The sequence below is a fragment of the Erpetoichthys calabaricus genome, chromosome 4 (genome assembly GCF_900747795.2).
Source record: "Erpetoichthys calabaricus chromosome 4, fErpCal1.3, whole genome shotgun sequence".
Lineage (NCBI taxonomy): Eukaryota > Metazoa > Chordata > Cladistia > Polypteriformes > Polypteridae > Erpetoichthys > Erpetoichthys calabaricus.
Window position 1 is genome coordinate 230886714 of NC_041397.2, and position 288358 is coordinate 231175071.

The 288358-nt window shown below is 37.3% G+C and overlaps 3 protein-coding genes across 3 annotated transcripts; 2 read left to right on the plus strand and 1 right to left on the minus strand.

Annotated features, from left to right (window-relative positions):
- Positions 1-14141: 14141 nt before the first annotated feature.
- Positions 14142-105894, plus strand: naalad2 (N-acetylated alpha-linked acidic dipeptidase 2). The gene is made up of 21 exons (XM_051927173.1): positions 14142-14270; positions 36442-36578; positions 43286-43391; positions 47400-47586; positions 61842-61943; positions 62110-62235; positions 63498-63684; positions 64172-64265; positions 65497-65595; positions 71932-72017; positions 73304-73423; positions 78791-78873; positions 81393-81456; positions 84353-84420; positions 84580-84671; positions 86791-86881; positions 92147-92411; positions 93825-93906; positions 96711-96803; positions 105104-105626; positions 105753-105894. Exons 1-20 carry the CDS (start codon positions 14143-14145, stop codon positions 105291-105293), a joined length of 2400 nt encoding a protein of 799 aa, XP_051783133.1. The 5' UTR covers position 14142; the 3' UTR covers positions 105294-105626; positions 105753-105894.
- Positions 105895-110155: 4261 nt separating this feature from the next.
- Positions 110156-139349, minus strand: chordc1a (cysteine and histidine-rich domain (CHORD) containing 1a). The gene is made up of 11 exons (XM_028800420.2): positions 139097-139349; positions 136017-136066; positions 124310-124366; positions 122865-123028; positions 120725-120822; positions 120582-120640; positions 120303-120373; positions 117703-117808; positions 117407-117526; positions 112954-113016; positions 110156-111073 (listed from the first exon to the last, which is right to left on the minus strand). The coding sequence occupies exons 1-11, from the start codon at positions 139158-139160 to the stop codon at positions 110918-110920; spliced, it is 1008 nt and encodes a 335-aa protein (XP_028656253.1). The 5' UTR covers positions 139161-139349; the 3' UTR covers positions 110156-110917.
- Positions 139350-146394: 7045 nt separating this feature from the next.
- Positions 146395-235765, plus strand: LOC127527562 (cyclic nucleotide-binding domain-containing protein 2-like). Its single transcript, XM_051926649.1, has 16 exons — positions 146395-146402; positions 146939-147025; positions 155126-155267; positions 168872-168939; positions 179972-180086; positions 184393-184467; positions 190484-190575; positions 199257-199419; positions 201550-201633; positions 208681-208826; positions 210176-210236; positions 210924-210993; positions 211841-211893; positions 216022-216237; positions 219605-219739; positions 235483-235765. Exons 1-16 carry the CDS (start codon positions 146395-146397, stop codon positions 235579-235581), a joined length of 1614 nt encoding a protein of 537 aa, XP_051782609.1. The 3' UTR covers positions 235582-235765.
- The last annotated feature ends 52593 nt before the right edge of the window (positions 235766-288358 follow it).

The window sequence follows — 288358 nt, forward strand, 5'->3', positions numbered from 1 at the left end:
TGACCTATTGGATGCTCTAGAACATACCTCACAGATTTCCGTAACTTAAATGTATCTAATGTATAACAGAGACTGCCCTCCAAAGATCCAGTAGGTACCACCTGAAAGATGACATAACCCAAAAATAGATATTTGGTAAATATGCTGGGAAATGACAGGAAGCCATCAGGACCTGAGACCCAAGCCGCAAACCAATGATGCAGAATGCAAAAATGTTGCAGTGAATTGAACAAAATAAATCTGCCTTCATATACTGTGATCAGTTAAGTAAAAATGTTATTTTGACTATTTATTCTGACAGCAAAATCTTTTTAGCTGGAAAATATGGCATTTGTGCATAAATAATTTAACAATCGGACAAGTAATGTAAATATTTGGCATTACAGAGCAACATTAAATGACATAAGGACAATTGCAAATTGCTTGAAATTCCATTAATTAAAAAATTCCAAATTCCATTGTGAATTTCTATGTTAGCATATACTTCTAACAAGTCCATATAATAACATAATGATAATGAAACTGCTAATACTTCTACATTCTAGTCTCCTATTTTCTTACTGTAAAATTGTCAGGTATATTATCTATGCACTGCTAGCACCATCTAGTGAGTGACTGAGAGCATATAACACCAAGTCCAGGTCTCACAGCTAAAAATGAAAATTAAAGCTTTTGCAATTGTAAACAGAATTGTGCCTACAGAACTTTAAACCATGTTTTGTACCTTCATGACTCACCAAACAGTGGGACTGTCCTCGGAATTTTAATCAAAATAGGCTGAAAACAGGATTGTCAAAATGCTTTTTAAAATAAAAGTAAGTACAAGACTCCCCAGTTAATGGTCCTGGTGTCCCCATGAAATAGTATATTATACAGAATGTGTGTAAATCAGAAGTGCATGTACCTTGCCTACAAAATACATGCAAAGGTAACAAAGACAAAATAGATCTGAACTGAACCAAGCTTGAGCACACATAAGGGGGAATCGGTATATATGTTTAATTGCAAGAACTGGAGAAAAATGAGAAAATTGCTCTAAGAGTCCGGAAAAGAGCTCAGCAAATATTTCCTGCTTATGGATTCAACTTGTACTTGTTATCTGTTGGTAGTGTGGGAAGAATGTGTGGGAGGCATGTTCTCCCTTGGGTTTAGTTAAAAGGACAGGAAAGAATGATGTGGGAGGAGAATGAGGCATTATCAAAGAAGAACAGAAATAAGTACAAACAAAATAGTAACAAACTTATCAAAGAGGAGTTAAGAAATAGGTATCACTGACAAAAATAACATATTTAAGCAATTGTATGTGCCTATTATAGCTATAAAGTAAGTGTTTACCAAGTAACAGGTAAGACTACTAGCACTTATGTGAATGCTTCAGGCTGAAGCAAGTATGAGTGGCAGATTTCATTCCTAGTGCCACAGCAGGGTGGCGAAAGGTCAAAGTCTAAAGTGAAATTTACTGAATGCAAATATAAACAAGTTTAAATGAAATGTCATTCTTAGCAGCAAGGAGACAGAAAAGAGACCCTGCATGCTACCAGCTCCTGAAGGATTCCATTTTAGATTAACTACTTGTATTAATTTGTTAAACATATTCTCAGTTAAAATAATTACAAACTGCACAAACCTATCAAAGAATATCAGGATAACTTTGTGGGAAAATGTAAAATCACTGAAAGAATTTCAGTTGCTTAATTACATTCATTATTATGCTTCTATACTTAATTGTTCTTTATAAGTATAATTTCTTCATTAACAGTAATGTGTCCCCTGTTTCTAAATACCAATGGACAGAGACATTATCATCCTATATCATGTGGGTCAACAGGATATAGCCTTAAATGGCCAAGGCCCCACTCACTTATCTGAACTTATCATTTTTTATAAACCAGAATGCACCTTAACATCTCAAGATGCCATCCATCTTATGATTCCAAAGATTATTAAATAACAGTGGGAGGCTGTGCTTTTATTTACAGGACCCTTAAGCTGTGGAATGGTATGCCTACTACTGCTACTATAAGATGGGCCCCTTCAGTCTCTGTTTTTAAATTCAGTCTGAAGACTTACTACGTCAGTTTAATATACTCTGACTAGAGCTGCTGATTAGTCATTAGTACTAAAATATATTATATTTATAAACTATGACTAAACCTTCCCTTTTCTGTTTCTTCTCTCTGTATCCTCAAGTGGTACAGTACTTGGTGCCCCTGTTCTAGTGCCAAGTTGTTTGCTTGTCATGGAAAAATCATCTCTGATAAAGGAGCAGTGGAATCATTGGGTAGAAGATTTCCTTCATCAGACTGGCCAGCTTAGCATAGACTCAGCTGTAGAATGGCCAGCAGGGGGAGGTGGCTAGTTGACCAAGGTCTCCAGGACTCTGACTGTGTCTGGCTTGTCTGACTGCTTTTCTACAAGCTGGCTGTGGTTCTACAATTAACCGATACACAGTGTTGTTTTTCATTTATGTTAATTAGTTTCTACTTTGTTTTTTGATGTATTTGAACAAATCTGCACTCTCATATGTGATAGTTCTGTATTTAGTGAGTGGTAAATTCTGTTCTTACATTTTGCCTTCAGAGTTGCCTGCTTTTGAGAAGCGCTGTGCAAGAACAAAGTAGTTTGTACAATTGCATTGTCTTTCTGAGGTGGCAATAATGGATTGGCTATTTAGCTGTATGAAAAAGGATTACTTGTGTTCTGTTTTGTGTATTGTATTTACCACATTTTTGACACCCATTGTATGCCCAACCTACCTGGATGGGAATCTCTCTCTGAATTGCTTTTTGCTACAAGGATTTTTTTGGGGGGTATTTTTTTCTTGCCTTCTTAAGGAGTGAATGCTGGGGGATATCAAAAAAATGGGTCTGTTAAAGCCCATTGAGTCATTCCTTGTGTGATTTTGGGCTATGAAAGAAATAAATTGTTGCTGTTGATGTTGTTGTTGTTGTTGATGCCTAACCATGCAATCTAACTAAGTTTGTGATTCCTAAATAACATAGCACACATGTTACTTGTTAAACTAGATTCGTTTTGGAACAAGATAAGCAATAGCTATTTAAAATCAAACTCATAATTATGCATCTTTGAGTAAAGTATTGCTTATTTTCATGTCCTTCATAATTTCTTGTGTGCTAGATAGATTTTGTGATGCTGATCACAGAAATAACTTTAAAATTTTCCTGTCACGCAAAGTTATTGAGAAACGGCTAAATTTGTAATATAAATTACAAAATTTTCAAATTGGGGTGTTTCACAAAGTCATGGGTGCTCAGGTTTAGTTGCCTGGCAGTAGCTCATGATGTTCGTAGGTCAAAATCATTAAATTTTACAGCCATAACTGATGAAATTTACACTAGAGAATTACGTAGCTAAAATACTGCACAAAAATTTGTCTGATCATGTGTGCTTGTACACACTCAGGCATGCTCAAGCTCGCGTTCAAGACTATGGATTGTTTCCAAGGCAATGCAACCCTATATATACCTAGCAGCAGCAGCGAGTAGCAGCTGCAGTCTTTCTAACTGATGTCAGTGTCAATGAACATTACAGTACATTAAAAATAAAACTGTTGAGTTCAAAGGCCATAAATTAAATTTCATATAATTTCTGAAATGTCATGCCAATGTCAAATAGCCGTGGCACGTTTTATTACATCTGAGGGGAGTTCACTTTGAAAGCACAGAAACAGAGAATGGCAGCCCTCATAAAGAAAGCATATAAGTTATATTTGAGGTGCAAAATTGGTGACCAGGACAAAGTACCGGCTCCTCATATATGTTGTGCATGTTGCGCTACCAGTCTACAAACTTGGCTGAAGGGTGTGTGTCCATCCATGCCATTTGCCATCCCAATCATATGGGGAGAGCTGAAGGATCACGTAACTAATTGCTACTTCTGCATGATGAATGTCTCAAGATTTTCTTCCAAGAACAGGAAGTTTATTGTGTACCCGAACCTTACCCCTGCAATGAGACCAGTACCACTTGTTCAAAAGTCTTTCTGTTCCAAAAACCCAGAGGTGTGGATGTTGGAGCATGAGGACAAGGAGGCAGAGATGGATGAACCGATGCAGATGGAAGCTGCTGCAGTTTCTGACAATCTAGATTTCAAGCCATCAACATCCAGTGATCCTCATTTAATTTCTCTGGCACAGCTCAACAACTTTGTCAGAGATTTGGATTTATCGAAGAGTCAGGCAGAACTGCTTGGATCTAAATTGCAAGGATGGAACCTGTTGTTACCAAGTACAAAATTTTCAGTATTTTCACACCATCATGAAAATATGACAAAATTCTTCAGACAAGTTGACAGTCTGATCTTTTGCAGTGACATCGATAGATTGCTTTCTGCTCTCAGATATGAACATGATCCAACAGAATGGTGACTGTTTATTGACTCATCATTATTAAGTTTGAAGGCCGTTTTGCTGCATAATGTTTAATAAAGTATCTATCTATCTATCTATCTATCTATCTATCTATCTATCTATCTATCTATCTATCTATCTATCTATCTATCTATCTATCTATCTATCTATCTATCTATCTATCTATCTATCTATCTATCTATCTATCTATCTATCTATCTATCTATCTATCTACCCTTCCATACATATCAGACATGCAGTTCATATGAAGGAAAAGTATGAGAACATGCAGCTGCTGCTGAAACACAATCAGTACTCAAGGTACAAGAGGAATATATATGCCGATCTGAAGGTGGTTGCAATTTTACTTGGTCTGCAGCTTGGATACACCAAGTACTTTTGTTTTCTTTCTGAGTGGGACAGCTGAACAAGTTATATGATAAAGGACTGGCCACCTTGCTGGATATGTGTTCCAGTGCAGAAGAATGTTGCACATGACCCACTGACAATGACCCATATTTCTTCCATCTTTGCACATCAAACTTGGGCTAAAGAAAAACTTTGTTAAGTCAATGAACAAGCAAAGTGAAGCCTTTGCATACTTGTGACTGATGTTTCCACATATCAGTGATGTCAAGATAAAGGAATGTGTTTTCGTGGACCTACAGATCCAGGAGGTGATGAGGGACAGTCATTTTGACAGCCTTCTGCCAGGTGCTGAACATGTCGCATGGACTGCCTTCAAGAATGTCATTTCTAACTTTCTGTGCGACTACAAGGCACCAAACTATGTTGAACAGGTTGTAAGTCTGCTCCATGTGTACAAGTCGATGAACTGCAATGTTTCACTGAAGATACATTTTCATCATTCCCACTTGGACTTTTTCCCAGCCAACCTCAGTACCATCAGTGATGAACACGGTGAAAGGTTACACCAATATGGAGAAACGCTACCTGGTAAAGTGAAGTCTGTCTATGCTGGCAGACTATTGTTGAACACTGATATGTGAAGCATGGGACATTGACTACAAACGAAAATCTGTGGTTAAACAGTGCTTATGTTGCAACATCGTAACGTAGGCCTATGCAACTGGAGCTGTTACAATGTTACAATGTTAAATGTGGAATTGCAGTTTTCAGCATGTAAAAATCTATTGGTTTCACCAAAATGTGTAGAGGAAACAAAATTATTCATAAAATTGGCTGGCCAGAGTTATATATTAGCTTGCTTCTTTAGAAGGCAAATCTTATAAGAAAGAGAAAATTAATCATATCTAAAATAGTATGACATCATTGTCCTACCACTTCACAGTGAACTTGTGCTTGATTCTTGGTTTAGTCTCAGTGTGGAGTTTGTACATTCTTAACCCACCACACTCCAAAGACGTGTATCCTCGCTTGATTAAAAACATTAAATATAAGTTAGCGTAAGCATAATCCCGATTGTATTCAGCAACTGACTCACACATCATCGAGTTTTGCATCCTGCTGTGTTTGCTGCCATGATAGGTTTTGACTTACTACAACCTCATAATCAAAAAGGCGTATTGTTTACTGTCTGGCCATGCTTATTATTACTGTATATTAACTTTACTAGTTTAGACCTTTTGTGCTTTCTTACCATGATTCAAAATAGATATGATTTCTAACATATTCTCATTTTGCATGTCATATACTTTCATTTTTTAAAAGAGCATACAAAATAAACAGTATTCTGACAGGAGTTAATGTAGTCTGCCAGAAAAATAAGATACTTCTGTATCATATACAGCTACAGAAATGCAGAATGTTTCTTTGTGTTAATTATAATACATGCTGCGTCAAAATGGCTTCTCAGTTGAAAATTCTAATGCTGTTGTTTGCCTCTTGAGACAGTCTGTCACCTGCTTGAGCAGGATTCAAATGTCATTCCAAAAAGCCTTTACATTATGTTATCCTTGAAATATTTAAATTGAAGAACTTTTACATAGATAAGATGAAATGCACCATTCTACTCTTATGTTTCTGCTTCTATAGGTTCTTTATTTTTTGTTGTTTTGTCTTATTTGTTAAAATTCAAGCATTTTTCATGTTTATGTTTAATTACATTAAGTTTTATTTATAATATTTTTTCAGTATGTAGTTTAGTTTCTATGTGTGATCATATGTTCTGTTATATTCCTTGAACTTTGTAGGTAGAGCCACAAGAGGCGTGTCCATCCTGATGTCATACCTGAAGGACAGCCCCCAGCCTTTATAATCAGAGGCTGAAAGCAAATCCTTCAGTGGTCCACTGAAGTTATTCTGAATGCAATACATTAAATATTGGAGTTTCCGGTACTGGGATTTTTTGCTTCTGTTCTTGGTTTTTAATATTTGGATTGTGTATTGGGCATGGTGGCACAGTGGTAGTGCCACTGTCTCGCAGTAAGGAGACCTGGGTTCGCTTCCCAGGTCCTCCCTGCGTGGAGTTTGCATGTTCTCCCTGTGTCTGCGTGGGTTTGCTCCGGTTTCCTCCCACAGTCCAAAGACATGCAGGTTAGGTGCATTGGCAATTCTAGATTGTCCCTAGCGTGTGCTTGGTGTGTGGGTAGGTGTGTGTGCATGTGAGCCGTGCAGTGGGCTGGCGCCCTGCCCGGGGATTTGTTCCTGCCTTGCGCCCTGTGTTGGCAGGGATTGGCTCCAGCAGACCCCCATGACCCTGTAGTTAGGATATAGCGGGTTGGATAATGGATGAATGGATTGTGTATTGGGACTTGTTCATCTAGGGTTGCTTCTTAGGCAACTCCTTTTTGCATTTTTTGCAATTTTTGTTCTAATTAAATAATCTTGTTTATAAAGATCCTGCTCTGTGCCTTGCCCTTTCAAGCCAAAAAGTTTACAGTTCCTTTCCTTAAAAAGGGTATGTTTGTGTATTTTATAGATTTTTGGACTTCATTGAGTTTGTTTTAAACTTTTGGGCTTCGTAGGCCAAGTCCACTCCGTGGTGCGGGGAGGTCAATCTGCTTAGGGTCAGGCCATTTCTAGGCTTGCAAGGAAAGACTGACCTAGCTTGTGAAGTCTCTAAGAGGTATCACACCCTTTTGCTATAGAATGGCATTCAAATTAGAACTTCTATGGTCATGAAAGCTTAACGCAAAACTGAACTGTTTCTTGTGAGGCCTCCATTGCAACTTCATAAACTTGATATTTTATCAGTGATTCTTGGATCTGAGCACTTGTTTCATGATCCAGTTCGACAAGATTATTGTCATAATAAAATGGGCCCTTAACTGACATTTTTATATCCTGACAGTTGTGTAGATACTACTTTGATCTTTCATCATTCATGAAATACTGCAGTAGCATAACTTTTAAATTTATTAATTTCAGATTGGAGAAATAACATGTCACAAATTGAGTACAACTCAGTTAAAATATAACAGTTCATCATTTGATGATCACCAATCATTGTTGTGTTGGCAGTAAAAATCAGCTGTCTCAATGACTTTGGGTTTAAAGAGTGTGGTCCATACTTGCTATCTACAATTCACTGCATGACATGTGTTGGCAGTAAAAATCAGTTGTCTCAATGACTTTGGGTTTAAAGGGTGTGGTCCATACTTGTTATCTACAATTCACTGCATGACACTACTAGGCAAGTTGTCCTTGTAAAGCAACTGTATAAAATATACATCTCTCTATTATAATAAAAAAATCCTGGGATGAGAGGAGACTTTTTAGGCTGGGACAAGACGTGACTTTTTCAGAGAGATACTTTCACATCCCACGAGATGAGACTTTGTGCTAAGAGATTTAACCACACCTGGGGCCGGAAATAAAAGACAAAGAGTAGATGACAAAGTATAACGTCATAAAGAATTAAAAAATTTTGGTGCAATACACATATAGAGCAGGTTAGAGATAATGAAAAGTACTAAAATTCGAAAGTCTCAAAAAAATGATAGTAAAGATTGCATTAGCGCAATCAAACGGAAATTATTACACGGTAAAATAACAGAACAGCGAAAAGAGATTGAATATTTTGGTCGGATGTAAACTTTAAGTCGGAGACTTGTAGATCGTCTAATTCCCATCAGGGAAAAGTAGTGTTTCTTCCCAATGAAGAGGTGTATCCGCGAGAATTAAAAGATTTGTTGTTTGGTGAAAGTGAAATCCACATACACAAGCGGCGGAGACGCAAAGTGGCTGGCAAGCGAAGTGAGCAGGGGGCAAAGCCCCCTAGTATATACAATATATAAAAGCTCTTTATTATGAAATACAACTTTTGATCTCTTAGGAATACTGATATATGCACTAAAGGTTATTTATTAAGTAAGGATATCCATGGTCTGGACCTCAATTATGATGTATCATGTGGCAGCCAGGAAGAGAGACCAACATTAAACTGATCTCGCAGGGATGCCAAATAAGGATATAGGAGCCTTAGTTCCTGAGATAAGATAATAATGGAAGGAGAATAGGAGCTGTAGGACAGGATGTGGTACATTCCATAGTCTGACAGACGACAGCATCAAAGGTTGGTTGTCTAGCAAATTTTTATTGTAAATTGGCTGATTGGCTTTCAGAGCTCTAAATGAATGGCCCCAAAGAGATTTGCTGGGCTAGATTTGGCCTTGAAATGCTTCAGAGGGGAGCAGAAGTAACTGTTGGGATCTGATTTAAAATAGGATGCTGGCAATAAGTTCAGAATGCTTAAATTCAGAAGAGGAGTAATGGCTCACATTGCAATAGTTCACATGGAGGGAGGAGAAGTGTTCAGAGTAACTATTTAGGGAAAGAGAAAGATGTGGGAAGATGGACCAGCCACCCCATAAGTGTAGGACTCAGATAGGCTATGTTGCACTTTAATGTATGCATTTTTTATATTATTGTCTCTTCTGGAACCTATCCATTGTGTGTGTTTTACCAAATTTTATAAATTTTCATGAATGACATTGACACTCATGCTATATAAAACCTGTTTGTTACTTGTGATCTTTGAAGAGCTACTTATTTTGACCTGCTATGAAATTAGTGTGCAACATTTTTTTGGGCTGTGACTCCTACTTTGTTCAACATTTTTTTTTTCAGTACAAGGAAACATGGAGTTAATATCTGACAAAATACATAAGATATCCTTATCATATGGGTGGCATAAACACACATACAGTCACATAGGACAGTTTTAGGCTACCACTAAAGTTATTACACCACATGCTAGAAGTGCAGCAAGTGGGGGCAGGAGGGGGGGGGGGGGGGGGTGACAAATTCAGAAGAGATATCAACTAAGAAACAAATTAGTTCCCAGATGACAACATGTCTCTTTAGGCATGGAATAAAAAACAGTTATCTTTCTTGATTGAATAAAAAACAATCTTTCTTGTTTAAGCTTAATGTCATACCTTAATATTTTCTGTAGTGAAAAAGGTTTTGTAGTTTTACTAGTATGTGAATTCTTCCTGTGGTTGGAGCAACGTCTTTGGTAGCAAAGACTGAGCCAGTGAGCTAACAGCAGGCTAATGGTTTCTCTCTGCAGGAATGTTGCACAGTTGGAAAGATACCCCTAGATATACACAAATAGGTGTTAAATTAAAAAAACAAGATGTAGTACGTATGGACCAGATCAGTTCTTAATGTAAAAAAATGATTTAAGTTTGTCATAGTTATATAACTTGCTATTCTCACAGTGCAGATTTTACCAGCAATATATATTTGAAATGAATTTAAACACCTGTTTTCAAATTTTGTGATGTATGGTCACATTCTAAATTTTTTAGTTGTCACAGTAGGAGCTGATGGAAGATTTCATGGTAGAGCGAGACCCTAAATTAAATAGATCTTAACTCAGCTGGAAATGACCCTAGTGTGCTGAAAAGATCATGCAAAATATAAAACTTAATGACATTGTGCAGTTTGCTGGAGAAAAGGGTACATAAGCAAAATGAAATTTCAAGCAGGTGATTTACTAAAGTTGGGAAATCAATTCAATACAATAATTTAAGCCAAGCAGTTAATGACACTGGTTTGTGAGCTTGTCACATGCATTGTTAATAAAATGTGATGAACAACAGTTTATGATCTGCTCACAAATATATTAAAAAGGTAATGTACAAAAATGACTTTCACAAACTTACAGCAAGTCTCATTAGAACTGAAAAAAAAACTTTTAAAACATTGTCCTCACCATTTCAAATGGTACATTAGTATGCAATTATCCACTGTAATACCAGACTTATTTTAATGGTCTTCTGCTTCAGGAGAAATGAAGTACAACTTTTTCTTTGGAAAAGACATTTTGAGACTGATTCCTAGATCAAATGAACTCGATACTTTCACTGTTGGTGAATACCCGCATCTTTGTTATGTCTGCAATAAGCAGGCATTGGAGAGACTGACAACTTGCTACATATGGCCAGTTTGTTCAAATAGCTGTCTGTTCAAATCTTATAACTTCTTAGCAACCCCAGATTTTTGTGTAAAATCAATACATTTACATACTCTGAAGTACATGATTATTAAATCTACCAGCAAAACTTTCTACTGCAGGAATGTTTTGAGGCCAAGTAATGCAATAGATACAATGCCTCAGATTAACAGAAATTAGAGCCAAGGGGGTTCCCAAATGCTAAAGACCAAAGACTCATGGCCTTAGTTGTCATCTCTCTTTCTGTAATCTCATGTTCAGAGTCTGAGTCCAGATTTGGGAGCTTAAGAAATCAAATGACTTTGCAAAAATCTTTTTGTTCTGTTTTAGCCATATTACACAGTTGAGTGGCAATGGCACGTACTGAAATAACCCCCAGAGATAAATGATTGGAAGTTTTAATTTTGAAGATTTGAGCAACTTTATACAAGGATGCTTTCACTCCATCAATCACAATTTGCTAAAAGTTATCTAATAATATTTTTTTTTTCTTATCCGAGGTTGGTTTAAAATGTATACATGATTGAAGAAATCAGAAGACTGAAATTACTGAGCACTAAATGGGTAAGAAATAAGTTTCTCATCTAATTTTCACAGATTCAAAAGTCTGAGGGTAAGAACAGACTAAAGTTTGAGGGACAATAAGAATTTATCCAAAATAGGGCTCCCTTCACTTTCATGGTAACATTTAGTAAAGAACACTTGGAATAACAATACACATCTCAAGAGACTTTCAGTTTACACTGATAACACTGCATTTCCCCAGGGATGTACTCGGGCCTTATTACACTCAATGCAAAATGTAAACCTCATTTTAAGATCTGTCTTTTATTAGCTTTAGAGAAATTAATAAACTTGGAATTCTTTTTAGACTCTGCAATTAAAAATCCTGCAAAATTAATACTATATTTGATAACACTTCAGTGATACATTGCATACAAGAGCAGTAATAGTTTTGTTTAAAAATGCAAATATTTTAAGGGTTTGTGCATGGAAGTTTTAGTTGTTTCACAACATTGTAACTACTACGCTATCCTCATTGAACATTTAAGTCACTTTTCCATCAGTGCATTACAAGTTGAAAGTTTGCCATCAACTTATTCTATGTAGAGAATATACTTTTTCTTTATTTCTTTTAACAGTAATGTTCAGGGGGTACATACTGTATTACCACAGTGAAACACAATTATCTGTGTAACAGCTCTAAATCTGCAGGTTTCCTAAGGATTTGGGAAGGAACTAATGTTCTCAAAGAAATCTTTCACTGACACAGTGAGTGGATTTAGCAGAAAATCATATTTGATATACAATTGGGAATTGTGAGAAGGGAAAATTAGTATAAACTGTTTACTGTATAAATGTTGTAATGTAATAATATATTGACTTAAAAATTGTAATAACAATGATAACAAATAATGGTCCAGCCCAGAGTTGAATCATCGTCTCTGTATATGTAAGGTGGCATTGTTATTCCCAGTGACAAGATGGTATCCATTTGGGGGTACATATTAGGTTAAAATGGCCCATATTGTTGCAGACTATAATAGTAATACAGGTTCATTTTGACACTTTGAATTTGTTATGATATTCTGTTTTTTCATCCAAGTAAAGCCCACCCATTAACCATTAAATAGCCCTTCATAGGTCAGCATATAACTGACTTTATCTTTTATGATTTTTTTTTGTTCTATTGTAGTGTCGGTGCAAGCACTGCAAAGAATTGATTCTCTGCTCTTTACGTGGCTCTTTGAGGTGGCTCACTACCCTTAAAAAGACTGTTTACCTTGCCATTTATATAGGCATCCTTGCCACTGCTTATGTAATGCCAGCTCAAACTTGGATGACTCATCCCTTGCTGGTGTAACTTGTCAGCACCATTACAGCATGTACAGGGTATATATTGTACTGTAATTTTCTATTCAAACTTACCTTTTGTTAATGTATTTTAATAGCTTTAAAAGTTTATTTTAAATCAAAATATAATTATAATTCATTTGTATGTATTCTAAAATCAGTCCTTGCAAGGTAAAACATACTGATTAATATTTCAAAAATTAATTAATTCCTTATAACCTTTTTCTGTATTTTGTATTGCACAACAAATTCCTGTTTCAAGTAAAATAAAATGAATTTACATTCAATTCTTTAGGAATTCTTTCAGATTTATGTGTGCAGCATTTGCTGCTTTATTGTATATATCCTTGAAGCTTATCTTAAAAAGTCTAATATTGTTGTGTTAAAAAATAACAAATATTATATAATTTGAATATGAATGTAATGGACTGCGGTGGGTTGGCACCCTGCCCAGGATTGGTTCCTGCCTTGTGCCCTGTGTTGGCTGGGATTGGCTCCAGCGGACCCCCGTGACCCTGTGTTCGGATTCAGCGGGTTGGAAAATAGATGGATGGATGTAATGGAAGAAATTAAACATTCTTTGAAAAAATGATTCCAGCCAGACTGCAGCCATATACAGGAAATTGTGCAATACTGTAAATGTGAGATTGACTGGAACAACAGTTTGCAAAGCTTTAAAACAATGACAACATTAATTTATATAACACATATTCATACATGAAAGTAGCTCAAAGTGGCTAAATCAAGAGATAAACTGATAAACTAAAGAACAATTATTTGAGTTTTTTTAAGAAAATAAAAATGTCCTGCTTAATAAACAAATTGTACAGAAGGAGAGGTAAACAAAAACTTCATCCACAAGGTTACTAGAGAAAATAAACCCCTTGGGATTCCAAGATCAAATGACCACCCAGCCCAGTTTACAGCACTTAAATGTGTCAACAATTATTAATAACAACACAATTAAAAAAAATTATTCCTGCATCACAGGTAGATGAAACATGTTTTGGCCAAAGGGTAGCGGCAGTGGTCCCCTAACTACTGGAAAATAAAAACACAAATAAGTAGTGATTAGTGACTAGACTATAAAAACAACAAAATAGGAGGAAGAAAAAATATATGAAAAAGCTACATTAAAGAATTGGGTCTATAGTAGTTCTTAGCCTATCATATCTCAAGAAAAGTATTCATAGTTTTTGGTGCATTTAGTCCATGTAATCTGCTCAGCAGACTATTTATTTTCATGTCACCTTAATCCTATTCAAGACTGCAGGTGCCCTACAATAGACAGCTGCCCCATTCAGTGTCAGGTCCACTCCCATGTCCTCCCACCCCCCAACCATGGCAACCTAGAACTGAATGTAGTAATCAGGATAAAAAAATGGATGGATAAACAGATTTATGCAAAAAGATTCATGAGCTGTTTAACTGCCTTGGGCTAAATTCCACCTAACAAGTAAAACAGGTTTTTGGCTTGCTTGGACGATCAAAAAAGGAAAAAACAGGCAGAGCTCTGCCAGTCCATTCAGTGGCTATGAGCAAAGAATATCTTGCTGAATCTGTCACAACCATCTCTGCAATGGAATCAGATGGTTTATCAGTCTTCTTTCCCAATGAAGGATATCAATGCTTTCCTCTAAGACATCGACAGCTGTCCTCCAGGTATAGTGTTACAGCATTTAACTAATCTGTTTTAAAAACCATCTGTCATAATGTGTACATTCAAGTTTCCACAATGAAAAAAGAAAAAAAAGCAAATAACCTGGTTACAGTAATTGGATAGAAAATGTTTTATCTATATATTGTTAGTTACTTGCGCTAGCTTATATCATGTGAAGATAAGCTCTTCAGTACCTGGAAAAATAGTTTTATAAAATTAAATGAATTAATTGAGGATTTTTATCTGATTTACAAATAAACAATGTAAAAAATGGTTGTATCTGTCTGATATAAAAATCTCAGCCACTTTTTTAAACTATTGCGCACAAACCAAACTCTGACTCCTACTTCTCGAGATGTCTTCAGGGTCAGTGAAGGTCAGTTTAAAACGGACAGGAATGCAGCCTGCAACAGTTCACTCGAGTTTTTTGCCTCTTCAAATGATTGCCAGTCAACACATTTTTTTGTTCTATATTGCTGAATACACAGAAAAGAAAAATCAGTTTAATACAATTTTTCCTAAAGAAACAAGAAAAGCTGTACATGTAGCGGCTCAAATATGTTGTAATAGTTTTCTTAATTATTTTTTGTGATATGTTAGCTGGTTATAGAAAAATTAGATGTTTACATTACAAGACTCAGATTGTTAACCCCTTTGTGCTGTGCTATATAAAAGTAAGATAAATTCATTGATTCAGTTAAGTCATTATATTGTAGTAAAGTAAATTAATGTTTTCTAAACAAGTAAATATTATTTTTAGTATTTCATATATTCTAAAAATCAGTAAGTTAGCATAATTACAAAATACTGAAGAAGTGATTCCTCTGGGTTTGTAAAATAACATTTCCAATGTGAAAGAAATATCTTTGTAGGCACCCTTTTATTCCAAGCATAAGTCTTTTTTTTTCTGTGTAATAAAGTAGTGTTCAAGCTTGTCCAGTGGGGTTTTATCCCTTATTTTAGATGCAATTAAAGCAAACTTCTTCCTTCCAGTTATCCAATTATTTCTGGTCCTATTTCTTTCTTACTATGACCTTCCTGGAGTGTCTCTAACTCTTTGGAATTTTCAGTGGACCTTCCAGGGTGTGTGCTGTTGCTGCGTTTCCCGTTAACTACTAGAAGAACAAGCAGAACAGGTTCTGAAGTACCTAAAGTTCTCAACCTCCTTTCATGTGTTAAACCTGTGCTCCCAGCACTTTTCCGCATGGGAAGATTAAGCTCACTATGCCATACATGTAATTTATATATTGTGATGGATGGCAGGGTTGGATGGGCATTCTGGCTTGTATGGACTGTGTTTCCTTTCTTGGTTGGGAGGCTGTCATGGTGGAAGGACAAAGGGAGACTGCTACCTGAGGCCATGTGTTCTCCCAGTATGCTGGGTTGCAGCATTCCTCTGGTAGGTCTCTCAATTGTGCATCCAAAAAGCAGCGCAGAATCTATAATGTATATGGAGATGCCCTGCTAGAGTACTTGCATACTGCCAGGAATAGGTTCCCTTGTCCTATGGACATTCCTCCTGACCTGGAAATGCTTTCTAGTGGCGATGCTGTTGCACCAGAAGTACCTCTGGGACCAGGTTTAAAAGGACCTGTTCTGACTATTCCAGGTAAGGAGAGGAGGAAACACTCACATGGGAGGATTGGAGGAGGATAAAAGAGAGATTGACATGAAAAAATAGAAAAGAATTGTATTGTGTATTGTAGAAGAAGAAGAAATCTAGTTGAATGTATTTTGTCAATAAAAATGTTTATTTGAACCCAGGACTTGTGTAGGTGAAGCTGTGTCTGGGGATTGCGGCACCATTATGCCCCTACAGGTCAATACATATAATTATATATAATCAAAATATGTGTTTACATGTAATCTATCTATATGTAAATAAATATTTCTACTCACAGTTATATTATACAATATAATACATCTAATGTGATTTTGTGAGTGTGTGCTTGTGTGTGTGTGTGTTTTGCAACTTGGATGTAAGGTTGATTTCTCTTCCTTCATTATATTTTTGTGTATGCAAAGGGTTCACTTGATGCCTTATCAGAAAGTTAAGTGATAACCCAAATGGGAGGACATGCAGATTCACCTTTAATTTACACATAGTTCTGTACTTATTGGCCATCTTTACTTACCCTGATGCAAGTGTGTGTATACTGTATATTAAGTATATAAATCTGAAAATGTTGGTAGTAGAGTTTATAATGTTTGAGATACAAATCAAACACATAACGCATTTTTTTAATTTATACAACATTTATACAAAAGGATATTTAATAGTGGGCGGCACGGTGGCGCAGTGGGTAGCGCTGCTGCCTCGCAGTTGGGAGATCTGGGGACCTGGGTTCAATTCCCGGGTCCTCCCTGCGTGGAGTTTGCATGTTCTCCCCGTGTCTGCGTGGGTTTCCTCCAGGCGCTCTGGTTTCCTCCCACAGTCCAAAGACATGCTGGTTAGGTGGATTGGTGATTCTAAATTGGCCCTAGTGTGTGTTTGTGTGTGTCCTGCGATGGGTTGGCACCCTGCCCAGGATTGTTTCCTGCCTTGTGCCCTGTGTTGGCTGGGATTGGCTCCAGCAGACCCCCGTGACCCTGTGTTCGGATTCAGCGGGTTGGAAAATGGATGGATGGATGGATATTTAATAGTATTTGAATTGCCATGCAATATTTTGAAAAAAACCTATAGAGAAACACATAGATGCAAGTAGAACATGTAAAATCCACACAGATTCATGTTCAGTTTCTGCCTACAACCTGTGAGGCAGCAGTGGCTATCAATATGCCATCCACCTTAATTTGATAGTTATTTGTAAGTGTTTGCATAAGTTAAATAGCAGTGCTCATACAAATTTTTATGCTAGACAATTTTTTTAAATAACATGACTAGTAACCATTTTTTAAATATATTTTAGATGATATGAATACAGTGGAAGGTAGAACAGCGTTTTACAATCTGTGGACTTACTTAGGCCATTTAGATTTTGATGTTAAATCATCACTTTTGAATACTCAAATTCAAACCAAAAACTACACTTTATAAATTCTAGCCATAGTAACCCTGAAATGTTTTAAGGTTTTGGCAATATACATATAGGAAGATATTATCTTATGAAAGTCCTCACCAGTGTTAATTTTGTTGATAAAAACTATGATGAAAAATACTCGTCAACAACATTTTTTCTGTGACGAAAACGGGACAAAAACTAAATGAAAATGTACCTTTAATAACTCTGGACAATGAGCGATGTGAAGCTCTTTGAACATCTCTATCACACATGACACAGTCCACCAAGAAATAAAGGGCATGAATGCAGTGGTGCAATTTTAAAATCTTGTATACTCTCGTTCAACCTGCTAATACTAATGCATCAAGTGCTATTCAGGAAAACATGCTTATTAATGAAAAAAAAAGCCAACACACAAACACAAACAGGATTTTGTTATTGCCAGTTGTATCCTTTAATGAATTACTTAAGAAATAGATTTGTGCAGCTTTGAGAGTGCAATCAGATGCGCTCAGCCTCAGATGTGAGTTGAAACTCTTTAGCTTATAGTGTCACACATTTGTTACAGTGGGTGAAATGAATGGGAGATTAATCACTTTTAATAGTGTCCTACACAGTCCCAATAAAGGAATGGAAGCTTCACATTCATTGTTTGATTGTTATGATCACATCTATACATGTATGTCCATGCATCCATCCATTTTGTAGTTGGTGGATACAGTTCAGGGTAGCAAGATACACATTTACACACTGTAAAAATGGACGCTGTTTAGCGCCTGATCCGACACAGGTTGGCTACGGTAGGTACGTGTAAAATAAACAAACTTTTATTTTTTTTCATCTGTGGGCTACACCTTCCCCACACCCACAGACACAACACAGTCCCATGCACTTAAGCACACAAGTAACAACAAGCACTTATTCTCCTCTCTTCCACCACCACTCCTCCTCAACAAGCTTTGTCCTCCTTCCACCCGACTCTGGCTGCTGCGTGGTGGTCGCTGGCTCCCTTTTATTGGGTACCCGGAAGTGCTCCAGGTGGTTGATTGCTGACATCCGGCTGCACTTCCGGGTAAGGCGAAACCAGTGCCCAAAAGGGGCCAGCAGCTCCTGTTGCAGCACCCCCTGGCGGCGGCTGCGGAACCCCACAGAGCTGCACAGAACTCCAACTCCCATGAAGCCCTGGGTGAGTCTGAGGCACCGCTGCAACCCAGGGAGGCTGCCATCTAGCGTCCAGGGGGAGATACTGGGCTTCCCACCCTTGTCCCCTTGGCAGATGTGGTGAAGGGGTGTCCCAGCCAGGCATGGGCCCCGGCAATCCGTCATAACACTTACACATATGGGAACAGTGGCTGTGATGAAACAGTTGTAGCAATTAAAAATCAAGGAAAGTTTCAAACGAAATGGCTATTTGGATTGTTAACATCATCGATGAAATGAGCTGCTCCATTTGTTAATACTAGTATAAAATGTATTTGGGATTTCAATACTTGAAGCACATCTCCCAGTTAATATATGTACATGTCATTGCTGAATACAAATTTACAATCACTAAATTTGTGTTATTCGTTTGGTTTCTGAGGGCAAACTAATGTTTATGACCATAACCCCTAAAATGTGAAGAATGTAGTAAAAGCACTTATGATGTCATACATTAGAATGGTATGTTCATGAATATAATGCGGTCTCTCAGTTACGATTAACTGATACATGTAATTTTTGTAATTGTGGATTTGTACATAGGCTAAGTAATAACGGAGTCTGATCACTCATGTAACACACTTTGGAAACAGCACAGCAACTGCTGTTTAACAAGAGTTCCAAAATATTGGATTAATGTAAACAAATTGACTCATCCAGTAAATGTTACTCTTTAGTAAATTTTTAACAAGCTAATGATGTAAATTAAAGTTTACAACAGCAATTGTTGCTAACATAACAGACTGATTCTCTGACAAACTAGATTTTAGAAGTATTTTGTTACAAAAACAGCTTTTAAGGGTTTGTTTAAATGTAAGTATCCTAAATTACTTTGGAATTCACAAATTCAACAGTACAGATAATGCTTGCATTTTTATTTTTAGTATTTTAAGCAGTACTTTTTAGTTGCTGGAAAGAAAATATAAGAATAATGTGCACATGGTCAGATAAATCAGATAGTCAATGATGATCTTTATAACCCTGTGCTGAAATTAAATATGTGCTACTTAGTCCAGCCTTTTTTGGTAAAATCTTATAGCAGCACTAGCCATGTGTGCCCAACTATGTTGCGCGTGTTAAAGTTGTCTGTGAAGGGCTCCCTGTTTAAACGCGGCTGCCAGTCGTGAACTGGGCCCTTCGTCGCACAGCATTATGATTTTTTATAAGGGAAACAACATCACAAAACAAAACCCTTGGACATTGATTCGATAGGAACGGCCTACTCGGAATCACTGTCCGAATAGTAATTATGTGGTGGTGGAGGAGCATTTCTGCTTCTCTCCGTTCATAGTCCTTCTCGTTTTCATGACGCTGTCGTTTCCTCTCACGATCTCTTCTCACCTTTCTCCAATCTCGCAGATTGCTTTGTGGCAATCCAAAGAGTAAGGAAGAACCAATGCTTCTTTCTTGAACTCCAAACGCCGACTGATGGAAAATCACAGAAGTGTGTCCGACTTATATACTCTGACTGCCGACTCCAAGAAGTGGGTGAACATTCGATTTGGATAAAGTGCTGCCAATGCCGGTCAATAGAAACACAAAAAACCACAGTCTCGACAACGAAGCAGGTGTCGACGCCAGATCTAAACACAAAGCACGGTGTCGACGCCAGATCTAAATACAAAGAGTGGTATCGACAGTGTTTGTAAACAAAAGTAACAACCAAGGTATTGTGTATTCAGCCAGTACAAACAGCACGTAGTCTCCTTTAGTTCAATCCTCTTTAATCACCACACTCCAACCTCATCCAACGATCCTCCCCCTCACTTCCTCTCCTCCTCCATCACTACTGCCCTCTACTGAACACAGCAGGAACACCACACAAGGCAGTGAATTCACGGACAAACAAAGATCAAGATCCAAATGAAGATTATATATAAAGATAACTAAGGCACGTTAAAGTCCAGAAAACTGTGCTGACAGACCAGAGCTGCCATTATCGGACCAAGATCTTTTGGAGTAAATCCTTTCTACACCGACTCTTCATTTTATGTTCAATAATCACTACATGTGGTTTGGCTCATTTGTGTACATGTTAGTATCATAGTTTAGAGATACAGTGTATTCTGTGCATATTCATGTTAAACAAGATATTGATCTGATTTTGATTTAGACTAATTTACTTTTTACTCTTAGTCAACTAAAAATGATTTACTTTTTCTTGACTAAATTTTTTTTATTTATTGTCAAATAAAAATAGACTAAAACTAACAATAATTAAATGACTAAAATGTGACTAAAACTAAAATGAAATTTAGTCAGTAGTATTGTCAAAATTAACTCTGCTCCTGGTCCTCTTATCTTATCCTTTTTTTCTGTAAGTTTGCCTCTCTAGGCAGTCATGACAATGACCTATTATCCATCCATTTTCCAACCCGCTGAATCCGAACACAGGGTCATGGGGGTCTGCTGGAGCCAATCCCAGCCAACACAGGGCACAAGGCAGGAACCAATCCTGGGCAGGGTGCCAACCCACCGCAGGACACACACAAACACACACTAGGGCCAATTTAGAATCGCCAATCCACCTAACCTGCATGTCTTTGGACTGTGGGAGGAAACCGGAGCGCCCGGAGGAAACCCACGCAGACACGGGGAGAACATGCAAACTCCACGCAGGGAGGACCCGGGAAGCGAACCCAGGTCCCCAGATCTCCCAACTGCGAGGCAGCAGCGCTACCCACTGCGCCACCGTGCCGCCCATGACCTATTATCCAGTTGAATTTTACAAGCCATTATTGAAATGTTTTATTCCTCAAATGGAAATGGCTTATTGTTTGTGGGGCTGGGGGTAAGGTGAGGGCCAAGAGATAAGGTTATTTACTGGTGGGAGGATCCACAGACTACTACAATGTTAAAGTTTCCATCTTCACAGTTGCTATTAATAGTTGTTTCTTAAAATTACTTTCATGTTAAAAAACTATGTTCTAAAACCTAAAGTAAAGACATTAAGGTGAGACACAATCTAATCTTCTTTCTTCTTCTTCTTCTTTGGCTGCTCCCATTAGGGGTTGCCACAGCAGATCATCTTCTTCCATATCTTTCTGTCTTCTGCATCTTGTTCTGTTACACCCATCACCTGCATGTCCTCTCTCACCACATCCATAAACCTTCTCTTAGGCCTTCCTCTTTTGCTCTTGCCTGGTAGCTCTATCCTTAGCATCCTTCTCCCAATATACTCAGCATCTCTCCTCTGCACATGTCCAAACCAACGCAATCTCGCCTCTCTGACTTTGTCTCCCAACTGTCCAACTTGAGCTGACCCTCTAATGTACTCATTTCTAATCCTGTCCATCCTCGTCACACCCAATGCAAATGTTAGCATCTTTAACTCTGCCTCCTCCAGCTCTGTCTCCTGCTTTCTGGTCAGTGCCACCATCTCTAACCCATATAACATAGCTGGTCTCTCTACCATCCTGTAGACCTTCCCTTTCATTCTTGATGATATCCGTCTGCCACAAATCACTCCTGACACTCTTCTCCACCCACTCCACCCTCCCTGCACTCTCTTTTTCACCTCTCTTCCACAATCCCCATTACTCTGTACTGTTGATCCCAAGTATTTAAACTCATCCACCCTCGCCAACTCTTCTCCTTGCATCCTCAGCATTCCACTGACCTCCCTTTCATTTACACACATGTATTCTGTCTTGTTCCTACTGACCTTCATTCCTCTCCTCTCTAGAGCATATCTCCACCTCTCCAGGGTCTCCTCAACCTGCTCCCTACTATCACTACAGATCACAATGTCATCAGCAAACATCATAGACTACGGGGACTCCTGTCTAATCTCGTCTGTCAACCTGTCCATCACCATTGCAAATAAGAAAGGGCTCAGAGCCGATCCTTGATGTAATCCCACCTCCACCTTGAATGCATCCGTCACTCCTACCGCAGACCTCACCACAGTCACACTTCCCTCGTACATATCCTGTACAACTCTTACATACTTCTCTGCCACTCCGAACTTCCTCATACAATACCACATCTCCTCTCGCAGGCACCCTGTCATATGCTTTCTCCAGGTCCACAAAGACGCAATGCAACTCCTTCTGGCCTTCTCTATACTTCTCCATCAACACCTTCAGAGCAAACATCGCATCTGTGGTGCTCTTTCTTGGCATGAAACTATACTGCTGCTCACTAATCATCACCTCACTTCTTAACCTAGCTTCCACTACTCTTTCCCATAACTTCATGCTGTGGCTCATCTATTGTATCCCCCTGTAGTTACTACAGTCCTGCACATCCCCCTTATTCTTAAATATCGGCACCAGTACACTTCTTCTCCACTCCTCAGGCATCCTCTCTCTTTCCAAGATTCCATTAAACAATCTGGTTTAAAACTCCACTGCCATCTCTCCTAAACACCTCCATGCTTCCACATGTATGTCATCTGGACCAACGGCTTTTCCATTCTTCATCCTCTTCATAGCTGTCCTTACTTCCTCCTTGCTAATCCGTTGCACTTCCTGATTTGCTATCTCCACATCATCCAACCTCTTCTCTCTCTCGTTCTCTTCATTCATAAGCCTCTCAAAGTACTCTTTCCATCTGCTCAACACACTCTCCTCGCTGTGAGTACATTTCCATCTTTATCCTTTATTACCCTAACTTACTGCACATCTTTCCCAGCTCGGTCCCTCTGTCTAGCCAATTGGTACAGGTCCTTTTCTCCCTCTTTAGTGTCCAACCTCTCATACAACTCATCATTGCTTTTTCTTTAGCCTTCGCCACCTCTCTCTTCACCTTCCGCCTTAACCAAAATCCACTATCCTCTGACCTTCTTCATTCCTCTCCTTGGCACCATATCTACCCATCACCTCCTCGTCTCCTCTGTTCCCTTCAGCAACATGTCCATTGAAATCCGCTCCAATCACCACTTTCTGTCCCTTGGGTACACTGCTCATCACTTCATCCAACTCACTCCAAAAATTCTCTCTTTCATCCATTGCACACCCAGCTTGCGGGGCATATGCACTAACAACATTCATCATCACACCTCCAATTTCCAGCTTCATAATCATTACTCTGTCTGACACTCTTTTCACCTCCAGAACATTACTGACATACTGTTCCTTCAGAATAACCCCTACTCCATTTCTCCTCCTATCCACACCATGATAGAACAATTTGAATCCACCTCCTATTCACCTGGCCTTACTCTCCTTCCATTTAGTCTCATGCATGCACAATATATCAGCCTTCCTTCTCTCCATCATATCGGCTAACTCTCTCCCCTTACCAGTCATACTGCCAACATTCAAAGTTCCTACCCTCAGTTCCACTCTCTTTACCTTCCTCCTCTCCTGCTGCCTCTGGACATGTCTCCCCCCTCTTCTTCTCCTTCTTCTTCTTCTTCAGCCAACAGTAGCCCAATTTCCACCAGCACCCTGTTGACTAACAGTACTGGTGGCAGTTGTTGTTAACCCGGGGCTCGACCGATCCAGTATGGAAAGTTGTATTGTTGTCCGCATATTGATTTGGCAAAATTTTACATCGGATGCCCTTCCTGACATAACTCCCCCATTTATCCAGGCTTGGGACCGACATGAAGAAACACACTGGTTTGTGCATCCCCTGTAGCTGGGTTGTGAAACACAATCTAATGTTTCTTGTATTTTTAATTATTTTAGTTTTATACAAAACACTGTTACACTACAGGAAATTATATTTAGCTTTGCTATTTTCTAGTTTTTTAAAAATGCTTCTGTTTAGCTGTGTTGTTTAATCAAAGTAAATGCGATACTATGAACAAATTATTTGGAGTGCCAGATGTATCCTGTAAAATAGATCACCTTTGAAATTTAAATCTTATCTTGTTTTTGTAAGTGAATTTTTAAAGTGGTAAAGTGAACACCACACTAAAGTGTATAATTCAAATAAATTATTTTGTGAGTATGACTGCCCTATAGCACGGTGGTGCAGTGGGTAGCGCTGCTGCCTCGCAGTTGGGAGACCTGGGGACCTGGGTTCGCTTCCCGGGTCCTCCCTGCGTGGAGTTTGCATGTTCTCCCCGTGTCTGCGTGGGTTTCCTCCGGGCACTCCGGTTTCCTCCCACAGTCCAAAGACATGCTGGTTAGGTGGATTGGTCATTCTAAATTGGCCCTAGTGTGTGCTTGGTGTGTGGGTGTGTTTGTGTGTGTCCTGCGGTGGGTTGGCACCCTGCCTGGGATTGGTTCCTGCCTTGTGCCCTGTGTTGGCTGGGATTGGCTCCAGCAGACCCCTGTGACCCTGTGTTCGGATTCAGCGGGTTGGAAAATGGATGGATGGATGGACTGCCCTATAATAGACTGGTGCCCCACTCATGGTTGTTTCCTGCCCTATTCTGACAGGGCAAACTCTGTCTCCTGTGTGCCCAAAATTACATTAAGTAACTTCAGCAAAACAATTGATGAATTTAAAAAATTACTTCAACAAAAGGATTTATCACACTAACATAATTGAGTAAGCAAAATAAAATGTCATAATGTAGCATCATTACCTGAACAATTTAAACATAATTACCCATAGAATTAGAGCTCAGTCACATTAAATTGCTTCTTCAGGATTTTACAGTGAGTCCAGCTGAACTTGTCATTCAAACATTTTCAGAGTAACTGTTTACCAAGTACCACTAAACCACTTACAGATCACAATGCTAATGGTTAACAGTACCACTAGAAATGCCATATGCCATCAAAAATAATGAAATGTGTAGTCGGTGGTAAAGAAACACATATGAGGAACTTTAAAACTCACTTATTGTGGAGCTATAGAGAGCTGAATAAGAATTACAAGGTATTTTAAAAAGTAGTGCATAAGATTCTCATGGATTCACAACATAGCAATACAATAATAAACTGTCATTTATACTATGTAGTGTTTTTCGATAACAAAGTTATAGTATATTTACTGTTGTGACGTGTGGTCATGGCTATTACCCGGCCAGGACGCCAACTGGATTAAAGGACTGGGGGAGAGGGCATCTACAAGGCAAGCTGGAGCACTCCTAGTTTCCACACTGTTAATAACTGTACAATAAAAATGTTGCTAAAGCTTTTCTGCTGTTTAAATTTGAATAATAATGAATAAAAATGTGATGTATCTGCAAAATATGACAGACAGACAGACAGACAGACAGACAGACAGACAGATAGATAGATAGATAGATAGATAGATAGATAGATAGATAGATAGATAGATAGATAGATAGATAGATAGATAGATAGATAGATAGATAGATAGATAGATAGATAGATAGATAGATAGATAGATAGATATTTTAATGTGGCTGGTTAGTAGGAAATTCCTGCTGTTCAGGCTGCTCCTAAGTGTCTTAGGAGCACTTTATCAACAGTATTTATTGCATTTGTCACAGGCAGGCTTGGATCAAAGGTTTAGTAAGTATACATGGAAAATGCTTTGCAATATATGGGACTAGATTATCAGGCTTGATAACTTAGGGTGTTAACAGGTTTATAGATGACAGGTTCACCATTATTGTTACCACTGTCATTACTGGCATTGTCGAAAGAAGACCTAGATAAGTAAAACTGATATGATTATCCTTAATAATAATAAATTTTTATTTATATAATAAATAAAAATTTTATTTATATAGCACCTTTCCCATGCTCAAGGCACTTACAGAATATAATAAAGAACGGCACGGTATACAGTACAGCATATAGCATTGTACAAACCAGATAAATAAATAAAGAAGATTAAGACAGTGAATTCAGAAAAAAATACAGACAACATAATTGATGGTCTCGCACACACACACATACAGGTTACAAGAGCATCTTGACAGAGAAGTAAACTGAGAGAAGGGTAATAAAGTCAAGTAGAGCTAAAAGCCTTCCTGAACAGATGAGTTTTGAGTTGTTTTTTAAAAGAATTCATGGAGTCAGCTGACCTGATTAATTTTGGTAGGTCATTCCAGAGTCTCGGCGCTATACAGCTGAAGGCCCTGTCACCCATGGAGTGTAGATTAGTGTGGGGTACAACAAGATTGCCAGAATCAGAGGACCTTAGTGGACGGGCAGGCACATAGTGATAGAGAAGGTCACTGATGTAGTTTGGCGTGAGGTTATTTAAGGCTTTGTAGGTTATTAGTAGGATTTTATATTCGATTCTGTAAGACACAGGGAGCCAGTGAAGATGGAGCAGGATGGGTGTGATGTGCTCACTGCTGCTGGTTCAAGTAAGGACTCTTGCAGCTGAGTTGAGGCCAACTACTTGTGTACTGGACCCCATCCCCAGCACACTACTTAAATCCTGCCTCCATGCCATAAATCCTGACTATTACAACAATAATAAACTCATCCCTTGACACTGGCTCTGTGCCGCTCCCTTTTAAAATTGCTTCTGTAACCCCAATGTTAAAAAAGTCTGGTCTTGATGCTGACAATCTTAACAATTTCCGGCCTATTTCCAACTTACCTTTCCTGTCAAAAGTTCTCGAGTGTGTTGTAGCTTCTGAGATGTGCAGACTGAGAAATTTGAAACTGTTCACTCTCTTCACCACTGCTCCATCCATGCCAACTGGTGAATGGGACTGAAATCCGGTATAATTTCTTTACTTTGTTTATGTTTAAAGTCAGGTTGTTAATGTGACATCAGTCAATGAGACTGTTTATCTCCTGATGCTGTGCAGTCTCATCATTGTTTTTAATGATACCAATGACTGCAGTTTTGTCAGCAAATTTAATTATAGGAGGACTGTTGTCTGGTGGGGTGACACTGACACTTTCTCACCTCCCAGTACAACACCTTAGCACCCCTTCTCGAATTCTTTCAATTTGTCTCTCTCTGACCTCCTAGATATGGGCTCATTAGTCCAGTGTTAATTAAATTGGTGGCCTTTAAATCCAAGCCAGAGTGCCCTCTGATGACTCTTTGGGTTGAATTATGACATCCATTTGTTGCTCTTATGAAGTTTACATCATTTCCCTTGTCTGAATGGATTTCCTTATGTGTCTTATAGTTTTACTCCTATAACAAATAAACATGTTCAGGTTAACCTAACATCTGATACTAAATTAGCCCTGTGTGAATGTCAAGGCCCTGTCATGCACTAACTCCTTTTCCAGGGTTGTTTCCTGTGTTGTAATTAATGCTGCCGGTACTCTAGCCAGTTACGATAGGATGTAACATGCAAATAAAAAACGGAAACTGTGATACGTAAAGCTCATTTAGTCATATATAATTGAAATTAATCAACTTCAACTAGTTTGGTAAATGAACAAAATGCTTATTAGTTAAATTGATACCTGTCCCAACTTTTGTGGAATATATTGAAGGCATCAACATTTGAATTAAATTAGATTTACAAACTTATTTTAATTTTATGAGGTTAAACATTATATATCTTCTCTTTGTTCCATTTATAATTAAATATGGGTAAAAAAGCATTTTCAGATCACTGCTTTCTGTTTTTATTTGCATTTTAAATTCTGTTACAACTTTTTTTGAAAATGAAAAGAATAACACAAAATCTAGTAAACATACAACATAAATATCTCTAACAGCTGATCACCAGATGAAGAGAGGAAAACAGACTTTCTACTTAGCATAATTTGTGCAGGGAATAATCATTTTGTGAGTGTAGTTGAAAACTGGGGTCAGATCCAGTACTTATTTATGCCTTGTAGACTAGTGGCTAGGGCTTTAGAACCCATTGGTTGCAAGTTCACCGCTGTCCTTTGACTCACTGTTTCAGCCTAAAAAAGTCATCCTAAATGGTTTGTTCTTCGCTTTATGGAAAAAACTAGCGGAAGTACTCGGCATTGCTCAGTTTTATTTGTATTATGGGTTAAGGTATGAAATCAAATATTTATGTGTTTTTAAATGTTGACCCTTTTGTCATTGAAAGCTGATGTGCTGTTGCCCCATCCATCATCTACACTTTCTCTCTATCAATTTGTCTGCACTCAAGAGATGAGAATTTGTTCTTTTTGTGCATATCTGGACTCTGTAATTTCTATAATTCCTTGCTCATCATAAATGGAAAATTGACAGTAAACGTGTCATAGGCAATTTCATAATCATGAAACTCACTGAAAAACATGCTTTGGAGTTTTAAAAGTTTTTTACGATGCGGCTGCTTAAAGGTTTGGCAAGTCTATATACCCCTTTAAGAACCATAGATTTCTCATAGCTGGGTCTAGATGAAAATAAACAGGAAAGAACCATGTTTTAAAAATTAAACATGGCTTAACATGGCCCATGATGACTCAAAAGGTGTACTCTTAGGCAAAAGCTGCAGTTCAGAGAGGCAATGAAACTGTTACCCTGATTAGTTGGGAAGAAAACGCTGTAACTGTGGTCTTAGGGGAGAGCCCAAAAGTACAAAGTTTGTGTGTGCTGATAAATGTGTCATCTCATCTGATGGGAACTGTAGTCCCCAACTTAATACTGGTTTTCGGGTTTCTCCAGAATAGTAATGGAAAACCTAGGTTCAGAAAAAGAATGAAGAAAATCTCAACATAACCTGTTTTGTGGAAAAGATATTTCAGAGCATACTGGATTATGAAATGCTATTTAAGTTTCATACTACTGCAAATCTCTTTTGTGAATAAACATTCCTATGCATTTAACAAAGGCAAATATTATATAAATTAAAGAAAATACATGTGGTCAGGTACTGTATATACTTGTAATTACACAATTATTCATGAAATATTAACATTGTTGACTGTTATAAATTTTACAGAACCAAAAAAAGAAGCATAAAGCAGACTTTTATAATATGACTATATATATATATATATATATATATATATATATATATATATAACCCAGCCACAGGGGATGCACAAACCAGTGTGTTTCTTCATGCCGGTCCCAAGCCTGGATAAATGGGGAGGGTTACGTCAGGAAGGGCATCCGGTGTAAAATTTTGCCAAATCAATATGCGGACAACAATACAAATTTCCATACTGGATTGGTCGAGCCCCATGTTAACAACAACCGCCACCAGTACTGTTAGTCAACAGCGTGCTGGTAGAAATTGGGCTACTGTTGGCCAAAGAAGAAGAAGAAGGAGAAGAAGAGGGGGGAGATGTGTCCGGAGGCAGGAGGAGAGGAGGAAGGTAAGGAGAGTGGAACTGAGGGTAGGAACTTTGAATGTTGGCAGTATGACTGGTAAGGGGAGAGAGTTAGCCGATATGATGGAGAGAAGGAAGGTTGATATATTGTGCGTGCAAGAGACTAAATGGAAGGGGAGTAAGGCCAGGGGGATAGGAGGTGGATTCAAATTGTTCTATCATGGTTTGGATAGGAGGAGAAATGGAGTAGGAGTTATTCTGAAGGAACAGTATGTCAAGAGTGTTCTGGAGGTGAAAAGAATGACAGACAGTAATGATTATGAAGCTGGAAATTGGAGGTGTGATGATGAATGTTGTTAGTGCATATGCCCCGCAAGTTGGGTGTGCAATGGATGAGAAAGAAGATTTTTGGAGTGAGTTGGATGAAGTGATGAACAGTGTATGCAAGGGACAGAAAGTGGTGATTGGAGCGGATTTCAATGGACATGTTGGTGAAGGGAACAGAGGAGGTGATGGGTAGATATGGTGTCAAGGAGGGGAATGAAGAAGGTCAGAGGATAGTGGATTTTGCCAAAAGAATGGACATGGCTGTGGTGAAAACGTATTTTAAGAAGAGGGAGGAACATAGGGTGACATACAAGAGTGGAGGAAGATGCACACAGGTAGATTACATCCTATGCAGAAGAGTGAATCTGAAGGAGATTGAAGACTGCAAAGTAGTGGCAAGGGAAAGTGTAGTTAAGCAGCATAGGATGGTGGTCTGTAGGATGACGTTGGAGATCAAGAAGAGAAAGAGAGTGAGTGCAGAGCCAAGGATCAAATGGTGGAAGTTGAAAAAGGAAGACTACACAGTTGAGTTTAGGGAGAAGGTGAGACAGGCACTGGGTGCTAGTGAAGAATTACCAGACAGTTGGGAAACTACAGCAGATGTAGTAAGGGTGATAGCAAGAAGGGTACTTGGTGTGACATCTGGACAGAGGAAGGAGGAAAAGGAAACCTGGTGGTGGAATGGGGAAGTACAGGAGAGTATACAGAGGAAGAGGATGGCAAAGAAGAAGTGGGACAGTCAGAGAGATGCAGAAAGTACACAAGAGTACAAGGAGATAAGGCACAAGGTGAAGGGAGAGGTGGCAAAGGCTAAAGAAAAAGCATATGATGAGTTGTATGAGAGGTTGGACACTAAAGAGGGAGAAAAGGACCTGTACCGATTGGCTAGACAGAGGGACCGAGCTGGGAAAGATGTGCAGCAGGTTAGGGTAATAAAGGACAAAGATGCAAACGTACTCACAAGCGAGGAGAGTGTGTTGAGCAGATGGAAAGAGTTCTTTGAGAGGTGATGATTAGTGAGCAGCAGTTTGGTTTCATGCCAAGAAAGAGCACCACAGATGCGATGTTTGCACTGAGGGTGTTGATGAAGAAGTATAGAGAAGGCCAGTAGGAGCTGCATTGCGTTTTTGAGGACCTGGAGAAAGCATATGACAGGGTGCCTCGAGAGGAGTTGTGGTATTGTATGAGGAAGACGGGAGTGGCAGAGAAGTATGTAAGAGTTGTACAGGATATGTACAAGGGAAGTGTGACTGTGGTAAAGTCTGCGGTAGGAGTGACGGATGCATTCAAGGTGGAGGTGGGATTACATCAGGGATCAATTCTGAGCCCTTTCTTATTTGCAATGGTGATGGACAGGTTGACAGACGAGATTAGACAGGAGTCCCCATGGACTATGATGTCTGCTGATGTCATTGTGATCTGTAGCGAGAGTAGGGAGCAGGTTGAGGAGACCCTGGAGATATACAGGGTACACACAAACTCCGTATACCCCTATCTTTAGGAGCATTTACAGGAATAACCATGACAATTTGGTTCCTGTGGACATCAGCCCAAGTATTCCCGGTATTTCGAGGTGTGTTTCCAACATCCCGTCTGGTGCTGCCACCTGCTGCTGCTCAAGAAATCACAACAACGTGGCGGTTGTTCCAAGACGAAGCGATGGGTGACACAAGTCAGGAAGCTTGTGATCTGATGCTGCACCAATTTCCAACAAATGCTGAGAAGGAAAAGGTTATGTTCTCTGACGAGTGCATGATTCATCGCAGCTCCCGCAATTGAAACGTGTTTTTCTGGGGAAAAGAAAATCCACATTTCTTTGAAGAAATTGAGCATAGCCCACCACATGTGATGATCTGGGCCAGAATGACAGCACAGCATTTGTTTGGCCCTTATTTTTTTGATGGTTCTGTTAACCAAATCAGTTATCTGGAAATGCTGAATGGCTGGTTCATCCCGCAACTGAGAAACCAGGGTGTCCTTGACAGTGTTTGGTTTCAACAAGACGGGACACATGCCCATTTTGCAATCACTGTGCGTGATCGCCTCAACGATGTTTTTGGGAATCATTGGACTGGACGAGGATCAAACAACAATCCCGCTCCTCTTCTGTGGCCTCCGAGAAGCCCTGATCTCACAACTCCAGATAATGCACTCTGGGGGTTTATCAAAGAAGATGTGTGCAAGCGCCATTATTCATCGAATGATAAACTAAAACATGTGGTTCGCGCAGCGTTCCAGAAAGTCACCCCGCAAATGTTGCAGAACATGAGCAGGAGAACCTGGCAGCACATTCAGCTATGCAGAGATCATGGAGGGACCCATACAGATGTTTTGGATTCCTAAGAGGTAACCTTTAGCTTTCAAAATCCTCCCAAAGATAGGGGTATACAGAGTTTGTGCGCACCCTGTAGAGTTATGCTCTGGAGAGGAGAGGAATGAAGGTCAGTAGGAACAAGGCAGAATACATATGTGTAAATGAGAGGGAGGTCAGTGGAATGGTGAGGATGCAAGGAGTAGAGTTGGCGAAGGTGAATGAGTTTAAATACTTGGGATCAGCAGTACAGAGTAATAGGGATTGTGGAAAAGAGGTGAAAAAGCGAGTGCAGGCAGGGTGGAATGGGTGGAGAAGAGTGTCAGGAGTGATTTGTGACAGACGGATATCAGCAAGAGTGAAAGGGAAGGTCTAGGATGGTAGTGAGACCAGCTATGTTATATGAGTTGGAGACGGTGGCACTGATCAGAAAGCAGGAGACAGAGCTGGAGGTGGCAGAGTTAAAGATGCTAACATTTGCACTGGGTGTGACGAGGATGGACAGGATTAGAAATGAGTACATTAGAGGGTCAGCTCAAGTTGGACAGTTGGGAGACAAAGTCAGAGAGGCGAGATTGCGTTGGTTTGGACATGTGCAGAGGAGAGATGCTGAGTTTAATGGGAGAAGGATGCTAAGGACAGAGCTGCCAGGCAAGAGCAAAAGAGGAAGGCCTAAGAGAAGGTTTATGGATGTGGTGAGAGAGGACATGCAGGTGATGGGTGTAACAGAACAAGATGCAGAGGACAGAAAGATATGGAAGAAGATGATCTGCTGTGGCAACCCCTAACGGGAGCAGCCGAAAGAAGAAGAAGAAGAAGAAAGAAGATTAGATTGTGTCTCACCTTAATGTCTTTACTTTAGGTTTTAGAACATACTTTTTTAACATGAAAGTAATTTTAAGAAACAACTATTAATAGCAATTGTGAAGATGGAAACTTTAACATTGTAGTAGTCTGCGGATCCTCCCACCAGTAAACAACCTTATCTCTTGGCCCTCACCTCACCCCCAGCCCCACAGACAATAAACCATTTCCATTTGAGGAATAAAACATTTCAATAATGGTTTGTAAAATTCAACTGGATAATAGGTCATTGTCATGACAGCCTAGAGAGGCCAACTTACAGAAAAAAGGATAAGATAAGAGGGCCAGGAGCAGAGTAAATTTTGACAATACTACTGACTAAATTTCATTTTAGTTTTAGTCACATTTTAGTCATTTAATTATTGTTAGTTTTAGTCTATTTTTATTTGACTATAAATAAAGAAATTTTAGTCAAGAAAAAGTAAATTATATTTAGTTGACTAAGAGTAAAAAGTAAGATATGGAAGAAGATGATCCTGCTGAGCTGTCCCCCATGGTTCCGCCTGCATAGCAGTGAAACAGAACAGTGAAGGGGGCCTTGCCCGGCTCCCTACTCCTAACGTCACGCTTCCCCCTTTCCTCGACCCCCAGCCTCTGTCTTGGATTACCGTGGATATATGTCGCTCCTGCTGGTTAACTATGATTCTTAGCGTAATGAGAGAAGTCACAAACTCAACCAAAATGTTCAAGCAAATTATAGAAAAAAACACGATCAAAATCTGTTAAGTAGTTCTCTTGTTCATTAGCTAGGTGGGCGTAAGGAATGCTTCACAAGGCTGGCGTGTGAATGAGGAGTGCCCCCTTCCCTCAGCCTGCTGTATATCTCTCGGATTTGCACAAATAAATCGGTACCGCAAGCGAACTATGATACGTAGCGTGATGAGAGAAGTCGCATCAACTGGAATGTTCAAGCAAATTATAGAAAAAAAACACGATCTAAATCCATTAAGTAGTTCTCTCGTGAAAAGCAGACTGACATACAGACAGACAGAGAGACAGACATACATTGGACTTTATATATATAGATATATATATATATATATATAAATGTAACAAATGAACATAACAGTACTTTTGTTTACTGTATGGTATGTGAGCAGTGGTTACCTTTCTTTATGGGTAAAACCTATAGGTACTACAAGATGCAGCACAAAGTCTCTATTTATGCCGTGAGAATTTGTAAAATGTATAATTATAAGCAGATTCGTTAGTGACCTGTACACAACCAGGGGGAGATGTGGTATGGTAGGTAATAACTTAATAAACAACCATTAATGTTTAACTTTGTAACTCTACAGTGTGTGTCACTCGTGTGCGCTGGATGCAGACAGCAATGTGAATACCCTCTTCAGCAAGTATAATAAATAACTGAACAAGCTGACTAGCAGCTTTTTAGATTAAAGTCCACCTTTCTTAAACCGCATGCTTTTGGCTGCAACATTAATTTAGCCTCCTTTTATGTCCATTTTCCTACAGTAAATTATAAAATATAGCTCTGTATAAGTGAGCCTGGGTATGCACAAGAGTATGCCCTGCAGGGTTGTTTCCTGCCTTACATGTGAATTAGATTAAACATGTTTGAAAATGGTTTTATCATGGTGTTTAATAAACTGAACAGGTCTAGTCAACGGGACATATTATCCTGTAAATGTACTCTGATTGTATGTAATCAGTCCATTCATCTGCTTCATTACATAATAGGTGCTGAGACAGCTTGAATAAATAACATGTTTTTTATAGTAAGTAACACCTTCAGCATAGTGCACCATGACTTCTAAATCAGCCAAATGTATTTAAACACTGGATTTAAGAAAGATTAAACACAGCTTACCCACCAAACAAAAACAGCCTTATGTACTTCTTTTTTGTAGCAAACACAATATCATTTCACATTACAAGCACAAATATTTATGTTTATATACTTAAATCAATATACTTTCATATATTTTACTGTTGGAGCGCAGGCAGGTTAAATAACTTCCTCAGTGGCACACAGTGCAACAGACTAGAAAAGTGAATTAGCAGCCTTGTGGGAAAGAGTTCATTGTCATTTTATATACAACACAGCACCTGAAATAAAATGAGTAATTTTTCTTTCAGGATGACCTAGCTATCGCTAACTAGAAAAGGATTCTGTATTTAATGTTTTTTTTTTCTGCTTCTTCTTAATATATGATGTAAGTCAAATAATAGGGCCTAGAAGACAGATGAGAAGTTAGGTACTTGGATATAAACTGAAAATATAGCCACAGTCACTAGTATGTTTCGTTTAAATGTGTTTAAATGGTAAATCAAGTTTCTTTTAATTGTGCATATATTGAAAATCACAGCCTTGAAGCCGGTGAAGACAATTCTTTACACTCAGATTTTTGCTTTGAAAAAATGATCACTAGGATATTTGTTTTGGTTTTATTTTTTTATTTTTTGTTATTTTACAATGAAATGTGTCTTGTGTAATTTATCTCCTATACACCTGAAAAGATAAGTGTCTTGTGTGTCTGTCAGTGGATCCATCCATTTTTCTATGTCTCTGTTATTCCAACTAATTGTGCATCACAAGCATTTTTAGTAATAAAATGCATTGCATTTGTAATTCCAGTAAACTAAGCATCACAAACTTTAACTCTGCCTTTGCAAATCCCATACCAAATGGCATGGAACACAGACACATGCATTGAATTGTGCAATGCAAACATTAATGCTGAGGTCTACGTTGATTACTTAGATTTCATCCAGTCTTATATAGGTAGCATAGCTAATACTAATATAATGTAATAAAAATAATAAAGTCAAAATGTTTGCATTTGAAATGTCATGTTAATATTTATTCAGTTGTACATATCCAGGCCGTCTTAATTAAGTTCTGGGTCGGCGCAGCAGTCTATCTCTGGACCACAGGGTGCAAGTCAGAAAACTGGGCCCTGGTAGACTAAAGGTTGGCACACACAATTTTGAACCATTTAAGATATAGTGGATATAGTGGGCATTATTAATTTTCTTCCTTCGTCAATTAGTTAAGTGAAAGTCCAATGAAGAATCGCCGAGAGTCACACACAGACAAGAGGGATGTCAAAATTTTGTGGAAAATTCATCAGGTCATTTAAATTCACTTTTAGAAATGTTGTATCACGTTTCTTGAAATAACAGTAATGCTTTGATAAAGATTTATTTGAGTGCAAATATAAACAGTAGTAAAATATTTTGGAAACAAGATGAAGGTAGTTGTAAGAAGACGACGTACCCCAGGACTGGCCGCGCTTTCACTCGAGTCCCGCTGCGAGCTTTGTGTTTCGAGTTACAAGCGGCTCTGGCGGAGTGGGCAACTTGAAACAGTTAAGATAAAGGCGAGGGAGGGGAGAAGAAGGAGGGAACAAGTTCTTCGCTTGAACCTTCTAATCGCATTGCATTTCGGCGGACTGTCTTACCTTCTCCGTAGGGCACAGGATAACGAGGAGACGCCGGAGCTGTGGGCGAAGGGGACCAGACAGATGCGGACGAACAGAAATGAAGTGTGTCGGTGGCTCGGAGCCTTCTTGAGCGTGGCCACCTTTTTTCTGGTGGGCTTTGTAATAGGTGAGTATCGCTACTAATTTTCCGTTTTCAATAGTTATTTTTACTGTTTGTAAACACAAGTAACAAAAGTACTATATATAAACGTTTTACTCTTAACCTTTATTCCAGAGCATGGCTAATTAAGTGAATTTCAACCAGTCCGTTCACTTTCTGAGGCATGCAGTGGGTGGTCTTTTTATCTGATACCTTTTACTACTGGGACGACCCCACGGCATGATGCGGAAAAAAGACTGGCGCGTTAACAATAGACTGGGCACGATGCCTCACAGTTACTGAAAGGTGTTTATCCTAGAAGTGTTAGAACAGCCCCGAGCACAAAAACAAATGTGTGTTTCCATTTAACAAAAGCATATGAGCTTGGACTTCTGGAATGGGCTCTTGCTTGAGCAGGATTGAGAACGTTATGTTAATGTTGTGTTAGTATCAGTTGTTAAAGGCACCCGTCCCGAGCACAGAACGGAACATTGACAAACAGATTGAATATCTGACTATCTGTCACATAGAAAGTATTAAGAATGCCTGCACTATAAATTAAACTAACAAGGATGTACAGTTAAGAGGCACTTACAGTACAATGTCAATAAAAGCTATTCATCCCTTTAAATATTTTTTCATTTTATTACTATACAAAAGTGAACTTAGTCTTTTCTGACACTGATCAACAGAAAAAAGACTATTTAATGTCAAAGTGAAAACTGATCTCTGCAAAATGGTCTAAATTAAGAATAAACATAAATCATAAAATAATTAATTGCATAATTTTTCACCCCAAGTCAGAATGTAATTGGTGCACCTTTGCCAGCCATTACAGCTTTAAGTCTGTGTGGTCAGGTCCCTGTAAGCATTACACATATGGACACAGCAATTTTTCCCCATCTTTTTTGCCAAAGCTTTATCAGACTGAATAGGAATCATGAGTGAACAGTCTTTTTTAAAGACCAACCACAAATTCTCAGTTGGTATGAGACTTGAACTCTGAGTCAGCCGTTCCAGCACATTAACACTGTTGTTAAATCATTCCAGTGTAGCTTTGGCTTTATGTTTGGGGTTTTTGTTTTGTTGAAAAACAAATCACATATTTTCTCCCAAGGCACAGGTTTCTTGCTGACTGCATCAGGTTTTCCTCCAGCATTTCCAAATATTACTCTGTCAGAAGCCCTTGAGAGCCTGCTGCAGAGAAGCATTCCCACAACATGATGCTGCAACCACCATGCTTCATGGTGGAGATGATGTATTTTTGATAATGTGCAGCTTTTGACTTCCGCCAAACATGGCATTTTAGTCTGATGGCCAAAAAGCTCAGTTTTGTTCTCATCGGACCGTACAATCTTCTTCCACTTGACTTCAGAGTCTCCCATGTGTATTCTGTTTTTTTTTTTAACAGTGACATTCTCTTTGCCACTCCCCCATAAAGATGGAAGTGGTGAAACATCTAGGCAGATTTACAGCTGTGCCATACTCCTTCCATTTCTTAATGACAGATTTAACTGTGCCCCAAGGGACGTTCAGTGACTTGGAAATATTCTTGCATCCATCCCCTGATTTGTGCTATTCAATCACCTTTTCATGGAGTTGCTTTCAGTTTTCTTTTTGTCTTTCTAGTGTAAGGTAGGCTAAGATACTGACTCACCAAAATCTGGTGCTTCCAGGTAAAGTGCATTGAGAGTACAATCAATTGAATCTTCTGTACTGCAAACAGGTGGTTTCATTTTAGCTAATTATGTGACTTGTAAAACCAGTTTCTTATACTGGTAATGCTATAGGTGTGTCTTATTAAGAAGGAGTAGGGGTGGCAGAGTAGTGCAATGGCTGTGCTGCTGCCTTGCAGCAAGGAGCCCAAAGTTCATGTTCCAGGTGTAGCACATGGAGTTTGCATGTTCTCCCCATGTCCGTGTGAGTTTCCTCCAGGTGCTCCGGGTTCCTACCATGGTCTAATCAGGCAGGCTCATGCAGGCTGCATGAATTGCCAATGCTTAATTTAATTTGACCTGGTGTGCCTGTGGTCATCCTACGATGGGCTGGCAGCCTTTCCAGGTGCTGTTCTTACCTTTGATTCCTGGGATAAAATCCTGCTGCTCTCAATAAGCAGGTTAGGAAAATGGGTGGATGTGTACTTGGGGGATATTGGTGAGGGGTTAGATATGCATTTCATTTTTTTGTGTATATTTTAATTGAATCACAGTGGATTTAATTTAAGTCTTTTGACTCTAGTTAACATAAAACATCCTTACTGTCAAAGTCAAAATAGATCTCTGCAAAGTGATCTAAGTTAATGTTATTTTATCAATAAAATATTAAAACCACCAAAGCGTTAAATCATATATTTTTTGTGTTATGTACTCACATATCCTTTCTAAATTTGTACTAAAAGAGTTCACTTTTCATAGACATAAAACTTACATTGATGTATTATTTATCGCTGTCCATTATTGGGCCATATTTGTACTTAATGAATAACATGTTAGTTGAGCTGACAACACTAAACAATTTCAGTGAGTGTGTGTGGACATAAGACATGGTTCAGGTGCATCTCCTGTAGTGGATGATGCAGGTTCAGAAAAGGTATGCTAGTCTGTAATGCTAGACTGTTGATCTGGGCTTAGGGTTATCAGTATGCAGGAAAAGTTGTATGAGTCATTCATATACTTATTGAGTCTTCCTGCAAAATGCTGGAGAGGGACACAATTGTTTATGCTCAGAAGGCATGAAGGCTTCTAATATTGTGCCCTTAAGGGTCATGTTGCCCTGTATTGTAATGGAATATTAAGAACTTTTTGTTTTCCAGCAAGATGCTTGTAACATTTGAATCATGCAAAATTGCATATCTGCCAGATTCTGGTGAAATTGTTGAGAATTTTAAATTATTGGCATATATCAAACATTTCAAATGTACTCTAATCAAATTGCATTTCTAGGCTGAAGGGTCCTCTCTTCACACATAGTTGTCTTACAGCCCTGAGCCCTTAATAACCAGGTGTTCAAGTCAGTTCCCCACTTATAATTTTAAAGTGACAATATGGTCCCACTCATTAAACTTGGAGATGGTGTGCAGCCCCTTAACTGTTGAGGGAGAAATTGAGCACCGTCTGACAGCATTCCCTTTTTTTCTTTCGTAATGAGGCAACGTGGTTCCAACTTCCCTATATACAGCTACTATGTTGTTAATAGTTGTGGCCAGAGTGGTGGCTTTGAGTCTAGGGATCAGAAGGTTGCTGGTTCAAATCCTGTAAATGCCAGAAATGACTGTACAGTAATCCCTCCTCCATTGCGGGGGTTGCGTTCCAGAGCCACCCGCGAAATAAGAAAATCCGCGAAGTAGAAACCATATGTTTATATGGTTATTTTTATATTGTCATGCTTGGGTCACAGATTTGCGCAGAAACACAGGAGGTTGTAGAGAGACAGGAATGTTATTCAAACACTGCAAACAAACATTTGTCTCTTTTTCAAAAGTTTAAACTGTGCTCCATGACAAGACAGAGATGACAGTTCCGTCTCACAATTAAAAGAATGCAAACATATCTTCCTCTTCAAAGGAAACAGAGAGGAAAGCAAACAAATCAATAGGGCTGTTAAGCTTTTAAGTATGCGAAGCACCGTGGCACAAAGCTGTTGAAGGCGGAAGCTCACACCCCCTCCGTCAGGAGCAGGGAGAGAGAGAGAGAGAGAGAGAGAAAAACAAAGTCAAAAATCAATACGTGCCCTTTGAGCTTTTAAGTATGCGAAGCACCGTGCAGCATGTCGCTTCACGAAGCAGCTGCACACAGAAGGTAGCAACGTGAAGATAATCTTCCAGCATTTTTAGACGAGCGTCCGTATCGTCTAGGTGTGTGAACAGCCCCCCTGCTCACACCCCCTACGTCAGGATCAGAGAAAGTCAGCGCAAGAGAGAGAGAGAGAGAAAGTAAGTTGGGTAGCTTCTCAGCCATCTGCCAATAGCGTCCCTTGTATGAAATCAACTGGGCAAACCAACTAAGGAAGCATGTACCAGAAATTAGAAGACCCATTGTCCGCAGAAATCCGCGAACCAGCAAAAAATCCGCGATATATATTTAAATATGCTTACATATAAAATCCGCGATAGAGTGAAGCTGCGAAAGGCGAAGCGCGATATAGCGAGGGATCACTGTACTCCATTGTACCCTTTAACAAGACCCTTAACCTGTAATTGCTCTGTCCTGGGTATGATGTTAATCTGCATCTAGCCCTGCAAGTAGGACCTCTAACTTACAGGGAAACTTGGGGGTTGGTGGCAGGATTGGCACTCCAGCCACCATAAAAAAACTCGCATTGTTCCAATGTGGTGCTGAGGTGTCACCCATTGAACTCGGGTTCTAGTCCAGGTGGTTCGTTGTGTGGTGGTGCGGCAACGCATCATTCAGCACATGCTCCCAACCTCTCTCTATGTTGTTAACCTAATTTTGTTTCCAATAGCCCGCTGTCCATGAGATAACTCTCTCATTTTCTCTAGAGGATCACACATCCATGGCATCTATTGGGTTGTATAAATAATAATAATAATAAATGTAATGTATACCCTGTATTGATCTTGAGGAACATTGCATTTTTCCTCCTAGGTTTTCTCTCTCTCTCTCTCTCCCACTCTTGAGGCTAAATGTACCAGCACGGAATGTATAACAGAGCATATCACTTTCTAAAAGCCCCAGTCTTCCGCACTGTTAACAGAGTTATTTTTTACTTTAGGTGTAGAGACTCGTCTGTCTCTCTTTTATGGATATTTCTTGTACAACAAAGTCTTTTCCAATGTAAGGTTGATTTATGAACTTTAAAATGGCCTGATGTGAGTCAATGAGCCTGGAATACACTTATGCCCAGCCATGGATTGTTTCTAGCCCTGTTACTACGCCCCGCATTTATAAAGTGACTTTGTAAAATTAAGAAATTTAAAGTTCTTTAGTCATTCTGCTTTAATTTACCCACAGGTGTAGAATAAAGAAACACAATGTAAAAGTAGTTATGGGTTTTGGTAATTACTTGAACAAGACACTAACATTAATATATCCTGGCAGCCATACAAGTTCAGTAATTAATGAAAGAATCCCTAGATATAAGCATTCCAGGGATTATGAGTAACTGTAGGGAGGTTTGATTAATCGCACATCTCTTTAGCTTCATGCTGTTAAGCCTGTGCTTTGGGGGACTGGGGTTGTAGAGCCAGTAGGGACTCCCCTAACCACTAGGGGGGTCTCTGAAGAGTGACCTCAGGAGCAATTCAGGCCAATCCTAACCTTAGACGTGATTCTGTATTTTGACCCATAAGTAATACCAGGTATAGGTTTAAAGGCCCTTAAGACCCTAAATTCTTAAAGCATGGCAAGGGCTCGCCTTGCAAGAAGAAGATTGGATTGAAGAAAAAGAATGGAGGGGAAGGGGGCTTTGCAGGTTCTATTTATAGTGAGAAGTGGACTGTCATCTCCCCTGGAGCTAGCTAGAGATGTCAAAAATGTTTTAGTAGGATCTCAGGAGCCCAAGCCTTTGTTATTTTGTCTTATTTGTTGTTTTCATATATTACTATTTGTGTTATATCTATGCCTGTACAGTTTATTTCCTGTTAATTAACATCTTTTTCCCTGTTTACCTGGGCTTTTGTTGATGTTTCTGAGTTCAGGGATTACTCAAATGTGCCAACAGGATTCTCAACAATTTAAACTAATAGAGAGTTGGCAAATGAGGAGATGGAAACAAACATTCCAGATGTCAGAGATCAAAAAGAAAATAATCCTCCTGGGGTCCACAGCCCTTTGGCACAGCTATATTTTTTGTGATTTGTGTCAAATAGCATTCCAGTTCCTTTCTGAAATATATTATGGTACACAATAATGTAATACTGTAATTGTGGTCAGTTTGTATGATGCACTAAAACTGCACCTGCCCTGTTAACATAATTTTTCCAATCCATGGCACCATCTTTTTTCATAGGACAGGATGAGAAACCTGGTAAAAGGCTACTTATCAGAAAATGAGAATGGGAAAGTTAGTATCACTCAACTGAGAACTTACACAATTATACTTTAGACAAATACCCGATGGATATTAAATATGTATGTTTGAAGAGCCATTACAATTGTTACCTTAATAGCACACTACTCCACAGAATGACTCTATAGGATTTTTTGTGAACAATGTGACCAATGGGGCAGCTCTTATTTTTGCATGCAAGTCATTCTGCAGTCTGGCCTTTTGACCATTGTCATGCTCACCAAAGTAACTTATGCTTTTCTAGTTTTTGTTGTAATCCATATGCTCTTTTTCTGAAATGGTTTGATTTTTAAGGTCACAGAGTGCCATATTCTATCTCGGCTTCATCAATATGATCCTTGTGGCATTTTTTTTTGTGCCTAAGTCGACGTACTTTCATAATTATCAAGATCACAGAGCACTGTGTAATATGTGTGTATTACACTGTATCCAGTATACTGTCATTGTCACATATTTTTTACAGTGGCTGAGGTTTTATTGAAATACTTATTCTGTATGTTTAACAGTGTATTGTAATTTTGTTAATGCTTTATGTAAAAAAAAAGACAGACTGATTGAAATTGATTGTATGATCAGATTGAAGGATTGCCAGTGATATTGTGTAATCTGTAGAATAGACTTCCATAAAGTGCATATGCATGTCTTTTTACAGAATGATTTTTTTGATAGAATTAAAATAACTAATTTTATTTATATTTTATTTAAAGGGTGGTTTTCTGGGCATTCTGGACATGACACAAAAGGGAGTACTGTTGGCAATAGGGGAAAATTTCTTAATGAAATGAAAGCTGAAAACATTAGAGCATATTTAAGGTAAGATATTTACTGTTTGAAATTTGAATAAGAGTTTCCTCATTTAGTGAGGGCCATAAAGAAAGTTATGCAAAATATTTTTTGTTTGCAGTTTCTCCTTATTATTTAGTGTGTTTTTAAATCATGCAAGTATATGCAAGGGTTGATTTCATTATGCTGTAGTCACAGGGTGGCATGGTGGTACAGTAGTGCTGCTGCCTCTCAGCTTCTGTGTTCAAATCCCATGCCGACTGTTGTCTGATGAAATATGCACATTTTCTTTGTCTGGGTGGGTTTTCCAACAAGTCTTCTGGTTTTCCTCCTACTGTCACTAAAACCTGTGTATTATGTTAACTGGTAATTCAAAATTGGCCACTGAGTGAATGTGCCCTGTGGTGGACTGCCACACTGTCCATGACTGTTCCATGCCTTGCACCCAGTGTTGCTGGGATAGATTCTGGTCCCTGATAACTCTGAGTTGAATTAAGTGGGTCTGAGAATGTTATTCACATGCAGTCTCAACAATTGTGCCCATTTTGCATCCATCATTCTAATGTTAATAAGTTACACTTAATTTACATATAGGATATTTTGTGTCATTGACAAAAATTCATAGTATCTTAAATTTTCTCAGTCACCTTAATAAGCCAGTTGCAGTATATTGTTATTGTCAGAGTTCTAAAGTTATATTAGTTCAAGTAAACATCTGCCTTTTTTTCAACACCATTGTCATTTTCACTTCCTGTTTATTTTAAATAATTTGAAACTTGTTGCAGGTATCTTTTCCTTATTTTGCATCATTTCTTCTCCATGTTTGTTTTGCTCACTTGATTTCCCATTACTTTATTCTAGTCAGATTCTTTTTACACACTTCTCATGCCATGAACCTTGCTGTTTTTCTGTTTATCTCTTTTTGTTCCAATTTAAAGTTTCTCGTGTGTCATTTCAGGAAAGCAAAAAACAGGTAAACCCATAAAATAAGGGATGCATTATTTTAAATTGCCTTTAGTACTAGATTGTTGTAACGTATTAGCCATTATGAATGTAGTGAGAAGTCAAGATGACACCTTTTATTGGCTAACTAAAATGATCACAATATGATTACATCTTGTCTGAAGAAGGGGCCTGAGTTGTCTCGAAAGCTTGCATATTGTATCTTTTAGGTGTCATTTTGCTTGACTTCTCACTACATTTAAATTGCCTTAAAAGGTTATTGGACTACCACATCTTGAGAAATAATCAACAGGAAATTCTGCTGGAGAAATTCAACATCATTCTTCCATGATAAATGTGCTTATTTGTGGTTTAGATGATGGTTGTGGAAGACACTGTTGTAGGTCCACTCCAGAACATCTTGTTAACACTAGAATTACCAACACTTACGAAAAAACTTGTAAAACTGTCCCACCTTAAATCCGCTCGAATCTCTCCATTCAGCATCCTTTGTGTTGTAAATGTGTCAATAAGCCCAATCAGCAAGCAGCCTGCTATTCCATCCCCCCCCCCCCCCCCCCCTTACCCACAGGTGAAAGATGGCACCATTTTGATGCAGGACGAGGTCTGGAGTCATCCTGCCAATCACTCTGCTCTACACCTGTCCTTCAAGGAAACAGCACGGCTTACAAAGCTCGCCAACTTATCGTGCAAACTCCTGTTTGTGATTATGTTTTGTGATGGTCTTTACATAAGAAACATTTATATATTACATATATAAAAGCCAAATTGAATGTTATTTACCTTGATTTATTTACTTATTTTCCTACAGCGTAAAATCACAAGTAGACTGCAGGGCTTCCTCTGTTTGATCGACAAGGGCATGCTCACAAATTACACGTGTAATTTCACGAAAAAATGCCGGCTGACACTTTAGTACGCAAGCAATGGTACGAGAATGCAGTTAGACTTCTTTTTGGGCACATGCACTGTCCAGATCTTAACACTACCGTGGAGAGTCGCTCACGTACTGAAGAGTCTCGGAAAGTCTTTCTCCCGTGGGGTGACTGGGATCTTTTCCTGAATAAGATCAACACAGTTGTGTAGGGTGTGTCAGGAGCTTCCATCTGCACCTAAAGTCACTTCAGTACACATGTACTGTACACATGTATTGTGTCAGCGTGCCCGTGTCGATCAAATACAGGAAGCTCTGCAGTCTACTTGTGACTTTACGCTGTAGGAAAATAAGTAAATAAATCAAGGTAAATAACATTCGATCTGACTTTTATATACAAAGTACAGTGACTTGAAAAGTGCGACGGCAGCTTCCACCTCCAGCTATAGACTCTTCAGTACGTGAGCGACTTTCCACGCTAGTGTTTAGATCTGGACTGTTTATGTGCCCAAAAAGAACTCTTAACTGCTTTCTCGTACCATTGCTCACGTACTAAAGTCTTTTTCCGTGGCATTACACTTGTAATTTGTGAGCATGCCCTTGTCGATCAAACAGATCAAACTACTCTGCAGTCTACTTGTGACTTTACGCTGTAGGAAAATAAATAAAACAAGGTAAATAACATTCGATTTGGCTTTTATATAAGTAACATATAAATGTTTCTTATGTAAAGACCATCACAAACCATAATCACAAACAGGAGTTTGCACGATACGTTGGCGAGCTCTGTAAGACATGCTGTTTCCATGTACTTATGCAAACATCACCTTAACTGCTATATTCTAGAAACATCAACAAGTTAATCAATTTTCATCACTGATGTTGCTGTCAAATGTACCCCAACAATCAGACATCTCTGATGGTCTATAAAGTCTCATTTTTACACATGCCTTTAATGCTGATGGAATGTTAATTGCTTAACTGTCTCAATGACCCCACCTGTGTAGTAGCATCTGTTTTCAATATTATTTGTATCCTTCACTTCCTGAAGTGTTCCATTCATTTTGTGAGTTGTGCAATTTGTCTTCTTGGGTTGACTGTCTAAGAAGTCAATAATTTGCTACTAGCCAGCTACTTAAAGTTAAATGCCCAGAAAATGGAGGTTTTTATTTTTGCCTGCCCCACCAATCTACCATGTGCACTTTTTCTCATGCAGTCATAAGTAATGTAGGTGTCATATTTGATCAAACTTGGAGTTTTGATGCTCATTGCAAGTGTCTCAATTGCTCTTGCTTGTTTCATTTAAGAAGTCTATCCAAGTTGAGATCTGTTGTTACCAAGGCTGAGATGGAAATTCCTATCCATGCTTTCATCTAATCATACCTGCATTATTGTAATTCCCTTTTTATCTGTCTGTGTAAAACTGGTTTGTCTCATCTTCAGACTGTTCAAAATGCAGCTGCTAGACTTTTAACACGTTCACTCAAAGGTACCCATATCACACCAATTTTATACTGTCTACATTGAATCCAAGAGGAATTTAGGATCAAGTTCAAAATTCTGGTACTCATTTACAGAACTTTGCATGTTCAAGCTCCCCAATATATCAGAAACGTCCTTCAGCATTACACCACATCTTTAAGATATGCTCAGTTAGATCTCCTTTTGGTTCCTTGTACTAGACTAAAGACACGTGGGGATTATGCATTCCAGCTTATTGCTCCAAGGTTATGGAACATTCCTCCACTGACATTAAGACAGTAGAATCTATTGAGTTAAGTGTTCATACTGGCATTTAGGTAGCTTTTCCGTCTGTGGTTGACTGTTATATTGTCCTTGTATTTTATGTTGTTTTGATATTTCATTTTATTCTGTTTTATTGTTTTGCGCTTCTTGATTTCTGTCTGTAATGGCCACTTAATAAATACATTTTTACTTTACTTTTACTTATCTTTTACTTACTTTTTTGTGCTTCTCACTCAGATCACTTAACTTGAAATTATTGTTATAGTTATTTTTCATAACTTAATAAAGAAAAATTTTAGTATGTTTCAAATGTGTAGTGGTGCTTTAAGGAGAGTTAAAGTGTACAAGGCTGCCAATTCACATCCTGTTGATGTAGAAACTGTCAATGCTATACAGCAAAATCTGCTTGTACAGTGACTAAAGAAAGCCTTATGCACTTTTCATATTTTGTATAGGAATTTTACCCAACTGCCTCATCTGGCTGGAACAGAACAAAATCTTCGCCTGGCAAAGCAGATTGAGAAGGAATGGAAGGATTTTGGATTGGATTCTGTTGAACTTGTCCACTATGATGTCCTGCTCTCTTATCCAAATGAAAGTAACCCAAACTACATAGCAATCTTGGATGAAAATCAAACTGAGGTACCTTTTGTACATCTAGGTTATCAGTCACATATTTGCTGTTTTCAGTAAGAAATAACTTGAAATGCAATTCTAAATAACTGAACATAGTAAAATATAATGAAAAAATGAAGGTGTTTCCCAAGAATCAAACTTACTGTTCTTATAAATACCTTAAATAATTGCAGTACACACCATGTAATAACTCTTGAAAGTGTTGTAAATTTTCTTCAGTTTACAAAAGGGCATTTTCTGTTAGTGTTTTTTACACGCAAACATCATTTTTACATGCATCCATTCCTTTCCTTTTCATTTAATTTTTTCTCCACCATCTTCAAATGTTAACAGTTTTAATTCAGCTTTTGCTATTGTTTTCCATCTTGCTGCTTAATGAAATCTGCAGGTATTCAATTAAACTTGGAAAAGTCACCTTGTTCAGTTTATGATTTGTTTCCCATACCTGTTGAAACTTTACTCTTTTCTTCGTATCATTGATCAAACCTCAAATCTTGCCATCTCTGTACTTTTATTGAACTCCAGAAAATGGTGCATCGTTGATATTTGTACTAATACCTGTGTGTATGTCCAGAGACAAGTTTCTTTTTAATGATTGTTGTCTGCAGCAGCAAGACAGTATGCCAAAATACAGTCTGTAAAAGAATGCTATGGTGGCTGTGAGCAGCAAAACAAAATGCAGCCTGATGTACTGTTTATGTCAAACTTAATATCAGAAATATTAAGCTACTTTGAATAGGCAGCAAATGGTGAAAGGACAGCAAGTTTTAAAATGGTGTGGTGATTCATTCATAACACACTTTGATCACCCACTGTGACCAAATAGCGTTAAAGAATATAATTCATTAATCCCTGAAAATAATATGAGACTTTCTTAGATATCTCTCCCACTTTTGCTGTATCTCTAATTTTTTCATTTCTTATTCTGTCCTTTTTTGTAATTCCACACATCTGTCTCAACATTGTCATTTCTGCCATATCTAACTTCTTCCCCTGTGCTCTCTTTACTGCCCATGTTTTAGTTCCATACACCATTGCTGGTCTTTCCACTGTCTTAAAAACCTCACCTTTAACCTTTATGTGAATTCCTTGATCACACAATACTTCTGATACCTTCTTCTAAATGTTCTATCCACCTTGCACTCTATGGGTTATTTGTACATTTAATTTTACATCTTGGGCTACCACTGATCCTAGATATTTAAGTTTTTCCACTCTTTTCAATAGCTCTGCCTGCAGGCTAACCTAATATATTCTTTACTCTTTTTATTTATCTTCAATTCTCTGTCTCCCAATGCCTTTTTCCATTCTTCCAAATTCTTCTTCACTTCCTGTGTTCTGTGCTACACAGCACAATGTCATCAGCAAAAAGCATGCACAAGGACTCTTGACTCAACATATCCATAAGCAGATCAAAACGGAAAGGTATGGACTTTTATTACCTTTTTAAGTAGTATATGTCTGTGTTCTTCTACGGCGCCATCTTCATGTGCAATTGTACTCTCCAGTTTTCCTGATTTTTAAAGTGTGTTGTTCAGTGAAAACAGTATTTTGTATTTTATTCTGTAATTTGCACACTTTTAACACTAGAACCACCACACATTGTTTCAGTACAATAATCACAATGGCTACGATAAGTGGCGTCTGATGCTTCTTTTTTTTCCCCACTGATGGTCCATCAGCTTGGAATCCTGATAACACATCATTACTACCCTATGCTAGTCTAGCAGGGCCAGGCATGTTTCTCAAACAAGAATACACATCTGGGAACAACTCACTAAAAAGTCTTTAGTGAATAGCGGCGAAATTCACCACTGCAAAAGCTATGCCCACAGGGCTTCTTCCTAAAACACCCTTCCCCAGTTCATCCAGTGTACTTTAAACCATCAGGGTTTCAGGGAGAGTGCAAAAGAAGCTGACTTGACACTGAGAAAAAATAAAAAGCTAAAATTGCTGTTATCAATTCAGAGGCCTAGTAACACAAGGTAACTGAAGCTTAATGATTTGTATATGGTAGTGAAAGCTGCAAAAGAGTGGACACACAAACGTAGACCACTCCAGCCACTTTTCTCCATGCTTTGGAGTAGTGCTTTTGTCTGCTATAATATCTTTCTGTTATTTTGACTATTGCTTCACTATATGGCATAATAGTAGGAAAAAGAGTTTTGATAGGCATTGTGAGTTTGTGTGTGTAGTCCATGTAATGTTAACTTCCTCTAGTTATTCATTTAGATGTGCTGTCAGACGGTGGATGCTGTGCAGCCTTTTTTTACTTTTATTGGCGTTGGTAAGCACATTTACTGATTTGGGTGTTTTGAGCACCAAAATCTACATCTACTCTGGCTCTTCTTTAAGAATATAAGCTCACTCTATAAGGTCTCTTAGAGGCGGTCCTTTTCACCTCATTTTGACACATTGTTTCCTTCACATGCATAACTTGCAGTTCACATTTTCACTATCATCGTAAATGAACAACAGAGAGCAGACACAGCACCTGTGACAACGTATCATTCACTTTACCACTAGTCCACTGATGTCTTTGAATACCAATGTAAAATCTGACTTTGCATTAAGGTTTTCCTCCTGTAATAGCCTAGGATATGTTTATTTTTAACACATGCTGTGTGCTCTCTGCACACACAACAAATGTTTATGTTTAATAGAGGTCTTTTAAGGTCTTGTTTATTAGGACCTTTAATTCTGTTGGGCCAGGTTAACAAGAGCACATTAGACTGTCAGCTCAAAATCACTTTGAGCACCACCTTTATAAGGCATTGGATTGGATTAGAAATGTGATACTCAGTGGGCCATCTAATTGTCCCCCTCCAGTTTTAAGTAAAATTCACTCATTGTTGTCTCCAGATGTATATAATATACTTTAGGCTCAGCAGGACTAGCCCTTCCCCTGAAAGCCACAAAAAGCCTAATACAGCTTGAGAGAATGTAAAAATAAATAATACATATTTTTAACATATTTTTTCATTTTAAATGTCACCATGCATTTTCAATCAAAAAAAAAAAAAACTTCCAAAGTTGCATGGCTATAGTGCTGAAAACTGCCTCAGCATAGTGGAAAACAAAACAACAGTAGAAACTGATTTTTTATGGTGACACTTTACATAGTTCTCTTTTTATTTTAATGTTTGTATTTTCTCCAAATTTGCAGTCCTTTGGTTTACTAGGTGTGAGAATGACCAGAAGGAATGCTGTGACAGGAGTGGCTTTCCAAAGTTGCTTTCCGACTCAGTATAAACGATTTTATCATTTAATCATAAAAAGCAAAATTACACTTTTAAATCAACTAGAAATACAAAATATGTTAGTATGTCAACATGATGTTTTTCTGTGTTCAGTAAATAGTTTATAAAATTACAGCATTACTTACATATTTCACAGATTTTGTAGGTAAATGGCATGATGTACTGCATATAATAATGTCCACATCACAAGTTTTCTATCATTTTTGAAAATGTTGTCAGCTGAGACTTTTCTTAAGTTAACTGTGACGGGTTCAGAAGCCACTTTACCAGACACACTGTCTTTACCTGGTAATCAAACGTGATCTTTCTCCAAATAGGTATTGGTACCTAGTATATATATATTTTTACTTATATCAGCAGTTATCTAAAATTAGATTCCACTTGTTGGGCTTGTGTGACTTTCACTGTAGAAAGGACATTAATAATGCATCAGGAACAACTGCTCATAAACAAGAATGTCTGCCCTTACTTGCAAAGCATGATGCAGTTCAGATCAAAGTGTGCAAAGTGTCTGAAATAGAAGCAAAAGTGTCCGTATACAAAGTGCACAGCCAGTATCAGATTTACTTGTGGAAAGGAAAATATGTGAGATGGAACATTTGAATAAAATGATTGTGAGTGAATGCAGCTCACTTGCATTATTTTCACAAACACACAGCAGACCTGACAATGTACGCAGATACAAGAATAAACATTCAGCTTTCTTAGTAAATGTATATATCTGTCATCAAACCATGTTTCTGATTCAGTTCAATACATGTGATTGTGTTTATATGCAATTCAGTACATGCACCAGTATTTCAGTATACTGTAGCTGTGCTCAAATCAAAATTATTTCTCCTAAAATGCACCTCATTTACAGTCAAGCACCATGTTGAATCAGTCCTTTAATCTGAATAAAGAAAGGACACAATTTGTTCTTGCATTTGCATATTTTGATGGGACTGCTGTATCTATAAAAACTTGGTCACTCATAGCTCGGTCACTTCATTCACTGTGTGCCACTTCACATGTTCTTCCTTTCCCATGTCAACTTCATGATGGCTGTATACATGTATTCCAAGGTGTGTGAAAAACTTTGCAATGCCATTTCAAGTAAGTTTATAGTCATTTTTTACCTAACAGAAGTAATTGCTCCAAACGTTTTCAGATTTGTTTTTTTCCTGTACATACATAGCAGTGAAATAATGTGAGTGATTATAAGTGTGACTTTTTCTTATTGATTAATTTATAGTTGTCTGCTGAAGACAGAAATCAGTACACATCTGGAAAACAATAATCAGTAATGGAGATAGTAACAGCAGGAGTAGATTTTTTGAGTTACAAAGGATATGAAAATGCAGTCAAGTTCAAGGATACAGACACTGTGCAGCAACATGGCCATTTGAACTACAACAATTTAGGAAGAGTCTAGGAAGGACAGGGGCATGACATGTACACTGATAAAATAATTAAAGATTTATTTAAAGACACCAATACCAAATGGTGTCAACCTGTGGTGTTTCTAGTGTTTATGTAGTAACATGAAAATTCCTTAATGGCTAGTTTTTTTTTTTTATCCGCCTTATACAATTTCTTAGGAATTTCGTTATTTTTCGCATACTCTTTGCAGTCAGAGCAAGGTGAGCTATTATACAGCACCCCTGGAGCAACTGTAAGTTAAGGGCCTTGTTCAAGGGCCCAACGGAGTAGGATCCCTTTTGGTATTAATGGGGTTCGAACAAGCAACCTTCAGGATACCAGTGCAGATCCTTAGCCTCAGAACCACCATTCCATCCCATCATAAAGTAATAAAAATTAGTGTTCCTACTTCTTTTGATTTAAAGTGACATAGTAATGTAATGCAGTAGTAGTAATATATAGTAATTCATAATAGTAATATATTGCATCAAATGAAAGACTTGAATATTTTTTATTCTCTTAAGGACATTTGTTTCACTATCCAAGTAGAAACCTGCTGACAACAATTTTTATAAAGATAATAATAATAATAATAATAATAATAATAATAATAATAATAATAATACATTTTATTTATATAGCGCCTTTCCCATGCTCAAGGCACTTACAGAATAAATAAAGAACGGCAGAATATACAGTATATAGCATTGTACAAACCAGATAAATAAACAAAGAAGATTAAGACAGTAAATTCTGAAAAAAAAAAACAGACAACATAATTGATGGTCTAGCACACACATACAGGTTACATGAGCATCTTGACAGAGAAGTAAACTGAGAGAAAGGTAATAAAGTCAAGTAGAGCTAAAAGCCTTCCTGAACAGATGAGTTTTGAGTTGTTTTTTAAAAGAATTCATGGAGTCAGCTGACCTGATTAATTTTGGTAGGTCATTCCAGAGTCTGGGCGCTATACAGCTGAAGGCCCTGTCACCCATGGAGTGTAGATTAGTGACGGGCACAACAAGATTACCAGAATCAGAGGACCTTAGTGGGCGGGCAGGCACATAGTGATGGAGAAGGTCACTGATGTAGTTTGGCGTGAGGTTACTTAAGGCTTTGTAGGTTATTAGTAGGATTTTATATTCGATTCTGTAGGACACAGGGAGCCAGTGAAGGCGGAGCAGGATGGGTGTGATGTGCTCGCTGCTGCTGGCTCGAGTAAGGACTCTTGCAGCTGAGTTTTGAATAAGCTGGAGCTGTGATATAAGATTAGAAGGGGCACCTGCCAGTAGGGAATTACAATAATCGATGCGGGATGTGATAAAAGCATGGACAAGTTTCTCAGCATTAGAGAAGGAGAGGAAGGAGCGAACACGGGATATGTTACGGAGGTGAAAGTAAGAAAGTTTCTTAATGTGATTTATGTGGGCGGAATAAGTGAGGGAGGAGTCAAAAATGACACCAAGATTTTTTACAGTAGAGGCAGGTCTGATGAGATCACTGCCAAGATGGACTGGGAAGGAGCTCATTTTATTAAGTTGCATTTTAGTCCCAATTTGCAGGAGTTCAGTTTTATTGCAATTTAATTTTAAAGAGTTCTGCTCCATCCAGGTTTTAATTTCACTAAGGCAGGTTGTGAGCTGAGAAAGCTCTGATGAAGTTCCACTTTTAACATTGAAGTAGAGCTGAGTATCATCTGCATAAAAATGATAACCCAATCCATAACTACGGATAATATGGCCAAGGGGAAGCATATAAATACAGAAAAGCAGAGGACCGAGGACAGAGCCCTGAGGGACTCCTTGTGTGACTGGCGCTGAGCTGGATCTACTGTTGCCAAGACTAACAAACTCTTGCCTATCAGTCAGATAGGACTTGAACCACTGGAGGGCAGTGCCAGAGATACCCAGCATGTTCTCCATTCTGAACAGTAGGATGTCATGTCTGACAGTGTCAAATGCTGCACTGAGGTCTAACAGAATTAATATGCTGGTTTGTCCAGAGTCTGCTGCCATAAGCAAATCATTGGTTACCCGTAGCAGAGCAGTTTCACAGCTGTGCCGCGCCCTGAAACCAGACTGAAAGGGTTCCATCAAATTATTAGAGGTTAGGTAATTGGTGAGTTGGGAAGCTACAACACGCTCAAGAACTTTTGACAGGAAAGGTAAGTGGGAAATAGGCCGGAAATTGTTAAGATTGTCAGCATCAAGGCCAGACTTTTTTAACGTTGGGGTTACAGAAGCAATTTTAAAAGTGAGAGGCACAGAGCCAGTGTCAAGGGATGAGTTTATTATTGTTGTAACAGTCGGGATTATGGCATGAAGGCAGGATTTAAGTAGTGTGGTGGGGATGGGGTCCAGTACACAAGTAGTCGGCCTCATCTTATAAAGCAGGTCATTAACAAACGCAGATGTGACTGGTGAGAACTTAGAGAAGGAGCTGGATGGAGTGGGAAAACAGGGAGAGATATAAACAGATGATGTATTTATGTTGGTTGAATTATTTAGATCTTTAATTTTGTTACGGAAAAAGTGGAGGAATTCCTCACAGACTTCAGTAGAAGAGGTAGTTGGACCAGATGCGGGTTCGAGTAGTTTATTAACTACAGAGAACAAAACCCTTGGGTTATCATGGCTACTTTCTATTATTCTGCCATAATGGGTGTTCTTGGCAGAAGTTAGTGCTTCTCTGTAAGCTCTTTGGTGGTCAGAGAAAGCCTGGATGTGCACGGTGAGGCCAGTCTTACGTGACATTCTCTCAAGGCGTCGGCCAGCTGCTTTCATAGATCGCAATTCTGAGTTATACCAAGGAGCTGAACGTTTAAAGGAAACCTCCTTATGTTTTAAAGGAGCTGTTTTATCTAATGCTGAGTGAAGGGCTGTGTTATAGTGGTGAACAAAACTATCTAGTGTTGATGGAATAGGTGCAGACAGTAAAAGATCAGAAATGGATCCAGAAAGGATAGAGGGACAGATATTTTTAAGGTTTCTGTAAGAAATTTGTCGTTTACAGGTAAGAGGTGGGAGAGGTAATGAGACAGTGAAAAATACTGCTTTATGGTCAGAGAGTCCCAAATCAGTGCTGTAAATGTTGGCAACAGATAGTCCAGAAGTGCAGATCAGGTCCAATATATGACCGCCACAATGGGTTGGAAAATCAACATGTTGTGTCAAGTCAAAACAGTCCAGTAAGGACAGGAATTCATTTCTCAGTTTAGATGTGGGGGTGTCAATATGGATGTTGAAATCACCAAGAAGGATAATTCTCTGAGAGTAAGAGCTTAGGTGGGTCAAAAGTTCAATCAGATCTGATAAGAAGGATGCATTGTATTTTGGGGGACGATAAAGAACAATGAGTGAGACAGGACCTGATTCTGTTGTTAGTTTAAGAGCCAGGCACTCAAAAGACAATGGGCAGTCAATTGGGATTCTTTTAACGTTTAAGTCTTCTCTGATAATTACTGCCAGCCCGCCGCCATGTCTTGAGCTGCGAGGCTTTGAGTGGAAAGTGAAACCAATTGGAGTCGCCTCTGTGAGAGACGCAAATTCGTTTGGTTTTTGCCAAGTCTCCGTTAGACACAGAATATCAAGTTTGGTGTCAGTGATGAGTTCTGACAACACCAATGCTTTGCCATTAAGAGACCTCGAGTTAAACAGTGCAATATTACATAATGAGGCTTCTTTCTGCACAGAGCCGCAATCAGGGTTTATTCCCACATAATGCAAATTTGGCACACTGACAATTCTATTTCCAGGGTCATGAGAAGGACGGCATATTCCTGAGAAAATGCTGCCGGTGGTCTTTTCATTCGCAGCCCGGCGGTGGCGGCGACCTGACCCGCGATGTATATATTTCGGGCGCTGCAAAATACCGGCGTCCTTTAGGATGTTGCAGTCAGACCATTTGCTCTGGACAAACTGTTTAATAAGAAGGAGTTTGTCATGAGAGTATTTTAGCATGATGCTGAGTAATACTTATCTGAATAGCAGTGGAGAAGCAGCACAGCAGAGTGGAACCGGTAGGACAGGCGGGTGTGGTAGCGTAGGTGAGCAGCCATAGCAATCAGCAGAAAGCATAGCAAGAGGAGGTAGCAGGAGTTGGAGGTTCCAATACACAGTCACAAAATGTAACGCTTGGTAATTTCAGGCGTGATCGCCCCGGAGCCAAAAGCCAGGTTAATAAGAACATCAGATCAGTTCCCAGTCGTATAGTACTATAAGATGAAACGGGAGCAGATCAGCAAAGCGAATTAAATATAATCACGGAGACAGATCATCCCGAGGTCCTAGATTGCCAGGCACAAAGAAATGCTTGAAGGTTCTCGTCCCGTGATCCACAGACTCAGCTATTCCCAGTCAAAGTAGAGTCCATAAAATCTGTAAATATAAGCCAAATCCATACAATTCGAGTCAGCTGTATCCACGAACTATACGTACAATAAAAGAAATAAAACAAACGTAAGAAAGTGTAGAATTAGGCGAATTTTGTGAGAAGTGTTGTTTACAGGGAGGAGCGGCAACAACATGCGTGCTCCAGCGTCCCCTCACCTGTATTGCAGGACAATTCATCTCTGGACAATTAGAGGACAATACAAACCACCATTAGAATGAAACCTTGACAGCTAGGTTGCTTCTTAAGAGGACAGGCAAAAGGAGGAATGCTTTATAGACATGTCCTTTTTAAAGATATGTGAAGTTTGGTGGTTTAAGGGCCATTTGGGCAACTAGAAGGAGCTGTAATATGTTATCCTTGTAGCAAATATAAGGCTAAATTTTAAAAAGGATCACTCCATAAGCAAAAGAAGTCCTTCAATTTGCAATGACCAATCAACTCCAAAGAAAAAAAATGCCCCAATGGATACAGAAAAGAGAAAAATGTGCAAGATCTAATGGCAAAACAAAAACTGCTACAGGTAATTAGAAAGCAATCAATTAAACAAAGCAAAAAGGATTTATATTATCATTGACACCACATTAAAAAAAGCAGATAAGCTTGCCAAAAATGCTGAACTTTGTTGGCAAAGTGAAATGTTTTCAGAATGAAATGACCAACATTGTAAATGAGGCTTTCTATTCATAATGCAAAAGCAAAGCATGAAAGCTTGGATTAGAATTAGCATTTCATTTTTGACACGTTGAAATTCTAATAGAAGATTTGAGTAAGGGGCCCTTGTAAATGAACACATCCATGGGAATATTTTTAGTTTAATTTTGTTGCTCTCAGTTGTCTGTAGGAATTAGAGGGCTCATTGTTAGTAAAGCATGCAATTTAATACCATCATAAATGTTATTACCTGCCACTCTTGCATCACACAATATATAATTAGACTGGTAAGTGTTTTATCAGGTTGCCTAAGGATTATGGCCTCACTGTCTTATCCCACCACCTAGAGAGAAACCTCATGGTCTTTAACACTAGAATCCCTGAAGCCTACAAAAAAAACTCGGAATCCGGGGCCACCTTAAATTCCTTCGCACCTCTGCCATCAGCGTCTTTTGTTTTGTAAATGTGTCGATCAGCACAAGCAGCCTGCTATCCCATCCCCCCACCCCAACGGAGTTGAGGTCAGCCGCCAGCTTCTCAGAGCTCAGGTCTCTTTATCTGGCAGTGAGGTGTCTGGAGTTGTATTTGGTAAATAATATATCTTTATTTGGAATACATACATTTCCATGTGTGTTTCACGTCTACAACGATCTGTGTAAGTGTAGAATGACAGGAACTGCTGAATACATACCTAAAGCAGAAACTTTTTCCATGTTATACTAGTAATGACGTGAAGTGTATAATGTGTGAAGACCTTAGTAAAAATATCAAATAAACGTGCTGTTTTATTCAAGAATATAACCAAAGAAAAAAAAAACATTCGATCTACATGTTGCCGTCAATTAGTTAAAAACCCAAGCTCAAATGTCAATTGACAAGAAGTTGATATGTAGTCTTGAATGGTGCAGGGGTAAGAATTGCTGCCTTATAACTCAAAGGTACCGGGTTCGAAAATGGGCGCTCTGCATTTTGAGTAGTGAGCTGCTATTATTATTATTACTATAATATAATAAAAACATACATTTGATTTGAGTCGTGGGCGGCACGGTGGCGCAGTGGGTAGCGCTGCTGCCTCGCAGTTGGGAGATCTGGGGACCTGGGTTCGATTCCTGGGTCCTCCCTGCGTGGAGTTTGCATGTTCTCCCCGTGTCTGCGTGGGTTTCCTCTGGGCGCTCCGGTTTCCTCCCACATTCCAAAGACATGCAGGTTAGGTAGATTGGCGATTCTAAATTGGCCCTAGTGTGTGGGTGTGTTTGTGTGTGTCCTGCGGTAGGTTGGCACCCTGCCCAGGATTGTTTCCTGCCTTGTGTCCTGTGTTGGCTGGGATTGGCTCCAGCAGACCCCCGTGACCCTGTGTTCGGATTCAGCGGGTTGGAAAATGGATGGATGGATGGATGATTTGAGTCTGTAACACCCAGTGTAAATTTTGGCTACCTGTAAAAGTTAGTACTTGTTTTTTTTTATTATTCAGTTTTATTCTGTCAGTGACATTCACATGGTACAACGAACTTGACTCTCCCTCTCTGAGTTGATGGCATTTAACTCCATTGTTTTCACAAGAGCAGCGATGACCACAGTTGGTGCTGTGGCTGATACCTGCTCAGAACTATTTGTTGTACCGGGCAACCAAAGATATGATGTCCCGTGACCACTATCAGATTACCATGTGGCATTTGTGCTTTGACAACAAAGACACCCGTGCAGAACGTGTGAAAAAGGACAGACTTTTGCTGATATTGCTGGGTTAAAACACACACATACCAAGGTAGAGTTCTCAATAAGAAGAGCTGAATCAGGCAAATCCAGGAAATAAATATTTGCAGCAGTTATGCAGTGAAAATCACAATGCACTTCAGTCAAGTAAAACTCACATTATACATTTTTCTCAAATATTTTTATTTAGTCAATTTTGATTATTTAAAAGCCAAGTATTAAAATCATAAATACCTATATGAAAATAGGTTTTGTTATGAATTCTTGTTTGGGAGCAGATTACCTGGATAGGAGGCGTGACCCCTGCATATACTTCCATGGCACCAGCTATGTTTATGTCACATATGGGGTTGAAGCTTCATCAAAAACAACAACAACATTTATTTATATAGCGCATTTTCATACAAATAATGTAGCTCAAAGTGCTTTACATGATGAAGAAAAGAGAAAAAAAGACAAAGTAAGAATTAAAATAAGACAACACTAATTAACATAGAATAAGAGTAAGGTCTGATGGCCAGGGAGGACAGAAAAAACAAAAAAACTCGAGATGGTTGGAGAAAAAAATTAAATCTGCAGGGGTTCCAGACCATGAGACCGCCCAGCCGCCTCTGGACATTCTACCTAACATGAATGAACAGTTCTCTTTGTATTTAGGGTTCTCATGGAAGGACTTGATGATGATGGTCATGTGGACTTCTGGCTTTTAATCCATCAATGTAGGAACATCATGGTGCTTTGAATAGGTGGTGGTGGAAACTGGGAAAAGAAACAGAAGAGAGAGTAGGGGTTAGTACGGATTTTAGAGCCACCATGAATAGTTATGATAATTAATTGAATATACAGAGCATCAGGATTAAACTAAATTGAAGTTATGAGACAGCCACATTAAAGAAGTAATCAAGAAGTTAGTCAACATCAAGGTACTTTTGTAGTTTTGCGCCATAAACAGTATGGTTATTATCCAGCTAGGAAGAATGAAAGTTTCAGCAGTGACTAAGTTTTTGGTTTAAAATTTTTAAAAAGCTTCGTCAGAGGTGTAAGACCTTTTATTTACCACCAGTTCTATTTTTTGGATGAAAATCATAACATAGAAGCTTTTTTAGTAATATTTTTTATGTTATTTGCCAAAATGTTTAACTAAAACCATGTATAAATGACATGAAAGTTCATTATGCACATAAAAGAAAGTATATTTTAGGCAGAAAAATCCAGAGAATGTATATTATGTCACAGAAAGCTGGTAGTGCCATATTCATAAGGACTCACAGAAACAACTTCTAGCAGCAATTCTGATTTCTGACTAAGGAGTGTAAAAGTCTAGAAGGATGTTACTTAAATTGCAGTATATTATCTTTTAAGTTGTATTCATTATTATAGTGACAGTTATAGCTAAGAATGAAAGTGGATCATAATCACAAAGGTGGTTATTTAAAAATTTAAAATAATCACTTTTCTGTCCATTAACTCACAATATGTGAAAAACGTAATGGCCTCATAGTGCCATGATACAATGAAAATGTTGATTCAGCAGTAAAATTTTTATTACTGGTTTACTTTTCCAGTCTATTTATTTCAGTTCTGGAGCATATGTAATTTTTGTGTTAACTACCTGTCTATTTGGATTACTTCTGTAGACTTGTTTGTGTGGATGGTAGTGATGAATATGTATACTGTGCAGAACTAACATCATTTCTTGTCCATGTAATTTCCTAGACTAGGTTATTGAATTCTAAATCCCATGGGTAAGGTAGCGTGTTCTGTAGGTTTTTACATGTTTGTCCTGTAGAACCATTTTAATGGTATAATAAGGTGAACAGTCTACCAGTTGGTAAAGTGTAGTTAATGAAAATACTACAAAGTTACATTTAAGGTTTCTCCTCATACTATTACTATATCCTTTATCTATCCCTGTATAGATAGATATTCTACCTGCTACTTGGTCATTTGTCTTAGTTAGGTATGCACAATAATAACATGGTACATCAATTGAATTTGATCTCAGAATGACTGAGAGGTCCCTTGCCAATCAGTAAAAATGAGAAATATCTAAATCATGATTTATATAATGTCCTTCCATAAGTGAGTTAAGGAAATGGATGGATGGATGTATTGATGATTTACAGACTTTAGAATATAGAAAATTCAACCTAGATAAAAAATGGTGTAAATTGTTGAAGAAATTATGTCTTCTTTAAAAAAAAATTTTTTTCTGACATAATTACATTTTGAGATTCTTAAGTGTAAGACGAATATGCATCTACAGGTATATAAACAGTAACGTATGACAGGTAAAAATAGCAATGGCTTGATTTAACCCAGTCACTTAATAATCTGTTTTAATAAACAATAATTGAACATTTAGAAAGTCAGTGCTTCCACACCTATCTATCCAACTTCTAACAGTTTTTATCCATTTAAAAGTTTCTAGGGACTGAATGCCATGTATTCGTCCATTCATTTTCCTTCACTTGTCTAGTTTAGGGGCATGGAGTTCTGGGAAGTATCCAAGTAACACTGAACAAAAAGGGAGCAATCTACCCATGAACTGAGCCACAGGCAAACACAGAGCACACTTAAGTACACACCTACACTCAGTCACTGAGATAGCTCTTCTGGTTAACATAACCATCACATTTTTGAGATGTGGAAGGAAAACAAAAGTTACAATAAGAGAAAGCCATTCAAATACAGGGAGAACATGCAGACTCTACACAGGTAATACTTTGGCTGGAATTAACTACAAAATGTAGAGCTATGAGAAACCAACTGTAACTGTTGTACCACCATGATACCACATGATTTTTATATTTTATTTTATACTTTATTTGATGTTTCTTTCAGGTTTTTAATACCTCTCTGTATGAGGTTACCCCACCTGGATATGAAAACATACCAAACATTGTACCTCCATATAATGCATTTTCTGCCAAGGGTGAACCTGAAGTAAGTAACACTTTCTAAATTAATTAAATTATTTTGAACTAACTAAAATTACCAGTCTAAACTTATATAAAAACTGGGGCTATATCGGTAAAACTAAAAAGTGGTATTCTGAAGTGTTGCAGAATTGTTTGAAAACTTGATATTTCTCAACTTCTTTCCTTGTCAGGGAGACCTTGTTTATGTTAACTATGGTCGGACTGAAGACTTCCATAAACTTCAGCGAGAACTAGAAGTTAATTGCACTGGAAAAATTGTTATTGCCAGATATGGAAAAATCTTTAGGGGGAATAAGGTAAGAGATTGTTAAATACACAAGAAAAAATGTAACTTTTTACTTGATCTGTAATTTGGTCATATAATCTCTTCTTCAAGAGATGCATGGTAGTACAGTAAATAGGTAGCACATTTGCCTGGCAGCTCTGGGAGACTGAATTCAAATCTAAGCTCTGACATTGTCTGTGAGGATTTGGCACATTCTTCCTATATCTGTATGGATTTTTCTCTGGATGCTCTTGACTTTTCTCCCTCATTAATTGCAAGGTGGTCTGACTAGTGACTCTGAATTGGCTTGGTGTAATAAGTGTTCAATATCGAGTGTTGTTTCCTGCTATTTTCTTTAGGTGAGGTACCTAACTCCACACTGGACTGGAGTGAGTCAGTTTGGAAAATGATTGAATACATTGTTTATGAAGTCGGGCCAATGTTATGCTGAATGCTGATCAACGAAATTCTGTACAATAATTTGATGAATTGCACATACTCATTCTAACCATCTGCTTTATCTTTCCCAAAGGGCAACATTTTCTTTTATACGGAATATTTCTTTTGTTTCATATGAATAACCTACAAATGTCTCCAAAAACTTTATATAACGTTAGTTTCACAGGAAACACAGATGTACATTAGCTTGCCTAATGTCCTGCACATCTTGTGATTATAGTGCTAAGAATGTAACAAAATAAACATTTAGATGTATTCACAAATTAAAACATGTTGCTCCATTGTTCAGTTTTCTTAACTGGCTTATCTTAATGATGGTCAAAGAAGTGATATATAATGACATTTATGAAACAATATTTAAAATAGTTCCATTAATCTCTTATACAGTACAGGTATTCCAGTTAAACAAATATCAGGCACAAGGGTTTTAAAGGTTTTAAACAAAGAATTTCCCCAAATCCTCGCCCAGCTACTTCTGTATGCGCGAACTTGTCATCTTCATGCTTATTGTTGTTTCTAAGTTGTATTGTATATCCAGTTATGGAGAAAGGTTTAAATCTCTCTTTAGCCATGGGAGTACAGACTGACAATGAGCATATCACTTTATTCCCTAAGATTTTTAAGTGGAGTCTGTAGTGGTGTGGATCACCACATATTGTAATTCATTTCATGCATCTGCAAATATGTCAATGCATGATGATGATAATGCAGCTTATCCAATTATATGATCTACGAATTGTCTTTCATAAGTATTATATAGAGGTAACAGGACTGTTATGATGTAGTTATTATTTCTCTTTTTTAATACATCTGAATTTGCTCTTCTTCTATCAGGTGAAAAATGCAATATTGGCTGGTGCTAAGGGTATTATCTTGTTCTCAGACCCAGCTGATTATTGTGCTCCAGGGGTGAATGTTTATCCTGATGGCTGGAATCTGCCAGGTGGAGGAGCCCAGCGAGGCAATGTTTTGAATCTTAATGGTGCAGGAGACCCCCTCACCCCAGGTTACCCTGCCAAAGGTGCTGATATGTTCCTATAGTTGCCTGTATTAAGAATTTAAAAATGTTCTATTTTTCATCTCTGGAATCTCAGATTCAAGACAAAAATAATAATATGAAATTTCAGTGTTTTTGATTACATTTTTCTTCATTTAAAAAACAAATTGTGGGGATATAAACAAGTTATAAATAACTAAAAAGTTGTTTTAGGAGCCAGTTTATTTGTGTTTTTATGTTGATTTATAAATGTGTAATAACACGTAAGACAACTTTGACTATGCTCCCTTTTCAGTCATTGTTACTATAGCTAAAATCTATTTTCAGCATCTAACTTTTTGCCGATTTCCTTATTTGTTCTATTCTTCATATCAATCATTATGCTATTTAATATTGATATAAGATGAATGGACCCTTATATTGATGAATGTGTGAGCATTTGTTGAACTTGGTAATATGTATATCTCTTTTTACAGTTTCTTTAAATATAACACTTTTTTTTAATTCACAGAGTATGCATATAGATACAGTACTGCTGAGGGAGCTGGCCTTCCAAAAATTCCTGTGCATCCAATTGGCTATCATGATGCAGAGAAGTTACTCAAGTAAGCCAAACAACTGGATTTGATTTTAAAATTGTTTTCTACAACATATGGGATATTGGGTCTCCTGGGTGAGCAGTGGTTCTTCTCTTCTTGTCAGGCAGATAATTTGTCTTGATCCTCAGTAAAATTATACCGGAAAGGAATAGGGTGAGGGTAGGAGGTGGGAGGACATCAGAGCGGTTTTTATTTTATTTTTTGTTTTTATATAGTCTCATAAATATTTTGTTTATTAGGACAATTTTTATTATTTAGCTGTATTCCATTGGTTCTAAATAAACACTTGATAGCAAAAAATGTCTTGCACTTTTAGATAACACTGTTATACTAAGGAACAATTGCATTATTGGTTTATAATAACTATTACAAATGTCTTACATTTCCTATTGTAATGCCTTTAGCTTTGTGACATGGTGGAGTACTTATTACAAAATAATGAATCAGTCAGTCAATCAATCCAAGGTACCTATTTATTATACTAAATTATTTCTATATATCCTATGGTTCCTACATATTTTTCTCCAATATTGTAGAGACTCATTTTGTAACCTAACACATTTGGACCTCATACAGGAAGCAACTGTATATCGCCTATCATGGTTACAGACACCCACATTTACTCATATGAATATCTTTGGAATGCAGATGAAAGCCAATGTACATAAAAAACCTCATACAGATGCAGGGAGAATGTGTAAACTCCATTCAGCTGGCTAGGAGTTGAGTGCAAGTCCCAGAACATCACATATTTCATCAATATATTTCAGAAGTGCAATGCCCAAACCTAATTGTTCTCACAAAGCCACAAAGCTTGAGCACTCCCTGAAGGGTATGCTTCTCTTATTCTTCTGCTTAGCAAAACATAACTTAAGGAACAGAGTAATGGGCAAGAAGAATGTGAAAGGACATGTCAGCAGTGAAGTTAGCATCTGTTTTCAACAGAAAAAAACGTTTCAATAGTTGAATAGAAAAGTGAATAGTATAGTTGTCTTTATTTATAGGAAAGTAGATCAGTTAAATCCATCTTCCATTGATTGTGTGTGATTCTCTTTCCACAGCATTTTTTAGTTTTACACACCTTTATCATTTTTTTGACAAAGTTGTATTAACCATTGCAGTTACTGTCTTACAGAAAAAAACATTATATATTTTAATGGCCCCCTCCTGGAATGGAATTCCTTTAAGTTATTATCAAAAGCACACTGATATATAAAACTGTAATTTCTTTACTTAGGAATATGGGAGGACAGGCACCTCCCGATAAAACATGGAAGGGTTCCCTGAATGTATCCTACAATATTGGGCCAGGCTTCAGTGGACCATTTGTTAAGAGGTGAGACTATCTAATATTGTTTCAGTGTATTTCATCCCTTTTGGAAACTTTATTAGAAAGTTTTTTTCCATTTTGACTGCTTTGTAAAACAGTAAACTTTGTTGGATGTGTTGATGTTCATTTTATGAAAGCAGATAAATTTTCATGTTTCATTTAAACAAGCTCAGTGCCTTTCTTAAATGTTAAAATAGTAGAAATTCAATGTAGTTAGTAACCTGTAGTTAGAATGGGAATAGACTACTCATAATGGCATACCAGAAAGTGACATACCTCACCACCTTAAAGAACTGTAATGTTTTGCCATGGCAGAAACATCTTATAGTCTTATGAAAGATTGACTTCAAACATTCCGCTTCTGGCATTTTTAAAGCTCCACAGATGTCAAGGCTCACCACCCTTCTGCAGCTTAACTGACTGCTGCCTCATCCCTGCATGATGGCTTAATCTTTTTATGTTTAATTTAAAAAGTAATACTTAAGCCAAATAAGTAGTCAGCAGCTTTTGTTTGTATCAAATATCAATGTAGTAACATAGTCTGTATTTCAGTAGTTATTGGTTATTGTTTATCATTAAAAATGCCTACTCACTTTATCTTACAATTGAGAAATTCAGACACTAGCATAAAACAAATTAATTTTAATAAAATATAGCCTATGAATTGTGTATTGTCCCTTAAAAACACCGGCAGGACTCACAGCAAATAAGCTTTTGTTAGTAAATTTAAGTGTAATACAAACACCTCTGTCAAGACAACAGGAAAAGTACAAGATGGTGAATATCATGATTTGTGCAGGGGAATCCTCACATATTGTTGTAGTACACTGGTGGGCCTTAGAAGAATAAAGATTGAGAACTACTGTCCTATACAACAACTCAAAGGGAGAAAACCCAGTAGAGGTGTGTGGTATGTCTATATGCAAAGAGGAGTAGGTGAGATCTCATTCCAATCTCTCTCATCCGGCTTTTTGTAATTTCTATTTTAAGTATTTGTCTGTTTGGATTACCTCTGTAGTTATGATTGTCCCTAGACCAAGGGAATTTTGCTTTAGTAATTAAGGATAGTAGTGACAAATTTGTATCCTGTGCAGAACTGACATCATTTCTTGTTTGCATTGAGGTCTTTTTAAAATTTTCGTCAAAACCATAGTTTTTTAATAAATGCTGATAGAAGGTATGCCTGCTATTTGATTGGGAATACCAACATGAGAAAAACACCCATCACCTCTTTAGGGTTTAGTTTTTTTCAGGATCTGTTTGCTAAGGGAACAAATACGTATTATAGCATTTAGGTATATACTGGAACCTTCTACCCAATATTTTGGAATTTACAATATTTTCTGATCTTTATTGAAGTGAAAAATTGATTAAATAAACTGAGTTGGCCTATGGAAAGATTAACAATTGAATATCCTTACCATTAAAAATTCAGGAGCTAATTTTCTTAAGATTATGTGATGGCTTTCTAGATAACAGTGATACATTTTGCAGTACACACATTAGAAAATTCTCTCTTATGTTTATACAGCTATGTGAATTGTTTTTGTTAACAATGGAAAGGTCATACAGCTCCCACAGAAGACCTAAGCATTATAGTATATTAACCCTTTTAAAGTTACAGGACCTCCCAAGCTAGCATGCACGTTAACAGTTAATAGTACAAATGTTTAACTGCTAGCTGTAAAAGAAACTGGTGGTTCAATAACATATCTCTAACTATTTTCCAAAGTAGGCTTTTATTTTTATTAAAAAAATATTTACACAAAGATCAAACACAATATAATATAAGTGGCTCCCATATTTAAGATAACATTCTAGATCAGGGGTGGGCAGATTCAGTCCTGGAGGGCCGCAGTGGCTACAGGTTTTTGTTCCAACCCAATTGCTTAATAAGAAACACTTATTGCTCAAGTAACACTTCTGCTTCACTTTAGTCGTCTTGCTTGTTAAGATTTTGAACCCTTATTGCTTATTTTAGTCTTAAACAGCTGTAGTCTTGGTTTTTAATTGCTCCTTATTAGCAATAAGATGCAAATTACAAAAGAAACCAGCATTTCTCCATTTCGCTTGTTTCCATTTACACCTGTGTGTATTTATCATGCACTGTTGGGTTTAATTAAATACTTGGAAGGAAAGTGAAGAGAAAAAAGTGAACCACTGAGAATAACTCGTCTGTTTTAGACTTCAAATCATTTGGATGATATCCTTAGAAAGGAAAAAAAATCTATGATATGAGAATGTCCTGACATGGCAGAGTTAAAGCACTAGCAAGCCATGAAATTACATAATTGACAAGGATTGTATTTTAATTAAGCAACTGGGTTGGAACAAAAACCTGCAACCCCTGCGGCCCTCCAGGACTGAATCTGCCCACCCCTGTTCTAGATTAATTTGGTAACCTAAAAAATGTGAGAAAAGGAAGATGAAGCAATTTTAATCAAACTATTTCTATGGGGCACTTTTCCTAGCTTGATGAAAACTAACTGAATGATATTATTTTGAATGGGTGAATGTATTGTATGCTATAACAAAGTATAAGCAATGCAATATTTATTAATCTACTTTACAAGAGAACAGATGGCATAGCTTTGTGTGTGTGGTGATATGTGCCCATCTTCATGAAGTCTTGAGTAGTGGTAGTGCACTTAGCCAGTGAACAGCTCAGTCATTGCAGTTTTTACTGTGGCAAGGTGTGGTGTGGTTATGAATTACTTATTCACTGATGCCACTTCTAGTAGGTGGTATGATGTACCCAATCTCATTTTTACAGGACCAATTTAGAGACACCAGTCATCTTAACCTACAAGTATTCCCAAAATAATATGGGGAAAACATGGTCCACACAGAATAATAAAGACTAGGATTTGGACCTTGTGAACTGTACTGTATTCAATGTTACACTTCTACAAAACAGAAATATCAAACTACAGCTAATTAACAAATACACAATAGAACACTTTAGTTTTGAGAAGTGAAAAAATGATTTAAATCTATGTGTATTCTATTCAAATAATATATATACAGTTAAAAAGTAGAATATCATCACTCATCTATAGGACATGCTAGAAGAATCCTCTTTTCACATCAAAATATTGCAATCACACATTATGTAGTTCTCAACATCACAATCTCTTTGACATGTTCATTTAATGTGCCACAAATGCCATACAGATACATAATGACCAGTTATTAAGTCTTCTTAAACTGGGACAGTGACATGCTGTTTGTTGCGGTGGGCTGGTGCCCTGCCCGGGGTTTGTTTCCTGCCTTGCGCCCTGTGTTGGCTGGGATTGGGTCCAGCAGACCCCCATGACCCTGTGTTAGGATATAGCGGGTTGGATAATGGATAGATGGATGGACATGCTGTTTGACCATCCAATTCATAAATTCACACTGGTCTAATTTAGATTCTCCAGTCAACCTAACCAATATGTGTTTGAGATCTGAGAAGTCATATGAGTGCATTTACAAAATCCATGCAGGCACAAGAAAAATATTTAAATGGTGGATGAACAGTGGCAATGCTGTGATCTGAATCAGGAACTCTGGAGTTGTGAGACAGCATCACTAACCAGTGTCTGCAACATATACCATATCCATTTAAAAATATTCTTATAAACTAATTTATTGTGTCTGAAAATACAAATAGCAATAAATGGAGTCCATCTAGTACCGAAAACACCAACTCACACATGTCTTTATGTAGCTGGGACTTATTTTTATCTGACTAGATATGGACACAAAAAGAAATGCATAACTGGTGATGCATCTCCAGGTGTCACTGGTAGAACATTGTATATGCTTTAACTGCACCATTGGTGACTTGAGTGCTTCAGGTGTTACTAGTTCTGCAATAAATTAGATGCACTCTATTTTTATGTAGGTCGCTAAATGAGTATTTGAAGAATTCTTAAAAATGGTTAAGAATATGAACATTACAACATTAATTTTTAGTTACATTGTATCTATAATATATTAATTAATTTAACTGTTAGAGATATAACTTGTTACTCAGCTATCATTTTTGTATAGTGTTGGCGGCCTAAAACCTTAAATGCAAATTTCCTCCTGAAGAAATGTGGTAGGCCAGGTAAGGGCATATCTCATATCTGACCTGATCACATGACCTTCAGGGAATTGTGGTCCTTGTAGCTTTAGTGCCCAGTAGTTGAAAGCAAAGACCATCCTCACATCTACCATGAAGAAGTAAGGTAACAACATTAAACCCAGAAAGGAAATACTAAACAATTCAGAATCACGCTGATGGCTTTAAATTTGCTCGGCTGTAGTATATGGAACCACAAAATCTGAGAAGGATCTCTTGCTGACCACTGGCAAATAATCTAGAGAGCCTGGCCCTTAATATTTTATTCAAAATCAAGGGTTAAGAAAGACACACAAATAAGTGTCATGCAAGTACTTTATAGGTACATCCATAATTATATTAGTAACACCAGGATGGACTGTGCAGGTTTTAAGTGCCTTAGGGCCCGTTTATACTTCACACTCAGATCGCATACGAGCCCGCACCATGGCCGCCACGTGTTCTGAGCGTTCATTTGATGCGTCCTCTGAGCAGGTCATCAGAAATTAACGCAACGCGTGCGCGAATTGCAGTACCAGCAAAAGTCGGGGGGTGCAGTATGCTAAAAGTTGGAATGTGACGTCAGAGTCTCTGTTTACTATCTACATGTAACAGAAAGCCGCTTTGCGGATCCTACGAGATCGGTGTGCGCGCTTTGATATTTGATAAATGGTTCGATGTGGTGAAGCAAGATGCCGACATACAGATATATTCGTGGTGCTTTTATATTCAAGCGTCGCATATTCCGATGGTAATGACACGATACGTTTTAAAATTCTCACATACCGTCTTCTGTGCCATCTTTTTTCTAGGGCTTCCTCTGCTCCTGACAGCAGCGGATCGCCAGAAATAGATCGCCACACTGAGCACATTAAATGTATGATATTACAACTCTCTGCACATTTAGAATCCTTAGATTTATACTTGATATCACTTTTATGAAAAGCATTAAAGTATGTATATTAGATTTTACAGATAACTCGGTAATTTCGTTTAAATAATGAATACTGTTAATAATTACACACATGGGGTGACACAGTGGCAGAGCGTTACCGCTGCTGTCTTGCAGGGAGTCACGTCGCTGATATTCCCTGCCTGGAGTTTACATGTTTTCCTGCTGGGTTTCCTCAGTGTGCTCCAGTTTCCTTCCAAAGATATGCAGATTTGGGGATTTGGTACCGCTAAAATGATGCTAGTGTATGTGTGTGCTTGTATTCACCTTGTGATGAGCCGAGGCCTCATCCAGGGATTGTTTCTCACTCATGCCCAATGCTTGCTGGAATAGACACATTCCTGGATTTAGTCAATAAACATCCTTTTCAGAGATATTGTGGTAAGGTGTCATCGGAATTTAATGGGTGTTCTAGGCAATTCACCACAGAGAAGCCGAACATGTTCTCACCGTGATAATATCTCGCACTGCCACCTGGTGGATTCCTCCAGATGTACGCAAAGTACGTGCGCAAGTATTAACACTACAACGATTGCGTAGCAGGAGCATCCACTGCAGCATGCGTCGCGTCGCGTGAAGTATAACCCCGGCCTTAGGCAATTTATATAGAATATGGAACAGTGGTTATGGGCAAGGGTGTAAGAAAATGCCAAAGAAAATGAGTGAGAAGCAGACAAGCTATCTCCAAGTACCCCATTACCTTCGCTGGAAAGCCATTTGGAGTGTTGTGTAAATCTTTTATGTGTCATCCCGTTGTGGTCACTCAGTTACATGGATACAACTGTTTTACCTGTCTTAAGTTGGGTTGAAATCTAAGTAATCAATGTAGACCTCAGCATTCATGTTTGCAGTGCACCATCTATTGGAACGTAATGCATGTAGTAATAAAATGCATTGTATGTATCATTCCAATACAGTTTTAAGCATCAGAAACAGTTGTAGTTATAAAATGCATTACTGCAAATATTTGTGATGTGCCATCTATTGAAATGACAGAGACATAGCAACTGGACAGACATACAGATACACAGCCACACAGACAATTATCCTTTAATTAAGAAATATACTTAAATTATAGTTGATGTAGCCGTACACTCTTTGATTCTGTCAGAAATTCATTGTTATTGTTATTAGGATATTTTTGTTATTCTGTAATTGCATGTGCAAGGAACCTAATGAAAATAAATAGACTAAGGGGATTAGTCTGCTAATTGAAAATGCATGCTAGTGAATATGTTGAACTATTAACAGACTTTTCATTTTAAAGATCACTTACAAGTTTATTGTTTTATTATTTTTTTAGCAAAGTTAAAATGCACATCCACACTAACAATGAAGTGACTAGAATTTATAACGTCATTGGTAAAATTCGTGGAGCATCTGAACCAGGTAAGAATGCCAGTTTCACTCATGACAATGCTGTTTCAATATGCTGCTTTGCACAAAATGTCATTGTATTTCTGTGATTCAAGAGCAGAATGTAGAGTGTGCAAAGAGGCTATTAAACTGGCCTATAGTTTCACTTCATACTGTACATTGTCACACTCACCAATTTTAAAGATTTATCCAGATGTTGACAACATTGTTCTGCTTTTATCATTATTAATTACACAGCTAGTGTGTTTAATGCCAGTTGCATACCATTTTGGAAAAAGGATAGGCATTTTGAAGTTTACTTATATTTGTTGTTGTCTATCATGTATCACCTACTTTCATTAGTTCAGTCATAGAGAAACTTTCAGTGTGATCTTAGACTATAGCAGCAGCTAGACTGACAAGTTCAGCTGTGAATATAAAAAATATACCTTTGTGTCTAGACTGCTGTCAGACACACCCCTACAGCAACACAACAGGGGAAATAAAAATCTGCACCATTATGCTTCATTTGGACCAGTTAGCTCTCATTAGATCTCACATAATGGGCACTCTGTTTACATATTTTTTGACTTAAGTAAAGGAGCAGTGCTGAGTTTGGCTTAGTTAAATTTAACTAAATTTTAAGCATAAGTGTTTGTAAATGTAGTATTGATTGCATTTTTGAGAGGTTAGTGTATTACTAATTGTAAGGAGATTTATATGCTTGATAAATTTGAAAAAAAAAATCACATATACATTTTGGAAAAGCCAATAAAGTTTTACAAATAGGGAGAAATTGCAGGAATATCAACAAATAAGTAATTTTAAAAAACAAGAAGACACCATTTAGTTCAGATTGTTATGGTAATCAATCAATACTGTACAGTGTCGCAATAATAATTTAAACCATTTCTTAAAAGCAGTTAGAGGACCCTTTTCAGCTATGTGACTCATAAGTCTGAGATTCCAAAAATTTTTAGTATAAAAAAGTCTTCATAAGTACAAGATTCACTACTTAGTTGCAAGGTTATCTGACAAATGTGAGAACACTAATTAATAAATCCCATGCAATGAATAACCTTGGCTCAGTGCAACTGATACGACTGTGATAATTGTGAGATTTAGTGCAGTTATGTTTAATTTTATGGTAGAGCATGTGCAATAAATAATGGTCTGTTCCAAAGGTTTAAAGATCAACAATTTCTTGATTTTTTTTTTTATTAGCAGTGTTATGTGCACTATAAAGTCCATTTATTTTAGTGCGCCATTAATAATTCTTTTATGATTCTGTTTGGAATATAATTGAGCCTTTTCTTCAGACAGGTACATTATCCTTGGTGGGCACAGAGACTCCTGGGTTTTTGGTGGTATTGACCCAACAACTGGAGCTGCTGTTGTCCATGAAATTGTAAGAAGTGCAGGAAAACTTATGAAACAAGGTAACTTTTTCAGTTTTTAAATCTGAAAATTAAAAGGGAATAAAAACATTTGGTTAGAATTAGAAATTCTTTACATAATTTTGTCTGTGATATTTATGTTAATTTTTGTGGCATGTTTGGATATTACATGTTCTCCTGTTTACTCCCACATACAAAAGACATGTTAGGTTAATAAGTGACTGTTAATTGGCCTGTTGTGTCTGCATACACAGTATCTGGCACTGTACCCAGGGGTTTCTTCTTGGCTTATGCTGGATGCACCAAGATAGACTTGATAATGATTTGTACTATATGAAGTGATTTTGAGAATGAATGCTTGAATTGATAACCCCAACTCAGAAAACATTGGGGCAGTATTGAAAAAGCATATAAAAGCATAAAGCAGTGATTTTGAAATTCACTTTGACTTTTAATCCATCACAAATAGTTTAAATACAAGATAATTTTTAATCTGTTAATATTAATTTATTTGTAAATCTATACATATTAATAAAAGGCAAAGCCCTCACTGACTCACTGACTGACTGACTGACTGACTGACTCATCACTAATTCTCGAACTTCCCATGTAGGTGGAAGGCTGAAATTTGGCAGGCTCATTCCTTACAGCTTACTTACAAAAGTTAGGCAGGTTTCATTTCGAAATTCTACGCGTAATGGTCATAACTGGAACATATTTTTTGTCCATATACTCTAATGGAGGAGGCGGAGTCATGTATCGCGTCATCACGCCTCCTATGTGATCACGTGAACTAAAAACAAGGAAGAGATTTACAGCACGAGTCAAACGCGGGAACGAAGGTAAATTACGTTAATTTTTGACTGTCTTTTAATACTGTGTAAGCATACATATTAACACATGTGCAATTAAACGTGTGCATTTACGGGGTGATTTCTCAGGCTTAAAAGCTCGCCTTTTACTAAAAAGGTAAATGCAAAACTATTTTCAATCATTCTATGATCTGCTTCTCACAACTGAAGGCACCGTGGCTGATGGTAAATGACGTTAATTTTTGAGTGTCTTTTAATGCTGTGTAAGCATACATATTAACACGTGCAATTAAACGTGTGCATTTACGGGGTGATTTCTCAGGCTTAAAAGCTCGCCTTTTATCAAACGCGGGAACAAAGGTAAGTCACGTTCTTCATTGTCTTTTAATACTGTGTAACCATACATATTAACACATGTGCAATTAAACGTGTGCATTTACGGGGTGATTTCTCAGGCTTAAAAGCTCGCCTTTTACTAAAAAGGTAAATGCAAAACTATTTTCAATCATTCTATGATCTGCTTCTCACAACTGAAGGCACCGTGACTGATGTTACGTCACTTGCTGTCCAACCATAAGCTTTACCTGGTGGTTAACCGGACACTCACTTCACTCCCTTTCGGGAATCGAAGCTCTGAGATTTTCTTTTGTTCTTAATTAAAATTTAAAAGCAATACTTCACCGCTGCTAAGCCCCTCTAGCGCTGACGTCCGAGGTTCGATTACCGTAAGCAAGTGCAGTGAGTGTATTACATTCACGGCATTCGTAGTCTGATTCACAATCTGATTGTATGGGTGGTTACCTATGAGGTAACGCTTATACTTGGCCACCAAGTCAGGTCGAAGTGATCACTCGAGTAAAGGCAGCTTCACAAAAAAACAGATCCTTAACAAACTGTTATTAGTATATTTTCCCTCAGTTTAAAAACGTTTTATTTTCTTCTTAATAAAAATTTAAAAGCGGTACTTCGCCGGTGCGAAGCGCGTGGATTTGACCGACTGACACATACAGACATATTCATGAGTGCAGGTACTTCGGAAAGAAAGCACCGTGTAAACCTAAAGTTTAAATTAAGTTCATAGACCTACAAAAGGTTGCCATTCATTTGAGGCAAGATTGCTTTTCTTCTGTACAACTATACGTTGCATTCTCAAGAGTGTGCTTGCACGGCTTCAGATATATATGTATATATATATGTATGTCTATATATAAATATGTAAGCTTATAAGTACTGCCTTACTTCTCTTTAAGAAAGGAAGATGTAATGATACTTGATTTAAACGATTCCATGTCTTCCTGGGTTTGCGTAGCTTATTGTCAATATCTTTACACCTGTTTTTAACACTTATTTACTGAAACGGGCTTTCACGAAAAAAGTTAGGGCTTTGCTACAGGATACACCCTCCACAAGTTAAGCAAGTAAAAATAAAATATTTATTTCTGTTTTATTTAAACCTTTTAAGTTCGTATGCATAGCCCCATTTGGCTGTTTAATTTTTTTTTTCTTTCTTCAGTAATATTTAATCTCCTTAAAGAAAAAGAACATATCCATTTTACTTTTTTTGTATCTCTTTAGTAATATTTTAGTGTAAAAGGATAACCAGTATTTAAACCTTTTATGTTACTTTATACATTTATTTTACACAATGTTGAAAAATTAATAAGAAAGCTACATATTTTGGCAGCTGCTGCTTTCATTTTCAATGAAATGTAAAAAGCTCTCCAAGAGAAAACGTCAATGAAGAAGAAACAGTTTGCACTATCTAAAAATCAGAAACCCTCATTTATAAAAGTTTGCTGCAGATGACTTAACTGAAAATAAATGAATAGTTCCTATGTGTATAATACATATTTATCTATTTTACTTATGCCTTTATTCCACCAACTTACAACATCTGAGGTACAATTTGTTACATTACTTTTGTTTTTTGCAGCACAGGCAGGTGAAGTGACTTCCTCAGGGTCACACAGTGGTGTCAGTACCAGGATTTGAACTGACAAGCTCCGGGTTTACTGAAATATTACTGAACAAAGAAAAAAAACGAAAACAGGCAAATACGGCTATGCATACAGATGTCCATCCGTTCATTATCCAACCTGCTATATCCTAAATACAGGAGCCAATAAGTACATATGTTTATATACAGTATATATATATATATATATATATATATATATAAATATATATATATATATATATATATATGTGAATGTATGTATGTATATATGTATGTCTATATATATATATATATATGTAGATATGTAAATTTGTATATGTATATATATGTTTATGTGGATGTGTATATGTGTATATACGTATGTATATGTAGATATGTGTATATGTAGATATGTATATATATATGTATATGTATATATATGTTTATGTGTGTCTGTGTGTGTATATTATATATATAAAAGACAGCAACACTCATAACAATGACAACACAATTACATTGACAATCATGTTACGTTATTTTTAAAATGTTTCCTTTTTTTTTTTTCATAACCTCTTTAACACACTACTTCTCCGCTGCGAAGCGCGGGTATTTTGCTAGTATACATATATTCTTGCCATTGAGGGCCTGCAACAATTTCCAAAAACATTGGGACATGGCAATTTAGGGCCAGTAATGGAAAAAGGCAGCATGTTATGACTATTACAATAGATTTATTAACTCAAAAGAGTGGCACAATGCACTTAGGTATACTCTTGTACCAGTGCTCAAATTGCTGGCTTCATGTACTCACAACTGTAAACCTACTTTTGTCCACCCCTGTATATATACTGTATTTAAATAGTTAGCAGTAGGATAAACTGTTAATCTTTATCCAGAAAGTCACAGATGCCTTTAATTGACACAATGAAGGAAATTAATATATACAACAACAACAACAACATTTATTTATATAGCACATTTTCATACAAAAAAGCAGCTCAAAGTGCTTTACATAATGAAGAAAAGAAAAATAAAAGACAAAATAAGAAATTAAAATAAGACAACATTAGTTAACATAGAAAAAGAGTAAGGTCCGATGGCCAGGGGGAACAGAAAAAACAAAAAAAAACTCCAGAAGGCTGGAGAAAAAAATAAAATCTGTAGGGGTTCCAGGCCACGAGACCGCCCAGTCCCCTCTGTGCATTCTACCTAACATAAATAAAATAGTCCTCTTTTTGTTTAGGGTTCTCACGGAAGGACTTGATGATGATGGTCATGCAGACTTCTGGCTTTTAATCCATCACTGTTGGAATATCACGGTGCTTTGAGTAGATGGTGGTGCGCAAGCCACCACCAAAAGGACACCGGAAAAGGAAACAGAAGAGAGAGTAGGGGTTGGTACAGATTTTAGAGCCACCATGAATAGTTATTATAATGAATTGGATATACAGAGTATCAGGATTAAATTACAGTGAAGTTATGAGAAGACCATGTTAAAATAATGTGTTTTCAGCAGTTTATTAAAGTGCTCCACTGTATTAGCCTGGCGAATTCCTATTGGCAGGCTATTCCAGATTTTAGGTGCATAACAGCAGAAGGCCGCCTCACCACTTCTTTTAAGTTTTGCTCTTGGAATTCTAAGGAGACACTAATTTGAGGATCTGAGGTTACGATTTGGAATATAAGATTTTAGACATTCCGATATATAAGATGGGGCGAGATTATTTAAGGCTTTATAAACCATAAGCAGAATTTTAAAGTCAATCCTGAATGACACAGGTAACCAGTGTAGTGACATCAGAACATATAAACACCAATTAGCAGCATTCCTCAGGAAAATATCTCTTTGAGAGGTCTACTGCACTGTGTGCTAATTTTTATTCTGTTTTTAATCATGCTCACCCTCGAATCCCCATCACCCAATCCCCCCCCCCCCCCCCCGAAAGTCAAAAATGAGAGTTATTAGAAAAGGCAAATAAAATTAGCTTGTGGCCTTTTGTGGGGTGTTTGGGTGGGATTATGAAGTGAGTGCTTGATGAAGCAAGAACAATTAGAAATTGCATAAAAATATTTTGCACAGCTCTATTGAACCTTTCAGAGGCAGTGATGGGTTGTACAAGTCTCATGTGCTTGTGGCCCAGTCACTGCCACCTGTGACTCAAAAGTTTTTAATAAAAGCACTTGCCACCTTTATACACCTATCCCTTGCTTATGTTGTGTTCTCACCTGCTAGGCTCATCCCTCGGGTACATTATTGGTGGTAGCAGGTTCAAGAGGCTCCCGAATGCTGCAGGGAGCAGCAAAGGTTTGGATGTGGATGTAATTATAATACATAGCTATAAATTGTTTACTTGTTGCTTCATAGTGATACAGTATATATTTTGTGTGTTTGTGTGTATATACAGGTATGTATTTTTTTCCAAGTTGTAATATTCATCCAATGTTGAACACTTCTTCTCTTAGCGTATTTTCTTTAAGTCATTTCCTTTATTTTGCTGAATTCACTAGATTGACATTTCTACATTTTTATTTTTCCAGCAGTGGAGGCAAAGCACAAATATGCACTTTTTATTCCTGATTTAACTTGATTTGAAAAGTTAATGTATTTACATATTTATTAGATTTTTATCTTCTTCCTTAATTCTGTTTTTTCTATTTTAGGTTGGAGACCCCAGAGAACAATCATATTTGCTAGCTGGGATGCAGAAGAATTTGGCTTGTTAGGCTCAACGGAGTGGGCAGAGGTGTGTCTTTGAGTTTATGTTATTTTTTTGGAATAAAACAGGTAGATCAGGCATATCTCACATTGGTTAGTTTGCAGCCTTTAAGAAAGTTGGTGAGAGTGGGTAATATGTTAACAAATTTCAACAAAGCTGACTTTTGTTATGGTAACAGGATTCCAGACCTGGAGCCTTATGTACAGTATATTGTTTTTGATGAAAAAGTTGGGATTTATAAAACATGAACTTGGTTTGAAAACTGGATAATGATACAACAACTTTCACCCATGCATAAGTCCTTTGTAGTCTTTTTTAGTGTTGGCAGTTTAGCAAATCCAGGTGGAAGGACAATAAAGTGAACATAAAATCTTGTTCCATTGTGCATTTCAATTACGTGTCAGTCCCATTCCGATGATTCTAAAGTAGCCATATCACAGTTCCATCTTTACAGCTGTCTTCAACATTGGTAATGTAAAGAGACTTTCATTTAATGCAACATTGATATTTACTTGAATTTTTTTTCCCTCCACTGAGCAGCTGTCACCTGCTCTCACTCTTTTATTTTTTACTCCCACAGAAAAAGCAGCAAAAAGAATGTTTTTGGAGCCTCCATTTAAGTCAGTTATGCCTCAAATTCATTTTCACTGAAGTTTTGTTCATTTCCTCTCTTCTCTCTTGGTTTGTTGTAATGGCAACACTCTGGGACATAAAATAAATATATATGATGATTATATCATGAATATTTGAATAAGGCCTTTTCTTAAGCCATACATGGTTACTAGTGATGTGTGAACTCCATGGTGTTCGCTTCACCTCAAGTCTGGAGAAATCATGGAACTGTTCACGAACATCGTCGAACTCAATGAAATACATTGAAGTCAAAATGGGAAAGGACTAACTGAACTAGATTTGACTGAATTATAATGGTTCATTCATCTTTAAAATGTCACACAAAATCGTATGTTTCATCAAAACACAAAGCAGAAATGTCGAAATCGTAGTTAAAAGTCAGAAAAAAGCCATTGAGGGCTGGATTCACACCGAAAATCAAAGTCAATAATTGAAATCACAGGCTGATCCAACTTGAAGGAATTTAATCATAGCAACTCATAATGTGACTAAGTAGTGTGTATGGCTCCCACGTGCCTGTATGCACTTCTGACAAAATCTGCGAATGCTCCTGATGAAACAGTGGGCTTTGTCCTCCCAGATCTGGATCAGGGCATCAGTGAGCAAGCTCCTGGGCAGTCTGTGATGCTACTTGGCAGTGTCGAATGCACCAATACATAATGTCCCAGAGGTTCTCAATTGGATTCAGGTCTGGGAATGTACAGGCCAGTCAATGGCATCAGTGCCTTTGTCATCCAGTTAATGTCTAAACACTCTGGCTGCATGAGGCAGGGCATTGTCCTGCACCAGGAGGAACCCAGGGCCCATAGCACCAGCATAAGTTCTGTCGGTTGCTCTGAGGATTTCATCCCGGTTCCTAACAGCAGTCAGGGTACTGTAGCCTAGCACATTTAGGTCTGTGGAACCCTCCAAGGATATGCCTCCCCAGACCATCACTGACGCACTGCCAAACCGGTCATGCAGGATGATGTTGGAGCCTGCATAATGTTCACCACGGCCTTGCCAGACTCTTTCCTGTCTGTCACTTATGCTTAGTGTGAGTCTGCTCTCATTTGTGAAGAGAACTGGGCACCAGTTCTGGGCATGGTAATGGGCTATGAGCACAGGTACCACTAGAGGATGGCAGGCCCTCATGCCACCATCATGGAGTCTGCTTCTGACAGTTTGGTCAGAAACATACACACGTGTAACCAGCTGGAGTTCATTTAGTAGGGCTTTGGCAGTGCTCCTCCTGTTCCTCCTCACACAAAGGAGCAGATACCGGTCCTGCTGCTGGGTTGATACCCTACTACACCCCTGTCCAGCTTTCCTAGTGTAACAACCCGTCACCTGGTATCTCCTCCATTCTCCCAAGACTTTCCTGGGAGACAGAGCAAACCTTCTTGGGGTGGCACTTATGGATGTGCCATCCTGGAGGAGCTAGACTACCTGTGCAACCTGAATTGGCTGCAGGTAGCACCTTATGCTACCAGTAGTGACAAGGACACTAGTAAAATGCAAAACTAGACAAGAATCAGTCAGGAAGGATAAGGAGAGAGCAATTGTCTGTGACCACCACTTGCAAAACCATTCCTTTTTGGTGGTTGTCTTGCTGTTGCTTCTCCAGTGCACCTCTTGTCAATTTCATTTGCACCATAGCAGTTGAACTTGATTCACAATAACTTATGCTTCCTTACTGGACTGATTGATTCCCCTGAAGCTTAACTTACTTAGTTTTAAACTATGATGATTAAGTGTGCTCTTAATTTTTTGAGTAGTATATATATATAATGAGAAAGACAGAGATTTCAGTTAGATACACTGACAAAAGAAATACTGTGTTTTGTACACAAAAAATACACCAAACTATACAGAAAACACACACAAGTTACTTCTCATACTCACAAATATTGTTGTATTTTCTAAACTTATAGGAGAACGCCAAGGTACTTCAGGACCGAGCAGTAGCCTACATCAATGCAGATTCATCTATAGAGGGTAAGATATTCTTCTGGTCTTATTATTTGATGACATTATGTACACATTTTGTTCCTCTTGGAGACCGCCAGATCTAAATATGCTAATGCTGAATGATTTGTATATAAATTACATGACTGCTTTGTCAGTTGTAGGGAAAAAACACCAGAAAGTATAGTAGAAGAGTACTAGTTTAAATCCGGAAAGTGACAGCAAAGGTCTACATCTCCAAGTAAAAATTGTTGTCAGTAAAACCACATGCTGGTTTACCGTTATGTTTTTAACCAAGTATGTATTTAATCAGACCCCTATGCTGTTTGTAGTTTTACTTCTTAAATAAATAAAGATGGTCTTTTTAGGATAACAACATACCAATAGCTGTCAAAAGAGAAATTACTACACATAGGTGATTGACTCTATTATTGACATTTTGATCGAAAAACTTACATGTAATTGTTTCTAATGAATTCTGCAATAATTCTTCAAACTGCATTTACATTTTAACTGAGCAAATATTGTTATGAAGATAAAAATAGAAATTTTGCTTTGCCTTTAAATATTATATATACAGTACATTATATATAATTCTTTTTTGCAACCATCCTTGCATGCTATGTAAAACCTCAGGTAGTAACTGCAGTATAATCAAATAAACCTACTTCCATACATGAGGAAAAGTAAGTAAAGTTCTTATAGAATAAATGACCACAGATTTTCTGTTTTATACATTTAATTATTTAATTATTATATTCTGTGATAATACCATATCAGTATTTTACTTTAGCAAAATCATAAATTCAATAATAATATAATGAAACAACTTCTTCCTTTTATGTATGTTTGTTTCTGGCTTTCTGGTTTTTATATTGTAGTTTCAGTGACATGTAGATTTGTAGTTACAATTGTAGTCAACTGTGAAGATAGATAAGCACACAATTAATGTTTAATAAACTATTATTATTATTATTATTATTATTATTATTATTATTATTATTGAGAGCATTACTATGGGCTGAAAGGGGCTCCTTGGTGTATTCTACAGGTTCACAGCTATGGGGCCCTGGATTCAAATTCTTTTTTTAGTCTTTATTGTCAGGGTCCTTACTTTCAACATGTGTTTAGATTTTCTGTATATACAACACCTTGTTTTCTTTCCACATCTTCAACGTGTCCTGGTGTCAGATAAAGGATACTGTAGGTCAATTATTTGTAACAGAATTTTCAGGTATAAGTTTTTGGAACCTACAATCTTAAATCAGAATCAGTAGGATTATAATATGGAAGGTTGGATGGATCATACAAGTGTGATTAAAAGTTCCGCTACAGAGAAAACCAGATACAAAAAGTTTGTTTTTGCTTTTAAATGTATTTACTGCTCTTGTGTAGAGCTGCATTTGATTTTATCACTGGTGTCCTAGTGAGACTTGAGAAATAGTTTATCTTATCATTCTTTCAGTCATTCATTTACTTAAATCAGCTATTCATGCATCTTTTATTAAACTCATCAAATGAAATGTTAGGGTTGCTGGGAGCCAGAGTCTATCCCGGGAAAATCAACTGCAGCACGTGGTCCAGTCCATCAGAGGTTATACTCACTCATAGTGGTTTACACACAGCTTTAGGAACAAAGCCCATACATAAAGGGGAAGATAATACAAACTTTACACATACTGTGAACTTGCTAGAGCTGAATTTCAGTCGCCTGGAGCTTTGAGGAGTTAAAGCTACTGTGCGACCATGCCACTAGCTTGGTTTAATAAGTATTTAATAAGTTTAATATAATATAATATAAATATATATATTTATATATATATATAAACTTAAACTGAAACATATATACTTATATGTTTAATAAGTATAATATAAACTTCTGAATATAATAGGATATTCATTTCAGCCCAAGTTCATCTTGACCATTTTTTTCATGTTTCCCAAACATTCATTAAATATAACAATATTCATATTGTATAATTCCATCATTTTCTAATGTGAAAATGTTACAGCATTTTATTATGTATATTGCCGTTGCTTATTACTTAAAAAAAATTATATACAGTAATCCCTCCTCCATCGCGGGGGTTGCGTTCCAGAGCCACCCGCGAAATAGGAAAATCCGCGAAGTAGAAACCATATGTTTATATGGTTATTTTTATATTGTCATGCTTGGGTCACAGATTTGCGCAGAAACACAGGAGGTTGTAGAGAGACAGGAACGTTATTCAAACACTGCAAACAAACATTTGTCTCTTTTTCAAAAGTTTAAACTGTGCTCCATGACAAGACAGAGATGACAGTTCTGTCTCACAATTAAAAGAATGCAAACATATCTTCCTTTTCAAAGGAGTGCAAAGCAAGCAGTCAAAAAAAAAAATCAATAGGGCTTTTTGGCTTTTAAGTATGCGAAGCACCGCCAGTACAAAGCTGTTGAAGGCGGCAGCTCACACCTCCTCTGTCAGGAGCAGGAAGAGAGAGAGAGAGAGAGCCACAGAAAAACAAAGTCAAAAATCAATACGTGACCTTTGAGCTTTTAAGTATGCGAAGCACCGTGCAGCCTGTCCTTCAGGAAGCAGCTGCACACAGCCCCCCTGCTCACACCCCCCTACGTCAGCGCAAGAGAGAGAGAGAGAGAGAGAAAGTAAGTTGGGTAGCTTCTCAGCCATCTGCCAATAGCGTCCCTTGTATGAAATCAACTGGGCAAACCAACTGAGGAAGCATGTACCAGAAATTAAAAGACCCATTGTCCGCAGAAACCCGCGAAGCAGCGAAAAATCCGCGATATATATTTAAATATGCTTACATATAAAATCCGCGATGGAGTGAAGCCGCGAAAGGCGAAGCGCGATATAGCGAGGGATCATTGTATAGTAAAATGCCTTTATATATATTTATTTTTAAAATGCGTTACTGTCTTTATTAGGTAACTACACACTGAGAGTGGATTGTACGCCTTCACTGAACACTCTGGTTTATAACCTGGCAAAACAGGTATCTTTTGTTTCTTTTATTTAAAGAAAAAGTACATCTTTCTAAAAAAAAGAATGATCAGCATAAAATACATTTGTTGATGTTTTATAAATATGTATGAGATTTTTCTTTAACAATTAGGATTGCTTTGAATGAAGCTTTGGATGTTGTATTTACTAGATTACCAGCCCAGATGAAGGTTTTGAAAGCATGTCACTGTATGAAAGTTGGCACAAAAAAGACAACTGGACGGAGAACCGGGATGCACCAAGGTATGAATAGTAGAACTTTTATGTTGAGTGACAAAAATACAGTATTTATTATATTATTAAATATTTTATTTATTTTCATTTATTTTGTATGCAATAATCCTTATTTTAGCACCTTTAAATTGTTATCTGAATGATTAAGTATGTTAGTATAAATAGCATTCCTCTGCTGACAGTAGTAAAATCTTTCTTTTAATTTGTCACCAAATTGTATGTAATCTTTATACAATATTCTTTTTTCAGTGGCATTTGAATTAAGCATTATATAAAAATAAATAGAAATGCATTAAATTTAGACGAGCTGTTTATTTGAAAATTGTGGTTGTAAAACTTACAATATTTTATGAACATGAACATTTTACAATGAATTTTGCATAATAGATTGGTAATGCAAAAATATTAGGGAATCTTTTTGACTTGTATTTTATCTATTCATAAATCTAAAAGTCTTTTTGTAATTTGTCCCAAAACTTATTTTTGTAATTTTCCAATGTTTATATGAATAAGTATCTATTTATGTCATGTATCACAAGTACCAGTATCACTCTTTGTATATCAAGCAAATGTACATTTACTTTGCAAATGTTGATATGACATGATTTACTGTACAGCTATGATTACTCTCCTGATAAAACATCTGATAGCTTTGTCTTTGGGCTTTGTTCCTGAAAACAGCATTTTTCCTTTTACTAGCCAAAACTTTGTATTTCCCACTGGTGATATTAGATTTTATGGTTCAGGTGGCCAGAATTACTGAAAAACTTGGATGTCAGCATAAAAGCATTTTTCTTTAGTTCTTTGTCCTTAAAGAAAACAATTAGAGTTTTGATCCAGGATTGAAAAGAAAAAAGGATGATTCCTTGCGAAATGCACTATTGGGGTTAATATGGCATAATGAAAGAAGAGTAATACCCCAGTGACGAAACTGTACAGATTACCACTGTAGTTCTGACTTGGAATGCCATTTGTGAGAAATGCCCTGTCTTTAAGCTTATATTTGTGAAAATTCCAAAATGACATAATCACAGGATTAAAATTAGTTCAGAACTATTTTGTGTGTGCCAGACTTTGCTAGAGTTTTAACAGCTGTGACATTGGCTGCTCTCTGACCAGTTGTTGTTTAGATCTTTGCTCATGTGACATTGCTTCCATCTTCTGTATTTTCCAACCTGCTAATAAAAAAAATCCAAACTAAGTTTGTAAGCTATAAAGATGAATATCCATAATTGCATACCATTTAAGTCCTGGGAATAAACACTAAAAAAGCTAAATGCTCAACTAAAGGACATATGGTGGATGCTTTAGCCAAAACATAAGTCTGTGGTTGCTTGTGGTATTTTCAACATATTTAAATTTCAAGGCATGTCAACATATCCTCAGGCTGTGGAATGTTAAGTGTAAAACACACACCACCCCATACAGTGGCTTTGGCATCAGTTAGGTAAAGGGCTCTGGCCCACGAGCTTGCTTCAATTTTAAGACCAAAATTAAAATGCAGTAGCTATATTACTAAATATATTTTATCAGTAAGTATAGTGTTGTATATAGAATTTATTGAACATATTTATAGGCACTCTGTACAAAAATATATATATGTACAATAATAATTCTTTGCATTTATATAGCGCTTTTCTCACTACTCAAAGCACTCAGCAATTGCAGGTTAAAGACCTTGCTTAAGGGCCCAGCAGAGCGGAGTCCCTATTGGCATTTACAGGAATCAAACTGGCAACCTTCCAATTGCCAATGCAGATCCCTAGCCTCAGAGCCACCACTCCACCTGTAATATATATATATATATATATATATATATATATATATATATATATATATATATATATATATATTTATATGTATATTAATTGAGAGAAAATTGATCATGAAACTTTTTAAAACATGCTGTAGATCTGATACATTTTTTTTGTAAACACCTGACTATAGTTTCATGCTAAACATTTTGGTTTAAAAACAAATTCTTGCCTCCTTTACAAATTTCAATTTAAGTAGAGTAAAGACCTCTTGCTATGGTAGTTTTAACATTAAAAGTTTTATTATTAACAATTAAGATACATATTTCTCATTCCTCTGTAATTGATATTAATTTTGTGTACTCTTGATTCAGGATAAGTAAACTAGGCTCTGGCTCGGACTTTGAAGCTTACTTTCAGAGGCTTGGAATAGCATCTGCGAGAGCAAGATACACAAAAAACAGGGTAAGATATAAAGTATCTGCATTATAAGTGTAACTTCAAAGATGGTCAAAACAACACAAGAAAGACGAATAGCTTCTTTGATTAGTACCTAAATACTTCTGATATGTCATCCAGTTGATATAAAGAAGTGCCTATTATTTTTTCTCTTTAATTCACATCTCCTAACTCCACAAAAATATTTCTCTGGCCTTGAACAAATCTGCTGGGTTTGCTTCACCAAAATCTTAAGGGATTCTTAACACTTAGCATAAATTTATCTTGATTTTTCCAAACCTGCTGATGTATAACATATTGTTTTCTCAAAGTATATACTTAGGTGCTTATATCATATCATTAGTTTTTATGCAGTGTGATGACCAAAACTGAAGGTAACACAATGCATGTTGCTTTATTTGAGCATTTTACAATCTACGAAGATCCTCCCTTAATTTTCATTTTGGAAAAATTTGTATCCTTTTATGTTTACTTACTTAATCACACAGTGTGCCAACTCTGAAAAAAAATGTATTAATCCAGTTCCTAAACAGAATTAGGGTTCTAGACGTCTAACATTCTTTGGGATGGTACTTATTATAGAAAGCGCTGCATAAAATAAAGACTGTTTTATTTCCTTTAGTATATTGCTTTCATTGGCTCCTCTATCCAGTGTTGATTCCTGCCATGTGCCCAGTGCTGGAGGTATAGATTCTGGCCTCTGAGACTGTACGGTGGATATATGAGTGTTACTCTAAAGATGTCAATGTTGTATTAGCACCTCTCTGTATTAAATGTACCCATCATCTTCAGTCCTTATTGTGCATGATTGTCCTCAGTGAGGCAGCTGCATAAATTTTGGTTTTCAGTGATTTCTAAACAGTTACAGTCACCTAAATTCTTTCTGATCTTTTGAAATATGCATATTAGATTTTAATTTTGATTAACACTAAAATTACCAGAGCCTACGAAAAAACTCGTAGATCCGTCCCAACTTAAATCGCTTCGCACCTCTCCATCAGCGTCTTTTGTCCTGTAAATGTGTCAATAAGCAGCAAGCAGATTGCTATCACATCCCCCACCGTCGCACAGTTTTCTCAGCTCAAGTCTGTTTACCTGCGTGTTAGTTGCTTGGAGTTGTATAGAGTGAGAAGTCAAGCAAAATGACACATTTTATAAATACTATATCGCTATTTGGAACACATGCATTACATGTGTGTTCCGTGTCTACAGCAATCTATGTACAGTAAACACATCGTTAAAACAGAAACATTTTTCATGTTTTAGTAATAATTGACAAAATGTAGACATGAAGTGTATAATGTGTTAAGCCTGAATTCCAAATATCAAATAAACACTTTCACAAAAGGTACAAATATAACAGAACAAGTGCACTTCTATTCAAGAGTATAACTGCAGAAAAAGAACCCACATTAGGGTGCGACATTGACACACATTTGCTATGACCACTTCGGTGGCGCAGCGGTATCAACTGTTGACTGGTAATCAAAACTTCACAGGTTTGATCCCGGACAAGTCCGTTTTGAGAAGCGAGCTGCTCTTATTCTTACTGTTTTAGAATAAAAACATTTGACTTCAGTCTGTAACAGCCGGTCTAAATGTATGATACTTGTAAAGGTTAGGTTTGTTTTTTTTTTATTCAGTTTTATTCTCACAGTCGCATTCACGATCCTACTCCCTCCCCCCCTATCTGACACTGCTGTTTTCACATAAAGATGCGCTATAACAGAGGTGAACTCCGATCATGATGACAGTCCTACATCGGAGCAAGAATGCACGTCGCACTTTTGCCTTCGCTGTATTTTGTATATGTACACGGGAAGCTCTGCAGTCTACTTGTGACTTTATGCTGTAGGAAGTAAGTAAATAAATAAAGGTAAATAAGTAAATAACATTCGATCTGGCTGTTATATACAAAGTACAGCAACGGCAGCTTCTACGTTCAGCTATATTCTCTTCACTCTAGTGTTTAGATCTGGATGGTGTATGTGCCCAAAAAAAAAGTTTAACTGCATTCTCGTACCATTGCTTGTGTACTAAAGTGTCAGCAGGCACTTTTCGTGGCATTACACATATTTTTTGAGCATGCCCATGTCAAACAAACACAGGAAGCTCTGCAGTCTACTTGTGACTTTACGCTGTAGGAAGTAAGTAAATAAATTAAGGTAAATAACATTCGATCTGGCTTTTATGTAAGTAACACAGTGAAAAGTCAAGCAAAATGACACCTTTTATTGGCTAACTAAAAAGATTACAATATGCAAGTTTTCGAGGCAACTCAGGCCCCTTCTTCAGGCAAGATGTAAGTAACATATAAATGTTAATGTTTTGGGCACATGCACCGTCCAGATCTAAACACTAGAGTGAAGAATCTATAGCTGAAGATGGAAGCTGTCATACTTTGTATATAAGAGCCAGATGAGCAGCTCACTTCTCAGAACGGATTCGTCCGGTATCAAACCTGTGAAGTTTTGATTACCAGTCAACAGTTGATACCATTGCACCACCGAAGCGGTCGTAGCAAATGTGTGTCAATGTCGCACCCTAACGCGGGTTCTTTTTCTGCAGTTATATTCTTAAATAGAAGTGCACTTGTTTTGTTATATTTGTACCTTTTGTGAAAGTGTTTATTTGATATTTGGAATTCAGGCGTAACACATTATACACTTCATGTCTACATGTTGTCAATTACTAAGACATGAAAAACGTTTCTGTTTTAACGATGTGTTTACTGTACATAGATTGCTGTAGACACGGAACACACATGAAATGCATGTGTTCCAAATAACGATATAGTATTTATAAAAGGTGTCATTTTGCTTGACTTCTCACTCTATACAACTCCAAGCAACTGACACGCAGGTAAACAGACTTGAGCTGAGAAAACTGTGCGGCGGTGGGGGATGTGATAGCAAGCTGCTTATCGACACATTTACAGGACAAAAGACGCTGATGGAGAGGTGCGAAGCAATTTAAGGTGGGACGGATCTACAAGTTTTTTCATAGGCTCTGGTAATTCTAGAGTTAAACTAATAATTTAGTTACTTGCCAGCACAGACCATATAGGTTCCTTTCACATTGTGTTTTTCACAGATTTGGAAATAAAGTTATTCATATTGAAGTGGAGTTTCATTTTTGATCCCACTTAATTCAATGTAAATGTGAAGGTAGTCAGAGCTTATCCTGGCAACATCAGACATGTGTCAAAGTCCATCTGCCAGTGACACTCACACAAATTTTTATAATCTTAAGAATTTCCGTGTCAGTAGGACCACTAAGACTGCATGATCATGGAGACAAATGGTCATACACTTTAAGAAAAAACACAGGAGAAAGATAAAGTGTTAGGGCACCTTGAAGGTGAACCCCGTATAGTTTGAAAAAGGAAAACAACAAAATCGCAAAAACAAGTGAGATGACTTTTCAAGTGTGAGTCATTAGTTTAGACTGGCTCAAGATTGTGGTGGATCCCCTGAAAATGAAGCCAGACTGGAAGATGTGGGTCCATGGAACTGTGACCCAGAAGTGACATCAATGGAGCTGCCATTCATCAGATCTGCAAGGGAGAGAGGTGGAGAAGCATTATGCAACAGCGCCAACCATCGATTAGTGGAATTTACCATTCGATGAGCCTTGAAGTTGACTCCCAAGCGCACATGTGTGACAACTTTGAGGCCAAACAGCATACTTCCTCAGATTAAACCCAGATGAACACAAAAACACGATCATAGAGCTTTGCAGCAGCAAGTGTAACTGTTAAACCCTGTGCTTTGCTAATCTAAATACATTTTTATCTTGTACTTTGAAAATAACTCTGTAAAACATACATTTATATAGTTATGAGTTTACCAAAAATACTTTATTGTAATAGATAAATTGTATAATAAAATTATGCTTTGCTATTGGGATTGATTACGGAATTCACCATAATTCCAAAGTGAAGATCAACCTTTTAATGTGTTTTAACAATGTGAACTATTTAACAGCACAACTGTTCTGTTTCAAATTTCATCAACACAGTCAAGTTTCGACTGACTTATGATGCTTCTATCATGTTCTGGCACAGAATGGTATCATGCAAATAAAAAATATATTCCTTTCTAGACATGATTGTTTCTTGTCAGGGTTCTGGGAGCTGTCTAAACACTAGACACTAGACAGGCTCACCCTATGCCTACTTACACTGTGCAATTTAAACTTGTCAGTAAATGAGAGGGAGGTCAGTGGAATGAGGATGCAAGGAGTAGAGTTGGCGAAGGTGGATGAGTTTAAATACTTGGGATCAACAGTACAGAGTAATGGGGATTGTGGAAGAGAGGTGAAAAAGAGAGTGCAGGCAGGGTGGAATGGGTGGAGAAGAGTGTCAGGAGTGATTTTTTGACAGACAGGTATCAGCAAGAGTGAAAGGGAAGGTCTACAGCACGGTAATGAGACCAGCTATGGTATATGGGCTGGAGACGGTGGCATTGACCAGAAAGCAGGAGACAGAGCTGGAGGTAGCACAGTTAAAGATGCTAAGATTTGCTTTGTGTGTGACGAGGATGGATAGGATTAGAAATGAGTACATTAGAGGGCCGGCTCAAGTTGGACGGTTGGGAGACAAAGTCAGAGAGGCGAGATTGTATTGGTCTGGACATGTGCAGAGGAGAGATGCTGAGTATATTGGGAGAAGGATGCTAAGGATAGAGCTGCCAGGGAATAGAAAAAGAGGAAGGTCTAAGAGAAAGTTTATGGATGTGGTGAGAGAGGACATGCAGGTGATGGGTGTAACAGAACAAGATGCAGAGGACAGAAAGATATGGAAGAAGATGATCCGCTGTGGTGACCCCTAACAGGAGCAGCCGAAAGAAGAAGAAGAATGATCAACAAATACTAGGAGAAGAATTATCTAAACAAAGGGGAAACTCTACACAGAGAAGTTAGTTGCCAGTTCAGTTGGGGTTTAAGCAGTGTGAGATCAAACATATCCTTGATGTTGGAAGTTTAAGAATACCAACTCTTGAGGATACTAGAAAACATTGTTACTGCATTTTTAGTTATGTCCAACTAGGATACCAAGTTATAGGTTCTTACCTCTGAGACTGTAAAGTGAATAGATGTTACATTTTTGTTATAATATTTATGTATTCTGTTGTGGCTTGCATTTGAAGCATAGTTAACATTTGTGTTCTGTATTACAAGAGAAGCAGTAGCGGGCTTGATCTTTATTTTCATCTTTTACTTAACTAACACATTATCTAAGTAATATCATGTGTGTCATTTTATTTACAGAAAACCGACAAGTACAGCAACTATCCAGTCTACCACAGCGTCTATGAGACCTTTGAGCTGGTGGAGAAATTCTATGACCCCCGCTTTACTCAAATGCTAGCAGTTGCACAAGTCCGAGGAGGTCTCATCTTTGAGCTGGCAGACTCTCCACTTCTGCCTTTTGACTGTAAAGAGTATGCAGTGGCTTTGAAGGACTATGCAGATAGCATATACCGTCTGGCCAAGGTTCACCAAGCCCAACTTGACCTTTACAGGGTTTCTTTTGGTCAGTTTTAACACTTAAACAATAACACTTCTGTGGCCCAAGTTTTTATTTAAAATGCTTATCTATATTAGCCACCAAAGCAAGAAAATATATAAATCTATATGATCTATATAAAGTGACAGTCTTAATAGGTAGCAAAATAATTTCTAGATATGGAAAAAATGGTCGTTTTGCTTATTTTACTCTGATAATTCTGCTTAGTCTTATTTCAATTATCATAAATATGCTTATTGGAATTACTGAGGGACACCTTTTCGGTACAATGATTAGCATTGCACTATGTTCCTGTGAGCTTTTCTCCATGTACATCTGTTTTCATCCCACATCCCAAAAATGTAGAGGTTAGGTGATTTGGCAAATCTAAATTGGCCTGGCATGGGTGTGTGTATGTGTGCCTCCTACACTGTGCTGACACCCTTTCCAGAGCTTTAGCTGCCTCGTGCCTGATGCTTCTGGTATAGGCATCTGCACCCACAACCATGAATTGAGCTAAGTGGGTGGATAAAAAGATAGACTGATAGGACTTTAGCATGCTCAATAATTCTGAGGTTACATAAAGCCTTCTTATTGCCTCTGTTGACTATGAGATAATTTTAACTTAGTCATCTCAAATTACAGAAATTTTAAATAAGTAGTTAAAATTAAAATTCATCTAAATTGCAGGGAAGCAGTGCTTGTGGTAGACGAGGTGGCATGTTAACTTTTTCTTGCTTTAGAGAGCACCCTGGCTGAAGCATTTTGCCTAAGTTAATATTGTGTCTGTGTAATTAAAAAAACATTAAAGCTGCATTGATTTGGACACTGATTTGGAGATTAAGTTGGTGAAAAAAATGGTAGAAATAAACCAGAATTCGATATGTATACTATGTTTGGAAAATCATAATACAGAGTGCTGTATTATTTTCAGAAAACCACAAAAATCCAGTCCAGCCCAATAGTAGATTCTAGGAAGGGAGAATTGAAATAATATTTTAATCAAGCAAATAAAATATCAGAAGTCTGATGCAGTGGTTAGCATTGCTGTCCTTCATCTCTGAAATACTTTCTAGAAATCCTGGCTTGGACACTGGCCAGATGCACTTCTTTAAGGAGCTACATTTGCCTCTCTTGTGACATTGACTGGCAGCACATTAAACTGGCAGATTAAGAGTTAGTGCAATGGGCTGGTGACCTAACCAACATTGCTTTCTGCCTTGCTCATAATAAACCTATAAAACTATAAGTACATTCATAAAATCAGGATATGTGTCAAAATGTCATAATGTTGTTCTTTAGATGATTATTATTTTTATTTATACAAACTGATTTGAGCTCATGCTAGTAAGTGCATGCACTTAAAGGTAAATCAAGACTGCCTGAACAATTACTTAATATATAATGTATTTCTTGTGTTGCTTCTTCTAACTACTGCAGATGCTCTTTTTTCTGGAGTGGAAAACTTCACAAAAGCAGCAACAGACTTTCATGAGCGACTGAAAAGTATAGACATGAAGAAGTAAGTTAATTATCAATTAGTAGGGTAAAGTTCAGTGGGAAACAAAGGCTGTGCTCTACATTATTCCATGTATTTTATATTATATACTGTATAGTACCAGACTAAGATTTCAGTTCTCAGACAACAGAGGTGCACTTATTGAATCCCCGAGTATAGCACTGTAGAACTATTATGAATTAGCACGGCTATGCACAGGTGATTGCCGTGTCAATGCAGAAAGTGCCCCAGTTGTTAATTCATTAAGGACACCAGTTTAATAGTGTTTTCCTATAGGGTGCGTTAGCTCCCTGTTTGGAATAAGTTATTTTTTAATTGCGATGTTTTAAGTAATCTGGACCTAAATAGAAATATTATAAAGAGGCGATATCCCTCCCATAGTGATATGACAGTAAGAAATCACATAAGGGAAAATAACTTAGCTTTCTTTAATGATGATTTGTGCGGCATTACAGACGAGGAAGCCATAGCAAGACTTTTCACCGAAGTGGGATCTCAATGTATACAGTCTGCCATTTTCGTCACTGCGCTGGAAGGATTTTCAGGATCAGATGACAGTATCTCCCATCCGTCCGTCGGCTTCTTTCTCCATGTGCAGGCCCTCACTTAGGTAAATCATACCATTCCAGACAAGGAAAAGAAGATCCAATGTTATGCTGACTCTGTCTCACAGAAATAGTACAATGCCCATTTTCGGAGTTGTCCCTTTCTTGTTTTCTAATGCTTGCCTAGCAGTTCTAAATGATGAGCCCCTGTGTGCTAAATATGGCCTTGTGTTAGCTATACATGGGAGAAGAAGCAGATTTATAAAATATTTTTTGTACAGAGCCCAGTGACATATTAAACATATAAACTTATTACTAATAGACACACCAATTGTAACTGAGAAGAGGGCAAAATTATTCTGTAAAAATCAGGACAAGAGTAGAGCCCTACATGAACCCCATGAAATTATGTGATCTGGACCAAAAAATTAAAGTTTAATGTAAGATGCTTAAATAGATGTTTTTATATGTAGATACATAATAAATCAAAGCCAAGGCAGATGAACTCGCAGATGAACTGCAAGTGTGAACAATGCCAGTTGAAGAATCCTAGAAAAATCTCCCTTGCAGTTTCCAAAGTCAGCAACTAGTAGGATTCTGATTAATTTCTTAGGTTGACATACAGTATGTCTGAATAAAGCAACAAAACTGTTTGAGTAAAGCATGCAAAGAGGTCATGGTGACATATTTATGCAGACTACAATATATGTGAGTGAACCAGCCATAGAACAGATTTTCAAATAAGCAAGTGATTCACTATCTAAGGTATGAAGGCAATTTTTGAGCCAACAGGGAGCAATGTTTTCCAACAGCAGTGAAGCTATGGGGAACAGGGTGCTTGTCTGGTGGAAACTGAAATTTTCCTGCAGGTTTTTAAAATAGTAAATTACAGTGGCCTGTGTATTCAGAAGTTTGCTAGTTCAAACCTGGCTATGTTGCTTTTTAGTTTCCCATCCACGTTATTATTTAAGACTTAGGTGTTGCTTTGTGATTTGAGAGTACCACGCAAAGTAATTTCTAAATAAACAAGTAAAATAAATAGACTGCAAGAAATGCTTGGTGATTGTTCAGCACCATCATTTCTTATAGACCAGGAGTTCTCAGATGGAGGTAAATTTCACTTACTCGGGGTAAATTTGCTATAAAAATCTGAGAAGAAAATTTGAAGTACGTCTGTTTTGTGAAAGAGCATTAGTATGTGCTATTATTAGTGTTATTGTTACTTGAACTTAAAAATGTTAAACACAGTATCTTAAAATTTCCCTCTTTGTTGATTGCTGTATTATGATAGAAGTATAAACTCAAATTACTGAACAAAACAAGGTAAATTTACTTTTTAAAAGTTGCCATGGGAAAACAGGGTGATAAATATTGGGAACTCCTGTATTAGACAGAAGAAGGATGGTTGCAGACCTTCTGTGCACCATTGAGAAGCTTCACCCACTTAATTGGAACAAGCGTTTCACAATTGCCAGGTTGCCCTGGTATGTGCTAGCTCAAATGAAGTGTTGGGATGGGTAAACTTGGGTACCATCTATAAATGGAGTTTCAGTCCCTTTATTATTTTCTCTCCATTTAAAACCACTTTCTTGATGACAGTTTTGCTCCTTGCCTTTGAGTTTGTCATCCCAGCAGCAGCTTTAAGATAATATTTAACCTTTAGCTCAAGAGAAGGAAGAGAGGAAAATCTTAAGGGAGTGAAGCAAAACTAAACCATTTGTATAAATCACACAGCTCTTTACTTGACTGCCCAGAACAATGAATTTACAGTGGAGTAGACATAGGCAAGCTACAGTATGTGTTTAATCAATAGTAGAAACTGGACTCAAATTAGGCAAGTAACATGGCCTAGTGGCTAATAAGGCAATAGGTTTACAAATTCAGTACATATCATTTAATTATCATGTTGCCCAGAACAAGTCAATTAATATGCTAATATTCCAGTTATCGAAACATTTTCTGAATTTGCTATTTACTTTGAATAAAACTGTGTGATAAATAAATAAATACTGTATATTTATATAAATACACACAGGGATGTTCCAGAAGACCTTTACTTTAAATATGAAGCAAAAATAAGTTTGTCCAAAGTTCTGATGGCATATACAAACAAATATTTTTAATTTCCATTTTCAAGGATTATAGATACTATGTATGTTATGATGGAAGTGCAATGAAATAATTTTATTTAAGTTTGTCGTTTTTCCACCAAGATGATTTTACTCTATAAAATGGATTAATCAAATTTGCAATATTTTCTAGCCCTCTACAACTAAGAATTGTGAATGATCAGCTGAAGAATTTGGAAAGAGCTTTTATAGATCCTTTGGGATTACCAGGGCGGCCTTTCTATAGGTAAGGATTTTTTTTATAAACACCTTTTTTGTTTAATATTCAAATGTGTATTAGACAAAACAAGTTCATGCTATTACCATGATGAATGAATAATGAATTAAACCATTCTTTCAAGCAAGTTGAAGCCTATATGTTCAATACTAAGTACTATACAAAACTAAAATTAAGTATTTATCAGGAATGTTTAGCTTTGATTAGTAGTATAAATGTTGTTTGGTCCCCCATCCACTAAGTCAAGCTGCAGTTTTACCAAGCCAGTTAAAAAATCTACAATTACATAAATCGAAAACCTGCAGACATGAGCTGTAATTTGTAATATAAATGTGGCACCCAAATGATTATTTAGCGATGCAGTGATCCATACCCAAGCTGATAAGGAAAAGTTGTAGAAAACCACAGCAATTATTGATTTGTTTTTTTTTTATTATTTATGTACAGAATGAAAAATGTGTTATGGTAGTGAGTTTGTGAGACATTAATAATGGAGATATATTACCAATAAATGTTTTTACCCCATACTGTAAATGCCATACATTATGCGCCTTTGGCTATCGCTGTTGATTTGTACAAAAGGTCAGATAATTAACCAAAATGGGAGTGCTGTTTTAATATTATTAAAATTATCAATCTTCCATATTTGTAGCTTATAAGAGTTTTTTTTAAGAGTTATAGTAGCTTTAATTCACAATATTATTAATTTTGTTTAATGATGTTAAACAACTACAGTGGAAACATTCTTAAACCTAAAGCTTGGAAACAAATTACCAAATAAAATATATACCAGCATGCCGTATTTACATTGTCCACATCACCCACCAACTGTTTGTGTGCAGATGAGATGAATATAATCTGTGATCTCACGCTTGTGGCTGTTTCACATGTATGTGTGTGTAATTTTGTAATGTCTACAAAAGTGAATTTTTGTAGGATTTTGGATAAAGTCAATGCTTTCTTCACACACACACACACATATACATTTACATATGAGAGTTGTCAGGTAAACAGGTTGGGCACCATAGGTGGTGGCATAACAAGATGCTGAGAAAGTTGGCCGAGGTAGAAAGGTGCAGGGTGGTGGCAAATAACACTTCAGAACTCCATCGGCCAGACATTACTTTTGTTAAACAAGGTGAGACTCGACCAAAGCCAGCAGCAGGAAAGTCACAGTCAGTGCTGACCCCCAGGAGAGCATGGGACTTGAGGGAGGACTTTGATAAGCAGCTGCTTTTTCCATCAGAACTCACTCAAACATCATTAAGACCTGATGCCGTAATCTGGTCTACAGCTGCCAGGAAGATCTTCATCATCGAACTTATCATCCCCAGGGAGGAGGGACCACCAGTAGCACATGAGTACAAGTGCCTCAAGTACTCTGAGTTAGCAGCAGAGTGCAAAGAGGCAGGCTGGATAACTTCTATCTACCCAGTAGAGGTTGGATGCGGGGGTTTTGTGGGTAATCTGGCTCCTGCGGGCTTATGGGTATGACTGGTACCAATTTACAGAAGGCTATTAAAGGGCTGGAGAAGGCTAGCTACTGGTTGTGGCTGCAGCGGTGGGTTGGCGCCCTGCCCAGGATTGGTTCCTGCCTTGCGCCCTGTGTTGGCTGGGATTGGCTCCAGCAGACCCCCGCAACCCTGTGTTGGAAAATGGATGGATGGTTGTGGCTGTGGAAGAAAGATAGTTTTTGGGGGAATACATTTCCAAGTAAATTGACGACACATTCATATATACAGTCACTAGCCGTCCCATGCGGTTTCACCCGCGTATTACTGAAACAGGACAGTGAGGAGGGCCCCACCCACCTCTCTACTCCTGACGTCACTCTTCCTCCTCCCTTCGGCCTGCAGCCTCTATCTCGGATTAGCACGAATATTTCGCTCCTGCAAGCGAATTATGATTCTTAGCACAATGAGAGAAGTCGCAAAATAAACTGGAATGTTCAAGAAATTATAGGAAAAAAAAAGATCTAAATCCGTTAAGCAGTTCTCTCGTTCACTAACTAAGCGGAGTTAAGGTTACACGCCGAGGCAGATGCATGAGTGAGGAGTGCCCCGATCGACTCCCTGCAGCCTGATGAATCTCTCTCGGAGACTGCCTGGAGACTGGAAGGACCAGGAGAGGAGAAGTATCTCCCCCTGATTGGGAGAGAGCAGCTGCCCTGGTGGGTGTTGGGGCCATGGGCTAAGCCCTGGGCTGCAGCACTTCCGCCACACCAGGAAGTGTTGCCAGAACAGGAACCAGGCACACCCAGAGTTCTTCCAGATGCCCAGGCAGCACTTACACCACACCAGGAAGTGCTGCAAGAAGGTCATCAGTGAGCACCTGGAGCAATATAAAAGGGGCCGCCTCACTCCATCTCCGTTTGACTGAAGCATACTTGCTTTAAGAAACATAATAATACAATTTATTGATAAACGCAAGGATAATAGAAACGTGATTGTATGTATTACATTGAAAGAAAGAATGCAAGACAGGTGTGTCAGGCAAACCTATAACACAAGATAATACAAGTTTTATTAAAGGCAGCTTGTTCTTGCTGTAATTCACTAGAAGTGTACCTAATACAGTTACTCATGAGTTTGTTAAACAACAGTTCAGCATGATGAGAAAGCAGGACTTTGAACTGGCTGTTTGTGAACTACTTAAGAGTTCACATTTACTGTATGCCGGTAGAGATAAAGCAGTTTTATGAGGCCAAGCTTTTAAGGTGATCTTCAAGGATATGTACACTTGTGTTTTTGCTGATCCGGGTTCATGTGTAATTGTGTTTGTGCACTCATCTGTGCCCGTGGTGGGCCATTTTCTTCTCCAACTTGCTTTGGGTGTTAGGCTCTTTACTGCTTCTTACTCGGTTCTAGTGCAGAAGGTTTTGGATTCTGAGATTCCCTTTTTGAAGTGAGACCAGATTCAGTCACTGGCAATGAGCTTGGCTTAGAAGACTAGAAGAACTTCAGCGGCAGAAAATTCAATTGAATATTAATTCTACGAAGAGAACAACATTTCCAACCCAAAAGGGTGCCTTCAATTCTCAGCAAAGGATCGTTTTTTTTCTGGCCACAACACAAGATTTTTAGAGAAGGTGTTCTTATAGGGGCCCAAGTGTCTCCATCAGAGTAAGCAAGACTTACGGTATGGTTGTGGTAACTGTCATGAATTACATTGTTTAAAATATTTTATTGGTGTTTGGGTATTTGTAGGTATTTTCCCACGGGCATTTTGGAGGTTTTTCAGGGTGATGAATCTGATTCTTGTTAGTTTATTGAATCAGTCCTTCTTTTTGTTGTTTTAATATTTTGCATCATCGTCACCATCATTCTGGTTATTTGTTTCACCTGTTGTTACATCAGTACACACATTGTTTGAGGCATTTCCCCAAAAGTCGTGACTTCCTGATTACAATACAGTGCGTTAAATGGTCGTCTTTTTGAGCACTTCCTCATCAGTGTTTGTGGGTACAAAAACCCTTTTGTTAAACATTGTTTTTATTTATCAGTGAATTCAGTGTAGGCTTTTTGGTGCTGACCCTTTACTTGATGACTTTCAACTTTGATTTTGGCCTGTTGTTTTTGTTCTGACGCTCAATGTCTTGATCATTGGGTTTCAACCCTTTGCCTTCTGACTATGTTCTATCTGTTAGTTTTAATTAAAAAGAAAAAAATATTCTTGCTAGTTGCTTAAGACGAATGTCCTTACAACAGTTTCTTTGTCTGGCAAAAAGTATCAAAGAGAACGTCTGTTATCAAATAAAATTCAGAAAGCAAGCTGACCAAATGTGAGCAAACTTTACATCTGCAGAACAGGTCAGAGGCTCGAATTAGCATCTTTCTGGAGTACAGATGGCGAGGGGCAGCAGGTTTTTGGTGTCTCTGTCTGTCCTTAACTCTTTTAGGGCGGATGTCGATTTTTGTCAACAGGAGGGGTTGAAGGCGAATGTTGACAAAAGTCAACATCCAGGGATAGGGGGCGACAATCAGCTGTTAATGGCGACAAATCTCACTGTCACGTCACAGGCATTCCCTCTGTGCTTGGAGGAATGCTAGACTCGTTGACTCGGCAACTAAACCTTGCGTGTGCATGAGTTGCGAAATGTAAACAATGGCAAGATGGCACCGACATGTGAAAAGGCAGCGAAGCAAGTGCAGAAAAGAAAACACTCGGCAGACGATGTTTTGCGCATTATCGCGGAGTTGGACTCTTGATTTTTCAGAATAGGATTTTATTGGCAGTGATCAGGAGATCGAGCAAGAGAGTGAGAAGCAGGCATCAGCTGATCAGACACCAGCCGATGCCACGCCAGTGGATCTGCTGCCAGTTGAGTGCCTTCGCGCAGCCGATGCATCTACGGCAAGGTTCGCATGGGATAAATACACAGACATTGATCCGTTTAGAGCCGATCTGGCTACTGGAGTTTACAAGACGGCATGGCTTGCTGTTGTACACGACAGATCACCAGCTGCTGTACTTCAGGCTGCTCTCTCCTGATGCTGCTTTTCAGCTACTGTCAGACAAGACAAACAGGTAGGCAGAGATTTTTTTTGAATCGCGGGCTGCGTTTGCATTGCAGTCTCGTTTTTCAAAGTGGAAACCCACAACGAAAGACGAGATGAAGCACGCTGTGGCATTACAAATAGAGATGGGACAGAACTGGTGATATAACTTCAGGGAGCATTGGTCCCCTGGTGGCTTAGGTACGTGCTGCTGCAAAGTTTTATTCACTTCTGTAATAAATAGAAGCAAATCCCATGGGGTGAGCCAGGCTATAATGCCATACATAAAGTTCATAAAGTTTCAGAAGATGAAAAGAGGTGACAATACGGTTTTCATGCAAGCAGAAAACTTGGTGGCAGTGGCATGGCACGATGGCAAATGGGTGACTTGTCTCTCTACAGTACACACTAACAATATATGTGAGAAAGTGCAGCAACAGACAATTGAAAAATAGGCACCAAAGCAACACGTATTGTAAGGAGTGCAATGTGGCAATGACTGAAATTGGCTGCTTTGAGCGAGATCAGACTTTGCAGGACTTTGCTGTGTAAAATGTATGTGATATGTATGTGAAATCATAGAGTATGCAGGCTCATACAACATGCAAGACAGTAACATTTGTCAAAAGTAAATATTTTTTGTTGATTTGATATGTTAAACAACTGCTTTGTGTTCTTTTTTAAAAAATGTTAGTTTTTGGAAAAATATTCAGCCCTGGGAGAAAAGAAACAAAAAAAAAATTAGCCCTAAAAGAGTTAAAGCAGAGAAGGCCTTGTGTGCTGCTGACTGTGTCCTATAGTGGAAGCATTCCTAGCACTCCTAACGGCACTCCTATAATGCCTAAAGAGATTTTTAGAAATTTATACAAAAATGTAATGTAAGTATTTGGTAATGGGTATCCTTTGATTTCAAAAGCTACTATTACACTGCCTGGCCAAAAAATAAGTCGCCACCTGGATTTAACTAAGCAAATAGGTATGAGCCTCCTATTGGATAATTACTGCATGGGCGATTATCTTTCAGCTGGCAACAATTTATTTAACCCCAACTGGTACAATGAGTTGCTTCTCATTTCTTAAACAACCATGTCAAAAGACACATCTCGTGGTCGTGGAAAAGATGTTAGTCTGTTTGAGAAGGGTCAAATCATTGGCATGCATCAAGCAGAGAAAACATCTAAGGAGATTGCAGAAACTACTAAAATTGGGTTAAGAACTGTCCAACACATTATTAAAAACTGGAAGGATAGTGGGGACCCATCGTCTTTGAGGAAGAAATGTGGCCGGAAAAAAATCCTGAATGATCGTGATCGGCGATCACTTAAACAAATCAAATCGAAGAAAAACAACAGTAGAACTCAGGTCTATGTTTAATAGTGAAAGTAAGAGCATTTCCACACGCACAATGCAAAGGGAACTCAAGTAATTGGGACCGAACAGCTGTGTAGCCGTAAGAGAACCACTAGTCAGTGAGGCAAACCGGAAAAAAAGGCTTCAATTTGCTAGGAGAGCATAAAGATTGGACTCTGGAGCAATGGAAGAAGGTCATGTGGTCTGATGAGTCCAGATTTACCCTGTTCCAGAGTGATGGGCACATCAGGGTAAGAAGAGAGGCAGATGAAGTGATGCACCCATCATGCAAGATCTTGGTGAAAAATTAATGCAACACTGGATGGAACTAAATCTTGTGACATTGCAGAAGCTTATCGAAACAATGCCACAGCGAATGCGTGCCGTAATCAAAGCTAAAGGCGGTCCAACGAAATATTAGAGTGTGTGACCTTTTTTTTTTGGTGGCGACTTTTTTTTTTGGCCAGGAAGTGTCTTTTCACCTAATAACATAATATTATATTCTCAAACCTCTTTAATGCAATTCAGGGCCACAGAGGAGTGGAGTCTATGAAGCAGCTATACCACCTGTGCTTCAGAATAGGTCATCCACCTGAAGTTAAGCATGTTCAGGCCCGGCCAGTACTTGGATGGGAGACCATTTAGGAAAGGTTTGGGTTGCTGCTGGAAGAGGCATTGGTGAGGCCAGCACTTACCCTGTGATCTGTGTGTGGATCCCAAGCCCCAGTGCAGTGACGTGGACACTGTGCTGTAAATATGTTGCTGTCCTTTAGATGCAGCGTGAAACTGTAGTCCTGACACTCTGTGGTCATTAAAGATCCCTGGGCATCCTTCGTAAAGAGTAGGGTGTATCCCGATTTCCTGGCTAAATTATCCATCACAGCCTTGTTCATTCTGGTCCCCTAATCATCCCCTGTCTCTGACTGGTTATCACTTTCATCCCTTCACCACCTAACAGCTAATGCGTGGTGAGCGCACTGGTGCAAAATGGCTGTCATTGCATCTTCCATGTGGATGCTGCACATTAATGGTGGTTAAAGTGGTTCCCCACTATGTAAAATGTTTTGAGTAGTGAGAAAAGCGCTATGTAAATGTAAAGAATTATTAATATTATTATTATCCTTACAATATAGGGAGTAAAGCAGGTACAAATAATGGACAAGATATTAGTTCATGATGGGGCCAGCTGTCTCAAACACACACTCTGGGGTCACTTTGGAATCCGCAGTTATCCTAGCATGCACATATTATGTGGGAGGAATACCTGGAGAAAAACATGCGATATGTTCCTATATATAAAATGACACATGTATAAATAAATATATTAAGCATAGGCCGAGCAGACATACAGGAAAACAAAGACAAAGCTCCAATCTACATATTGTAAATTCCAGGGAAATGAGCCTGTGGGTCTCCCTGGTCTCGCCCCCAGCCCTTACCTGGCCTATGCTCAGTTTATTACGTGTGTCTGACACTGGGTCTCTAATTAGTGATGCTGATGATGATCCGTCTCTTGTCCACTCGGAGATGTTGTTCCAAGGTCAAAAGGACCAACTTGATTTAATAGACAGCAACACTTTGAGGTACTGCAGGTCACACCATGCTAATGAAGTGAGGGCATGAGCCATGATTTGAATACCAATAAGTACATCACTGCACAGGATGGGGACCCCCACCTAAGATCCTAGTGTTTATGTTGGAGGCACAATAAGGTGGGGACTGAGCAGACACCAGAAAAAGTGTGACTTTCGACTAGAAAAGCAGCATCTGTGTAGCTGAGGCCAGGAGTTCTCATTTAGCTAAGGCTAAAGAGTAACTGCTTGTGAGAGCCATCGTATTCCAGACGTCACAAGTTTGCAGAGTATCTCCAGCAGTTACCATGGTGCAAATCTGTAAACCTAAATTTGGAGCAAGCCCCGTTTAGAAAATGTGGTGTTAATTTGCCTTTGGAAGCTTTCAAAATTTTTCATCCATGAAGCTATCAGTAACATGCCAACAGGTACTGTGAATATTTACGCTATAGCAAAAGGTGTCGTGATTACAGATTTACTCTTAACAAATTGGCAGTATTCTACAAAATCGTAAAAATGTAGTGATTATATATCTTTCCATCCATCCATTTTCTAAACCTGCTTATCCAGAGGAGGGTTGTGGGGAAGCTGGAGCCTATCTTAGCAACCATTGTTCACCAGCCCAGTGCAGGTTGAACACACATACACCTACTTGAACATCACGGGCCAGTTTGGCAACAACCTTCATGTCTTTGGCCTGTGGGAGGAAACCAGAGCACCCAGAAGAAACCCAGACGAGCGAAGGAACAACATGTAAATTTCACCCAGGGAGCACCCAAAACTTTTCCATTATATGTAGAAATCTCTTAAAGGAGGTTACATTTGCACATTGATTACAGTAAATGTAAATTTAAGTATTTCTTTTCCTTACGTTCTTTACTTTTGTTTGCAGGCATATTATTTTTGCCCCAAGCAGCCACAACAAGTATGCTGGAGAGTCTTTTCCTGGAATCTATGATGCTATGTTTGACATTGAAAATGCTGAGAGCCCAGTCAAAGCTTGGGATGAAGTCAAGAGGCAGATCTCCATTGCGGCCTACACCGTTCAAGCAGCTGCTATGACGCTCACTGAAGTTGCATAAAGGAACAGTCGTGGATTGTTTTCTTTTTTCGTTAACAGTTCAACACAAAGTTTTTTATAAGTAAGCAAAAAGAACCCTCTAAAGATGTGATAAAAATCAGCAATTCACAGGAGTCTGTACTAGTACATGAAAAGATTTTTATAAATGTTTTGATAATTATAATTTATGAATACTTTTTAAAAAAATAATAAAACTGCTGCTGTATTCTTCAACTTAAAGTTGCACACTAACATAAAACCAGCATTTCAATTTTCTCACAGTATTAAAGCTTATTAATTTATTTATACTTTGAACTGTCAACCAAAGCAGTATCTTTAATGAAGGATGTCAGTTGTATTATCAGTAGTCACTTGGATGAGTGATGTAACGTAACGTATCTCCCTGGAATATAACTATGTCTAGATGAACTGAATCAATTTTCTACAATTCCCTTACCTGGATTGTTGAGCATGCATTGAGACATTATATTTTGTAAGTTGAATTTGACAATTACTCACAAAAATGTATTTTTATTCAAATCATAATACATAAAAATGATCAAAATCTGTACAAAACCAATAATATCAAGTATTACAGCATTGAATAGAAATTCTGCCTTAAACAGATGTGTTATTTGATTTCTTTCTTGCAAGGATGACTCCTCATTTCCAGACCATTTTGTAGCCTGAGTATTTAATGGCATTCTTCTAGTTAGAGTACTATATCCTGCAGGGGCTGCATGATCCCAGAAAATATGTTCTTTAAGAACAGCAGCCATTGCTCTAACCAATATACTCCTCTCTAGTAACTGTGGTAGAGATATAGTGAGACATACAGACCAAGGGTATGACAAGGTATTCTAAAAATAAAACATAATTATTAAAAAAAAAAAATGACAAAAATGTGTAAGGATGCTAGGAAAGGTTAACATTTTACTTAACTTTTATGTTTAGGCATCCAAAACAGTAACTGTCATTCCAAAATAAAATAAAGATCTTACCGAGTGTGCACCTTACAGACCAATCTCATCCCGGGCAAAACTTCAGTCACAAGAATAAAGAAAGTAATCCCTTCAGTAATAACGCAACACTAAACTGGTTTTGGTAAAGGTATGTATTTATTGTCAAACCTTCACCTATTTCTGATACATTACGTGTCTCTTCAAGATCTGTACTCTCGGCTTGCTGCTCAATCTACATCCCTGTCCACAGCTGTGGTCTAAAGAATTGAACTGCAAATTTCAAGTGGCTGACACTCCATGATAGACAGAAGTTCAGTGATTGGGGAGAGGCTCAAGAATAGAATCACTGGTGTTCTGAATTAAGAGGAGTCAGCCGAGGTGGGCTGGACATGTTACAAGGATACAGCAATTCCCCCCAACATTCCCAGGGGAGCTCACACTGACCCTGCAGGAGATTCAGGACATACGGAAGAGATTGGATATCTGGGATGGCTTGAGAGTACCTGGGGATTCCTCAAGAATTGGTAGAATCTGTAGCTGGGCACAGGGAAGTCTGGGCTGACCTGCTTGGCTGCCACCACAACTCTCACTAGGAAAAGAAGTTTCAGAAGGTGAGAGGAAATAAAATGTTGCCTATTAGATTGCCACACAAGGAACACTCCATTAGTGACAATGCTTTTTACAGTTTCTATTACACCCCCAATTATCTGTCTTCAAAGCAGTCTGAAATAAAGTGGATTATATGAGAAGAATGGAACAAAGTTATCACAGGATACTGATTACATGGTACTCTTCATCATGGAGCCACATTCATCTGACACTCCTACTAAATCCGAAAGACCAATTTCAAAGGATCTTTGGGTTCTAAATCTATTAGTTGAGGACCATTTTTTAACCCTATAAACTATAATGCACCAGCAAACTAAACTGAACCAGTTTTGTTAACTGTCTCAAAGTAGTTCTGACATCTAGGAGTAAAGGTAGTAAGAAAAGGAAGATATAATTAAATGTAAGTTCTGCCAACATGATGAAGACCATCAATTGTAGGTGTTGGTCTTTAGCTATGTGAATTATATATTTTTAAAGTGAATACAATTCTAAAACTTCTTTCTCAAAGTGTCCACTTAATTCTAAAAATGTTACAATCAACTGTGATTTTGTTCATGTAGAATGCAAAATGATTATGTAATAAAAAGATCACTCTGCAAAGAATCACTATAGCATAGACAATATATTGTTAAAAGTAAACTTCCTTCTAAATTGCTTATTTCTCTTTCAAAGATCTAAAATATGGTATGGTATGACCTGCCCTCCATATTAAACTGTCATATGAAAAACAAAGTACTCCTTTTTCATTTTTTTTTTGACATAAAAAGGTTTGTTAAATGTGTTGTAATTGAAAGATAACAAAATGAAAATTTTACTTTGCAATAATTTATTCAACAAAAAAGAACAGACGTGTCATTTCAATCTATGAAAAACTAAGCACACCCCTTGGGTATTACAGCTGATATTGCCCCATCAAGTTCCTGTATCTGTCTGCCAGACCCTGACATCAATTGGGAGTCCACACCTGCATGCACTACCCATTTCAAATCATTGCACAGCATCTCAATTGGATTCAAATCCAGTCTTTCTTTTCAGCCATTCCTTGGTGGACTTAGTGGTATGTTTAGGGTCACTGACATGTTGCAAGATTCACATTTGGCTGAACTGTACTCTTCTGACAGTCTCACATTATCCTCAAGCACCCTCTGGTACAATCAAGACTCGCAGGTATCTAAAACCTGCTTTCTGAAAGACTTGGAGAGCCCTTTCAATCTAGGCATATGGTCATAACACAAGCTTTAACATCAAAAAGCAAACCAACCTTATAAAGTACCAGTACTAACGTGCAGTGAATACACTTGACTTGAGCATTCATAGTTTTCATACTCTCTCTGTACGTTTAGCATACGTTTTCTCAGAAGTTGATGCGCTTGCTGCTTCCTAAACAGCTCTTCTTTACTCCACCCTAGCGGCCCACTTCTTCTCTTCTTCCATCAGCATCTTTTCACGTTAAAAGTGATTAAGTCAGTGTTTGTTGTTGCAGTTACTTAGTACACTTAACTGTTCAATCTGCCTCAAGAATGATTTAAAATATGAAGAGGTAGAGGAAGTGACGGCGAAGAAGGTAGGGATGAGAACGCCGGCCATACGCAAGCGCCACACGGCCGCTCTGCTGCGCGGGGCCGAGAGCTGATTCTACAATAAAATAAAATATAAATAAAAAGACTAATAAAAATCTTCACCCCAAAAGCGGACAGTAGATGTCACGTAGTATATGTGTACCAAATATCAGGTCAATAGGTGAAATGGTTTGCAAGCTACAAGTGATTTAAAATCCTGGACAGACAAATGGACAGCCATGGTAACGTATTATATAAGAAGATGAGGTTTAAATAAGACGGGTTTCTACAAGGGCTTCTCTAATAACGTTCTAATCATTATAGGTACTATCGGAATTTTCATATGCAAAACTTGGCATTTATGTTTATTTAAATTATACAATGGACTACAAAATGTAAATGTGGCATGATGTCTGTTATATTACTTTAATGGCATTATGTATGATCACATATTGTAAGAAAAAAATTCATACGCTGTACTTTTTTTTTACATCACTGTTTATGTGCTTTGAGGCTACGTGAAGAATCCAAGTAGTACATGCTTGGTTAGCCAAGGAAAAGAAATGTTGTTCAAACTCCTCTTTATATGCTTTTCTGCACTCTCCAGCTAATAACTACTGCTTTTATCTACTGCTCCAGTGCACCATAATCATATACAGTACCGCAACATTCTTTTACCCTATAATTTGATATTTTAATCTTTGAAGGACTCCTTTGAGCATATATGCTTTAAATAAACATCCAAGAACACCTACGATTTTCTATGTACACATGTAAAAGCTTTATTAAAAGGAACTTTCCCAACTGTTCTAAGCTGCCTTTCCTTTCTTTGCTTTCACACATATTAGCTAGTTATAAGAGTACTGGAAGTAATTCCAGACTACCAATTAATTTCAAGGTTGCCAATGCCTATACAATTCTTAAGCAATGATTGGAAAGATACTTCTTAGTTAATCTCTCAGATAAGGAATGGTGCAAGAGACATTCTAAATTATTATATAGTTAAATAGATAAAGGAAGGATTGATCTTATTCCATACAAACTAACATGATATTTCTTGCTATTTTGGAGTAACTCAGGTTAAAACTGTACACCATACACATCCATCACAATTACACCAATCTAATATCTACCATGGACTGGTAACTATGAACAAAGTCATCAAGCACCAGTCTCATTCTTTATATGTTTTAAGACTATGCCACACTTAAGACTATTTTGGAGAAAATGACAATGAATTTCAATTTAAAAAAACAGCATTGAAAATGGTACTGAATTCTTTTTTGACTTAAGTATGCTGCATGTACGTGATCTAAATAAAACTCATTAAAAATTTCCAAAGTGGTCTCCTTTGTAGGATACATTATTTATATGAATATAAATTCAAACCATTCTAATTCTGAATACAAAAAAACAAACAAAAAAAAAATTAACGGCATGTCTTGGGAGATATGTGGCTGCTTTATGATATGCATTAAGAAAATGTATGTAGCAATACTGCCCACAGAGCATTTTTAACTATAGCCAATATGGCCTTTGATAGCTAAACTAAAGGCACGCATACATTACAGTATAGTGTATGAAGCATTTTCTTGGCCTAATATTTAAATATGTAGCTCTACATAAGAAAGGAATACAGTTTAAAAGAGTACTTCCAAAGTGCAAATATAGTCACGTAGGGAAAAAAAAAATTAATCTTCGGTCTGTTGACAATACTATACACAGGTGTATAATAATTAAGGCAAAACATAGTATAAGCAGAGGCAAACTTTATTCCATTTAAGTTTAATTGTTTTTTCAAACAATATCAGTTATAAAACAGGAAAAGAATCCTTAACTTAAGAGTGGCATTTTAGAACTATGCCACTTAAGCAGCAAGCAAAGTAGCTCGAGCAAAGCCAACACACTAAACAAACAACATTGGAAAAGAACTTGTGAAAGTCAAATTCGTGTTCCCAAAGCATTTATGTTGTAATGTGCAAAGGATAACGTCTGCTCATCTTTCAAAGAGATTTCATGTACCAGTAAAGGTGCATGTTGCACTGTTTAGCTATAGAATTATTAATAATTTTATTCTTTTAAAAAGAGATACTTGGAACCAAGTATATTAGCAGAATTTAGTTTTGAGAAAAAAAAGAAGAAAAAAAAAAAGATGAGCTCCTGGAATAAGTCAGTCATATATGCATGCAAAAAAGCAGTAAAATGTTTTGAATACAGAAACAAGTAATATAAAGTATTAACTATATTTATAAAATAACTGGACAATTTTTTCTGTGGAATATTCAAAATACAGTACATCTTTTTTGCAACGTCCTTAAAATATTTGGGTAATATTAAGTAAATATTAATTCAAGTTCTTCCTGAACCCAATTAAATATTAGAAACGTATCACAGTGGTGTTAAATGCGACTTAACCCACCACAGTAATTTGAGTGAGGAGATTATCGTCACCCCACTGTAGAAAATAAATGGTCCTACAATTCAGCAAAACGAATGATAGTCTATGATTAACCATTTCAGCAGCTCTCATCTGAACCTGTTGACTCTTTCACAACTGGCATCTTAGGTGGAGGTAGATCCAATCGGGCCCAGGACATTGGTTCAGATTTCTTCATGGTAATTTCAATTTTCGTGGCTGTCATCATCATACAGCTCTTGGCAACATCAATGACCTTGAAAAAAGCAACACACCAAGGTTATTATAGTTAACGAAAACTAAAATCAAAACTGAAACTATTATTAAAAAAACATTTTCGTAAACTGAAATAAAATAATTAACAAAACCGAAATGAAAAACTAAAATGAAACGAAACTATTAAAGTAGCTGGAAAGACTAACTGAAATAAAAAAAATAATTTACTAAAATATTTTTAGTTTTCGTTTTTGAATGAATACTCTTGCCATTAGTCTTTAACCCTTGTAAGTTTAATTCTAAAACAGAAATTCATCCACCACGAGCCGCCCGTACGTATTCATCCACTGAACGACAGCTGATGACAGAGGGTGGGTGTTCACGCAGCATTTGTGGTAACAGACCAAGCTGAATGCGGGTGCGTAAAGCGTGTGAAATAGAAAGCGATTTACGTGCCGCCTTTCTTTGCGCTTGATGTATATCAAAATGTAATTCAAACAGCTGAAATCAGAATGTGCTGGTCAACAAAATGTTTACCATATGGACAGAAAAATAATGAGTGAGTAACGTTTCAGTTTATTTCTCAGGTGACTGCTTTTTGTTGACAGCAATTCACCTGCCACTTCGCACAGAAGAAATAATTTTTACTTTCTTATATACGAAGTATAGAGAAAATATAGTAATCTTGAAAACATTCGACCTCGATATTTTGATGAATCTTGATGTTATAGACCTCCTGGAGTCCAAAAATACCGTTTTTTGTAATTGTGTGTGGGTATAAACACGATAACTCAAAAACGCAACTAGATGGATGAAATTTGGCATGTGGTTTTTACACCACAATTGTAGATCTGTATTAACTTTTGGGCAAAATCCATCACCCTGAAGTGGTACTTTACCTGAACACATTCTCAGGGTCGCAACACTGATTCAAGTCTAAGAGCCCTTTTCTTCCTAGACCCCTGTGATTTGCGTAAGAAAATATTTTAAAAATGATAAAATTGTGTAAAATTGTTCATATTCTGTATCTAGTTTTGATGCTTATTTTTATCAGGCAAAAACAAAACCAGATAGTAAACCATGTAGTGTAGTAAGCTTCCACTAACATTAAACTCTGTATTCAAATCTGTTAAGTATACAGATCTGTCTGATTGTGACACAAAACTAAACTCCGTAGGAGCTCCATTCCATAATTACTAAAACTAATAGATATAAAAATAAAATAGAAATGTCTTTGTGAAATAAAAACTAAACTAGAACTAAAAATACACGATGAAGGAAAACTAAAACTAAACTGAATTTCCAAGTAAGGGCAGAAAAAAAATATAGAAATAAAAACTAATATAAAAAGGCAAAACTATAATAACCTTGCAACACACAGAGAAATGGGTCACTGAAACCAATACTCATATGGCAATAGAGGAAGTCTATATTTTTTTTCCTACTACTGATCTGACAGTGCAATTAAACTAAAAATACATAATTTTATGGAGAGTAATGTAATAGTAAAATAAACAATAAAATCCAGAGACTGATTAGGAACAAACAAAAATATCAAAACAGTACTTGACAGTACATAAACTTTATTAATCCCATGGGGAAATTCAGAATAAATTTAGAAAATGGATAAAACCTTGATTGTTAGACTTTTACAAAATAAGATAGAAGTCAATGTTGTGTATTAATAACAGGATTTTCCAAGTACAACAGATAGAATTGAACAGTGTAAATAAACTGTTTTTCTAAAAGATTTTTTTCAGTAAAATAAACACAGAAAATGAACACTTTTACCAATAGTACATTATAATACTAAAAATTTTGCTGCCCTCTAGTGTTCATGAATAAAAAGCAATAAAACCTATAAAATACTTCTGTAAAAAAGGCGATATAAAATACAGAACAGTCTTAAAATATACTTACACCCCACAAGTTAATTTTCTGTTCAAATTCTTTGTCGCCTTCGAATATTATATGAATATTTAGCTAAAATTTGAAAAAAGGCAAAGTGAAAAGTCACAAATCAATACATATTAGGACAGAAATCATTACTAATTATTACTTGTCTTTTCTAACAGATGTATATCTACACAGAATCTAAAACTTAAATGTACATTTGAGGGCAAGTAACAAAAAGTGTTTACTATTTATGCTCCCTTTCTTAGAAGGTTTATGGATGTGGTGAGAGGGGGACATGCATGTGGTGGGTATGACATAGCAAGATGCAGAGGACAGTAAAATATGGGAACAGATGATACGCTGTGGCGATTCCTAATGAGAAGGGCAGAAAGAAGATTAATTTATATTCCCTTTATTAGATTACTAGAATTCTAATTATGTGCCTAACAATTATGGTCCTCTCTCATAAAATATTACCAAATGTGTGCATGCTCCTAAAAGAAAAATAACAATATCCAAATCCACAGATTGCTATGGATGCACAAAAAGTAATACCAGTGTTAGATAGTGAGCTGTGCCTTCTGTGGGCAGGACTACAGAATATTCCATCCATCCATCCATTTTCCAACCCGCTGAATCCAAACAGGGTCACGGGGGTCTGCTGGAGCCAATCCCAGCCAACACAGGGCACAAGGCAGGGAACCAATCCCGGGCAGGGTGCCAACCCACCGCAGGACACACACAAACACACCCACACACCAAGCACACACTAGGGCCAATTTAGAATCGCCAATCCACCTAACCTGCATGTCTTTGGATTGTGGGAGGAAACCGGAGCGCCCGGAGGAAACCCACGCAGACACGGGGAGAACATGCAAACTCCACGCAGGAGGACCCGGGAATCGAACCCAGGTCCCCAGGTCTCCCAACTGCGAGGCAGCAGCGCTACCCACTGCGCCACCGTGCCGCCCACAGAATATTCCTTTATACTGAATGGTATAACATTTCAAACTGAATAATGCCATCAGATGAAATTGCACACTGCAACAAAAAAAATTCAAGTCATTATGCTACATACATCTATGTAATCGTTATCAAACTAATTTAAAATCATTGCAAACGAAACCAGTATTATCTAGCAGCATCGAGTGAAAAGCAGGAATAATTTGTTAAAAAGAATATGCCAAGCCTATTCTTATGACGGCCTGCGGGCCACATAAGACCAAGGAAAAAAAAAAAAAAAGATAAGCTTTCCAATTTTCTGCCTCTTTCTGTTTTTTAAGCATTTTCTACCCTCTCACCCTGATTCTGTCACTCAACTCTCTGTAGGGAGGTGCCCTGAGCCCTCACAAATTGCTTTCCTCCCAAGACACCCCACCCCAAACGGAAGTAGACATTGTATTCATGTGTGTTACTTACTGATATCACTTGTAATGGGTTTGTGTACCGATAGCTTTGATTGCGTTTATAGTTCTTTCACTCTGCTAAATGCACTCTGTGATGTGACTGTGTCACATATCCGCCGTGACACAATGGTAGCGCTGCTGCTTTGCAGTAAGGAGATCATGGGATCACATCCCAGATACTCCTCATGTGAATAGTGAGAAAAGCGCTCTATAAATGTAAAGAATTATTATATAACCAAAAAATTTATTTCAAAGGGTAAACAAAATGTTTTTGCTATTTTTGTGCCCTTTTTTATTTTATTCACTTTGTGAGATATGCTAGGCTTAGATGTAAGAAAAAATGTTTTTTTTTTTATTTCAAAAGTGAGGAAAAAAAGTATTGCTACAACCTCAGATTCTATTCAATTATAGCGTGTTTATTGTTTTTTTATGCAGTTTGTGATGTGCCTGTGTTAGATGTGACCAAATTTAAAAGAAAAACAAGGAATAAACATTAATTGTTTTTAAATACACTAAATTTGTGAAGGTTTAAAATTTGTCATTATCTGCTGTTTAACAGCCACTGAAAATGCCTGGCCCAGCTAAATTTCTTGGTTTGGAAATCTGGCCCAACTCAATTTGTAATTGAGTAGCCCTGCACTACACAATTAAAATAAGAAAACATTTGACATTAATATATGCATTATGACATGTTTTGGAATAGTGGGTTCGTGGCTAAGCAGTACTGTGTCCATTTTTAAATAAATGGATAGCAAGCTCAATCTCCGTGGGTGTGTGTACTCTAAAGGTTGGTGGAGTGAATGAGACAGAGCATGCCTGCACGTGAGGGTATGATCTGTTTTGATTGCTCTACTGGATTTCCACGGCTCGCAACTGAGGCTCTGCACCTGCACCCACTGTGGCATAGAAGGGTGAGCTGGCATGGCAAAAGGGAGGAAATTAATACAAGTAAAAAAAAAAAAAACGGGAGGAATGCAAAGGAGCCTGTGTGAGAGTAATTGTGCACAAATAAGAGAAGGCAGGCAGCCGGGAGCACAGCCCTTGGGAGTGTATGCGGCCAACACTCGGGTCTGAAAAGTGTCACTCTCACTGAGCATTTTGATGGAGTGGGGAGTGACACGTGGCTGGGTTCAGTCCCGTAAGGCACCAGGAGTCAGAGAGACTTGGATTGGGAACACTGTCAGCCGCTGAGACCGGTGTCTCAGTGAGAAGAGGTTTAGATCGTGCCACAATGTTTTCCGAAATGTACTATACAGGTCATAAAATGAATAATTCCAAATATCATATATACCTATGTCTGTTTTTCATAGACCATAAGGTGCATACTAATTCAGCGTGAGCAGGAACACTCAATAAAACTGAATAAAAAAATCAAATCAAGTGACGGTGAGATACAAAGACGACAGATTCACCAGTGTTTGTGTGTCAGCTTTTATCCATCCAGATCAGAGAATGTCCAGTACCATTGCCTCAAAACACCACTCACATCTACAGTTATTCCCAGTTTCAAATAAAAACTAACACCGTCAGATCCATAGGGCAGTAGTATGTATTGTGATCGTGACAGAAAGAATAAAAGTGAAAGAAAAAAAAAAACGGTAGCTTTTACAAGTACTATAAATGCACACCGTCTGTTACAGACGCAAACCAAATGTATGTGTGTACTGTATAATATTAACCATAAGAGCAGCTCACTACTGAAAACGGCAAATATAGGAGGCAGTCGGGATCGAACCGGGGACTTTTGATTACAAGTCAGCAAATCTTTCCGCTACGCCACGGAACCCATTGTATCGCCCTTGAACCTTTTGTGAAAGTGTTTATTTGATCTTTGGATTTCAGGCTTCACACATTATGTAGTTTATATACATTCTGTTATTTACTACTAAAATATGAAAAATGTTTCTGTTTTAACAATGTGTTTACACAGATTATTGTAGAAACGGAGCACACATGAAATGCATTTGTTCCAAATAATTCAAATAAATCTATTATTTCCACTCTAAAACTCCAGCACTTCACTCCCAGATAATCAAGGCATGAGCTGGGAGAACTTTGTGCATGTTCTGTGGCAGTGAGGGGATGGTGTAGCAGGCTGCTCGTCTTTATTGGCACATTTACAGGACAAAAGACGCTGTCAGAGAGGTGCGATGGGATTTAAAGTGGGCCGGATCTACAAGTTTTTTCGTAGGCTCTGGTAATTCTAGTGTTAATGAAGATGATGCACTGCACTGTTTGCACTTTGTTTTGGGAGTTTTAATAAAAACTTTTTACACCTACTCCTTGTTTGGAATGTATGTGTCATTCATCTGCCTGGCTCATCTCGGTTTCATGACTATTGACGGTGGCAGGTTCAAGGGGGTCCCGGGAGCAACAGGAGTGTAGAGTCAACCCGCACCATCACACAAGCACAAGATGCAATGAGGAGAATGAATATGTACATTTTACTAAAAACTCATGACTCCTAAATACTTGGGAGTCATAAATGTAGTGCTACTTTCATAAAGTTAACAAATGTAAAGCTTAATCACGTCATAACTAGTTAGATAGCAACATCATGTTATAAAATTTCTCCTACAATTTCATGACAAGACTGATTAACCTTAAAAACAAATGTAACACTCTGAAAATTTTATGATGAATATACTGTATATCTGAAATTTGTTTTATTCAACCCATCTTTTTTGGGATGTGGAGATTATTCTGACAACATAAACTAACTAAAAGTGCACAATGACATTGCAGATCAACCTACTGACTAAAACAACACAGAACTATAACTCAAAACTATAAGATTAAAAAAATGGCTTTAGAAGGCCCCAGTTTGCTAAAATTAACTGACAAGTTATCATACATAACTTGTCAATATAGCGCAATAGCATGATTAAAACAATTAATAAACATGCAACGAATAATATGATTTACTTTGGTAGACTCAAGACTGACAAATAAATTAGGTAAAGAACATTTACTAGCAGAAATTTAAATGACAAACCAAGATTAGTTTCAAGAAGTGGGTGCATTATAAGCTTTGAAAGATAAACAAATAATCTGGAGGAAGTGAAACTTACAACTGTGCTGTTTGCATCCACATAGCTTAGATCTGGAACAGAATTTTTGGCATAGATTGAAATAATAACCTGCCCTCCTGTCTGATGCCAATCAAATCTACAGGGCACTACTTTCTTTCCCTATTTAATACAAAAAAAAAGTAAATAAATTTTAAAAAATACAATAAAAAAAAGTTACTCTCATACAGAAGTACATAATAAGAACACAACCAAAATTAAACACAAACACTTCCTGAAATATATCACAATCACAGAAACATTCATCAGTACATTTTTGCATGGCCAAAAATACCCACTGTATCATTCTTTCTCCACAAGTGACTTCCTTTCGTACAGCCCTCCTGAGAAAGGAAGCTATTAAAATCAGAGGTCTTTCGCTTACAGCAGCTCCAGTACTTCATTCTGTTGATTGAAAAAAAAAAAAAAAACTTTATGCACCAAAGCCTGGACTATTTTACAAAACCAATTTTTAAACCTGAAAGCATGAAAAGTACTTTTAACCAAGCAACTGAAAATAACAGTGCTACTACAAGTAAAAAAAATACATAGTATAGACTAAGATTAATCTCTCAGTGAAAAAATGCAAACTACTGCATGACAGATACTCAAGATAAATTTATTCCTATCTTTCTAAATAAAGATTCAGCAAACAATTATTGGTCTGCTACAAAAGAAGTACATTATCCACTGAAAATACTTCCTATGAAGATGTCTAATTAAATATGATAATCACCTAAAGCACACAGCTAAGCCACAGTTGAATGTACAGTATAAGAAAAAATGCCTTTACTCAAATACAATTGAGTATTTAATTGATGGCCTGAATGACCATTGTTCATCAACACCCTGCAAGAAGCCTAAGCAGTCTAGTAAAGAACGGTCAGATTCTACGAAATCCGAGTATGCATTTAATCTAAATCGATTTAAAGCTGTAACTAACTAGTTTTAAAAGGTACATTCATCAATTATTAAATCATAATTTATCATTTATACTGTGTATAGGTGGCACATGGAATGGACAGGCATCCCAGCAAAAAGTCAGGAAGATACCTTACTCAGACGGGAGGTCCCGAGTGGACGGAAAGGCATCCCAGCCGAAAGAGGGCAGGATAGTGCACCCGGACAAGGCTTCTCTAATGGATGGATGGACATCCCAGTCAGAAAAGAAGACAGCCCCCTACCCAGGCAGGAAGACCCAGAGAAATGGACAGGTGTCCCAACTGGACATGTGCATAGCACCTTCACTGGCCGAAATAAAATTGGAGAACAGGGAAGGACTATCTTAGGGGGTTATTTATTCCCGCTAGATGGCAGCAGCCCTCAATATCAGTGCCCATTCTGGGACCCACAGGAAATGCTGAGAGTTGTAGTCCAGCAACACAGCCCTGCTGGAATCCGTGGGTGCCACAAGAGGGCAGTGCAGAGAGTACTTCCTATTATATAGGACTTCTGTGTGACCCAGAAGTGTTTCCAACAGGCAACAGCCCTGGCACAGGAAGTACTCCTGGGTCTTCAATAAAAAGGACTGCACTCCTTTGTCCAGGCAAGTCAGAGCTGGGAGGAGGATGAGCAACACTCAGCTGGTTGAAGGCGGTACACTGGAGAGAGGAGAGGTGTTGGGAGGAGGAATAACTTGTACTTGGTGATTTTTTGTGAGGTATTTATATAATAAACACCCATTTATTTGAACCAGGGATTGTCTTGGTGTGTTCATGTTGGGATTTGGGGCAAGCTTTCACATCTCTTAATATATATATATATATATATATATATATATATATATATATATATATATATATATATATATATATATATATATATATACACACAGTGATCCCTCACTATATCGCGCTTCGCCTTTCGCGGCTTCACTCCATCGCAGATTTTATATGCAAGCATATTTAAATATATATCGCGGATTTTTTGCTGGTTCGTGGATTTCTGCGGACAATGGGTCTTTTAATTTCTGGTACATGCTTTCTCAGTTGGTTTGCCCAGTTGATTTCATACAAGGGACGCTATCGGCAGATGGCTGAGAAGCTACCCAGCTTACTTTTCTCTCTTGCGCTGACTTTTTCTGATCCTGACGTAGGGGGATTGAGTAGGGGGGCTGTTCGCACACCTAGACGATACGGACGCTCGTCTAAAAATGCTGAAAGATTATCTTCACATTGGCTACCTTCTGTGCAGCTGCTTAGTGAAGCGACATGCTGCCCGTGCTTCGCATACTTAAAAGCACGAAGGGCACGTATTGATTGTTTTATCTGTCTCTCTCTCTCTCTCTCTGTCTGCTCCTGACGGAGGGGGTGTGAGCTGCCACCTTCAACAGCTTTGTGCCGCGGTGCTTCACATACTTAAAAAGCCAAACAGCCCTATTGATTTGTTTGCTCCTTTGAAGAGGAAGATATGTTTGCATTCTTTTAATTGTGAGACAGAACTGTCATCTCTGTCTTGTCATGGAGCACAGTTTAAACTTTTGAAAAAGAGACAAATGTTTGTTTGCAGTGTTTGAATAACGTTCCTGTCTCTCTACAACCTCCTGTGTTTCTGCGCAAATCTGTGACCCAAGCATGACAATATAAAAATAACCATATAAACATATGGTTTCTACTTCGCGGATTTTCTTATTTCGCGGGTGGCTCTGGAACGCAACCCCCGCGATGGAGGAGGGATTACTGTATATATTTGTTCCATACCTAAGTCTACTAAAGTATTTAGTTAAGTAGATTAAGTAAATTCTAGTTTAATTTTATAAAATTCTGAAGCACTGGCAACAAAAAAAACATTAACTATGGATTAGTCTTTGAAAGGAGCGGTTCATAATCATGCTGAAAGAGTATTTCAAACTGTCTTTTTCCATAGAACAGCCTTTAGGTATAAACACAGCAAACCTTACCCCTCATGAAATATAGGAACACCAACATGAAACTGACATATTTCCTCATTGCTCTGTGGTCCATCAAATGTCTAAAAAACAATGAAAAACTATGAATTAATGATAAAGGAAAAGTAAATCCAAATGCTAAAAATTTTCACCAGATTTTCAAACCTATTTTGCAAATAACTCCTTGCTGGGTTTACTCTCTGGTTGGCAACAGAAACCATGCATTTAACTAATATGACAGAAAAGTGTGAAGAAACCAAGTTATTCACTCTATGGAAAAGGATGAATTACCTTTGTACAACCTCCATTTTTACAGGATGTTCCAATTTTTATTTCATCACTCTCTTCATCTGTAAAGTTACAACATTCAGTCAAATACCACTCTAGTAGTAACAAATACATGTTTATTTCAGAAGAAATGCTTAGACACTTACTATTTATCTCTGCTCCACTCTGAGTAGTTAACTTCTCCAAGGCCTGCCGTAGAGAAGCAGAAACTTTTTGTGTGAGCCGTGTTAGTGGTTCATCAGGGCTGAAAGAAAAGAGGACAACCAGTTTAAGATTTTTTGAAGTGTTAGAAATTGTTATGTGCTGTTATTCATATTTCCCCAATGGTACCTTCAAGCATACAATATGTTCTAAGTACTTGTTAAGCTCCCCTTGGACAGCACCTGCAAGATTGGAGGGGGACAGACAATATGGCTTTAGAGACAAGAATATAAAAAGATCACAACAGTTTTAGCAAAGCATGGATACTGCTAAGCTAAAATACCCATTACAAATAGAGGAGAGCTATCTGAAGACACCTGGATTTCACCAGGTCATTGCATCAATGACTAGTGCTGTTGGCCTCTTATTGTGAAAGTAGTGCTCAACTTGAAGCATGAAAACCTTGTGTTATATGTTACATGTAAGAGCCATAGGACGTTGTTGTGTTTGCCTGTCTAAGTCTTGATGGAATTACATGAGTAAACAAACTACACTTCATTGCCACAGTCCATAAATAATAATAATAAAAATTAATTAATAATAATAACCATAAATAAAACATTTTAGCATTAACCCCTGTAATATTTTCATCCTTGAGATTTGTTTCAACAGTGGTTTGTTTTTGTCAGCTTCTCTTAGAAGTTTTTGAAACTTTTTAATCGTACATAAAATATCTGAGTTATGTCACAAAAAATCTACTAGGCATGGGTGGCAGCAGCTCCTCCATTAAGGAGGAATACTTGCTCTCATGTTGAATGTGAAAGTAATACACAGAGACAAAATGCATCAATCTGGAACTACTTCTTTGGAGTTTATAAAGACTTTTCAATCAGACCTTGTTAATCTGTGTTCTGTTTTACTAAAAAGGCATTACAAACAGAAGATATTTTTCATTTAATAGTAATCGGTAGTTTTTAAAGATCAAATTCATTTATCATTAATTCAACACTCATTGCAGGATAAATAATTACGGTTACTATTGTGACCAATTATGTCATCAAAAAATCGTGTGTTCTTAAATCTACAAAATCTGAAATACTGCAATTTACTACTGTGATGATACAAGATAAAATCAGTTCGAAGGATTCCTCCAAGTCTCAGATGGCAATTAATATTTTTTGACAATTACTTTCATTCCCTTGACAATTTTTTTTTTTTTAATATAAATTATAGCAGTGGGCATGCAGGAAAAAGGGCACAGAGTAGGAGTGGGATATGGAATCAGTCAAACAAGAGTGACACAAAAAAAATGTCAGCTTTGACTAAAGATCACCTCTAAAAAGCAGTGTGGGAAAGATGGGAAGTAAAACATTTAGTTGGATGACAATCTTGTCAGGGGATTCCTGAAAAAGATGTGAACATATAGCAACATCTAGTAAGAACACAAAGGGACTTGGTAAGTTCAAGAGCAGTTCTTCCACAAATAATCAGAGTGCAAAACCTTTTAAAAATTGTATTAGTATTAATATAGCCATCTGACAGCTGTTCCAATCTTTGAAACGATTCTAATGTCCTATAGACTCAGAGGTGAAAAAAGGTACCTGTGAAAGATGTGTAGGACAGGATGTAGGAGATAATTCACAGAGGTTGCACAGAGATAAATGGAAGAAGGGTACAGAAGGTAATATCAGACAGTATAGGACAGTGGCTGAGGTGTAGGACATAAATCAGCAGTTTACTTTTTCAACACCCACCTATGACTCACTATGTGACCATGAGCAAGTAACTGACATAACCTCAATCCAACTGTCAAAAATAAACAAACAAATACATAAAATAATCTATATATGGTTACCACATATTGTAAACTTGAAGGCTGCCTTGGTAAGATCATAGTTCAGGGATACATCAAGAATTTATTTGCTAATTTTAATTATTTTTGTGTTCATTACCCACATACATGTTGCAATTTAGTAAAACTGCATTTTAATAATTTAAGGACTCTTCAGCAGTTTTATCTTTTGGTTAAGTACTCAGTAAATGGCACTAAACGACAAAAGAAACACTATACACATTCTAATAAAACGGAGAAACATTAGTCTCAACCACAAAAATGCACCACATATAAAAAAGAAATTAAATTACCTTGGTCGCTGAATTAATTCAATAGGTTTTGGTGCCTGGATAACATACTCATTAAATTTTGGTTTTAAATCTTCAGCTAAATCTTTTTTATCGTTGGACATTTTAACTTCTGGTTTGACAGGTTCAGGTGGTTTTTCATTGCTGTGTTGACCTTTGGTACAGCCCTTAAAGAAAATGTTGGCAACGTTACAAAAAGAGAGACAGAAAACTTACTTTACATAAGCCCACCAACAATATGAAATGTGCTAACATGTAGCCTTGCAGTTCATTTTAATGTATTTCACGGTGGGTGGGATAGTCGTCACTGCCTATGCAGCACACATGCAAGCAATGTTACATATAAAAAAAACCTGAATAATCACATCAGACATAAATATTTTGTCACATTCAAATTCTTATTATAATCATATTACAAAAATGTGAATACAGTGAATATTTAAACCCTGAACAGTTTAGTTAATCCAACAGCCCATTTTCTCATGCAGTCCCTGTGGTTCTTTCTACAACACATGGCTGAGGCACACCATGAAATATGGGCATTCAAAGGATTACTTTACCCTTTTTGGTGTTATTAACTCCATATAGTTTATAGAGATGGCCAAGACAAAACTTTAGTCTCATTTTTTCATGCAGAATGAGAGAAAAAGTTTGTTATAATGGAACATATGCTGTCCAACAGAAAACAATGTGAAATAACGTCCATGGATAAAAGTAAAAATTCTCAAGTTACTCCTGTCGCATAATCCACATGTCTGTTATAAAGACTTGTGCTCAAAACGTGCAAAACACATGCATTTTCTTAAATAAATAGTTATGCCTGGAAAAATCAGAGTACAACATTAACAGGAAATCATTCCCATAATTCTGTGTTCATGAACTGAAGACAGAACTCTTGACCAATGAATGACGGGAGAGGCAGTTCTTCAATTCAAAAGCACAAATTTATAGGATTACATTTTTCTGTTTATGATGTACACTGCTTTTCCCGGAGTATAATATTTTAGCAAAGAATGCAAGTGTTTCAGAAGTTTTGCACATAACACTTGACAATGGATATATGGATTTTGCGATGCAAGAACCACAAAAACTGTTTTAATTTCTCCACATTTTTCACACCATTTGCCACTGAACAGCATAGGTCGCCATTACATTTCATCACGTGAAGCCTTTTTCACTCGTTCTGACATTAAAAATTTTTCTTGGTCATCACTACAAACTACATTAAAAATATTTTTGGATCAAGTATTTCATAAAAAAAAAAAAAAACTGCGACATTTCCCCCACCATAAATGTTTATATTAATATCGAAACCCACATTTACTTTAATATGGCAAAATATAAATATTTAGATTATGTGTTTCATTAATATATTTTAATGGAGAAATAGCTGACATTAACAGTAAGATCATTGCACACTCTCAAGAAATTTTAACTAAGTTACTTACCACTATACCCAAGAAGTCTGAGAAGTCAGTTGTCCGCCTTTTGCAACATGACCAACCCTGTTGTAAAGATGAACAGCACATTTATATGACAATCTATAAGATAATACTACTCCTAACAAGCATCATCATTTTGAATATAATGAATTCCCCAGTAATACTGCAAAGAAAATCAAGTTATTATAAAGAGATGGGTTATCCTGCTTTAGCATATGAGCTCATCGTAGCAATTGCCAGGGTCACTGTCATCCATTTCTTTTTATGCCAGTTGCTTGTATACTTTAATATGCTTAAGCTATTTTCCTGCTTTACTCTGAAACCTGTCTAATGTCAAATTAATATTTTAACCATAAAACAAACACTACTCCATCCTGAGGCTGCAACATTGCTTATAAAGTAAGGAGCTGACTCAGTTTTTCAACAGAAATGATTTCAATTCTGTCTGCAATAGTTTATAATTAGTCATACATGTTACACTTTTAAAATGCCACTTCAGCTACGGATAGGAATTGATAAGTTTTTTCTCATTTTAATAATAATTCATTTGATTTATATAGCACCTTTCCTGTGCTCAAGGTGCTATTTAAACAACAGGGTATATGTATACAGTGGAACCTCGGTTCACGACCATAATTCGTTCCAAACCTCTGGTCGTAAACCGAATTGGTCGTGAACCGAAGCTATTTCCCCCATAGGATTGTATGTAAATACAATTAATCTGTTCCAGACCGCACGAACTGTATGTAAATATATTTTTTTAAATATTTTTAAGCACAAATATAGTTAATTACACCATAGAATGCACAGTGTAATAGTAAACTAATGTAAAAACATTGAATAACACTGACAAACACCCAGGCTCCCTGCTCTGCCTGCCTGCCTGCTCTGCCTGCCTCTCTCATCAGCACACGAGCCTTGCCTTCTCTCTCTCTCTCTCATCAGCACACGAGCCTCTCTCTCTCTCTCTCTCTCACACACTGCAGCAGTACAGCAGTTCACGTCTGACTGAGAACAATGCAACACGTGCGGAAATCATCAGCGTGCACAAACCAAAAGGGAAACTGGCTTGTTCGTATACCGAGTGTGTGGTCGTGAACCGAGGCAAAAGTTTGGCGAACTTTTTGGTCGTAAACCGAGTTGTACGTGTACCGAGGCGTTCGTGAACCGAGGTTCCACTGTAATTGGATACACATATTTTCTGCATAGAACACTAAACAAATAAATACAGGATATATAAAGCATTATATAGAATAAAGAAAAAAAATAAACTGGAGTAAAATACGAAGTTCAATACTTAAAGTAATACCTGAAACAAATAACATCATTTGTGATATAACAAACACACACACACACACACACACACACACAAATTATTCGGTGTATCTGGAATGTCAGGGTAGTTAAAAGTCTTCCTGAACAGTTGAGTTTTTAATTTGTTTTTTAAAAGAATGAATGGAGTCAGCTGATCTAATTCATTTTGGGAGGACATTCCAAAGTCTGGGCGCTATACAGCTGAGGGCCCTGTCACCCATAGAGTGCAGGTTTGTGTGGGGCACAACAAGTTTGCCAGTATCAGAGGACCTTAGTGGGCAAACATGAGCATAGTGATGGATACTGTCACTGATGCAGTCCAGTGCAAGGCCATTTAAGGCTTTGTAGGTTATTAATAGAATTTTAAGTTCTATTTAATATTCTAATAATCTTTTTAGTTAGCCAATAAAAAGGTGTCATTTTGCTTGACTTCTCACTAAATTCAATCCTGTAAGACACTGGAAGCCAGTGAAGGCAAAGTAGGATGGGTGTTATGTGCTTGCTGTTGCTGTTTCGTATAAGGATTCTTGCATCCAAGTTTTGAATCAACTGTAACTGTGATATGTAATTAGATGGGTCACCTACCAATAAGGAGTTACAGTAATCAGTGTGGGATGTGATAATAGCATAGACACATTTCTGGGCATTAGAAAAGGAGAGTAATACACAAACATGGGATATGTTACAGAGGTAAAAGTAAGAAAGGTTCTTAATGTGGTTTATGTGTTTGGAGTAAGAAAGGGAGGAATCAAAAATGACACCAAACTTCTAAAATTATAGAAAAAAACCCAATCTAAATCCGTTAAGTAGTTCTCTCGTGAAAAGCAGATAGACATACAGACAGAGAGACATTGGATTTTATATATTATATATTAGTAAACCTTCAAAATAATGTGCAGTTAAAGTCTCAACAGCATTCTCAGCATTTCTGGAGCTTAGTAGAGCCAGATAACTATAAGAATCTTCACCAAGCAGCTCTGAAAATGTCTGCTTTGTTTGGGTCTACATACCTCTGTGAGTCTGCCTTTTCTGACATGAATGTCATGAAATCAAAGTTCAGAACAAGACTGACAGATGAACATTTAAATTACTCCATAAGAGTGAACCTAAGTGGCTACACTCCACCATGCACCTGCTGCTCTTGTTGACTCCATGCAGTGCCAGTCATCTAACTAACTAAAAAACACATCACACATGCATACATATGAATACTCTTGTGAAGTGAAACAGTGACATGTAACAAAATGACAAATGAATAAGTCATCTGTGTATTTGTAATTGCATTGTTTTGTTTTGACAGCATGCATGTTTTAATTCAATAGTGTGAGGATACACTTGAAAATGCATACAGATATACAAAATGCGCTTGCAGGTGAACTAAATATTTTTTGTGATGTTTTAATGCAAAATGTGAGTTCTGGACACCATCATTTTCTAAACGTTCAGGCAAAACAAGCTTATTCAGTTTGTTTGGGTTGAAATAAGCTATGAGAAAAAACGTTAGAAAACACGAGTAGCTCTCTGCCATTTTCATTTTGTAAAAGTATCTCTCTGGGGAAAAAAGGTTGGAGACTCCTGTGTTAAAGGTTTCTAAAAGAAATTTGATGTTTACTGTAAGTGGTGGTAAAGGTAACGACACAGTGAAAAATACTGCTTTATGATCAGACAGTCCCAAATCAGTGCTGCCAACAGAGAAGCCAGATGTGCAGATCAGATCCAATATATGACCACCAACGTGGGTAGGAAAATCAACATGTTGCACCATGTCAAAACAGTCCAGTAAGGACAGAAATTCATTCCTCAGTTTACATGTAGGAGTGTCAATATGGATGTTGAAATTGCCAAGAAGAATGACACTCTGGGAAAGGGAACTTAAGTGAGTTAAAAAGTAAGTCAGATCAGATAACAAAGACCCATTGTATTTTGGGGGACAATAGACAAAAATAAGCAAGACTGACCAGATTTCATTATTAGTTTAAGAACCAGACATTCGAAGGATAATGGACAGTCTATTGAGATTATTTTGATGCTAAACTCCAATCTAGCAATTACTGTGACCCCTACACCCTTGTCTTGAGCTGCGAGCATCCGAGAAGTAAACATATCTGAATTGTATCACCTCTGTAAAAGACAAAGTTGTGTGGTTTTTGCCAAGTTTCTGTTAAACATATCACATTAAGTTGGACTCTGAAATGAATTCTGACAGCACCAATGCTTTGCCATTAAGAGATATTGAGTTAAACAATGCAATATTAGCTGATGAGGATTCACTGTGCACAGATCCCTAGCCAGAGGTTATTTTAGCATATTGAAAATTTGACACACTGACACTCTTCTCCTAACACAACAGCAACACTCTTATTTCCAAAGCCATGAGTAGAATGGCATATTCCTGAACAAATGCTGTCGGTGAACTTTTTATTCTCAGCCTGGAGGTGAAGATGTATCAATGAGCTTATGCGTTTTATTTCAAAGGCAAAGATTTGACAGTCTAACGAGGGGAATGGTAGTTCAACTTCACACGCATCTGCTGTTCACATTTTACAACTGCACAGGTGTCAGGACTGGCCACCCTTCTGCCACAGAGATACACAAAGTTTTTGTTGTTTCTACTGACTTGGTTGTTAGACCCTTTCCGGTCGCTGCACTGTAGCAGACCTCTCATTGCATCTCTCCGTGTTTTGTACCTGCTTTTTTGTCCTTAAATTGTGTAAAATATTTTTCTTTTTGTTTTCTTTTACTAGTTTGCAAGTAGTGATTTCCATAAAATGCTTTATAACATTTGCGTAAGTTTCTTACTTTTGATCGTTATCGCCTTTGGAATCCAATGGGACATTAATGCACTACCTGTGCAGGAAATCCCAGGTGTGTGGCCGGGCTGTTCATTTACAGCCGAGATGCGCTGCTATCAATGAGACCAGCTACCAGTTATACCCAGAGTATTACTAATATACCAGACAAGTTAAAATCTTTGAAACCCAGAAAGCAAAAAAAAGGTGGACGACGAGTATTTCTGAGATGGAGAAGTTTCAAAACACCTTTGCCAATCATCATCATGAGCAACGCACAGTCCTTGCGAAACAAACTGGACGAGCTGAGAGCATCTGTGCGATACCTCCACGAGTACCGTGAAAGCTGTTTGATGTGCTTTACGGAGACCTGGTTTAAGAATACAGACTCGGATACAGCAGTCGAAGTAGATGGATTTGTTGGTGTACAGCAAGACAGAAATCCAGCTTCTGGTAAGCAGATGGGTGAGGGGGGTCTGCTTTTACATTAACAAAAGGTGGTGCAGGAATATCACTGAAAAAGAGTGCATCTGCACGCCGAATATTGAACTACTCACCGTCGGACTTCGCTCATACTATCTACCACAGGAGTTTAATCAATTATTTGCGATAGTCGTTTACATTCTGCCGCATGCTGATGTGGTAGCAGCAGTTGAATCGATTCTTGAAACTGCTCATAAACTAGAAACCAAATCACCTGGGGCCTCATGTATAAACGGTGTGTACACACAAAAATGTTACGCACGAACGTTTCCATGCTCAAATCGCAATGTATAAAACCTAAACTTGGCGTAAAGCCACGCACATTTCCACGGTACCTCATACCCTGGCGTATGCAATTTCTCCGCTCGGTTTTGCAGACTGGCGGCAACCAGCGTCAAAGCAGTACTACTGTTCCTGTGTGATCACCCTTCCTTTCTTAGATCCACATTCCTGACGCGGCTTTATAAATACACTGAAACTAACTGCATATTGTTTATTAGTGTAATGCATCTGATTGTAATTAACCTGCAGCAATATAATGGTCCAGGGAATAGCCATAGTATTCCAAATACCATAACTGCTTTAGCGTTGTTACTCTCAATGCATCTTCTTCTTCTTCTTTCAGCTGCTCCCGTTAAGGGCTGCCACAGCAATTACTCTCACTGCACCACTCTGAGTATTTATATCACTGTATCTGAGTGGGGAATCACAGCAGCAGCTAATTGGAAAGAGAATTATTAGTATACAGCATGAAGCAGACGCTGCCTGAGCCACAGCAAAAAGTTTCAGAGACTTTCCTGTACGGACTTCGCGGTTTAGAAAAAGTTTCATCCCAAGAACTATAAACGCACTCAATCAGTCCATCAAGTGCTCCTTGTAGAACTGTTTGTACTTATAAGTACAATTACCTCACTGTAAACTTGCACTACAGTTATAATATTGCACAACCTGCGCCACTTTATAAAGTGCGTATTTACATATGATGACGATTTCATTTTTAAGATGAAAAGCAGCAAAATATGTTTTTATATTATACAGATAAAACTTTAACTTCATTTAAATAATCTGTATTGTTAATAATTAAACATGTGAGGACACGGTGCCGCAGCGCTAGTTAGTTCAGGGATTGTTCCTGCATTGCATTGTATTCTTGCTGGTGCTGACGCGACACTGGAAGGATAGACGGATAGAATAATTAAACATGTACTACGAAGATATTTCAATGTTCCTTAAAAGTTTTGAAAAATCGGCATTCTAAGCTTACAAATGGCTTCACGTCTATTACAGAGCTGATTGTGTGGCGATTGGGTATTTGGAGAAAGAAAAGTAAGGACAGGAATTGGAGGTTAGTACGTTTGAAAGAGACAGTACTTCTGTAATAAATTATTTCATCGAAGGTCGCGCATGGCGCAGCAAGCCTCTTGCGTAGATACATGAACAAGCACTGCGCCACCGTGTTCCCATGTTTAATAACTTGCTTTCATTCCTATCATCATGAAAAAGATATCACGTATACATCTCAGTATTTTAATTATTCAGACAGCTGTAATATCATAAATGTAATGGATTATGTGTCCTGTCGGAGAAAAAGAAAGCCCGTTTAAGAAGCAGGTAGTGATTCACACACAGAGCACATAGAACCTTAAATACAGAACAAAGCATTTAACGTGCTACTTTAGTTACAATGGGATTTGAGAAACTAGTAAATTAAACGATTTTAAGATGAAGTTTATGATGTTCTACTTTAATGGCAAAATAAACTATGTGATTAAAGTGGAAATTTCGAGATTAAAGTTGACATTTCGTGCTTTTTTTCCCCCACTGTGTGCCTATTTTTTTTGTCTGGGCTACGACTCGCCTTTTCACAGCGACTTTGATATGTGACTTCTATTTAATTTCGGGCACTGTGCGACTTTGTGAACTTGAGCTTTCGAGTTTCTCCGACACTCTGTCACTTGATCAACTTCCTTTTGTTGATTATACCACTGTTTAAACCAACAAATAGTACGTTTTTCCTTTGCCTCCACTTGGTATTCTCTGAAATTCCTATATTTTCTCCTGTGCTTTTCCCATTGTCTTTTCACAGAAGGCTATTTATATTGATTTGCATATTCAAAGAGGCGTAATTCTAGGAGGAGTTGGGGCAGGACTGAAGGCGCGTGCGTTACTTTTCACGCTGATCGGGATTTATGTAGCGGAAGAATGTGGAAGTTTGCGTACGTACAGATTCCTGCATCTGGATTTTTCTGTGCATACGCACATTCCCGCTTTTGTGCTTACGCCATGTTATAGTAGGAGTTCTATGCACGGCGTTATACATGAGGCCCCTGGTGTTTTCAAACTTGTGATGGCTGATTTTTATTTATGCAATCTGGAGTCAGTATTACCAAATTACCATCAGTATGTGAATATTAACACTAGAGGGGACAAAACTCTGGACAAGTGTTATGGAAACGTCCCTGGTGCCTACATATCGCATCACAGAGCAGCCCTGGGTGCATCTGACCACATCGTTATTCACCTACTCCCGAAATACAAACAGAAACATGAAACAAGAAAAACCAGCCATACGAATAACACAAAACTGGTGCAAGAACAATGTAGAGGAACTGCAGGAATGCTTCTCCAGTACAAATTGGGATGTGCTGATATCCTCACAGTCACTGAATGAGGCCACTTACACTGTCAGTGAATATATGAAATTCTGTGAGTCTATGATCATTAAGGAAAAAACTGTCAAGCTGTACCCAAACAGTAAGCCATGGATCACTAAAGAGGTTAAAGCATTACTATTGGAAAAGCAACATGCACATCAAGAAAATAAGATAGAAGATAAGCAAATTTTACAGCAAAGGATTAACAGGTTAATTAAACAAAATAAAAAGATGTATGGGGAAAAAAATCAAGAGGTGGTTTAATGATAACAATCCAAAGCAGGTCTGGAAGGGACTAAAAACAATTACAGGACTGGGCTCTAAAAAGAATGTGAATTTTCCAGCTGACAAAGACCACAAGCTTTTAGCAGATAAACTGAATAACTTTTTTTTTTACCAGATTTGAAACAAGTGATTACAGCACCCAAAATACAGAAATAAAGGAGATGCTTTATAAAAACACCAGGAATTTTTCTGTGATGGGGTTCAGTTTAACTTAAGTGAAGAAAGGCTTGCGGCAGGCCAAAACAAACTGTGCAGTGGGACCAGACGGCATATCAGGTCGGCTCTTAAAGTCTTGCTTTAATCAGCTTCCTCCAGTTTTTCATTTGCTTTTTAACTGGTCTCTGACCTGTGGTATTGTACCTAATCTGTGGAAACAATCAATCATTACCCCTGTATCTAAGGTTTCTAGGCCAAGCTGTTTAAATGACTACAGACCAGTGGCACTTACATCTATTCCAATGAAAACTCTTTGAACATTTAGTGAAAAACATTTTAATGACAGAGACAAAGTCTTTTCAAGACAACAATCAATTTGCTTATTGTGCAAACAGAAGTGTGGAAGATGCTCTGCTTGTTATCTTACATCAAATCTACACCTTTCTTGATCAGCCTGGTTCATATGTCAGAGCACTATTTTTGGATTTTTCTTTAAAGTTCAATACCATACAGCCTCATATACTGATTGGGAAATTGAACAGTATGAATGTAAACCCATTTATTACTCTATGGATTCAAAACTTTCTTTTAAATTGTTCACAGACAGTTAAAGTACAGGACACTTTTTCAATAGTTATTCATTCAAACACTGGAAGTCTGCAGGGGTGTGTCTTATCACCATTACTGTTTACTCTGTACACATGTGACCTGAAACAGAACAATGACCACTGCTCCATTATCAAGTATGCGGATGACACCATGCTCATACGACACATATCTGGGGAGGATGAAAGTCACTATCTAAATCAAGTGGATTGTATGGTAAACTGGTGCAATAAAAATTCTCACTCTGAATGTAAAGACCAAAGAAATTATATTTGATTTTAAAGAAAAGCCAAGCAAAATGACACCTTTTATTGGCTGACTGAAAAGATTACAATATGCAAGCTTTCGAGGCAACTCAGGCCCCTTCTTCAGGATTATATCTTGCCTGAAGGGGCCTGAGTTGCCTCGAAAGCTTGCATATTGTAATCTTTTTAGTTAGCCAATAAAAGGTGTCATTTTGCTTGGCTTTTCTCTACATTCATAATGGCTAACACGGTACAACCCCCTAGTACTATTTGATTTTAGGAGACAGAAATCTGTATGTTCATCTACAGTATTGTAGTTCTGGGAGAGGAGGTAGAAATAGTGACTGAATATAAATACTTAGAAACTTACCTAGATAACAATCTTAACTGGAATACAAACAAAAAAAATATTCTCTAAATGCAACCAGCGCTTATTTCTCCTCCATAAACTCAAACTATTTAAAGTAGACAAGGACCTCATGTTGTCCTTCATCGCAGTATGATCCAGTCTGTGATCACTTTGTTTCATTGCCTGGTTTAATAGTCTGACCAACTAAAACTCAAAAAAACTCCAGCAGATTACGGAGTATGCAGCTAAAGTTATTGGGGCTGATGTAGATGATCTGACTAGTGTGTGTCAGAGGGCAATGTTAAAGAAACTGGAAATCATCTTAACTGATGACATAACTAAAGTTCAGTAAATCAGGAAGGATAGTCGCTTTGAAAACCCACACAAATCGCTCCAGAAACTCCTTTCTTCCTAGTGCCATATGACTTTTCCATAAGAAATATCGGAGATAATGATTAAGGTTTTGATATATATCCTGTAACCTTTTTTTTGGTGTAAATATGTATTATCTAACTGCCTTACCTTAACCTTTCTTGTTTCTATTTGTCTGTTTTATTTCATTCTGTCTGTTATTAGATGCAACTGAGAAGGCAAATTTCATGTTTTCTTGTGTAAAACATGACTAAATAAAGAAACCTTAAACCTCAGATGTGAAAAGAAAATGCATTTGCATTTCCACTTGTATTAAATGTGCCTATTGCTTATGGAAATGTTCCAATGCTGAATCCAGAGGACAATGAATTATCTTCTGTAATTAAGTTACGAAAAAATGTCTGCACCAACTAATTCTGCATTTTAAGATTTTGTTTAGATTTTTTACTTCCATAAATACTTAATCATTTTGTACTTAATTTAAAAAGTAATACACAATGAATTACAGGTAGCTATTGTAGTTATTTAAAAATGTCCAAAAATGCCAAATTCTGTATTTGGCAATTATCTGTCATTATTTATTCCTTTAAGTATGTTATGATTAAGAAATGCTGGCACTGATAACAATTACATATTTAATAAACCATATAGAATATATTACAAATATCCCATTAAGTATTTATTATGCTCTATAAAAAAATGCAGGCAGCATAACAGCATTATGCATTTGTTAATAAATGTAGGTTAAAAAATAAGCGCACAATACTGCAGCAAAATATAAGATAGTAAATATCATGGCCTGTGTACAGGGGTCCTCACATATGCTCATGGTACACTGGGGTGTCTTGGAGGAATGAAGTTCCACTGCAACATGTGACAGGAAAAAGTCAGCTATGATGGAAATAAAGCAAAAAATTTTGACACTACATATTTGATATGGACATTTAAGATTATATCACAAAACAAAACATGCTGACTTTCAACAACCTTTATCTCACACAAGTAAAAACTGCTGTTTTCACATGTGCTCCTACTTGGATTGCCTCTTTAAAGTATGACAATGTTAATAAAATATATTAAATGCCTATATTTTTTCTAGTGATAATTGTATTTCTTTTTATTTGAACAAAAGATAAATGATAGATATTTCTGAAATTTAATAAAGGAACAAATAAGAGAAATGTTCCTGGATATTTTAGACATAAAACAGAAGGTGAGTGGGCAGAGATGACAAGCACAAGCGTCTTAGGAGTAAGTTCCTCCAAGTCCTCTGCTAGCAATTCATTCCAACACACTGCAAGAGAACTGAGAGGAATTTTGTATTTGGAGCAGCTCTGTAGCATCGCAGTTGCATACCTACCTATCAGAGTCACCATTGCCTAGAGGGAGAAAGCCCACTGTACCGATACACTAGTAATGACATTCTAATAATGGCATTTCCTCATTCTTTCAGCAGCACTAAGAGAACACAAGAGTTTACAAAGCAAAAAGATTGTCTAGTGCAGCATTTAATTCACTCAATTAGAAAAGAAAGAATATTATGCATCCTAAGATGTTTTTGTCAAACAGAATTTCTCAGTAAAATAACTTCACTTGACATCATTCAAGTTTCATTCTGTCACTAGACTTATTTTAACATTAAAATATGCAAAGGATTGATTGATACATGTTTTCATTTACATGACATGTTCTATGCAGAATATGTATAATTAAAATATATAACACTGTATTGTGTTAAAAATACTTAAATTAGTGTTAATTTGATGAAACTGTTAAGAATCCATATACTGTTGCTTATGTTTTTGTGACCTGGGGCTTTAGGCTTTTAAGATGGCAGAATGCTACCATAAGTAAGAAGACTTAATTTTGTTGGGCTCAGGGATGGCTTACTGAAAAAAACTCTGATAGTTTAGGCAATTTATTTTCATTTGCTGAAAGTAAGAAAATAAAAATGATTCCTTGGTGAAGTCACACTCCAAGCACATTAAACAAATGAAGGAAGTATTTCATAGCAACTTGCTGCCAAGTAAGATAAACAGATGAAGAAACATTCTGGATTCATTTTTGAAGGATCTGTAAACAACATGAAAATAAGTGTTCTACTAGCAGTACTTTGTATACAAATAAGCAATGCCTGAAATTGTATTTCTTTCCCCCAGACATGTTAAGTGATATTACTTCTGAATAAAATGCTGTAAAGCAAGTAGCAAGTAAAACAAACTAAAAAGAAATTAGCTTGGTTAACTAAGGTTTTACACATATTTTTACATCATTGTTTCATTAATAAAATGACACATAATTACATAGCACTGTTAATTACTCCAAATATACGTTGTTAAAAATGGCAACCATATTTTAAGCTTAGTCAAAGTCTGGGAACCAGTTTCAAAAGTGAGTGATGAGCCCTTAGTGGTATTCTTAATTTTACACAATAAAAAACTCAACAAAATCCAGTTATACCTTCAAAGCATCATGAAAAACAGGAACACCAGGATGATATGTGCAAGCATCTGGAAAAAAAATGAAGAATTCAAAGATTTAAATTCTCTTCTACATAAAGTGCAATTATTTAATTACTAAATGAACCACATTAGAATGTTGAAAATATCCTTATGATAACAATTATTTCACAAGAGAACATACAATATTTTGAGTCACTTGGTTTCTGTTAATTTAGTTTTAAACCATGTTCAGCCAAGAAATAAAGTACCCTAGAAAGATCTGTATTTCAAATAAACACAAAAAAGAAGCAAAAAAAATAAATAAATAAAAAGGTTTTAATTTTATGTCAAGCACATTAATGAAAATAAACATATGAATAAATTCTATTGAGAACAAAATACTGCAGTATTCATATACTAACATTTATACTTGTATTATTTAACCCAATATATCCCATAAATAATCTGCATTCACGGTGATGAACCTTAAATATGAAGTGCCATTAATAAATAGATTTATAATATACAATTACTTTATCTGTCCCGATTTTCATCATTAACTGGCTAGTTTATAGTTAGCTTGACCTGCTAGCTAATAAACACATTACAGTATACCAAATAAACTTCATTTGTATTAGCCCTTCACTTATTTCACTATGAGATGGCTATGACAAGCTTTGCAATATACACTGAATTGACAGTAATTCTGCAAACTAGTTCTGGCAGTGTGTGCATAAACAATACCACTCAACTGCTGCATACAATTCCTGATAAACTGACGAGTAACCTGGCAAAAGGATGGCGTAGTTTACTGTAGCAGAGTGTTATACCTATATGCATGTAGAAGGGTGGTGTTGATGTTATATTTTTTTACTATCTTAAAGGGTATTAAGCTTTTACTTGTAATTTATATTGCCTTGCCTTTATGTCGATTTAATTTGAGAACGATAATTTTTTTATATCTGTCAACAAAATTTAAAATGAAACAAACGTATAATCTAATCCCCAATACCATTGTTTGCAAACAGTTTAATCAAATAAACTTCTCCAACTTATGTATTTGGGTTTGTTCATATTTAATTGTCATTTACTCTTCAGCATCAAATACTATAATCACTGTGGGAATCAAAGCAGTGTATTTGACAGTAAGAACTGCACAAACTATAAAGAAGTTCTAATACACTGATTAAGGTCAATTTTATTTATTTTTTTTTTTTTTTTTAAACCAAATAATAAGGTCCATTTTTTTTTTTTTTTTTAAACCCAATCTGTCACTTGAAACCCACTTGAACAAAACACAAAAAACAAACTTGCCGACAACCCAGTCCCCAAAGAAAATAACTGCAGACTATGTTAATGAAAACTGAGGGTCTATTAGACTGGTTAAACACATGAACACGAGAAGCCTCCATTCATATTTGAACATGCTTGTAACTGCCTATAAAATACAAACCTCAGGACACTTTAATTCCCACTGACAGACTGCCATCAGAAAGTATTCAGACACCCTTTCACTTTCCCACATTTTGTTATGTTGCTTCCTTATACTAAAATAATTTAGAAGTCATTTTTTATATCATGAACTAACACTGTAGACCCTAGACTGACAAAGTGAAAACAGGATATTAGATTTTTTTGGCAAATTTATGAAAAATAAAAAACTGAAAAATCAAATTTACACAAGTATTTAGACCTTCTCTTATGACAAGTTAAATCTGGCTCATGTGCATCTCATTCTATTAATCACTGATTCTACACCTTGTCGGATGTCCTCAAATGGCAGAGTTCAGCTGAATGTTCATGAATAGAAAAGGCACACACTAGCGTCAGCTCGGTACTAAAAATTTAAATTTGGTACTACCTTTCGTATCTCAGTACCACTACCAAAGCGATACCGAAGCAAATCGATGCTATTATATTCATCATAAAGATCAACACAAATTATTTAAAAGGAAGAGTTGAGTGACACCCGACAATTATGCTGACAATCAAAATAAATGTAGTCAGACACAATTAGGAAAGAAAACCGAAAGAAATCAAGAACTTATTTCGATAAACAAGCAACTTAGAAATACTTAATTTTCAAGCCTTCTTATTACGATCTAGCAGCATACTCTCATCTCTTGAGGGCGTCTCTAGTGTTCGGCAATGACCACCTTAACATTGTTTTCATTCAAAGTTAGGTGCTGAAAAAGTTTGGTCAATTAGAAAATAAATACAACAAAACTGGAATTCCTCTAAAAGACAAAAGCTTGAAATATTGAAGAGTACCTAAATTTTAAGCACAAGCGCTATACAAGTAAAAACATACTGTATTACTAGTAAATAGTACTTTGCCTCCAATTCTTACAGTACATTTCCACACAGCTGCAAGACAACACAATTTATAAGCTTCTGTTTAAGGTGACGCCTATATCATTCGATACGATAAATAAATCCTTATTTTTTTCCTCCATCTGACTCCAGTCCTTAAGATAAAAGAAATTGATAAAAGCAACAACGTTGACAATAACTAAACGAAGTGTTGCTATTTACTGCCGAACCATGCAAGACTGCATTCAGAAGTTGCTGATCATAATATTTTTACTTAATGGTCAGAACAGTAAGAAATATTGTTGTCAACTTAAAGGAGGCATTTTGCTTGATAACTAAGCCCTCTAACTTATTACAATGGGATATATCTTAGTACTGTAACACTTTATTTTTTGTCTCTTCAGACCGGCCACATTTACTGTATCAGCCATACTGGAAGCCCGGAAAGAGAAACTAGCGACATTTCCAGAAACACTTCCGGCTACCAAAACATCATCAAGCTAATTCAACATTTTACAGTAATAATAACGTAATTAGTTATTTAATTGCGGAAATAATATTGTCAGTCCTATAGATAACCCACTGCTCACCACCAATCTGCGAAGTTTTACAATAAACATGCAGTCACGTTTTTCACTTTAATAGATAACATCTCAACACCAGCATCCATCAATGAACATGTCTAATTTAAATTATCCAAATAACAATAAAACAGATTACGTGTCAATTTAGTTAATATGATAACAGATCTCCTGTTCATTTTTTAATAATATCTTTTCTGCCTACCTTCCATGTTCTTTTCTGGATCAAAGCGCTGCCCGCAGCCTTTGTTGTAACAAAGCAAAGACATGGTTTTGATTAACCGGATACGTATACAACACAAAAAAGTATATACAAGTTAAATTATTTTTAAAGTGCAGACACACGTTAGCAGAGATTTGTAAACCACGTTCCCTGCAAACGACCTGCCGGTAACCAACGAGGTCAAACAAAACTGCCTCTCCGTCTCTCTTCCCCCATGCAATTGGTCCGTTTACAGCCGGCTGGTTTCCGGAAACAGTCGTCATAATTCGTGAACATTCCCGAACATTCTGTTGCCGCCTTCGCCAGCGGTCGTCACTTATCGGAAAGTCTCCGAAAATATCCGATGCGCTGTCGGCATTTTCACGTCAATTGAGAGTTCAATCCTGATCGCCAGCTAATAGAATAACCCCCACGAAGTCCACGTGCTTTGCGATCCTCAGAATTTTTCGCTGCGGTCCCCAACGTTTGTTGATAGTCTGTTTCATAGCTTGGAAAAAATCGGTCTGGAATATTATATACACAATTTCCATATAAATTTCACTTTAGTCATACCAGGGGTAATCGCTCAACGTAAGATTTCACAATACAACAAAGTCAAGTCAACTTTATTTATAAAGCACTTTACATTCAACAGCCGCTGACCAAAGTGCTGACAAACGGTTCTACTGTGCTGTCATATACAATTAAGTGCATTAACTTATATAACATTAATTATGTACGCAGATAAATATACAGTAGATTCAGATGAACAGGTAATGGAATGAAGTGCACAACTTCAATTTGAAACTAAACAAAGTGTGTCAAAAGAAGTAAACCTACATACGTACACAGATTGGCACAAGGGTGGTTTAATGTCTGTCCACCTCTAACTATCCGTATGTGCATGTACAGTATGTGTCTGTATGTTCATTTCTTTCTCTTCATCATCCATCATGTCCTCTGATAGGGCAAATAAGCTCCCAGGTAAATTTGCTTATACATTTCTCTGAGTGTGAATGCCTGTGTGCGTGTCCTGGTGCATGCATTTGCGTGCCTCCATGTGTAACTACATGTATATTTAAATAAATTATAAATCTCAAAAAGTACTTGTGTAAAAATGTTGCAAATCAATAGGCCTGATCCCATTACTAAACAGAGCAGACTGCAAAAATCTCGGATAGATTTAAGAATTCTTAAGGCAGTAATCATGATGGTCAAATAGTTTTTGATGGGTATGGGAAGAAGTACTGGAGCAACAACAAGACAAGTATGAAGTTTATTTGAAAAAGGTCAATTTTTTTTGTAATTTCTTTTTTTTCAATACCAAGTTGATGTATTTTTAAAATCTACTTTAATGCGCAAAACTGTACATTAAATATATTGAAAAATCTATTAATAAACCCTAAACTAGGATAGGTAAACTTAATGAAGGGAAATGACCAAGGGTCTCGTTTATAAAACCTTGCACTGACACGAGCATGAAAATATGTGTATTGCAAAAAAAAAATCAGATTTATGAAACCTGGTAGGCCTATATGCCCATTTCCACATACCGTAACTTACCTTCATAAATCACAATTATCTTGTAGTTGTGAGTATGTGTTGGTGCCTGGAACATTACCTGTCCTTTGCTAATGAATGTCATATATGTGTAATCACAATGCTGCAGAACTTTATCGGCTGAAAGAGTAGCCTCCCTCTTGATACATCAAGTCAAAAGCTGCACAACAGCATGTACGGAATTGTACTGCCTCTCCTGAGCAATCTGAGAGTTCAGGAAAGGTGTAAAGTGTCAGCAACTTAGCAGGTAGGGTAACCAATATTACCCGGCAGATGTAATGATATGATTGCTGTTACAATGCTTTGTATAGGCCATATTAAAAACAGACAGCTCACACACTTACCTTACCAACAGGCTAGCCACCAAGAACAGTATCATCACATCTGCCAAAGCTGCTTTGCCTCAAAATAAATGAATCATGGGTTGACCCAGGCCACCAAGCAATAAAGTTTGTCGGTCTCATCTTGGCATTCCCAGTGACTTATGCATTAGTGGAATGTAACTGCTTATGGTTAACATTAAGCAGCTTCATTATCCTTAGGTGCGCTCTTATTGCAATATGAGTGCAGTAAATTGCCCTGATTACATTAGGCAAACTGAACACTGCGGCAAAATGCCTTTTTATGTTGGCAAAACAAGTTATGTTTTATCTATGTACTGTATAACCAAACCATACAAAAACTTCAGCACCTCATTGGATGATTAGTGGCTTCCAGCACAGCCGGTATGGTGAAGTGAAATATTCCTGTCCTGTCAGCCAGTTCCCTGAAAAGTGACAATAGGTTGCCAATGTAAACTGGAAACCAAAAAGGTTCTTCAGTGCAAGTATGCAGAGGTGGCCCCCTTAGAAGGGAACTAAAACAGAGTCTATACTTCATATTCACCACTTTCAAAAGCTAAAAATAGAAAAAAAAAACTTTATAAAAAGTAACAGAATAGTACACTTACAGTGCATCCGGAAAGTATTCACAGCGCATCACTTTTTCCACATTTTGCTATGTTACAGCCTTATTCCAAAATGGATTAAATTCATTTTTTTTCTCTGAATTCTACACACAACACCCCATAATGACAACGTGAAAAAAGTTTACATGAGATTTTTGCAAATTTATTAAAAATAAAAAAATTGAGAAAGCACATGTACATAAATATTCACAACCTTTGCCATGAAACTCAAAATTGAGCTCAGGTGCATCCTGTTTCTCCTGATCATCCTTGAGATGTTTCTGCAGCTTAATTGGAGTCCACCTGTGGTAAATTCAGTTGATTGGACATGATTTGGAAAGGCACACACCTGTCCATATAAGGTACCACAGTTGACAGTTCATGTCAGAGCACAAACCAAGCATGAAGTCAAAGGAATTGTCTGTAGACCTCCGAGACAGGATTGTGTCAAGGCACAAATCTGGGGAAGGTTACAGAAAAATTTCTTCTGCTTTGAAGGTCCCAATGAGCACAGTGGCCTACATCATCCGTAAGTGAAAGAAGTTCGAAACCACCAGGACTCTTCCTAGAGCTGGTCGGCCATCTAAACTGAGCAATCGGGGGAGAAGGGCCTTAGTCAGGGAGGTGACCAAGAAACCGATGGTCACTCTGTCAGAGCTCCAGAGGTCCTCTGTGGAGAGAAGAGAACCTTCCAGAAGGACAACCATCTCTGCAGCAATGCACCAATCAGGCCTGTATGGTAGAGTGGCCAGACAGAAGCCACTCCTTAGTAAAAGGCACATGGCAGCCCGCCTGGAGTTTGCCAAAAGGCATCTGAAGGAGTCTCAGACCATGAGAAAGAAAATTCTCTGGTCTGATGAGACAAAGATTGAACTCTTTGGTGTGAATGCCAGGCGTCACGTTTGGAGGAGACCAGGCACCGCTCATCACCATGCCAATACCATCCCTACAGTGAAGCATGGTGGCAGCATCATGCTGTGGGGATGTTTTTCAGCAGCAGGGCCTGGGAGACTAGTCAGGATAAAGGGAAAGATGACTGCAGCAATGTACAGAGACATCCTGGATGAAAACCTACTCCAGAGCGCCCTTGACCTCAGACTGGGGCGATGGTTCATCTTTCAGCAGGACAATGACCCTAAACACACAGCCAAGATATCAAAGGAGTGGCTTCAGGACAACTCTGTGAATTTCCTTGAGTGGCCCAGCCAGAGCCCACACTTGAATCTGATTGAACATCTCTGGAGAGATCTTAAAATGGCTGTGCACCGACACTTCCCATCCAACCTGATGGAGTTTGAGAGGTGCTGCAAAGAGGAATGGGCGAAACTGGCCAAGGATGGGGTGCCAAGCTTGTAGCATCATATTCAAAAAGACTTGAGGCTGTAATTGCTGCTAAAGGTGCATCGACAAAGTATTGAGCAAAGGCTGTTTTTTTATTTTTAATAAATTTGCAAAAACCTCAAGTACACTTTTTTCCCATTAACATTATGGGGTGTTGTGTGTAGAATTCTAAGGAAAAAAATTAATTTAATCCATTTTGGAATAAGGCTGTAACATAACAAAATGTGGAAAAAGTGATGTGCTGTGAATACTTTCCGGATGCACTGTATAAATGAGATGTGCAAGTGTACATACACACCTTCATACAGTGAATGACAGAACACATGAATATACAAAGAAGACAGGCAAAATTGTTGGTTTGAGATTAGTCCTTGGTGATCTTTTTGACATAGTTAGTAACACGAGATGTATACGGGTCTGCAACAGGCAGAAGAGCACAGCCAATTATTTTCTCAGCAGACCTCACAACACCCTATAATTTATTTTTGGAGTGTGCCTATGCTGAACCAAACCAAACAACAATGGAGAATAAGATTACAGTTTTAATAATGGATTTGTAAAATTGTATTAGGATTGTCTGAGAAATATTTAATTTCTTTAGTTGGCATAAAAAGTGCAACCACTGTTGAGCCTTCTTAGTGATGAAAGTGGTGTTAATGTCCCAGCTGAGAGTGTTTGTGAAAGTTGTACTCAAAAATTTGAAGGATTTCACCATATGACTGCAGAATCATTAATTTCTAGTGGGAGTGGTTGTGACTGCTGTTTGCGAAATTCAATGACCATTTCCACTATCTTGGTGGTATTGGGGACCAGGTTATTGGTAGCACACCAAGACACAAGATGAGACATCTTCTTTCTGTAAGCTGCTTAGTTACATCAATGCATATTACAATAATGGCTCAATAATATGAATTAATATTCATGTTAGTCATCATTTAGCTTATTTGGCTGCATTGCACTACTTGATCAAGGATGCTGTAATTTCCCAGTTTCTCCAAAATGTTGCATGCATATTGGTCAGAGTTGCCATAAAGATATGCAATTTCTTCTGTCAAATTTTCTTTTATAAATCCTGACTTTTACATGAAAAGTTGCATACATACATTTCAGGCCCTTTTTGTATGTAAGTATGTAAGTTTTAAAAATCATAAGCCAAGAATTGAAATAAGAAGCAGAAACCAACAATAAGAAATTAGGAAATTACTATTCCACTACTACACACATGCACAAAGTTTTTTGTTTATGTTATCTTTATAGCAGCTCTTTATTTCATTATGTTCATTTGGTGTATATCTGTTCAAAGTTAAGTGTATTTTATGTTTTGTTGTTGTTTTTTTTATTTCTATATGTTATTTTTTTGGATCCCATATGTGATTTTATAATTGTGTACTGTCCATTTAAATGTAATTTCTGGATGGAGCTCCAGGAGGCAGATGCATCCTGATGTCACCACTCCTAAACCCTCCCTCAGATTATTTAAATTGGCTGAGAAGGCTCAGGAGTTGGGTATCATTCATTTCTAGGTGTTTCTGTAAGTATTTTGTTTTCTGTGTTGAATATTCTGGTTTTATACTTTTTTTTTAAAGAATTCCAATTTTTGAATAGTGTTTTGGGACATATTTGCTTAGGATTAAACATTTTTATGTGTTCTATGTATGCTTCTATTTTTTGCAAAATAAACACTTGGGAGGGCGGCACGGTGGCGCAGTGGTAGCACTGCTGCCTCGCAGTTAAGAGACCTGGGTTCGTTTCCCGGGTCCTCCCTGCGTGTAGTTTGCATGTTCTCCCTGTGTCTGCGTGGGTTTCCTCCGGGAGCTCCGGTTTCCTCCCACAGTCCAAAGGCATGCTGGTTAGGTGGATTGGCGATTCTAAATTGGCCCTAGTGTGTGTTTGGTGTGTGGGTGTGTTTGTGTGTGTCCTGCGGTGGGTTGGCACCCTGCCCGGGATTGGTTCCTGCCTTGTGCCCTGTGTTGGCTGGGATTGGCTCCGGCAGACCCCCATGACCCTGTGTTCGGATTCAGCGGGTTGGAAAATGGATGGATGGATAAACATTTGGGCTATAAAAAAAATCTTGATTTGCTTTTTAATACAAGCTGAGGGTTTATGGATATCCCTCCTGTTGTATGGGGTTTTGTGATATTTTGAGATATTTGTAGATGTTTGGCAATTCCCTATTTTTGAGCCCTCTCTGATTGAAGCCAGCAGGTAGCCTCAGAGACCTGGCTTGATGTAAGATGAGCCTCTGCTGGGCGGGCCAGGTAGGATTCTGGCCTGCTCCCTGGCTTCTTTTAGGTGTCCTAAATGATCCCCCACAAACAAGAAACATTTCTTTCAAAATTGCCCTGCCTGCAGGCAGAGCTGAAATTTCTGAATACATTTTTAAAAGGAGGTAGATAAATTATTTTTGACAAAGCAGTCAGTGCTTAAAAATCATCTACCTCCCACTGACTTTTTTAAACTTACTGTTACAAGTGGCACAAAGGACGCTGTAAGATGCAGCTATCTTTCTTTCTGACTGCCTGCCTCTCATTTAGTTTTTAAATAAATATCTCTAGTGGAAAACAAAATCTGGACATTTTCTATTACATGTAGACATTTTGGTGAGCAATCAGAATATAGCACAAATGGTTTGTCTTATATCTGCAATATTTATATGTTTCAAATGTAATCCATGAAAGATTCTATTTTTGCAATTGTGCATTTAGCACTGAATGTTAATCAAATTGTTGCATGTAGTGTTCTGTGCCTCAACTAAAAATACAGTATGCAGGTTTGACAAATTATATTATAACTAATTTGTTCTGTTTCCACTACAAATCTCTCCCCACTAGACCTGAAGCCTACACTGATGGATTAGAAAAATAAGAGACTGGGATTTCTGCATAAAAGGAATATTCTGATTACCCAGGAAGACTGAGTTGTTTTTCTCTGGTGTCAGGTGGACATACCACTGAACTGCTCAATACAACATGTCCATTTATTAACTCTGTTTCAGTATGTATTAGAATATTGTTAAAATGTAGAAAATAATAATGTATGTTTCATTATTCTTTATTCTGTGCATTACCTTCTTGCGGTTTGTAATATAATAAATGCTGTCTTTGCTGCTTTGTCTACTTTTAACATGTTTCTAACATTGTAGTTATTTTTAGCTGAACATGCTTTATCTGATGTTGTTAAAAATGATGAAAAAAATGTGCCACTATGCCTTCTTTGATTATATTTGTGGCCACACTGATTATAACAGTATCTCATCACCCCAGGTGGAGGTCTTAAATGTTTTAAGGCAATTCAGTTGTGCCTTTTACTTTCAGTATCACAATTGGAATGCTTATTAAGAGTAGGTTTTGCACAACCTATAAAACTAGTTTAACACAGAGAATAGATAATATGTGAAGCCAATTACCAACTACTGCTGTTCAAAGTAGCACATTGTGGGTCTTTAAATCTCAGCATGACTCAGTAAGGGAAAGGAAACTGATAGGTTTCAGTTACAGTACATGAATGCCCCTTATCATTAAATTTTCTTATGTTCTGATATTCTTACAATATCCAGCTTGTCCTTGAACATTTTATTTGCACCTACAGTAGTCCAAGTCTTTTCCTTCTCACATCAAAAAATGTATTTGCTATTTTGAGCCTGAATAATTAGGTCCTGTGGTGGGTTGGCACCCTGCCCGGGATTGGTTCCTGCCTTGTGCCCTGTGTTGGCTGGGATTGGCTCCAGCAGACCCCCGTGACCCTGTGTTTGGATTCAGCGGGTTGGAAAATGGATGGATGGATGGATAATTAGGTCTCTCAGGGTGAAATTGGTTGGTACTCACAAAAAATGTTTTCATCATATGTATTTGATGTTAGCTGTAATATTTCCTATTAAAGAAAAAATTGTTTTAATTACTTGCATTGATTTTTGTATTTCCTTGTTTTCAAATGGTGAGACATAAGAATGGATGATCTGTCTTAAAATTACAATATTCTCTTTTGTGTTTTTTGTCTAGTTACTTTCTGCTCTCTCTTGAGAATGTCACAGGTTTGGCAGAATACAATCTGAGGAATCTGGTACCTGGTGGGGGAGCACTGCTACGGTATGGCCATAGTGAAGACCTCTGTAAGGTTGTCTGGGAGTTGTATCCCAGTAAGACGACTCAGTGTCAGCAAGATTTTGGGTCGATGAAGAGAGCTCCAGAAAAATGTCCTCAGTGCATTTGTATAAGGTCCTGAATGACCTGAAAGTTATTCCCAGAGATACAATCATTGCACTAGATGTACTCCCAGTTCAGGCCTTATAATAACCTCTACAACCCTCACAAAGTCAGTTTGGTGTTACAAGGAAGTCTAAGGCAAAGGGCTCATGGGGTAAGGAATAAAGGAAGGTTGCAAGGAGAACTGTAGACCTCTGAATTCTCTAACTCTGAATTCAGGCTACTTTGGGATTCATTTAGTGCTCAAGACAGCAAAAAAAAAACAACTTTTTTTCCCCAAATGCAGACTTCATTTAAAAGTGAGGATATCATAACAATTAACATTTCATTATTGTATTTTATTAATTCATATTATTTTGCGCCTCAAATTTTTGAATGAGCTGGCATCCCATCCGGTGCTTTTTTCTGTCTAGGTTCCAGCTTCTTACAGCACTGTAATGAAGAAAATAAATATGATTCATAAAATAGGGAGATGAATGGATGAATTTCTGAATGATAAGTGTTAAAACCCTTTTTATAATAAGTTTGAACCTTGATTACACTTTCTGCTAAGCATTGAAGAAACACATACAGAAACAAGTGTTATGATTAAGTAAATAATTGAAATAAGAAATTGAATCCTGTATATAAAGTTCAGTTATCAGCTACGAAACGGACATGAGTTTTTAAAATAACACAAAGTTTAGGGTTCTGAATGCAAAATGATATTACAAAAATTGGACTATAGGACTAAAATATGTAAAATATAATATGTTGTAAAGGCAGCAGTAATTTCTTTAATAATAAGAAATGTGCTAACAGTACAGCCCTAAAATGTATGAACACATTTAAAATAAAACAGTTGGAAATATAAAAATAGGACCCTAACCCTAATACTGCAGTAATCTACAAGTGGAAAGAAAAGTCAATATTAGGCAGCATACTAAAAGGAAAGCAAATAAAAGTCTTTAATTGAAGACGGGATGGTGCCCTGAGCCTTCCTATAAACAAAGCACTCAATGATGAAAACAGTCCATTTTTATTTAATGTGGTGCCTTTTCCTTTAGAAAATTACCAACATGCCCTTGGCAATATTATATAATCAAAATGAAATAACAGTCCATAATGAAAATAAGATTAAAACAAGTAAATAATAATGAAGCAAAATATTTAGCAATTGATTTAATTTGGCACTTTGAAATAAAGGCAAAGCAAGAGTAGTGCATTTAAGGAAACTTCATAAATGTAAGATTTTTTTATAATGTAAATAAAACTATATTTCAAAGAAGGCATGGCTACCCAAAACAAATAAAATGTTTCCACTTTATAAGAAACAAGTATTAAAGGCCAACTATTTACTTTGGAATTAAGTTTAGCAGTAACATACAGCACGGAATGGCATATTAACCTTTAAAAGAATATGGGTAAACATGAACATAGCAACAGTCCTGTTTTATAGGTAGTGAATAGAGTGACATGACTCTGTGCCAGGTAACTGATACAAGTCAGATGTATTAATACAGGGGAAAGTGAAAGAGGTATTCCTTTATAAAAGCATACATTCAACTTATACTGTATGTCATGCTTGAAAATAAATGGATGAACACCAAATGCAAAACAGGTAAGATTTCCAAAATTGAGATATTATAAACTAATGTTTGGATAAGTTAGAGAATAAACCTAATGTTAAGGAAAATGATTAAGTGTGATGCAAATTGTATAATTAATTTGATAATGTAAATTCTCCTATTGGTTTATATGTGTGTTTAATTGAGGATATTGTTTCCATTTTAGGAAGCATGTTTAGTATGATTTTGTAGAATGAGCAGTGCTACAAACAATCTTTTTGTGTGTTCATCTATTGAAGTGCACAGTAGCCAATTTACAATAGATAGATAGATAGATAAAGGGATTAATATTTGAATCCAGCAGGTCCACTTTGTTGTGTCCACATAAGAAACACGGCGTTAGACATTTGTACCATCCAAAGTTGCCTAGTTGAATTCACCAGCATTCAAAATGACTTATCTTTACAGTATTTATAACAGAGTGAATAATTTCTGTTGCTGAGTTTATAAACAAATGGAATAGGATGATGCAACCCCTCCTAGAAAGTAAAACAGAAGAATTTAAACAGCATTTCAAAGTTTGGATTGCAAATATCAGCTTTAATTGTAACATGCTCGCTTCTTAAAATTTTCCTTTGCATACAGTAACTCTCCAGACCCTCTCCTGCTTTTCCACTTCATCCGATCTTATTAGATAAAATCCGTCCATAATTAAATAGCATCTGAAATAGGGGGTTTAAGCCAGTTCACCGCAGTAACAAAAATGCCACAGCACCTGAACTTGCTGTAACTCACGATTAGATGTGAATAAGTTGTCTTTAATACTGTAGTACCGGCAGAATGTCAGAATGGTTCCTTTCACATTTTACATGGCTCTTTTAGGTGCTCACTATCCTTAAAAGGACCCCTCGTTATTACCACACTAGACGGAATTCTGTTTTGCGGCATGGCACGCATGCCATGTTTATAGGTGCCCATGCTGCTGCTGATGGAATGCCAGCTCATAGTATGGGTGATGCAACCTATAAACATAACATAGCCCTTCCTTTGAAGTTGCTGTCCCCATTGACTACATTCAACTTTTTGAAACAGTACACAACTCTTTGAAATGGAACAGTGGTCTTTGTTTCTGCTGCAGTCATGCAACAGGTGAGAAAGGGGTCTTGAGTGTTTTTCTCTTATGTGGGACAACAGGAATGTTAAGTGCTGAGTTGTCAGATAGCACAGCATGGATGTTGGTAATGTGCTGTCATCTGCACGTCTGTGTGGTGATCTACGGATTACAAGTGAGCAGGCAAACCACCTCGTGTGGAGTTGCAGTTTTACAAGTTGTTCTTGCTTGTCACATCTTCATTGAACTGACAGTGGTCCAGGGTCTGGATCTCAGCTTTGAGATTCCCTTTATTGCTTCTCTATTATGCCTCTGGGGGTGCCCCATTCTTTGCCTGCACAGTTTTATTAACCAGGCCCACTTCACTTAGCTCACCTAGGTGTCAGTGATAACTTGATCTGCCACACTTTTTCACATCTCCATAAGCCAGAAGCACAGTCTGTGTCTGTGGACCCAGACCAGTAGACCCTAGCAGATGGAGAAGCTTTAATGGAGCTGCAGAGATAGCAGTCCCTATGGCTGACTTATTCTTCGCTGATGCAAAATGTCAAAGTCATTACAATATTCAATGTAACTGGACACAATATGAGAAGTTTGCTACAAAAATAAGAATGTACAACCTTTCATAATTCATAATTTAACTATTTTTCTAAAATTTTCCAGCTCATGAAACATTTTTGCATACTCTCTTTGTGGAATATTCTGCCTGAATTCTGAAACATAACTTCAAAGTAATGTCTTCAAAACACTAGCTTTATGTCTGCTAAAAGGTTAAAAACATTGGCTGCTTATACAGTGGACAGAACACAAGAAAAAAACACTGATTTTTCACCTTATTGTAGTTGTGATAACAATACAGCAATAGGGGATTACACAGAATAACAGTTAAAACTTTACAAATAAATTTTGAAAAGATTTTGTAGATTAAGTTTATGAAAATTCTCATATATGTTAGTGGGTTTTTAGCTGGAAAAGACAGAATGGCCACAAGACAAAAGAAGAGTCTCAGAAGGAGCTGGTAATAGATAAAAACTATCAAGATATTAGTTTTGAAAACAAGATACTGAATGGGAGCAGTATATACTTAAGGCCTTCGAAAGTATTTTAGATGGCCCCAAATCTTTGTTGAGTTTTAGAGATGGAAGGAGCAAAGTACAGATACAGACAGTAGGCGATGAATATTTTGATTAACAGAGTTTGTTTGCAAACAAGCAAATAGTTAATCCACTGTCCCTCACAGGCATTTAAGTGCAACATCTGTTTACCTTCTGGGAAGGATGGTGTAGCTACTATTTTGTTTACCATGTACATTTTGATCCATTCTATTGTTCTTTATTCCTCTACTGTATCTTTCAATAGAAGCTATAATTTTTGAATTTGAGATTTTTTAAGTCCCTTCATTCTTGTTTAGTGTTGTTGTGAATGTGTTTTTTGATGTTAATATATTACTTACCAGTTTTGCCTTGTGGTGTTTTATTTTTTTGTGTGTTTAAATTATATTGAGACTACGGTGACTTAAATGCATTGTCATTTTGGCAGTTTGTTTTGGTTGACTCAGATTACCAGCTCAGCCATGTTGTTTATTATTATCAGCACCCGTTGTCAGTCTTATAACACATTATCAGGTGAGGAATACAAAATATGGTGCTACAGTAGAAGCAGTGTCCTAGTTTTCACTTGAAAAAGACATAAATCAGATAGATATTTGCTTAGTGTTAGTTACTGGAATCAAATCCAATATAATGTGCAAATTTTTGCTTTTTATTTTTTGACCTCAATTACTGTTTTTGTTCTTTTGGCTTGAACAATTGGCTTTTCTAGTTATTTTCTCAGGTACTGACATTCTGACAATCTCCTGACTATAACTCTGACTTTTCTTTTTCTCCTGGCTATTTTATCAAAAATCAGATTTTATTCAAAGAATTTATTCTCAATCCAGCATCAGATCATAACCTGTTGCCAGAACATCTTCAATGCACCTCAAACAAGTGCCTGAACTGTATGGGAGGGATGTGATATCATTCTTCCATGAGGAATTTCATAACTTGCAGTTATAAAGATGGTCTTGGAAAAAGTTGCCTCAGGCATGCTACTCTTCCATGTGTACTCAATCAGACTGATACTGTTTGATTGGAACTGCCATGGCACTCTCATTGTTATCAAGCTCTTTAAACCATCCACTAATCACTCATGCCTGAAATGATTCCATTACAGCAGTGGTTCTCACACTCAGTTCTGAGGACCCCTTATGGCTACAAGGTTTATTCCAACCAACTTCTGTTTTTCATTGGATCCTTTGCCTAATTAAGATAAACTTTTATTTTTTAGTTTCTGTGTTTTGTGATGAAGGTAGAAATTACAAAACTAAGTCTGGTACATTTTTATAAGAATGTACAAAGAATTTAAGTATGTTTAACAGGTGATAAGTTAGTGTTGTTTTTGGGTATTCTATCCATTATTTACAAATAAGCAAGTTAGTGGATTCGACACTGAAGTTGTTGCAGCCTTTCAGTGTCATTTGCCCAGGTGTGTGTTCTGCTTATTGTTAATTGTCATTATTAGGATAGAGTTAAATGAGCAAACTGCACAGAAAGAAAGGGCAAATTAAAAGGAAGACAACATTTAAAGCTATAGACTTAATACTATAGCAAAAACACAAATATTGCTTAATGTTTTATAAATGTAAAAATCACACAGCCATGCTTTTCTGACTGCAAAATACGAGAAAAAAGACAAGATACTGTAAATAAATGAGATCAATCAAAGATAAAATGACACACTGATTGTGAAACTGTTTAGAACAAAAAAGTACAGCCACCTGGGGCTAACAAAACTGATTTTGAGACCCACAGCATTACATTCAACGTAGAAATGCTGTAGGAAGAATGTGATCACTCAGAATTGCATTGTATTTATTGCCATTTGACAATTAAATAATGCACTGGTAAGCACTGTTCCTCATTACAAAATCAGTAAGCTTAGCAGTTTTCACCACATTGTTGACATTTCTGTCAAGCATGCTCCAACAAACAACCTCCTATTGTACACACTAAGATCTTTTCTTCAAACTATGTTTTCTACCATAATGAGTAAAGTTGTTCTGCCTAGCGTTATTTTATTCAGGACCTTAATCATTATGGGACTCTAAATGCTTAATTATTTTAATTATTTTAACACTGATGCCTTGAACTTCTGCTTTCAGTATAATTTTCTCCCATTTACTTAAATGTTTCCTGATTTTTTTCAGTTGTGTGTATTTCCTTAAAATTTTTTTGTCTTCTTTTAGCTTAAGGTGTTTACCATCATTTGACTTACACAACATAATTGTCAGTGTTAATTTAACACTTACTTATGGAAACACTCTTCCCATATACTGTATATCCTTTACAGGATTGCTTTAACACTATAAATGTAAACACTGGCAGTTTTCCTGTGCATTATATCATGTTATTTTTTGCCAGCTAGATGGCAGTCTTTCTTTAAAACTATTCATAATAGGACATTTGATGATTTCCAAGAGTTGTTATCAATGTTAATTTATTTGAATTGCTGTATATTACTGGACACATTGTCAATTCGTGAACACTGTATGCTACCAGATGCCTTTCTTTCAATATAAAGTAGCAGAATGTTCAATGTTATGCATCTGATTTGAAACAGAAACAACACTCCTGATTAAAAGAATACTAAACAGGCAAAATGAAACACATTAACTTAAAGAATGTCCATGAATAATTGAGAATTACTTAATGATGAAGTTGCATAGATCCTCAAAACATGCAGAGAGGAAAAGAATATCAAGACCTGTAAATAAATGGTCAGAGATAGCAGTCCCTATGGCTATAATAAATTGAATTTACAGGGCTTTTAAGCAATATATTTCATTGTATACATGCACTGCATTATATAATATAATATAATATAATATAATATAATATAATATAATATTATATTATATTATATTATATTATATTATATTATATTATATTATATTATATTATATTATATTATATTATATTATAAAGTCAATAATTTCTTTGTTCTGGAAAATTGATGCAGCTTGTATCAATAATTTTTCAGATCATTTATAACTACTTTTGAAAAGATGCCCTCCAGTTGCTCTGAAGTATACAAGCATGGTTTAATAAGAAACATTCCAACTTAAACCGCTATAAAAGCTGAAAAAGTATCCCCTTTTTTTTAGAGAAGCTGTATTTAAATACAGAGAACAGCTCATTTAAGAGTTTGCATTTACACACAGAATTTTGTATTATTTGAAATACAGGTAATAGACTATTAAACCAACACCTGCATTTACAGAACAGCTACTTTCATATCTCGAAACACTGCCACTTTTTATTCTTTTCTAACAGTACACTTTTCTTTTAAAGTATAATTATTCCTTTGCTTTAGCAGAATACTTTTTTTGAAAGTGTTTTGCACTTTAGATATACATTTACTTACTAATAATGGTAGCATTTTGTCATCTTACCTATTAATTGTTAGAAGGGCAGGGTAACATTCTTTTTGTTTTCCTCTATTATAAAGATGTGCCTTACCTTATAGTTGCATGTATATTGCTCTCTTGAAAGCAATATAAGACAATACCTAATCAAAAAGAAGATGTATTCTTCATTTACATGTAGTTACAAGAACAATTCCCATCTATCCTGCACATATGAAAATGGCACGAATGAGAGAAGGCTATAAGGCCAATACGTGCTCGCCATGCATTAGCCAGCAAAGCCCCAAATACACCTTAATTTTCTACTTGACATATGGCAAACTTCACAACACAACTATTTACAACAGCAACAAGGGAAATTAGAATGTTGAATAAGAAAGAAAAACAAGTTAAGGTCAAGACTGGAGAGTAACTAACCATAGTTTGCAATCATAAAGATACTACCAAAAGGTTGTAACTAACAATAAACTTCAACACCATCTCTCTGGGGATGTGAGAGTGAAAACAAACTACAGGAGGAAATGCCATGGAGACATGTGAGAAAAATGCAAACTTCACACAGGCAAGACAAAAAAAGGACATTGTAAGGATATTGGATTCAGTGGAATAGGAGTGCTAATCACTGTTCTACATTGCCACCCTAGGTTTAGTGTTTTGTAAACTGATCCAGCACACCACTTACATTAGATAAAATTCATATCTCATTCAGTCAGTTTAGGTGACCTGTGTATTTAAACTGTAAGCATGTGGATACACACTTGGCATTTTTTCTGTTAGCTCCTACCAAGCGAAGAGTGAGATGCTTATTTTCTGCTTGATTTAAGCAAACCTGACTTGTTCCTGTACATATTTCTTTCCAGGGATAAACTCTCAGGTTTTCATGAATGGTCAGAAAGTCATAAGAGGACAACTGGACCTAAATCTGGAAAAGATGAAGAATGTGTCAGTCATCTTAAAGAAGAAAACAAACAAGAGGAATGTAAAGTGAATAACAAACAAAGGGTAACATTAATTTACATGTAGTTCATTCATATATATTCCACTTCAATTTATGAGCTCAACACACTATATTCTAATTGAAAATAAAATATCATTAAATTACAATAAAATAAAAACACAAAGCATAAATCTGGATACAATACTCATATGAAGACAGTATACATTTGTCTATATATATATTTGGTTTTATTTGATTTTGATTTGATATATTGTATATATATGCATATACCATATAATAAAACACTAAGGTCTGTGTCCCACTGAGCAAATGAATTGTTCTGCTTGGCTTTAGTGTGATCGGTCAGTTTAGTTTTGGTGATGCAATCGGAAGAGAAAGTGCAAGACTGAGACATACAGGGCGGAATTAAGATGTAACAGGCACACTGACAGAGTTGCCTTTAAAGAGTGAAAGTGCAAAAACTGCATAGGAGACAAGAAATTAGGTTAAAAAATAATCACAGAGTCTGAGAAGCAGAGTTTACGGGAACAAGCTTGACACACACACAAATACAGAATAAAGGCTCTGAAGGTACACATAGAACAAGCAACAGGAAATAGATATGTATATTGTGATAAATAATGCCAAAAGGCATGATAAACGTTTGGGGCAGCCTCCCATACAATGTATCCTGGCTGCTAAAATTGAAATGATTGAACAGAGATGTTCACAAGACTAAGTCCAAAACAGAACTGATCAAAGTCAAGAATGATGGCAGCTTTAAAGGCCCGTTCAGGAAGTGACGTCATCTTTAGGGCCGGAACCGGAAGTGATGTTGGCGAGAACCGGAAGTGACTTCATCTCTGCGGCTGGACTCGGACGTGATGTCATCGAGAATGCCAGAACCTGGTGGACATTTATTTACCTGAGAAGGACAGACAGCACACTCTTCCACCCCCTGATCGGTGGTCATATTACAATTATTCAGGCACTTTAGCTGCCTCCTACTCGCATGTGTGTGACAAGGCCCCCCCCCCCCAGCCCTGACCCAGCGTCCTGCACAGAGAGGTCATGGGCACGAGAGAGGGCATCAGCGTTGGCATGGAGAGAGCCCTTACAATGAATCAGTGAAAACTTGTAAGGTTGGAGGTCAAAAAAAACACCTAGTGACCCATGAATTTGACTCCTTGTGAAGGGCTATCCACTGTAAAGGAGCATGATCCGTCACCAGAGTGAACTCCCAGCCCAAGAGGTAGTACCTCAACGGCATTATCGCCCATTTAATCGTGAGGGCTTTCCTTTCCACTGCCATATACGTGATCTCCCGATCCAACAATTTCCAGCTCAGGTACATGATGGGGTGTTCAACACCTTCGACGCTTTGACTCAGCACGGCCCCCAAGCCTGTGTCCGAAGTGTCCATCTGGAGAATAAAAGAAAGTTAAAAATTAGGAGGTTTTAATATTGGTGCTAAAGTAAGAGCCTGTCTCAAGTCACAGAATTCAGCGTCCGTCTTATCAGTCCATACCACATTGTTAGGAGCCCTCTTCTTTGTTAAATCTGTCAAGGGCGCCACTCTCTCTGAAAACTGGGATACGAACCGGCGGTAGTACCCGGCTAATCCGAGAAATACTTCACGGACAGGACCATTTTAAAATAGCATTTATCTTTCAACACTGTGGCTTCACAGTACCCCGATCCACCAGGTAGCCCAAATATTTAGCATCTTTCAGTCCAAAGAAACATTTCTTTGGAACGATATGAAGCCCGGCTTCTTCTAGCGTCCGCAATACCACTTTGACCTGATGTATGTGTTCCTTCCAAGTGCTGGAATAGATGACAACGTCATCCAGGTAGGCAGTACTATACACATTATGGTGATGGAGCACTTTGTTCACCAGACACTGGAAAGTCTCAGGAACCCCGTGTAACCCAAATGGAAGGACATGATACTGCCAGTGTCTGCTAGGGGTGCTAAATGCGGTCTTGACCTTTGCAGAATCCATTAAAGAAATCTGCCAGTACCCCTTTGTCATGTCAAGCATGGTCAAAAATTTTGCTTGGCCAAGTGTTTCGAGGAGGTTGACCACACGAGGCATGGGATAAGCGTCAAATTGGGAGACCTGGTTAAGTCAATGTAAGTCATTGCAAAACCTCCAAGTGCCATCAGGCTTACTAACCAAGATGGTCAGCCTGGACCAGGGACTATAACTTTCCTCTCTCACTCCTAGTTCCAGCATTCACTTGATTTCCAGCTCCTCTTCTCCTTGTTTGCCTCGGGAAGTCTATAGGGGCACTCTCAGACTATAACACCTGGCTCAGTCACTATGTCGTGTGCAATCAGAAAGGTCCTTCCAGGTTTTTCACTCACCCCCTCCGAGACAGACATGATAGCTGATTCCAGCTTCCATCTCTCTCTGGAAGTTAAGTCCTCGCTGTGTAATTTAGAATGGGAGGTGGGAACCAACGCCATGACGCGCTCCCCCGGATGGAATTCTCGGAGCGTCATGCCATGGTCATAATAGCAGACCTGTGCTGGTTGCGCTTCTTCCATATTACTTTTTAGAATAGGTCAGATTTTTCCAAATCTATCTCGTAACTGCGTGATATATTCCAATATATTTACAGAGGGAAGACCCTCTCCTTCCCAGCCTTCTTTCAAAATATCTAATATACCCCGGGGCTGTCGTCTGTATAATAATTTAAAAGGTGAGAACCCTGTACAGGCTTGTGGCATTTCCCGATAGGCAAAGATAACGAGTGGGAAGAGTTAAGAGTTCATAAGAGTTAATCCCAATTCCACCCATCCTCACTGACCACTGTGCGAAGCATCGCTTGTGAGTCTGATTAAACCTCTCCACTAGACCATTGGTTTGAGTATGATACACCATGGTCTTTAAGTGCTTCATTTTCAGTAACTTCGCCGTTTCCCTGAACGTCTCTGAGGTAAAAGGCATCCCTTGGTCCGCTAGGACTTCTTTAGGGATTCCAGCTCACGCAAGGACCCCTACCAATTCCCATGCGATTGCCTTAGATGTAGCTGACTGTAAAGGAACAGCTTTGGGGTGTTGTAGGATTATGTTGTAAGATATAATCTCTACAGAATCCACTAGAGGACCGTTCTGCTCTCCCAGATTTCGAGGCTGGCTTAGGTGGTCTTATGAGTCTTATGAGTTCATAGAATGAAAAGTTCCCCAGACCAGCTGGGCAATGGGGAGACACTGTAAAAATAACTAGCAGGCTACCTAATAGGTGGTTAGTTCTGACAATCCTCAGATTCTTAACCATTCTGAAGTGACCTTTGGAATATGCTAAGCAGAGATTTATAAATACTTTTAAGATATTTCATTGTTTCTACTCTCTTGGAAAAACCCTATCAGACCCAGTCATTTTTCAGTGTTTTGAGGACCTGAATCATATCTGACTATTGTGGTTTTAAAATCTGTAAATGTAGAATTTTTTTATTTCTACCTGAGTAACTATTTACTTTTTTCTTTTACAAACATCTGAGTAAAGTATTTATTTAGTTTATTCACTATTGCAGGCATTACATTAAGCCCTTTTCATTTCATCCCCAGAAACCAGTTTACATCTGTGTGTCTCTTCCACACTCTCCCTTTGATTAAGTACCAACCCGGATTTATTAAATTGGAGCGAAGCCTGTCCCAAGTCATTCCTGACCACCAGACGAACTTCAAGTCATAATATAAATTCTGTGACAAAATGGATTTTGCAGACTTTGTACCTGATCATTCTAGAACTTGGGGTCATACAGTTAAATACTATGTTTTTGTTTATTTTGGAATTTAAGGCAGGTGTGCACCTTGATGTCATAGTATACATTCTCTAGCATAGGATTTAATACCCTTGCTAAAGTAAATGGAGTCTAACCCATTTTGAACTTTTCTGTGTCAATAGGAGAATTTTAAAATTGACTCTACACATTACTTGAAGTTAGTGCAATAATTTAAGACATGGCCCTTCAGTAGACCTATTTACTTGCTGCCATGTTGCAGCAAACTCATTTTTCAAAAAGTAATTGTAATTTAACCTTTGCAAAGGACAAACGATTGCTTTTCATTAAAGAGAACAGACAGACAGCACAGAAGACAGAAAAGATTAGGAATACTTACTTTACTGACAAATAAGAAACAATCTGTAGCTGAAACCAGGACACAGCCAAGAGAGATTTGCTCAGTTAAACCAACACACAACCGGACCAAAATAGAAATTAAGGAATAAAAATAACAAATGGGTTGGAATGCAGTAAAGTCACTATTGAGCTGGCAAGCAACTGAACTATAACAAACTGAACAGTCAGAAGGGGCCTTAGCAGATGCAGAAAATGTAATGGCTGCAATAGTGAATAAACTAAATAAATACTTTACTCAGATGTTTGTAAAAGAAAAAAGCAAATAGTTACTCAGGTAGAAGTAAAAAAAATTATACATTTACAGATTTTAAAACCACAATAGTCAGATATGACTCAGGTCCTCAAAACACTGAAAAATGACTGGGTCTGATAGGGTTTTTCCAAGAGAGTAGAAACAATGAAATATCTTAAAAGTATTTATAAATCTCTGCTTAGCATATTCCAAAGGTCACTTCAGAATGGTTAAGAATCTGAGGACTGGAAAGCTGCCAAAGTGATTCTAAAACACAAAGAGTGAAGAATTAATGGTCATTTCTCTGATAATCTTAACTCATCCATGGGTTGACCTCAAGTCTGCAGTCTGACTCCTTTCTTGTTTTTCTTATACGCAAATGACTACAGGAGTTCACACAAACATAGACATATCCTGAATTATGCAGATGACTCTATCATTGTGAGACTCCTGCAAAATACGAAGGAAAGCCATGAACCTATTGTTGATGAGTTTGTTCAATGGTGTGACCATGCCTTTTTACAGATAAATATTTCTAGGACTAAGGATATGGTTGTAGACATTAGGTGCTCCCCTCCTCCCTCACCATCAACAATAATAAAAGGAAGAACTATGGACTATAAACTATGGACTATGGACATGGTGGAGCAACACAAATATTTAGGGACAATCATTGATAACAAGCTAATGTTTAATCTCAACAGAGAACAAATTTGTAAGCAGGAACAGAGAGGGATATTCTGTCTTAGTAAACAATATTTTTATTAAATCTTTTGTGACATTTGCTTTAATATGTTGGTTTGGTCATTTCAGCATTAAGAATATAAACACACTTACACATTATTGTAAAAATTATCAGTAAAACTATTGGTTTACAGCAGACCTCTGCCACTGAGCCACATTACAAAAAGGTTAGAAAGAAGGCCAATTCAATTCTGTGACACAGAAGACATCATATTTTTCTTAAAATTCAGTCGTTGCCAACAGGCTGCAAATTTAGGTTGCCAAGGGTAAAGAGCATCTGATTTAAGAACTATAGCTATAAGCATTTTGAATTATGTTAAGGTAATTACTATTCCTTGTACTAATTTTGATTGTGTGTATTTATGGTAACATCAGTTGTCAGTTATTGTGCCGTTGCTTATTTTCTTGTATCTGTGTAACAGTGCCTAATGTTTTGTACTTTCCCGCAGCAAACTAATTTCTTTCTGGAATAATAAAGTCTTCCTAGCCACCTAGAAGATTAATAAAACAGATTCATATAACATGCAGAATTGCAGGAAACTATAAATAAATAAAACAACTATTAATATGAAAATAATATACTAAGTAACAGTTAGCAGGGATTTATGAGAGGAAGATTCTGCCAAACAAACCTGCCCTGACAATTTTTAATGGGAAGTACAGTAGCAAACCGTACAGTATAATTTACAGTGCATCCGGAAAGTATTCACAGCGCATCACTTTTTCCACATTTTGTTATGTTACAGCCTTATTCCAAAATGGATTAAATTCATTTTTTTCCTCAGAATTCCACACACAACACCCCATAATGACAATGTGAAAAAAGTTTACTTGAGATTTTTGCAAATTTATTAAAAATAAAAAAATTGAGAAAGCACGTGTACATAAGTATTCACAGCCTTTGCCATGAAACTCAAAACTGAGCTCAGGTGCATCCTGTTTCCCCTGATCATCCTTGAGATGTTTCTGCAGCTTAATTGGAGTCCACCTGTGGTAAATTCAGTTGATTGGACATGATTTGGAAAGGCACACACCTGTCTATATAAGGTCCCACAGTTGACAGTTCATGTCAGAGCACAAACCAAGCATGAAGTCAAAGAAATTGTCTGCAGACCTCTGAGACAGGATTGTCTCGAGACACAAATCTGGGGAAGGTTACAGAAAAATTTCTTCTGCTTTGAAGGTCCCAATGAGTACAGTGGCCTCCATCATCCGTAAGTGGAAGAAGTTCGAAACCACCAGGACTCTTCCTAGAGCTGGCCGGCCATCCATATTACTAACCGAGAATGCTAAACCGGATGATGGATGCAGGCACATCCGGCCATGGGCCGTAGCTGCAAAAAGACGTACTACGCAGGCGCAAAAAGAGTCCACGAGAGTCGGCTGAGGAGCCGAGAAAGGCGGACAAAAGAGGGCGAGAAGAGGCGGATGAGGGGCCGCGAGAGGCGCAGGCGCAAAAAGAGTCCGCGAGAGTCGGAGAAAGGCGGAGAAAAGAGGGCGACAAAGGCGGATGAGGGGCCGCGAGTGGCGGACAAGACCACAGAAAAAAGGAGTGAGCACATACAAAAAGGAGAAAAGAGGCGCAAAGTCAAACGCAGGAAAAGCACGAAACACATTGCACACGAAACTAGACCCGAAAAAAAAAAAAAAAAAAAAGAGGCTCGCGCACAACAGCAAGGCACCCCCCCCCCCCTACAGGCACCGGACGGGACACACACCAAGAGGGGGGATTCAACAAGCCCATGGAACACAAAAAAAAAGAACACAAAACCACCCCACAGACCCTACAAGCGAGGGACGGGACACACACAAAGAGTGGGATTCAACAAGACACAGGAACACAAAAAGAAAGAAGATGCTCCCGCGACAACAATCCTCAACAATCCCCCCCCCCCCCCCCCACATCCATAAGAAGTCACACCCAAAGCCACATATTCTAAAGTGAACGTCAGCACCTTCACACTAGACAGCATAGGTGTCAGCATTGGTGGATCTCCTTACAATAAAGCACTATTAACCGTTCAACTGCAGAAAAGGAAACATATTAACAGTGACTGCGACCCTCCATATTACTTATCCATATTTCGGATGCTGAGAAAGAAACAAGTCATGAATACACGGTCACGGGTACAAAACGAAAAGGAAATGATAACAGGAACAAACACACGAACACGAAAGAAACAACAAAATAGACGGCTATGCGGCATAGGTGGATCTCATTACAATAAGGCACTATTAACCGTTCAACCGCAGAAAAGGCTCCATATTAACAGTGAGTGCAATACTTCTTATTACTTATCCATATTTCTAAAAGAAAAAATGTCTCGACTCCAAAAACGCAAAGCTCAACTAAAGCTTCTAACTAACGATGTACCTAAAAGTAAAAACTTTATGAACTGCGTTAGATCCTACAATAGTTCATTTGCTTTTAGTAAATATCAGGCCACCAAAAGGCAATGGCCCATACTGCTTTCGCATATGTGCACAGATACTGCATCGCATTGGAACAGTGCACCCTGAAACAAATCTACAACGCAAATATGCACAAATCTACATCCTGGATCCACATGACGCAAACTATCAATCAAAGTGCTGCATCGCAACAGGCACGGATTCAAAACGAAACACCTCCCGTCTCAGACATACGTTAACGGCAAGGAAGGCTACAACGGGCGTCTCACACAGCACAGGCAAATCGATTACAGCTCCAAAACAACACGTCCCAAATACTACACATGCAACAACGCGCCTCTCAAACGGCACAAGGAAAACATACACCGGGAAAATTCATTCGGATTAATGAATGTCATTTGCAATCATTGTCATTCAGTTCACTTCCCTGAAGAAACAACTGGCAATACAAGTAATACATTTAGACGTTGTTGTCAAAAGGGTCAAATTAGACTGCCTTCTTTACATTCATATACTGAATATCTACAGAAGATTCTAACTGACGATGTACCTGAAAGTGAAATCTTTATCAACTACATTAGATCCTACAAATCGGTATCCACTATGAACATTAACGGTGGCACTGCACGTGACATCCGTCTTGAAAAAATGTTGTTTATTGATGAATGTTCAATGGCATCCAGTCACTTACCTTTTACACTTAAACGGCGTGTACAAAGAAATTTTCCAATAAACCTTTACACTGTGCCACACACTTTATTGTTTGCTTTCTATTTGCATCATCTACACCATCACACTATTCTATATCTCATTCATACATCACGCTCTTTGTCATTCCCAACACCAGGGGTTGGCGAGCAAAGCGAGCAGGGGGCGGAGCCCCCTAGTCTAAACTAAGTGATCAGGGGAGAAGGGCCTTAGTCAGGGAGGTGACCAAGAACCCGATGGTCACTCTGTCAGAGCTCCAGAGGTCCTCTGTGGAGAGAGGAGAACCTTCCAGAAGGACAACCATCTCTGCAGCAATGCACCAATCAGGCCTGTATGGTAGAGTGGCCAGACGGAAGCCACTCCTTAGCAAAAGGCACATGGCAGCCCGCCTGGAGTTTGCCAAAAGGCACCTGAAGGACTCTCAGACCATGAGAAAGAAAATTCTCTGGTCTGATGAGACAAAGATTGAACTCATTGGTGTGAATGCCAGGCGTCACGTTTGGAGGAAACCAGGCACTGCTCATCACCAGGCCAATACCATCTCTACAGTGAAGCATGGTGGTGGCAGCATCATGCTGTGGGGATGTTTTTCAGCGGCAGGGACTGGGAGACTAGTAAGGATAAAGGGAAAGATGACTGCAGCAATGTACAGAGACATCCTGGATGAAAACCTACTCCAGAGCGCTCTTGACCTCAGACTGGGGTGACGTTTCATCTTTCAGCAGGACAGCGACCCTAAGCACACAGCCAAGATATCAAAGAAGTGGCTTCAGGACAACTCTATGAAGGTCCTTGAGTGGCCCAGCCAGAGCCCAGACTTGAATCTGATTGAACATCTCTGGAGAGATCTTAAAATGGCTGTGCACCGACGCTTCCCTTCCAACCTGATGGAGCTTGAGAGGTGCTGCAAAGAGGAATGGGCGAAACTGGCCAAGGATAGGTGTGCCAAGCTTGTGGCATCATCTTCAAAAAGACTTGAGGCTGTAATTGCTGCCAAAGGTGCATCGACAAAGTATTGAGCAAAGGCTGTGAATACTTTTGTACATGTGATTTCTCAGTTTTTTTATTTTTAATAAATTTGCAAAAACCTCAAGTAAATTTTTTTCACATTGTTATTATGGGGTGTTGTGTGTAGAATTCTGAGGAAAAAAATGAATTTAATCCATTTTGGAATAAGGCTGTAACATGACAAAATGTGGAAAAAGTGATGCGCTGTGAATACTTTCTGGATGCACTGTATGTTGACTTTAAAAGTAATTTGATTCAGCTAAATTAATTTTAAAACTAGAAGCCATTGGAATCAGAGGTGACTTATAAAACTGTTTTTGAAGATGGTTAATTGGCCAGAGGAAAAGAAGAGAATACTCCACATTGGTAAGGTCATCACTGGAGTTACCCAGGAGTAGCTCCAGTGCTCATATGCCCTTCGTGCATTATACTTCTAATTTTTATTAATGACATTGAATCTGATAAGTTTTTGTAAAATTATGAAATTCACATTTAATTAAAATAGCTGATACTGAGGAGGCTGCAAATACAATTCAAAAAGACCCGTACAGTCTTCAAAACTGGACAGACACTTGGAAAAGGAAACTTAAAGTAGAAAGGTACAAAAACATGCAAAAAGAGCATTACTGTAATTATAAATACAAGATGGGCAGGGTCATCTTACAGGAAGCAACTTTTGAAAATAGTAGAGGTTTACAATGATACAGCATTGTCTACACAATGTGCAGGAGCTATTAAAAAGGTAATGTTGGGATATAATGTAAAATCTTCTGAATATATATTAAGGGATGTTATGTTCAGAATTTATATTGCACTAATGCAGTCACACCTGAAGTCACCACATAACAAAAAGATATAATAACACCAAATGCCGCAAGTAGATGGGCAACCCAACATATGCCGACGCTAAAGGGCATGTTCTGTAAGACTAAAGGAGTTAACACTTTTTACTTTTGAGCTGGGAAGTCTGTATGAGACCCTAATCCAGTTCTTTAAAATTATAAATGACATCTTTACAAAAAGAGTCATGTAAATCTGTAAAGAATTATTGAGTCATATAGTTAAAATGGTAAACCAGACATCTTTTAAAAAGTATTTGGATAACATATTAAAACAAATAAGCCGAGAGCTAACCAAGTGAGTTTGTATGGTATAAATAGTCTCCACTACTGCGTCAAAATTCTTATGTTCTAATTTTCACACTGGCAGTATAAACAGTATTGGACAGATGCCACTAAAAAATACAATGCCTTCCAGAATACAAAACTCAGAACAGACTACTACCATCAATAATCCAGCCACAAACTTTCCCCGTTACCTTAATTTATTTGAAAATGTCAGCTGTTACTTCACATATCATAATGAAAATGAAAAATGTAATATGTTCAGCACTAAAAAAACCTGATACTTAAAAAATGTAATTATTCCATATACATTTTTTTCTATTCACTTTAGTAAATAAATTTAAAAATTTTCAGTGGCTGCATTGTTTTTCAAAATAATTTACATATTTTGAAATAGTACAGCCAACATCTTGGTTATCTTGTCAATCACATTTTCTTTATTTGTTATTTAGAAGTATTGCTTTATTAATATCAAAGACAGGTAGTATTCAATTCATTGTGATAAAGTGAAATGTGAACTATTTTGAAATATGACTTTAAGAGTGCCTAATGTAAGCAGCCTGATATAAAATTATGATTTATTAACACTTGTCTGTGCTAATTAGAATTCATGGAGCTAAAAGATCATAATCATAACAAGGAGGCACAATAAAAATAATAGATCCATTTTTTAAAATATATCCATACCATTACATATTAAATCTGATAAGGCTTTACAGCTATAAAAACTCTGTGATCCTGTTTTTATGGCGTGGTTCCTTATTTATAGTTTTGACAACAGTCCTCCTTTCCCTCCAACATCCCTTCCTCTTTTCAACCTTATGTTCCTTTCGTTGTTCTCCTGGACATCCATCCTCTTCCTCTAAGTAACTCAGAGAGCTATGAAATCCTTTTCTGACAACTCCAAATGTTCTTTTGTGAGACAGTAGTCATGAAAAAAGCATCCCAGAGTCTGCCTGAAAATGTGGATCACCATAAGTAACATCTCAGCTTTGGTTTCTGCATACTTAGACAGGTTTAGCTGAAAATATTGCTTCCTGTACATCTCAACAGCCTCACGTAAAGGTGCAAGTTTAGGTTTGGCTCTTAAATGTCTTTAAAAAACCCATTTTTGTTTACACATTTTAAGCAATATTGCTACAAATACCACCACCAAATAGATGTAACCTTATTAAGCAATAACCCTTCCTGACTGTATACTCATATACATTGTGTACCACCAAGTAGAGAATAAGAATGAAGATACATCCTTAAAATTTAGAAAGGATCCCTGCTTTCACTGCCCTGTCCTGAGGCCATAACAATATCTCAGTCCACAGACCATACTTGGGAAACACTCTTTACTGTCTTTAGAGAGCATATAAAGAACACGTAGGCTTACTGATGTCACCTCCACACCAGATGTTTGGGATCTTGCTGCTCTGACTTGAGATATAAAATTTTCTGTATCTTCTTAGAAAGGAAAATTTAGTTTTTGGGTTACTACTCAATTAGCATTGTCGGCCTGTGTCCATAACCATATTTTTCAGATTTTATATGTAAGTAAAATGATCATATTGAACAAAAAGAAAATTAAGGAATAGATTGGTAGAATCTATTATCCATCCATCCATCCATCCATCCATCCATCCATCCATCCATTATCCAACCTGCTATATCCTAACTACAGGGTCACAGGGCGCAAGGCAGGAAACAAACCCCGGGTAGGGCGCCAGACCACCACAGAGAATCTATTAGAGAATATAAATATTGATTTTTGACAGCAGAGTGCACATTCCTTTTAAGCTATTACATTATCCTAGGAAAGGCTAAAAATGACATTGGCTCAGGATGTATTTTAATTATAAGCAGACTCAAACAAAAAAATAAAGCAACTTGTTATAGCTGAGAGAAAACCCTGCTGTGTAATTTGAGGAAACAAGATGATCTTTAGTACACATGGCTCTTTAGTGCGGCACTCATATGTTCAAAGACTGCCCTGGAGCAAATGACCTTGCTGGTACAAATGCATTCAGTTTGTGCAAAGACACCAACATTAGCAAATGCACACCCAGGATCCTGCCTGCTCTAACCGACATGTATGCAGGAGATAATGTGGGGAAGTTAACAGAGCTTGAAAAATGTGATTTAAAAATAAGAGGTAACTAACTTTCAAAACCCATGGGTTGACTTCAAACATTGATGACGAAAAGTGGCAAACAAACCGCAACTACAATGGTGAGATGGAAAGTACTACTACCAAGAACTACCACCAAGATTGACCTAAGTAATAAAGTGTTGCGCTTAATACATGAACATGGGAAAACAGATTTGTTTAGTGCTTGAATTGTTAGAATGCTATGAATTACATTATCCTCTAAATTACATTCTATAAGCAATGCTTTTTCACATTTCTATCCGCATATTGTTCAGGATATTTTTTTCTTTTTTTGTTTATTGGACCATTCTCTTTGTTCTTGATTTTTATTATATGCGGCTCTTTTTTGTTCATTTTTTTTTTCGACGTTCATTATCAGCTCTTTTTGCCCTTTTTTAATCACAATCTAAAATTCGTCATTCTTGAATAGATAACTTGCTTTTCTACCTTACCATTATAACCAACTGCATTGAAGGGTGAGTTAGCACTGAGAGTGTCACGGGGTGGTATGGAGAAAGGATGTGCGCAGTAGGAATAACGATTGGGCGAGCAGTGTAGGGGGAGTGGTCAATGTGGACACTACAAAAAACAAAACAAAGTTGACTGAATAACTCACTCACTCCTCAACAAAAAAGCTATTTCTGGTTTAGCTAAAAAGCTGAAATTTGGCAGAATAATACAACTGGAGTAGTAGTTATTGTCTATGTAAGAACATTTGATATTTCAATATTTAGGGGCAAGCCTACCCCCACAACAGAAAAATGAAATACCACAATTGTGAAAAATGCCTTGACAGATTTGATTGAAATTTGGTTACGTTATAAAAAGAAAAACATAGGCCGACACATGATTTTTATTTGCCAATACAAGTTTTATTTTTCAATATTTTTAATATGCTATGTATATGCTGTGTACTTTGCTGAGAACAAGTCTTATGCAAATGAAGACAAAGAAAAAGTGATTGAGCAAATAACAACACTAGCCAATAGGGTCAACAATTGACTAAGAAAGGGGTGTTGTCTTAAACAGGAAAAAGAGATATGATCATGTTATGAAATACAAAGTTATATATTATACACTATTTATAATATGGTCACTGTGCAAAAATTAAACAAATTAAATTCTAATTGACTTCTGTTTTCTTTCTACAGAGACTTCAAGAGTTTCGCAGGGCTGTCCTAGTTGTTCAGTTTGTTCGTAATATGATCAAGCTTTACAAGTAAGCACTTTTAAAAGATATTTAAGCATTAGTGCTGCTTTTAAAATATGTCTTCCTACTTCATTACACATGGAAACATGTTTGAATATTGACTGGGGTGCCCTTTGTGTATGCTTTTTATGTTCTCCTTGTGTTCATGGGGTTTTCTTTCCAACAACAACAACAACAACATTTATTTATATAGCACATTTTCATACAAAAAAGTTGCTCAAAGTGCTTTACATAATGAAGAAAAGAAAAATAAAAGATAAAATAAGAAATTAAAATAGGACAACATTAGTTAACACAGAAAAAGAGTAAGGTCCGATGGCCATGGAGGACAGAAAAAACAAAAAAAAACTCCAGATGGCTGGAGAAAAAAATAAAATCTGTAGCGGTTCCAGGCCACGAGACCGCCCAGTCCCCTCTGGACATTCTACCTAACATAAATGAAATAGTCCTCTTTGTAATTAGGGTTCTCACGGAAGGACTTGATGATGATGGTCATACTAACTTCTGGCTTTTAATCCATCACTGTTGGATGGTGCGCCACCACCAACAGGACACCAGAAATGGAAACAGAAGAGAGAGTAGGGGTTAGTACAGATTTTAGAGCTACCATTAATAGTTATTATAATGAATTGGATATACAGAGTATCAGGATTAAATTACAGTGAAGTTATGAGAAGGCCATGTTAAAGTAATGTGTTTTTAGAAGTTTTTTAAAATGCTCCACTGTATTAGCCTGGCGAATTCCTATTGGCAGGCTATTCCAGATTTTAGGTGCATAACAGCAGAAGGCCGCCTCACCACTTCTTTTAAGTTTTGCTCTTGGAATTCTAAGGAGACACTCATTTGAGGATCTGAGGTTACGATTTGGAATACAAGATGTCAGACATTCCAATATATAAGATGGGGCGAGATTATTTAAGGCTTTATAAACCATAAGCAGAATTTTAAAGTCAATCCTGAATGACACAGGTAACCAGTGTAGTGACATCAAAACTGGAGAAATATGCTCGGATTTTCTTTTCCTGGTTAGGATTCTAGCAGCTGCATTCTGCACTAGCTGCAAACGATTTAGGTCTTTTTTGGGTATTCCTGAGAGGATTGCGTTACAGTAATCTAGTCGACTGAAAACAAATGCGTGAACTAATTTCTCAGCATCTTTCAATGATATAAGAGGTCTAATTTTTGCTATGTTTCTTAAGTGAAAAAATGCTGTCCTAGTGATCTGATTAATATGCGATTTAAAATTCAGATTACAGTCAACAGTTACCCCTAAGCTTTTTAACTCCATCTTGACTTTTAATCCTAATGTATCCAGTTTATTTCTAATAGCCTCATTGTATCCATTATTGCCAATCACTAAGATTTCAGTTTTCTCTTTATTTAGCTTGAGAAAGTTACTGAGAAAAGCGCTATATAAATGTAATGAATTATTATTATTATTATTACTATTCATCCATTCAGAAATACAAGTCAGACATTGTGTTAGTGAATCAAGAGAATCGGGGTCATCATGTGCTATTGATAAATACAGCTGTGTGTCATCAGCATAGCTGTGATAGCTCATGTTGTGCCCTGAGATAATCTGACCTAACAGAAACATGTAGATTGAGAAGAGCAGCGGACCCAGGATAGAGCCTTGTGGAACACCATATTGAATATCATGTGTCTTTGAGTTGTAATTACCACAACTAACAAAGAATTTTCTCCCTGCCAGGTAGGATTCAAACCAATTTAAGACACTGCCAGAGAGGCCCACCCATTGAATAAGGCGAATTCTAAGAATATTATGATCAATGGTGTCAAATGCGGCACTCAGATCTAGGAGGATGAGAACAGATAAATGGCCTCTGTCAGCATTTACCCGCAGGTCATTTACTACTTTAACAAGTGCAGTTTCTGTGCTGTGATTTGTTCTAAAACCTGACTGAAACTTATCAAGAATAGCATGTTTATTGAGGTGCTTATTTAACTGCATAATGACTGAGGTTAGAGATGGGTCTAAAATTTTCAAGAGCAGAGGGGTCGAGATTATTTTTCTTAAGTAGAGGTTTAACTACAGCAGTCTTAAGACAGTCTGGGAAGACTCCCGTATCTAATGATGAATTTACTATGTCAAGAATATTATCAATTAGCACGCCCGATACTTCTTTGAAAAAATTTGTTGGTATTGGGTCAAGGACGCAGGTGGAGGGTTTCAGCTGAGAAATTATTTTATGTAAATCAGGTAAATCTATCCTGGTGAAAGAGTTTAATTTGTTTATAACGGAGTACTGGGGTTTAGGAGGATCCTTAGTGTTGGGGAGATATACTATGTTATTTCTAATATCATTAATTTTTTGATTGAAAAATACAGCAATAGCCTCACGGGTTTTATTGGAAGTACTTAGGAGGCATTCCTTTGAGTTACCTGGGTTTAGTAAACGAGGCCTTCAGTTTTTTGTTTACAGTTTTTTGACACTGTAGCGTAGTGAGTAGAATGCTGCATATGCTTGTGTTGGTCTCACACCTTGAGGTGAGAGAGGTTGGGAGCATGCACTGATATAGTGTGTTGCCATACCCATTACACCACAAATCACCTCAGGATCCCAAATTAGGGCCCAAGCGTGCAAGTATCACCAATCCTGCCACCAACACCTAAGTTTTCCCTGCAAGTTGGAGGACCTCCTTACAAGGCTGGATGCAGATTAATGTCATACCCAGGATGGAGCAATTGCAGGTTAAGGGCCTTGCTCAAGGGCCCAATGGAGTGGAATCACTTCTGGCATTTATGGGATTTGAACCAGCAACCTTCCAATTGCCAGCACAGATCCGTAATCTCAGAAGCCACTATTCCTCCCTATACACCTTGGGGTTTACATAAATTCTGCTCAAATGCTCAGACTGTATAGGACATTAAAGTTCATATTGATGAATCTGGAATTTGACATAATATAATCTGCATGCATCTTTCATGGTAACATTTAGGTACACTAGTGTTTGGTAATCTATTTGACAATTCCTTTACATTTTTTGCTTGTATAAAAATATTCCCAGTTTGCAGATTAAATTACCTAAATATTTATTCCAAAAATGAGAGTGCTAATTTTTCTAATTTTAAAGCAATCTAAACAGTTTTATAAATAATTTGTCATTGAACAAGCAGGTTCAATGTCTGAGTCTGGGCCTGATTTTAATAAAATAAGGTCTTAAATTTTTGGAGTGTTGCAATATGATGAGAAACCCTAATAAACAAAGTTAAATCTTCTAGTAGCTGCCGTAAAATAAATATCAAGGTATTATTTTAATTGATTGTCTTGATGTATTTAACAGTCATGATCTTAGATAAATCAGGTTCAATCTCATCAGTGCCCAAAGTAAATAACATCCATGTCTCTTCAATCATAGGACAATTTTTCCAGGACATCAAGATTGTTACATAGACTAAACTGTTGTGCATAGTAACTACATCTTTAAGGAATGTTATGTATCCAGTCAGTTATCCAATGGAACTCACTGTTAGCAAATGTTAGATGGAGTGTGACAATAAGCAATAATGAGCACCAATGTGGGCCTTTACCAGCGCTGATAGATAGATAGATAGATAGATAGATAGATAGATAGATAGATAGATAGATAGATAGATAGATAGATAGATAGATAGATAGATAGATAGATAGATAGATAGATAGATAGATAGATAGATAGATAGATAGATACTACACACATCCTGACTATGCATAACGCTTGTAAAAGAAGCCTGGACAGACGCTGAGACACACGATGTCCAAATGCACACTATACTTATTATTTTCTCACTACACTGTCCTTTGCACCTCACACACGGTGCACAACTCACCAGCACTAATACTCACAGTCTTTTCTTTCCTTCTTCTCTGCCGCCCTCACTCCTCCACTCACAAGCTCCATCCTCTTCCACCCGACTCCGGCTCCCTGAATGGAGTGAGGCAGCCCCTTTTATAGTGCACCCGGAAGTGTTCCAGGTGCTTCCCGATTAACCTCCGGCAGCACTTCCAGGTGTGACGAAAGCGCTGCTCTTGAATCCAGCTCCTCTTCAGGCAGCAATTCCAGGTGTGGCAGAAAGTGCTGCAGATCTTGTTTCCGAAGCTGTCCAGGCGCTTCTTGATGGTGGACACAGACCACATCAGGTTGGAGCTTCTAAGCCCCAAGCCCGTGGCCCCGATGCAACTCAGGGGGGCTGCCCTCTCATGTCCCAGGGTATAAATTGCCCTTCTCCTTTTCCCCTGTTCCTCCAGGTCTCCCAGTAGGGCACGATTCCCGGCCATCCATCACACACTAAAATCCTACTTCGTGTTCCAGCTCTCCCAATTAACTAATTGAATATATCTTTGTTAAAAATAATTTTCTAACAATAACAAAGCTGGTATAACATGGAAGGAGGAAAAGTCTCTATCCCTTTTTAAGTCTTTATGTTGTGGTCTAAAAAGTCTATTTATTAGCAGACCCCAAAGCCAAAGAAGTTAAAATATTCAAAAATAAGAAAACAACATTGAAAAAGGATAGCACAAGAAAGTATCAAGTATCAAATAAACAGAGAAGATAAAACCCAGCTGCCTTGCTGGGCTTAACTATCACAATGTTTATGCCCCCGTATATCTGCAGGGTGTTTTATGCACTTTCAGACTAAAATACAAAACAACCCTCTTTCGTCATTCAATACCTCAGGCCTCACTTCCTTTCACAGGCTAGACCCTTATCTACCAAACAACTTGCACAAGCTCAGTGGTCTGGTATCAGGAAGAAGCTGTTAGGCCCTTGCCATGAAACACCTTCTGAAAAATTCTGGGAATAACTTATGGTGTTAAGACTTGGGTCTTGGCCCCTGTGAAGATAAACTTCTAGCATACATCACACTGACCCCTGGTGTCCTGGCAATTCTGGACCCAAATTCTTAGCATAATCTCCAGGTCACCTAACCATTCAACTACAGTAAATATTAGGATGCTAGGTATAAATTATGGGTCCACCAGTTGCCACCTAATGCACTGGGAAAACTTTAATATTGTCCCCCATGATCTTTCAATACTGTAGCAGCCTGATGAGGTGATGGTTGGACTACACTGGCATGACTATATAATTAATCTTAGTCAGTGCATCCAGCCATTAGGAGGATTCATTGCCAGACTCCTGAACATTGAACACTATAAAAGTTATCTCCACACAGATGAAAATTATATGCATAGTTTATAGCTGCTTCTCACATACTGTATAACAATTTGAGGAAACTCTCATTATACATAGCAATGCTGTTCTACACAAACATTTGTGCTGTGCATGGTCATGTCTTTTTTAAAATAATTTTTAGTCTAAAACTATATTTGTTTGCACCACTTCTGTAAAAAGAACAGATAATTGAATACACTTTACTCATATATAAATAATAGAAGGTAATGTTGCTCATATAAACTGCTATTTCATACTGCCTGCACATTCACAATATGACTTATGATTATAATCTTCTGGCAGCCCTGTGTACTCTAACCACTTAGCACCCTATTGCAAGTGCACATCTTCCACACATGTGGCATGAGATGTGCATATGAATATTATGCTAAGAAGTCATCTTACTGTGGTGTAGCAAATTTACATTCCATTTTTAAAATCAAATGACAATGAGCATCAAATCCTGTTTGCATCAAATTTCACAGATTTATTTTGTTTTGAAAAGGAAGTGGGTCAAGACTTATGTGAATCTAGATATAAACATATTAGGAAAAGGTTAACAGGAAAAGAATCAATTGAGTCACATGCAACACTAACTAAATTAAAAAATATAAATTTCTTCATCACATTTGTGATGGACAGAAGGTATTTCTTCCTTGGCCAGTTTTTATCAAAGTTGTCATAATGCTGCATGAGCAAAGTCATAAAATGTGTTCTCTATTTGCTTAATCAAATTTGAGCTATTTTAAAAAGGCTGAATAAACTTAAATCCACCATTATAACGATGACAGAGCTGTTCTTGTTGAAGCCTCGACAGGAACTCCCTAGTAATTGACAATGAAGAAGTGCACCTGCCTTAGGTCATTGTATGATTTGCTACTAATAAATGCAAGTTGAACTTTTCTTTCCATGTTCATTAAGGATGACGTGAATGATACCTAAAGGTTGGCCTAAATTTCATGTCTATTCACTTCCAATAAGTTTGCTAGTTGTAACATAATTTTGTCAAACTGTAAGGGAGATTTAAACTGAACATTTCAAAATTTTCAACAGATTTGCTAAAAATTCTGATCAATTTTATTTGAGAAAACTAGGTAATTATACAGTTCATTGTTGAATTTTCTTTCAGGCAATAGTCTTTATTCATAATTTATTTTGTTTTTTAAACATGTTGCTTAGTGAATAAAACAGTACATTGCTTAGTGAATAAAACAAAAAAGAAGAAAAAGTAATATATTTTACCATATTAATCACTGTGGCACAGTGGTGCTCCTCATTAATCGAGTTAATGAGGTTTGAACATTTTCCTGGTCACTGGGTAGAGTTTGCATGTTTTTTTCTCTCTCTGTACGGGTTTTATTTAGGGTCCTCCGGTTTTCTCTCAACATCCCAAAGATTAAGTGGTGAATCTAAGTTGGCTTTGTGTGAGTGTCGGTAAGTGTATGGGAATAGCAATGGACTTTCTCCCAGTCCAGAATATTTTCCTAACCAATACCTATTGATACAGAGATTTCGATTCCAGGTCCCCCATGGCCCTAAACAAGATTAAGCATGATGGATAATTTATTTATGTACAGTTTGTATTTATTTGTATTGTTTACTTTCTAGTGTTCATTGGTAGTTTATTAAAATGATATGTGTACAGTAATCCCTCCTCCATCGCGGGGGTTGCGTTCCAGAGCCACCCGCGAAATAAGAAAATCCACGAAGTAGAAACCATATGTTTATATGGTTATTTTTATATTGTCATGCTTGGGTCACAGATTTGCGCAGAAACACAGGAGGTTGTAGAGAGACAGGAACGTTATTCAAACACGGCAAACAAACATTTGTCTCTTTTTCAAAAGTTTAAACTGTGCTCCATGACAAGACAGAGATGACAGTTCAGTTTCACAATTAAAAGAATGCAAACATATCTTCCTCTTCAAAGGAGCAAACAAATCAATAGTGCTGTTTGGCTTTTAAGTATGCGAAGCACCACGGCACAAAGCTGTTGAAGGCGGCAGCTCACACCCCCTCCGTCAGGAGCAGAGAGAGAGAGAGACAGATAAAAAAATCAATACGTGCCCTTCGTGCTTTTAAGTATGCGAAGCACCTTTCAGCATTTTGTTTCATGAAGCACATGCACAAAAGATAGCAACGTGAAGATAATCTTTCAGCATTTTTAGACCAGCGTCCGTATCATCTAGGTGTGCGAACAGCCCCCCTGCTCACACCCCCCTACGTCAGCGCAAGAGAGAGAGAGAGAAAGTAAGTTGGGTAGCTTCTCAGCCATCTGCCAATAGCGTCCCTTGTATGAAATCAACTGGGCAAACCAACTGAGGAAGCATGTACCAGAAATTAAAAGACCCATTGTCCGCAGAAACCCGCGAAGCAGCGAAAAATCCGCGATATATATTTAAATATGCTTACATATAAAATCCGCGATGGAGTGAAGCCGCGAAAGGCGAAGCGCGATATAGCGAGGGATTACTGTATTAACACTAGCATAGTTCCATAAGTTAACATTCATGATGATGTCTAAAATGTTTGTGACTAGAAAAACAGTAATAAAGAGAAAATTTTATTTTCTATAGATCTAAATTGATAGTTGAATTGTGATTCATTGGTCTGTATAACACCTTGAAACAAGGGGGACCAGACACATATAAATTAGAACTTCCAGTTCACTTTAAAGTTCACCTTGTATTCCAAGTCTCTTATTTCTGTGTTTATTTTTGGTATGTTATACTGCTTCCACTGATTTGAATTGAAACAATGAATCTGAATCTGTATTTCATAGTCTCTCTGGAAGGTATTTACTGTTGAATATTTGGTCCATTGAAAGGGTAATGACCCGGAGAAAGGCTTACGGGTTGCTATCCATGTTATCCATGTCCCTGATTTACTGTATTATTTCTATTTGCTCTTCCTTAGGATACCGGACTGATATATCCTGTTATGATTTGCTAAACTTTACAATTGTTTTCTGTGTTGAATACATTTTCTGGACTTCTCTTTAACCTTTTCTGAATTTCTTTTTCATTTGGAATTATTGTTTCTGGTGATTTAATTTTGTTTCCTATGGTTGCTGCCATTTTATTGTTTGTCATCAAAAGACAGTTTTACAAGTTTCTTGATAATATGTTGCTGGGGCTATGGTCCTGGAAGTCTTTAACATGATGAATAAAAACCTTCACCACGTAGTTACTGCTGTCTAGGATTGTCGATTCTTGTCTAAAGTATTTTGTGGCATGTTTCACAGTGCTTCTGCAAAAGTTTTAATGACTTAGAACAAGTTTTCTGATTATGATTTTTTTTTTTTGTATTTTATCAGTGTCATTTGGTTAGTATAAATGTCTTGGCTTTAGACACGGGTTTGTTTCTTGTTTAAGATTCAGTCTCACCTGCTGGTACTTATCCAATTCTAAAATGTTGCTGTTTCCTTTACATCACTGTATGAAAGCAGATCAGTTTCAGGGGTTCATTAGGAAACTATCTCACCATTCCCTGGCAGATGGCAATGTTTTGCAAAGATTAAATAAGTAGTAAACTCACCTCAGCAATTTAACATGTTGTTAAAATGTTTACAGGAAACTCAACGTAGTGGTCATAATTACATTTTTCCAATTTTCCATGATATGCTCAATGCAGTTTCTTATCTAGAAAAATATTTTTGGAGTATGTGAATTTTGTTTGTACCTGTACTTAGGAAAGTTTTACTGCTCAAAGATTGATCTTTGATAACTCATGAGACTTAAAACAGATTCTCACTTATGTTTCATTTAAGAATCAACTTAGTCACAGATGTTTCTCCTAAAATTCCTTAGGAGAAATAACTTAGACAAAAATGAGATCATGAGATACAGCTGAGGTAAAAGGAGATAAAGTTGAGAATTTTTTGTTTGAAAAGCACCATTATATTTTGTGAATTCTCTTTCTAGAATTGTTTTAATCACTTTTAAGACTTTATATTTTTTACTTATTATTGGATTGATGCCTTTAAAAAAAGTATGCTTAAGTGTACGAAATGCCAAAATGCTAAAGTACGAAAAATAAACTTGGTAGGACTAATGGTAAGTATATTTCAAATGTATTAAATTGGAACAATTGCCGTTAGCCCATTTCCAAGTTGATTAGGCAAGCCTTTCAATCTTGCAGTGTTCTAGTTATACCTTTGTTCATTTGTGCACATATGCAGCTTAAACTTTTCAGTTCTGCCTTGGAGCTTGAAGGCTAAAGCCATTTTAAGCAGCCATTGGATTGTTTTTTTGTGATGAATTAATAGGATGTGTGAACTTGCATGTTTCTATGTTTTGGAGTATCATAAATCACATTGATTACTTACAGAATGATTACTTACAGTATGATTTTGCGCTTTGCCCACTGAGTAAAAACTAGAAATGTATGCATGTTCATTTGCATTTCTGCTTTTGCTTTTGAGTATTTGATGTTAATATTGAGATATCATTTATTTGGTGGTAGTACTATATGACAAAATAATATATCATCATGTTGAGTGTTTATATGGCATTATGTAGCTGACATTTTATAATTAATGGTGCCCTTAGCCTAATACATTGTGAAATGTAGTCTGTGCCTCATTCCCCTGTTCCCTCATAGAAGGATTACTGGAGGCCATCTCCTTCCTTACCTGCCCTCCAGTGGTACCTGCTGCTCCGATCTTTTACAACTCTTTCATTGTAATTGCAATGATCTTTTTCATGCTATGTCCTCTGTCTGCATATTCATACCTTCGGCTCTTCACACCATTCACTTGGGGTCAGAGGCAACATCATCTGCCACACTTTACCCAACTCAGTCAAGCGATCCAAACCAGGATCCTTCAGGAGATTCACAGATGGCCATGTACACATATAAATGGATTTAAGCAGAGGAGCAGCTGTTCTGTAAGTGCTTAGTCAATTCCTTCCTTTTCTCTCTCTCTTTCACACACATACACATCCTCCTCCACATCCTCTTCCAGGTACGTGTGGCCCCACCAGAATTTTCATTTCATGAATGCCAGTTCCAAGGAAAAGAAAATATGGAAAAATGAGAAAGAACAAGGAAAGGATAACACAAACCTAACAAAGAAAAATTAAATCAACAAAACTAAGCCTCTCTTTTCCTTTTTACCAAGTGGTTCCACAAGCACTCCACAACTCACCTTCCATCTCTCCCTGTGTCCCTCTCTCTCACTTTCTCTTATCCATTGAGTTCTTGTCCCTTCTCTTCATATGGGTTGAAGATGGCTTTAGGCTATGACCAGGATCACTTTTGGCCAAGACCATCACTTCTGGGGAAGGCATAGCCCTACTTTTCCAACATTTAATTCAGGTTAAAACTCCCTCTAATGATCTCTAGAGCACTGTCAGAAACCTCAGCTACTTTAAAAGAAACAGGCCTCTTGGGCGGCCCTTTCCATGACATTTTAAAGAAGCAACTGTATTCTTGCTATCCCATCTTGTAAGTATATCCTGCACTCTATTATCCACTTCACTCATTCTCCATGAGAAATGTCTAATTTTACAAATACCTGCAGAATCACAAAGTCTAGCACCATGAGGAGTAGTTGTCTGTTTCCTCTGTCCAGACAAATCACTCACTTTCTCCCGGGTGCTTGTGCCTGCGGCCCATCTCCTTCCTCTTCTGTTGGGAAATCTGCATCTCTATCACTGCGCTATGGTGTACTGTTCTGCCTGCAGTTCCATAGTCCAAAGGTCCAGCCTCCCACTCATTCATCAATTTTAAAATCTACAAGATTAAAAATGATGTTTTCAACAAATGAAGAGGACTTATAGTGGATTGCATTGTGCATTTGAATGCTAATATTTATGATTAACAAATTTGAACAAACGTGTTTCTTTCTTAATTGTAGAGATTATGCAGTCACCAAAGAAAAAAGCATTCCCTTTGCTGGACTCACAGGTACAGCTTGTACAAGAAATTATCACCTTCTGTTTGATGCTTCTGAATTTCAAGCAAAAAAAGAAGTAAGTAGCTTTCAAACAGAGGCTTAAAATTTCTTTAACAATGTATTAACCCTTTAACCGCCAACTCCCTAAATATTCCCCACGCCAGGCGAAATCTGAACAATTTTCGTTTTTTTACTTTTTTACATTTTTTTTACATTTTTTACATTTATTCAAGCAGTATTGACCACTAAATGTTGTGCAAGTTGCCAGTGTATACACGAAATCTATAAATGTAACCTGAATTCTCAGCTAAGCAAAACATCTTGATACCAAACCGTGCCCTTTTCAATGGTAGATACTTTCGAAACTGTAAGCGGCCCTTCCACGACAATAAACTTTCATCAACTGCAACTGACGGTCCTGGCATGTAGGGCAACTGAAATGCTTCAAATAAATGATCAATCAAAGGACGTAGCTTGAACAAGTGGTCGCGGTTTGGATCTTTCTTATCTGGCTCGTTTCTGTTGTCATTCAAATGAAAGAATTTCAGCAGCAAAGAGAATCGGTTACGTGTCATGACAGCTGCAAAAATAGGTGTTGCATACATAGGATCTGTAGACCAGTACATCTCAATATCTGGTTTTCTGATTATTCCTATCAACATCAAAATCCCAATGAATTTTTTCATTTCGTTTTCATCAGTGTCAAACCAAGCACGAACACGGGAATGTGGAGGTAAATTGGGATTTTTCTCAATAAACTGTGCTGCATACAGATTTGTCTGATGAACAAAATGTCTGATCAAATCAGGTGACACAAACAGCTCATAAAACTGCTCAGCAGTGTAATTGTTTACATCAACAATAAAGCCACACGTTCCCTCAAACGAATGCAGAAAAGGTAGTTCACCACGGCAGCAGCCCAGCTGAGATGCTGGGGATACACCCACTCAGCGCCGTCATCCGATGCGTCTTCATTCACAGTATCATGCAGCGCACCTTGCTGCTAATCACTGTCGCTAAAATCTTCTTCAGAACTGCTACAATCATGATCAGAACTGTCCAAAATCGCCTGCAAAGCCTCACTTGAAGTCAGTTTACGTTTCGCCATATTCACAGCTGTTACATGCGAATCACGTCACATGACCGGCCAAAACAACCACAGACTTGTCGAAATACAACGTAGTAATAATACCCACGCCAAACCGTCAGTTATACTACTTGCAAGGCATTCATATAACCACAGGCAAATGTGCCGGATAATTCCGGCAGTATGGCGTTAGCAATAAAACAACGGTGCCGGATATATCCGGCAGAGGGCGGTTAAGGGGTTAAAAAAATAAGAACACCTTAAAGAATAATAATGAAGAATAATGACCAGACATCCAGATCCAGGTGGACCAATTAAATCCTTGCCACGGAACAACACTGGAACTCTTTGTTCTTTCTTAGAAATCTTAGATGTGCTTTGTGAACTTTGAAAATGTTCCTGAGGAATTTGTGACTGTGAGGTTGTTTCTGGGGTTTGGGGTGTTGCAACAACCCTGGTGGTTACTATATATATATACTGTATGTGTATATATATATATATATATATATATATATATATATATATAGTAACAGAAGAGGGCGCTATCGTCCTCTTGAACCTCAGGTACCACACCAAACACCAGGTAAAAGTCCAATATCTTGACTTTTTATTATAATACTGTGCACAAAGCACCCTCCACTCCACAATACTCATACAATTCCAATTAAATAATACCAATCCTCCACTCCCAGACACAGCCACCCTTCCTCTCAGCTCAGCCCAGCGTCTGGGCTTTCCCAAGGTCCTTTTATATCTCCTAACCCGGAAGTGGTTCCAACCCTGCAGTCCATGATTCCTTATCACTTCCGGGTCAGATAAAAAGTCCTTTTGTTCATCCCAGAAGCATGTCGTTCCTTCTGTCCATGTGACCAGGACGTACTTCCGGGTTATAGGGCACGTAGTACTCCCCAAGCCTCCCTACAGCGGCTCCTGGTGGTCCCCATGGTATCCAGCAGGGCTGTTTGTAAAAACTACATGGTCCATGAGGCCCTGCTGGAATTCGGGGAACTTCCATGCTGCTGGGAGGGCTCCATCTGCCGGTTTGGAGGTGTGGGCCGGAATATATGGCCGGCCATCCCTCACAATATATAATGGAAATATATATAGTGTTTTTTTTCTTCTATTCATAGATTTCAGGTAAAGATTGCCGATTTTATTATAAAAACTTTGAGACTCATGTAAAAAATAATTATAAATATGTAAATGTATTGTTTCTCCTGATCACAGACACTTCTCAAATTAAGAAAAACTGTGAAATTTAAGCAAACTGTTCTATTAAGTTCTCTTCAATAAAAGTCCTGCATCAGCATCCTCATGAAGAACAACTTCTGACTCGTACCTGCAACAATAAAATTACACCAAAGCAGCTGCCGACAAATAGATTTTGATTGATTTTTTTAAGAATTATGACCTGGCCCACATGTCATATTTATTGAACCAGTACAAGCAACGAAATATCAGAATATCCAGCTGGTTAATTTGTACTTAATAATAGTATAAAATTACTGTAAGCAGCATATTTAAAAGTACTCAGCAACAGACACTATGAAATTAGTCATACCGCCTTACCAGCCTCTGTGTAAAAGGGTACATGCTATGAATACACAGCTCCCCTCTACCTCTGCATCAGTATGGGGAAAGAGGCAGCATACCAATCTCCTTGAATCTTAAATGAAAACAATACTTTATTATTGTTTTTATTATAATACTGTTACTAGTTTTTGGGAGAAATGCAAGTAATAATTTCATTCTGCAATGTACACATGACAAAAAATGTGAACTTTACCTTAGATATGCCCAAAATCATTGCATGAACTATTCACATATGCATATGCATCCCCATAAGTAGCCACTTTGAACTTAAAACCTAAACTGTAACATATTGTAATATTTTTAGTTCCTTAATACAAATCCTTCTGTACTATTTAAGCAGGTAGTTAAATAATTTTCATTACTCAACTGGGTAATTGCTGCCGATGTTGTTTGGTTACAAGAAGGTTTGAACTTTTAAGCTTTTTGCTTATGATGTAGCTAGTAAAGGGGGAGTGTTTTTCAAGCAAATACAGTGTGTGCTCTGTGTTAATTGAACAGTCAGGACTTTAATGTTAAAGTTCTGGATCAGCATTAATGTTAATAAAGACCTCCATTTGTTAATTACAATTTCTGGGCTAATTTTTCTTCCACAAAAAAAAACAAACAATAAAAAAAAAACGAAAATACAAATCTGTAGTCTTAATATTTGGCTAGCAGGAAACTAAAGAAAAACTAGGTAAAAAGAGAACAAGAAACCCAGAAGTAAACCTTAATGAATTAAAAAAAATATGATGAAACAGCAATAAGTAGTAAAAAATAAACAAAAGAAAATAAAGAAACTAAACCTTGTAAATGGAAGGGAACAGCATACAGTTCTAATTAAATTCAAAAGACCAAAATTTTTTTTCATTATTAATATGAGTGAGGGTTCCCTGTAATAGATTAGTGCCTCATCCTTACTCATTGGCGTAATAATTTTGTGTTTTTGTTCTGCACCTAAGTTTTGCATCAACTTTATTAATTATAATTTTCTTGTAATTATCATTTAATTTAGTTATTTTTTTTTTTTTTACTATGTTTATGGTAGCTACCACCATTTTTTTGTTTGTTTTGAACTTCCATCAAAACAAATTTTCATAGTGTTACAAGGGAGCAAAGAATTTTAGGGCCACAGATTTCTTGTGTGTTTAACTCCAGTTAATGTTTTCGACATAGTAGATTTGGTGGTTTTCTCAACATTTTGACCTCAGCACATTATTTTTGACTTTGATTTGTGTCTATTTCATCTTCTTTACTATAAATTCCCTGACTTTTCCTTTAATGGCAGAAACAATGGTTCCAAGTTTTTGTTTACAGAGGCCAAGGTTGCTTTATCCCCATGACTGTAGCATTAGAACAAACAGGTTTGTTAAGTAAATAAATTAATAGATGAATGAATAAATGAAGTACATGACATTCACAAAAGATCTCAGCTTTGTTGATCAACAGAGATAGTATGGAAAGCAATCAGTATATCCGTGCATTTGTGCTACATTTTGTGAAAGACCAGCTTTATTTAGTAGCAAATAAAATAAACAATGGTCACCTAGACATGTGTAATTAAGTTTCATTTAAAGTTCTTTTCATTACTAGTGACAGTGATGCATTTATCTCCCATTTAGTTTTGAATTGTTTCGATTTCTTCTAAGCCCAATCACCATAATTTAATTTAACTGAATTAAAAGGCAATCTCTGGCTAATTTCACTTGATTTCTTGTTGCAGAGAGGCATTAGCAATGAGGTAATGACCATCCTTTCCCGTCCTCCACAGACTCGTACGGCAGAAGACATCAGAATGGTGAGGAGCAGTCCAATGATAAATACAGAACTAAACTGAATCTTGTTTTGTCAGAAATATGAATAGGAATGTAAATCATTTGGGATTAAAGTATGCAATACCATTTAAAAACACATTGCTATAAGTGTAAAGTGCTTGTGTTACAGGAGCATAAAAAAATGAAAAACAGTACTGTTTGGGTAACGTAGTGAATGGGGCTTAGGTTTATTACTGGCTAGATCACAGTCTGTGCCTTTTGTGTTTTCTGTGGTTATTCTGGCTTCTTTAAACAGCTCAAATACATGTATGCTAAACTAGCATTTACGTTTATAAAGTATCCAATATGATGGTCTGGCATCCTATCCAGGGTTTGTTACCTCCTTACAGCAGATAATCTTATTTGCTCTTGCTCTCCACGACTCAGGAATGATAAAAGAGTCTGATAAGGGCACTTTTGTACTTTTTTGTGCTTTAGCTATAAATGTGAGATAATAACCCCATTTAAAAATAAGACCAAAGTACTGCAGCTTTGCTGTAAATTTAAATGAAATAAAATATGCAACAATATCTTTGACATAATTATGGTTTACTTTGGTTTAAATATATGTGCTTGCTACCAAGGGAGGACAGAAAATCATGTAGAAAATGAAATTCTACATGTTCGTATCTAATTACTTTCTACAAAATATTTTCACACTGTTATTACTGTTGAAATTATTAATAAAACTAGGAAAAAGTGAGATTTGTATCATTGCTTTGTGGCCACAAAGCAATCTATTTTGTCTAATTGTAAAGAAAGAAAAGTTCATGTGGGAATTCTACTAGAGGGAAGGAACTGTTAGAAATAAAACTTTTTGATATAAAATTATATATATACTGTATATGCTACAAGTTACATAAATTCAAGCTCAAAGGATTCTAATGCAAATATTACTCTCAAAGGAATTACAGAAACCAACAGAGCAGGGAAGTTTTTATGGCACAGTATAGCTATGGTTTCAATTCCCAGTCTTCTGTGCAGTGGTTGCACATTGTTCTTATGACCACATGGGTTTTCTCTGGGTACTTTTTATATTACATCTAATGTTTTCCACAAACCTATAATAAATTTAGTGAATAAAGAAAACAGTTTGGCAGGTTTGTGTCAATAGACTTATACAGTTAATTCCATAAATATTTGGCCAGAGACAACTTTTTTCTAATTTTGGTTCTGTACATTACCACAATGAGTTTTAAATAAAACCACTCAGATGCAGTTGAAGTGCAGATTTTCAGCTTTAATTCAGTGGGGTGAACAAAATGATTGCATAAAAATGTGAGGCAACTAAAGCATTTTTTTTAACACAATCCCTTAATTTCAGGGGCTCAAAAGTAATTGGACAATTGACTCAAAGGCTATTTCATGGGCAGGTGTGGGCAAGTCCGTCGTTATGCCATTATCAATTAAGCAGATAAAAGGCCTGGAGTTGATTTGAGGTGTGGTGCTTGCATGTGGAAGATTTTGCTGTGAACAGACAACATGCGGTCAAAGGAGCTCCCCATGCAGGTGAAAGAAGCCATCCTTAAGCTGCGAAAACAGAAAAAACCCATCCGAGAAATTGCTACAATATTACAAGTGGCAAAATCTACAGTTTGGTACATCCTGAGAAGAAAGCGAGCACTGGTGAACTCAGCAACGCAAAAAGACCTGGACATCCACGGAAGACAACAGTGGTGGATGATCGCAGAATCATTTCCATGGTGAAGAGAAACCCCTTCACAACAGCTAACCAAGTAAACAACACTCTCCAGGGGGTAGGCATATCGATATCCAAGTCTACCATAAAGAGAAGACTGCATGAAAGTAAATACAGAGGGTGCACTGCAAGGTGCAAGCCACCCATAAGCCTCAAGAATAGAAAGACTAGATTGGACTTTGCTAAAGAACATCTAAAAAAGCCAGCACAGTTCTGGAAAAACATTCTTTGGACAGATGAAACCAAGATCAACCTCTACCAGAATGATGGCAAGAATAAAGTATGGAAAAGGCGTGGAACAGTTCATTATCCAAAGCATACCACATCATCTGTAAAACACGGTGGAGGCAGTGTGATGGCTTGGGCATGCGTGGCTGCCAGTGGGACTGGGACACTAGTGTTTATTGATGATGTGACACAGGACAGAAGCAGCCGAATGAATTCTGAGGTGTTCAGAGACATACTGTCTGCTCCAATCCAACTAAATGCAGTCAAATTGATTGGGCAGCATTTCATGATACAGATGGACAATGACCCAAAACATACAGCCAAAGCAACCCAGGAGTTTATTAAAGCAAAGAAGTGGAAAATTCTTGAATGGCCAAGTCAGTCACCTGATGTTAATGCAAATGAGCATGCATTTCACTTGTTGAAGACTAACCTTCAGACAGAAAGGCCAACAAACAAACAGCAATTGAAAGCCGCTGCAGTAAAGGCCTGGCAGAGCATTAAAAAGGAGGAAACCCAGCATCTGGTGATGTCCATGAGTTCAAGACTTCAGGCTGTCATTGCCAGCAAAGGGTTTTCAACCAAGTATTAGAAATGAACATTTTATTTCCAGTTATTTAATTTGTCCAATTACTTTTGAGCCCCTGAAATGAAGGGATTGTGTTAAAAAAATGCTTTAGTTGCATCACATTTTTATGCAATCGTTTTGTTCACCCCACTGAATTAAAGCTGAAAGTCTGCACTTCAAATGCATCTGAGTTGTTTCATTTAAAATTCATTGTGTTAATGTACAGAACCAAAATTAGAAAAAAGTTGTCTCTGTCCAAATATTTATGGACCTAACTGTATGACAGGGGAATCTAAAAACTTATCTAACCATGATTACATCTTGCCTGAAGAAGGGGCCTAAGTTGCCTCAAAAGCTTGCATATTGTAATCTTTCCAGTTACCCAATAAAAGGTGTCATTTTGCTTAACTTCTCGCTACATCCATAATGACTAACATGGTATAACACCATAGCACTACTAAACATTCACATAAGATTATACATCTCTAAAGCAAGGCTACTCAGATACATCCTGGAGGGCACAGTAACTGCAAGTATTTACTTTAACCAATTTCTTAATTAGAACCCATTTATTTACTACTAAAGCAATATGTTTTTTGGGGTTAATTTTGGGTAACTCGCTTGTTACGATTCATAATGTTTAACTGCCTATATTAGTTTTGAACAGCTGCATTTTGGCTTTAAATGCTGCCTGTTTTCTTAAACTAACTCTCTGTTAATGATGAGGAGCAAATGACAAAAGAACCTCCAGCTCTCCAGCTAACATGCATCTATTTAAACCTGTGTTATATGTATTATGAATATTCTGTGTTAAAAAATGTTTTTAAGTAAATGATAGAGGAGGGAAGGACAAAGAGGTATAAATTACCGATCACATACATAAGCATAATGTTCTGAGAAAACAAAAAAATCTACAATGTGATGAAGATTTGTCTTAGAAGAATGAAAGCACTAACAAGCCATATAATTAAATACCAAGTTTCATAATCTACTAGGCCTGGCTTCTAATTACAAAACTGTCTGGAATGAAAACCATCAGCCACCACAGCCCTTCAGGAGGTCTCATGCATAAAACCTTGCCTGGATGCCATACTAAAAGTTTACTTAAGTTAAAAAGGCAATTACAGTGCATGGAAAAAAAAAGAATTTATAAAACCGTACATATGCCAGGTAATATTAAAGGTTCCTTAGAAATCTGAAATCAACTTAAAACTATGCATGTATGCACATGCTTTTAGCCACTTCCCATCATCTCTCACCAGTAACCGTGTATGGCTTATCAAATGCCCCTTTCGAATGTTAATGACCTATTCACCATATACATCTGGCCATGTTCCTGAGTGATCTGTTTACTTTCCATCAATGTGAGAACATAGAAGATGAAAGTGCAGTGAATGTGAACTTGAGGTATTACTGACATTTGGTGCATTTTAAAAAGCAGGCAGGCCGCAAAGGATGCACTATGTTACTAAAATAAGTCTCAAATAAACATTATTCTTACTTCAATTTTTAAGGACACAGTTAATATAAACATGTTAATCAATGAATTAGGCACACTGTGACACAGTGGTAGTACTGCTGCCTCATAGAAAGGAGACTGGGAGTTGCATCCTGGGTGCTCCCTGTGTGGTTAGCACCTGGTGCATGTGGTTTAGCTTGCTCCAGTTTCCTCCCATAGTCCAAAGACTTGAGGGTTAGGTGAATTACTCTGTACAGTTTCAGTTTCAAATTGGCTCACTGTTTCAGATTTTGTTTGAGAGAGGTGTTTTTAACTAGTATATTTTGTTTACGATAGTTTCCTTTTTTACCTGCCCAAAAAATGATCCTGTCAACAAATAGATCCTTGGTGGTCAGCAACGAGCGATTAAAAGTGTGCTGGGCTGCGGCATATGCCTGCCAGAACAAAGAGATCTTTAACGCATGCTACACTGTGACAAAATATTTAAAAATCAAAAATGTTATATTTGTCTCTTTGATTTAAGAAATAACAGAACACGCTCCAACTTTCAATTCAGTTAACTAAGTCGAACTGAATATCTTGCTATGAATAGGTTTTCTAAATTGTTAAAATTAGAAAGTGCTTATTTTGCCACAATTAAAGATCATAGACAAACTTAAAAACACAACTTTTTCTGTCATTTAAATACCGGTATCTTTTATGGTGTTTGTGTCCTTTTTCGTGATGATGACTGACTTATAAGCCAATTTAAACTCCACAGAGCCATCCTCTTGAAGCTGTAGGCTAAACTGGAACATACTGTACATTACAAAAAGCATTTTGCAGAACTCGCACAATACAGGTTCCATTACAGGTTTAAAACAAGCAGGTTAAGAAAATGGATGGATGGATGGACGGATGGATGGATGGATGGACTGACACGACATTGAAATATGCAATGAAATAAGATTTTTTGTTTACTTTATTGTGCTGCCGTCTGGAGTTGCTAAACTGCCAACACCAAAACAGTCTGCTTAGGACTTATAGAAGGTCAAAACTTTCCGTAACTTTAAGCCAATTTCTACACCAAGTTCTTGTTTCATAAACCCTGGATTGTGCATAAAAATGTCTTACACACATATCTGAGTGTACTCAAGGTTTATGCATGAGGCCCCAAGGCAGTAACTGAAGACCCCTGGTCTAAAGGTTATTAAAATGGGTTGTCTATTTAATTCTAATGATCTAGGGCAGTGGTCATAGATATAGCAAGTTGCAAATCACTAAACATAAAATGCACCATCGACAACAACAGGATACTCTCACAATGACTTTGTGTGGTGGCTCACCTACTTACCATCCACTTAAACATCATAATACAACTCTTACTTTCATCTCTCACACTGTCTCACTACACCACCACCATACCAGCTGAAAGTTTGCTACAACTTATCTCTCAGCTGCTAATCCAATGAGGTACTGTAAAACAGTGGCCTTTGAACTATTATTCTATTTAGCTGTAAGTTGGTACACAATGTAAGAAATTTTAAATCAAAAGTATATATATTTTAAGTAGATAGGATAACCTTGTAATCTTTTTCTGCCTTTATTTTCTGAACAGCTTTATATTAGTGGTCATAAAATTGCTTCCATCCAAAGAAAGAAATCGCTATGCAAACAGTCTTACAAAATCTAGTATAGAATTCTGTTAAAATTTGTGAATGAGTAGGAAGTTTTTTATTAAGGTTTTATAGTACCTACCCATGTTTTTAGAAATTAATTTAAAATATTCTTCCTCATTAAGTAAAATTTCTCTTGCTGCTACAATGGTATTAAGCTAATCAATCATATATACTGTATACATGTACTCTCTTCCTAACAGTTCCCTTTCTATTGTACTCTTACTACTTTTAATTGTTTTACTTTTTTTCCTAGTATATAAGTTAATTTACAAAGGAATTCATCAACTAAGCTACAAAATATGTGTTTAAATTCTCGAAGACGTATATATGTCATACACCTTACGTTTTAATTTAAATTGGAAATGTCTTGTATTTTTTTACCTACTAGGCAGCAATATCTTTGGGAGCAGCTGTGGACACTTTTGCAGAGTATCCCATTCACATGCAGAAAAGGTTAGCCCAGGTGGGCTGGTATGAAAGGTAAATGCTTACAATGTAGTAACAGTATTCTCGATTTAAAAGAAAAAAAAATGTTACTAAAATGCTGTTTTTTTCAGTTGCAGATTAAAACGTTGTTTATATTCTGACTTGCTGTTACAAAGCCTGGATTTTAATTATCCAGCAGATTTCTTAATTGTGTCCACTTTAGGTCTGTTAATTATTTAATTGTGAATTCATGGCTATTAACATTGTAAAGCAGTATTAACAGAAGGAAAACAGAAATCATACACATAAGTATAAAATATAAACTGCTCAAAAAAATTAAAGGAACACTTTGAAAACACATCAGATCTCAACTGGAAAAAAGTCATACTGGATATCTATACTGATATGGAGTAGGTAATGTGTTAGGAACAAAGGATGCTACATCGTTTGATGGAAATAAAAATTATCAGCCTACAGAGGGCTGAATTCAAAGACGCCCCGAAGATCAAAGTGAAAAAATGATGCGGCAGGCTCGTCCATTTTACAGACATTTCATTGCAGCAACTGAAAATTGTACTCAGCAGTTTGTATGACCCCCACATGCTTGTATACATGTCTGACAATGTCGGGGCATGCTCCTAATGAGACGACAGATGGTGTCCTGGGGGATCTCCTGCCAGATCTGGACCAGGGCATCACTGAGCTCCTGGACAGTCTGAGGTACAATCTGATGGCGTCAGATGGACCAAAATATAATGTCCCAGAGGTGTTCTATTGGATTTAGGACAGGCGAGCATGTGGGCCAATCAATGGTATCAATTCCTTCATCCCCCAGGAACTGCCAGCAATACTCTCACCGACTGCACCAGCATAGAGTCTGACAATGGGTCCAAGGATTTCATCCCAATACCTAATGGCAGTCAAGGTGCCATTGTTTAGCCCGTAGAGGTCTGTGCGTCCCTCCATGGATATGGCTCCCCAGACCATCACTGACCCCACACCAAACCGGTCATGCTGAACGATTTTACAGGCAGCATAACATTCTCCATGGCTTCTCCAGATCCTTTCACGTCTGTCACATGTGCTCAGGGTGAACCTGCTCTCATCTGTGAAAAGCACAGGGTGCCAGTGGTGGACCTGCCAATTCTGGTATTCTATGGCAAATGCCAAACAAGCTCCATGGTGCCGGGCAGTGAGCACAGGACCCACTAGAGGATATCGGGCCCTCAGGCCACCCTCAAGAAGTCTGTGTCTTATTGTTTGGTCAGAGACATTCACACCAGTTGCCTGCTGGGGGTCATTCTGTAGGGCTCTGTCAGTGCTCATCCTGTTCCTCCTTGCCCAAAGGAGCAGATACCGGTCTTGCTGATGGGTTAAGGCCCTTCTACGGCCCTGTCCAGCTCTCCTAGAGTAACTGCCTTTCTCCTGGAATTTCCTCCATGCCCTTAAGACTGTACTGGGAGACACAGCAAACCTTCTGGCAATGGCATGTATTGCTGTGCCATCCTGGAGAAGTTGGACTACCTGTGCAACCTCTGTAGGGTGCAGGTATCACCTCATGTTACCAGTAGTGACACTGACCATAGCCAAATGCAAAACTAATGAAAAAACAGTCAGAAAAGATAAGGAGGGAAATGTCAGTGGCCTCCACCTGTTAAACCATTCCTGTTTTGGGGGTCATTTCATTGTTGCCCCTCTAGTGCACCAGTTGTTAATTTCATTAACACCAAAGCAGCTGAAACTGATTAACAACCCCCTCTGCTACTTAACTGACCAGATCAATAGCCCAGAAGTTTCATTGACTGGATACTATACTTTGATTAAAAACTGTTCCTTTAATATTTTTGGGCAATATATAACTTGGCCAGTTTAGTTGAGTTGACAATCAAACATTCCTCGGCTCTTATCTTTTTGATGACTTGCAAGAGCCCTCAATATTGATAATGAAAGAATCAAGGCCATCTTTGCCTTTTCTCATCATTGAAAAAATATGAAATATAAAAAAATATATAAAATCGTGGGGCACACAAAAAAATAATTGATTCAATCATTTTTTGAAAGTTGTTTAGAATGGTTGGGAATTACAATGTTGTTGTTTTTTAAATATTTTTTATGATGAAAGTAGCTATTTTATTAATTGATTGAATGAATTAATTTATGTGCGCCCCACGATTTTATTTAGTCACATATAACCACGAAAATTGTGGTTAAAGAAAAATGTATTTTTTGCTTTTTAGTGCATTTATAACTAAAGTCAAAATAAAATCGTTTTGCTTAAAAAAAGATATCTGTTTTTTACTTTTTAGTTTGTGGGTATTTTGGAAATGATTTTTCTTTAATCATTTTTCATGAACGGGAAGCTTCTTTAAAAGTATTACATAATTAGATCTTCTCTGCAGAATTATTTGAATTCTAAAAAGAATTATATTTTGGTCTCAGTTTTTCTGTTCAGGCTCTAATGGGATTAGTGCTCGGTTGCTGAGAAAAAAAATATCAACGACAGAACGGCAAGCTTATGCCAATACTTTCTCACCGTGATCATCAAGTGTCTCCTACGCAAGAGTAAACAAGTAAAGTCGGCACACATATTTACCCACTCCACTCACTGGAAGAGGCAAGTGGGGGCAATCTGATGCGTCTCTCACTTGTATGCTGCTATATCTCACTATATTCTCTCTCCGTCATTGTTGTCTGTGGGTTAATTGGAATCGCATAACCATTAATTATGGGGAAATTTGTTACATAATTGAATGGTTTTGATGGATTTTTATATTGTCATCGATACTGAACACAAATGCAAAATTTGAAGAAATTCACTTAGTCAAAAGTGGGTTTAAAATCAGTTGCAAGATTTGACCCAGGCAAACAAATCAACAGAGGAGTCAAGTTAAATAAAATCGTTTAAACAGATCTACTGAGTGAACGAGCAGTTTAGTGCCAGAGAGACAACAGCACCTTAATGTCTCACACTGCCCTTAGGCAAGCTCTTTGTTCTAGGTAACACTGACCATAGCACTGAGCACATGAATCAGATACTGTGTCTACTTAGTGAATACGAACAAAGTACCCATAGAGCTTCACTATGCAATACGCAACAGACACTAGCAACCTTTGCAAAATATGAAGATAGAATGTTAACCTAAATATGATCTAATAGCTAAAATGTATTAATAAAAATAAATGCAGATTTCATTTGCATGTAGCATGGAGGCGCATTAGCTAGCACTGCTGCCTTACAGATTCAGTGTCCTTGGTTCAACTCTAGTGTCTAGTTGTTGTTTGTGTGGAATTTTGTTTTTTCACATCTCCAAAAGTGTGTTTAATATGTTAATTAGCAAATCCAAATAGGCTCTGTATATGCGTTAGTGTGGGTTAGTACTGGGGTCCTGTCCAAGTGCAGTCCTTCCCTTGTACCTGATACTGCTAGAAGAAGCCCTGGCCAATGGTGATTCTGAATTAAATGTAGAGGGACTGAAAATGTATTCATGCACTTTAGTTATAAACACCTTTTAAAATACTCAGTGATAATGTACATAGGTAAGTTAACAACAGAGATATAAAGTAAACAGATACAAACTAAATTATTATAAATGATTAAATCAAGACAAAAAGGCCTGATTTTTTTATTCAAAAAAATGAACAAAATCCTAAATTAGTTTTTAAAACAATGGTAAAAGTTTGTTGGATATAAAAATTTAGGGAGTTCTATAACAAGACAACAGTTTTATCAATATTTTCATTTACCCAAAGACTGGTGTTTAGTGTTTGAGACAGCAAGTAATTCTTCATTAAAAGGCAGCTGGTTACAACATAGATTGTAACAGTATAACATATTAAAGACAAATGGTATATGAGACCCTTTTCTTAAAGACCTGCATACGAGTATATAAGCAAAATAATTCTGAAAGAGATATGCTGTTCTGCAGATAACCAGAGAAACAGCATGAATGAAATAGTAATGTGATACCATGGTATTCTTTGGGTTAAACTTCTGAAATCTGAACTGCGCATCAGCATAAAGCTCTGATAAATGAGTGCTGACATATGAGAGTGGTGACAAATGCATGCAGGTAAAATATTACAAATGACCACAGCTAATGGGCTTCTCTTTTTATATCAGAAAGGCCCAGAGGTAAATGCAGGAATATAATTTAGTAAACACTTACAAAAATGTACATTAAAATGTTATTAGCTTTATGTTTTGTGCTTTGTGGTATTGCCACATAAAACATGTTATGTCACAAAAGAAACCTGTAAATGTGATCTTATGTCACTGAGTTAATGTATTTAGGTCTTTGCATAGTTCCATGTTTGTGATCTCTTTAAGAATATTGCGCAGAATGTTATGCGATTTCTATCAGAAAGATGGAAAAAATATCATCAAATGACAAATTGACGAATAAAAGAGGTGCAAATGTATGTACAGTTAATCATTAATACATATGTTATTTGTTAAAAAAATTATACTTCAGTCTGAACACTATATACAAATACTTAATGCTGGTATTTATTGTAACCATCCAAAATTTTAAGTATAACCTGACACAGATTTCTGGCTATACTGCTGGCTTCTACATACAAATCAAGATGTGTCTAGCTTAATCACTCCCTGCAAATGTTAATACCAACATATGGATGTGTGCCCCTTTTAGACTTATGTATATAGTGTTTATTCATGCGCTATATGATTTGTTTTGGTACATATACATTTAATGTATTTTATTAAAACTAAATCTTTTCAGTAAATAAAACTAACCCCAAATGGGGGATACTAGCTGCCCTCAATTGTTACCATGCTGTTTAGTTAGAGTTTTATTCATCAGTCCAATTTTGTCCTGCATGCTTTTCTTGTGCCACAAATTTGAACATGTTATAATCTGTTTAATATTTTACTGAATGTATTGTAAAAAATAGTGCTTAGATAATTGTAGGCATTGAATGGTTTGAGAAATGTTATCATGGATGTAATATTTTATTAAACTATTATTTAGACTTTGGTTGTGAAATGATGTTTATACTAAAGTACCATTGTAAAATTAGTTTTGGTGAGTATACAGTACAATGAAGCCTTTGATGTTTTGGGTCCATCTTTACTAGCCATTATCAATGGTTCTATTAGTGAGGGAGTTGTGCCCTCATTTTTTAAACATGCTGCGGTACGTCCCTGTCTAAAAAAGGCAGAATTTGATCCTGGAGTTTTAGCCAATTTTCGCCCGATTTCCCAATTGCCATTTCTGGCTAAAATTTTAGAAAGAACTATTTATAATCAATTGATTGATCACCTTAACTCCAATAATTTATTTGAGATCTACCAATCTGGCTTTAGGCGTTATCATGGTGTTGAGACGGCCCTCCTTAAAGTATTCAATGACATCTCTATTATTACTGACTCAGGTGGCGCTGTAGTCCTTGTCCTCCTTGACCTGTTCGCTGCCTTTGACACTATTGACCATGAGATATTGCTGTTGTGGCTTGAACATCTTGTTGGGCTTAAAGGGGCTGCTCTTAACTGGTTCAGGTCATATCTAACTGGTAGACACTTTTCAGTGACTTTAAATTACTCTTTTTCGTCTACTGCTCCTCTTATTTTGTTCTCTATATACCTTCACCCTATTGGAGCTATTTTTAGGAAATTTAACATTTCTTTTCACTGCTATGCTGATGATACATAGGTTTACATTCCTATCTGCAAGTCTGCAATAAATCAACTGCACAACTGTCTTTCTGAACTAAGATCCTGGATGGCCAATAATTTTCTTGATCTGAATCAAAATAAAATGGAAGTGCTTATAGTGGGTCCATCAGCTAAAGCCCAAATTGGTCTTGGACTTCTCGGCTCTTTCTCTGTCTTTTGCAAATCTCAAGTCCGCAATCTTGGTGTTATCTTTGACAGTAACCTCTCTTTTGAGAAACAGGTTAATTCTGTAGTCAAGAGTTGCTTCTTCCAGCATCGTCTATTAGGTAAGATCAAGATTTTTTATCTTCTAGGGACCTTGAAAAAGCTACTCATGCTTTTATCTTTTCTCGCCTTGATTACTGAAACTCACTGTATTCTGGGATTAGCAAATCTCTGATACGCAGGTTACAGTTGGTCCAGAATGCTGCCACTCGCTGGTTGGGGCAAGAAAGTCTGATTCTGTTTCTCCAATATTAGCTTCTTTACTCTGGCTGCCTGTCAGTTTTCAAATTGATTTTAAAATCTTGTTGCTAGTTTTTAAATCTTTACATGGGCTTGCTCCTGCCTATTTATCCGAATGATGTGTTTTACACCAGCCATCTAGAGTGCTTAGATCTTCTGGTCAGTTGTATCTTGTTGTCCCTTGTACCAAGTGTAAAACTAAGGGGCACAGGGCTTTTGCAGCTGCTGCTTCTCGCCTGTGGAACTCTTTACCTCATTACATAAAGGAGTCGTCTACAATTGAACTGTTCAAAACAAGATTAAAGACTCATTTCTATTCACTTGCATTCAGTGACCTTCAGTAATACTGATGGTTTCCTCATTGTGATTATGTAACATTACTTCTATTTATTATTTATTTTATTTATGTTCATTTATTTTATTTCTATGTATGTTATTCATGTTAATTGTATGTTTTTCTTTTATTCTATTATTGTAAAGCACTTTGGCCACAGCATTCCTATGTTGTTTTAAATGTGCTATATAAATAAATTTGACATTGACAATGACAATGAAATGTTGGCCAAAGGCAGACATATTTATGACTTGCAATTTCCTAATAACAGTGGACACCTGAGGTTTATTGCTTCTACAAACTATGTAATGTGGAATTTTGTTTTCTCTCCTCTGTTTACAAATCATAATATATTGTTATTTTATCACTTATGTATGTTATTCATAGAGTCCTCCCTGCATGGAGAGCGCTTTGAGTAGTGAGAAAAGTGCTATATAAATGTAAAGAATTATTATTATTATTATTATTAATTACCTTTTAATGTAATTCACATAACCAAGACAGGTGGTTTTGTAAAAGATAACATGGTTCAATGTTAATAGTAGGGGAGAGTAACAGCTTCTGATTATCCAAGGGCATCAGGAAATATCTCTGGATTCTCCTGAAGTTCAATCCTTAAATAATTTCCAAGAACTTGTACACTTATCTGTATTTTCTATTATGTCCCATAACATTTACATGCAGAATGATGCTATTACAGTATAAAAAGAGAACAATGCTATTATTTAATGACCTCTTGGGCACAGCCATCAGTAGAGTGTCTATCCGCGGAGAGAATGTTGAGACATTTTCTTATCTTGGCTGTGACATTTATGTTTTGGTGACTCTTCCAATGAAGCCAGTAGACGGATTGGCAGAGTATGGAGGGTCATAAAGTACACTGGAAATGGGAGTGTGGTGCTCCCGATATCTCTGCAAAAGGACGAAGGTCTAAATCTTTAGAGTCCTGCTGCTTCCTGTCTTGCTATATGGTTGCAAGATATGGATGCTATCCAGTGACCTGAGATGAAGACTGGACTCCTTCAGTACTGTTTCTCTTTGGAGAATCCTTGGGTACCACTGGTTTGACTTTGTGTCGAATGAGCGGTTGCTCACAGAGTCTCAAATAAGGCACATTACCTGCATTGTGAGGAAGCATCAGTTATGGCACTACAGCCATGTAGCACAATTCCCCAAGGATGATCCGGGTTGCAGGATTCTCATTGTTGATGTAACACATGGTTGCAATAGATAGATGGTAATTTCCAGAGGGTGGGACTGGACCGTGTGTGTGCCTAGGGGGTTGCCAACCGGGATCCCGAGCTGTTTCGTAGTGTGGATGGTGAGGCAATGAGCTGTACCAGTGCATGCTCCCCAACCTGACCTGATCTGACCTGCTGTTACAGTATCTAACTTCAATAACAGACAAACAGAGGAGGTTAAGTAGGTGTTTCTTTATTATGTTACTTGCTCAACAAAACTATTCAGTTCACTAAGAGGCACACATCATAGAAGCTTCACACACAGAACATTTCAAGATTAAAAAATATCTCAAGTAATTGTTTTTAATTCAAGGATGCCCTAATGAAAATCCTTGAGTACTGTTGACTACTGGGTTATGGTTAGCAAGCTATACTGCTATTACAATTGATTCAATATATAGCCACGTAACTGGTTATTTTGATTCTTCCTGGCAGAATTAAAAGTGGTAAAGCAATCTCTTTTGATCATACTTTTTGTCCAGACTTGCTGCCACTTCCATTGTATCAATAAACTAAGGAGAAAATAGGTATCCATTTTGCAGCATTACAGGTTTTTGCTCAGTTTTGTGGTGTTGTACTGTGCACCCCCATGTGGTTCCCTGATAGAATAAAGGCAAAACTGCTGCATTATATAGAATCTTTAAATGTATATTTTATAAAAGAAAAATCTCCAGATATCTGTAGATTTCTGTGCTCTTATTACATGGTGTTTTGTGTTATCCTTTGTGTTCTTTCTCATTTATAGCATGCAATATTGTGTTTTAACTGTATTTACAAATGTGTACATCATGTTGAGCTTGTAAATGGATGTGCACAATAAAGAAATAAATTGAAATGTATAAAAATACATTTTGTATACATTGCAAATTCACAGACAAAGCATTTATTAAAGAAGTCATCTAAAGCTGTATTAAATAAGGAAGTAATTGTTTTCCTACTGTACAAATAAGGCTCAGTTTTACATGCTGTAATTCATTTAGATAACTATAATATAAATGTTGTTGTTTTTATCTACACACAGTTTTGGCCCAGGAAGAGTCATCATCCGACAGGGACATATTCCTCAAAATTTTTATTTGATTCTTTCTGGGACAGTGCTTGTTTCAAAATTGTCCGTTAATAAGCATACAGGAGAACCTTTTGCAAGAACCTCTGCATTTTTAAAGAAAGGGAAAACATTTGGGGTAAGTATGATTTCAGGAAGCAAGTCATTTGCTTCTTTTTTATGTGTTTGAAATGGCATCTGAGAAATTGCTTATCATGTGACATTCTTTTCAGTTGAACCTAGGTCCAGTTTAATAAATGTGAAGGATAAGGCCCATAGATCAAAAATATGTCTATATAAAATATAAATATAAATTAAAAATATGTCAGTTCATTAATAATTGTGGATTATGAAATATTTACTTGGCAGTGTGAGATGCGCACTTGGAATTCAAACTGCTCACTGTGTAAAACTATACCAATTTTAACAGATGATCTTTTACATTCAAAAGAAGTAGATATGTAAATCTAGCATTATGGTGACACATTGGTTAGTGGTGCAGTATTACAGCTCTAATAGTCTGGATTTGTTTTTGTTCTGGCCATTTTCAGCATGGAGTTCTGTTCCATGAGTACACGGAGTGATTCTTCAAGAAGCTGGTTATTTTCCCAAATAGTAAAATGTGTATCATATGTTGCATGGATTTTGTAAATTGTCCTGATGTATGTGTGAGCCTGTATCTGCTTATAGATGGACTGCTTCCCCATCAACAACTGGCTCATGATTGCACTTTATATTGCAAGAAGGCTTCAGCTCAAAGTGGCTTAATAAAAGAAGCATGTTCAAATGGATGGAAATCCATCCCCTGCAATATGTAAAGGATAATAGAAGTGATTATTGTAATTCCTAATAGTTGGTTAACTATTAAACAAACTAACATATAAAAAAACTAACTTCCAGAACATGCCCGCGTCCTTCTGCCAGAATAATTATTGCTGTGAATGAACCTCAGCACATTTTCTTAAAAAAAAAAAAAAGGTTGAAATTTTCATATTGTGCTGTATTTATAACCTAATAAATAAATACATTTATTAGATAATGTATATTCAGGTTCTAAAGAAAATTTCAGATCATGAGTGCAAGAGAAGACCTGTCAGCACAGCAGTCACAGTACTCCAATAACATCGGTTTGAGTCACTGCTTGTTTGGAGCTGCCAATTGCTCCTCATATATGTATGTGAGACTTTTCAGTGAGTGTAGATGCTGTATGTGCATAAGTGTGGCCTGCAGTACAGTTCTGATTAATTTCTTACGGTCCATAACCCTATGATGGAAAAGCAAGCCCTGAAAACAGATGGATAGCACATAAATTACATGTTGTTTAACCTGAGATATTTTAAATCTTGCACTTTTAGCCATTTAGCTTATGTTGGAATAATGCCACAATTAAGCTGTGAATATAATATTAGCAACCTCTACAAGACTGAGGTTATATTGTGTATGGACATTATGAAAGAACACTCCATTTTAAATCTGCATTTGTTTTCAAATATGTTTTTGCTTGATCGTGCTAACAAACAATAACATACTAAAAGAAAAGTGGGTGTCTTTTGAAAACTGGGAGTTGCTGCCCCTACAATGATGAACAATACAATTTTGCTCAGCAGGCAGTATGTCAAGTTTGGATGCTTAAGAAGGGCTAATCTTTGTCAGATACAGAGCATATCTACAGCAGTATTTACTGTATTTATTTGAATTTACATTATTATGCAACATGTGTTGCAGCTTTTTCACTTTGTGCTGTGGTTATTTGCTTTACACTGTTGACAGGGTACACAAATCCACCCAGCTATCAATTCAACTTTGATTATTTTTCTCAACAACTTAAGCACTTTTTTGTACAGGTGGAGCAAGAATAGAACAGTATTGCATCTTCATTGTTTGCCAGTAACTGCCCTGTGTGTTAATGATTTACTGTATATTCTAACTTGGCCTCTCCTGTGAAATTAGCATGAATTTTATATATTGTTCCAAATTATAATGTACAATTGAATGTTTGTTGAGACCTTCTGATTATATTTTTTAATCTGCTCTCTTGGATTACAAAATAATACTAACACTTTAAACTTAAGTTTTAACATATCTATGGCAGCATTGAGTTTACATTTATCATTTATTTATTTACATTTATCAGATTATACTATTCATTTTTGTACTGAGGGTAGCACCTTGCCCATACCATTCTCTTACAGTGCCATTTTTCTACAGCCTAACTATCTGCATGTTTATTACTTTCTTACTAATGAGGAACTCCACATTTAATGTTTAGGATGTGGCCATCTTGACAGGAGCCAAAAGGAATGCCACTGTAACCTGTCACGACACTGTGGCATTGTTAGCTGTTTCCCGACAGGTAAGTCAAGTTTAGCTTTATGGGATATTTTTGCCAATCATTAAGGTGAAGGCTTTTAGGAGATGGCCAGAATAAAGCTTTTTATAAAAAAATAATGTACTTATGATTCATAGCTATCTTCTTTTATTTATCTTAATCTGTTTTTTCAATATTACATTTCTTATTACTGTATGTAAATTCTAATGTACTCTTTAAATAGTCTAATATTCTTTTTGCATACACTCAAGTTCTATGGTTAAAAATATCATTACGTAAATGATTATTAAGTGGTGGCTTTTGTCCCATTCAAGTACAATAATTTAAAATTAAACAAGGTTGAAAACAGTTTAATTTAGACTATCCATATACAGTAATCCCTCGCTATATCGCGCTTCGCCTTTCGCGGCTTCACTCCATCGCGGATTTTATATGTAAGCATATTTAAATATATATCGCGGATTTTTCGCTGCTTCGCGGGTTTCTGAGGACAATGGGTCTTTTAATTTCTGGTACATGCTTCCTCAGTTGGTTTGCCCAGTTGATTTCATACAAGGGACGCTATTGGCAGATGGCTGAGAAGCTACCCAGCTTACTTTCTCTCTCTCTCTCTCTCTTGTGCTGACTTTCTGTGATCCTGACTTAGGGGGTGTGAGCAGGGGGGCTGTTCGCACACCTAGACGATACGGACGCTCGTCTAAAAATGCTGAAAGATTATCTTCAAGTTGCTATCTTTTGTGCAGCTGCTTTCTGAAACGACATGCTGCACAGTGCTTCGCATACTTAAAAGCTCGAAGGGCACGTATTGATTTTTGCTTGCTTGTTTTTCTCTGTCTCTCTCTCTCTCTCTCTCTCGCTGCTCCTGACGGAGGGGGTGTGAGCTGCCGCCTTCAACAGCTTTGTGCCACGGTGCTTCGCATACTTAAAAGCCAAACAGAGAGAAATGCAAACAAATCAATAGGGTTATCTCTGTGACTGTCACTGCTCCTGACACGCACTCCTTTGAAGAGGTAGATATGTTTGCATTCTTTTAATTGTGAGACGGAACTGTCATCTCTGTCTTGTCATGGAGCACAGTTTAAACTTTTGAAAAAGAGACAAATGTTTGTTTGCAGTGTTTGAATAACGTTCCTATCTCTCTACAACCTCCTGTGTTTCTGCGCAAATCTGTGATCCAAGCATGACAATATAAAAATAACCATATAAACATATGGTTTCTACTTCGCAGATTTTCTTATTTCGCGGGTGGCTCTGGAACGCAACCCCCGCGATGGAGGAGGGATTACTGTAATGAATTTAGAAATGACTCAGACAGAAATGGAAATGATATTAATTCATTTATTGTCAGAAATCGTGACTGATGGAAGGCTTTCCAGAAATGTAGTTTGTTTGGTGAGCACAGTAACTGTGTGGGTATTTTCTGTGGTGTTGTCTTGCATTTTATTGTATATGTCATGGAAAAAAAGTGGAATTATATGAATGGAAGCTCTGACATATTTTATTTGTTCAGCTGTTTTCCATCCAATGTGTTGTGATGTGAGATTTTACATATAACTTGATAAATGTTTTGTATGTCTTTTATTTCTAATTTGGGCAAAGCAATGTAATTTAGTGTTTACATACCCCTGACCAACCCCCCCCCAAGGAATGAGTCTGTTTGAATTTTACGACAGGATTTGGGGGATGTGTGTTTTAAACCAGTTTGGCAAGTGTTTCTTTGCTAAAGTCATTTCTACCCCCGCAAATGGGCTAAGGTGTACTTTAACATATGGTTTGGGGGCAGGTGTTAAGATGTTCTATTTCCCCCATTGGTCTGAAGTATGGCTGTTTGGAATTGGCTTGGTTCAGAGGCCTTTAAGTACTACGACGCCCTATTGGCTGTAGGGGTTGGACAGAACATCTCGTCTGAAAGAAGCATCTCTCTTGTTATCCTGTGATGAAGAGAACACAACACAGCTCAGCAGCCATTTTGAACAGACATGTGGCTGAAAGCTGAGCACCAATGATGCCTTAACTAGAGACATTTAAGTAACTAGAAGACTGTGTGCCGCCTGAACTACATATCACCATTTAATCAGATTGTATGGTTGCCAATATTCAAATGTACTTTGCATTCTGTTATTATTTATGAATATTATCAGTAATACATTATTTTATGTGTAACTTAACTTCTGCTTGTCTTTTTACTACATCTAATTGCCTGAGGTTATAGATATAGAAGGGAAGGTGGGGATAAGTTATATACAATAATACCTTATAAACAGTGGTAAGTCTGTGAGATTAGGCATTCTGACAAAGGCTACATGTTAATAATACAATAGGGGAAAGTAGAGCAATATATATTACTCTACCAAGACAAAACAATTGGCGTAGTCCGGCAGGATTTTGTGGTAACCATTGTTTTGCACCTTGTTAGACAAAACACAATCTACCTCCTATTCCATGTTTATGTTTTGTTTATTTTCTTTCATAACTTGACATAGTCCATGCCATATTCCTTCAAAGAATTATTTTAACAGCAATCTTTTGCTAGTTAGACAATTCATGTATTACTTGTCATTACTTGTTACATAATACATTGACAGTTATTTACACTAAAAACCTGTAGTATACTATAAATAAACTCCTTAAAAAATGATTAGCTGATGTGTAAGTAGACCTGTAGTGCTATGGTTGAGTTCACAACTCATTTGGCTGCTTCAAGAAATTTACCTGACATTCAGTGACGTGGTGCACAGTGTTGTGAGCTCAGATATAGAATGTTAAATGCTCTTTATTCAAGCATAATGGTGGCAAGAAAGAATAAATCACCTATATTTATAACAAAAGTGAAGAAACAATGCAATGATGGCCATTTAGCAATCAACTTTAAAAAGGTGGAACAAAATAAAAGTACTGTAGTCCTGTGCACAGTAAGGATCCCCACCCTGATTTGTGTTGTCACAAACATAGTTAGGTGAAACAAGAAGGATGTCCCCGTGCACATTTTGTTTAGTTTTGTTAGTTCTGTTATCTGTGTGTGTGTTTGAGAGAAGTCATGTGTTATTATATTCATTAGAAAAGTCTGTTTTTCGATTCTGGAGCCACATATTCATAGCAGCTCCTTCAAGTTAACAAGTGGGAGATTTATGCAACAATATACTGTTGCGTTCCTGAAAAAATGTACAGTTGAGCAATTGTTGAAAAAGTGGCACAGTTCGGGTTCTACGAGTTATGCACCAAAACCAAGAAACTCTTCTATCCATACCCCAGACACTGTCATGAACATTGCAGATCATATATTAAGAATTTTTCATAAGTTGATTGTGATTATCACAACAGATGGATGCATAATGAAAGTCATGTCAGTGTGCACTGCATGATTTGCAGACTACATTTTTAGTGTGCCACCAGGTTATTCTTGTATAAATCTGAAAATAGTTCCTTTTAGAATCACTTCTTTCTCTACAAAATGTTTTACTACATCAACTCAAAAAGAAAGAAAACTTTGAAGTCAAGGCAGTTAATCATATTATTTGTTGAACTTTGCAAATATTCATAAATATAGATAATATTTAAAACTAAGAATACAGACCATATTTTATTGAACAAGTTTTATTATAATTTTAAAATAAAGTATGCCATATATCTCTGTTTTGATTGGAAGTACAGAAAATATTCAATAAATGGACCAAAGTCAAAAAGAGTCAAGAATCCTGTTTGTCATAGTACAACATGCCAAACAAAACTCAGAAGAATCAAAAGCCATAACTGTCTTAGGTGCCTTTCCTTAAATAACTAAAGATAACAAAGAGTAAGTACATTGTTTTTATTCAAAAACTTGAATGCTCATGTTACCATGGTGCTATCCTAATTAGTACTTCCTATTACAATGTCACTTTCAACGCCTGTATTAGTCACTTGCCTGGCAATGAGCATCATTGATAACAACAAAGAGCACATAGAATGAACACAAGCACAAAATGGTGCTTTCATGATGTCACCAACAGAAAAAAAATGAATAACTTGTTCCAAAACCAAATATAACGAACCAAAATCATTTCTCTCAACACAGCCGGCTTTCACATTATGCCAGTGTGTCTGGGTCTTTTCTCAGGTACTACAGTTTTCTTCTATCATTCCAAACTCCTGTAGTGTTGTTAATAGTTTGCAAACATAATGTTGCATTGTTTGTATAAAGACAAATAAACAAATAAACATAATAATTCCTTTCATTTGGCACAGAGAGGTAAGTAAGAAGAGAGACAGAGCTAACACACAGAAGTCAAGACCTCTGATCAGCACACACAGAAACCTGACAAACTCAGTTTGCATTGATTGTTGTTCTTCCACCTCTATTACTGAACTCACGCAAACTGACAAAGGAAAGATTTGAACATCAACTATTAACAAATGATTGACCAAACCACAGACCACCATTTAGGAGACAGAAGAACCTTGATAATTTCCTTAAAACCAATTTGTAGCTAAGAAAAGATGTAATAGAAGAATATTTTAAATATGAAACAACCTGTTTTTATCTGCATGTGTCATGGAGTCAACCTTGAAGTTTGCTTCTTAAACAAGTTAGAAAATGTACTCATGGTGTAACATTTAGGTAAGTCTGGCAACTAAGCTAACTGATATGAAAGTTGGAGCATTTCATCTTTTTAGTTACTTCATCCAAGAGTCAGTTATAACGTTTTAAGTTTATTAAATGTTTTTGTAAGAATGAGTCATATTAAAAAATAACAGGGATAATAACATGCAAACAGACGTGTTCGTAGACTATGTTAAATATGTGCTTTTTACACATATAAATGTGTAAATAAGCTTGTAGTGGCAGAACAGCTTTCATACAAGACAGATTCTATTTCAGGTAATGTAAACATGGCATTGATTGATGTGTGTAAGTGGTGGAGGGGCTGTGACTAACTATTGCTCAGTTTTGTTACACAACATTTTTGAAAGTATGCCCAATAGATTAGTACTCTTAATTACCAAAACAAAGTTTCCTACTTAAACCCAGTAATTCATTAAAATTATATAAATAACTAAGAACATGAAAAGGAAGTGATTAATTATATATTGGGAAAACCAAAGGTGACAATTATCTTAAAGATTTTAATTCCATTCTAGAGATACAAAAGCACAAAACTGACTCTTTGGGTCTGGATAAATCAAACTACATCATTTACTACATTACTAAAATGAAGCACAAAGGCAAATGAAAAGCAAGGGATTTCAATCAGATTTCTATATACTAGAACTATGGTATAATAAGACAAACTGAGTACACTTTGGCAGAACCATTTTTCACTGCATGTATAACGATATGGTTATAATTAACAGGGCACAGCATGGACATCAATGTAATAAGAATAATAATAAATCAATGTATTTATATAGCACTTTTCATAGTGAGTAGGGAGCCAGTTCAACCATCACTAATGTGTAGTATCCACCTGGATGAGGCAACAGCAGCTATTTTTGTGCCAGTACGCTCACAAGACAATAGCTATTTATGGGAGGCATTTTCTGCCAAAACAAAATGAAAATTATAAAATGAAAATGAAATCTTTCTTTTGAATGCTGCAGAAATTAAAATTAAAATGATATAACCCCATTTGTAATGTAATTTTCAAAGTCCATACGCAAGAATGCTTCAAAAATTTAAATTAAAATGAAATACCTCCATTTGCAATTTCATTTTCAATGTCTATAATAATAATAATTCTTTGCATTTATATAGTGCTTTTCTCACTACTCAAAGCACTCAGCAATTGCAGGTTAAGGGCCCAACAGAGCTGAGTCTTTTTTTGGCATTTACAGGATTCAAACCGGCAACCTTCCGATTGCCAGTGCAGATCTCTAGCCTCAGAGCCACCACTACATGCAAAGAATGCTGCAAAAATTCAAGTTCTCAACATGCAAATAGCATGGGTCAATTGGCGTGGTTTGCACCTTGATTTCCTACAATTCTTTGTGCTTCGTAGATGTAGAGCTATTTTGATCAATAGAATACTTCTCACTTCGACTGTGCCTTTCCATCTTGGTACTTTTTTTTTAACAATATTCAAGATTATTTCATTTTAATAGAAAAGAAAACGCTTACAAAAACATATGTTAAAACTTGCATTTGTGCATGCTGATTTGAATTTATTTTGCAATATTTGCATTAATGAATGTCTACAGTAAGCAACACTAAACATACAGTACTTTTGTGAAGTTTTTATATCATGGGCATATTGTATTGTGAAATCTGAATTGCAATATGAATTGTATTGTAGAATAAGTGTGTTGTTTCATGCCTACATTCTAAACGCATGCTATGTTTGTATCACTTGGAGAGGGGAGCCGCACCTTTCCAGTGTAATTAAGTAGTTCAAAAATCATTTAACTGCAGCTTCTAATGTCACTCCTTCACAGTAATAAACTGCAAAGAATATTAGTTCAGCCATATTAGTCTAACATATGTGGACAGAATTGCTTTCCTCTTCCATTAATTTCCAGAGAAGTGATTGGTTTTGTGTATTTTTTTGTTAACTTACCTAAAGCAGCATGAGAAGCTCAATGTGCCTTCCCAGGCATCTGACTCACATGCTTTGGGCATCCAAACGGCTGTCAGATAAGTAAAAGAGGAAAATGAATAAAATATATAAGTTGGTGTTACCACTGTCATGGTAAAATTAAAATAGTACACTAATTCGTAGCTAAAGTCACACAGAATACTCTGTTTTACAATATATGGGTTTGTAGATTCACCAATGCTTTTCAATGGGAAATTTTAAACCGTTGTACAGCAAGTCTTGACAAATGTCTTTGAACAATAGGTACACCAACAAAATTGATTCATGGGGACCAAGCTGTTTCATGCAGACAGACAGACAGACAAATATGACTATCACAGTAGGGGCTTCTCACATTATATGCAAACACACCTAAAATATCAGAATGCTGCTTAGTGGTGTTACAGCATATCTTTGTGTGCAAAATGTTTTAACTTAAAAAAGACTAAATTATGAGGATGAAAATGTTGCTTTCATGTTTTCCACTGAAGCAAATAACTTGTAGTGTAACAATCATTTTTAGGATTTTGTAACTACGTTTCTCAGTGGTGATGCACAAGATGAACCAGAGTTCATAGAGTATCTCAGAAAGATTGATGTTCTATCAGGGTGGCCCATAGAAAAACTTCCTTTCAACAAGCCTAACATCTGTGTCCACACCTTTTTCCGGTAAGTTTCACAAATTCACTAAAGTTAGAATATTTAAAGTCTATATATGAGACTTGTTCAGTAAACAAATGTATATTTTACAGGTATTCAGATAGACTTCTTTATATACTCTGTCTTGTTTTCTGCTGTGTTTCTATTGACTTGACAAAATTTCATAATACCAAACACTGCTGTTATGTCCTAGATACCACAGTATTTAAAAATAGAAAGTTACACATAAAGTATTAACATTTAATATCACAGCCAAAAGCAAGAGATGCAAATGAGGTCCTTCTTTATTGAGTTATCTCACAGTGCAGAAGGTAACTAGCACACACATATCATTTTACATTAATCTAATAGAATGTATTGCTGTAAATATCCACACCTTGTTAATTTTTTTTTGTACCAAACCATTTTTTTCCATTCCAATGTTAAAGATCATTTGAGAGGTCTAACCCAAGGAATGTTTCGACATACAGTATGTGTTTTGCATTAAAAATTTAGTTAAGGATAAGTTATGTAACCAGTTTGTAGCTTTAGCATTTTGGTACTGGGTTGCTAGGATGTATGGCACTGTTGCTAGGAGCTGCCTTACAAGATTCACTATGAGACGTTCATGATGCTCCACTTTATAACTCCATGCACAGTGTCCAAGATTACAAATTAAAGCCTTGAACAAGCTTTTTGCGTAACAGATTTCTGGTTCTGTTTGACACAATTAACATTTTAAAATCATAACTGCTTATTATAATACATTAAAACTTTCATCCAGTGATGACAAAAAAAATCATTATGATACCATAAAACTTGTGTGTTAAGTTGGCGACTGGTAAAAATTAAATACTGCTTTTTCTTTTTGCTAGCCTGTCTCTCCACTCTATAATCATGTAACTCTTAGTTGGCAGCAATTTAGTGTTCTCCTTTTTGGTCAAGTGATTAGTGATGTGAAACTAACATGTTATATTACCTGTTGATTGTCATCACAATCCTGGTTTTGAAGGCCAGGTTCTACGGTCCAGTTGCCCTGATCTCACTCCCTAACACCTTACCCATGAGCTAATTTTAGAAGGATGGCTTAGCTTCTTTTATGACAAAACAATTTCTGTCATCTCCTTTCTTTAGCACTGCCACACCAGGAGACACTATTTTCATCAAACATTTCAAATCAATGGCATGCTTTCTTATAACACATAATGAACTTGTAGTTTGTAAACAATTAAATGCTTCATATCCTTATGTAAGATCTATGTTGACAAGAGATCTTTCTATATTGTCCCACTTCAAAGTTTTAATAGCCATTTATAACTTTCTTTAAAAGGTTCTATGGTAGTTACAGATCTTTATTAACTGTTTTATTTATATTTTAGCAGGAATGCTGTAATCTCAAGGGACACAAAGGTGTCATCGAAGATCTATATAATTAAAACAGTAGGTGAAATCTTTGCTTATCACATTATAATAATGCTCTGTTAGTACACGTCACACGTATATGATTTAGTGTTGCAATGATGGTACTCATGGGTGTACTTTTTCCTTAGTGTACTTAATAATCATGAGAAGATTAAATGCTTGCAGTGGAAATCAAGCGACACAATGCAATGTCTTCTTTTCAGATAAGCATGATGACTGTCTACCAAGAAGTAATGTATACTCTGAAGACTATAGTGTTATAGCTTCCCTGTAGGGGCAGTTGTCAGACAAGATTAGGTTTTTGATAACTACTTGCTTTGACTGTTTAGAAGTGACTCGCATTAAAGTTAAATTACAAAACTTGGATTTCAAGGTGGTTATCAAATTCAATGACTATTTCATCCTCGCCTTCTTCTTCAGGTGATGGGCAAACTCATGTTTAGGATCTTTTGGTGCATTATAATGTATATCAATGGTCCAGCAGGGTGTAACAATAAATTCAGTGGATATTCTCAGCACTGGCAGCACTAAATGAACTTGCTCAAAAACACAACAAACACACGAGTAGACATTTACGAATGGTTTGCTACACTCGTAGTATGTAACAAATGCATTAGAGTACACTGTAAGTCTGAAACTAGTTCAATACTTATATTAGATAACTAACAGAGGTATGTCATGGACTAATCCATTTATCAATTATAGGGTACAGTTAAAGTCCTGAAAAATTTGACTGTGACTAATCCCCGGCAACCTTTGCTCACTACCAGATCTGGTAAGGCTATAAATTAAACTTTCATTATTTAGTATACATAAATACTCAATTCATTTGATTATAAAGAACATGTGCAGTTTGTTCTATTTTCTGAATATTTTATTTATTTACAAAAGCTGTAGTATCTCTGTTCTATAATCTCTAATTGTTTAGTTTTGCTTAATTTAAACTGTATATTATCATCTTCTGCCTTTTCTATATTAATTTCAGGATTTTTTTCTAAATGCTATTTTTGTGTTTATGTTATGTTATGTTATGTTATGTTATGTTATGTTATGTTATGTTATGTTATGTTATGTTATGTTAAAAATAATCCCTTATCTGGAAAATGGTGCTATTCCTCTTCAAATGTACACCTTTATTAGAGTCCTCTATTGTGTTCTGAAATTATGAATCAATTAGTTTGGAATTGGCCACCCTTGCATGTTTAAGTTTTTATTAACAGAAGTTTTCAGATCTTTACTAGAGTTACATTATCTGGAACAACATTCACCCAGAACTAATAATTCCAGCATGTACTGTTTTTGAGAAACAAATACTGTATATAGTTGATATATACCTGTCTCCCAGTTACTTCCATAACCATTAATGGCATGCCAATTTTCCATTCAGTACACATAGTCACAAGCCTATATTTACTAATAGTTAATTTTAATATTAGTAACCTGAATATTTTTAGATATCAAAGAAAAAGTACTTTGTCCAAACTTTCTGGTTCTTTAAAACTGTTTACATATTTTTTCCATTATTATAAAAATTCAAGATAAAAATTATGAGAATTCATGCCATAGATAAAGACATATGTTTCCAAAATTAACAAGAACAATAACAGCAATAATATGCACAGGTGAAGAAAAATACAGCTTTCAAGAAATGACATCTACTGGCCACCACCATAAGGTAATTCATGCATTTTTATCAAATTAAGCTGTGTTTAAATATTTATATTAACAACTTTAATAATTGTTTCCTTAATAATGTGTGTACTATTACAACAGAGTTAAGATGAAAACATGACACAATAATAACAATCATACCATTACTAGGACCTCTCACACCACCAAAGTAGTGATAGCTCAGTAAATAAAGTCAAATGGAGTTCAGATTCACAAGGCCCTGGGTTCAGGTTCCTAGTAGAATGACCTGCAACTAGTGCCGCATAATGCACTCACATTCTAAAATAGTAAACTTCAAATAAATAGTAAACTGTTACTTTTTAGTAAAGATTCTTTATCAGTGAAGTCTACCTAGGCTTCAAAAGAAACCCGATTACTGTTTCCATTTGGATCCCTGGATTTATATTGTAATATGTGACCATTAAATAAACATCATAGTCTGATTTCACTGTACTAGTTGTCTTTCTTCTGTGTTTTTCTTTTTTATACAAAGAGCATCACAAATTATGTTTGGATGTTGAAAGTGGTGATTTACCCTAATTCTTCTTCTTCATGACAAGTTATATTTTTCATTACGTTCTGAAAAGTTCCAACAGCATATACTGATTACAAATGTTCTGCCTTTTCTGCTAGGCATTGCTTTAAAACCATTTTCAATGCTTCTATTATTGTGCAATAAATAAGAAGATAAATTATGATGTAGCTCTGTGTGATAGAACCCCAGTAATTTGTTAAGGAAACAAAAGATACACAAATACAGTATGTCATAGTTATTAAGAAAAATAACCATGTGGGGATGAACACAGGGAAAACACAAATAAGAAAAAAGTTAAGAAAAAAAACAGAGTAGAAAAAAGAAGAAAAAAACTTGCTGCTCCTCTTGGCTTCCTGGACAAATATAACACTAACTGCCTTAGAGGCAAACAGTATTATTAAAGACCTCACATATCCTACACAATTGCGTGTCTCATTCCTTCTTTCTAGCAAACAGTACTTGCACCAGTAGATTCAGGGACAATTTCCACCTATTACAGCAACATTTATTTATATAGCACGTTTTCATACAAATGATGTAGCTCAAAGTACTTTACAAGATGAAGAAAGAAAAAAGAAAAATTTAAAAGTAAGATTAGGTAATCCTAAATAACAAAGAATAAATTAAGGTCCGATGGCCAGGAGGACAGAAAAAACAAAACAAAAAAAAAAAAACTCCAATGGGCTGGAAAAAAAAAGAAAATCTTTAGTAGTTCCAAGGTCATGAGACTGCCTGGCCCCCACTGGGCATTCAACCTAACATAAATTGATGTAAACCAGTTTTCATGGTTTACAGGCTTCACGTGGAAGAATTAGATGATGATGGTCATGTGGACATCTGGCCTTCAATCCATCAATGTAGGGACTGTATGTTGCCTGCACTGTTAGTCATAAGGTTATAGAGCAGACAATCAAAATAACAAATATTGAAAGAAATATAAGTAACTTACTACATATGCATATACAGTGTATGTTTATTTTATATATATATATCCATCCATTAAGCCATCCATTATCCAACCTGCTATATCCTAACACAGGGTCATGGGGGTCTGCTGGAGCCAATTCCAGCCAACACAGGGCGCAAGGCAGGAAACAAACCCTGGGCAGGGTGCCAGCCCACCGCAGGGCACACACACACACCAAGCACACACTAGGGACAATTTAGAATCGCCAATGCACCTAACCTGCATGTCTTTGGACTGCGGGAGGAAACCGGAATACCTGGAGGAAACCCACACAGACACAGGGAGAACATGCAAACTCCACGCAGGGAGGACCCAGGAAGCGAACCCGGGTCTCCTAACTGCGACGCAGCAGTGCTACCACTGCGCCACTGTGACACCATATCTTAATACATAATTCGCCTGCCTCCTCACTCACTCACTCACTCACTCACTCACTCACTCACTCACTCACATCCGAAGCCGAATGCACAGTCGCCTTGTGTGCACTCACTGACGTCAGTCCGAAGCCAAATGCGCAGTCGCCTTCTGCGCCGCTGCGTGAAAAACCTTACGAGAACCGAAATCCAACCCCAACATCGCGGCAGGTGGCGGATTTAGCCTACACATTATACAACTGTCTTCAACAGGTACATTCATGACTTAAACATTTCAAAGTTCGTCTCGCTTCCAACTTATACAAATGCCTCTAAAGAGAAAATTTCCTTCATCGCGGCAGGCGGCGGATTTAGCCTACGCATTTCGGGATTATTATTCTGAAATCCCAAAATCTTCCGCCCAGGCGTAGGATATTAGCCCCAATCACAGCCAACCCTCACACTCAAAATAATACGTAAGAACATATTATTATTAAGTACTTTCAGCGGGCGAGTGATGTGAAGTTAAAGATGGGCCACATCAAGGGAAATTACTACCAAACAGTGAGAGTGTCTTCACAAAAAATGTAGTCTACAGAGAGATTTTACAACTTTAGTTGCATATTGACAGGCCTCCAGTATACAAACAAAAAACTTTGTCATAGATAGCATGTCTTTTTTAAGTGTACAGTATTTTTTGCCGTGATAAAGTCATACATATCCCAAACCTCTTAGTTAATTATCATTACTTACATCACTTTCTTATTTATTTCTTACTTATCATTTGTTCTTCATACACTACTGACACAAACTCGTGCCCGTTTCATCTTAAATTGTCAAAACGGGCTTTTTGTCTAGTTATATATATATATATATATATATATATATATATATATATATATATATAAATATATAAATGAGAGTGAGACAGATTAAGGGTTGGGGACCCATCCCCATATACTGTCGTAGTGCAGTAAACAAATCAGTATGCACTGATATCACGGCCAGGTTCATGTAAACATTAGACAACCAAGCAAGGAAAAACAGAGCAATTTATGTAATCTGGACTGGAAGTAGGCGGAAGGAAGGTGGTGACGTGAACAGAAGGTGATGGAGGTGATATCATTGGAGGGCAACTGGAAGTGAAGTCATCAGGGATGGACGGATGAAAACACGTAAGTTCTTCATGTATCAGGACGGTGTTTTCGTGCATAGAATTCCAGGTGTGTGATGTTTTTGTTCTTCCTTTTTCCTAGTGAGGAAAAGAGAAAAGCATTAATACGCTGTCTTAAACTCCGCTCCGGTATGTTTTCACGATCCGTCAGGCCCTTTGGCTGCCCCCCACGTGTGTGTGATGATATATATATATATAGGGGTGGGAAAAGTAGAGTCACAGTTGTTTATGAAAAAAGACATGCAGGTTATGATTGCAACACTCAAGCACACTTTAAGAATAATAAGAAGAAAACAAATAAGAAAAAGAATACATATAAATAATACAATAATTAATAAATGAATAATTTTACAAGAACAAACTGTGATTTGCATACTCACAACTGTAAACCAAATTTTGCTCATCCCTGTATACATACTGTTGGCAAATATATCCATCCATCCATCCATCTATCCGTTTTGAAGCCTGCTTTATCTAAGGCATGTATACTGTATATGTCTCGTGCTATGTGTACATTTTTGGTGTGTGTATGTGTGTCATTTTGATTGTATGAAAACAGATTGTATGAAAAAGTTATAAGAACAGAATAACAACTTAAATTGGACAAGAATAATAATGAATAAGAAAAAAAATAAATAAATCAATATGTGCTTACATAGATATATAATTAGTAGAAAAGTAGAGTCTCATGTATAATATCGTATTCTAGGAGTTTAAAGATGAATCCGATGATAACGTCAGATGGCCAGTAGGACAGACAAAACAACTCCAGTTAAGCTGGGGGAAAAAAATCTGCAAGAGTTCTGAGGCTAAAAGACCACCCAGCTCCCACTGAAAAATTCTACCTATCATAAATGTGCTTGTGTCATTCCTCATTATTTCCAGGCTTTGCCCCAGAGGATTCATCGCACAAGGTTGTCTTGCAAAGACGTTTATTATTCTATGTGCACTATGTACTTCATACAAATGATAATAAACTTCAACTATGTATTAGCAGCTGCACTACAAATACTAAAGTAATCAGATCATTTTACTATATGAAAATTTTCTTTGTACAAACACTGTATTTGTGTTTTAATTCCTTTTATTTTGACTTTTAACAGAATTCTGATATGAAGACTAAAATGGCATCCAAAAGCATTTCAGCGAAAATGGAGTTGGTGTTACCAGTACTACAACAAAATGCAGAAACATTAGTCGAGCAGCCAGTACTACCTCATCTGTGCTTTGCTACGTCAGAAAAAAACAGACACAGCAAAAAGGAAAAAAGTGAACTGATATACATTAATGTGCAAACACTTAAAGCTGGTGATGCTTTTGTGAGTAAACATTCATTAAAAATGCATATTTGGATGCACTAAAAGTCTATATATAGGTTCTTTTTTATTTTTGCACATTTGCTGTCAAGTACCTCTTGTGGTCTTATATATTTATAGTTGAAACTCCAGAGCCTCTGAGAAGGTCGAGGATTATGATTTTATTAAATTTGCTGTTTTTTTTAATGATGTAATGTCCATGTTGGAATGGGGGTTGGGGGTGGGCTTATTACAAATATGTATGGGTTTGGGATTTTTTTTTCTTTTTTACTACATTGCTATTACAGAAACCATTGACTGGCCATGTGAATAATACCACTAACCAATAGGGAGGATAGACGACTGAAGATAGGGTAGAGTTCTGGACAGGAAAAAAGATACATGATAATGTTGTGAAATGGAAAGAGAAAGTTCGTCAAAACTCAAGGAAGAAGCAAACCTCAATTACTATAAAGCGCTGTTTTTTGTTGTTGCCTACCAGCACTCTTAGATGTGTACTTAGATGTGTATCCATTCTGCTGTTTCAAAATCCATTTCACTGTTGGTGCTGAAAACTACAAGGGGAACTAAGATTCCCTCATCCCCGCTAATTTTTAATGGGGTAGCCACAGAAATTGTGTTGTGACACTTGAAGCCAATGCTTCATGCTCCTCTCTTTTCACATTAATACATCAGTTGTGAAAAGATCAGGCTCGACACACTTAAAAAGGTTTGGGGCAACCACCCGTATATTATCTCTGGCTGCAATGGGCTTGGCTTTAGACAGATGTGTCTCTGTTGGAGTCCAGACATGAACTGTTTAAGGTTTGGAAAGATGACGGTTTTAGCTGATAAAACCGGAAGTGACATAGGGGAACCAGAAGTGATGCCAGCCTGGATACCAGAACCGGAAGTGACGTCAGCCTGGGCGCCAGAACCAAAAGCGACATCTTCAGCGATGAGTCAGTTTTCCCATGGCTGGTTTGCAGAGATAACAGGAGATGGTTTAGTGCACCCCGCCATCCCCTGGCCTGGTGTGGAATTACCTTTGTTTGGTCCATACAACGTCCTCCTACTCGCACATGCATGACACAGTGTAACACACTGGGTACTGGCACTTATGTATGTCTACTTTAGGCACTATTTTGCATAGGCTTATTGTCTTTGTTGTCTTATGAGTAACATAACCAGTCATTATTATTTTACATTTACTTTGCAAATACCATTATCTAAGGCAACTTACAAGATTTGCATTTTCTTATATATTTGGAGTACAGGCAGTTTAAAAATCTTGTTCAGGCTCAGATAGTGAGGCAGAGGTAGAAATTGAACTAGCAGCTCACTTACATGAACATACCTTATAGTTAACAGCACAAATGTGCACTGAGGAGAAAGTGCAAACCCCTTAAAGACACTCTGGTCTAGTAACTGAACCCACTTTCTTGGAGAACTGACTTAATGTTCCTATTTGCTGTGATATAGAGCCACCCTTATTCAGACTAAATAAACCAAACCAGACAAGTGATCTGAAAACTGGACAAGTAGTATTTAGCTGGCAAAAATATTTTCATTTAAAAGAGAATCTAAATAAGAAAAAGGTTAGTTTGCATTTGTTGTATGAATTCTGACTGTTGCATTGGCTACAACTTAAAACTACATTTACTGTGGAAATTCTGGGTTACATTTCCCTCCTCACTAAACATACTGGTTCTATGCTAGCGTAAAGTACATGTTTTATAAGTTAAACAAAAATTAGAATCTCTTAAAATAGACAAACCTTAAAAGGTATAGCATTAATAACAGATTTTAAAACATCAGTTTTGTTGTGCTCTTTTTTGTTTTATTTGATTATTTATTTTTTGATGGTATATTGTTCAGTGTTATATCTTAAATGTTTTTAAGTAACTAATAATAAAACGTTAATTATTAATTGTGTAGGAACAAATACTCCCTGTATTTATTTTTAGGAAAATTAATGAATAAATAAATAAATGCACATTAGTAATGAAAACATTTAATATGATTATGTTTTTTAATAGAATGTTATGAGTACATGTTAGTAAGGAATGTCCTATTATGATAATCAGTTCATTTTGCAGATCCACACATTCATAATATGCTGCATAGTTTGTTATATGGTAATTATTTTACATTCAGTCCTCACAGGTGGCGCAGTGGTAGTGCTGCTGCTTTGCAGTAAGGAGACTGTGGAAGATTGTGGGTTCGCTTCCCGGTTCCTCCCTGTGTGGATAGCGCTTTGAGTACTGAGAAAAGCGCTATATAAATGTAATGAATTATTCATGTTAAAAGTTATTTATATATACTGTATTAATGGCATATATTCATAAATAAACCATGCTGCACAGAGCTACTGTATTGTTATCCCCCTTGCAATTAGAAGTGTTTAGTTCAAAAGTAATATTACAGTCCATAGAAAATATTGTGTTATCTAATATAATTTAAATATGTTGTAACTCACAGGCAGTAGAATTTATTGATTGGAGTAAAAAATAATTGGGAAGCAGCTCTTGTTATGTCACTGTATGTCCACTGCTTCATTCAAATGTATTTTGGCCAGATTCCTAGTAACAGCTGTGCAAAATGTACAGTGAGTCTTTTTGTTCTTAAATTCCTCTACATGACCTTATTGGAATGAAATGTTTTCATACTTATTAGATAGCTTTGAATTCGCAGTAATTCACAGTCTCCTGATAGTTTATTTGGAGGAATGCTTAATTGGATATTACTGCTTACTGAAAAATCTGCAATGATGCCTTACGCCACTGCTTTTTATCTTGCTCAGCCGGAGGAAACCTAACCAATCCACCATTACACAATAGTACTGAAGAAGATGAAAACTCATGTATTAGCTGTGTTATCTAAAATAGTAGCTATTTTGTAAAATATAAGAAGACATTTATATCCAAGACCTTTTCTAACAGGCTTTATTTTTTTTGGGCATGAAACAAAGTCATAACAAATAGGGCTTAGTCATTAAATATCTGTAAAGATGATCCACAATCTAAGATTTAATAAGCTATAGTGCATGCAGTAGTAAAGAGGGTCACACCTGATCCTTGCAATAAAACTTAAGTTTTATTTGCTGCAAGTCACAGAAGTAATGTTAATTAAAGAAAAATATATAGAGAGAAAAAGAATAGAATACATGAAACTATACAATGGATGTTACTGCTTGGTACCTCTTTTGTCTGAAGACAAATTTGGCTCTTTAGTTCATATGAGCTCCTAGTGCCTCATCTTCAAGTTATGTTAATACAGTTTTATTATTAATTTTATAACACTTGTGGTTTAGCAGTACAGCTCTTAAAGATAACTTTGACATATTTAAAGCGTAGAGGTAAAAACTAAGAGCAATTTCTCTTCCTAGCAGGGTCTTGCTTATTTATTGTTTGAAGAGACTTTCCCTATGATGCTTGTATCTGAGGGTGCAGAATGTATTGTGATTAGCAAAGATTTCTTCAAACAACATGCACAAGATTCCTATCTCAGAAGACTCTATGATCTGGTATGTCTAATGATGTATTTTTACTGTATGTGAAAACAGTAATTACATTATAATAGTTACTGTATTTTAAGTTTTATTCAATGATCATTTCATAGTTTTACCTGAGTCTTTGGTCAACAAAGGAGTTTAAAGCCTATGGCAAGTGGAAGTGGACAGAGTGTATAATAATAACAATTTATAGTCACCACTAGTGGTGTCTATAAAGCCCAGTACATGTAAATGCCACAAATGACAAGAACATCCTTCCATAATCTAGCATTGTTACACTAGTTTGGTAGAAACACATTGTGAACTACTAAAGGTGCTTATTTGCTTAGCTTTAATAAATTTGGCTCAAAGTTTACATAGAGCTTGAATAAAGGTGTATTTATTGTATGTGTATGTGTGGTAATTGCAAGATAATTAAAAGCATTAAGCACAAACAAAGATCTAACTCATTATTTACACACGATATGAGCTCTTAAAAACATTGGGTCAATTTAAGAAAGTTCAACTATTCAATTGTTCAAAAATTCAATTACTGGCATTTTTTTCTCTCTACAGGTATTTCTCAAAGGCTCATATGAATTAGTCTTAAATAAAGCAGTTACTCATTAAAGTGATAGGAAGCATGTCTATTAAAACATTATGCATTATTTAGTTAACCATAGTAATACCAGTTTACATGAGATAATGACTTTTAAAAGGTTTAAGTGACATTGATGTGAAACAAGATGAGAACATCAACATTCAACTAAAAAAGCACACCATCCCAGAGTGGAACCATTTTAGACAAGGCAGTGGTAATTCTTTTTCTTCTGTACTACCTATTAATAACTAAGTACACTAGCACTATGATAGCAAAAGTTTTTGAATTGAGATTTTAAAATAACTTTTATGATTTAATGAAACAAAATTCTGTCTAAGTTTAATAGGAACTTTTATAATGTCCAAGATTGGTTCCTTGATTGCAAGCATTTCTGCCCTTATAGACGCAGCATGACACTTGTTGGATTATGCAAGCTTTGAAAATGAATAGTTAAAATATAACTGAGCATTAGGCTAATAGGCTATATTTAAAATAAAAAATAATGCCAATCCTAATACACAATGCCTAAAAAGGAATGGTGAAATGATCAACTCTCTACAAAGAATGAAAACATCCCACTGTGCTACATAATAATACTTGTCTAGAGCTGCATTTGCAGTGGTTTCTAGAACCACTATAGTTATTAAATTAATTCAATAACACGAAATACATAAAAAGAGAAAAAGAAAATGTCTCAAATAAATTATTCTTCTCCACAAATTCCATGCACATAGATAACTTTAAATAGGTCATCAATTAGAAAATATAAAGAAATAGTTTCTTTAGCATCAACTGAACTTTGACATTTTGGAAAGAGGACAGGATTAGACCCATGGATATTAAATTCATATTCATAGGTACAATATTTATGAGTTCCCTTAAAAGACTGGTAGAAATAATTTTATAATGTACAATCTCAAATGGATTCACAGCTGCAATAATTTTGAGGTGCTTAACTTGGCTTCTGAAGAAGAATAAACATATAAACATATGTATTATAATTCCTCCTATAATGGAAAGCAGATCCTAGACCTAGTCTTAATGATTTCTCCATAAAACAAGACTTTGTAGAAAGCACAAATGATACCTTCAAATTGCAATTTTATGACAGATGAACAGTTAGTGTAAATCCAAAATCCACTCTTCTTTATTATGACTTAGATTTTATGAAAATATAATTAAATCGAAAAAATTCTATAAACACTGGTTTTGCAGTAAAATTAACTGTAAGGTAAAACATACTTACCTGAACTACATTGACAGTCCCAGAACTGAGAATTCAGGTATGATGTCATTAGCACATAATGTGATGAAATGCTTATGTCCATGTCTACGCAGGATAATGATATGCTAGAAGCTCTATTAACTTGTGGATTTGCGTGTGAATATTTAGCGGCAGCGTCTCTATGAACTTGTGGATTTGCCTGCGAGTATTTAGTGACAGCGTGTCTATTAACTTGTGGATTTTTCTGTGAGTATTTGGCGGCAGCGTCACAAAGTTGTTTCCGTCTAGCTGCATCAGAAAATGTACCACGACGTCTGACACGCCTCCTTTTTACTGTTTTCTCACAGCTTGGATTGCTGCTGTCATAATCGGTTTGAGTTTCATGGTTTGTTTCAATTACGTTAGTATTTGCAGGACTTGTTGTGTTGAAGTGACATTCGGCATCTGTCAAGCGTTGTAAGCATACAGCCGGTTTCAAAAGCTGGATGCGAAGTTATTGATGAGAGTTGAAACATTCATAAACATCAAAGTGTCCACTACTCAAATCGTCACCTGTGAATCTAAGATGTTTAAGAGGCATTGGCGGGTCTCCAAACGTGTAAAATAGGCAGGTAGCCAACTACGTGGGAGGCGTGGGGATGGGGGATGCAATATAGGCAGGCAGCCAACTACGTGGGAGGCCGGGGGACGCAGGACGCAACCCTGCCTCACACAGCGACCGAGCTGCAGGCTATGGACGTATATATGTACGTAAGTAGGATTCAGTTATGACCGTTTTGCGTAGAATTTTGAAATGAAACCTGCTTAAGTTTTGTAAGGAATGAGCCTGCCAAATTTCAGCCTTCTACCTACACGGGAAGTTGGAGAATTAGTGATGAGTGAGTCAGTGAGTGAGGGCTTTGCCTTTTATTAGTATATATTTATATATATATATATATATATTATATAGTATAAAAAAAATCTTGGAAGTCTTGGAAGGAGACGATATGTGATATTCTCGGAGACACTTTAACATCCAGCGAGACAAGGTAGTGTGACAAAAGGACAGCTGCTGTGCAGGCTTTTAAATGATCGACGTGCAGCGCGACAAGCAGAACATGCAGCTCGGCAGCAGCAGCAGTAAGCTATCAGCTGATCCGACCGCATCTCCTTAGCATGTGTTCAGCCCCCCCTTCACAACGCAAGCGGCAGAGACACGAAGTGTCTGGCATGCAGCATGCCCCAGTGGGGGGGGGGGGGGGGGGGGGAACGAGTGAAGCGATTACTAGTGAAACACACAGATAAAGATAAGCTGTTGACACTTCTTATATTTTCTAAATAGTTACTTCTTTCAGTTCCTCTACAAGATATTTTATTACTTTTGATGTCTCATTATTTTGTTTTCAACATTAAAAATACAGCTTGACATTGACTACATAACTGATGTAACCTTGCTAAGTAGTGGTCTTTAATGAAACATTGATGTAAGGTCTTTCATATGGAAATTTGGACTAATTGATGATTTTCTTTCTTTTGTCTTCATGTTTTTTTTTGTCCTTTATCACTTAATAGCTTTCTATGATTTGGTTGACACTCAGCTGATGTTGCTGCTCTTCTTTTTCTTTCTGCCATTATGGGAGTTATCACTAGGTTTGTCAATCACTTAGCCTTAAACGCATGACCACAGTTCAATCTGACATCCATTGTTTACATTTATTAAAGTTTGATGTTCGATGACCAATAAATACAATACTTTATTAAACATAATTATAATTCTGAACATGTCTGTACTATATCTTGAGGGATTATCACTAGATGGTCTTGCAGGGACCATGCTTTTATTATTATAAACTTTTCTGGCCAATAGCACGGTGGACACCAGGTTGCCGTGACATCAAATATTTTGAATTTCTAGAACATATCAGGCTATATAAGGATTACTTCTTGCTTATCTGTGTGCTTTAGCATCATGGCTTCTTATTCTTTGTTTTTATCACTAATAAAATATTATTATTATTATTGTTAATTGGCTCCTGCAATTTTCTTGATAATCAGAAGATGTTGGTTCTCTTCTTTTTCTTTCTGCCATTATTGTGGTTATGGTGTTTTTTTGGTCACTTTGCTGTAAACACAAGACCACAGGTCACTTTGCTATCCTTTATGGACACCAGGTTGCCGCTACCTAAAATCTTTTGAATTTCCAGAACATTTCAGGTGTAAAAGACGACCGGATAGAGACAGACACTGAAACAGCCAGATGTCCAAAAAGCATACTCAATTTATTTTGCTTCCTCACTACACAATGCTTTGCACCTCACACACAATACACATCCCACCAGCACTATTGCTCACAGTCTTTTCTTTCCTTCTTCTCTGCCGCCCTAAATCCTCCACTTGCAAGCCCCATCCTCTTCCACCCGACTCCAGCTCCCTGAATGGAGTGAGGTGGCCCCTTTTATGTTGCACCCGGATGTACTCCAGGTGCGCCCTGATGAACTTCCTGCTGCACTTCCTGGTGTGGCAGAAGTGCTGCATGGTGACCCAGAAGCACTCCAGGTGCCTTTGGTTCCTCTTCCGGCAGCACTTCCTGGTGTGGTGGAAGTGTTGCCATCCAGGGCTCTGGGATCGTCCAGGTACCCCCTGGCGGTGGCCACAGACCCCAACAGGGTTGAGCTTCAAAGCTCCCAATAAGTGGCAATGATGTAATCCAGAGGGGCTGCCCTCTTGTGCCCCAAGAAAGATATTGGCCATCTCCCGGTCCTTCCCTTCTCCAGGTGTCCCAGAAGGGCAAGGTCCCTGGTCATCTGCCACACAGGTCAAAAGCTTTTGATTAAGACAAAGATCAAAGTTCTAGCTCCATTAGTTCAAAACTAATCATATATACAAGAACATTAACAGAATGGGTATAATGGTTTGCGGAAAAAAACTGTCCATGAGCCTCTACTGGTATAAATGTAAGTTGTCCTGTATCATTTGTGACTATGCTGGATGGCTGAGGTCTTTAGTAATACTGTCTGCCTTTCTAAGTCACCATGTCTTACATAGTCTTATGGTATATCCTGAACAAAATGTAGCATTTTATATTGCGTGTCACCTTCACTACTCTCTGAAATAGCTACAGTCTTGAGCTGAATAGATGCCATACTAGGATATGTAGTCAGTAAGGATGGACTCCACTGTGCACCAGTAGAGGTTAACCAGAACAAATCTGGAAATCTGAGGTTTCTTTAGACATCTGAAGAAGTAAAGATGTTGGTAAGCTTTCTTGACAAGAACGAAAATGCCCACTACAGCTACATCAGTGATGGTCACTTCACAAACTTTAAAGCTACTGATACTCTCAACAGCATCCTCTCCTACATAGATACAAATATGAGAACTATTTTGGTTTAGATATATTTATAAATCAGTTTATGAAACAAACTTCATAATCTATAACATAGAGGTATAAATTGATAGCACAAAACAATGCAAAAAACTGAGATTTACTCACAAAACTGACAAAATTTAAAGTGCGCAAAATGTGATCACATGAATAGCCATAGGCATTGCTGGAGGCAAAAACATACATGTCTTTCTAAGGTTTCTATTTTCTATTTATTATTTCTCTACAGTTGGTAGAAGAATATATAGATGACTTGTATCTGTTCTCTAAAAATAGTTTTTGCTCTTAAGTTATGTAAGCACTGATTACATAACTCTCCAGAAAAAATGTCTGCTGGTATCATCTATATTACAGTATGTCCAAGATATATTTAAAAATTATAGGATACTATCACAATCTAATTAATACAGGTGCATGATTAATAAACAATACCTTTTTTACTTGAAGTGTTAAAAGGGGCAAAACAAACTGAGAAGGTGAAAAACCTGTAAAATGATCAAACTAAGTAAAAATCTGAATTATTTACTATTTCCATTATTAAAGTGAGGGAAAAGGCAGGCAAACTATCCTGAAGAAAGAATAAAGAAGAAAATAAAAAGAAAAAAGTGAATTTTTTGCTGTAACTGGACCAGGTTTTGATCAACCAACAAAAATCTCTCATCTACCCAAGGCTGAATTAAGGAGGGTGGGAGCCCAGGGCTACAGGCATTCATGGGGCACTAGCTTTACAAACTCATAGTTGTAAAAAATACCATAAGTACACATCAACTTCAAGGTCTCAGAGTCACACAGAGCAAAGTACATAACTACTACAGAGTCTAGTATCTGGAGAACGGAAAAAATATGGACTTATGCCCTGAAATTCTGAGAGACAAAGTATACTGCATTAAACCTTTTATCTTTAATTATCCATTGCTGCATAGATGACAAGTAACCAACACAAACCAAGGTTTGAAAAGTCAACTACAGAACCCTACTGCAAATGCTTACAAAAGCAGGAAAAATACTGCATAGGACATTATGTATAGGGTGGCACGGTGGCACAGTGGTAGCGCTGCTGCCTCACAGTAAGGAGACCTGGGTTCGCTTATGGGTCCTCCCTGCGTAGAGTTTGCATGTTCTCCCCCTGTCTGCGTGAGTTTCCTCCGGGTGCTCCAGTTTCCTCTGTGAGCTGCGGAGCTGATCGCACCCCCAGAGAATACAGATGCCCCTGGGAAAACCCCTAAAAAAACATGACAGACTACCTTCACATTCCTCCGTTCCCTTCTGGCCGGCTCTGTCGCGTAATATGCCTCTCGCACGGTGCTCTGCCTTCTTAAAAAGCATGTATGGGCCTCTTTCAGTTTGTTAAATTGATTGCTTGCTTCTCCTTCTCTCTCTCTCAGACATACTCTGCTCCTGGTGGAACTGTCATCTTTGACTTGTCATGGAGCACGTTTAAACTTTTGAAAAGAGACAAATGTTTGTTTGCAGTGCTTTGAATAAAGTTCCTTTTTTTCTACAACCTCCTGTGTCTCTGTGCAAATCTGTGACCCAAGCGTGACAAGTGGTACCAGGAGTGGTTGCACAGATGGATGCACAGTCAGAAGCCAAATACATTTTTCAAATCGCCTAGAATGTTCCATTACCTTACGATCCTGAGGATGATTTGATTCCCCAACAGACTATTCTGCCTCCGCCTCCACCTCAAAGTGTGCGACGAAGGGATACTACGGTCCCTCAACAGTATATTCCGCCTCCTCCTCCAAATGTAGGGAAATTGCTCCTTTGTCTTCGCTCCCGGACAATGCTAATAATGTGCTGACGAAGATGGGTCCTTCTGATGACCCAGAGATGTTTCTTTTGGCTTTTGAACAAGTGGCGAATTTGTTGGGATGGGACAAACGTCACTAGGCTGTTATCGTCACCCCTTTTTTGTCTGGTGACGCCCTACTTTCCTTACATAATGTACCTGCTGATATGCTTGGCGATTATTATTTTTTGAAGGAGCAAGTTCTTTTGCGTAAAACCACGACCTTTTTGTCTAAAGGTTTTGCTATTTACGACTGGAAACTGAATATGTACGGTTCCATCAAATACAAGATTTGATTCATAAAGTGCATTGCTGGTTTGAGGGGGACAAGATGGAGCGTATCGTTGAAAATGTTGTTATGAACATAGTCCTGTTCGGGATACCTAGACCTCTCTGGGATGAGTTTTTTCGTCATAATCTTGAATCACTTAAGATTATTTCTCAGCGGTTGGAAGGCTCGCAGACCGCTTGGTGAAACAGCGTTGGGTTTGGTGCCCCGTATGCTGTGTTACAACCTCCAAGAGACCGCCCACATTTTCGTCTCCTTGACCGTAAACCTGAACATCTTCAGCCTTCAGCACCTGATCATTATATTTCGTCGGGAAGACCTCCAGGGAACGCAGGTATGAATGAGATGCCTGTGCCTGGAGAAAGTGGCCGTGGACGTCGCCGAGGATATTTCGGCAGAGGTGCTGAACGAAAATGTTTCCGGTGTGACCACCCCGGTCACTTGGCAAGAGAATGTCGTCTGTCTCCAGCTCAGTCTATAGAAGAATATGCATTTAAACAGGCTCGCACTGCTAGTGACTCCTATTACCAAGAGCGCGATACCGGGGACTTGAAAATGTCACACTTTCTAGAAAAAGACAGTTGTCTTTTCAGAGTGATTACAGACCATCTAATGGGGGAATTTACTGAGCAGCTAGTTGTACCTGAGGTGCATAGGGAAATTCTTTTGCAGCTGGCCCACTCTCACATCTTGTGAGGGCACCTGGGGGCTGACAAGACCAGAGAGCGGTTATCAAAACAATTTTATTGGCTGAATATGGGAAAAGATGTTGAACGGTTCTGTACTTCATGTCCTGACTGTCAAATCGTCTCCGCTTATAAGCCTCCTCGGGCTCGCCTTTGTCCTATGCCTATTTTGGATGTTCCCTTTCAGAGGGTGGGATTAGATATTGTCGGCCCTTTGCCTAAGACTAAGAATGGGTACCAATATATGCTAGTGTTGGTTGACTATGCAACGCGATATCCAGAGGTAGCTGCTTTGAAAAAGGCCAACTCCTCTGCTGTAGCCAAAGCTCTGTGCATGATTTTTACTTGTATTGGCATTCCTAGGGAAATTTTGACTGACCAAGGCACACCTTTTACTTCTCGTGTGGTGAATCAATTGTGTAATAGTTTCGCTATTAAGAAATTGGACACCACCATTTACCTTCCACAGACTAATGGTTTGACTGAACGGTTTAACAAGACTTTAAAACAAATGATCAGACAAGCTGCTCATAACGATCCTACAACTTGGGACACCATCCTGCCTTTTGTTAAGTTCGTGGTGCGGGAATCGCCGCAAGCATCCACTGGTTTGAGTCCGTTCGAGCTGTTATTTGGCAGGCGCCCTAGAGGCATCCTGGATGTTGTACGGGAGGAATTGATAGGGCATGAGACAACATCTCTCGGGCAGAGTTTTGCAGAGTTTCATTAAAAGATAGAATTTCTAGACTTTTTTCTATTGCTGTGAAGCATCAACAACGCGAGCAAGAAACACAGAAGCATCTTTACGATAGGCACAGTCAGCTTCGCGAATTCAAACCCGGCGATCGTGTTCTAGCACTGGTACCGTCTGACCCGCACAAATTCCTAGCTAAATGGCAGGGCCCGGCAATTATCGAGGAGCGTATGGGACCAGTAAATTACAAGGTTAGAATACCAGGCCGGCGAAAACCATTCCAAATTTTACACATTAATCTCTTGAAGAAGTGGCACGACCAAAAAGAAGTTTACACTTCCTTGGCTGCTGTTTCTCAGACTGATGTTGTCATTGGTAACGATTTAACTGGCTCACAAAAGACAGAATTATTAACCTTGATTGAACAGAACACTGATGTTTTTTCAGACTTGTCAGGCGTCACTAATTTAGCAGAACATAAAATCACTACTGAGCCCGGTGTCCAGGTACAGATGTGGCCGTTTCAAATCCCGGAAGCACGAAGGAATATTGTGCGTGAAGAAGTCAAGAAGATGCTGGAGCTAGGTGTAATTCGAGAAAGTAAAAGTGACTGGTGTAGTCCGGTTGTGTTAGTTCCCAAGCAAGACGGTTCGGTTCGCTTCTGTATCGATTTTAGACGCTTGAATAAGGTTTCTAAATTTGATGCTTACCCAATGCCCCGAGTAGATGAGCTGTTGGAAAAACTGGGTCAGGCGACCTATATCTCCACGCTAGACCTCACAAAGGGTTATTGGCAGGTGCCTCTAGAGGCTGACAGTTGTGAGAAAACAGCATTTGCGACTCTTGATGGACTTTATGAATTTACAAGACTCCCGTTCGGTCTTTATGGGGTCCCTCTAACGTTTCAGCGTATGATGGATCAGATATTGCGGCCACATTCTGAATATTCTGGGGCGTATCTTGATGATGTGGTGATTTTCAGCAACGATTGGCATTCGCATTTAGAACGTCTCCAGGCTTTCCTTGATAGCCTGAAACAAGCTAGATTGACTGCTAACCCTAAGAAATGTAAACTAGGTATGTCTGAGACACATTATCTAGGTTACTCCATGGGCAGGGGTTTACTTCGTCCTCAATTAAGAAAAATAGAAGAGGTGCTCGCTTACCCACATCCTAAAAAGCAGAAACAGGTACGCACTTTTCTGGGGATAGCGGGTTAATACAGAAGAATCATCCCTGACTTTGCAAATAGGGCTGCTTCTCTCTCAGAGCTTACTAAAGGAAGAAAAAACCACCCTATTGTATGGACAGAACCTTGCGAATGTTCCTTTTCAGATTTAAAAACCGCTTTGTCTTCTTATCCAGTGTTGTGAAATCCCGATTTCTCTAAATATTTTATACTACAGACGGACGCTAGTGCATTCGGAGTAGGTGCAGTCCTGTCCCAGGTTTTTGATGGGGAAGAACACCCTATCACATACTTAAGTAGGAAATTACTCCCCAGAGAACGCAAATATTCAACTATTGAGAAAGAATGTTTGGCGATTAAATGGGCTGTAGAATCGCTACGGTATTACTTATGGGGACGAAATTTCACATTAGTAACTGATCATGCTCCACTTCAATGGTTATACCGTCAAAAAGATACAAACTCCCGTCTCATGAGATGGTTCTTGGGATTACAACCTTACAGTTTTATAGTCAGGCATCGACCTGGCTCTGAGCATATTAATGCTGATGTCCTTTCACGTCTGTTTGAACCTGGTCTGGAGGATCGCTTGATTCATGGAAACGTCAATAAAGCTGAGGGAGGGGGTGTGAGCTGTGGAGCTGATCGCACCCCCAGAGAATACAGATGCCCCTGGGAAAACCCCTAAAAAAACATGACAGACTACCTTCACATTCCTCCGTTCCCTTCTGGCCGGCTCTGTCGCGTAATATGCCTCTCGCGCGGTGCTCCGCCTTCTTAAAAAGCCTGTATGGACTTCTTTCAGTTTGTTAAATTGATTGCTTGCTTCTCCTTCTCTCTCTCTCAGACATTCTCTGCTCCTGGCGTAACTGTCATCTCTGACTTGTCATGGAGCACGTTTAAACTTTTGAAAAGAGACAAATGTTTGTTTGCAGTGCTTTGAATAAAGTTCCTTTTTTTCTACAACCTCCTGTGTCTCTGTGCAAATCTGTGACCCAATCGTGACACCTCCCACAGTCCAAAGATATGCAGGTTAGGTGCATTGGCGATCCTAAGTTGTCCCTAGTGCGTGCTTGGTGTGTGGGTGGGTGTGTGTGTGTGCCTTGTACCCTGTGTTGGCTGGGATTGGCTCCAGCAAACCCCCGTGATCCTGTGTTAGATTATAGCGGGTTGGATAATGACTGACTGACATTATGTATATCCACACAGACAATAGCTTGCTTCTCAAAATTGTACTATTTCTTTGCAGCAAAGTCCTTGACCAGATCACTAAAATCCAATTTCTGAACCAGATCATGCTCATTTAACCTCAGAGTCAAACGATTCACTCTTTTCTGTCCCAGTGTGAATCTAAACCTATTCTTCACTAGCTTGAGCTTGAAGATTGATTACTCACCACTCGCATTTGTGACAGGCAAAGTCAGGTAAAGCCTGAAGGGCTACGTCTACATTTGGGAAGATGTCTAGCAAGTACTATGTTCTCTAAGACACTGTAAATGTTCTGGAGCAGATGAAATGACTTTAGTGTTTATGAATTTTGTGCACTGGACTGCATCTGCTAACCTCTACGCTACTGTGCCTCAAACAATAAAAGATGCAGACGGGACAATTGCCACAAACAAAATTTAATAAATCTCCACAAACTAGCAATACGTGAAACAAATATCAATTGTATCTATCATTTACTGTATCTATATAATAGATAGAGTATACATATATATATAGATATTAGATAGATAAATGATACATATAATTGATAGATATATCATGATATCAATAATATATATATATATATATATATATATATATATATATATATATATATATACACAGTATATACATATACACAAGGGAAGTTCAAAAAGTTTCCACACTTTTTTTTAACTCTATTTATTAAGAATTTCAAAAACAAATTACATCACTATCTACTTAGTCACCTTAGTTTGTGATGCAATTTTCCCTGCATCGTACCAATTACCCAATTACTACTCCTCCCACCTTCACCGCTTCCAATGAAAATATAAAAGTGCAGAAACCTTTTGAACGTCCCTCGTATATACACACACACACTACTATTAAAAAGCAAAATCACTATAGCAGAGCACAATTCCCATATCGTGGTCTTTTTATGCTTTCTGCGCTCTGGGCACCTTCTACTAACAGCCTGTGAAGAAAGAGATCAAGTCAAATCAGGGTCAGGACTATTGTTATGATTTACAGTCTTTGTTTAATTTTAGTAGCCTGAATGATTTTCAATAAATATTAGGGCTGTCAGAAGAATATCACTATTTGAATACAGTGATCCCTCCTCCATCGCGGGGGTTGTGTTTCAGAGCCCTCCACGAAAGGTGAAAATATGCAAAGTAAAAACCATATGTGTTATATGGTTATTTTTATATTGTCACGCTTGGGTCACAGATTTGCACAGAAACACAGGAGGTTGTAGAGAGACAGGAACGTCATTCAAACACTGCAAACAAACATTTGTCTCTTTTTCAAGTTTAAACTGTGCTCCATGACAAGACAGGGATGACAGTTCCGTCTCACAATTAAAAGAATGCAAACATATCTTCCTCTTCAAAGGACTGCGCGTCAGGAGCAGAGAATGTCAGAGAGAGAGAGAAAGAAAATCAAACAATCAAAAATCAATAGGTTCTGTTTGGGCTTTTAAGTATGAATGTCAGAGAGAGAGAGAGAGAAAGAAAAGCAAACAATCAAAAACCGATAGGAGCTGTTCGAGCTTTTAAGTATGCGAAGCACCGTGCGGGAAGCATATCGCTTGAGAAAGCAGCCGCAAGTTAGCCCAGCAAGAAAGGGAGCAATGTGAAGGTAGTCTTTCAGCGTTTTTTAAATGAGCGTCTGTATCCTCTAGGGGTGCGAACAGCCCCCCTGCTCACACCCCTCCGTCAGGAACAGAGAATGTCAGAGCAAGAGAGAGAGAGAGAGAAAAGCAAACAATCAAAAATCAATAGGTGATGTTTGGGCTTTTAAGTATGCGAAGCACCGTGCGGGAAGCATATCACACAAAAAAGCAGCCACAAGTAAGCCCAGCAAGGATGGGAGCAATGTGAAGGTAGTCTTTTAGTGTTTTTTGAGGAGCGTCCGTATCCTCTAGGGGTGCGAACAGCCCCCCTACTCACAATATATTTGAGGAGTTTTATTTAATACGTAATACGTCCTCTGATTGGGTAGCTTCTCAGCCATCTGCCAATAGCGTCCCTTGTATGAAATCAACTGGGCAAACCAACTGAGGAAGCATGTACCAGAAATTAAAAGACCCATTGTCCACTGAAACCCAAGAACCAGCAAAAAATCTGCGATATATATTTAAATTAGCTTACATATAAAATCCGTGATAGAGCGAAGCCGCGAAAGTCGAAGCGCGATGTAGCGAGGGATTACTGTATAATTAAAATCTACATGAAAAATTCTGGGCGGCACAGTGGTGCAGTGGGTAGCACTGCTTCGCATCCCGGGTCCTCCCTGAGTGCAGTTTACATGTTCTCCCCGTGTCTGTGTGGGTTTTCTCTGGGGCTCCGGTTTCCTCCCACAGTCCAAAGACATGCAGATTAGGTGCATTGGCGATTCTAAATTGTCCCTAGTGTGTGCTTGGTGTGTGTGTGGGTGTGTGCCCTGCAGTGGGCTGGCGTCCTGCCTGGGGTTTGTTTCCTGCCTTGTGCCCTGTGTTGGCTCCAGCAGACCCTCGTGACCCTGTAGTTAGGATATAGCGGGTTGGATAATGGATGGATGGATGAAAAATTCTTATTTGATGGCAAATATTGACATTTGATTGTAAACCTGTTTCACCTTGCACTAATTTCAGCATTATATTACTCAACAGATTCTATGCTGCTTTACTTGTGTATTTTGCAGGTGTTTTGCACAGTATCCACAATCAGTGGTTTTAAAATCAACACTTTAAAGAGCATTTCAATGTCAGGAAAACTATCTCAACCAACATCTGTCTTTTTAAGGCTGCTAGGTTAACACATAATTCCTAAAACAAAGGTTAAATGAAAAATAAATATAAAGGTTACATCTGTTATGTTTCTGCTGCAAATGTAAAGACGGAAAAGAATCCTTTTGAGTTTAAACCTGTATGTTATTCTTTGACCCGATTCTACAGACTTGTCAAATTAGGTGGATCTGTACGCTTAATCTATCTTCCACAAGCTAATTGTTTTATAAACTATAACCTATACTTCTTGTGATTTGTTTTAAAATTTTGCTGTGAAATTTTAAGCTGCTGCTAATGAAAGTGTTGTCAGTTAAAATACATAATGAGGAGCTAATACTTAAAGATCATTACAGTATAACATTTATTACATTCAATAACTCCATTTATAAATGGATTCACTGTGCTGCCACTTAAATATAATGTAGATGGCCAATGACTTTACATTTTTTTGCACCCAAGGAACTTAAAGCAACAAGTGCATTTTATGAGTTTAAGCAATCATGAGTGATTTTGTAGCCTAACAAAACATCACACGGGCCATGGGGAAACAATGAAAAGTTTTCAGGAAATAATTCAGTGATAAAGGTCATTGGGTAGTCCATCAAATTCACTGTGAAAAATGCTTTTTTGGGGGGGCCCCAGTCTACTGCCCCAGAAGCCCTTGCTATAATTCAGCCAAGCAGCAACAAATACTGAGTTAACTATGAATAGGATACAAAATAATATTAAAGATTTTTAAGTTGTACTGTTTAAAGCGCTGTGTCCTTTTAAGTCATAAAATAAATACCAATTTATGTGCATGTGTAAGACATAAACCTATGTCACTAACCATCCAACTATGACAATTTGAAGTATGTAAGTATAACATAACCATAATGGGATGTCACAGCCCATGGAAATTTTGCAATATTTGTTGTACTCTGGGAAGCCACCCTTCAGCCTAAAGAACTGTGAAAAGACTCAAACTTATCTAGAGGAAGACGGACGGCCTACAGCAGACCTAGAAGTATCAAATCTAGAGGTATAAAGTGAAAACATAAAAGTAATTATGAAGTTAAAAAGTTGCTTGGATCTTGTTTGATATTCAGATGATAAAACTGAATCCTGTTTAAGATGAAAAAGAATGGCATTTTCCTCTCATTTTGCACAGAAAATAGGAGATTTAATGGGAAAATAAGTATTAGTGCGTTTGGCCTTTATTTACAGACTGTACTGATATTGGTCAACGGACATTTCTTTTGGCCTCTACTGAACAATGACAAAAATTTTAACTAAGTTTTACTTCTGTAGATGCTTGGTATCAGGAATTAAATAAAGTAAAAGAAACATTGTAAAAAACACCATCCCCACAATACATTTATAAATAAATTTCTGGTAACATGCAAAGGACCATTTGAAATAATGGAAAATAACATTTAAAGATGGGACTGTGAATTATAAACTAAAATATTGGAAATGAGTCCTCTAGAGTAACTTTGACATGTTAAATTTTCTCATAAAAATGGGTTAAGCAACAGTTATGTTGGAGATACAGTATACCAAAAAAAGGAATATGTCTTCAATGTAGTAAAGCTTTAAAAAGAAATCTTTCAGTCCCTGGGTCAAAAAAGGAGCAAAATTTCTGCATTTTCCAGATGAAAGCAGTAACAACTGCAAAGCAAAAGAAGTCAGCACAGAAAAAGCTTACTTGATTCTAGGAACCAGGTGAGAAGCGAGTTGCAAGCTGAAATGTCTAACAGTGCTTGGAGTTTTCCATAGAGTTTCAAGTCAAGTTCCCTATATAGATAAGCTGATAGAAATATTGCACAATCCATGTTATATTAGAGTAGAATATTTGAAAGTGGCAATAATGGCAGAGGCAAGGGATGATATTTTTGCAGTGTACAGTTGTCCTGTTTCATCTTCCAGAGATCTTGAAATGTTTCATGTAATAAATAAATAATTTAATAATTTAACATGTCTACATTCTTTTTTTTAGGTTCCACCATACCCCACAGAAGAAGTTCTGCAGAAAAAACTGCAACAGTATATTAACTGGGAAACAAACAAGTCATTGTTATTTCATAAACGCTTGTAAGTCTTTGAGCTTCAAGACATCCACCACCTTTTTAGACTTTCAAACAAGAAATTCTTCTCTGAACATGTTTGCTGTAACATTATAAGATAATTGATATTTTTCGTACTTTAAGCCTAACATGTTTCCTGTACAATTGTTATAGTCAGGAGGACCTTTTTTCATTCATTGCTTTGTTTGATGGTATAATGAAATAAAGCCATAAACTCCTTCCACTATGCCATGTTTTCAGCTCTGTTGTGACTTTGTTCATTCCAAAGGACCATTAACCCACTCCACTGATTTTTATGTACTCTCCTGTACTGCCAACTAGACATTTTCCTATGTTAGCTGGAAGTTAAATTAATATTTTTGGGTAAAAATGCATAAGTGTTTGTTTACCTTTCTGTTAGTGCATATGTATGCAAATGTTGTATGGCTGTGTACTATACTGTTGTTACACAATATTTATAAATCTTTGTAAGCACTCAGTGAGAAGTCTTACAAGGAACAATATTAAAATTAATTTAATAAAGCTAGCATTTTGACCCAATGGTGTGGGGTATCATGGAGTAGCACTGCTACCTCATGGATACATTGGTCTAGGTTTTAATCTTGCACTAATTATTTTTGTACAGTGTGCATGTGCTTCCCATATCTATATTGGTTTTCCTCTAGGTACTCTAATTTTTATAATTAATTCCCATAGATATTCTGGTTAAGTTAGCTAGTAGTTCCAAACTGGTGAATGTGAGTGTTGCTGTGTTTATGAAGGCTTTTTCCCTGCCTTGCTGCCAGGACATACTCACAGGTAGGGTGCAAGAATACATCCCTCAGGCTTGCTGTTGGTCATTTGACAACTGCCTTCTGTTGCAGTCCTCTTTTCTGTCATCCAGAGTGAAAGGGGAGGAGTGAGGAGGGACTGAATGTGACATCAGCCAGATTCAAGCGGGATTTCCTCTGTCCTGAAAATGGGAATCAAAATTTTTATAGCATATCATGTAACTCCTACTCCAGTCTTCCGTTGTCTCAATAAATCAGTCTCCATAAAACACTTCCAGTCTTCACATGTGTGATGCTATACAAAATGTTTACAACCGTGAATTTCGGTGACCAGTTATATACTAGAGAAAGATGAATTAGGCTTCTTTAGACCAGAGTTAGAAAAAGTCTATTCAAGAGGGCCACAGTGGCTACAGGCTTTTGTTTCAACTCAATTTCTCAAATGAGAAGTCAAATATTGGTGCTGAAGCACTTACTGCTCAACAAACATGTTTATGTCTCATTTTGGATGTCTTGCTTGTTAAGATTCCCAACTCTTAATTGCTCAGTTGTTCAGTTTAGTCACTCACTGTTTTTAATTGTTCCTTATTAGCAACAAGATGAAATGATAAAGGAAGCAATAATCACAGTCTGACTTGTTTCCATTTACACTTTTGTGTATTCATTATTAACCAACCAATTTAAAGGATAAGTTCAGTATTTTTCAAGTCAATGTTATTTCCTCACAATCATGGTATATATTAATTTGCCACATAAATTTTGTTTTAAAATTTATTATAAGTTTTAAAAATACCTTGTCCGTTCTTGCTGTTTACAGTGGAGCTAAAGGGACCACAAATCACACCATGAACAATGGCAAAGAGGTTAATAAAAATATTTGGAAATAAAACTGAAGAGAAAAAGGTGAAGGACTGAGAATTACTCATTCACTTCAGGTTACAAATCATCTGGATGATATTCTCGGAAAGAAAAAACTCCACAATAAAAAATGACCAGACATGATATAGAATTGAATAAGATTTTTTACTGTCGAGAATTGGTTTCTAATTAAGCAATTGTGTTGGAACAAAAACCTGCAGCCACTATGACCCTCCAGGACCAACTTATCTAGCCTACCCCATCAGGTGCTGTCTTGTTATCTGAGATATTTCAGAAATTGAAAATGACCAGAAATCTTTCACTACAGAGCTTTAAAAAGAGTACTTGTCAATAGAAGTCTAATGGTAATGTTAAGAATGAGCATTGCAGAATTTTATAAGAAATTCTCCACTCAGCTAGCTCCCCTCCTATTAGCAACATTTACAGAAGCTAGAGACAATCAAATTCTACCTCAAACTTTTCGCCAAGCATTAATCACTGTCTTTCCTAAACAAAATAAGGACTTATTACAATGTGCATTATACAGACCAATTTCACTTCTGAATAATGATGTTAAGATACTCTCACAAATCATAGCTAGAAGGATGGAGAAAGTGCTGCCTTCTGTAATATCACAAGATCAAACTGGATTTATCTAGGGTCGACACTTATCTTCCAATCTTCAATGCCTGTTTAATGTAATATATTCACCAGCAAAGTCAAACACCCCAGAAATATCATTATCATTGGATGCAGAAAAAGCATTTGATATGATTGAATGGAAATACCTTTTCACTACATTAGAGAAATTTGGGCTTGGCCCGAACATTTGTGCATGGATCAAACTACTGTATACCAATCCAGAAGCTTCAGTTTGTATTAACAACATTTGTTCAGACTACTTTAAACTAGAACATGGTACCAGACAAGGATGCCCTGTCAAAATGCTTATCAGATAAAGGGGATTATCAGAGAAGGACTGGAACAAAAAATTTCTCTATATGCAGATGATATGGTTTTGTATATATCAGACCCACAAAATTACGTGCCTGCAGTCTTAACAGCACTTACAGAATTTCAAAAGATCTCTGGTCTTAGAATGAATCTGAATAAAAGTGTACTCTTTCCAGTGAATTCTCAAGCATATAATATTAGATTGGACACCCTACCTTTTATCATTGCAGATTAGTTTAAATAACTAGGGTAAATATCACAAGTAAACACAAAGCTCTTTATCAACAAAATTTTGCCGTCTGTATGGAAAAAATTAAGCAAGACTTGAATAGATGGTCAACCCTTCATCTCACTCTAGCTGGAAGAATTAATGTTGTTAAGATGAATATTCTTCCTAAGCTTCTTTTTTTATTTCAAAACATTCCAATATGCATCAATAAATCATTTTTTAAGTAATTTGATTCAACAATAACCTACAGTATATGCATCTACCTTAGGCTAACTGGTAAGTCTAAACTGATACTGTGTGACAGAAACTGCCCCCTAGCACCCTGTCCAGGGCTGATTCTGTTATGACGAATTACTACCGGGGTGACTCTGTGCTACAGTAGTTCTCAACCTTGATTCCTCCAAGCCCCCTTAGAGAAGCACAGGAATATGTGGGGGCTCCCACACGCAATGATTTTTACCCTCTTGTACTTTTGCTGCTGTCTTGACAAAGACTTTTTTTTTAACTTACATTTATTAACAAAATCATATTTGCTGGTATACTATTACAATGTATGTGTTTTTTAAAACATACCACAAGTTATTTCAAAAACATCTGTTTTTATAAAAGTTATTGTTTTAATAGTGCCTGAATTTCTTGATCACAATATAAAACGAATTGGCATCTTTTTAAGAATAAATCACAAATAATAATTACCAAAACACCAAAATGTCACTGCAGGTACTGTATGTTTAATAACAAAAGCCCCTCAGTTGGCTTAAGGATTACTTTTTATATTATGCATAAAATGATTGCATATTTCTGTAAATAAATAATCATTAAAATTATTACACTGCAGACTTTTTTCATAACTTAATTACATAAGCGATTCCATTATCCACTGGATTCGGCACTGGAGCCTTTCCATCTGTGACAGCATGAGTGGAGGTGCAAATGTGTTTAATCTCCACTTACAACGATCAAGAAACAGAAAAGACAAAAGCATCAGTGGCCAGCCATAACACCTTAAAAAGTTTTAAAAAGTGAGCAGAGTGGTGGCAGTGGTGGGTGTAAACTTGACCTGCCATATCCTTTATGAGACTTTCACATCTTTGGCATTGTTCTAAAACACTAAATTTTGTCATGGAAGTGCAGCCTGTCACCTTCTTTTCACTTCTTTTTGTTGGATCATTGTGAGAAGCCCATTACCGTTCTAACTATAGACTAGTAGCTCTGCTGCATTGCGAAGATTAACCTCAGCAGATACTGGGGATGCATTTTACTGGCAGCTGTAAATGTATTCTGGTTTAGTTATACTGTATATGGTAACAATCTATGAAACAAGTATAACTATGTTTGTCAAAGATTTCCAAATAGTTCAAAACAGTTCAAATGCAGCTACCAGAAAGGCACTCCAGCAGTGGTACGACTCACTGTACATATTGTCACACACGAGTGTTTAGGAGACAACTAAAGGGCTTGAGTACATGTGATTCCATACTGGACCAGGGGGTGGCGAAGTGCACTAATTCTTCCTCTCGATCTTTTGCAGACCATTCTAGGGAAATCCCGCCCGGCTCTGGGGCAGCCAATGACGTCACTTCCGGTTCCAGTCCTGATGACATCACATCCTCTACTGGCCTTTAAAGCTGCCATCTTGTGTATAATGAGGCAGTTCTGTTTTGGACTCTGTTGTGTGAACATGTCAGTTCTTTGGAATCAATTTTGCAGCCGGGAAAAATTATACGGGTGGCTACCCCAACCCTTCTCAGCGTCTTATGGTCATTTTTGTGACAATATAAAACCTCCACAACTCCAGAGTCCAAGTACCTTTGTTTTTACAAGTTTAGAGAAATTCTAAGCAAACAGTTCACATAAAAAAAGAAGAAGAAGGAAAAGGTTGATAATACAGAAAAAAAGGGAAACTTCTTGTCTATGATAAGCATCTAGTATCTTAAGGTTTCTATCTGTTACCATATATTGTATACTAAGACCTATACAATTGATCTACATACATACTGTGACCACAAGGTGGCACCAAAGAGTCCCAAACTACAGACACAGTAACACAACACTTGTTGTATAAATAAAAAAAACTATATTCCACAAAGCACCTTTTCACAGACCTCTTTTCAGAAATTATACAACAAATAAGCAATAAACTAACAATTTTCCCTCCTTTTCCACCTCTGTTAGATGTTGCCCACTGTCTCCCAGCTCTGAATCCTTGACGTGAGGCTGTGAGCTACCTTTTAAGCGGACCTGGGAAGGCTTCTAGTCTTCATGGAAGTACTTCTGGGCCATAAAGAAAGTAGGGAGATCCTCCCCTGACAGCACACTTTATCAACACCCAGGGACCCCAAAAGGGCTGCACTTCCGGACTCATGTCCCGGCTGGGCTGCTACATGAGGATCACTGCCACCTGCAGTATGGGGTATGGAACTGCTTCCAAATTCTGGCTTCTGCTGGTACATTCATTGTTTTATATAGGCTGGGCACAAAGTTATCTTTTCATCTAACAGGCCAATCCATGTATCGTTTCTCTCTGGCATCCTGTCCAGGTAATAAAAATATGGTACTCCCCGACCAGGATGCCCGTTCTTATTCTACAATACATAATGTACATATTGGTCAGAAAACTATATACCCTTAATGTCTATCTCTCTAACAGTTTCCTTCTGTCTAACTTCAGTCTAAAGGCTATTCTATTGTTGCACAGAGCTAACATTAAGAGCATTCCACTACCTTTAACTTACAGGAGGTTAAACTGAGTCTTCCATTATCTGTGTTAAGCTATATTATATTTGAGTTCAAAACTAAGCCAGCTAAGGTAAACTACTATTAACCTTAACTTGAAGGATTTGGCACTTACTTACAATAAGCTTTTAAGGGGAATTTTTGAGAAAATTGACAGTTGAGTGCCGTATGTAACATACTTTGGATAATGATATAGCAGTCTGTTTGAAAAAGATAAGTTTGACACCCCTGCTGTAGCTTGCTTTTTAGTGATCTGAGTATTGTGCTGCAATTTTAGAATTATTTTGAGTCATCTTGCAACCCCCCCACCCCAGAAGTTCACTGATTGCCCCGATTGAGAAACACTGCTAGACTAAATGTGCTTGGAGAAACAATAAATTAAATTGAACTGAATCAACGTTAACTGCTTAAATTACAAGCATCCAAGCCATTTAATTCAAAAACAGAAGACTAAGAGTGGGGTCTTTCATGTTTATGCTTTGTTTCCTGACTATTGGTTTCTTTTATAGTGTCACATAATGCAAAGTATTGCTGAAAAACAAACTGTCAGCAGTCCAAGTTTATTTTTTGATGAAGAGTGAAGCTTAATGAACATGGTGTCTTTGGAACATTTTTGGGATCAACTTTGATACTTCATACAGCATTGTAGGTCTTTTAAGACCAAAGCTCCAAATATCTGAAAAGATTTGCCTTCCTCAGCTGACAGTTATATATGCAGCCCATATTGATTCTATGATAAAAGAAAATAAGTTCAAATCTGCTATTTTTGACAGCATCACACAAAAAGCAGCTTAATCCCAGATATATACAAGCAGCATAAAATCTACATCAAGATTCACATCTTACAGCACTGATGTCTCAAAGACATTATAGTTTTGTATTTGTTTTCCACAGCCCTGCTTCCAAATAATTTGTCTTCATAAAGTCATACTAAACATTTTAGTCTCACAGTAGCCTCTAATCTCTTCGGTGTCATCATTCCCACTGAGACTAAAGTGTTGTCAAGATTTTAGGCAGCCTGGCATCATCAAAGAAAGAACCAAACAAACAGTACAGCTAAGAATCATTTTATCTTTACCCTGCCTTCCCTTGAGACTGATTTTGTGGATATAAGTAGAAAAGTTCTCAGTGTGCTTTTTCTGAAGGCAACTGTATGATTTTTACATTAACAGAAAAAAACAAGATTCATGGTTTGCAACTGTATTTGATAAAGTCTTACTACACATTTGCTTTTTAGTCCATTTGTAATGCTGTTTTATTTGTTACTGGTTTGTTAAAATAGATGTTGGTTTTGTAGAATGCCAGCAACAATTAACCACCCATGAAATATCAATGAGTTTTAAGATTTTCTTGTTAGCTTTGGTTTCTACTTTCTTACTATCCAAAGAAGCCCTTTTGCCCAGTATCTTTCTGATTCTGGAATCATACTGGAGCAAGAGAAGCAGGCCATTCATTTGTGTTTTCTTTTATAATCTTTTCCATCTTCCTGAATGGCCATAAATGGGAAGATCAATACAGTTTTAAGTGTTTTCCATTTGGAAATTATGGCTCTTACTGTGGTTCGATGAAGTCACAGATGTTTTGGAAATGACTTTGTAGCCCTATGGAGATTGATAGATGTCAACAACTCTTTTCTGATGTCAAGAATTTGGTAGATTTAATCTGATATGGTCTCAAAAGAAGTGAGGTTAATATTGAGTGGGGCTAGGAAACCAAACCTGCTGTGTTCAATCAAGTGTATCTAATTATATCTTCAATGCGGTTGATTCAATTAGTGGGGCAAATAATTTTCACACACATGGTGTTGGATAAAACCTTTAGACTGTAGGGGGCACTCATGAGGCATCCCCAAACTTAGTTTCACTGGGCCAGATGTGATTCTCAAACAAGAACACATGTCTGAGGACAATTTACTAAAACATTTGCAGAGAATAGTTGTGAAATCTGCCACAGGGTTATTTTCTAAACCCCCCTCCCCAATTTCTTGCAGTGCATGGACTTGAAACATTTGTGGTTGCAGTGTCCCATTTCAACAAATGATTTAGACAAATACATACAATAAGTATGGAAATATGGAGGAAGCAAAAGAAACTGATCAAGAGAGACGACACTGTGAGAAAACAGAATGGCAAGACTGCTTTATCAACCCAAGAGCTCAGTATCTAAAGCTTAATAATGAATTTATAGTGTCACAGAAGGCTGGGGTTCTTACCCAGCTGGGAGACCTGGAAGGACCGGGAGGTGGCATTTATGTCCTCTGGGCCATGAGGGGGCAACCGCCCTGGATCAAGAGAGGACCACAGGAGAGGAGCAAGGAGATTCCAACCTGTTGGGACCCGTGGCCACCACCAGGGGGCACCTCAAGCCTCATGTAACCCGGGAAACATTTACTTCCGCCACACCCAGGAAGACGGAGGAAGATCCTTCCAGGGACGCTCAGAGTGCTTCCGGTGCAAAGGGCAGCACTTCCGCCACACCAGGAAATGCTGCCAGAAGAATGTCACAAGGCACCTGGAGCACATCTGGGTAGAAATAAAAGGGGCCGCCTCCCTACAATCTGGGAGCTGGAGTCGGGAGTGGAAGCAGGACAAAGCTCCCATGAGGAGAGGGAAGGCGGCCACGGACATTGAGTTAGAAGCCCGGAATAGGGGTGATTGGTGCTGGGAGCACTGTGTGCTGTGTGATACTTGATTTGTGCTTAAATAAACGTGTGCTTTTTATATAAAGATGTGGTCTCCGTCTGGTGGTGTCTGGGCCAGTCTCACAATATATCTTTATACAGTATATACGTATATATCACTACATTGAAAAACAGCAGCAAATAGTATTTAGAGATGCATTGTGGTCTCTAAATATATACTATGTGTTAATACACTGTACCATATTTAGGTATAGCGTATTTAGCATTTTCAATTACAGTAGACAATAACGTTAACTTATAATGTTATCTTATTTGTTTAAATGTGCAGTGAGACATTAAGTGTTGTGCAACCTCACCTGAGCTACTGCTGGAGTTGTTTCAGTATCATTAGGCACATTTACTGTTTTGGGTGTACTGAGGCGATGTTGGGTCTCTTGTGACTCTTCTTTAATAACTCGCTTTAGGGCAATTCTTGTCAGCTCATTTCACTGGTTGTGATGGCACACTTTTTATTTAGAATGCATAATTTTCACTTTATCTTTTCGTGGACATGGCTGCCATTTGTTTCAGCCCCACATTGATTGTGCCAGTATTGTCATAACCGAGAGAGTCAGACAGCTCATACAGCTGGTAGCAGACCATATTCACTTTTACCTTGTTGTTTGCCTGCCTGAGGGGGGTGGGTCATCTCTGGTGGAGGAGAACTGGAATCATCAGGTAGCAGGTTGGTCCTTTCATCGGGTTGGACAGCTTAGCAGTGATTCAGCAGTGGAGTGGCCAGTGTTGGTGGTGGTGGTGGTTGTGGCAGATTGCTGGTCAAGGTCATCAGAACTCTGAACAAATCTGTATCCTCATATGTGATAGTTCTGTATTACTACTAGTTCTGTATTAGTACTATTGTACAGTACTGTTGTATTGTAGTCCTGAGGTGGCAATGATAGGTTGCCCATCTAGCTCTGTGAAGAGAATTACTTGCTCTATTTTGTGTATTATATTGTATTTACTCCATTTTTTGACACCAATTGCATGTCTATCCTACCTGGAAAGGGGTCTCTCTCTGAATTGCCTTTTCCAAGATTTATCCGTCATGACCAGAGGCTTGCTGCCTATCATACCAGGATAACAAGTGCACCATTACTCTTTGCTTTTTAAAGCACCATCCCTACTCTGAGCTCTGTCTACATGTGCTATTGGGTTGGTTTAGAAATTTCAATCTGAGTGAACCATCTAATTGTTCCTACCCACTTTTAATCCTTTTTCACTCATAGTTGTCTCCAGATGTGTGTTTTATATGTCTGGCTCTGCGAGAGTACCCCAAAGCCAAAAGAAAGCCAAAGAGGCCAAAATACCCCAAACTAAGTATAATGGAATTGAATCGAGGGAAGAATGAACTAACATTGTAAAGAGAAAACAATTACAGGCTTCCCCCAAATTAAGAATAACTGTGTTTAGAAAATGTGGGTACATGAAAAAAATCATGTTAAACTGTTTTTGATCTTACAACAGATGGAACATTTTCTGATTAAATTGAATGAGTCTTTGACGATTTTCAGACTCATGCCACTAGAACTAACACCTCATTATATTCTTAATCATTTCTAAGTACACCTTGCTACATTCTGCGAAATGGAGTGAAGGCAGATATTCAGGTGCAGCCAGGAACTGGAGACGTCAAATCCCTGCTTCAGTCATTGTGGCAGCTGATGCTGCATGTACATGCTATAGATCAGTCAACTTATAATGTATGTTGCTCACGTGTCTTCTTACATTGTGTTCAACATGTCTCTTAAAGCCAAGGGAACGTCAATGGACATTTCTTTGAATGTGAAACTTGAAATAATAAAGTGTACAGCAGGTTAACAACTTTTTTTAAATAGGACTTAATGAAGTATAAATATTTTATTAGGGCTTTATTGATGACCAAGATCATTATTGAAGTAATTTCTGCTAAAATATGTCTACTTTGGTATTTGACAGAAATGGGGGTTATTTTTAGGGGCGAAGGAATGCTTAAAATATTTTCCACTGTCATGCATGCACATCTGAGTTTTGCCTTCCAGGATGAGGGGTCGCATTCACTGATGGTAACATCTCCCTTTTCCCTCAGCCCTAAGAAAATTGCCCACAGAGGGAAACTGATTCTGCCCCCTTGTGGGCAGAAAAAGCGAGACATGCTGCGTTTCATTCCGGAGAGAACAGACTGATGACAGGAGCTCCTACATGAACTTGACACACCAGAGAGAAGACTGAAATATCCTCTTATTTATACCTTTAGTTAATGTGTCATCAACCATTTGTTTCAGTTCAAGAACTTTGTTAATATTAAAAGGAGCGACCCGGTTGTTGCCCTAACACTTCTTTCCTGACCAGTGGATTCCCTCAGTCAATGACACCATCTAAATTAATGCTAACTAAGAGCCCTATTCAAACAGGATTAGCTTTACACCAGGAGGTGGGGTAATTATTAGCAGAGGACCTCTGTAATTTTAATCCTGTCTGAATCACTCATGTAAGTAACTTTTTACAGGCTGTACATTCACATCTCAGTAAAGATTATGGAGCCTTTTACCCTCTATAAAAATCAGTAAAGAATAACCTCAGGTTAAACTAGTGTTGTGCAAATCAATATGTCAGTAAAAGTCTATGGTTTTCTGTGAAAACAGCATTTGCCCTGGAATTTTAGAGGTTTTCACAGAAACCTCCAAAAAGAAGAAAAGGGTTCATCACACTTTGTTTATTGTGCTCAGTGAAACCTCTATACTTTTGTTTCAGGAATTCGATATGTTCTGAACATTTTATCTAGGCTCTCAGCAAGAGTGAAAGGGAAGGTCTACAGGACGGTAGTGAGACCAGCTATGTTATATGGGCTGGAGATGGTGGCACTGACCAGAAAGCAGGAGACAGAGCTGGAGGTAACAGAGTTAAAGATGCTAACATTTGCATTGTGATGAGAATGGATGGGATTAGAAATGAGTACATTAGAGGGTCAGCTCAAGTTGGACAGTTGGGAGACAAAGTCAGAGAGGTGAGATTGCATTGGGAGAAGGATGTTAAGGATAGAGCTGCCAGGGAAGAGAAAGCTTAAGAGCAGTTTTATGGATGTGGTGAGAGAGGACATGCAGGTGATGGGTGTGACAGAGAAAGATGTAGAGGACAGGAAGATATGGAACAAGATAATCCGCTGTGGCAACTCCTAACGGGAGCAGCCGAAAGAAGAAGAAGAAGATTTTATCTATCCTCTAAAAGACTCCTTGAAAAAAGGATGTTTATCATACAACTATTTAAATATGCTCTCCCAAGCTGAATGTTTATGCAACATTTGCTTAAACTAGGATTAGTAATGTCAGTACAAACAGAGATGAGGCTCAGAGGCTCAGCCCTGCTCCAGTTGATGGCTGCCTCAATGATTCCTTTCTTGTTATGGAAAGGAACAATAGTTCTGCAGCTACAAAGGGCACAGCTTTTTTGAGGGGATGACATTGTGTAACTGTAGAAGGAATGCCTATCTCTGTAATTTTTCCAGACTTCTTTGCCATTTAGTTTTAGACTTACTTTTGGGTTTTGTTCATTGTCCTGCTGCATAAACCAATTATGCTTCAGCTTGAGGTCACAGACAGATGAGCTACTTTTCTACTTAAAAATATTCTGGTGCACAATTCATGGTTCCTTCAACAATGGCAAGTGTTCAAAGCATCCTCACACCATCACGTGAGCACCCCCATATTTTATTGCAGGTATGATGTTCTTACTGTTAAATGCCAGACATAGTGAGGTCTGTATTGTCCATTGAGTTCTAAAGAAAACATTATTGTAAAAGCCTTAAGTATCATTCAGGTGCTTTTTTTTTTTTTGAAATAGAAGATTACTGTTGAATAGTAGGGGTTTCCACCTTGCTAATTTTCCACGAATGCAATTTTTTCTTGGTCTTTTTCTTATCATGGAGACATAAGCACTGACCTTAGGACCTTAGCCCACAGGAGGTTCTTCTGGGAACCTTTGTGACTTTTTGAATGATTTATCACTGTGTCTGAGGGGAATAATTGGCAGGATGGCCTTTCCTGGGAAGACTCATAACTATTCCAAATGTTCTCCTCTTGGAGATATGAACTCTCTCTTTGGAGTTACTGAGTCTTAGAGTCCTAGAAAAAGTTTTGTAATCCTTTTCTGATTCATTGTACTATAGGTTAAGATGGTAAAATCAATATAACATAGGTCTGGGGAGAAAAATCATAAAAAGATGTGTTAGAATCATCAGGCACAGCATTGATTCAGGATCTGAAGACATTTTAGGGAATACACAACCTTTATTATTGTTATTATTTACTGATTTGGTTGATGCCTTTATCCAAGGCAATGTACAACATTTGAGATTCAATTGGTACATTTTCCATTTGGAGCACAGGCAGGTGAACTGTCTTGCTCATGATCATGTAGTCTCACTGGTGTTAGTAGGGGGCTGCCCAACAGTCCCAGGAATTGAAGTCCAAAGCCATAACCAAAACTTCACACTGCCTACCTCATAGACACAAGTCTCTGGTCCAATTCCATTCTTTTATTAACAAACTACTTTCACACAGGTTTCCTCACAATAAATTATTCTCTTTCTTTTCTTCTTCTCCTATAATCCTCACAGGCAAGCGTTGTCCTTCTCCTCTCCCAACTTCAACTTCCCAGGGTGAGATGGAGGGCTGTTGATAACTCCTGGACACAGAAGTACTTCTGGTGCATCATCACTGTAGTGAGTAAGCTTTTCTGTCAGGCATAGCCTCCATCAGACAGGGGAGCCTCCTCCAAAAAGCACCTTCTAATGACCCTATTGCATCCCACCAGAGCTGCCTTCAAGAACAACAAAACATGTGCAGTCCTACAGGTGTTCAAAAAAGAGCTACAACAGAGGGATGCTTCCACCTGGTGTACTGGGGCAACTCACCTCCTGTCTTTCCATTATATTATCCTCCTAACCAGGAAAGGGAATAGCAACCATTCTGACTGGGATAGATATCAATCCACGCCAGTTATCCATGACCTGTCAACCAGGATAAATAGGTACAAGCCATGTTTTTTTTGCATGGGTGCCACCATATTGTTTATAGCAATGACCTTCATTTATAGTCATGTGTACTGACAGTTCATGACTTGTGATGACATAACACCTGTCCTACAAAAGATGGCAGTGTGCACTATCACTCAAACTTTAATCAAATAAAACAAAAATTATTTAAAATAACAACTTAATTTCTAGGAATATAATTAAGGATTTTTAACTTTATTTTGTTCTGGTTATTGATTTTGAATTAATGTTTTAGCAATCCATTTTTCTGTGAATTAATTCTTATTCTGTCTGACAATTCTCTTGTCACCTAACTCATCTCTGCCACTCACAGTTCCAAATGGAGAAATTCTGCTGTGACCCACTGCTCCAGGGTTCAATTAGCATCTAGGCATTCCTCTTTGTCCTCTTACATTTTCCTGCCCTCCACCACTACTTGTGGGGCAATGCTTAAACAAGTAAGACGTTCCAATCCCTGTTAGGCTTTATTTCTCTACAAAGTCATCCGGAAGATAAGTATGGCTTCCTTTTTTAAGCATGGACCATCTCTGGTCTCTTTTCAGTGGTGTCTCTGACCAAAGCTCTTTCTGCATGGTAAGCATATACAGTATAGTATCATCTGGATACTATACATGGATAATCTCCTTTCAGATATGAAAACTAGTAATATATTTAATAAAATGACTATATTTACTCAATGTGCACAGACATGACCACCATTATATTCCATGTGGAAGCATGGGCACATAAAAATGTTATACCTTACCATAGTTGGTTTAAAATAATTCATCCATCCAGTTCACCAACATTATAAATTATAATGTTATTGTGTTAAAAAAAGTTATTAGCATGGAAATTGTGATTATTGTGATTCTGATTTCTAAAATTTATTCAAATGAAGTTCCAATCAAAGGATTTTTAATAAAAGCTTGTCTCACAAAGAAAAACAGAACTTTAAATTAAGTAATATTGCTTAAAATTATTCTGTCATCCGCTGACAAGATAAATATCAGATTTAAAGGTCTGTATAAATGACATGACAATGTGCAGCATTTTAAAACTCATAGAGAGCTTCTGTGGCTGAGGTTTTGTTCCAACTAGTCTGTTAATTGAAAGCCAATTCTTGTTGTTACTGGAAATAGATGGTTTGCCTTAGCTCTTTTTCTGAAGTCTCATAAATAATTAAGAGTGTAAGCTCTTCTTCTCTATGAACTTCACAAAGATTGTATGGCAGACATAGCTTTTAGGAAACTTAATTTTCACTCATTGTCTTTTTTTCTTAATCAATTAAAACTTGGCTGCTGATAATAAGAAAACCAACAGAGGTGCAACTAAATTGGTCCCATCTGCATTTGGATGAGTTCAACATAATGACTCATAGGTATTAATGCATTCCAATTTACAAAAATATACACAGGTAAAAATGTCAGATATGCAACAATGAAGCTGGAACAAGAAATATAATTAAACAACATGCTTCATTAACAACAGTAATGTTTTTCTAATTAAGAAACACAACCTGCAGCCACTTCCTTCCCATAAGAAACTGAAACTATGTGATTGCTGGAGTATCAAGCCAAGGCAATTTTTTTACATTATACATTCAAATAAACACAAGCAGATTAAACAAAATAAAAACAAAATGATTAATTACAAATTCACAGGTCTAAGTTACTAACTACTAAAACACAATTTATTCATGTTTACTTTGGTTTCAGGTGGCATGGGGTTAATATTTATTTCTTTGCCTCATGGATCCAGATTCCACGAATCATATCCTGCACCTAGTTGTTTCTGTGTAGATTACACATTTTCTACATGACTAAAAAGTTTTTTTTCTCTGTGTACGTTATTTTTCCTTCTACATCTTCAAACATGCAAATTATGTCAATTGGCAATTCTAAATTGGTCCTGTAAACTTTCATGAAGACAAGCAACTCTGGCCCACTAGCAAAAGCTTGAGCTAAAAAAGAATTTGGGTCAGAAATTAACTAGGAATGCTTAAGACCTAAAAGCAAAAATTAACTTATGAACGTGCATGAGATCAGTGAAATAGTTTAGAAACCTGTTCCCGAGCCAGATTATTTTATGAAAATTCTGACAGTTGGTCAGGACCAAACATATAAAATCACAAGGATAAGATCCTCTTCAGTAGCCTCGCTATCTCAGGTGTGTGACTCAACTCCCTACTCTCTTACAGTATGTCATGGAATGTTTAAGTGATAAATTTCAACATGTGTCTTTAAAAAAATAAAGCAATAAGGTTTAGACCTTTTGATGAGTGTAACTAAAATTAAAGGATAGGTTTGATATTTTTCAAGTCAAAGTTATTTCTTCATAAACATGGTATTATACCCATTTGCTGCTCCAAACAGTGTTCTAAAAAGTCAAATATTTTCTATAATTTTTTTTTAAATACATAGCCAGTCCTGGCATTTTATAATGTAGCCTATGGGACATGAGGGGCAATTGGAAAATAAAACCCTGAAAACATACCAAATATGTCCTCTTTGGGGTTGCAAAAGTTTAAGAAAAACTATAAAGTACAAAAAAACATGACATTTCTGTTTCCGATGAATGTTTGTGACAACAAAAGGGTTCTGGAAATAATCATTCTATTGCATATTCCTGGCAGTATTTTTCCTGAAGTAAGGATATGCTTTCTATTCACTTGTATGGTAGAAGTGGCCTTCATGGGAGGAGTACTCATATAAATACAGAAATTCACAGAATGCCAAGCACATGGCACAAACACCTTACTGTGATTTTGTCTTTTGAGAAGAAACCAGGCCCCTGGTGGGTGAAAGGTTATTGCAAAGGAACACAAGCATCAGGGGAGCACACACAGCTTGTCTTTTTAAAAAATGGCTGAATCTCATAATACTCCTGTTTTTTGTTTGAACATGACATGTATATGCTATTTTACAATGTTAGTGTAATCTCAAGATGCAGGTCAGTGCTTGACAGCACCATACAAATGATTTCTTTTTCTATGGTTATATTCTTGAATGAAAGCGCATGTGTTTTGTTATGCCTTTTGTAAAAGTGTTTATTTGATATTTGGACTTTAGTCTTCACACATTATACACTTCATGTTGGCATTTTGCCATTATTACATTAAGATGAAAAATTTTCTGTTTTAGTTATGTGTTCAACATTTCTTGCCCCGCATTTCCTGTCATCCTACATAGACATGGAACACACATGAAATGTATGTATTTCAAATAACAATATATTATTTACCCTATACAGTTCAAGGCACCTCACACCGAGATAAAGGGACTTGATGGGGATGGGATAGAAAGGTGCTTGCTGCATGTGCTGATTGACACATTTGCTAAGCAAAGATGCTTATGAAGAGGAGCGAAGGAATTTAAGTTGGCCTGGCATTATGACTTTTTTTCATTGGCTTCAGGGATTCTAGTGTTAAAATAGTAGCAAAGGAGAAAATTAAAAAAAAATTGAGTACCATTCTTAACAATGCTGCACACCCACTCTCTGAAAAAACTGAGTACTTTCATCCAGCAAATTATTCAGCAGAAATGATACTGCAGCTACTGCATACCATCAGCAATACATCTGCATAATGCCTCACTTTTGCTATAACTACCAATTTAAAAGTTTTCATATATATATATAGCCGTTACCTGGTGAAACAGGACAGCGAGGAGGGCCCTGCCTGGTTCCCTCCTCCTGACGTCATGCTTCCCCCTCCCCTAGACCCGTAGCCTCTGTCTTGGATTAGAGTCAAATATATGACTCTTGCAAGCGAACTATGATTCTTAGCGCGATGAGAGAAATCACAAAATCAACCGGAATGTTCAAGCAAATCCTAAAAAAAAGCCCAATCTAAATCCGTTAAGTAGTTCATTCGCTAGCTTAGCGGATGTAAGATACCCCCCGAGGCTGGCACGTGAGTGAGGAAGTAAAATATAGTGAGAAGTCAAGCAAAATGACACCTTTTATTGACTAACTAAAAACATTACATACAATGTCAAGAGGAAAGCTACTTACTATCTTTTTTAGTTCCTTCTTGTTGAGATCTGTGGGGTTTTCCAGTAGTTTGTAATAATCCATATAATTGGACAATTGTCTTTGTGCCTCCTGTATATAGTCAGAGGTGTTCATGATATCTATGGCACCCCCTTTGTCTGCTAGTCACAGTGATTATAGGCAACTTCAGAACATCAGAACACAGCAAGAGAGAAAAGAATGGGAAGTTAAACTCATGCTAAAATTTAACACATTACAACATGGTTTGAATAGAGACAAGAGTTTTATGGCCAGGTATGAAGATTGTTTGCATCTCTCGGACTGACCCAGACTACAGATCCACATTGTATTGAAAAATTCATCAGAAATTTTAAAAGACTTAAAATCATATCAAAAGATTACATAATACAAAGTATACATTGTATTCCTCTCTTGCTAAATGAATCTTAGCCTGGAGAGGTCTATTATTTTTTTTACATCTAAGATGTCTCACTTAAAGGTTTTCCAATGCTGTATCTGTCGTAGTGTGTATATAAATACAGGGAATTCCAGTTTCTGTATTACATCTTGCCAGAAGAAGGGGCCCAAGTTGCCTTGAAAGCTTGTATATTGTAATCTTTTTAGTTAGCCAATAAAAGGTATCATCTTGCTTGACTTCTCACCACATCCATAATGGCTACATGGTACAACACCCTAGTACCAGATATATATATATAATGTAACGAGCTTCTGTAAAATGCCAAATTTCCTTGCAGGGACAAATGAAGTTATATCTGTCTATGTATCTATCTGTCTGTCTGTCTAAAGGCTAAGTGTGATTAAAACCAGAAAAAAAGAATTAGCAGATTTTTTTCAGAATTAGATATTTATCTCATGGATTTGTTAATTCAAAATGCAATCATCCTTTGAAGACAGAAGGGCAGCATTTCTGTAAAGGTGATACAGAATTGTAAGACCTCTTTTATTTATTATACTTTACCCATGTTATGTGGGCTATATTTCTGACATATGAGTCACTGTCCCACGCCCCAGAAAAGACGCTGAGTCCAAAGACATCAAGAAAACCAACTTTATTCCAATCAAAACAGGAACAGTCAGGGTATTTATTCACACTGGAGCTACCACTTCAATACACACAGAAACAGCAAACGAGCAGGGATGGGGCTAGATCAGTGGTCAGGTTATACTGTTCCCCACATCACCCATCAGATGACAGATGTGTTACGTGGGGAGGCTGTGATCAGGAAGTTGCCTTGGTGATGCTGAAAACCTGCGGTTGCCTTGGTGACGGAGAAACAACCTTCGACAGACGCGTCAATCGCATTTCAGCAGGCAGCACCATTGGGGAGGGTCTCTAAAGAGCTCAAACATCTCACAATTTTGATAGGAAAAACATTAATTTATATTATTTTATATTACAATATCGTATTTCTGTGTTACTGTAATTTAAGTTGCATTTAAAAAAATAAGAGAATAAGTAAGGGGGATTCCAAATTAAGAGTTTCAAGGAAGAGTAAAGGAGGTAAAGAGGTGAGAAATACAGGACAACAAGGTCTTCAGACCTTCAAGACATTATGAGACCCCTTAAGACTGCATCACCAGGTGCTAGCACCCAGAGGTCTGGAAATATGAGGTGATCTTTAAGGGTCCAGATCTCTCATTTTATGCCTGAGAAAAAGACACCAATAACCCATGTATCTTCGAGTCCCAGATTTACAAAATGAGCAGCTTTATAGTATTTAGAAATATTTTCTTTTAGGAGCAATTGTTTTACATTATTAAGAACTTTATGAATCCTCCAATCCTTCAAAGTAATTTTTTTTGTATTTTTTTCAGATGTAGTATTCAATAAGTTATTTTTCTTTTGCATTCCACTTGGTACTAATTACTCATAGGGAACACTAAGAACTATTACAGTAATCCCTCCTCCATCGCAGGGGTTGCGTTCCAGAGCCACCCGCGAAATAAGAAAATCCGCGAAGTAGAAACCATATGTTTTATATGGTTATTTTTATATTGTCATGCTTGGGTCACAGATTTGCGCAGAAACACAGGAGGTTGTAGAGAGACAGGAACGTTATTCAAACACTGCAAACAAACATATGTCTCTTTTTCAAAAGTTTAAACTGTGCTCCATGATAAGACAGAGATGACAGTTCCGTCTCACAATTAAAAGAATGCAAACATATCTTCCTCTTCAAAGGAGTGCGTGTCAGGAGCAGTGACTGTCACAGAGATAGAGAGAAAAGCAAACAAATCAATAGGGCTGTTTGGCTTAAGTATGCAAAGCACCGCGGCACAAAGCTGTTGAAGGCGGCAGCTCACACCCCCTCCGTCAGGAGCAGACAAAGAGAGAGAGAGAGAGAGAGATAGAGAGAGACAGAGTTTGTTTTTCAAGCACAAATCAATACGTGCCCTTCGAGCTTTTAAGTATGCGAAGCACCGTGCAGCATGTCGTTACAGGAAGCAGCTGCACAAAAGATAGCAACATGAAGATAATCTTTCAGCATTTTTAGACGAGCGTCCATATCGTCTAGGTGTGCGAACAGCCCCCCTGCTCAATCCCCCTACGTCAGGATCAGAGAAAGTCAGCGCAAGAGAAAGAAAAAAGTAAGCTGGGTAGCTTCTCAGCCATCTGCCAATAGCGTCCCTTGTATGAAATCAACTGGGCAAACCAACTGAGGAAGCATGTACCAGAAATTAAAAGACCCATTGTCCGCAGAAACCCGCGAAGCAGCAAAAAATCCGCGATATATATTTAAATATGCTTACATATAAAATCCGCGATGGAGTGAAGCCGCGAAAGGCGAAGCGCGATATAGCGAGGGATTACTGTATTGCTGATGAAAATGGGACATTGTCTGTGTAGCCAGTCATAAGTCTTCACAAAGTAATATATATTCAGTAATACAGCACTCATCCCTAAGGATGTTGAATAGCAGTGGTCAAAGCTCAGAAGAATATATACATTTTACAGTGAATACATCATAAAAAAACAAGTGCTTAAAAAAATAATGCAAAATAAATTCAAATCCAACATTAGATATTATCCATAATATGTTACAGTATATGTCACCTATAAGATGTTTTTTATTTATTTATTTAATGATGCCTTCTTACTAGCCATCCATCCATCCATTTTATGAGCTGGTTTATTCCAACTATGAAAACACTGGCCATAGCAAGTCCCCGTCTTCAATGGGGTGGCAGTTTACAACATGTCATAAACATACTGTAAGAACAAGACAGTGTCAGTGTGATGGGGCACCTTGCGGCAAACCCTGCATAATTAAATGAATAATAAATTTTTTAAAAAAGTGTGTTAAATGCAAAGCCAGTCATTGTAAGTCCAGAGTCCTCGTAAGTGACTGATAAAGATGGCGATTCCTCTGGTTATGATATATGTGAGCTGGAAGAGACATGTCTAGATGGGTGGACCCTGGAAGTGATGTCAGAGGAGAAGAGCTGTCAATCTTCCTTCCAATCCCTGGATTGGTGGAAAATTACCATCCCCAAGGCCTTTAAACTATCTCCAATGCACACTTGCATGACAATACGTACAATCACTATTTTTTGTCAGGGGCAGTGAATTCCAAAAATTAAAAGAGAACAGACATGTCTTCATATAAGAGCATTATTATGCAATGGTGCAGCAAATGTATGTTAAACAACATACCTGCACATGATATATACTGCCCCTGTGATTGGCGTTTGATTGGATTTCTTTGATGGTAGTATACTGTAACAGTATGCCATAGTGAGATACTATTTTACATTAAAATATAATATTCTTGAAAACCACTAATGGAAAATACAAGCATAGTGGTAAAAATTGTCTAATATAATAATTGTTGGTTTTAATGCTAGATGAATCAAAAACAAAAGTTTACCCTTGCTCATATATAGATGATAAAAAAAATTCCTATTATAAAAGCAGAAAACTGGGTATATTTTTCAAGAGGTTTGGACCACCATAATATTAAAAGACAAAAATTAACTGTTAAGTAGAAGCCCTAAACATTGGAATAATATATTGTAGATACAAAGCAGCTTCCACGTAGTAGATAAGCAATATTTTAGTAGAAATATAGAAATTTTTAAGGATAAAGGTATTTCTTTGAGGGTGTGTTACAGCTGATATCCAAAGCAGACACTGTAGTTGGGGAGCCAAGAAATAACTTAGTAATGAAAGACTTGAGTTGCTTAAATATAAGTTTGGTCTACCCATTAAATACTGGAACCCATGTTCAGGAAGTTACTGTATATATCTAAATGTATACAGTTATATATTTATCTCATGGTTATCTTTGACTCTAGCATGTCATTTAAAGCGCATATTACAAAGTTGTCCAAAACATGTTTCTTCCATCTTAAAAATGTTAGGAAATTAAGGCACTTTCTAAATAAACAGAATTCTGAGAAATTAATTCATGCATTTATCTCTAGTAGGGTTGACTACTGCAATGCAGTGTTCACTGGATGTTCAAACTGTTCTTTATACAGCCTCCAGTTAATACAAAATGCGGCTGCAAGAATTATTACAAGAACAAGAAAATAGGAACACATAACTCCAGTTCTTAAATCCTTACACTGGCTCCCGGTTAAGTTTAGGGCAGATTTCAAAATCCTTCTTTTAACATATAAAGCATTAAATGGCCGAGGTCCAGCTTACTTGTCTGAACTTATCATGACTTACAAACCAGAGCGCACATTAAGATCTCAAGATGCTGGTCTGCTTATGGTTCCAAGGATTAATAAAATAACGGTGGGAGGTCGAGCTTTTAGTTACAGGGCCCCTAAACTGTGGAATGGTCTGCCTGCTACTATAAGAGATGCCCCTTCGGTCTCAGCTTTTAAATCCCGGCTGAAGACTCACTACTTCAGTTTAGCATATCCTGACTAGAGCTGCTGATTAACTGTACAGACTGCATCTCTGTTGTTAGTCATTAGCACTAAAACATAAGTAACATAATAGTTAGAATTGGATACTAACCCTCACCTATTCTGTTTCTCTTCTCGGTACTCAAATGTGGCACTTGGCGCCACGGCCCACCTGCCAAGTTGTTTTGCCTGCCTAAGGTAAAGTCATCCCTGATGGAGGATTGCAGGAATCGTGAGAAAGAGGGGTCCTTTCATTGGATTGGCTGGCCCAACACTGTTTCAGCCGTGGAATGGCCAAATGGGGGAGGCAGCTTGATGGATGAGATCTCCAGGAGTCTAAAATTATCTAAATCCTATTATGTGATATAATCTACTGTTAAATTCTGCACCGTACTTCTAAAAAATTTTTTACATTTTTTTATTGAGGATTTGTTCTGTTCTCTGTACTGCATTGTATTGTATTGACCCTCTTCTTTTGACACCCACTGCACGCCCAACCTACCTGGAAAGGGGTCTCTCTTTGAACTGCCTTTCCCAAGGTTTCTTCCATTTTTTTTTCCCTACTAGGTTTTTTTTTGGGAGTTTTTCTTTGTCTTCTTAGAGAGTCAAGGCTGGGGGGCTGTCAAGAGGCAGGGCCTATTAAAGCCCATTGCGGCACTTCCTGTGTGATTTTGGGCTATACAAAAATAAACTGTATAAACTGTAAATAACAGGTAGAACACCACATGTAGTTGGTTAATTTTGTTTTGGCTGACTTTTAAAGACAACTCTATCTTGGTACAGTAGTAGATATTATTTTTAAACTTTGTTTGCTTCCCTTTTCCTCAAAATATGTATTCTCTTTTGTATTGTCTACTAGAAAATAAAGCTTTTGGTATTTTTTAAGGAAATCACATGATGACCCACGCACACTCATTTACATATATACTGAGTCATTGTCAATCAAAGTAACCTGAGCATTCTTAAAAACAGAGCACAGAGTACAGAAAGTAAGCAGAATGTGCAACCTGTTTCCGATATTTAAGACATCAGGCCCTTTTTACTCAGGTTAATGAATAACCAGCTGATATTTCTTAACTTTCTCCTGTTATCTAATTTCTGAAATAGCAATAACTAATAATGTCAGCTCTAGGCTCAACTTCAGGCTTGGTGATTTTCAGATGATTGTAACGCCAAAGATGTTGTCTCTGATGTCTCCATTCTAGAGTGGCTAAAGTGAGTCAGCAAAAAACCATTGACTTTTGACATGCACTGGGCATCACTACAGAATTATGAACTCAAAATTGACAATTCAACAAGGTGATAATCTCTGCTATACAAATCAATTCATGCATCAACAGATATTTTTGAAAAAAAATCTTTTGTATGAAATTTACCCATATGTAACTTCCATCTGTGATACTTTAAAATTAATTCTGCAACAAAATATGGTAACGGTTGGCATCCTCTTCATTCTGCTTGTGTATGGGGATATAACGACATGCATAAAACGCTATTTGAACTTTAATTTACAAACAACTTTAGTTAATTAAATGCCAATTAGTAATAGACAAGTCATTTGCAATTAAAAATACCACAATATGTATGAGATTTGATGAATAAAGGCCTTTACTTTTATAAGGTATAGTGTATGCCTTTGAGTATACTATACAGTACATATAGAAAACATGAATGACTGTTCAGTTTAGCCTGAAAGCACGTAAAAGAGGCTGGTTGTTGAAAGATAAGACTTGCTGCACTGATGAGAATATAAAAAAGATACAGCACATCAGTAAAATAAAGCATTCCAAAGAGAAGTGGGGCTTTTTAAAGATAATTCATTCCAGTTGTGAATTAAAACTCATAGCAGCCTCAAGGCACAGATACTCTGGGGGCTCCTTCTTGTTGTATAAAAAGAAAAAAAAGATATTTTGAAGAAGTTTAGTTGACCTTAAGTATCACATACAAACAAAAAAGTGCTAATAAAGTATCTTCACGGTGCACTGACTGACTCCCAGTGCTCACACAGGCTTTCTTTGGAAACTTCTAAGCCCCTAATTATACCCATTAGGTCATTCGGCAATTGCATAATGATCCACTAATTATTTTTCTGAGAGATTAGTTTTTTTACCCAGGGTAGGTTGTTGTTTCATACCCAGTGCTGCTGGTTTTAGCACCCCATGAACCTGTAATTTAAAATGCACATGTACACATTTCAGCTTTGATAGGTGTTTTTTAAACTCATTTACAAGGTGGCACATTTGTTAGCATTACAATACTCTCAATTGTCACAGTTTGTGTGGAGTGTGAACATCCACTTCACTTTAGTTTTTTACAGGTAATTTGACTTTCTCTCACATTACAAAAATTGTGCAATCTAGGCTGAAAGATAGCTCAAAATTAGTCTTATATGAGTGAGTGTGTGTATGTGAATTTCCCCGTGGGGATTAATAAAGTATCTATCTATCTATCTATCTATCTATCTATCTATCTATCTATCTATCTATCTATCTATCTATCTATCTATCTATCTATCTATCTATGTGCATGAATGCCACTGGCTTCCCATCCAGGATTGGCTCCTGATGCTTAAAATATAACTGTTATTAATATAAGTTTTCCAAATGAGTTTATTCCCTATTTGTGATCACATCTTTTGGTCCCACATGAGTAGTGTGTCCAGTCCAGGGTGAGATCCTGTCTTATGAAGGACTCAAACAAATGCTGGCTCTGATTACATCTGTGGATTTTGGGTAGTTAAGCACCCAGCCTTTTCCTCTTAATGCCATTTCTGATCCATTTTTTAAATCCAATAAATGTAGGACAGTCATAAGTAGAAGGTTCTGAGCGAGAGGCTGAAAGGGACTATTAAGGCTTATTAAAGCCTTTTATTAATGCCTTAATACATTTTATAGACATAGAAATATCATACTGTTCTGGAATTAGCATCTTTACAAACCTCTACTTTTCTCTTCTTTCTGATCTGCTTTTTTTTTTTTGATGGTGTTTTGTGCCACCACCACCCGACTGAGGCGCTGTGGCAGCCACCTATAGTGCTGGAATGAAGGTGGGGACCCCAGTTGTCCAAAAGGTCGACTACATCAAATCATCTCAGATGAAGCCTGGAAACAATGAGGAATGTCTTAAGACTATCTATGTTAGGTAGAATGCTCAGTGAGGGGCTGAGCGGTCTTTTGGTCTTGGAACCCCTACAGATTTTGTTTTCTTCTTCAGTTTTTTCTTTTTGTTTTTTTGTGTGTTCTCAGCCATCTGACCTTATCGCTGGACTCATCTTTAGAGACTTACATTATCATATTGTATATAAGGACACTACTCTTCTACTAATTACATATCTATGTTTTATAAGATCATATGATGTTTTTCATTAATATTCTTACCTAATCTTATTTGTTTCTTGTAACTTCCTCCTTGATGACTTATAAAGCACTTCAAGCTACATTCTTTGTATGAAAATGTGTTATATAAATAAATGTTGTTGTTATGTGCATAAGCCTGCTGGCAGGTTTCAGGACAAAAAAATCCCTCCATTGGGGCAAGTAAATCTTCATGACTGTTGAAGCAATTTATTCAGGAAATAAAGAAGCTTGTGGAATATGATCCACATCTGTATTCTTTTCAGGCATGCCAGTGATAAGTTTTTTCTTCTGATGCTGCTATCTCTTTTTCAGGGATCCTGTCATTGAAGTGAATTCAGGAAATGTTAAGGATGCGTTTTCTATGCACTTATAACTCAAAACATTCAGATTATGAATGTGGGTGGTGTTAGATAATAAGATTTCATTTTCATTTTATTTTATTATTTTTCTTTCACTGATGCTGAGTTAACCTATGGGCTGGATGCCAGCTATGCTTGGCGTCACAATCAAATGCCTACTGTGCTAGGCAACCTGGCAACACCTGAAAATTTTTTTTTTTTTTCTAGCTGCAGCTTATTAAGTTAATACTGAATTAGCTTTGGCATCTTTACTAATATGCAAACTTTACAGTATAAATATTTAAAAATGTACTTCTTTCTTCTGTGCATGATTCACACTATTGCAATTAATAGTATTCTCAATATTCGTCTCTATGGTCTGTGGTTTTTTAGAACAGACAAAGATAATTTAGAACACAGAATGCTGCCTTAAAATGTATGCAACCAAGCCTTCCAACAGCATAGCTCTTCATCAAGAAAACATTGATAAAAATAACATATTTGCCCTCACTGCCATGTGTTCTTTATCCTTCAACCCTTGCCAACATTATGTATGGATGAATGCCTTGAAATAGAACAGTTATAAGTTTACAGTAATCCCTCCTCCATCGCGGGGGTTGCGTTCCAGAGCCACCCGTGAAATAAGAAAATCCGCGAAGTAGAAACCATATGTTTATATGGTTATTTTTATATTGTCATGCTTGGGTCACAGATTTGCGCAGAAACACAGGAGGTTGTAGAGAGACAGGAACGTTATTCAAACACTGCAAACAAACATTTGTCTCTTTTTCAAAAGTTTAAACTGTGCTCCATGACAAGACAGAGATGACAGTTCCGTCTCACAATTAAAAGAATGCAAACATATCTTCCTCTTCAAAGGAGTCAGGAGCAGAGACTGTCATAAAGGCAGAGGAAAATCAATAGGGCTGTTTGGCTTTTAGTATGCGAAGCACCACGGCACAAAGCTGTTGAAGGCGGCAGCTCACACCCCCTCCTTCAAGAGCACAGAAAGAGAGAGAGAGACAGAGAAAAACAAGCAAGCAATAATCAATACGTGCCCTTCGAGCTTTTAAGTATGCGAAGCACCGTGCAGCATGTCGTTTCAGGAAGCAGCTGCACAAAAGATAGCAACATGAAGATAATCTTTCAGCATTTTTAGACGAGCGTCCGTATCGTCTAGGTGTGCGAACAGCCCCCCTGCTCAATCCCCCTACGTCAGGATCAGAGAAAGTCAGCGCAAGAGAAAGAGAAAAGTAAGCTGGGTAGCTTCTCAGCCATCTGCCAATAGCGTCCCTTGTATGAAATCAACTGGGCAAACCAACTGAGGAAGCATGTACCAGAAATTAAAAGACCCATCGTCCGCAGAAACCCGCGAAGCAGCAAAAAATCCGCGATGTATATTTAAATATGCTTACATATAAAATCCGCGATGGAGTGAAGTCGCGAAAGGCGAAGCGCGATATAGCGAGGGATTACTGTATAGTGTTCTTATTGTCACATGAACAGAACACACTAAAATTCTTACTTGCATGAGATAATCACACTCTCTGGTACCACGGTAAGTGAGAATAGCAACCTAACCTTGAAACTTGTTAAATTAAATTAAAGTTTCAGATGTGCTTCATTCTCCTGATTTTTGATATGCATTGGAGAAGAACGGGTCCCAGTCCGGGTGGTTCGTCGTGTGGTGGGTGTGGCAACGTGCTGTAACTTCAGCACGTACTCCCAACCTGGAGAAGAAGTTTTAAATACTTGATGAAATGCTATTGTAGGCTACTTTGGAGATTTTTGTTGTCCATTATCACTTTATAGGAAATATGCTTGCTATTTGAACAGCAATATCAACATTACTTGAGAAATTCGAAACTATGTCCAGATTATTTGCAGCAGCTACTGTTTAGGATATTTAGAGAACCTTGGAAACACTCTTGCATTTTGTCTTATTACAGTCAGTTTAATTATTCCTTAAGCACTTGATCGCCGGTCTTGCATTCAGATTGGTTACTTTTAGATACAAAAACATCATAAATAATTAAACATCCATCCATCCATCCATCCATCCATTATCCAACCCGCTACATCCCAACTACAGGGTCACGGGGGTCTGCTGGAGCCAATCCCAGCCAACACAGGGCGCAAGGCAGGAAACAAACCCCGGGCAGGGTGCCAGCCCACCGCAGTAACTAAACATTTACTAAAATATAAGTTATAAACAGTAAAAACAGAATTAAGAAACAGTAAAAAAAGGTTAAAACCTTGCACCATTAGAAAAACTGTGATGAGAACAGGCTCTTCAGCCTCAACAAGCTTGTCCATCCTCTTCACCTTGATTGTTTGAAACAACTTCAAGTCAAGATTTGAAGGTCTCTAAAGTCCTGCTCTCCACCACACTACTTGGTAATTAATTCCATGTACAGTATGTATGGTTCTTTTCATGAAGAAAATATTTCTAACATACGTGCAAAATCTGCCCATAACAAACTTCCAACCGTGTCCCTGTGTTCTTGTTGCAGAATTTATTTTAAAGTAATAACTATGATCCACTGTGCTAATTCCTTTCATAATTTTAAACACTTTAATCATGTCCCTTCTTAATTTCTCAGTTTTCTTAAACTGAAAAGGTTTGACTCCTTCAATCTCTCGCCATAGCTCACACCTCTCGGTCCCGCAATCAGCTTAGTCACTCTCCTCTGGACTTTCTCTAGTGTTGCTATGTCTTTTTTTTTAATGTGGAGACCAAAACTGAACATAGTACTCCATGGGACAACTATCGCATATACTCGCGGATACGTTCTGCCGCAGATAAGTCAGGACTTGATTTTACAGTATAATTTTTATAATGTCAGTCGTATAAGTTGAATGCAGAAAACTCATGCTATTGGCAATGTGCTGCCCGAACTATTTCGAATTAACTTTTGCACTGATTTGTATTTTATGTATCTCACACCCTCATACACCTTTATCGTAAGAGTATCCCTTATCTACGATGGAGCGTTCGATCAGAAGAAAATATGAAGCTGGTTATAAATTAAATGTCGTTGAAGTGGTGAAAGAAATTGGTAACTGTGCTGCTGCAACAAAATTCAATGTGTCTGAGAAACTGGTGTGAGATTGGAGGAAGCAAGAAGATGTAAAAAAAAAAAATTAAGTGTTGCATTTTTGAACGGGCGTTTAAGTCGGTGTCTGGTTTTATAATCGATTTTTACTAGTTTCAAGACCCGGCTTATACATGAGTATATACAATAGTGCAATATATAACTTAACTGTAACCTTTATTGATTTATATTCCACATATCATGATATACAGTAACACCTAACATTCTATTAGCTTTGCTGATCGCTTCTGCACACTGCCTGGATGTAGAGTAATGAGTCCACTATGACTCCTAGATCCTTCTTGTAAGGTGTAGTTTTGTATTTCAGACCTCCTATTATCAATTGAAAACAGAATGACGGTGAATTACAGCTTCTCTCTCCCCCACAAAAAGACATTTGTCTGTAACAGAAGGATCAATCAGTGAGACACAGAAATTAAAGATACCCCCCACCAAGTTTGCCCTTCCAAGGTGTCTATTGTGTCTTTATCAATTTGTTCTCATTTGTTCTCAATGGCGTGCCACTATACTTACTCTGTGGAGAATCCAAAGAAGGTGCTCCGCGATGCTGACAGTATACATATATCACTTCAGTGACCTCCTTTTCTGAAACAGCACATCCAACAAACACATCAGGCAAACCATCAATGGCCTCTGGTGTATTGCTACTGATAAGGAAATCTGTAATTAGAGATTTTTACATCAGCAGGGAAGCTACCATAGGTCTTCAGGTTCAGCTGATCAGTTTGTCTCAAGGAGCTTACCCCCAACTCCTTCACTATCTCCTCATGCCATACCAGCAGTGTTTATCCAAGTCAATTAAGTGGTACATTTGAATGATCTCAGATTTACTTAAAAATGATAAAAATGAACGTAAGAGTGGCATTTTGTGGAAGCTATATTTGTAAACTTTGAGAAAGAATCTATGGTAAACATTAAAGAAAATATGTAATATTCTGAAAATGAATATAGAATTGAATAAAATGCTTTGACTTACAATTACTATGCAAATAGATTAAATTGTAATATATTGAATGTGCAAATATACTGGTGTAGATTCTGGGGAACCTTTCTAGTGCAATGAAAATAGATAGTGTTGTGGGAAATTATTGGAACAGAAAATATTCAAGTATTTTACCCAAAAAAAGATAACTGCATATTTCACTCAAGCAACCTGCACAGTTAGGATACATTACAATTGTTTATATACATTTATTATAATAGATGAACGGGCGAGTTAAGTGATTTGGTCAGGGTCCCAGAGCATGTCAGCAGCCATGTGGTTTAAAGTCTAATGCCTTAGCTCCTAAACTACATGGTATGGCCTTGATAAAACATAATGTTTTATTTAATTTGGGCTTAAGCAAAACTCATATATCACTGAAATCAGTCTTGGATTCTCAAACATCTTAACTTCAATGCTGTGCTAAAAAGAGTCAATGTCCAGAGATCAAAAACAATGCCTATCCTTGTCTGTGTGAAGGTTGCACATTCCCTGTATATCTGGGTACTCAGACAATGTGCTCATCACTAAATATTTTAATCATAGTATGGTTTAGAAATGAGCAGTGACAATAGACAATTCATATCCTACATAAGTGTGAAGGGTGCAGACTTTGATTCTGATTTCTGTTCTGCACTTTTTGAATTGTATTGTTTTAAAATTAATAACTACAACCTAACACAATGCATCATATTCACACTTTAACTTTACTATCACTCTCTAACTTGACTATCCTACTAGCTTCTAGACTAAATGCTGCTAAAATAAGATTCTCCTTTGCAACCTGTCTATCTTATTTTCGAACATACATTTTTCTTTACTGGGCTATCGGAAGAAAGACTTGGCTACTCCGGGCATGGCACAGAAACCAATCCAGGATGGGATGCCCTTTAACTGCAGACACCTTCAGGCAGAGAAACACATCAATTTACAGCCTGCAATTAAACTGCCAAGCACATCTTTTGGGATTAAGGGATTAGGGAGGAATTATGAGCAGCTCATTAAAATTCTGCACCATTGAATGAAAAATCTCCTCAAAAGAGAGCTCTGAACGAGCAGATCAAGGAGACACAGCGCAGTTCTGAAAAGCAAAATATTTAAAACAGGCAAACATAGAGACTGAGGTTGTTTCAAATACACTGGACGAGATTTGAAGAAGATCAATACATAATATATACTGGGAAAGGAAAGTTAGTAAAAATTTTGCATTTGTCTTCCTTTATAATGTACTAGTCACAGCTGTGAAGCTCTCCAGGTTTCAGGGTGTATTTTCATGTATTACTGAATAGTAATAGTGAGTACTGACAAAGGGTGATTTTACAAAGCTATCAACATTAATAATATGACAAGAAGAAATAGTGAAAAATTACCACTAGAGGGCAGACTTAACACAGATTTACTTTTTATGCTGTAATCCCAGCTCATGTTAGCCAATTTCAGAATAAACTGTGTGCACAGTCTCCTTCTCTCTTCATTACAATTATAACACCTGGTACATAATGCAAGCTATTTCATGCTTCATAATAAACTAATAACCTTTCTTAATACTTTTTAAAGCAGAAATGCTGAGTAATAAATATGCTTATCATAGTGATGGCTAAATTGAAATTACAAACTGCATTATACATTCATTTCTAAATACTGTATATATCCATCCATCCATCCATTTTCCAACCCGCTGAATCCGAACACAGGGTCACGGGGGTCTGCTGGAGCCAATCCCAGCCAACACAGGGCACAAGGCAGGAAACAATCCCGGGCAGGGTGCCAACCCACCGCAGGACACACACAAACACACCCACACACCAAGCACACACTAGGGCCAATTTAGAAACGCCAGTCCACCTAACCTGCATGTCTTTGGACTGTGGGAGGAAACCGGAGCGCCCGGAGGAAACCCACGCAGACACGGGGAGAACATGCAAACTCCACGCAGGGAGGACCCGGGAATCGAACCCAGGTCCCCAGATCTCCCAACTGCGAGGCAGCAGCGCTACCCACCGCGCCACCGTGCCGCCCCTACTGTATATATATTGTACATATATATTTAAATAAAAGGATTTTTCATTGCCTAGTTTAAAAGTAGTTTTAATGCAATGTTAATTACTGTTTTTACTCTAAAACTTCAGATTGAATAGCATTTCATATTTTTGGAAATTTGTGCCTCATGGTTTTAAAACTAGAGATCAAGGAAATTAACAATATCTGCTAGACATTATTGTATTAATTGTATAAATAAGTATTTCAAAAACAGCCTAACAAGTCATACTTAGAGAGATGGTTCCTGTTTCATGCACAGTACATCTCATTAAGCTCTTTATCTGCATAACTCTGAATTGAAATAAGTAGTTGTAAAAAGTGGACTGAAATTAAGATAATATGTTACAAATAAAAAACACAAATGAGAAACCTGGATGCAAATTTAACAGGAGGTGCTTTAATTTTAAATGTTTTAAAAGATAATATACGTTGTCACACACAAGTGCATGGGAGGCAGCTAAAGGGCTAGAAGGAAGGTAATTCCACACCAGACTAGGGGGTGGCGAGGTGCACTGATCCTTTCTCTTTTTCCACTGCAGACCCATTACAGGAAATTCCGCCTAGCCTCCATGACGTCACTACCGGTTCCAGTCATAAATGCCTCATTTCCTCTGCCGCATTTTTAAAACCCATCATCTCAACATCACCAGTTAGTTCTGTTTTGGACTCCAATCTGTACATACTTGTACACAAAATCAATCATTTTGCAGCCAAGATCAATTATCCGGGAGGCTGCCCCAAATCTTTTTTTCCTCTCTTATCTCACCTTTGACAACATATAGTGTAAGAGCCAACCATAGAAAGTTAAAGCTTTGAGTTAAACTCATGTTAATGTTTGTTTAATTTGAATAGAATATAAATTTCGTCCATAGTCATAGACAATGGTATAGTCTTTTCCCCCTAGTAAGAGATAGAACTTTCTTGCTTTATCTGAGATACAGTGTGATAATTGAGTCAGTTGTTGTTAGAACAGGTCCCTGTACACAGGGACTTAAAAGACCCATTTTCAACTTAGAAATGGGATAGGCATACAGTTTTCTGACTGTCATTTTGAAATGGTTCAGAAATGTTTTGAAGTGATTTGTAACGATTTGAAATGTAATAAGATTTAAGCTTTGAACAGAACTTTTCTTAACAAGAATTTTTCTCCTTTTTTTGCTATTTAAATTTTTTCTTTTTTGTGTGAACTGCTTTACTTTGAATTTTAACTAAAATGTTTTACAACAAAGATATTTTGCCTGTGGAATCATTTTGGCACGTCAGGCATTTGCTGAATCCCATTGTTAAGCTAGAGCTGCTGAACTTTGGTCATTTTGGAAAAACGCAACTACATATAGTATTTATTTATACTAGATCAGTCAAAAAAAAAATCAGAAATAAACTGCTTTAATGTTTAGTCTACCATTTAATAATAATTTGATTTATAAATCCTTCTCAGAAGAAATACAACATATTGAATTGAAGATGAATGATACAGGAACAAGTACCTCAATGGAAAAAACTGACTAACTTCATGATACCTGAACCTTTTCTTGAGCTGGTATTGTCTAATTACTTCTTATTGCAATATGCACTGTGATTTTAGCAATTGGATGCTATCAGAATATTCTGCTGTTTAAGGAGTATCATTTTGGAGTATTTATGTACTGTATATGAACAAAACTATAATCTGTTTGCTAATAGCACAAAAATGGCTGAACTGATTTTCATGCAACTTTCTCATCAGGCTGCAGCAATACATTTGGATTGAGTGGAGGACACCTTTATCAGTTGTTATCTTTCTTGCCTGTCTCTGGATCGTGTTCGGGATAAATCAGGAGAGCTTCTCCTTCAGCGTTTCCAGTCGTGCGCAGGGCCAGAGCATTGTGCTCCAGGGTGAAACCCTGTTCTTGAGTCCAGGTTAATAGCAGGGAGAGACACATGAGGATTGAATGGTTTACAAATTTGCCTGTTATTATCAGCTTACAAGGTGCTTATTTCAGTTCAACAAAGAACATAACATGAATAGGAATCAACTGAGCAAAAATAAAAATAAACCCTCAAATTACTTAAACTCCACCCACATCTCACTTTCAGAATGATTTGGATGTTAGGGTTGCCATTTTACACTCCCATTCCAACAGAGCACACACAAAGTTTAGTACCAGCCAAAGCAGGATCTCATCTAAGACTGCAGGTACAGTTTTCTTCTTAACTGATTTGGATAACAATTTTATTGTCTTGCTGGATTACAGCTTTTGTCTAAGAATATTTCACTTCATTGGGACTTGTGTTTAGCCATGTTGAATTTCCAAAAGATGTTTTTAGTCATTCATTTTCATTTAGACCCTTTTCTGAGAAATAGGTGGATCCAAAAGGGGTGAACAATGTTGCCAAACCCTTAAGGAGTAATGATTGTTTCTTTCAACCTCTAAAACAGCCATTTTAGTGTGTTTGACAGTTGCAAAATAACATGCAAAACAAAGTTTATCATTAATTTCATAATATAGTATACAAAAGGAAACTTGGCTGTTTCACTCTATTTTGTGCAAATTGTAATAAATCTTTTGTGATTATTATTATAAAAGGGTTTCATTCAGACTCAAGGGCGTTGAGGAGAGGGCTTGTTTAAAGATCATTGATGGGCACGTGGCTAATTATGCATGCTAATTAGCCAAGCAGTGCTGTGTTGACAGCAGCACTGGGATCAGTGTTGTGTATCTGTTGGCAGTACTCATTATGGTCAGCTAATGTGCCCCTCATAAGGAAATATTTTTTTGAAACCATGTGGGATGGAAAGCTGATTAGAATACTAATTGGGTCATGGTATCATGTCTTAAGATGATCAGTAAAATTATCTTACAGCAGGTATATGTACAGGTTCTCTGCATGGGCACTAAAGCTCTGTGATGTCACAATAGCCTTGCATAGTGTCATAGGGTACTGGGAAAAAAGTGTTCACCTAAGCCTGCTGCAAGGCAAATTTCCAGGAAAATATCTGGCGACAAAGGTGATAGTGACAATCACTTTGGGGAATTTTGCCAATCAACAATTTTGGTGACTCCAAAAACTTTATTAAAGGAGAAAGTTTAGCAGGTGCTCCTTAACTTTCTTGCACAGGGATTACAAATTATTGCTGAAAAATTTCAAGCTTCTGACTAAAGCACTCAAGATTGTAGTTCTTGTTTTGTCCCCTATGTTTAGGGTCATACAATTTTTGCTCACTGTTTTTTCTGATGCAGATGATAAGAACTATAACGGAATGAAGAATGTGCATGCTTACAGGCATGCATGCAAAGTGTAGAGATCTTGAACTCACCTGTAAGAGTTTGTTTTCTGGTATCTCCTCCATGCTCTTGAGACTTTCTTGCAATGTCACATATGAACGTGCCAGCCTGGAGGAGCTGGACTACCTGTGCATCCTGAAACAGCTGCAGTTACTGCCTCATACTACCAGTAGTGACAAGGACACTAGCAAAATGCAAAGCTAAAGAAAAATCAATCAGGAAGGAAAAGGAGAGAGCAATTGTCTGTGGCCACCACCTGCAAAACCATTCACTTTTTGGTGTTTCTCTCGCTGTTGTGTCTCCAGTGCACCTGTTGTCACTTTCATTTGTACCAAAGCAGGAGAAGTTAATTGACAATCACTTATGCTTCCTGACTGAACAGATTGATATCCCTGAAGCTTAACTGACTTGGTGTTAGACTGCGATGATTAAGTGTTCCCTTAAATTTTATGGGCAGTGTATTAACCCACAGCATCCTCCTTTTTTTTTTTTTTTACAAAGTATTCTTATAAATGTACCTTTTCACTCCTTAAATGCTTTCTTGGGCAATACAATATACAGAACAATATACTGTATGCTCTGGAGGTTTAGGAACCAAAAGTGGACAGGATGCCATCATCATCAAGTATACCAATTTGAAATGGCCAAGAATTCTAACAAAAATCTACTAAGATACCTGGAGGATATGCAAATTCTACATAGACAGTGATTACGCTGAAAATCAAACTCATTCTTCGGACCCTGCATGACAGCAGAGCTGTCAATACGATCCCTCTCCCACTTGGACAGAGGCAGTGGTGCTGTAAGAATTATGTTTCTGCATCTTCAACACCATCCAACCTCTGCTCCTTAGGGACAAGCTGACAGAGATATACTTGGTGGCATGGATTGTGAACTATCTTACAGACAGACCTCAGTATGTGCATCTCGGGAACTGCAGGTCTGATATTGTGGTCAGCAACACAGGAGCGCCGCAGGGGACTGTACTTTCTCCGGTCCTGTTCAGCCTATATACATCGGACTTCCAATACAACTCAGAGTCCTGCCACGTGCAAAAGTTCGCTGACGACACTGCTATCATGGGCTGCATCAGGAGTGGGCAGGGGGAGGAGTATAGGAACCTAACCAAGGACTTTGTTAAATGGTGTGACTCAAACCACCTACACCTGAACACCTGAACATCAACAAAACCAAGGAGCTGGTGGTGGATTTTAGGAGGCCTAGGCCCCTCCTGGACCCTGTGATTATCAGATGTGACTGTGTGCAGAGGGTACAGACCTATAAATACCTGGGAGTGCAGCTGGATGATAAATTGGACTGGACTGCCAATACTGATGCTCTGTGCAAGAGAGGACAGAGCCGACTATACTTCCTTAGAAGGCTGGCATCCTTCAACATCTGCAATAAGATGCTGCAGATGTTCTATCAGACGGTTGTGGCGAGTGCCCTCTTCTACGCGGTGGTGTGCTGGGGAGGCAGCATAAAGAAGAAGGATGCCTCATGCCTGGACAAACTGGTGAGGAAGGCAAGCTCTATTGAAGGCATGGAGCTGGACAGTTTGACATCCGTGGCAAAGCGACGGGTGCTGAGCAGGCTCCTGTCAATCATGGAGAATCCACTGCATCCACTAAACAGTGTCATCTCCAGACAGAAGAGCAGCTTCAGCGACAGACTGCTGTCACTGCCCTGCTCCACTGACAGACTGAGGAGATCGTTCCTCCCCCACACTATGCAACTCTCCAATTCCACCCGGGGGGGGTAAACGTTAACATTATTCAAAGTTATTGTCTGTTATACCTGCATTTTTATCACTCTTTATTGTTTTTTATCAGTATGCTGCTGCTGCTGGAGTATGTGAATTTCCCCTTGGGATTAATAAAGTATCTATCTATCTATCTATCTATCTATCTATCTATCTATCTATCTATCTATCTATCTATCTATCTATCTATCTATCTATCTATCTATCTATCTATCTATCTATCTATCTATCTATCTAAACCAGACCAAACCAGACTAAACGTGACCATGAAAGTCAAATTTTTGTGTTTTAAAATTCTTAAGTAATAATAACACCTGTTATTCTGCAAAGAAGTGCTGATTGGGACACTATATTTAAGAATCTATTAATATGCCACAGGTATTTCTCATTTCATTCTAAATGGTTTTCTACCAAATTTTAGCTGTCATGAGGTGACTACTCTGATGCCTGTTCACAACCTCTGAGCCTCATGAGGACTGTAGCATCCCTGTAGCAGACGTTGACTACAACAAATACAAACAGTAAAAAGTTTTGCGCCTCAAGACAGAGGAAAGCTGAGATTAGTCTGAAGGAGAAGGTCTGTTGACTCCCATTTTTTGTCAACACATGACAGTTTGGGGAGCCACTGAAGGATATAAAAGAATGCTTATTAATACTTTTGGTCAGGCTTTTCTGTCTAAAATCCCAAAAGATGATGTGCAGGCAGAACTACATTTATTCACTAAAAAGCACTGAACCCAATTAATAGCACTGATGAAACCAAAAGGTGCAGGAAATGTGTTATGTGTCATCTTCATTGCTCTTGGCAGCTCACAGACACTCATTCTCCAATGCAATACCTGTTGACAGCTTTTTACAATGTCTGCACCAATGGGCCTGTCAGCAAGTTCACCTAATCTCTGCAGTGTATAATGGCTTCCAGCCTTCTCTGCCACCTCACAGATCTATTGTCTCTCAAATTCTAGGAGAATATGTCCTTTTCATTGGTGTAGCTTCACTCCTCTGTTGTCTAGCCTTCACTGCTGTTTAATTATTCAGAACCCTTTTTTTAGTGCTGCCTTTCCATGGTGGATATCAAACCAGGGAAAATATTAAAAAGTAGAGAGGGACCAGCAGGAGGCATTTTAGCAAAATAGAAAATAGATAAGAAAACTGACCTTAGTGATTTTATAACAATGCTCATTTTGTAAAGTAACTACTGATACAGATTTTATGGATGAAGAAATTCCTCTTCAATCCATTTACTTGCTGCTGTATCAATGCTAACAAGTTTAGTGATATTCATTTGAGCCAGAAGTCATCATGGACACCTTATGTGCACTATGTACAGCTCTCAGACTTTACTGAAATGTTTCTGTATGTCAATGGTATTTCATTTATTCTGGGCTGCAAAAATTAGTTCTCAATTATGCTGTAAGAAAAGAAGCAAACACAGGGAAAGGTTTGGGGTACTTCAATGACCCCGTAAAATATAAATAAATTAAAACAAAATGATCCTTTATACAAAGGTGAACATGATGTCTTTTCAGACAGAAGTCCAATACAGAATGAATTTGAAATGGCTTTTGGTCATATGGATTCCAGGCAGGAAGTGGCGAGTCTAGGATGGTGGACAGTGGAAATGATGTCAGAGGTGGTACAGCTGTCAGTCTTCTGTTCTGCAGAAGGAGGAAGAGAGAAGGCATTATAACACAGTGCCAACTTCTGGTTTGGTGGGTAATTACCATTACTAGAGTCCTTAAGCTGCCTCCCAAGTGAATGCTCATGACAATGCAGCTTGGCTCTGGATACAGAAAGTACAAATCACTAATCCAGTTAAAAAGCATTCTCCACTTTGCTGTCCAAAATGACCAGGGTTATTTCGCTCACCATCTAACACTAGTCTGCAAAAAAAAAAGAAAACCCCAAATCCGGAAATGATTTATGTAGACTTGAAAAAATATAAATTATACATATAATTGTTTTAAATATAATTATTTCTTATAAAAAGTAGTCACCTAGTAGTGTTTTCCTCTTATAATCTTTATAAAGTATTTCATGGTGGAATGACCAACAGACAGACCAACATTAACTTACTCCACTTTCCACTACAACTTCTTTCCATTTCAACAATATCCTGGTGTAACCTCTCTCCCCATGTTCATCAGAGACGGCTCCCATATTCTCTGGGAAAAATCCAAATGAGAGTGTAGGAAATGCATTTTTATACCGTTAGCTTACCTGTTACCTGATCAAGACAATGGATTGCTCAACCCAAACTTGCATATTTCTGTAAAAAACATTTAAACAACAACTTTCTCTCTTGTGGGCAATAAAAAAGGCATGTTTTTGAATTTGCAAATATAAATTTCTGGCTATTTTGAAGGAATAAAACAAGAGACAAAAATACTGATTGAGAGCAAAAAAAATGTACCAAATACTTGATGCTGGGTAGTGTCCACCTCGAATAATGTTAAGAATGAGGAAGACTGACATTTTTTATCTCAAAATGTACTTCAAATAATATTCTGAGGATGAAAAATACTAATGCCATAAAACAAACTTAACTATTATTTTAAAAAGCAACACTTTTTTTCAAAACCGAATTTTGCATTAGTAAGCTGTAGGTGTCTAAACAATTAAACAAAAACACTTCACATTTCTTAATGAGTTCCTACAACTCATTTGATGGAAGGATACTGTGGGTGTCCTTATTTCCTCACCTTTGTTACCATCTTTACAATTCCCACGGTGACCCACTTGTTTTTCCCCCTGACCTCTGACCTCTGTTACTACTTAGGTTTTCTTTATGAGTACACCTTGCACACCATAGGATAATTTGATGTCAGTAAGCCCAATCTTTGCTGCTTGAATTGGGCATTGTATAATTAAGGTCAAATGTATGAGTGACCAGTGTACTTTTTATTGTCCTTCAGAATAGTGCAATAAAGTTATTTAGTTGAAATTTGATTTTCCGGCATAAATAAACATATAAAACAGGCGCTTTAAAATGGAATGGGAGAGTATAAGTTCAAACTTATTTTTTCTGTGTACTTTTTTTTTACATTAAGCAAGATTAAGTCACTTCCTGCAATGTGGATCGAAGAGAAGTGATGCCTGATACACAGCTCTATAGAAAGCTAAATTAACTCTACACCCTGGAAAAGTTACTGCTGGCGTACTAAAATGATAACAGACCCTTGGATTCAATAAGAGCAAATTTGACTTTGTCCTAGTCATGGAAAAGATGGCCAACTCTTTGTCTTTGTGGAGATACTTTAGGGGTCATGGGAGTTTGGCAATTCTGTCAATATGTTGACTTAATGAGTGTACCCCGTGGTATTCTGCTGACGGACCCTAAGAAGTATGAGATTTCTGAGTTTTTTCTGCATGCCATTTGGTCCCTGTATTTGTGGAAAGTGAATTATGCTTACATATATTGTGGGGCAGAGTGGTGGTTCTGAGGCTAAGGATCTGTGCTGGTATCCAGAAGGTTGCCAGTTCAAATCCTCGTCACTGCCAAAAGAGATCCTACTCTGCTGGGCCCTTGAGCAAGACCCTTAACCTGTAATTGCTCCAGGGGCGCTGTACAATGGCTGACCCTGCGCTCTGACCCCAAGGGGTATGCGAAAACTAACAAATTCCTAATATAAGAAATTGTATAAGGTGAAATAAAGAACAAAAAAAACTTAAGTTGAGAACATTCAATGTGGGCATTGTCTTCTCTCATATTAATGGTTTTCATTGATAAGATATGAAATGGCAGCTAAGGTTTGAAGGGGATCCATTTGTGAATTTAAGTACTGGATCATTGCTGTTTGCAGATGATATTGTCTTCTTGGCCTGATCAGACTGTGATCTCTGGAGTACAGTTGAGTTTAATGCAGTTGGCATTAACACCTGGAAATCTGAGATCAAGATCCCTGCCCAGGAAACAGTTGATTGTCCTATGCAGGCAAGGGTGAGGAGCATCCCCAAGAGGTGATCATGATCTTATGAATTAGCCAGGGTTTTATCCCTGGCTCATGTAAATTCCGTAACTAAGGGTATGTCCATGGTCCATCAAGATGTGTATGTTAGAATTATTTAGCACTTATGTATTATATGTATGTATGGTTTAATATGTTTAGTTATATATATCTTGTGTTTTGAGGGGACAACCTTTGGACGAGTGGCAACTATTTACATGTCAGCTGGAGCACAACCCTCTGCCTATACATTCTTGGCAGAGAGGTGTGTGCTTCAGAGTAGCACTGAGACCTGTAGTGGAAACTTATTTTTGTGAGTATCTTTGTGAATTTTGTCATCCTAAAATAGTATTTTTGATGGAATATGTCATTTGATTTGTGAAGTGGATTTTATAGCTCAGGTTGCCTTTGGTTCAAGTCCAGTGTTTTGTCTCCTTTCTTTTTTGCTCTTGTTTTTTGTTTTTGGTAAAAAATCTTATTTGTTAAGAGACAGAGTTTTAAAGTTTTTTCTTCCCTTCTTTGGTAGTTTTTGAATTGGAAGATTATTTTGATTGTTTTGTGGTTGGTTTCCCCTGTGTAGGTTGACTCTTATTTAACGTTTTAGGGAGATGCCATTTTGAACTGTAAGCTTCAAGCCTGGGTCTAGATTTTGGGAGACTTAATTTCATTTTGGTATTTAATAGCAGGATTTCATAACATTATGAAGATTGTACTAGACCAAATTGATTGGTAAACTAGAAGTTAAGTCCACAGGTAAACTGTGATTACTAGTTAAGCTATGTTCATATCCTCTACAGTGATGAGCACTGAATAGTGACTGAAAGAATGAAATTGCAGGAAGCTGAAATGAGTTTCCCCCACAGGAATGCTGGGATCACTCTCTGTGACATGTTGAGAAGCTCTGTAAAATAGAAGTATCTTGGAGTAGAACTGCTGCTGCTTCTTCAGATCTAGAGAAACCAAAATAGGTGGTTTGAGCATGTAGTTAGAATAACCCCTTGGTGCCTTCTGTAAACCAGGTCCAGCGCTCTTTCAAGGAGACCAAGGAGCACACCCAGGACACCCTGAAGGACTTATACCTCTCATCTGTTATGGGATTGTCTGGGTATTCCCCAGGATAAGGAAGTAGTTAGGACCATCACTGGTTTATGCAGAGTAAACAATGTAATAATGGTGATTGTCATCAGTATAGAAAAAGCCCATGAAATGATTTCATTCAGGGAAAAAAATGAATGAGACTCAAAACATGAAAGGTTTCATGAAACAGTGTAAAAGGTAAATGTTTTATAGATGATTCATGACCCTCTTAGTCACGGAGGTAGCACTAAGCATGAACAGATAATCAGCTTCACCTTTCCTTCCTTCAGTTATTCTTCCCATCTGTGTACCTTTCTTCCATGCAATTTGTTATAAGCTATAATGTAACTGTCATGATTAAATGGCATATGTTGAGTTGGAGATTAGGTAGACATTACTAATCCTTAATGTAATAGCACGTTTGACTATCAACCATATGTAGAACATATCACTGGATAAATTCTTTCAAAAATGCCTTCCAAAGATATATGGTTTAGTATAACTGGTATGTTTGAATGGAATAGCTTACAATCCTTAGAATCCACACACCTACATTATGACAGAGAATGAGACAGATCATTCACAGTACAATGTAAACAAGAGCTTCATCAGCCTCCTTCACAATTATTTTGCTGGGAGTTGTTGCTCCAGTTCATCCGTACATCATTAGTATTCCAAAAATTTCTCTGTTCTTATATGTATCATCATGATAACTGTGTTATCCATACCACTAGAAAACTAAAATGTCTTGCAGAATTCAGATCTTAATTACTGCTGGTATTACAATAAAATTTCATTTTGAACTTCATTGTAGGTAATTTTACTGCCAATAATTGCCATCTACTTGCCAACCTTTTAGCTAGTCTGAAAAACGCAGAATGGATAATGACAATTTATTTGGTGAACATTTCATTCTTAGTAATGGTTTCCTTAAATAATATTTAGAGGATTTGTTATAAGATTATGTATCTGTAAAAAAAAGATTGACCTTTGGTGAACTTGGCTCAAAAGTATAAAAAATATCAGATAAAGAACAATTAAAATTAATACCATGACTGTGACACATAAAATTTGGACAGTGAGAGTTTCACTTGGTTTTGCCTGCCAAATAAATTTAGCATTAAAATTGTTTTTGAAACTCAAGGGAAAAGTTTGTTTTTGTCGCCAGAGCCCATATAAAATGATTTTCTAGACTAGAATGGAAATTCATGTATTGTGTGAAGTCACACCATCTGCTTTCAATAAACTTTCTAGGAATTCAATTTTATGAGGGCATTGACACCTCTTAATTGCCCAGATCAACTAGTTAATGACTAATTAAGGTTTTCTATCTAAAGTGTAAGTACTCCCCAGTTTTTTTAACTTATTTGCATCTATTTACTATACAATATATTTATTATCTTAGTTTAAGTAAATTCCAACTCACCCAGCTGGAACAACTTTGCATAGTAAAAAAAAAAAATAAAGTAACACTAGTGCAATTGTTATTTTTTGAGATATTAAGGGCTTTTATCAGAGCAAGAAAACAAAGTTGTGTGTGTGTGTTTGAAAATGTGTGCACTACAGTGGAGTTGTTCCCAACCAGACTGGCTCCTACTTGCCTGCTATTACTTCTGGGATGAGCTGTTGCTCCACATAACTGCAAAGTAGCTGACTCTGAGATTATATTGACAGTAGAAGTATACTGACACTACAAATGTGGACTGATTAATGTACACATACACATCATAATAATGCAACATATGTAAACTGCAATCATGTCAAGGGGAGGCAAGTAGAATGTACCTAATTTAATTGTGAAAGACTTGTGAAAGAGCTTCAGGTAAAACTAAGGGTCCATTCACAATTGAGCGTTGAAATTTTCCAGTGTTTATTATTTTTCAAGCTTTTTAATAGCTTTTTGCAAGTATTTTTCAAAAGTTCTTCAGACATTTTTAGACCTATTTTCATGCACTATTCGGGTGTTTTTATGAGTGTCTTTCAAGCATTTTTCCAGTTTTCAAAGAAGCAGGGAAATATGATTGCTATAATTTCCACTTTGTAGGTTATGAGGTGTTGTCATGTTGTGAGGCAACTGCTGTGTCTGCAGAATGTCTTATATGTCTTAAGTGCTTTTAATCATGGAGATCACAGTACTGAAGAGCAGGTGTCATCAACGTTGTGATCGCACATATTGGGCTCACCCTGTTCTGCAGCAAAGGGAGCTGAGAGGGCAATTCTAGACTCTCTATGAAGAATTAAGGTAGCATTCTGAAAAATTCCAGGATTTCACATGGGTGTTGATAAGCACGGATGTAGTGATAAGTGGAAAAAAAACTCCTTGTATTTTTGGCAAAAAAACAAAAAAATTGCCTACTGCTGTCGGTGTATCGTAATGCAGGCATGTGATTAAGATTCAAGTAACAGCTAGTGAGGAAAGGGCTATCGTGAATAGCGATAATCAACTCAAAAGAACTGAACATACATTGTAGTCATATAATTTTAGTCCTGCATGTGCTGAGGGGTAAACTTAATCTGCCCAGTTTAAGTTTATTGGGGGCCAACAATTATTGCAGCAGCACAGAGTATAAGGCGACAAGCCTATGTGGTGCACAGTACACCAATCTTTTTCAGGGCTCAGTTGCACAGCCAAAAAGAAAAGAGTGGGCTGTTTGCAATCTGGTAACAGAAATGTATTAATAAAGTATCTGTTTAGCTTTAATGTATTTTCTAAAAACATTTTTAAGCAGTGGATCTGGTGGCATTGTGGCTAATGTTCACGTTTAAAATAATAGTCATTAATACCAATCAATCCAGAAATACATGGGCACATGTAAATCCCATATGATACTATGAGGAAGAGCTCTGCACTACCACTCTGCCTTTTTTAACACATCTCTACTAAACTTTAACCTGATTAAAACTAAATGTCACTTGATTATAAGCTGCGTACCTTAGTCTGTCCCTCAATAGCTGTCAGTAGAAGACAGGAACGTGTGTGTGCACAAGGAATCCGGCATTTTTTTTTTCTAGTTTCAACGAGCTGCTTCATTCAGGAGGAGGCATTTGCTTACTGCAAAAATGCTTTCAAAACACACATTCGTTTTCAATGGCTTTATTACTTAGTTATTACTGCTTTATTACTCAGTTATTATGCTTTGAAGTATTGATAGATTTGAGATTTTAGTAGTGCCACTTAAATAAATGTATGTGTGAAGCTTGAGAAACATGTAATTGGAAATAAGTAAATACCAGTCATGCAAAGACATGTATATTTTAATTAGAAGTTTTATGGGTATATAAAAAGAAGGGTCCAGGGTGGAACAAAAAGTTAAGTAAAAAAGCAGAGGATCAGGTAAATTATATGCAGTTTTTTTTTTCATAAAAACCAAATGTAAATTGTGAAATGGATAGATTCTCTTGTAGAGAGAGACGAAGCTCTGAATGTGTGTCATCATTTCTGGATTATTTTAAGAATGTAGATTTTACTATTTCTTATATATTGAATTTAATATTTTATCCTTGTATTAACATTTTTGTGCCCTAATAAATGTGCTAAAGATATTTTAATATTAATTTGGTTTAGGTTCTTATATTTAGTTGTCTCAAAGGTACAGAGGTGAATGGTGTCACTTTATGGGTTTCACTGAAAGTCTAAGCAGGGTTAGGGATTATTAATACAGGTCTGTAACAGATAACCAAACATGTTAAAGCCTCACCAGGTGCTTGGACCAGATATCTGGAACTACAGGGTGAACCTCAAAAACCTTAAGGTCACCATTGCCTCCATATCTCTCACCCCTTAGCCTGGGAAAGATAGACAGATCACCTGGGTATTCCTCCAGGCCAGATATGGACTAAACTTCCCAATTACGGAAGGAATCATCTAGTACATCTGTCCTGGAACGCCTGATATTTCCATCAATTTTACCTATTTTTTTACCCAGTGATAAAAGTACTATACATCTTTTTATTCATATCCAGTGGTGCCATCTGGTAATCGAGATGAGGCCTCATCTGAAGAAAACATGGTGGACTCCTCAATGCAGCCAATGTGTGCTGACTTGGAAGATGTTTGTCGCAAGCAAAATTGTAATACTGCGTCTGGATTTTAGAGAAGACCTTGCTGTATTTCACTGGAATATCAGTGAGGTTAAAGAGAAACAGAAAAAGATAATCAAGAACCTTGGCATATTGAAAAACAAAGTGACCTCTCACAATGCCAAAATACATCACTGGAGCATCAAGATGTATCCCTCTCCACTAAACTAATTGAGCTACATTTCGGCATTCTGGAGACAACTAACTCTCCCTTATCAGCAAATGTTAAACTCCTTAATTTCTGTATAAAAAGTGAACCCTTCAATTTATTCTGCCTAATCTCCCAGCTTTAAAAACAGGGCAAAGAGCCAGAAGATTTTTCCAACTATCGACCCATTTCATTGATTAATTAGGATGCAAAACTATTAGCTAAACTTCTTGCAAAACGATTACAGTCAGTCATTCACAAATTAATTCACCCTTATCACACTGGCTTCATTTGCTTCAATCAAGCTGTTGATAATATGCGTAGCCTCTTGCACATACTTGGTGTAGCACCACCTTTAGCTAGTCCGGCAGCTTTATTGTCACTTGATATAGAAAAGGCCTTTCACTGCATGTGTTGGAATATCTTCTGGAAGGTTATGAGATCAATGAGATTTGGTGAAGCTTTTATTAATATGATTCAAACATTATGCTCTAAGCCCATGACTATTATTCTTAGAAATTTAGACATACAGGTATCTCATTCCTTTCAGATTTTCAAAGGTGCTAGACAGATATGCCCTCTCTCTCTTTCCCTCCTTTTCTTTTTAACATATAACTGGAACCTTTGGACATTGCCTTCGTTCACACTAGCTAATCACTCCAATTACTGCTTACAGTTCTCCTTCATAAAACATCATTATATGCAGATGATATCTTATTATTCATAGGCAATTCTCTTCTGATCTTTCCCACGTGCTTAAGGTGTTTAAGTTAAAGGTCTGTCGGGATATGAAATTAATTGGGCAAAGTCCACACTTCTACCATTAAACATTTCCTATAGTCAATTCTTCTTCCCTACATCAATTTTAGCTCTATTAAATATTTGGGTATTGACATTTTTCCTACTTTAAAAAATGTTATAATCAATTATTGTTGTATCTTTAACAGAAAATATTCACTTGCTATTTGGTCATCTTTTCTGTTGTCTTTCCATTCCTGGCTGGCTATTATTAAAATTAATGTACTCGCTTGCTTTAATTTTATAAGTGCTATGTTGCCGCAACCCCCTCAAAAAATTGGTTTTGAAGTTATTAAGTTATTAAGTTTTCTACCCTAATTCGTGATAAATCAGAAGGCAGAGTCTTTTTACTAAATTTTGAATTGTACCATTAGGCTTTTGTTCTGCACTCAGTTTGGAGCTGGTTGATATCTCCTATTAATCTCCCTTCCTGATTTGCCACCAAATCCAGTATACTGTAGCTGCCACTAGACCTCTTTCTTCTTCTTCCTTTCACAGCAATAAAACTAAAATCTTGTGCTAAAAATGTGAGACTTTCAGTTTCCTATATATTGTGTTTACTTTTTCATGATTGTCACAAATGGTATTCGCCCAGTCCCATCTTCAACAATCCTGCTTTGTTTACAGGTGGTCGTCCCACTTCACTTCCCTTATTAACCCCCCTAAGCATTTAAACCCTTGGTGACATTTTTAATTATGATGTGCTCCAAGTATTCCAATCCCTGTGGTCTTGAGTTTGGAATCCCATTCTCCTCCTTTTTCTTTACTCATGACTAAGGTCTATTCTTAAAATTTGCAATGTTTCCATATCTTCTGTTCTTACCTCACATTCACTTCAAAATTTCTATAACTCTCTGTTCTCTATCTCATTACCTGTGGCCTCTCTATGTGCTTGTCCACGTAAGCCTCATGTTGACCATTTCCCTGTTTGGCAGCAGGATCCTCCCTTAACACCCATACTTATTTGGAAATCTGTTTTTAGCTGTATTTTATGTTAATCTAATGTGGGATATTTCAATCCACTTATTTACTCCTTGAAAGCATTCTGCCATAGGTCTGTTCACTGATCCCTATTAACCCTTCTGCCATGCGAATATCCCAGGTACTTTTTTTGCATATGTTTTTAAAGTGTCCCCCAGTCTCTGCTTTGTGGTTGCCTACTGTTAAATTTCTCTCCACTGTTTTTCACACTGACATGAACCTGAACCTCTCATCTCTGTCTCACTGCTATCCAGCAGAGGCTGTGTGGTCTAAGCACAACAGCTGCAAAGACATCCTTAGCTTCTTGATTCTTATCTCTATCTTCGTGGCATATTAGGAAGCCTAATTTTTTAGTTTTACCCTCCTTGAACTCTTGGTGGCACTGATTAATCTGTCATCCACTTCAAAAATGGCATGCTCTAGTGGAAATTCTGGGGAGCCGGATAACTATCGCTCTCCTCTTGCTACTTCTAAAATAATGTTTCAGTGGGTTCTGATGTTTAGGTTGTGTCTCCCTCCTGGCCTTTGCTCAAGCCATTTTCTTTCTACATTTTTAACAGGGCAAATGATATAGGTGTGTGTGGGGGGGCTGGGGGGGGGGGGTGTATTTTTACCGTCTTTACAATTGTTTTCTTTTGACTGTTAATTTTATGAGAAACCTGCTGGTTATACTATTTTTACTGCTTATTAATGTTATTAAAACTTCAATAAACATTTCATCACAAAAAATTACCAAATACATCCACTTTGAAGCAGCAAAGGTTTCAGTTTAAGAAAACATGCCTTCTGCATTTATGAACATTCTTGTGATAACAAAAGGAACTTAGAAATAATTATTTTATCACAGATACTATGCGCTATTTTCCTGAGGTAAGAATATGTTCTTGTTCATTTGTCTGCTTGCAGCAACCATTATGTGGGGGAGTTATGTCAACCGAACACCAAAAATCCCATAAATCCATTACATTTTGTGTTTTTATTTTGCATAGCCTAACAAGATAGATGCACACCAACTGGCGGTGTAGTGAAAAGAACACGAGTTTCATTGTACTTTGTACATATAACAATAAATCTGAACTGAACTGATTACACTGCATTATATTTTTAATAAATGCCTTTATTTTTTAAGAGCCAAGCCACCTATACAGGTCGTGTCTTGCACATGCACAATTAAAAAAAAAAAAAAAAAAATCACACAAAATGAAAAAGGCAGAGTGTGTTGTTATAGAGCAGATTGAAGAGCCACAGACCAATTATCATTTTTTTTAATGCATGATGAGTTGCTCTTGCTGAGGACAAGGTAATAAAAGAACTGAGCACAATTTTTTTGAGTAAGTGAATTCACTGACTCTGATGCCAATCAGTTTGTAAATACACTGGCAGAACATACAAACTCCATATACAACCTGGCACAATGAGGAAGGAATGATAGCTCTGCACCACCACCTTGCCTATATTAAAACATCTGTATTAAACTTACTAAACTTCAACCTGATTAAACATAGGCAAACTGCCATTGCTAAATTGTTCCTTGTGGTTGTGTGTGTGTGTGCATTCGCCCTGCGATGAACTGGTTCCACATATATGGATTGTTCCTGGCTGATGCTTGCTGGCATAGGCTCCAGCTGCCCTATGACCCTGCCCTGGATAAGCAGTTTATATAGTTGGATAAATGGATGAATAGATGCCTGTAATGCCTGTTTAGTTTTTGCCACTTGATTGCATGCTGCATGCCTGCTCGATATTCTCTCTCACTGAAGCACATGCATGCATTATTAATCAAGCAGCAGCAGGTAGTATTTTTGTGAAATAAAGAAACTTTTCAATTATTATTGTTTAGTTGTATGTAGAACACAGACAGCAATTTACATCTGGGCATCAACATTCAGTAATGTTAATAGTAGTGGGGTTTGAAGACTTTCTGAGGTGAATCCATGCTCCTGGGACTGAAAGGATGAAGCAGAGGAAGACAAATGGGTTAGTTGGCAACGTGAAGCACGCAGCTGGTTTCCTTTTAAAATGGCAGCATCATTACGAAGGATTGCTTTGTGCTTTTTTACCTTCTTTAAACAATGTTGATACATTGTTTTACAATGTTTATGTAATCTAATGATGTGGATCAATACTTTTGTCTTGAAAAATTGATGTTTTTTGAAAGTTAGAATGCTGTTTTTTTAATGTAGCTACAGGGGATGTACAAACCAGTGTGTTTCTTCCCAAGCCTGGATAAATGGGGAAGGTTACATCAGGAAAGGCATCTAGTGTAAAATTTTGCCTAATCAATATGTGGACAACAATACAGATTTCTATATCGGATTGGTTGAGGCCCGGGCAAACAACAGCCGCCACCAGTACTGTTAGCCAACAGGGTGCTGGTAGAAATTGGGCTACTGTTGGCTGAAGAAGGAGAAGAAGAGGGGGGAGACATGTCTGGAGGCAGGAGGAGAGGAGAAAGGCAAAGAGAGTGGAACTGAGGGTAGGAACTTCGAATGTTGGCAGTTAGACTGGCAAGGAGAGAAAGTTAGCTGATGTGATAGAGAAAAGGAAGACTGACATATTGTGCATGCAAGAAACTAAATATCTACATTAAATTGATATTGTTCTTGTGATCAGTTTACTGAAATGAAGAAGACATCTGAAATGGTAAAAAAAAACATTGTAAATTAAAAATTGAACATAAAATATTATGGCATATATGGAAATTGTAGATAAGGAATTTTAACATAAAGTTTACAAACAATTGAATAGATGGATATATACAGGTTGAGTCAAAATTATGTTAACATTTGAATGGTGGGAACAATTTATTCACAAAAACATACTTCATATGTGCAAGATGATTTACAGGAATGTCTCAACCTGTTCACCATCATGTTCAACACACAAAAACCAATGAGCAACAGTACATTTTGTGGGGAATATATAATACTGCAGTCTGTATTCTGTCCTTTAGGACATTGATATCACAAACTTTCCTGCATGTTATCCTTCACCATACCCCATAACCAGAAATCACAGGGTGTCAAATCAGGGGAGTGTGGAGGCCATGGCAATGGTCCACCACAACCTATCCATCGACCTGGAAAGGTGCGGTCGAGATAAAAATAATCCATTAGTGTTAACATAATTTTGACTCACCCTATATATATATATATATAGTGGAAACACAGACAGGCAGAAACCGATGGTTAACAACCACACACATGTTTATTCATATTTACAAAACTATTTACAAAAGTACCGCATACACAACTCAATGCCCCTGCACCAAGCACCCTCAGTCCAGGCCTCTCACAATGCCTTCCTTCACCGCCTCCACTCCACTCCTCTCCTCTCCTCTCCTCTGAGCTCTGTCCTCTTCCACCCAACTCCAGCTGACGAATGGAGTGAGGTGGCCCCTTTTATGTCCACCTGGACGTGCTCCAGGTGCCTCCAGATGAGCTTCCTGCGGCACTTCCTGGTGTGGCGGAAGTGCCGCACGAGCACCCGGAAGCACTCTGAGTGTCCCTGGTAATCCTTCCGCCAGCACCTCTGGGTGTGGCGGAAGTGCTGAAGTCCAGGGCTTTTCAGGCATCTATAGGGTTGAGCTTCCATGCTCTGTTCCCGTGGTCCCCATACCAACCGGGCCAGCTGCCCTCTTGTGGTCTGAAGGAAGTGTAGTCCCTCTTCTGGTCCTTCCAGGCGTCCCGGCTGGGTACTGCCCCTAGCCGCTCGCCACTATAATATATATATATATATATATATATATATATATATATATATATATATATATATATATATATATATATATAGTTGTGGAGGGCAGATAGAGTGGCATCCCAACTGGAATAAAAATTCCAAAATAATGGACAAACAGAGGAGACTGTCTCCCAGGGCTATGTATTCCCTTGTTACATTGGGTGGCAGTATCCCTCCTGTGGAATTGCCATTTGGACACCTGAAATTTTGCATGGGCACTGCTGGAAGGAATTGCTAGTATGTGGCTCCTCTGTCATTTGGACATTCTACCTGACCCACAAGTGTTTCTGAGCTACACTTCTGTCATGCTAGAAGTACTCCCAGGTCCGGATGAGTCAGAGCTGAGATAAAGTAGAGTAAGATAAAGGTTACCTGGATAAGAGAAAGAGAGGAAAACTGTCCTGATTACTGTTGTGAGATAATCTATGGAGTTAATTGAAGACAATGAGAGTTTTTGAACATGGGACTTGTGTTAGTATAACTGTGGTCTGAGTTTATATTTTAGGTTGACAAAGTTTAGGCTACACTATTGAGTTTATTTTCCCTATGACACCTTCAAAGCACATTTTTGTATTACAAAGCATGGCTAAAGGTCTAATCCTTTGGTATGTGTAATGTACTGCATGAGCCAATTCTTATATATAAAATACCCTGTGGGTGCCCCCATTAATTTGAAATGTTCTGAGTGTGTTGTAGTATGATTCTGTATACATATATTTGCCTATTATTTAACTGAGCAGTTCAGTTCTATTCTGCGAGTAAAGAAATAAGCAAGGACATTTTTTTCAACCTCTCTTTTTAAAAATGTTCTTTTTAAAATTTTTTAGAAATTGTGATGCTTGGGCTGTAGCAATATTTCACAAAAATTCATCGCTCAGAAGCTAAAATTGTAGTTGGAGAGTGAAATCATGCCAAAACAAAACAGCTCTGGCAGCTAGTAACATGTCAAGCCAAATTCAGGTAAACAGCAGTATCAATGAGGGTGGTGCACACACATACATTAGAAATGAAGTTAGCAGTTATTATTAAAGAAGAACAAAAGACAAG

Coding starts and splice junctions, on each gene's coding strand:
- chordc1a (XM_028800420.2), bottom strand. CDS start 139,160: ATGTCTTTGCTTTGTTACAACAAAGGCTGCGGGCAGCGCTTTGATCCA. Junction 117,809..120,302: donor GTTCCTATATTTCATGAGGG/GTAAGGTTTGCT, acceptor TTCAATCAACAG/AATGAAGTACTGGAGCTGCT. Junction 113,017..117,406: donor TGGATGCAAACAGCACAGTT/GTAAGTTTCACT, acceptor TTCAAATTTTAG/CTAAATATTCATATAATATT.
- LOC127527562 (XM_051926649.1), top strand. Junction 155,268..168,871: donor AAGTGAATAACAAACAAAGG/GTAACATTAATT, acceptor TTCTTTCTACAG/AGACTTCAAGAGTTTCGCAG. Junction 208,827..210,175: donor TGTGTCCACACCTTTTTCCG/GTAAGTTTCACA, acceptor TTTATATTTTAG/CAGGAATGCTGTAATCTCAA.
- naalad2 (XM_051927173.1), top strand. CDS start 14,143: ATGAGCAAAGAATATCTTGCTGAATCTGTCACAACCATCTCTGCAATG. Junction 73,424..78,790: donor AGGAAAACTTATGAAACAAG/GTAACTTTTTCA, acceptor TTTCTATTTTAG/GTTGGAGACCCCAGAGAACA. Junction 84,672..86,790: donor GAGAACCGGGATGCACCAAG/GTATGAATAGTA, acceptor CTCTTGATTCAG/GATAAGTAAACTAGGCTCTG.